Source organism: Linepithema humile, chromosome 1 (assembly GCF_040581485.1).
Source record: "Linepithema humile isolate Giens D197 chromosome 1, Lhum_UNIL_v1.0, whole genome shotgun sequence".
Lineage (NCBI taxonomy): Eukaryota > Metazoa > Arthropoda > Insecta > Hymenoptera > Formicidae > Linepithema > Linepithema humile.
In genome coordinates, this window is record NC_090128.1 from 13170293 (window position 1) to 13451747 (window position 281455).

Sequence of the window (281455 nt, forward strand, 5' to 3'; positions counted from 1 at the left end):
TTAATTTCTTATTCCTTTCTTTAAATTGCTGAAAATAATTAGAAAATTACTTTGACCAAATATGTGGATTAAAATGCATTTCAGCAATTAAGAAAATTTAATTAACACATTTGCATAAATTTGTTTGTAGGAGAAACTGAGATGTTGAAGTAAATTTTTACGTACAAAATTTCAGATATTTAAATTGAAAATTGAAAAAAGTGATTTTACATCTTATTTCACGGCTCGCAAATGCGACGACAATTTTGCAAGCGGAGTTCTTTGGATTCTACATAAAATTATCGCGCAGAGTTTTTTTCCGCTTCTTTCTCTTTTTCTCTTTTAAGGTATTGCACCGGCGGCGCGCTGTAGGATGCAAGGCATGCTGAATTGCGAAATTTCGATTGTCGAGGTACGACCTCGATCTTCGTGCGACGGCGGCAAGTGAATCGGGCCACTTGATTCCCTGCTCGTAAGGCAGACCCTTCGCATGTTCTGCGCCGCATTACATATCTACTTCAGTTTCGACTCACGGAAGCGATCCTATCGCAGAATCGACAGTGGTGCAATTCTACTTATAACGAAACCTTCTCTTTGATCAGAACGATTTCTATCTGCAGTGCGAAACCGTTTGTCCGCCCGCGTGGCTAATTGTCCGAGGTTACATAGCTAATATCAGAGAAACTTGAGAGAGAAAGTTCAGCTCTTTCGAGTTCCACGATATCAAAAGTCATTTCGAGACAAAAGTATCTAAAATGCCGCCCAAGAATTTTCTCCGTCCGCGCGTAATTCTCGCGTAATTATCCAACGACAAATTTCGTTCAGCTATGTCAAGTATCTAACGTCGTTAGAACGCGGTCCCAGATAATGGAACGACCCGCGAGGCCGCTCGTGCGAGCTAAACATTCTAACGACAAGGTACTCGCTGTACTCCTCACTGCTGGAATGCAGCCGAGCACTCCTTGCAGCGATGCACCCTCCGACGAGTGCAACAAGTCGCGATCTCACTGGCAAAGGCCACCAGACGACCGGTCACGCCGAACTTGCGCCAGCAGACAAGACGAGCGTTTCTATTTTCTATCGCGATAATTCAGAAATATAAAGAGAAGAAATAGGAGTGCAGAGAGACAAAATGTTAATATTTTTACGACTCGCGATAGGATAAAAAAACTTAAACGGATTTGGATTTAAAAAAGTCCTAGATCTTTTCTATCTCAAAATTAAATTAAACAATTGATTTTGCTACACACTTTTGCCTGCAAATAAAATACACATAAAATGTGCAATAAAATAAGATCATATTTCTAAAATAATATCAAATAAAAAAAATTGAAAGTTAAATACAACAGTAGTTTGAATTTTAAAGAATCTCTATTTGTGAATTTTAAGATATTATTTCTGTTCTTAAAAAGCAAACTGTTTATGAATGATTATGTCCCGTGTAGAAAATATATTCAAAGAGACAACTAATGTAGCACATGTCGATTGTTCTCCCACGCAAAATTTCTTTAAACTGTAATCGCTCATTACAATAATTGTCGCCGAGGGGCATCGGTTTCTTTCTTTTATCCCCATTCAAGGCGACGATGATGTTATCTATCGCCACTCCCTCAATGATTTAATGCAAAATCGCGGGATTTTCTTTTATAATAGGTATCAACATGATACAAATCATTTATAAATGCAGTTTTTATCTGATTCTTGGGAATCAAATAAAAAAGTTTAATATCATCGAATAAATAATTATTTTTATACACGTTGCCGCGCATCTATCTTTTCTAGCATTATAACTCATCATAAACAAGGATCAGCGTTAATGTCGCGCTAAATTTCCAAACCTAACGATTATCAAACGGAATGCGCAGTGCGCAATGCCTTGCAGCCCGCCTTCTACGGACGCCGCTATCCTTGACGATGCTCTAAACGGAATTAGAACCTTAAACTGCAGAAGCCGAGGATCTCTTCGCCATGGAAGCTCTTCCGCGCGTGAGCAGGCGACACAATGGTAATCGCCACCTACGTTATTATGCATTATGTTGCGGGAGAGGTGTTCGGGGACGATATAGCGTCTCCCGCTTTGCCGCGCCGCGTTTTCTCCGACGCCTACCCACCTACGTGGCGGAGTAAAAACGTGTAAGTTACACGGGAGTAATCCGCGTCGCGGTATGCGCGCATACCCACGTATATTACGTGCCACATCGTCGTCGTCGAATGCGGCTGCGAACCGTCATCGCCGCCGGCTGCTTGGCGAACGAACCCGGTTGCCAGAAGTGTGACGTAACGAAGAGAGACGTTACGTTCCGCAGCGGGCCCTGGTGCACGTTCTCTCCTCGACGGGGTAGGGGCCCCGTTCGCGACTCACCCGGCGTAGCTCCATCCTCCCGGAAAGCATCTTCTCCGCGCGCGGACCTCCTCTTCTCATGCCCGAACGTTCGCCGCGCTGCTGCAGTCGCGTTCGCGAGCCCCATCGCGCAGGTAACGCGAGAGTGTGAACCGAATTCCGAGCAGCCGAGTGAATCCGTAGAAGAGATCGCACCCCGTAAGACCCGACGTGGAACATGGAGTCTGTGAGACGATACCTCGTCCTAATCTCGGGTACGTGTACGCGGACTCGAGTTTCATTGCCGAAGTGGATCAAATATCAAAATCGCGAGAATACGGAATTTCTGATTTTTCGGTATTCTTGTGCCAGCAATATTTGTGGAGATAAAATTGAAGGCTGACTCGTAAAAATTTATTTTCCCTCGCCACAATGGCTAAAAATTTTATTTTTGCTTCCCGAAATAATTTTTTATTCCTAAAAGCTATTTAAAATTTGTCTTATAATATTTTGGAATGTTTTTTTTTCTAACGGAGAATGATAAAAATGCGGATTGCGCATGTAAAAACCAATCATCTTCGTCCAATACTTATTACTTTCAGAACTAAGATTTAATTTTTCTTTTTTCTACTTGCTAGTAAAATAAAACTGAGAATTTCAACTGCAAATAAATTTGCGATTCATCGTAGCGCCGAACATTTAAATATTTGGCATGCTTTGAAAAATTTCACACGTTCAATAATAGTTTAAGCGATTTCTCATTTAAAACACGTTCGTAGAAACTGATGGTGCACTTTCGATCGAAACAATCCCCGTGCGTGCGGTTACGCGTGCATGAATATCCACACTCTTTTATGCATACAGATACCCCCTGAAATAGAAAGGTGCATCGACATCCGCCAAGACTATCGCTACTGGATCTTCATTCATGATCCGTGAAAAAGCCTTACGTCTTTAAACAGCTCGTGTCTTTGCAACTGAACGCGAGGATCGATGAATCGACCGATGCAATCTAATGAGAAATGTTTTGCGGTCATGAAAATGCATCCACTGTTAGAACAAAATGAGGGAAATCGCGAATCGTATCAATGCGAGAGAATTACGTATTTCCTTTGGTGTACTTGTGATTTTTTTAATTCCCAATAAGCTATCAATTTTGTGAACAATATATTATTTTATATATTTTTAAATATTTCTATATTTGGGTATTGCGGTACAATTAAAAATTTACCCTTAAATTATAAGCATTTTAATTTTCAATTAACAAATATTTTAAACGAAGGATTTTTCTATACGAAAATATAGAAAAGCAGACAAAAAATATTATTATAGATGGTAACGTTACGTGTCTTGAATATTTAATGTTTAGAAAATTAGTATAAAATATAAAAAATATTTCAACATTGACGATAACAAAGATCTTTACGAGATTTTCGGTTTCGCTATTTTAGTGGGAATACTGTGGAGTTGCGTGCTATGTCTGCAACGACCACCACCGAGATATTCTCAGCAGTATATGCCGGAAACCTCGTTCAGTTGTCGCAACAAGATTGTCGGTAGCTATTACGCGGACCCTGAGACCGACTGCCAAGTCTTCCACGTTTGTGTTTCTGTAGCTGGCACTATTCAGGACTACAAGTGAGTGTCTACCGCATTAAAAAATCTGCATACTGGTATAAATAAATTTTTCTCAACTTTTTTTTCCAGAGACATTCGTATGGAAGAAAAAAATATTATTCGTTAATATAATCCAATTCTAACGATTGTGTGTTTATCTTTAACTTAGATTCCTGTGTCCCAACGATACTGCCTTCGATCAGGAGAGTCAAACGTGCGCGGACTGGTACGACGTGGATTGCGAGGCCGCGACCCTCTACTACGCCAGCGACAACTTCGACCTGTACAGAATCGGTTCCGGTCTGGAGTCCGTGGCCTACGACAGCCTGCGCAGCGATGCCGAGCCGCAGGATCACCTGCAGCGCAGTGAGACCAGCGACGCGGTCCGATCGTCCGCGAACACGGTGAACCGCGTGTCCTCGTCTAATTACAACAACAATAATCGCGATATACTGCGTGGTAGCAGCAGCGGCAACTTGTACAATCGGAACAACAAAGAAGACGATTACGAGACCGAGAAGTCGTACAAGGAGGACGTGAGTCAAGACGCGAAGAGGAAGGGCGGCGTGAGGAAGGTCAGCAGGAAGCAACCGTACACCGGCAACGGCAGTGCCAACTACTCGCCGTCGACCACCAGTACGTCGGCACCGGCCGTGGTCAGTCAGAACAACTACAACGGCAATTATTACAATACATACAACAACAACCAACGATCCACGGCGTACGTTTCGTCGACAACCGCACGGCCTCAGGAGAACTACAGCAAGAACGTAAACACGCAGAGATATAACACAGCACCGTCCACATACCGACCTAGCACAACGTACCAGAATACGTACAACAACTATCAATCGCCTAGCAGCACGACCGCGAAAACGACGCAGTACAACACGAACGTGTATAACAGTGCCTACAATACAAACAACTACAATCAACAGAACACCGGCAACTCGGCTCCGATCACGACGCTGCGACCGAGCAGCTACAGTCCGAAGACCAGCTATCAGGCTTATCAGGGTCAGTTCGCGCAGTCCACCACCGTGCAGCCGAGCACGAATTACCAGAGTAGCGATTACACCAATCATCAGCAGAGAAGCTACAACAACATCCAGCGAGGCTCCAGCAGCGTCGCCTATCAATCCACCACACCCGCGTCCACCGCCTACGATAATAATAATTATAATAACAACAATAATAATTACAATAGCAACTATAATAATTACAATAATAATTACAATAACAACAACGGCCAGTACAGACCAGCCACTTCCACTAGGCAGGACGTGTCTCAGACCACGGCCAAGTATTTCGCCAGCAATTTCGCGAGCAACAGTTACGCGCCGACCACCTACAGCCCGGCGACAAAGAAGTACGCAAACGGCGACAACACCGTCGCGCAGACCGCCCTGAGGAACAACGACAATGCCGGTCAATACTATGACAAAAGTTCGAGCCAGGCGATCAAGCCGTCCACTCAATACTACGATACCACGAGACCACCCAAAAAAGCTACACAGTATAATAATTACGACAACGCAAGCAGCGGCAAATCGTACTATATTGAAAGCAGCACAAACAGCTATGACCTCGGCAGATCCTCCGTCGGGATTGGCTTCAGTCCCGCCAGCATCAACCACCTCGCCGAGTCGCCGAGAACCACGCCGGTACCAAGGTAGATCTCCCGATAGACCGAATTTAGATTCAGCCAAACAGAACACGAGATATTATTTAAATTAAGAACCTACGATATTAAAACACGTGATAACAAAATTTGCAAAAAATTTAAATAAAAAATTAAGTAAAATATACAAAAATATTGTAGAAAACTAAAATAAAATATAAAATGTAGCCTAAAAATTACGTAGAAGAAAAAAAATTGTATTATACTACAGTTCTTCGACAGCTTATACGGTATTTTTTGTTACATTTCAAGCTAAATTTTCTACCTTGATAATTTTACACATTGCCCTAAACGAGAGAAGATCGCTCATAATTGTTTTCTCGTTGCAGACGATCTTCCAGCGCTACCACCTACAATCCGAACACCTTCAGTTCTAACGTTCAGAAAACAGTCCAGCCGACGACGACGCCACGTGGAGTCACCTATGTCAGCGGATCTGCGCGACCATTCACATCGACAACCAGATTACCCAGCAGTAGCAGCAGCACCAGCAACACAACAGCGCGACCAAAATCGGGCAAAAAGAACGACTATGATTACGCGTATTACGACAGCACAGGCGCCCTGGAATATGACGGGGTTGACCTCGAACATGTAACTAGCAACAAGGAGTCCACGAAAATAGCAAGGAATTAAAGTATTTTCGTAATTATATACTGCATTGAATATCTTAGAGCTCATCGACACTATAGTGATGTAAAATACTGTGAGTGCCTTTCTTTAGCCAGGTATACATTTCAATATCTATATATTTGTACCTAGATACTTTCTGCAGAATATTTATGTATAACACCTCGTAACATCAGATATAAGTTATTAAAATTTTTCAAAACGCTTGTTTCTATATATTTTAAATTGTCTCTTTATACTTATTAATACAACAATTATTAATTATGCAAAACATCTAATTAACTACGATTAGGATTTTTTTTAATTACCTATATCTAGGTACTATAAGAATAAAGTATCTTTTACATCATTGGTCGATAGGAGAATTACGATGACTTTGTAAATCATCATTAACTAATGGCCAGTCATTATCAAAATCGGTCTTCGATTACGGATATTCGCGCGTAGGGTATAAATATTGAATACCGATTTTGAGAAAAAACTCCATCAATTGATATTGATCCGCTTAAATGCGTATATGTTCATTCGAGATTTAACAGCTTTTCCGGCGTTATTAATTAGATGGTCAGTATTTTAGAGTAATTGTTACATACTTTACGATACTTAATCCGTGCAATAAATGTTAATATAACGATATTACGATGGAATGTTCTGAATAATATTAGCGTAAAAGACAAATTTCGTAATTCGGTTAATTTTTTTTCCTTTTAATTTATTACAAAAGGAAAAATGTCAAGATAGTCAAACTAACACTTATTGTATTGGTATAATAGTGCAAAGTTTGATAAATCGTTAAAATTGTCATTCATTTTGTACACATATGTATGTGCGTATTGTGACAAAAGCTCACATAAAACGTGTTCAGATTTAAGATTTTTTATTATTTGCGTCCTAAAATATGCGTACTGAATGTATATATTGTAACTATTTTACTTAAAAAAAGCATTAAAAAGCATGCTTCATTATTTTATCCTTTCTCAACGATAATATTTCTTGTAATATGGATAGTAAAATTCATATATTCAACATATTAGTCCCCAAACACAAAAATTCATTTATGAGATGAAAAATGTTGTTGACATCATTATTATTATATAATTTTCAATAATGCAGTGTACGGCATTTGCGCGCGCGGCGCACAAGTTTAAAAGATTCATATCTTCATATAAACATATTGATACAAAAATATGTCGATAATATGCTTAATGTAAAATATGCGCGCAATTATATGCAGAATTTTCGAAAAGCTCTTTCGTAAATAGGGCAATATTTTTTATAAAGACACAATGATTACATAAAACCATCTTAAAAGAAATCATCTTACAAGAAAATTATTGTTGTACTTACCATACCGCATATATTGAAATTATTATCACTGGCAAATCGATCATCAGGTTCATCATCAACAATCCATCGATGAAACCACCATTGTCGGTGAATAGTCCATCCGCCGATAAATCCGTCGTCAGCAACAATCCATCGGCGACTCCAACGTCGATGATAATCCATTGCTGAATGATTCGTCGATAATAATCGGTCAATGAATGAATTCCTCACTCCCGTTAATCCATCTGAAAATTTAACAATCTTTAGTTTAATCATGTATACAATGCTTTTCAAAAAAAAAGATAATAAACAAATAAGTTTGACAAGAAATTGCAGCTATTAACGAACATACATACTATGGCAAAAAATAATCTTACACATGCGAAGACGATTTCAATCGATCAAGATGTATAGAAATGAATTGCAATTATATATTTTTTTATTGTGCTTCCTGAATTAACAAAAATTCTACTATATTTAATTAAGAAAAAACAAAACAAAGAGAAAATAAATACAGAGAATACAATTAAAATACATAAGCAAAGTTATTGTTCAATAAAGCAAAGAAATCTTTCAAATATTTCAATAAATTTATAAATAATTTATATTATTCATATTATAGATCTAATTAATACAGTTAATCATAAAACAAGAGATATTCACACTTACCTGGCGATCATGCATCGCGTCTTTGATATACCTCTGCGAAAATATAACCTGCAAAACGCCGAAATGATTCGATCGACTGTCTGAAAACACAAAAACAGATTTTCAGTATCGGGAACAAAACAATACTTACTATTGACGATATTTAATACCTTCCTACAACTGTTCGACACTTTGCGAGAGACATTCACGATAACTTTTACATACGAAATTCTTTACAAAATAATCGCGAGAAATACTGAACAATTTGAATATAACTTCGCGCGCGTTCCGTACCGGATTTCGAGAATATCTGAAAGCAATATTGCCAATCTCAAAATAGCAAAATAATAAATTTACTGTATATTTTATCTTGTAATTTCATCTTTTTTTATTACGCTGTCTAAATTTAACATCAAATTTTTTCATATTTAATTAAGAAAAAAGAAAGCAAAGAGAAAATAAATACAGAGATGCAATTAAAACACACAAGTAAAGTTATTATTCAATAAAGCAAAGAAATATTTCAAATATTTCAATAAATATTAGAAATAATTAATTATTATTAGTTCTAATTAATACAGTTCATCATAAAACAAGAAATATTCACTTACATGGCGATAATTATGCATCAATCGCGTCTTTGATATACTTTTGCAAAAATATAACCTGCGAAACGTCGAAATAATTTCCACTGACTGTCTGAAAATACAAAAACAAATTGTCAGTATCAAAAAAAAAACAATACTTACTATTCACGATATTTAATATGTCACTACACCATTCTATACTTTGCGAGAGACATTCAGGATGAACGCACGAAGACAAAATAATCGCAAAAATTTTGAACAGTTGAATATAACTTTGTGTTTCTCACTCTACGATTGGAGATCTAACGAAAAGCAATATTGCCAATTTAAAAATACCAAAATGATGAATTGACTACATATATTTCACACTTTAATTAGATCTATTTGTTTTAGTTGCATTTCCTATATTTTACATAAAATTCCTACATATTTAATCTTTAAAAAAACCTAAAACAAATAAATATACAGAATGTAATTAAAATACAGAGCTATTATTCAATAATACAAGAAAGTTTTTTAAATATTCTAATAAAAGTTAGTAATAATATATTATTACAAACATAATTAACGCAATTAATGATAAAGCAATAGATATTTATGTAGCTAGCGATAATTATGCGTCAATTGTGCTTTCAAAGTATTTTTGCAAAAAAATAATCTATACACGCGATTCGATCAATTATCAGAATATATAAAAATATATCTCCAATAACACAATGACAGTTATTGCTTGTAATATTTAACGCATTACAATAAATAAATATGTTATGAAAGCCATTTGCAAAATTTATTTTATCCACAAAATTCTTTTAACAATTCTTGAAACAAATTCTAATTCTTTAAACAAATAATTACGAGACTTACGAAACGATTTGAACATTCTATGTCCGCCGCACTTCCAGAAAAGGATGCTTCAAGATCTACCAAAAAGTAATATATAGCTAATCCCAAAATATAGAAATGATAAAACATATAGAAATCGCAATACTATTAATTTAAAAACAAAGTAAGTTCTGAAATGTATCGACACTGACATGCCGATAGCCAATAGAAAATGTGTTTTCTAAGAATTTTGTCCAACGCCATTTCTTTCAGAAGTTAAATTCTATTGGATATCGGATTTTGTACGTACATAGCCGATGCATTGTAAATCACCCATAAAGTCAGCTAGCTATCGTCTGCTATTCCACAGAGACTCTGTGACAGAGTCAATTACTTCAAATCTTTCATGCTTACTTTAGAAGAATTCGGAATTCAGATGTTTCAATTCTTCGTTTACCACATATAAGTTAGATTTATTATTTTACGTGCCTACTTACGTTATGTAATAATTTACATTTTAATCGTGAGGTGCAAAATAAAGGAAAATCAAATTGTTGAAATTAAGATTTTGATTGTATTTATTACAAGTAAGTCAGAGTAAACTTAATAAAAATTTTCAACAATTCTGACAGAAACTATAAAAGATACTCTGTCACTCTATAGATATAATCTTTACACAAAATCATGATATTTTATGTAAAGTAGTATATATAGGTTATTGCATAATCTTCATTAAATTTAAAGGTTATTAGGCAAAAATTTAACCTTTCAATGTCATTTCCAGTGAGCTGATTTATTCTAAGTGTCACCATCATTTTAATTGCTCTTTTATACACTGCGTATTTTTATTAAAATTGTATATTTTTATTATAGAAACAAGGGCTGTCAAAATGGGTAATGCTCTTACCACAGCATCTCTGTCGGCTGCTGATGTGATAGTATCTATATCTCAACAAATTGCTAAGCCAGAATCGCATAGGATAAAGGAATATAAAGGTGAACCACCGCCTGAATGTCCAATGCATAAATCAGGCCAATTAAACACTATAAACTATGCCAGTGAATGTCCAATAGACAAAATGGATGAAAGTGATATAAATCCATTAAATATGGTATGAAACATTTACTTTTCGAATTGAGAATAGGATTGTAATTATCTTGTTTAAACATTATTTTTATTTAAATTAACAAATGTAATTTTATAGATGCCACCGGGTAATCAGCAACCTGCACCTGATCAGCCATTTCCTTTGCCTACCGACAGACAGGTTTCATCAATACCTAAAGTAACTGACCAGGAGGGAGAATTTTGGGTGTATCCCTCCCAGCAGATGTTTTGGAACGCTATGTTAAGAAAGGGATGGCGATGGAAAAACGAAGATATTTCCCAGAAAGATATGGATGATATAATAAAAATTCATAATGCCAACAATGAACAGGCATGGCAAGAAGTTCTTAAATGGGAAGCTCTTCATGCGCGAGAATGTGGCAGCCCCAAACTGCGTAGTTTCGGTGGAAAAGCATCCAAGTATTCCCCACGTGCGCGAATTCGCTATTGGATGGGGTACGTTGCTCTCTCATAATCCGGACTATAAATTCCAAATTGCTGTATAATCTTTACAGTGTTATATGTAATGTATTGTTCTTTCAGATATGAATTGCCGTTTGATCGGCACGATTGGATTATAGATCGCTGCGGTAAGAATGTAAGGTACATTATCGATTATTACGACGGCGGCAAAGTTGACGACAAGTATACATTTGCATTACTTGATGTGAGACCTGCGATGGATTCGTGGGAAAATATCTGGGATCGGATGAAAGTGGCCTGGTGGCGTTTCAAATATCAATCTAACGATGAATCGGTATCTACTGCCACGGCCCATTAATCTATAAATTAGTGCTAATATAAGATATATTAACATGAAAAACTTTTATTAAAATGATAATTAATGCCTTAATCATTGTGCATAATGTATTGCTTATTATGCATAAGAAATGGTTGTATAAAAACTTGTAAAATATCATAAATATAAATTAATTTATGATATTTAGTTTGCAAAAAATTTGCAAAATATCATCAAAAGTGGATAAGAAAATTCGTACATAAATAAATTTTATACATATTTCAGATATGTACAAATACCTCATTTGTTTATTCACAAATTAAAATTAATTAAGATTGATGTATAGCATCAAGCAATTACCAAAATAATTTCATAAAAAACTAAAAAACTTAATTGCAACTTTCTATTGGACTAAAAATTGTGTTTAAATTATACATTGTATCAATTGGATTTTTATAGAAAAAACTGCCAATACATCAAATGCTATTTAAAAATATAAAAACTGTGCATATATTTACATCAGTTTTAATCTCAGATCACAATATAACTTTTCATTCTTCTAATTTTATATTTATGATTGCATTATTTCAAACTTGATAATTGTTTTTTCCTCAATAAAATCAGTATATCATTAAGAATGTATACATTGTAACAAAATATATTATGAAAAATGTATTATACTGTTCTTGTTATGAACTAGCTTCAGCTATAAACTAATCTATTAAAATGTTCAAATAAACTTATTGAAAAGCATTAAACAATTATTTTTGCTATTCATTAAGAATTAATTACATGTAATTATGACACAGGACAATTAAACAAATAATGGCCTCTATCATACACTGTACATCATTTTATTGTCAATATATAATGCTATTTGCTTTTTTTGTTTCACAACATTACAGATTCCAACAGTTCAAAATATTTAGTGACTTTGTACATCTTACAGGATAAAATTTACATAATTTTCGATTAATTAAAAACCGATCAGTTAATTATAAAAAAAATAATACCTGCATCGTGAAAAGTTCAGCTAAAGCTAAACAAGCAATATATTTCAGAATAAAGATAAGATATGAATAAGAAAAAAATATATGTATATTATTTTTCATGATAAAACATAATTGACTTTCCAAAATCTTATGTTTCTAACGCATATATAAGACCTCTTGGATCTTATCGAGCCATATTTTGTCTACAAAGTGTTTCATACTATTTACACTTTGATACAAGTAAAATATCCTCTTAATATATACATATACATATTACAAGTGATGTCATTCTGTAAGTATAACATACAATCGGATTACAGCAGATATTACTGAATTTCCGAATAAACATTGAATGTTGATTATTATAATTATTATAACATTGAATGTTGGTTATTATAATTATTATAATTAATTTTCTTTTTACAAATCGTTCGTATTAAAGGCAGTTATTAGGAGTGATATTTCTCATTAATTTAAATTAATTAATAAGCACCAATCTCTTAATAAAACATTCAACAATTACAGAAAAATATAGATTATATACTTTTTATAAAAATCTAATCAGCAGATTATCTCTTAACTCACTCATTGCTGTTTCTTTGTATGTATATCATTGATTTTTCAACAATTTAAAAATTTTATAAATTATGATTTGATATTACATAATTCAAATGCATTTTATGCCTAAAAATATGTATACTTCAAGACTTTTATCAATATTATAAAGTATTATGAATGCGATCGATATGAATACTGCAACATCTCTTACTTTAAATATAATTTTAAATACAAATAAACGTACAATTCACTTTTTTGCTTACTGTTTTAATATGTTAATGAGAAGCAGATTACAAACTGTACTAATATTGACAATTTTAATAGTATCTACTTTCTTGAACTGAACACTGTTGGTTTTATAACTCATTACTTGTTTAGAATTTAATAAATATATCGAAGTTTAATATCGAATATATTATGTATATGCGTACCATTTTATAATAATTAAAAATTTCTAAATATCTTTCATTAAATTCTGACGGTTTAGAAAATAGAATGTTGCATTCTTCGTTGGCACATTAAATAACAAAGTGATGTAACATTGTGATGTAACAAATTATCATCATGTTTCTCTTTGTCCTTCATATACTTTAAATCAAGCAATATACATTGATAAATTGCATATAATAGAAGCAATAAAATTCTACTTACAATAAAATACAAAATAATAAATATATCTAAACACCACAAATTTAAGTTCATTGGAATATATGCCTGCAAGATGAAAATACATAGAACGTCTCACTTCCAAACAAAACATCTTATATAACAATAGATGATAACATTGATTCAATGCAGAAAAGCATTGATTAATGTGTAGGGGAAGCGACTGAGATATACTGACAGTTATATGTCAATTGAATTTTCCACATATTTATATATCTATATATATGCTTAGTGTATGTGTTTTATGTGCAATATATATACATATATGTGTGTATTTGATACATATGTGCAATATATATATCAAATATACATTTTTTAAATTTAATATTTATTATACATCTACAAAGTCATAAAACTATATTTATTTATAATGATTTTGATCTAATGTTATACTTGTTTTTTTGATTTTTATAATATTAAATTTTAAGACATAGCTATCTTTAGTTTAAAATCCATCTGGACTACATCTTTATGATATCAATTTCGAGCCTTTATGTCTCTGTCATTGTTACGATGTCATTCGCAAAAATTTCATGCTGTCCAATTTGATTATGTGGTAAAAATTGGAAACAATTGTTAGACCCACAAAAACAAGGAGTATCGCTGAGACAATGGACGGAATTAGCCATGGCACCACCAGCATAATCAAAAGTCACTTCCTCTCCATTCTCTATATCTCTAGACGCAAACAAGCATAATCGAGGCACAATTCCCTCTACTCTGACTGGAACGAGGCTAGAATTCGGATCGCAACTATGATTAGCATATCGTCCAATATTACCAAAATATTTCGGATCTATACAAGTTACAATAATACGATTATTACCAATATGTTCCGAGACTACGAGAACATAATTCATCGTATTGTACCGCTTATTCGCTTCGATCCTATGTCGCGCTTCTTGCAAACCTATCACTTCACCGGCGTACTCACAAATAAATTGACCCTTCTTTATTAATTTAGTCGTGAAAAGACCGAGACCTTTGCCAGCGATATCTCTAATAATTAAACAATTCAACGGACCATTCTGTATTAATCTATTTCCACAATTTGGTCCACATGTGCAATGAGCATTGCATTCGAATATCGGACCAGCTAATTTTTCATCGACAATTCGAGCATTAGAATAATTAGCAGAACCGCGTGTACACGAACAATTGTAACATTCGACCAGGCAGGGACAACCTACAGAGTATTCGGCCTCAAAGTCCGCTGTATCTATGCCAGGCCCCGGTATATTATTCATTACATACATAACATCCGCTGCGGTATGTTCGTACTCGTCGGTAGAAGCAGTTGCTTCCATGCTTACCGCGATCGTGTGTCAACGAAAAAGCCCAAAGAAGTCCCAGAAACTCTTTGGGACAAAGGCAGCACAAGGTAAAGAGAAAAAGTTGCTTTATAATATAAAGGGGTTCCTCTTAGAATGCTGTGTAAATGGAATTCGAATAACTCTATCGCGCAGCACCAACCTGTAGAAGCCCCTCGACCGATGACTTGATAGAATGAAACGCGATAGTAGCAGGTACCGCTACAACTTTGTAGCCTACGTAAATTACAGCACCGAGTATAGATGCCTTAACGGTAAATTTTAAGATTTTACCGGACAACGACGGTGGTGGCACTCTGTAAGAAAAATTTTTTTTAATAAATCGAGATACAATGATAAATTTAGTATATATATTTAACATACAGATTGTTTCTAAAAAAAGTTTCAGTCAAATTTTACTAATTTTAACAAATTTCGCCAATAAAAAAATTATCGTGCAATCTTTACAAATATAAATAGACCCATAAATGCTTTCATTTTAGAAACATTCTATATAATAACTGTGATATTAATTGGTTATCGATATTCATGCATACCTCATGATAGGAGGTATATCACCGGGCTTGACTTTACCCCAATTTTCAACGATACCAGATACATGTCCTAAACCGACAATTCCTACGACTCTCGGTTCGACGAGCAGACGATTCGCAGGACCACACGGTAAGCAGGCCAATTGTAAAGAATTGGTTAAATAAATATCTCTCTCTTTAACAAATACTTCTCCCAATACTGGAAACTCCTCTTTCATGCTAGCGATCATCTCGTCCAGCATCGATCGTTGTTTGCACAGTTCGACATCCTCTTGAGTAATAGGATCATTCATCATTGACAGATGCCATCCTAGTTTTATAGTTTGCCACCAAGATAACGATCGTATCGCGCGTTGTATTGTTATATTGATTGGTCGATCAGCCAAATGCACGATGCAATTTGGCACTTTTTTCACCTAAAACAATTACGTGTAAATGAAATAGGCCACAAATAATATTGTTTCTATTATGTGCACACAAACCTCTTCAAATGCTCTTCGAAATTCGCCACCGGGTGGCATTCCGAGTTGCGACGCAACGCGAGCTGCCATTCTCAACAACAAGATGTGTAACAAACCATTGTAAAGTCCTTCCTTCTTAATGGTATCCATAATAGTTTCTATGATAATAATAGATTGTATAGTATGTGGCCAATATACTATATGCAAAATGATATAATAATATATACAGAAACCCACTATAATCGATGTTCTTGGCATAACGATACATAACTTCTTCATCGAGTTGCATTATACCAATTCTAGCTCTGCATAATTCAACTACAACGACATGAGGCTGTACAGCTTGTATAATCTGCAATAAAAAAATATCTTGAATAAAGTAACTACGTTATTAAATTGTTTCAATAAATTATTCGTAAAATTACAATTTTATTTAAAAAAGAAAAATGCGTATATAAAATAATTACTTTTGATACATCATTTTGACTTTCAACGCTGAAATGCGCTGTTCCTACTAGGTATAATTTTCCTCCTTCTGGTGCGGTCAACAATGTCACAGTTTCTGGTAATCTTTGATCGATAGTGGGATCATATTCCCTTATTATTGGTTCATTTACTGCATTGTCGATATTATGGTCCTTATTTTGGATATTAGACTCTACATCAGATCCAATATTTTCTTTATAAAGTATGTGACTGACATATGCATATACAACTACCCAAGTTAAATTAGAGTTAAAAATAATAGCAATACCTTGAAATTTTAAAACTTTTCTCTTACTTCTGTATTGTAGTGGCATTTTTTTAAAGCACTAATGTACTACTCTGACAATAGTTTCTCATATAACAGTAGCATTGACTAACGTCATTATTAAATTAAAATAATCTATAATTGTGAAACCTTAAAACTTCCTGAGAACCTTAGCTACTTCAAAACACTATTCACAACTAATAACACTACTAACAATTGTACTTCTTACAAGAGCCATTAAATCAACAAATATGTTTACATAAATTTTTTCTTTGTATATGTGCAAATCTTTAACATAAGGTACGTAATGTATGTAACAACATTTCTCACCTTTATCCATAACTTCTTCCTCTGAAGACTCTCCACTTTCCATACTGACATCATGATTATTCTCTGTACTCATTATTGTTGACAATGTACCTGAAGATGATTCATAACCTGATGTTTCATTACACCTAGATTCGTTGGTAATTAATTCCTTTGTAGTATCCTGTATATTTGGTTTAGTGGATGAATCATAGTCGCCTTTTTCATCAATTAAATCATAATGTACATCTTTTATGGACGATAACAAGTTTCTCTCCTGTTGATCACACTGAATATATTGATCAACTTTACTAGAATTGGTAGCCATTTCTTCTCCTGAAAATCCATACAATTCAATACATTTTCAAAAAATATGCCTATAATTTTTAAATTAATTAATACAAAATTACATAACTAAATACTAAATACTAATAAAACAGCAATATTGCATAATCGATTAAAATATAAAAATAATGCATACTTAAATTACTTGTCTGTATTCCATATGTGATATTTGTATAATATGATATATGTAAAATTGCATGATTTTATATATGTAAAATAAAAGATTTTCAAATTTTTTAAAAACCAAATCCTATTATTATTATTATTATTATATGCTATTTTTATTTTAAGCAATTAATGCTTCACCCTTAACTACACTGGCGGAGTACGAACGTACACAATTATGCAAATATTTTTTGCGTGGCACAAGTGACATTGCCGCGCCTCTATGTATCCTCAAAAACATCAACTTTTAAAATTTCAATTAAAACTCATCAAAATTTGGAATACAAAACTACCCCGCGGGTGTAGTTGAGTAGGCCAGATTTGGTCAGTGTAGTTGAAGGTTATTACAATTCTCATGCGTTATTCTAATGCATTTCTAACCTTGTAAAAAATTTTGACACAATTACAAAAATGAGATCTGTATATTGTAACAAAAAATATACAATTTAGTTTCTATAAAGTTATTTATGTTTATTTGTCATTTGAAGGACTTACACAACGAATAAGAATTCAAAGAAAAATCTAACGTATGAAGAAATGCACACATCGAGACAAATATCAAATGGATCTACCCTCTGGGTCTACTTGTAAAATGCAACAGTCATGGAAATAATAAGCATTCTAGAAATGCACACTTAATATGCACATTAGGGCTGTCCGCAAAAAACAAATATAAGTCTGTTCTTTATAGCTCCATTTTCTGTACAAATTCCATATTTATTACTAAAAGTGTTTAATTTCATCGTAATATTTATTTAAAAGAATAAATTTTTTTTATTAGTTTGTAATTTTCTTACAACATTCTTGAAATTGCATTATGTTACATTTTCTATACTTAAAATGAAGTAAACGAATAATTCAGCGTTAGTGAGAAAAAGAGAAGAGAGAAGAGGTACAAAAAGTGCAGCTGTAAACCCTAAAGCTGGTATATATGTATCATTCTTGATATACGTAAACGTCTCGTCGTTAAATTATTAATTTTTGTTTAAATTATTGTAATATTACGTAACAATTTAGACTCACTGATTGTTATAATCAATAAAGCGATCCACGTGCGGTGCCTCATGTTATCGCAAAATGATTCAGTTGGGAGCAGTGCTTAACGTACTTCGCAGTTGTAGTAGTTCGCGGTTTTAAAATGCTCACACGAGTGGCAAAATGAATAAGAAACAATACTAATTTCATAATACGATTCCAAATTGCGCTGTCACTGTGTTCTTTCAATAAATCACTCTTTATCACGCGTGCAATTTAATCTCTCATGCACAATCTCTTGGACGATCATATAGAAAAACTGTGAGATTTGGCGCCAGTATAACCTCATCTTCAAGCCGCGAGAACGACTTTTAAATGCGACTTTCACTGATGATATTTCGGTAGCTCGCATGAGAAATGAAGGAGCTAGAAGAAGTCAACTGCGAGGTAATTGAAATTTAATTGGCATTATTGTCAACATAACTTCTTATTATAGTTCCTGACTTTCTTGGTTATCATTTTTTATCACAATTTATGAAAGTGGATTTTATTCGAATAAATTGCGAAAATAACTTTATTCAATGTATATAATTTCCGTTCTCAATCATTTTCTTGACAATTTGTTTCCTCATGTGCAGATTCGCAGGATCATTAACCTTCAATTTCCCATGTTAAACCGGTTGAGGAATTTAGAGACAGAGGAACATGGTCAGTCTGCAATCTCACAAGAACATGACAACGTTACTGATTGCCGCGGAGGATTCTTGCACAATGCAACATATGCATGGCTGAGTTACGGATGCCATTTAGTAGTCTTTAATGTGAAAATAGGAGAGAGCGTTAGCAGTTGGACATTTCGCGGTATTGTAACGTCTGTTTCTCAATTACCGGCGCAATCTGGAGAATTTCCTTTGCTCCTTGTTGGAATAGATAATTATGCAAGCAGATTGAAGGATTCCTCCGGGTTATTATGCATATTTGATTGTACTGCATCTCGTGTCTTAAGGGCAATTCGTGTAAGTATTATTTTAAGCATTATTTGAAAATTATCATTAACAAAATATCACTAGAGATTAATTTTTTTTATACTATGTTTTACAGATACCATGCGGCGTAGAACAAGTATGTGTTGTAACAGGCGGCGCGGAATGGGAAGAATTCAATGATAAACGACCGGACAACATATTGAATGAAATGGATGGTATAGCGTGTGTAGTTTTACGTAATCTTCAGCATATCATGATTGATCTTCGAAGATCTACATGGGACATACATAATTTATCCACTGTTATGGATGAATTGTCACCCGCAGAGATAGATCTGTCGACGAAACAAGTTGTTGGCAGACATCAATCCAATAAAGAAAGACATGCAGCTTACAACCTGCTAAACAGTCGTAAGTATTTATCATATTGATATTAACGAACTAAATATAATTACTGTACCTATATTAATGTATTATTCTATAATATTAATTATATTTCAAAATCTTAGGTATAGAAAAGCATATTGGCTTCAACCGAGAAAATTTCGAATCGTCTCCTTTACTCAGCGAAAATTTGACCACTGCAATCATTAGTTCCATGAAAATTGGCTGTTTAATTTCCGGCTGTTTGGGCAGAGTGATAATTTGGCAGAACGATGGTTCTATAGGATGGATCAGTGCGCCTATAGACGACATGGTAGTTACACATCTAGCCCTACTGGAACCCACGGATGATCCCAGACCATTTTATTACCTATGGGTCGTATTCCAAGATGAATCATCGAAAGCGCCACCGATATTACGAATGTACGCCATGCTATTTGAAAGAAAATACTGCGATAGAGGAATGAACTTGTACTTCAATCTGGAAGCCGATCCCAGTCTGAAGTTTGAGTCCGAATTGAACGAGGGGGACAAAGTCGTCAGTTTGTGCACTGTCGAAAGAGAATCCAATCCAGAGCAAACCGAGTCGGGCGCTAGGAGAGGCGAGGATAATCTACTGCTTATCGGCACCAACGAAAGGATATTGCTGTTCGATCTAAATCAGTGGTACAAGGAACAGATGCCGCACACCATCGGCGAGTGTCAAAATCCGAACAGCATATTGGCGACGTATCGTACGCGGTCGGACGCGGATGATCAGATCGTAAGCTTCGCGTACGTCCCGTTGAGCTTGCAAGAATTTCCTAGCAACGGTCCGAGCTCTCCCGAGGAACTCTTCTACCCAAACTCTTTGTCGCTCGAATGGATAGAGCTGAGCACGACGAAACTCACATTCTGGATGACTCGCGGTATTCAGGCGGATCTGCTGCGCGAAATAGCTTTGGCGGGACCGATTATACTGATACAGCCATCCGAAACGTTTCACAAGTGTCTCTCCGTGGGGCTGGTGCCGTTTAATTCGGAATTCTCGTTCACCAGCGACCAGAACGCGCAGCGAGAGATGCTGCTATCGCTCTGCTTGGAGCAACGGTGGTCAACTTTTTTGGTGAAATGCGCCGTGGAGTGGTCGGACGGTAGTGCCTCATACTTGTATCCCACTTTCCTCAAGTGGGGCGTCCAGAGGGCCTCCGTGATCAAAATGATCGCTGATCGGCTCTGCGTTCCTCTGTTCGATCAATCGGGCAGCAGCATCGGTGAGGCCGATGTGAAGACTCTGCGATTTTGCTCGCAACAGTTGGAGTGCCTCTCCGGTGTGGTAGGCAAGCTACCGTCCGCGACGGCAGACTTGACGAAACAACAAAGAACGCTGAAACGCGTGTCCACGTACTTTCAAGTGCTCCTTTGGTTCTACGACGTGGGACTGTTGCCCGAGACGCAGGACTTGGAGGAGGAGGGCACTCTGCGTATCTCCTTAACGCTGAGAGTGCCTTATCCCTATGAGAAGCTCTCGGCGCTTTACAGAGAGAAACGAGCGCAGCTTCCAGCAGACAGCGGCGGTAACGAAAACGAGGAGGATTTGTTCATCGATGAGCTGATAACGCGCGAGTGTTCCGTATTGAAGACACAGTGGGAGAGAGAAGGTGGCACCGTCATGGCCGGCTACTATCCACCGCCGTCGCTGCAATCGTTGCTGCGAAGTTATTTGGCTGATTGTCATCAGACGGAAGCAAATGAGATCAGCTGCAAGCATCAGATTACGATTTACCTTCTGATGGATTTGGCTATGCTGCTGCAACGGCTGTATCCCGCGGTGGATCAACTCATCAAGTATCCGTCTGCTTTCAAGATGAGTCCCAGCCTCATTAAGCTTACTCAGGCGTTCTGGCTACTTGACCACGAGGACTACCAGGGATTTCTCGACATGATGACTGGGCAACTGGTCTCCGACTCTGACGTCCGGGATTGGCATCACAGGCTCATTCTGCGCACCCTGGTGCGTAACAATCAGCACAAACTGGCGCTCGTGTATCTGCGCGTGAGGAAACCGCCTCTGTCCTCCATGGAGGAGCAAGGTGTTGCTATGAGCCTGTCTGTAGAACACGGTCTGGCGCAGTCGGCCTTCCATCGCCGGCCACCCTGCCACTACGAACAGCTGCTAACCTGCTTCTTTCGAGCGTGCAAAAAATACGGCAAGCTCACCGAGATTCTACATCTGGCGCTGGACTCCGAAGAGGAAGAGGTGTTCATCAAGTTCCTCGAAGAGAACAAGACGGAGGATTTGCGGCTACTGTACTATCTGCAACGATGTCGTTACACGGAGGCGATTAGCGGCCACACTTTTCGGCAGTACGAGTCAAATTTTACCAAAAATATACAGTCCACGTCACACAATATGCTCAGCGCGTACAATACGACCTTACCGGACATTATAAAGCAATTCTCCACGAGCACAGCTGCGAGCAACATGGACGTGGATCTAAAGGCGCGTTATCCAAGACCGATGTCGCATTGCAAGAGCCACGACAAGTTGCGAAATATATACGAAACGGTGATCGCGAAAGCTAAGGAGACCTATCTGCGAGGCGAAAAGTGTCAGATCCCGTTCGTCAGCGCGCCTTGCACGTCGCTAAAGCTCAACAGTTACAGCGCGAACACGAACTGCGTGCTGTTCCCGGCACTGGCGCCCAAGAGCCGCGGCAAGCGCACGGTGGATCAGATTTACGAAGCAGAAGATGCTAATGTGAACGACACGCCGGACAACGCGAAACGTCGAAAACTGTCGGACGAGAACATTTCACTGAACAGACAAGATCCGAAGGAGACGGGATTAACGGCGGTCTTCGAGACGCCTTTGGTAAAGCGCAAACTTAACGCGTCCGCGAAAGACAAGGAGACTGTGTCTGAGACGCCGCAGTCGATCCTGAAGATCAAGCAGCTCATAAGAAACTGTCCATCGCCCGATGTCACGCTGTCCGAAACGGTCGAGGTCACCGACGGGCCGTCCGACAACGAGAGGGAAAAGAAAATTAATAGACAAATACGATTTAATTTTAATCAATCCAAAAAAGCCTTAATGTATGAAGAGGAGGAGGAAGAGGAGGAGGAGAAAGAGAAGGAAGAAGAAAGCGGCAATAATCTGAGCGTCAGCGACGAGATGTTCTTCAGCCCGAACGCGAACGAGAAATCGGCGTACTACGAAAGCACGGTTCTGAGCGACAATAGTAGCATCTCCAGTAGCATGTACCGCTACGCTCGTCCGCGACCCAGTCTCAGAAGAAGTGCCTTATCGCTTGTAGAATCGCCGCAGGCGTCTTGCGCGACGAAAGCGAATGACACGTCCGTAAACTTGTCCGCGATCACGTCGTCGTGTCACGACGACGTTAAGAAACAGTCGTTCGTTTCGAATACATCGACGAGATGCGACTCACTCATGACCTCCATTTATTCCTCCTCTGTGCTAGACTCTGACACCAGCGTCGACATCACCTTTTTGAAAAAACCAAATCGCAGCAGCAACCAGTCGCGACGGAAATCTTCCACGGAAATGGATTATAACAATAAATCTATCATTTCGTCGACTCCTATGATGAAAAGTAAAGCTCCTGAGCCACGCGTTAAAGTGGACGACGAGGAAAAGAAATTTGTCTTGCAGCTCATGCAGGAACTTGATGCTACAGATTTGAGCAATTCCGAGAAGGTTTTGAATATCGAACACCCTGATTACGGCAGGAGCGATCTTCCAGAACGACGAGATAGTTCAGAGAAAGACTCGGCGCAAGGTAAGAGTCAGCAGAGCGAAACCAGATACAACAACGGAAGCATTGCGAGGAAAGAGAGTCCGAGCTTGCAGAATCTTTACGAGGAGCAGCCCGCGTCCACCGAAATCGAGATGGAAGCCGCGGAAATCGTCTCGGACGAATCCGACGAGGAGCTACTTCGATTGCAGGACACTGAGGAAGAAGACGATGAACACGAAGAGGAGTTTGAGAGTGTGTCTACGGTTCAGGAAGACGTGCAGGAGATGGATCCCGTTATCTCTTCGTCTGAGAACTGGAATTTGCAATGCGGAACAGAAGAGCACGGCGCCGCGAAGTCGAACGGCTTGCGAGAATTTATGCAAGTGATGGCTAACGTTGATTTCACCGACGACGAGTCCACGAAAAGCAGAGGCGTAACACCGGTGATATCGGACAAGACGGGTAATAACGAGAAAGAGAACTACTCGTTGCCAATTGTTCCTTCACATGATATATTGTGTGACATGTCGAATATCACAGACGACGAATCGGATTCCAATACCAGAGAAATTGAAAAGCCGAAGGCGAAGAATGGCAGAGTCTCGAATTTAACAGAACAACATGTGACGCAGAGTGTCGACGCAGAGAAGAACAGCGAATCCGATGAAAGGAGTCGGAGATCGAGTAGGAGAGAAAGTGTCTCGAAAAAGAACGCGAGTCAAATTTTGTCACAGCCTGATGTCGATAACGAATCTAGGAGCGTTCATTCGAGCCGTAAAGTAGACCGCAGTAGGCTTGAAATGTCGACCGATTCTCAAAAGCTCAAGGAATCGATTGAATCTCAGGAAAAGCTGTCGGAGACCAAAAGTTCCTCGACTAGTAAAAGAAGTCAAATTGAAACCACGAAAAGTCCGGTTGTAATGTTGACCAAATTGACAACGAAAGATGCTACGGTGAATACCTCGCTGCAACAAGAGGAACCGGAAAGAGTCACCCGTCTACGAACTCGAAGAGGGAGTTCGGTGACGAAAGATTCACCGTCGCGAAGTATCACGGAATCTTTGCGATCGCGAAGAGCGAGCTCGATGGCGAAAGACGCGCCGGTGGATTCTCCGTCGCAAGATGCAGACGCCGAGGAGCCTCCTCCGCAATTGCACAGGGCGACTTCGGACACATTCGGATCATCAGAGGCTTCGTCGCAAGAAACGAATTACGATAAACCGCCACGATTGAGGAGAGCAGGTTCGATAACAAAGGATGTGGATTCTCCGTCGGGAAAACCGCGTGGTCGAAGAGCGAGTTCTCTTGCAAAGGAAGTGCTTATAAGCGTGGAAGATCTCGCGACTCCGTCGGAAAAATCGGTTAGAAGAAACAGCAGATCTATATCCGTGACGAAAGAGATTGAGGTCAAGGACAACGACACCGAGAGCGTCAAGGATGATATACCGGTAAGGAGAAGCACGAGACTTGCTTCCGTAAAGAGGGAATATAATTCTTCTAAGGCAGACACACAGAAAAGCCTTGCGAAGTCAGAGAGTGAACTCGTAAAGCTGACGAGCGATGACGAAGAGGATAAAAATACGAGGAAGAGGTCCCTACGCGCGAGGACATCTTCAGTGTCATCTGATACGGAGAAACCGACCACGAGCAGATCTCTAAGATCGTCCACGAGGGATTCCAAAGAGGAATTGGAGGAGGTAGAAGTTAAGACAAGACGAAGACGTGGTAGTTCAGTGCCTAAGGAAGCTACAGCGCGAACCGCAAGGATACGTAGATCCAGCAGTATAATAAAGGAAATTATCCCGGAAGAAGCCGAACCTCCAGAAGAGAAGACTGAGTCGCGGAGACTCAGAAGTTCCACTGCGAGGACTGCGAACGAGGTTGTGAATAAACTGACGACGCGCAGCCGAAGTGCGTCGTTGCTATCGATACCGGAAGAATTGGAGGAGATTTTAAGTCCGTCGTTGAGGGAAACGAGATCCACCAGAAAGAAGGAGGCTTTGAAAACCAACACCAGAAGAAGAAGAGCGATTAGCGTTGACGTGCCGCAAAACGAATTGAAGAAAAGGGTCAGAAATATTCACTCGAGAAATCTCGCGTCGCCAATCATAGAAGAATCGGTGGATGAGAAGATTCAACTTCAAGAAGATGACAAGTCGGAGAACGAAGAAACTCCTGTACCTAGAAGAAGGGCGGCATCGATGGTCAAGGAGATGGAAAAAGTCACGGAGAAGCGGAAGCGAGGCAAGACCAGTGCTAATGAAGAATCCAGCAACCTGTTTTCCTTTTCGCAGCCGGAGAAGACGGATGACATGCCATTGGATGAGAAAGGTAAATTGGACCTATGTCTGCTCGCCAAGTGAATGGTTTTTATAGGTTTTTATACCGTAGTAAACCTTCGGTAAATAATAAAAATTATGAACCAATTTGCATTTGTAATTTTCGAGCGTTTTTGTGCGCTTTATATATTTCTGCTATAGATTTTCCTCACTAAAGATATGAATTTTTCTAAAATTGATTTTCATCAATTGACACACTGTGGCCTAATACCATTCACTTATCGAGCAATGGATATTTAAACATGGAACAATTTGTGGTGAAATCGTGGTTTTCAATTTTCAGATATAGGAGAAGTCCCGAATTACGTGTTCTCATTACCGAAATCTAAAATTCCTCCGGATCAGCCTCGTAGGTTGTTGTTTATTAATTGATTTGATACGATTTTTATTTTTCTCGCACTGCTATGTATTTTCTCGTTTTTTTATGCTGTAATCGCTTTTCTTTAATCTTATCTGAGAGATTTTAAGTTGGTTTACTCTATGTTTGTTTTCCACAGAAAAATAGGCTCGTTCATACCGAGTCCTTATCAACAAGGAGAACAACAGCCCATTATCTGGAAACCTGACATCAAGCCTTGTCCCCGTTTAACTATAAATAGTTTCAAAACGCGACTTCGGGAAAAATTCGTTATACGTAAAAGATCTAAAAGTACAGATTAAACAGTGAGCTTTCCCGAAAATTCTGATAAATTATCGCGCATCTTTTCGGTTTATAAATCTCTCAATGCTTCTAAATTTGATTCATATTTTTCTTTTGGCTTTAATATATTTTTTATCTATTTATGTCAATTAAAATTGCCTATATATATATATAGGATTATTCATCACCAATACTTTTTAATTTAATTCCATTATAATACTTAAAATTTTTCCTAACATAATGCGCGAAATAAATGGAAAATGATAACACATTGCATATATAAAATTGTTAATTAGTTCCAATGTTTATGTTCTGATAAGGATATTCATATAGTACAAAGCGATTTTGCTGGTAAGATGAACAATCGTTAATGTCGGCAAACAAGGATAGATAGAATTATTGAATTTGGGTATTTAAGCGCGTAATAAATCTTAAATGTTTCTTTTTCTTTTTGGAATCGATTATTTTACCATAAACAGTAAAACAACCACTTAATTTTCAAAACATTTAGGATTTATTGCTTCAATACTTGATCTAATAATTTTATGCACTTTTATTCGTTAAACAAGAGAAGGATTTTGTGCGCTATGCTGGGACCATGTAAAAGGTTTTTGTTATTATGTAGAAATATCGAATTTTTGTTACCGATGGCCGCATGCTTAGAACTTGTTGGAAACTTGGGTAGTTTTGTTGTGTTTTTTTTCTTTGCGAACAACTGGACTTCTTCTCATAGAATGTCCGATATTAGGTAAAGTAATTTTTCTTTCCTCTTTTTTTAACTAGGATATATTTTAAGTTATGGTAAGTGTTGATCAATTATAACTGCGGTACTTAGAATATATGCTAGTACGATATTGATTAAAGATATTTTTTTTAAAGTAATGTACATGTAGTCTCAAAGATTGCTTTCGCAATGAGTAAACCGATACAACTCAAATAATGCTATATGTGTCAATCGCTTATAATGAAAGAATTATGTTTCAATCTCAGATATATCAAGTTACTTCTACGTTTCGAATTAATAAGTGTACAGAGAGATGATAGCTACAGTTGAAAATCGATCTTTCATGTCCAAAAAGTATTTAATGATAAACTATCATTGAAAATTGTATTATATCACAATACTTTTTTTTACGATTACAATAGTATTCATTTCGTTTATATATAAACTTATAAAATATATTCACTGTTAATAATTTGTTTTCCCCTTTTTTTATCTTAATACTTCTAGAATTCGACTTTGTAGCGCAAGATCTCTGTTATACTTCTCTTGACTTCCATAGTATTTTCGACAAAAATGGCAATGTATTATAACTTTGTAAATAATTTATTAAACATACGCAAGTATAGTTGTATGAATACAATAAATGTAAAGGAAAAATAATACATATTATCAAAAAGAGAAAATCCTCCAATCACCACAAATAATACGTCGTTACAAATAAGCTTATATATTCTAATGGAATATTACCTGAAGCTATGGATACAGATTCTCTTATCGTTTCTTATATAAATTAGTAAATAATACATTGTATATATAATAAAACTACGTACGTTCATTGCAACGATCGAGATTTAATGATACATAAATTCTAATAGTGTTTCATAAGTGTCGCTTCGAAATTGTAATTAGTTAAAAATATTCTTTTCTTTTTTGGGGGCGGGGGAGGGGGGGGGGAGGAGATATGACAACTATTATTAGTATTTTTCATGGCTATTTTGCGTTCTAACTTTTCAAAATATTAGGATCAACAATATGGCTAAGCATTTTGAAAGCTTGCTCATGTTTCAAAGTTTGGAAAAAATTGCAATACTTAACACTCGCTTAATATAGATCTTTATGCACGCATAATACACACGCCTTCCTTATTAACACTTTCATCTATCTGTTTAAAGGCCAACATTAAAGTGTTATCTTTGGCAGTGTTGTCATCTGTTATGTACTATCTTACTACCTATAAAAGAGTTTCAAATAGTCACGACTTATGATCGAATTAATGTCGCAGATCATCTAGAGAGTCCTTGTATACAGTCTGCAAAACATTCATGCTATATAAGCAAATTTGAATGTATCAAAAGCACGAGATTCTCTTTTACATTTATTTTCTATTTAAACGTTGAGATAAAATCTGAGACAAAATTTATGGAAACTTCTACGATTTTCTATTCTTTTAATCATGATTTGTTCACGCGTTTCAATTACACTTTGTGCGTTTGACCCATCTACGAATTATGAGGCCATGTGATATAAACTTTTGCAGTCAATCAACGTATGTAACACTGCTTAATTGTCACATCTAAGTGCACGAAGCTGAATATATCTCTTACAAACTGTTCTTTGATTGTCTACGATACTTTTTTTGCTCTTACTTTTTGGTAAAAGTGTAAAAAATTCTAATACTGAAAAGAGCATTATTATCAATAAAGTGATTTTTTGATAGTCTAGTATCTTATATATATTTAATAGCAAGCAGACGTGATAAACGTAGCAGCAAGGACGGTACAATTTATCCACTTGGATATCAGCATCGTAGCGTCATTATTTTATCTTGATTTATTGCTGAGTAATTCATTAATTTGCATCAAGGCCCTCCGATTCGTATGCCCTTTAAAAGGCACATTGTATTTCGCGCAATACGAATTACATCATTGCGTAAGATATGACAGTACACGCTATAAAAAAAAAATAATTAAAAAATTCTGAGATATACAATTTTTTCCGAGAGAAAGTCAAGAATAAATCAAATAAATGCATTATCAACAAAATTGCACTCTTTCAAGCAAACCTTCGAAATAAACATAGCTTATACTAACTTACGTCACCGTTCAATGGCAATATAAAAAAAAGAAAATGAAATATACTTTATAAAAAAATACTGATCTTAACTCCCACGACATTATTGATTTTACTGATGCTTACAGCCGTCTTTGACGCGCCGTTTGTGCTTCTCCTCATGCGTATTAGATGGCGACTGAACCTGATTTCGTCGCTGCCCTTGAATCGGCATGTAACAAGGTACGTCATCAGTCATCAGCTCCTGCGGCGGCGTTGGCAGTGCATACGTAGGGCTTACTGTACTACTCGAGCTGCTCGAAGTACCCCGATGTGCGTTGTAAGTGGGATCGATGATGGCCGCGACGTTCGCCATTTCTCGCACATTATCGGTATCATCCAGCGTCTGGATCTCCTCAGGATCCGGATACTGTGGGTAATTGACGGGATTACGAGCTCGATTTTTGACCGGCGGAGTCCGTAAGTCCAGTCTGTCCGGTCTCTGAGGTCGTTCCACCAGATTTTGCTCGTCCAACTGTTGTTGCTGCTGCTGTTGCTGCAGACGTTCTCGCTCCAGCTTCTTCTGCTTCGCTCTCTCTCGCGCTCTGCGCGCTTTCGCGCGCTCCTTATCTTGAAGCATACGCGCCAATTCAGCATCCTGCGCCTCCATTGCTAATTTCTGATCCAACATAAATTGCTCGCTTTCCGGATCCTCGTGATTGTCTACCTCTTCTTTTTTCTGCAACTTCCTTGCCAGTTCCTGTTATGTGAGATGAGTTTTGACGCTTGTATGCATTTTTTATATTGACAAAGAATTGTATGTTTTCTAGATATCAATGAAGATATTAACTTCTAAGCAAATTTTCAGAATTACCTCATCTTTTTCTTCCTGTATACGCTTCTCAATCTCCTGCTGCATAGCCTCATCTCCCAACCTTAGCTGTAATCTCATCAACTCTTGCAATTCACGTTCTCTCTGCTTCTCTTCTCGCTCCAGAGAAAGTGCAATCTGCCTTGCAACGAGCGCATCTCTCTCTTCCCTTTAAAGAAATAAAAAAATATTTCAGAACATTTCACATTTTACGAAACAATCATGTATCTTTAAATATCATTGTTACTAACTGTTGTTGAACGTAGCTTTGATATCTCAATGCTTCTAATTCCTGTTCAACTTTGGCTCGCGGTAAATCTTCCCTCACCTGCGCATTACGTGTTTTGTTGCCGGTGTAATGCTCCTTGACTATGAATTGTAATAAAGAATCATATTAACTAAACATTAACCATACATTATTAAAGTCTTTTTATAAACATTAAATATTAGTAGATATATTATGTATATTAGTTGTGATATTGTATATTTTTTTCAATATTCTATTTAAATAGAGAAATTTCTATGAACAAAAAGAGCAGCACTATATAATTATTAATTAATTTTGCATTTTTTTTTCTAAAAATATCCAGTTTTTTTTTTAAATTATCTTGTAATTTCAATTCAAGGGCAAAGTTTTCATTGTTGCAACATTATTGCGCTTGCTTCCATTCTTCCTGAGTTGGCAAATTTAATTAGCTCAGGGCAGTAGATTATCTTGAGACGACCCTGTTTAAATCTGGCATTCTCTCTGGCGCCACAAAAGACAAACGTATGTATAAGATTTTCACATACTTTCTTCATCCTGAAGCCGATAAGCCAGCGCTCCGTCCTCATGCACCAGCCATTCACGACACACTGCAAAATTGCAAATTCGCATTAGAGATGCCAATGCAATGAGTAATCGTGACGCGCGCGTGATCAAGACAGATCGGTTCTCGTTTGGTTGTACTTTCTCTTGCACTTTCCATACCTAAAATGAAATAAACTCGTATTCTCGCGCTCTTTACGGAGAGAAGGGAGAAAAGAATCAAGTGCAGAAAGTGCAAGCGAATCTTGTGACAGAAGGCGTCTGCGAGAAGAGAAGAAAAAACTCAATGTCTTACCTTCGTTCACGCGACCCGCCTTCGGTAGCGTGTCCGAGCTCAGCACGGATTTCGCCATTGCACGTTCTCGTCGATTTCACGCGGGACAAGCAGCAGAATCATCGACGACACCGTCTGTGTTTACAACCACTTTGCACGAGAGCAGCCGTGATGTTGTTTTCTCTCCATCTTGGAACGGACAAGTGAATAGCCACGGCTACATATACACACATACAGAGCACATACACACTTTCACCGCATGTTTCAGGTCTGGCAACGGGAGGAAAGCGCCCCTCAGGAATGAAGCCTTTGTAGGTTTCTTTCAAACTGGAAAAAAAATTTATTAGTTAGATGCAGCCCATTTGAGTTCGATATTTAATTTAAAAAATAATAAGTATAAAGAGAAGAAATCAATTAAACAAATTTATTAGAATACATGAATATATTTGTAGTATAATAAATATATAAAAGTTAATTATTTAATCAATTATTTTAACAATTATTAAACAATTATTATGACAACAATTGTGTATAGTTTGGTGTGGAACATGCATGGAAAAATTTGTAGATTTCATAATTTTTCTTTAAACATTAAAGAAATCAGCAAAGCATAATCTGTGAAATAGCTAAACCTTTTGTCGTTTTACTAGAATAATTAATTAGATTTGTCTACATAAATTTATCATTTAAAAAACTGAAATTATTTACAATGCTGTGAAAACTTAACTTATGCGATATTAGAATTTGGAATAAATTGTGAATAAATATAATTACCTGAATACCTGAAAAAGTATTGATAAATTACCAAATTTTCGTCAAAACAATTCAAAGTTTTTATAATGCATCACTTATACGGCTCTGATTGCCACTGCACATACATGCTTGCAGATCGATGCAACGCGATACCTCATACTTCGTAGTAGCGTAGAATCCGTAGTAAATCGGCCGTTGTGAATAATACCGTGGAAATGCATCCACTTGGGTGGGACGAGTAGTAGGATGATGTAGTAGCCGTGGTAATACATTTCAGGTCTGAATGGATGTGGAGCACGCGCGCGCATCCGATGAAAGGCGACGAGACCGTGGTGAAAGGGGCGAATCGAGAGCAACTAGGAGAAAGGTGCCCACCGAGGTCAATGATACCACGACTATCGAATGAGCTCGAATTGATAGAAAGACAAGATAGCTTCCGCAAGAAAGAGGAAGCAAGCAATACAATACTTATACATACACCTAGAATACAAATTTTATCAGTATTTCAGTAGTTGATAATTATATATTTATTCTTGAATAAATGTTACAATTGCAGAGATCTGTGTTACATGATTCATGTATTAGTTATATATTTACATAATTATATTTAAAATATACATAAAAGGTTATATATTCCCTGTATAAAAAATTAATAAACAATAATAAGCAAAATATATAGATAGATACAACAAGATAACAATGTTTATATATTTATATATAAATTCAAATCAAATATGGTCTTTTTAAGTGCAGCAATAGTATTGTGCACAATGTGTTTTGTCTGCTTAGACACAGAGATTTTAAATAAAAAAGTTTTTATAGTAAACTTCTCAGAATTATCAAATACAATCATAGCTGATTAATTTTTTATTATTACAAACATATTAATACTATTCTTTTGTTACTGTATAGAGCAATATATTGGACATATTAAAAATATCAGCCTTGCTTGTATTTGATAATTCTGCCAATTTTACTATAAAAATTTTTTTATTCAAGATGTCTGTGTCCAAGCAGACAAAATACATTGTGCACAATACTATTGCTGCACTTAAAAAGAACATATTTGATTTCAATTTATATATAAATATATAAACATTATTATCTTGTTGTATCTATCTATTATGCTTATTATTAATTTTTTATTATTATAAACATATTTAGACTATTGTTGTATTGCTGTACACAACAATACATTAGACATATTAATGATATCAGATATGTTTGTACCTGATAATTCTGAAAGTTTTACTATAAAAACTTTTTTATTTAAAATGTCTGTATCCAAGCAGACAAAATACATAGTGCACAATACTATTGCTGCACTTAAAAAAACCATATTTGATTTCAAAGATATTAGTTTTTGTCTTGTCTTTAAATTATCTTCCTGTTTATCCTTATAGAATTTATAAAATTTTGAGAACAGTTTGTCATACTGAAAAAAAAATAGAATTTTAGTTTAATAAAATTAGTTAATAGAATTTTAAATAACGCAAGAAATAAATTAGAAATTTTACCTTTAAATATGTAAGATTCAGTAAGTTTGTTGCAATATAAATTGAGCCTTGTGTTTTTTGAAGACCTGTTGCTGCCAACAAAATTTCAATGCAGTGCAACGGTGTGTTAAGAGGCATTTTGTAATCCACCGTTTTGAAAACTTCAATTTCTGAATCGAAAATCATCTTTTGCGTATACTCTGACTTTTTTGAAAGTTTATGCAGAACATTTAAAATCTAGTAAAAAAGAACAATAATTTAAAATACTACTAAGGTTAATCATTTTAGGAATTACATACAATTTTTTAATTCTTTGTAAAGTTTTAACATACTTGCAATATTCCCAAGTTAGCGCAATGAGAATCCATTTTACACGCCAATTGAAAACAAGACATAAGATATAATTTTGAATGCTTGGAATATTTTTTGCACATTTTAAACCATGCTGTTTCACACAAAGGACTTGCAGCCTTATAAATCTCCAAAAAACGTTTGCACATGAACACGTCATACAAATGAATGGCCATATATTTTACATGGGTCTCTAGTTCTAAATAATCCGCTATCACAAAGGCAGTCTTCATTGTAGGTGCTGAAATTGCTGTATAATAATTTAAATTAATATAAAATAATTGTTGTTGCAGCAGTAATATTGTCATTTAACACTTTATAACCTAATTTTTTTTAATGAAATGGTAAACCGATAAGATGCAACGCTAAGTTGCGGCGGAAAATTGAAATAATCTCCTTATTAGATAATATTACTTTATGTTTTGACATTATCAGATGTCTATTTTCTTCTTATTACCTACCTATAAATGGTATAATAAAATCTTTTATTTTAATGCGTTCCTGCTTCTGTTGTTCCACAATTTCTTGAAGATGTTCCACCCAGTCATCAATTAATGGTTCTGGCATTCAAAAATTTATATGAAAATAAAATAAAATAAATTATTACAATCTTCAATCTTTAATCTTTTATACAATAAACTATAGCAAATTACACTACTTTATTGATATAAAAGGTATAATTATTATTAATATTTTCCTTTTTCTATAAGGAAAAAATGTGAAAATACAGAATAAGAATTAAGCAAAATATGTATATTAAGTATTAGAAATAAATTAACATAAATTATTAAAAATAAATTAGTAATTACCAATGTAAGATGTATCCAGATCCATTTCGAATATGAATGTCCAACTAGAATATAAATGTATGTAAATACAATAGGGGGGCTGTGTTCACCACGTGTTCGTTATAAACTTCGTGCAAAACTTTGTAACCACATATTATATTAGATATATAACTTGAAACCCGCCCTCCAGCGATAAATAGCTGTAACTTTGACAATCGTCAACTGTAATAAGGCATCATTTTTAATTTTGACATTTGTCAATAATATTCAATATATAAAAGTTTGTGTTCGTGACAACAACATAGTTTTTTACTGCGAAAAAAATGTCTAAATTTCAATTAAATAAGCATCATTTGCGCGAAGCTTTGCTTTTCTGTTTCAATTTGAAGAAAATTACTGCTGAATCTCATCGAATGCTTGTTGAAGCTTATAGGAAACTTGCTCTATCGGAAACAACTTGCAAGGAATGGTTTCGACAATTCAAACTTGGTGATTTTGACACAAATGATAAAGAACGTCCAGGCAAAAAAAATTAAAAGATATAGAACTGCAAGCATTGGTGGATGAAGATTCATGACAAGCACAAAATCAACTTGCAGAAACATTGAATGTTACTCAAGCAGCCATTTCCAAGTGTTTAAAAGCTATGGGAAAGGTATACAAGGAAAGAAGATGGGTGCCATATGAACTGAAAGAGACATCAAAAGGCGAAACCATCTTCAAAATGCTGCTTGCCAGGCAAAAACAAAGGGTTTTTGCATCGAATTGTGACTGGCGATGAAAAGTGGATCTATTTCGATAATCCTAAACGCCGAAAAACCATTTACGACCTAGGCCAACCATCGACATCGACGCCAAAACGCAATATTCATGGGAAGAAGGCCATGCTCTGTATTTGGTAGGACCAGAAGGGTATATTGTGGTATATTATGAGATACTGAAACCTGGTCAAACAGTCACAGGGGATCTCTATCAACAACAAATAATCCGTTTGAACCGAGCATTGCGCGAAAAACGACCAGAATATGAGACAAGACAGCATGAAGTAATCTTGCTTCATGACAACGCTCGACCTCATGTCACTAAGACTGTCAAGGAAACATTGGAAGCACTTTGCTGGGAAGTGCTATCCTATGCGGCTTATTCACCAGACTGTGTCCCTTTCGACTACCACTTGTTTCATCGATGGCACACGCACTTGCTGAGGAACACTTCAACTCATGAAAGCGTCGAAAAATAGGTCTCTGACTAAATAGCCTCTAAAGATGAGTCGTTCTTTTGCCGTGGGATCCGCTTATTGCCAGAAAGATGGGAAACAGTCATATCTAACGATGGCCAATTTTGATTGATGTATTTTTTTCATTTGTTTCTTAAATAAAGGCTTAATTTTTGCAAAAAAGGCGGGCTTCGAGTTATAGACTAATATGTACAATTTTCAAGATGACAGGTACATCTTAATTATAGAACAAGCGACTAAATTCCGATTAAATTTCAACAATCAGTAATTTTGTATAGACGTATAATAATAGACTACGCGTTCCCTATTAAGGAAATGCCTCACTTTAGAAAGAGACAGCTAGTGTTGAACAGTAATCTCATCTTTGTCTAGTGAAGCAGTAAGGGGAAAAAAAGTCTTCGTTGATTGATAAATATTGATTGACAGAGAGAGAGAGAGAGAAAGAGAGAGAGAGAGAGAGAGAAAAAAAAAGTTACTGTTCAAAACATGTCTCTTTCTAAAGTGAATACAATTTTTCAGCCGTGTGTCGCTTGTGTCGATTTGTGACAACTTGTGTCCTTTGCTGTAGCGGGATTCTGTAATGTTAACGATGTCGTTATAGTATCGTTGCGCAGCTATTACATGATACAAAAAACTTGCGCAACGATACCATAACGACATCGTTCAGGTCACAGAATCCCACTACTGGAAAACATACAGACTGTGTTCTGAAATTCACTGCCAGTTCTGAAAATCTACAGTTTACGGCTGCGTTCCGAAATTCACAGCCAGTACTAAAAATCTGCAGTTTACGTTACGTATATTGTAGATTTTCAGTACTGGCAGTGAATTTCGGAACACAGCCATATTCAAGATCGCTTAAGTGTGGACTTATATTCGCTCTCTTCGTCACACACAGATTGTGTCTGATAAAGAAAGCGAATGTAAGTCCTTACTTAAGATAATCTTGAATATAAAAACGGACTATGGCCGGTATTCATAGTCCGTTCTTATATTTAAGATTGTCTTAAGTTTTGTCTTAAAATGCTACGAACCAATCAAAAAGCCATATTAGTATCTTAAGACGACGATAACGACTTAAGACGATCTTAAATATAAGAAATGACTATGAATACCGGCCTATGACCGGTCATTATACGTTATTTAATTTGTTTTACCTGTGGCTACAGCAATTTGGTATATCTCAGAGCTGCTAGATTTGTACACTGCAGCTTTCCGCATACGAAACAGACAAACATATATCTTTTCACGTATCTACGAATACGCTTCTACGTATTTTAGTACGCATGCGTTCAAAGTTCAACCTCACATTTACATATACAGGATGTTTCGTAAATACCTAACACTGAGTATGCTACGAGATTTCTTGTATAAAAGTGAGTAATAAAAGTTGTTACAAAAAAGTCGAGACACCAATAGTTTTTAAATGGTGAGCTGTTGAAGTTGACCAATTACGGAACGGAACTATCGGGCGCTCAGGCACGGCGTGTTCGAACAGGCGAGAGACGCGTCCACGGTTCTCGTAAATTCTACGAGCTGCGAAACAAGCTGCAGCAGCCGTACCTGAGCGCCCGATAGTTCCGCTCCGTAATTGGTCAACTTCAACAGCTCACCATTCAAAAACTATTGGTGTCTTGACTTTTTTTATAAGAACTTTTATTACACTTTTATACAAGGAATCTTGTAGCGTACTCAGTGTTAAGTATTTACGAAACATCTTGTATATCGTACTTTCTAGGCCACTTTTTCTAATAGCGTTTTCGATTATACAGGATTTGAACGACCCAGGGTTGATCAATCACTATTTTACTATAAATGCAAGTCTTTCATTGGTGGAGAGGTTGCAATGACGTCATTAACCAACCCTGGGTCGTTCAAATCCTGTATAATCGAAAACGCTATAAGGCACTAGATATGTAGGTATTCTCATCCGCCATTTTGGTTCCTATTAGATGGAGAATTATAGCGTATACAGGGTGACACTTATAGCGTTTTCGATTATACAGGATTTGAACGACCCAGGGTTGGTTAATGACGTCATTGCAACCTCTCCACTAATGAAAGACTTGCATTTATAGTAAAATAGTGATTGATCAACCCTGGGTCGTTCAAATCCTGTATAATCGAAAACGCTATTAAAGACTACCCACTAAGTACATAGCGTTATTCCTTGCCAAAAAATGAGTCGAAAAAAGTCCTGAATCATTTTTAATAATTGACGTGTTACACATGTACGCTATACTATACTATATACGCTATAATTCTCCATCTAGTAGGAACCAAAATGGCGGATGAGAATACCTACATATCTAGTGCCTTACTTTTTCCAACGTCTGTTAAGGCTGATGACAAAGAAAGAGCGTAAGCGCTTCCATCTGCTGTAACATAAACATATTTACACAATAGCCTTTCACGACTCACGTTTTTCTCTGCCTTATTATACATCCACGACTACGGGTTACGGCTCGTTCTCTGCCATCAGCTAAGGGCCACCGCACAAGCTTCTCCGTAACGCGTTACGTTAAGTACTGATCATAAACCTAAACCCGTACATAAATTTGAACTTCAGTCAATGCACAAACAAAAACGTAACGTAGCAAAAGTGTCACGCGTTACGATTTTCTTTGTGCGTTGGCTAAAGTTCAAATTTATGTACGAATTTAGGTTAGTTTATGATTAGTACTTAACGTAACGTAAAGCGTTACGAAGAAGCTTGTGCGGTGGCCCTAAGATAATATAATCTTGAAATAATGGAGGATTCACATTTGGCCGGTATTCATAGTCCGTTCTTATATTCAAGATCGTCTTAAGCACGAACTTATATTCGCTCTCTTCGTCAGACACAATCTATTAGCGTTTTCGATTATACAGGATTTGAACGACCCAAGATTGGTTAATGACGTCATTGCAACCTCTCCACCAATGAAAGACTTGCATTTATAGTAAAATAGTGATTGATCAACCCTAGATCGTTCAAACCCCGTTTATTCGAAAACGCTATATGTGTGACGAAGAGAGCGAATATAAGTCCGTGCTTAAGACGATTTTGAATATAAGAACTACGGACTAAGGAATAGAGGGACGGAGCACAAGCTGTACGGGGGGAGCACGTTTACGGCGGGGGGGCCGCCATATTCGATTAGTAATCACCACACATAGAACTCACTATTTGCGTATGTGTGAAAAATGAAAGTCAGATCCTGCGCACAATAAACAAAATAGGAAATAGAAATAGGAATAATTATTAAATATTAGAAATAAGAAATTGAAATTATTTATTTTAAAAATAAAAAGAATAGAAAAAATTAATGCATGAATTAAGAAATAAGAATTGGAATTAATTAATATATTTTATTCTCTTGTTAGATGTAAAATAATTTCTTTTTAATATTAAATGATTATTGCTATTTTTAATATTTTGTCTACTGTATGCAGAGCCTCAGAGTAATAAAAGTTAAAGTATTTTATAAAATTTATAGTACAACAATAATAAAACCGCCTAATCTCTTTACGCTTGTCACTCGTTATGTCTAGTGGCACCACTATACGAATGTAACCATGTCACAGACACAGAATCTCTGTGTGAGAATCGCTACATCAATATGGCGGAAAGCAGTCCCCCCCGCACGCTTGAATTGCCTTCCCCTCTCGCCTAAACTAGGACTTTAGACTGCTTTATTATTGGATATCGGCGTCGTACGTCAAACATTGTGCACAGTGTGAATCCTTCATAAGAACAGACTTTGAATACCGCCCTTAGGAGCCCCCCTTTCCACAGCGTTGTACTACTCGTGCAATTGCCAAAGCCAGCGGGTGACCGGAGTCTCGAAGCATTAGGTTTGACATACTGACCGTTGCAGTTATTTATTCTCAAAATAACCGTCGAAAAGTTCAGTGTAACAAGTGTTAGGGTTTTTTTATTAATGAAATGGTCAGGACTCTTATACAGCGATGGAAGAAGAATTGGATATCAAAGAGCCGCTAATGTTAACTCCTTTGAAGAAAAACAAACGTGGCCAGGTAAACAATGATGAATAAAAATTAATAATTTGTTTATAGCATCGGAACACCGGAGATTATAATTTTAAAGCTAAAAATTTCCTTTTTAGTATGAGTTCACTGCGAGAAAAATATGTTGAAATTTAATAAATTGTTTGAAAATTACGAGTAAATATTTTTTGATATAAAAAAAATACTTAAAATTACATATTCAAAGAGAGAGAGAGAGAGTTTGTTATTACTTCTTTTTGAAACGTATCTTTTTTATTTGTATTTTCAGCTCATCCACAGTAGTCAGAAGCTCCAGATTATTAATTTACACAAGAAATTGAAGAAAGAAAATCCAAAAATTTTAAATAAAGATGCTGTTGCTCAATTAGCAAAAGAGACGGGTATTGGTGCTTGCAGCATAAAAAATATATTGTTGCAGTATAAGCGCACAGGTGCGATTTCAACCCCAAATAAACAGAAACGTCGCCTAACTTTCAAAGAAAAAATCGATGAATTTGACAAGAGTACTATTAGGAGAAAAGTTCACGAATTTTATTTCAATGATGAATTACCAACGTTGAACAAAGTTCTGCAAGCTGTAAATGCTGACGAAAATCTCCCAAATTTTAAACGATCGACCTTTCACTTATTGTTAAAGGAACTAAATTTTACATATACTTGCCGACACCACCATAGAATCCTGACAGAGAGAGAAGATCTAATTGTTTGGAGAAGAAACTATCTAAGAACTATCAAGAGATATCGAGAAGAAGGTCGGCAAATTTATTACCTGGATGAGACTTGGGTTAATGTCGATGACGACACGCATACAATTTGGATAGAAGAAACAGTTAAACCCAAGAAGGGCGCATTTCTCCGAGGGTTGTCTGAGGAGCCAACTAATCCAAGCGGAAAAGGCAAACGATTATTAATTGTTCTGCATATTGGCAGTGCTGCTGGTTTCGTTCCTGGTGGGCTTCTATGTTTCGAATCAAAACATACGGGGGTTTATCATGACGAAATGAACGATACATTTCTTGAATGGTTCAAAAGTATTTTACCATTGCTAGACAACAATGCTGTTATTGTCATGGACAACGCTCTATATCATTCTGTGAAAGTGGAAAAACTGCCGAATACTTCCTGGAAAAAAGCCGAAATAATGAAATGGTTAGAAGGTAAAGGAAAAGAAATATCGGAGACTATGGTAAAGGCCGAACTTTTGCAAGTTGTTGCACTACAAAAAAACAAGTTTGATAAATATGTCATAGATGAAATGGCAAAACAGGACAATAAAACGGTTCTTAGATTACCTCCGTATCATTGCGAACTTAATCCAATTGAAATGGTATGGTCAATGGTTAAAGAATACGTTAAGAGTAATACGGATTCTTTTGAAATACAAGATGTAAAACTATTAGTTGAACAAGGTGTTAATCGGGTAACGTCTGAACATTGGAGTAATTTTATTAGGCACGTTAGAAATGAAGAGAAAAAGATGTGGGAGATCGACGATATAGCTGATAAAATGATTGATAGTATATCTCCATTACTGATTATCACAAACGAAACAGATTCTGAAATCTCTGATAGCGATTATTAATCTTGCATGTCAATCTCGTATGTAATATTATTATCTACATGTTTTTTGACTTCTATGTGATATTATTATAATTTTTATGTTATCTTTGTATATAGGCTTAGTTTACACCGTTTGTGTAGTACGCGTACCAAGTACTAAATCAGTATTCTTTGATTGGTGTAGATTTTACACTAAACGATTTATACCTATCGGAGAAGCAGATTTAGTATTTGGTACGCGTACTAAACAATCGGTCTAAACTAAGCCATTATTTTCGTATATTATATTACTGTATTAGTTATGACAAGCCCTAATAAAAACATGTTACTATTATGGATTTAATTGTTTCGTAAATCATAAACATTTAGCTATGTAATTTAAATATATTACAACGATTTGATATCACATTGAGATTTCGAGATTATTCACCCGCTTAATTTTCTAAGCCCGGGTCCGAGCATTCCGTATTTATGAGTAGCTCACTGCTCCGTACATGAGTTGAATATTCTGTTATTCATCTTTATGTGAATAGACTTTTAGGTTGTGATCAGTCATCCTCACTTTCGAATGTAAACAATGGGAAACATAACCTATTTAGATTCGTGCAGTAGTAAAAAATGCAATGTTACAAATATTTAATTGTCGATAAAAATCACTGAGAATAATATTTTTTTTCGATATTTTACATTTTATGTGGCATATGCATCGACTATGATATCTTACAAGAAATTTCTGCAAATATAAAATATAATCAATGAAAAGAAGATAGGGAATGGATATTACATTAAATGTCAAAAAAGACTATTTATAAAAAAAGAAGGAGAGTTGTATAGACGTGAAGCAGTGTTATCCTAATTATTATTACATCGAATACCAACGAAAATGCCGGTTTATCAAGAAGCAGAAGTACTAATCTTTTTCTATCATAATAAATAAATGTAATAAACAGTATAAAAAACAGTGATACATTTGACAAGAAGATAATTAAAAAAATAAATAAATAATAAATACATATTGGTTCATTCATAATTTTTGAGAAAATAGTTTTGTATTTAAAATGTAAGAAAAAATTAAATTAAAAATTTTTGAATAATAGAACATGATAGAAAATTATTGAAAAAATTTTATATTATTTCTACATCATTTTTCAATTTCAAAACTATGTAACTACTATAAAAATTCTTTACATATTTTTTATTTGTTTCTCTCATGGAAAATTGCTTCTTTCAGATTGTATCACAAATTTATTGGAAACTATATATATAATTTTCTTTCTTGTTTATTTGACAAATATGCATAATTAATATTTTTCCAGCAAATTCAAGCACAGACAATTATTGTTATTCATCCTGGTTCTATGTATCTTCGTATGGGTCGTGCTTCTGATTTGAAGCCTATTACATTATTGCATGCAGTGGCAAGGAGACGTTTATCAAATGGGACAAAGTACAAAGATAGTTTCTTACCTCCAGCTGTGACACTAGTAAATATACAAATATAATACTATAAAAACGTTTTGTTATCTCGGTTTCATCTACAATTGTCTTTGGCAGACGAAGGAGCTAACACAGGGAATGGAAGAGTCTCGGCTGCAAGTGTCGCATACTCTACAATCTTGTTTACAATCGGATGGTAGCAGAAGATACGCAACTCCACCACAGCAGATAGCAGCTTTCAATCGCAGATCTAGTCCAGAAGTCTCTTCACCGGGTAACATGAAGTGGACAAAAACCGATCGCAATATAGTAGTCGGTGATGACATCTTATCGCTAGATCCAGAGGAAGAATCCAATTTTAATATCCATTTTCCATACAAAAGAGGCGAACTTAATATTCATTTGGGTCCAGGCGGCAGTTTGACAGCTATCATGGCAGATTTGAAAACAATCTGGGAATATGTGCTGACTGAGAAACTAGATATTCCCTTGAGAGACTTGAAGCATTATCGTGCAGTGCTCGTTATACCAGATATTTATCATCGACCTTACTTGAAAGAATTGACTACATTATTGCTAGACGAGATTGGTTTTGGCCGCTGTATTCTGTTACAAGTCAGTTTATGTTTATGTTATGTATTCCAAAAAGAGAGAGAATTTGCGTTTGCAACTATTAAAGGATTTTTACTAACAAACTAATAGTTATTAAATTAACAAGTAAATTAGAAATTAAATATAATTAATATTCTTACCTTATTGACAGGATCATGTAGGTGCAATGTTTGGAGCAGGTCTTGGTTATGCGTGTGTAGTCGATGTTGGAGCTCAGAAGATATCAGTATCCTGTGTGGAAGATGCAATCTCTCATAAGGACACGCGAGTGCGAATGGATTACGGCGGAGCAGATGTCACACAGACGTTTTTCTGGCTTCTGCAAAAATCCGCATTTCCATATAAATTATGCGATCCTGCAAACAAACTGGATGCATTACTCTTAGATCAACTAAAGATAGATTTTTGTCACGTGGATTTAAATGTGTGTGGCTCACAGGAGAAAACATTTGTCGTTAGAAAACCCAAGCAACAAACAGAAACATATACTTTGCAGGTATACTTATTGTATACTTATTTTTGTTAAAAAAACATTTTTTCTTGTGTAATATTGAAATGCATTGAAACTTGAACAGGTGGGCGATGAATGTTTAATAGCGCCTTTAAGCTTATTTCAACCAGAATTGTTTAGAATTACTGGAACACATAATGTTCACGTTCAGAAACGGTCATCGGGAGATCCAGAAGATCCTTATGACGAGAATTATTTAAGGGAAACGAGTGTAAGTATCTATTCAAATATTGATTGATGAAACAGCAAGACTTGCTAGCACAAAATATTATTTGTTTGGAATATAAGAAGTTATTGCGTAAGATATTAATAACGAAAACGTAAAAATGTTCACTTTATTTTTAATATTTATATGAAAACTCTGAAAATCTAATCAAGCAATATTTTTCGCTTTACCTTTTTCAAACTTTATTAAACATGTTTCTGTTTTATGCAAAATTAATTATACTAATTTTGATTTCAGAGGCGTGGGATGAAAGAAACTCTTGATCATTCGTCAGAAATGCAAGAGGAGACGGCGACTGCACCTGCAACTGCTGGCGAGGACGAAGTTGTAGTTGATGCAGTCGGCGATTCTGCACCCAGTTTATCCAATCGAGATTTAGATGCTCCCCGAGATTTCGTGGTCCCGCAACAATTGCTAGGTCTTGATCAAGCTATTCTGCAGAGCATTGAACGATGTTGTAGGTATATAAAGATTTATCTGAAATAAAAAGGCTGTAACTAAGAAAAAACATATAAAATTAATTCTATTTTCACAGCCAATGATGATTTCAAGCGAAAAATGTATAGTTGTGTACTGGTCGTTGGATCGGGTTTGAAATTTAAGGGCATTGGCATGTGGCTTCGCAACAGAATATCTCTTCAAACACCTTACATGTATAGGCCTGGTACGTATTTCCTTTAGTTCTTCCTCTGATCAACAACTGTGCATCGTATTCTATTAAAATTACAAACGAAAAATTCGTCATTGATATTTGTAATATATATTGGAATAAATCAGTTATTCCTTACATGTCATCACATGATATTTTATAGCGTGAAATATATAGAAAAAGTGGTAAAATATATTTAAAACTTTTCTAATTTGAGAATTGATAATTGTAAATTTTGAATTAGCGTTAAAAGAACAAAAAACAAAAATTGCGTTAGTTTTCTTGCTTTATCACAGAACAACTGGACATTATAACGCAACCGAAGGATATGGATCCTGGTATGACAACATGGAAAGGTGCAGGGATTTTGAGCTGTCTGGAATCAGCACAGGAATTATGGATTACTCGAACTGAATGGCATCGTTGGGGAGTTAGGATATTAAGAGAAAGATCTCCATTTTTATGGTAAAAAACAATCACTACATTATTTTATAATTGTAGCACTATCAAACACAACTAATTAAATGTTCAATAAGTTACGACTTTTTAATTGTAACTGATACAAATACACCTATACAGATCTATTTACATTTTTGTATTTAGAAAAATAAATAAATTAATTAATAAAAAAAATAAATTCCAAATAAAAACCATAAAAATTACAATAATTATAGTTAGATAGTTTAGAAACAATTTTTAATAATAATCTAATAAGTACATCAGTAATATAAAATTGTAAAATATTAATTACTTATCGAATATTACAATAGCTCAATCATTTTAATTTTAGTCTTGTCGTTACGATGATATTGTATTATATTAGCTTCCAAGAGATAATGTACAAATTCTAAAACATCTGGTGTAACATCTATATAAACATCGTCTCCGCCTTTTGAATAAGCAGCTGTTAATGTCTGAAATTGTAGTTTTATATATTAATTACAATAAATTAACTTGATAAAAAGTATAGATTGTGTATTATAAAAATATCACAAACCGCTAATAAGTCATTGAGGTCCACATTTTTAGGAAAAATTATGTCAACTGTGTTAGCCTGCAAAAAGAATTTGCCAAATAGAAGATATCAATCCTACTATTTATTTTCATCTTTTTAAAACTTGCATAAATTTATATAATAAATATTTCGCTTTCAAAAGTTGCAATTTTACATACCAAGTCTTTCTTTATTTCTTTAAATATACGCTTGGACACAATTAGTTCCTTTTTATACATTGTATTTGCAAAAGTATTTGTGGCATCTAAATAAGCTTCTTGCATTTTATCAAGTCCACTTTTTTTATTTTTTAAACTGCAATAAATATGGTGAAAAGAATATGAGAATTTTTGCATCGCTATGTATATACTTACTATGTGATATCTTCCTGAATATCAGAAAGCTTTTGTTGAAGATTATCAAAAAGCTCTTGCATATCATGAATGTCTTTTTCTATTTCGGTTATTAGTTCTAAGCGTGAATCAGACGTTCTCAAAATTGGATAATCTTTAGGTTCTATTTGTTGAATTTGTTTTAATAAATTTTGATGTAGTTCTTTTTGCTTCATCTTTATATCCTCCAATGAACTTGATGTTTTTAAAGAAAAAGTTTCATTGTTTGACAGTATTTTTATAAAGTTTTCTATACTTTTTTCCTGCTTTCTTTTCTTTTCTTGCAATAGTACAAGAGCATCTTCAAGTGTATATTCCATATCCATCTTTGTTTTAATATATGCTGAAAAGACTGATGAAGTAAAATTCACTACTTGTTTAATACTGCAAATAAAAGAAAATACATTTCTCTAAAAATGAAAATGTATTGGAGTATAACCTTCTCACAAGCAACAAAAAACAGCTAAATAGAATTACACACACGTTAATGCTATTGCTCCCGTCCAGTGATGCAAACTCGAGCCGGCCAGCCCTGGTGCTGGCCGGCTCGAGTTTGCATCACTGCTCCCGTCAAAATTCTGACACTCAGCATGGAATTATGGTAGATCCACACTGTGTCCGCCATTTAATGCATGATTTTCAACAATGGCTCCCAATGAAAAAATTTATTTTCTAGGGACAAATATAGAATTATATAACAAAGTTTCAAGAATTCACGATTTTCTATTGGATACAAACAAGTTGCATTGAATGCAGTGTAAATCCCATCATTATTCTTGCAGTTTTACTTTTGAACATCAACGAATGGTGTATGTATATATTTTTAATAAAGTGATTTCTAACCAAACCTTAATCAAACACAAATCAAATATTCTTAAACAGTATTATAATGATCTAATACCGAGCAACGGAAATTTAATTTAGTTATCAGTCATTTATTGGTTAGATAATTAAAAATGATTATACAATCAAATTAGCATACGATCACTTACACTCACGTGTTCTGCCAATACTTCACAGCCACGGGACGCCTGATCACGTCTTACCAATTTCCATTACCAGAGAACTCCTATATATTCGGAAAAAGATTTATGTTCGCCGATAATTATTATTCTAATTGATTATTAGCAAGATTGAGAGAACGTAAAACACGAGGCTTGGAGGATATAGATGACATTTATTTAATTATTTTATTATTTATGCTACTGAATGCTATATTCGTAATAGATATCTATAATTATGTCGATAATCATGCGTGAGTCCGTAGAATGCGTGAGGTCAGCCGCGCGATTTTACAGCCCGTGTGTGAACGGTGTTACAATGAGTATGCGTCATGTAAATTAATTACAAGGATAGGACAGGGCCAAACGTGAGGGGAAGAGAAAAGGGAATGCTGCTTTGAAAATGTGAATTCGCTCGATAAAATTTAATCGACCACGCATAATCAGTTTTTGCCCGCAACTTCATCCGACTGATCTGCGAAGAACTAATGCGCGATTCGATTTATATCTCTATCTTCTTTTTTTCCTCTTACCCTTCGATCGCGATCGAATATTGGACCGGGCCCTCTCGATCGCGAATGTGTAAATACGAGACTTATAACGGGACTTAATCACTATCTCGAATTATATTTTCAACCCTTTCACTACCGATTTCTCAATTTGTCCATTGCAAAGGAGCAGATCTCAACGTCGTATCTGCCAATCGTAACTTTAACTCGCTTGTATTTAAAGTAGTGAAAGGGTCAAACACGTACTCTTGCGACGAAGACTTTACTTTTTTACACTCGCTCTTCTATACGTTAATGCCGAAATATATATATTCTTAAATAAAGAATATGAAAAGCGAGATAATGATTAAGTCCGAATACATACATTTAAAAACTTAGCAATATACATATACAAGGACGTATGTAACATAAGGCGCAATCCCATCAAGGGATTGCGGAAATCCGTTCCCTTCGCCTTATATGACGGATTAAAGTACAATCGAACTCCTCTAATCTCAACTCATCAAGGCTGAGAAAAACCTTCTATTATCTTTTAATTCGCAATTTTATTGTACGTTTTTATTTCGCAATTTCATATGTTTTAATTTAAAATTTTATTAAATGTTTCTATTTTATGCTAATAAAATGACAAATATGAAATATTGTTGTAACAAAACCATTGCTCTTTTGCATATTTAATGTAAAAGCAATCATACTCCGCTACTATAGTCAATAAAATATGTTTTGTTATGTTATTTTTATGAAAAATTTAACTAAATTTTTTATAAAAATAATTTATTGCAGCAAAACAATTTGTTCTTATAGCGAAATAATTTTTAGAAAATTATTTCGGACACATTATTATATTTTAATATAATTAGTATTATATTAACATATTAATGTAATTAATATTATTCTTAACCATAGTCTTTTGTGGTCAAGATAAGAATTAACAGTGAAATATCGTTTGTTAACTTTACGAAACAATAGCATAAAAAATGTTTCAAATATTTTGAAACATTTTGAATAAAATTTTTTTTCTCATTGATAATACGAAAATCGAAAACAGACTGATGCGAGATTAGAAGAATTCGTTGTGACTCGATAATAAAATTATCAGTATTCTCCTCCGTCGCAATACACCTTGATCATTGTATCTGTTCTCATTAGCTGCACTTCCCTTTACGCTTTCTATACTTAAAACGAAACAACTATACGTTTACGCTTTGGAAAGAGAAAAAAGGAAGAGAAGAAGCGTAGAAAAAAAGTGTATCTAAAAAGAACAGACGTAATGAATGCCCAGAAAAAACTTCTTATGGAACTCTATTCTTTATACAAAATTACCATGTAAAATATCCTGAATGCAACGGTAGAGAGAGAGAGAAAGAGAGAGAGAGAGAGAAAGAGAGAGAGAGCAATCAAAATTATCGCCTTTTCATATCTCTTATCTCCTCTAAGAAGAAATCAATTATTTGCTAAATTAAATTGCGATAATCGAGGGATCTCATGCGTGTATCGCTCTCATGAAAGGGACGTCGCGCTTTCAGACGAATCTTGATAATTCACGATTAATGATACAGCAATGAGAAATTCGAGTATTTATGGTAGTACAGTAATTTCGGAGATATTGCACAATAGTGTATAAAAAATTTTGTCCCAAGAACATTGTCAAAAGGAAATAATTATATCGAATTTAAGAGAAAAACGCATCGTGTATAAAATCTGACGGCAATTACACGATCCAGTTAATTGTTTTTATAAAAATTGTTAAAACGGTGATCCTAGCAATTATTCACGACCGATTACAAAGCATCGAAAGGACCTCAGGAGCATAGTCATCATCCTAGCAAGTTACATACAATCACACAATAGTATTTAAGATGCTGAATTACAGTCGGTAACTTACCAATTATTTGACGTGTATGATATCTGACGAGATAAATATTTAATAAGGATATACTTTAGAAAACAATTTGTAATAAACCTGCAAGAAAGTATTTTTTAGGCACATAATACAATTTTTTTTGAAATATTGCTTCTCTCTTCTAAAGACTTTTAAAAAACAAAAATAATTTTTACAAAAGAAAACATCTTACAATTTTTCAGATCTTTCAAATGCATATTAAGACATTATATTTTATTAAACGAGATCAAATTGATATTTGATTAAATAAAACTCAAATAAAGCCAATTAATTAAAATTGTGTTGCACCAAATAAATATTTAAACCAAGAGATTGACTTCTTTCCCATTTCTTAATCAACAAACAGCAATCCATAATTAATAATTATCCAGTAATAATTTTACAACTCTATCATTTATAAAAATAAAGTCAAATGTGCTACAATTAAAGCACATTATACAAATGACGATTAAAATTGCAACGTGTCTTTTTTTTTTGAAATGTAAAGATTCATAAACATATCAAAGCAAACATCAAATTCTGTTTCACATAAGAGCTGATAAAAATTCGTACATGATGAATGCTACAAACAGTGTCGTGAGTCGTCCAGAACCGCGATTGATTATCGCGGAACGCGGTCACAAAAAAACACAAGTCCATAAGCAGGATGCTCTGTAACCGGTTACAAATATAAATGGAACGCCCCTTTCCTCTCGTAAACTTGCTTGCTTGGGTGAGATGGTAAGATAATCGCATACTTATCGTACGATAGAATTAATTTGGTCCTCGATCGTGACGGAATACCAAAGGTCTTCCACATTCGGACGACGCAGCTTCCATCTTCGCGACAACGACGAAGGATATACACTTGGATACTGCGATGGAGATTGTCGCAGAGAACGGACAACGACTGCGATCGAGAAAATCGTTTGGGAAATTTCGCGGGCTATTCCTGGAATGCATTCCTCGTAAAAATTTCAGAAGTTTAACGCGTTTACATTAATATAGTATCACTCTCTCTCACGTTCTAAGATACTGGAACAATGTTCGCGGTCGCAGCCCGAAGATGGGCGTGCGCTGAACGAGCGAGCGATGAACAAGCAAACAGCAAATGCAAATTTTTCTATTCAAGATACAGAAAATGTTCGTGTAATGATAAATGCAACGATCGTTATACAAATGTGCATTCATTTTCATTTGGTTTGATTTGCATAACACGACACACGTAAGAAAGTCTTAAATAGATTCTCAAGATTCTCATGATTCTGATGATTCTTAAAATTTTTAAGATTCTTAAATATAGATTATAGATTAGTAAGATTCTTAATAAATTAAGTCTTGGAATATAGAGATTTGTCTTTGTGCTCGCTCACATTTGCTCGTTCGCAGCGCGCATACCCATCTTAAGGATAACAACATTGTCAATGTCACTGTACAACATTACTATGTATGTGAAAACGTCGGTCGACGTGAGAGTCGCACGAAACTGATGCTCTCTTTCTGTCTCCGTCTCGAGGATCTCACTTGTCCTGGCACGGTGGCTTCTCGTCGACGTCGCAATAACGCGCGGCAAAAAGGATCACCGGTGCGCACAGAAAGAGATCTCTTGCGCCCTTCCTCGGTCAAATCGGTCTACGCCGTTCGGCTCGGATATAAGAGAGGAGAGGAAGATCTTGCAAGGAGAGGTGCAGTAGAAGTCCGAGAAATGGATGAAAGAGAGAGAGAAAGAGAGAACGTACGAGGAAGGGAAGGGTTGGTTCCACGGCACAGGGGGTTGATGGAGGGATATAGGAATAGTTTTACCGGACTAAAGGAAGAAAGGAAATCGATTGTGTTTTATCCCTTAAAATTGTTAATTTGGTCTCGGGGTCCAACGACTCGTGAAGAGTTATTGTATGAAATAATCGGGTTGATCTGAGTCCTTCTCAAACCTCTTCGCCTCTTCCTGCATGCTCTCCTTGATCTTCAAAATGGCCGCTGACTCGGTCTGATCCTGCGAATCAACCAACACCAGGCCGGTTACACGTAAACGATCAGGCAAGCCCACCAACCTTGCCCAAAGTTCCGCGCAGCGTCTTTCACCGGCGAGGATCGTGGGACTCTCTCGGTAAACGCGCGCCGGAATTTCGATAACGGCGTGAATGTGGAAGCCAGTAAGAGATTGCTACCGGAGGTAGGGTCTTTCGTTTTATCTCACCCGTCTCAATCTCTTAGTAGGCTTCCGAGACAAAAAGAGCATTCGCGATTCACGCGGAAAGCGGGGCGAACCGAGGAGTCCCGCGAGAGGAAAACAAAAATCCGTCTTCACCCACGTGCGAAAACGCTGGCCGGTGAATGTACGCGTTAAAAGCGCAGCGTGATGGCGGTGCGTGGTGAAGGGGCCCGGGCTTGTGAGAACGAAATAAAAACTCCGTGTGGACAGGACACTGGGAGGTGTCGGTCTCGTAGTCAGGAATCGAAAGAAAAGTTCAGGTACTGCTTGTTTTAAGGGTGCTCTGACCCACAACACATGGACGTTACGTAAGATAGTGAAGCCCGTGTCGAGCCAAAAATAATACATAGCAACAATATAATATAGCATGATAATGATAATCATAACGACAATAATAATAATGGCACAACGAAAAATTCGTTATCGCCTGCCTGCCCCCCCCCCCCCCACGCACGCACACCTCACATAAACGACAGGTAGTGTAGTGAAAAAAAGCTACTCTAGAGAAACTCGACGTGTCGTCCTTCACACACTTATATTTCCCCTCTTGGCGGAAGACTCTGTTTCCGCCTCCCTTCTAAATTTTTATCTCGTTTACTTTCCGAGTTCCGATCTCGCAATCCATCAATTCGCTTTGCGCTGACGCATATCCATGTGCTACAGGTCAGTACAGGCTAGTACTATATACAGCTATCGTTTTGTTTTTCTCTTTACGTATTTTCGCTATGAACCGAATAGAGTACTCAGGAAACGAAAGTGCAACATCGATCGTGACAATGTGTTCCACAGCCGTAGTGCCGCAACGTTTAACAAAGAAATAGCGTCTGAGGATCGATAAGGTCATCGACGGCTCAAGACCGCTTTCGACGATCTGTGCGATTCGCGAGAAAATTCGAGATATAAATCTATTTATAATTCTGCGTAACAGAAAATTATATTCCAACAGTCGACAATGCACACATACAAAATACATATACAGGGTGCTTCGAAAAATGTTAACTTATATGGAAGTAACTTTTTTTAGAGACACAGAACTGATAACGCAATAATTATATTAACAAATGTATTTTGTCTTCAAAGAGCCTCCACTTGTTCACCATCATTGTCAACATATTCGTGGAATCTTCTCCAGGTGGTCTCCAAGAGGCACACATTTCTCCATTTACAAATTCTCTATACAAGTATTAACATTTTTCGAAGCACCCTGTGTATCTCGTATGTGTGTATCTTCTGATTTTCCAAATGTTTCCTGCATTACATGACACATAAAATTGTTAGAAATATACAAGAGTTTCCATCATTCATGTACAGATTATTCGCTCTACAAAGACTTTTTTATTATGATATAATCTATCTTTTGCCTGAACAATGTCAAAAAATATTTTGACTAAATGTATCGTATTATTTATATGATATTGTTAAAGAAAATTGTCTTAAGAACGATGGAAACTTTTGCACACCCCTAATATAAGCGAAATTCTATCTCGAATTTCTGTCGCGAGTGACAGTCGATCGTCCAAAGTCGGCTTCGGAATTAGCGATTTGAAAGTAACGCGACGCACTATCGGCTGATGGAATGAATAAAGCGACATAAGTGAAACACAAGTGGTGTGTGTGTGTATGTGATTAGCACAAGTGCAAATACACGGAGACAGATAGTTATATATAAATACAATGATAGCCAGCACCCCTCGGATTGAATCGTAAATAAAAAAGAAAAACGCAATAGTCTCAGTGTAACAGGATTACATTTATTGTCTCGATCTTCCCTGGCTTAGGTATATATTAATTATGTTACCATTCCAGCGATAAGTTTCGGCGGCTTACAACGTGGAGTATATCAAAGTAAGTCGGCATTAAGGGTACCAAACTGCGCCCGTCCGCGAATTTCGTGCTATACTTCTACGTCCGGAAATCGAGGTACAAACGTCGCGTTCAGTTCGATCGTGAAATCGTAATTCGCACATCGTAATAGCCGATGATCCGATGATTCTCATCCTACGAGTCGCGTTCAAGCTTCGTACCCTCAATGCGCCGCTTCACCGAGGCTTTCCTTCACTTATTGACTTCGTGTATATTTTCGCATTAAAACGAAAGAATTTATACGACTTCCAAGCGCGTGTACTTTCTTTTCTCCGTATTTTATTTTATTTTTTTTTTATTATTATTATTTATGTACGGGCTTAAACGGCAAGACGTGGACTCCGGGATATCGGCAAGCGAGTGCGCAGACTGTCCCTGCAAGACTATCCTGCAGTGTCTCTTGCAACAGGCGGCAAACAATCTCAGGCAGATGAAGATCGCGCGAGACAAAAGCGATTACAAGATAAAAAAAAAAAAAAAACCCGTCACCACGTTTCACGCGCGATTATCCACGATTATCTCAACGTCGCTGCCAGGACATCGAAGTTTGAATGTGCTAAACAATTAATACGACAAAAAGATTTTGGCGATTACTCGCGACGTCATGAATGCCATCACAAACTATACTTTGTACTTATTTGCATCTCGTAACAATGTGACAAATACTTCGAAGCAAAACACCCTGTTTCGTCGTAGCAAACAATCTGTTAATCCACGATCCCAGGTCGGAAAAATAAAAAGCGTTAAGAGAGTAGCCTTCTCGTAACAACTTTACCTTCACGAGACGAGATAAAAAAAACTTGCAAGCGTCTTGCCGTCGATCCCAGAGCATGCACTTGCGCATACGCACATTCATTCCTCTTCCGATCTCGTTCTCTCCCTTTCTCTCCCTCTCCCTCTCACCCACATTCTCTCCGTGTATTTCTTTTTTTTTTCTTTTCCTTTTACATAAATATTCCATATCGATGTGTTTCTCGGCACTATATAAGTTAATTTAAACATAACTAATAGCAGCACAGTATAGTCCAGTACTGACCTATAATCAATGCGGACGGATGGATTCCGTGAATCTCTCACGCCTCTCAACCCTCATCGCATTATCCTGTTCCTGTCTATCTACATGTCGCTCTTTAAGGTTCAGTACTCGCACGTCTAACGTATCTTATGTTCATACAAAAATATTAACGTTTGCGTTGATGTATATAGATATTTGTATATATATAAAATTTCTCTTATACTTTGTCTCGAGTTCACTCCGTTTTAAATTATTGACAGTAAACCATTCGTCTCGCAATACGAGCTCGCGGCGCGAGCCGTCGAATTATCATTCACTGGGAAATCTATTACTGCACAATCTTAATAATTAGCCACCAGAGTGTCGCAGACTGCAAACTAGAACCAATTAACTTTCACGAATCGTCGTTGTTCGAATCGAACAAGTGTGTCAACAAGCGAAAAAATATACATTGAGAGTTCTGCTTCTGAAAAAAAAATTCCTCTCTCCGGTCTACGAGTAGGATAAAAATATTGAGCAAATGACGAGCTTTCTATATATGTTACACGAGAACAACGGCGAAACTAAGCGACGGGTCACGAAGTACGTTGACCGATTCTACACAGATTTTCAGCGAGAGATCAAATTTAAATAGGAACGATCTTTTTAATTATCGCATTTGTGTATTACCGCACAGACAATACTTACGCTATGCAGAAAGCGATTAGAAGCGCGACGCGATTTGTATACGAATGAATCATGCTATCGCGAAAATTCTGATACTCTAATCGAGAAAGATTATTGAAAGATTCTGCAGCAGCGCGCGAGCTTCTCCCGTAAAGTCAATTGTCTGTTAATTGTGTCTACAACGAGAATAATATCAAGTCAGTTTTTGTATGTTCATGTAAATTTTGTTCCGTAAGTAGAAATAACTCATGCGTAGATAAAACGTGCGTGAGATACTGCAATGCTAGTGACCGCAAAACGCTGCAAGAAGGACCAAACGTCTATTCCTAATGTTTTAAGAGCAAATTGTGAGCAAACAATGGAGGGATTCGGTTGCGTAAACTATTCACTTCATTACAGAGTCTTGTGATCGCTAAGTAATGGAAAGATTCGAGCCAATAAATTAAAATTTTGCCTCTTAAAAAAATTAACATTTCTCAAAACGTAAATCTTTTTAAAGCAATTCAAACAATCATTAAAAATTTAATGATGATTGTAAAGGAACCCGCGTTCCAAATATTCGCGTTTCTCTTATAGGAATCTTTACCTGCTGTAAAATCGTTCACACCGCTAAACTCTACAATACGATAAACAAACAAATCAAATACAAATCAGTAATGCGTTCAATGATTAAAAAAAAAAAAAAGAAAAAAAAAAAATTTAAAAAAAATAAAAAACAAGAGCATAAAAATTCGGATCAAAAATTATGCGATCAGTAATCACAGTAGCGGACAGTTATATACGTATATCCTATATTCGAATAGGCGGATCGTGTATATACGTATTTTAATATGCATACGTATCTTATGTAACAACCTTTCCGTGATTTCTTTCAGGCACCTTTCCTTACGACCTAATTGTCGAAATAAATATAAATAATAAAAAATAATCTGATAAAGCTTAAGTAGACGTTAACTACCTTCCGTAGTGAATTGTTTAGATATAATTATAATATATATATATATATATAAAAAAAAAAAAAAAAAAAAAAAAAACAGTTATGAGAGCGAATATATTCTAGTCTTGCAACCTTCTGAGTATTTAGAGAAAGCATATACATATATTCCTACGCGGTGAGGCGCATATATGGACGAATTAATCGTTGTTCAAGTATCTGCGCCGCCTAATAGTAGCAGTTCAATGAATGAGCGCTTAAATGCTAAAACCCTAATCGAGCAGGAGCAATCGTTAACTGCCGCGCGTTTACGCTACGTCTTGACACGAGTAATTTTTTCCTTCCGCTCTAACTTGCTACAAACTTGAGCCATTGACGAAATTACATGTGCCGGACTAACAACGAAACTAGCCAGAGCGCATCATGGAAACACGTGAACACGCAGCGAGTCCGTCTGCGACGTTTCTCCGCACTACGTGTATATAACCGGCACAGCATATGTAGAGTCTACGGCATGTACGAACTCGGGGCTGCTTCCAAGGCGACTTGATTTTTTAAAAAAACTGTCGAGAATACAGAGAAGGTGCACGTACGTGATTACTGATAACTCTCTTTGGGTCGCAAGGAATAACCGCGACGCCACCACTTCCGGATTATGACGAATCTTCGTGGATTTTGCAGAATAACTGAAGATAACGCGTGTTTCTTGTTTTTTTTAGAGATTTTCACTTATAATCACACGCAAAACTAATAAAAATAATATTGCACAAAAAGTTTTAAGCTAGAAAATTAAATTAAAACAAGATATTATACTTAATGCACGAGATGTATTATTGCAGATAGTTTCTAGAAAACAATGTTCGGATAAATTTATGCAAATTATTTTAGAGAGTAGTTATTGAGCTGCTGTAGCTCCAATTTCTTAGAATAATTTTCTTTTGATGAAATAAATCTCGTTCATTTTCAGCTATCGTGCAAATCAGCAAAGTTTCAACAAAATCGGAGGCGAAAGCATCGTGACAGTTCCTTGTCATATCCTATTGATAATCCTATACAGCAACGCATAAAATTAGCATGTAAAATTGTTTTACGCGATTCAATCAAAGGTTCAATTACTTTGTCGCACAAAAGTAATTTGGTACTTCATCTTATAAAGCACGCAGAAAAAACTCGACAGACATATAAAATTTATTAAATAAAATTTTTTAAAAATAAAATTAATACAATAATGCCAAATATTGTAACTCGATTAAATATAAACGGATATATGAAATAAAACGGGATATTTTTGTTTTATTTAATGATAAACATTAATTTCTTTTCTAAAGTAATCCAATACTAAAATTTTTATGATATTAAAGCGAGTTTATAGCAGATTGAAATAAAAATTAAAGCTCAATCAATCAAATGATTTAAGATTTTTAATTATTCATAGAATTGAGAAAGGAAAAAATTAATTACATCTCGTTATCTTTCTGCCCGCTTTATAACTGCATCGTTAGACATATTGTTAGTGCAATAGTAGTTAGACGCAATTTCAGCGAATACAGTTATGACAATATTAGATGCGATCAGATAACATTGATTAAATTGACCAAAATACCATGTAACGCGTGATTAAACAGAACACCTTTTGAGAAATTTATAGGGACAAATGATACTCTGTAAGAAAGCATTAACAAGCCTGTTGGAGCAAGGCTAAGGATAAATCCCTTGAACATGGCTGAACCCATATTATTTTAGCAAAATATGTGAATATCCGTCGCACTGATAGAAGCGCTTGTGGCTGTTAATTGAGATGATTAGAAGGGCAATAAGTTGTAATGTGGATTCGTATTCCGATGAAGCGGCATAAATGCAATAGTGTAAAAACATAATCCAAAGTGAATCTATTTATCTAAATAAATTAAGCAATTCTAAAAGTGAATCTAAAATAACTCTTATATGATTTTCAGTCATTGGAGTCGATGAATGAGAACAATACATTGACGAGTACACAACAATACAAATCCACAACAACACGTCGAGTGATCATTGGGAAAGATTATTAAAGAACAAGTGTATACTCACATTCTCTCCAGGAGCTCCGAATCCACCCAGATTATAATCACCCATTCCACTGCCGCTATCTTCCCGCGGTGTCCCAGGACCGCCGTTAGCCGGACTGTTCTTCATCCCATCGAGACCGTCGCCGTTTAGAACCGGTCCCATTGTATTAGGACCCATGGGTCCCATTGGACCGCCTTCTGGTCCGCCACTCATCGGAAAATCCTACAAAATATTTACATCTAATATCTTCTCACTTATATCAATGCTTTACACTAGTTGCTTTCTCCTTGTTATTACAAAACTTATTAAAAAAGAATAATTGACCTAAAAATTGCCCTAAAAATGTAACAAAAAACACATCGTAGCGGCATTTATTATTTACTTACACCCGGCATATTTCCTCCAGGTACAGGTTTCATCATGGTATACATATTTTCTCCTCCGCTATTGCTGCTATCCTGAGGGCTGGGCATAATAGGTGTGCCGGGTCCCGGCGGTCCTGTTGACCCGGGTGGCCCTCCGTAGTTACCCGGTGATGACGACGAATAGTTCATTGGCTGCGTGAAAAAGCCAATGAATTAAAGAAAGTCATAACATTATAAAAAAAAAACGTACTTTACAATTGCATTAAAGACAGATTGAAATACAACAATTGAGAGGCAAAAGTTTATGTTAATGCTTCTTTATACCGTGGATGTGTTCGGTTGCCACTGTTGTCTACCACCCGGAGCAGCCATACTCATCGGCGGCATTCCGGGGCCTCCTGGTCCTCCCGGGCCCAAAGTACTGTTGGGCGGTGGACCCCTCATACCTGGACCGTAAGTTCCAGGACCCATCGGACCCATGCCTGGTCCTCGTGGCGGATTCATTCTCGGGTTCATGGGGTTCATTCCGGGCGGACCTAAGAGAAGAAGCAGCGTTAGATACATTCGATCGTAAACACGGGAGTGTTAACGTTTGTTCTAATGCTATGTTAATGCTGAGTGCTAATTACGATCTTGTGGACTAAACGGTAAATCGTGGACTTGTAAATTCTACGATATAATAATAATAATAATAATAATAAAAAAAAAAAAAAAAAAAAAACAGTAATTTGTGTATATAAGATTGTGCTCTATAACGTGTGCGATTATGACATTAAGTGTGGGCTCAAAGTGCCGAAATTGAGAGTCATGCTTTGGCGAAGATGAGCTCAAGCCGATGGATGACATGCTACTGTCATCACGCAAATTAATTAACACAGTGAGAAACTCATGCTGAAGATAGAAATGGCATTTAGCACACAGTTTAGTACTGAATTATGAACAATTATTATTCTAATTACACATTCACACAAAAGTAAAGAAAATAAAAAAATAACTTTTATCAACTATGATGTTAAAATTCCTAAGTTATTTTAAAAGCGATTACTTTGTGCGATAACACATAGTAATTGTGTAATATCGTAGATCGTGATTGAATATTATTTTGTAAGGACGTATACAATGTGGCATTATAATAATGTTTTAAAAATACATGTATGTTAAACATAAATATGATCAGCCTATCTTTTCATCTGCATATAGCATGATCTCACAGTGCGCGGAAATTTTCGATTGATATTAGATGTTCCCATATGCGTCTTAATTGAAAAACGTCTAGATACATATATTAAAACTTCACTCCAATCTAATATTATGCATTACATGCATTACAGTTGTTCCTTAAATCAAGAAGCAAATGTGTCACAGAATTATTGCACTGCATCAAACAAATTCTTTGTAAGTCGTGTAGGCGTCATTTGTTACACACATAACTAAAATACTCGTATAATACTCTAATATGTTTAATTGCGATTGTCATGCTGGATGCTAGTTCGGATGAGCAAATCATTTTATAAGAGAGCAAAGCCGGTGCAATTATCTTTATGAAAATAGAAATTAAAAAAAATTAAAGGCAAGGAGGAGAAAAAAAAAATAAAAAGTTAGGCTTGATTAAGTGAGTGTGATTTGGTTGCTGGGTTGCTTCCTACCTTGCCACCCTACAAACTCTCCAGCTTCGCCTGAGGAACACAAGAGCACACATTAGTATGGCAGGTAGGTAAGGTCGGGTTCATGGTGGTAAAGCCTAGTTATTTTGCAGTGGTATAGCGGACAAAATTATTTCTGAATTCAATATTATAGCTATACAACTTGCTTACATATCGTATATTAGAAACTTTTATTGCATACGGGCAATTCTGTGAAACTGCGATCATATAACAGCTATTTGTTTAGGTAAAATAATATATAAGTGTTATGCAATATATTTATTTTTGTTATGCAAAAATTCATAAGATAAATTTAATAAAAATTGCAAATTTAATTGCAAATTGCCTTTTTGTGAATCAGCATACCGAGATGTCCTGATATTACGGAAAATATGTATCATATGTAACACGAATTTAAATAAAATTTTTTTAAAGAAAAAAAATATATAAAAGCATATCAAATAAAATATGTGATAAAGAGAACCATTGAATTACATATTTACATACTAATTACACAAAACTGAATATCTAGCAGTAACAATCGAACGCAAACTACACCACTGCTTGTAACTAGACAATTCAAAAACCAATCCACTCCACATCACAGCAATCCAATCCAATTTAAAATATTACTTATTTTATTGCTGTGTGGTTTTTGGTACGCATGCGTTTATGCCATTCTCCTTTCGCAACTCTCGTCAATGCCAGAAAAAAGTAATGTAACACTGGCATATAAAATGATCTCTTACCTTGCCTAGTGGGATCCATGCTATTTGGCATCATTGGTTGTCCTGGTGGCTGTGAGAAAAATAGAAACACAACATTTTAAATTTATAATATAACATTAAAACATATACAATATTTTAACATATAACATTTTTAAAACTTTCAATCATATTTATATATTAAAATAAAACATAAGAGAAATAAAATTAGAAAACACAAATACACTGTCATATCAATATTTTACTTAGAAAAGTATTTTCAAATGTATAATAAAAATATATAAATATTCTAAATTGATCATACGAATGAAGTCTTCATACTCACCCCATTAAAGTCATTTCCCATTTGTGGCATACGTACACCGGGTCGTGGTCCTGCTGGATACCCTCTGGGGCCCATAAACTGTAATAAAATACGTATTTTGATCACATTGATCACGAAAAACAATCTCACTCGTAATTTGAAGATGTAAATCAGGTCAATTCATAAAGTGTCAGTCATGATTACTATACACAGAGTTGACTAGATATAGTATAAATCAGGCAGCCACAATAAGCAATCTGTGAGATGATAGGCCACAAAATATGCATTTCAGTCAAGTTCATCGCAGCACATTAGTTGGTTATATCATTACACACGTCTTAAAGCGCTTTCTGACAAACTGAATGTATAAATAGTTTATTGTATATCATAAATGTAATATTCCACGTTAGAGTAGACATCATTCCATAGAACTTGCGCAATATATATATCTGCATGGTCGGATATCATGAAGGAAACAATCACAGCGATCATGATGGCAGTTACGATTTTCGGTTACCATGATATGGTGCGATGATACAGCGGAACAAGTGATTCTTCATGAGTGAGAGTGTATGTGTTGAATGAGGCTTACCTGGCCGGTCATCATCTGCGAGTGTGGGGGCGGGGGTGGCTGGGGGTGCTGGGGGGATGGCTGTGATGAGGGGTGTGTGGGCGGAGATGGTCGCATTGTCGAGTTGTTCTGCAACAAGCAACGCAAACGACAGACATGTAGCAACACTGCGATCCAGGCAACAGCTAGACTAGAAGGCTTTGGGGATGATTGTGTTAATACTATGGTCGGTCTCAGCATCTTAAGAGTTACCCGAAGAAAAGAGTTGTAATTATGAAAAATTGAGTGAGACATATCTCGTCTGTCGTTGTACATCTGCTTTTCATAATTACAACTGTTATTATGTGAAGTCGCTTCTAACACTAAACTGTGGAATGAGACATACAAGAGTACGAAAAAACGCCAATTATAAAATGTACAGCATTGTAGAGCGTAAAACGTTATAGGACGACTTCGTTGGAAAGATATGATGACTCCTAAGCATTACAGGATATCTATGTTGAAAAGATCTATGTTGAAAGAGAAATTGTATGTAGACAGTATAAAAACATCGTTTATATACTGTATAATATTTAATCTTTATCTAATCTAATAGGGGACGGCTATTTTAACAAGCAATAGATGCATGACTTTTCTCTATGTTCTTTTTTTTTCACCTATGTTTTATGTCTTACTATATATTCATATTATTATTTATATTATTTTTTATATTATTTATGTTTATAACTTTTATATAATAGATTGTGGACACAAATGTTATGACTGTCATTAAATATTCAACAAAATAAAAAAGAAAAAAAATACAATTTGTAAATAGTACTTTTATGTCTTATTATATAAAGAAAAGATATAAGTAATATAGACATAAATTTAAAAAAGTAAAATACAAACAAAAGTGATTGTAACTTTCAACTTTTAGCTTATCCATCATTCTAATTTTTTACAAGTGCATTATTATTAAATCATAAAGTTATGGAATTACATATTTGTACTATATGGAAATATATTTGCACATCTTACACATTTTAAGAGTATATAAATCTTTTTCATTATTTTTATAAAGCAAAAAAGTTTAGTGAATATAATCAATCCATATAGTATGTAAACAATTTTTATGAAATTACCGTTTTTCAAATAATGTGAAGAAATTCTAAACCACATTTGTAAAAGAAAGACTAAACTACATTCTAAGCAGGCTTTCATGTTAGTTGTCCCATACATTCTAAAAGGTATCACTTTGGCTGGCTATGTAATCCAGTAAAAAGATAAAATTTACGTTTCGCAGACATACTAAATATAAAAACAGCGATGCTTATCTTATCATATTTTTATATGTCATTACACAACCAGCACAAAGTAGTACATTCGTCATAATATGCTTACTGTACCACAATATTGTGCTAAATATATTCTAACATCTATATAATCCTGGTCTTCATAGAATTTCTAGATTTATGCGCCAAGGAGATGAAACAGTGAAAATGGTACAAGAACGCACATACAAGTATTAGATAGAGAGCAGAGAGAAAGTAAGTACATATATACAGTATAGACAAGCATGACATAAGAACGTCTTTTGAATGTACACTTGTTTCAAAACGAATTGATCTTGAACTGATCTAAAGTATGTGTACATTTTGATAATATTGAGATACATAAATATATTTAGATGTATATATATGTAAATATGCATAATGTATATAATTCATTTTCTGAAGTCTAAATAAATATTTATGAAAATCAAATCAAAGTTATGTCATCTATCCACATATAACTTATTTAAATAATTTTCACGTCAAATAACAATTGCATTTTCAAACAATTTTAAAGTAATTCAGGTACTTCCTATCTCCTCTTAATTTACTATATTAATTAAAATTATTTCCCCTTGACCTACTATTAAATTTATGTTATTTTAAATTAGTTTAATCATGTTATGCTTTGAATCAAGTGTAAATTTTAAACAAGAACTATATATGCATAACAATGATAACAGATACATGACTATGTTTATATACATATAAATCAGATTATTATTAATGTAAGAAATTAGTTCAATTTTTATTTAAAAATTTTATTTGTAACATAATTAATCATTTTTTTTTTTGGAAAAACTATTAATTATTGTGTAAAAACTGCCTTAAAGCATCTTGACACAGATGCGATTATCTATTGAACATAACGATGAAGATAAATCAAAATTTAATAAATTTCTTAGCTTATTAAAGACTAAATTGCACTTTAAGGTTGGATTTAACGAATACAATCAAAATGCATTTATGTAACTATCGATTTAAATTCGTTAATAGTGGTCTTTTTTTCATTTTATACTCTGCGAGTACAGATTGAGGAAAACGAATGATCTTAAAACATATCAATATTTAAATTAAAAATATACTCACTGCGAAGAAAGGAGGTATAGGACCACCTGGCATTCCATCATTTGGTGGCATTTGACCAATTGGAGATGGAGCTGGTCCAGCATTCTGTAAACATTGTATAATTTTAGTATTTGGTATAAGTTTTTTTTTTTTTAGAAAAAAAGATCAAATATTTTAATTAATAAAGAAAAAAATTTAAAGAAATTTATTTATAATAAATTTTAACATATATTCAAAAATATATTTTCTAAATTACTGCATTAATTACCGCACTTATTAAATAGAAAGTGGGTCAATATATAATCCAAAAAGTTTAAAAAGAAAAATGACACAAGTCAAAAACATCAAATCTGAACGACACAACTCAAGATGTGTCATGTTTCCTGAACAAAATTGCAACACTCATTGACGATTGAGACACAACTGAAATGTGACACTATTCTTGGTTCATTATAAAATATTATTTGAGTTGGCCATAGTGACACTAGCAGATTCACACAGGAAGTATTTGAATTTAACTTGTGTTATTTTTCCTGATTGAAAGCTGATGTATTTATAACACAATCCTCATATAAAACAAAATTCGAAAAATTTTGACTTGTGTCACTTTTCTTTTGTGTGATATACTTAAAAACAAGTATTGATATGAATTCTTTAACTTACATGTGCAATGCCGTTGACGTTGTAAGCACTGTTCACAAATCCCTAGTAACAAAATACACATTGTAAATAAAATGCAAAATTTTTCTATCTATTTTTCTATTATTATAATATTAAACTATTATTATAATATTAAACTATTATTATAATAACTAATATTAACTTTAAAGCAGAATATATTGTTGATAATTACATAATCATGAAATGCTTTGGCCTCACTGCTGTGTTCACAAGAATCTCTCCTCTCGGGTGCTGCACAGTACAAATCCCAAAACACACTGAAATAATTTCACACAATTACTTTATATCAGAATATCACTTACAATATGTAATATTTGCTTTTTTAAACAATAATATAGTACTCACCACCACCAAGAGTGCAAAAACCCAGGTGGTTCTCCAAGTGTAATATTTTTCTCCCATCGAATCTGCATACAACATTATAGCATATATAGTATTTTGAAATAAAATAAATATATACATAGAAACAAATAATATAAAAATTATTACCTCTGATAGAAATGTTTGTGCTGCTTTTTGTGCACCTACATGTAGCAAGTATTCATATACATAAAGCGCCAATCTAGAAAAAAATATTAGTTATGTTATTAGATATATTTAAAACTATAATAAAGAAAATTTAAAAAAGATTACAAACACAAACATTCAGACGACAAGGAGCACAAAATGGTAGAAAAATTACGCAAACGGACGATCGGAATTTTTTACACCAGGCATTGTTTTTCTTCTTTACGTTTTAGAAAGCCCATACTTAAGATCGCTTTACTTCAACCATCACACTTCCTTACGGGTCCACGTCCGTTAAGTTAATGCCGACTTTCCCCGCGTAAGCAATAACGCACGAATAACGCATCCAGCGAAATGCATCGCAAGCATCGCGGCGCCAAGACCGGCTCCGCGAACGATACAAACATGGCGCGGAATTATGCCGATTCGCGAATCGGAGCGCGTACTTCTCAGTGACTGACAGCGCGCGCGGATCAATCGCCTTTTGCGAGAAAGCGGGTTACGCGCCGCGAATCCCGGCTAAACAATTTCTTAATCGGTCGATTTCATTTCTATCGCGATTTTCCAGCTCTAAAGTCCTAAATCTTTCGTCCGCGCTCTAAATAACCTTTCGAATCTGTTCGTTGCAACATAATAAACTAAACTTGCAGCTATCAGCAATGTCAATTGATTAATGTAATAGATTCTGCAATTTATACTGCAACTAATAATGTTTTCAAATAATTTGATCGACCCAAAATTGATTAATGACGTCATTGCATCGTCTCCACCAATAAAATATTAAGCGATTAGACTTGAATTTATAGTAAAATAGTGATTAATTGATCCGGGATGGATCAAAATCTGTTCACTGGAAAACGTTATAAGATTATAATTTAAAAAGAGATTAAGAAAACAAATCTTAAAGAATGTGTCAACAAAACCGAAAATCAAATACTCAATTGACGGCAGATAAAAAAAAGAAAACAAACCTTAAAGCAATAATATATTAACTGTTTCGATGAGATAACTATTCAATGATATTCTAATCTCATTCAAAATTAAAATAAGATTTATCTATTTCAATTACTCTTTTAAGTACTCTTATGGCTGGTTTATGCTTCGGTCTTAATCTTAATCTTAGTCTTAGTCTTAACTTAATCTTAAGGACTCGTTTATGCTTCCCTGGAAATTCGGACTACGCATGTGCAAATGTAACAAAACCTAACCTAACCTAACCACAAATTGTAATAAATCCCGGTGCTGCAAATTATAGTGAATGTTAAAAATGAATCGTCAGCGGCAAAAAACTTTAATGTTTGGAATGGCACTTTTGTTATCAAGTGCCTATGCAGCATGTGTATTATTAAGAAATTAAAAAAAAAATAAAAGAAAACCACGGAGATACGCTGTTCGGCCACTGAATCGAAAAAGACACGAAACTGGTCATTTCTTTTCTTTAATGAAAGATATGCTGAATATTGAATACGATCAGGAACAATTTTTTAAATATACACGGATCGAAAACCATTATTTCGCGCGGTTTCGTGCTGCGTCGGACGTCAGATTTACCTCATTGGCCCGGCCTTAGGACATTAGGGACTAAAGTTAAAAGATGGGATCTTTCCAAGATTAAGATTAAGACTAAGATTAAGACTAGGGAAGTATAAACGCCCTTATGGCATTCTACGTTATCAACTCTTAAGATTAAGATTAAGACCGAAGCATAAACCGGCCATTACACATATAACGGAAAATAAATTTATTCTATCTGACAGATACGAGAGCAAAAATATACATGTATACCAACCTAAGAAAAAAAAGTGCAGGTGTAATCTTATGTCACAGACAAAAAATTGATAGATAAGCTCAAACTGTTTTAAATAAATAAGTAACTAAAATCAATAAATAAATAATAGGTGACTAAGTAACTATAACCTATAAACTTTCCCCTATCAATTTTAATCGTCTGCATTTTGCAAGCGTAATTCGTGCGGGACTTGTTTTGCGCTCTTAAGATCAGGAGTTGATTGTTGAAACTTCGAAATCAGAATGATATGTTCGGCGGTGGTGACCTCATAAGATTCATAAATTAACGAATTTTTGTCTCGCAATAATATGTGTACACTGATTTGCCAAGTGGACGATCGAGCCTTTCATTTGAACAAGAAATGAACAAAGAGAGAGAAAGAAACAGAGGGGAACGAACAAATCGGCAGCTCATCGGCCATCGGTAAACTGGATTAACCCGACGAACCGGGTTCTCCGGTCGCGATGTACGCGCGGTACACGAGTAAAAAGAACCGGCGACGATGAGGGAGGGGGCGAGATGGAGTGAACGGGGCGCCAGGGAAGGGAAGCACAGGAGAGGGAGTCAGGAGGATGCTCGGAGAAAAATGGAGTTACCGAGCGATCAATGGCCGGTGGAATTTTCACGACAATATGACGCCGATTTTTTTATCTTGTCTCTCCTCTTTCTCTTTCTCTTTCTTTCATATTTATATATAGGATACGTACTTTTCCCTCGCTTGTGAGTCCGAGGGCACCGACGACCCCTTGCCTTTCGCGTACATGGTCGCCGTGGTGGCCGGTCAATCCTTCTCAACGTAAACACAAGTTATGCACCGTCGTTATTCCGTGCGTCGCTGGATGGTCGAGTGAAAAGAGCGATTAGGTCGGAGACTCGTGAGCGTCTCTCTGTATAAGCAATCCGTAGCGTCGTTGCCGTATCGGTGTTTATTACGTATGTGTGCGGTCAGTGTCTGTCTCGCTCATTCGCGAGCGACGGATGGTAATCCGATGTACCGTCGCTCCGCTGACGATGACGTGCGACGCGTGTCAAAACGAAACGCGAGAACGTATACGAAGCACGAGAGGAGTAGAGGGGAGGGACACAACACTCCAGCGCGCTCGTCAGCAATCGCTCGCGCGCACACTCTTTCTGTCTCTTTTCCACTGTCTAGAGAAGTCACAGGAGATGAATTTCGTCTCTTTCTCCCACACTCGTTCTTTACTCGCTCGCACACGAATAAGAGAACGGTCCTCCGTCCCGCGTCACGTCACGATCACGTCGCGTCACGGTCGGAGCGAGATGCCTGCTGCTGCTGTGTGATACTGGAGCGACACGCTACGACGCATCACGACGTCGTCATCGCCGTTCGTCGTTCAGGTGCGTCGTTGGGGGCGCCTCGTCACCACCGTCACCGCCGCCGCCGCCGCCGCCGCCGACGTCCTCATCGTTTCACCGCACTTCTTCCTGTCCATGCGATTTGTCTTCCCGATTCACTATTTCACAGCTTGCGTTACTCGCGCGCGTCTATTGTCCTCTATTACACGCACGCCGCAGCGAAACTTGTCGCCGCCGCTGCTGCCGCCGTTGTTGGTCTTTCACTTTACGTTGGTACTCACTTCACGTAATTCACTTCACTCCACACGCTCGCCAACCACTAGTCGCCGCGTATCGCGCATCGCAGCGGAACCGTGTATCGAAAACAGACTCGATCGTCTTGATTGCCGCCACCGGACACTGCTTTCGTCCTCGATGAGTCTCGCTTTGTCGCGCGCGCAACCCGAAGGAGCGTCTCGCAACACGGAGAACGGTGTATCACTGTGACGGCGCGGTATACATAGCGCATATGTGAGCCCCGCGCGCGCGCGCGCACACACACACATACACTGAACAGAGAGCAGCGAGTGAGAGGTGGTGAACGATGGCCGTGAGAGGGGAAACCGGGAGCGGGCTGGACTTACTGTCGTGTAAACACGAGCGAGTTCGGAAGTGTGACTCGTAGATTTCGCACGCGCTGTACGACTACACGCAGATGAGTTCACGGTAGATACGTGCTTCCCCTCTTCCCTTACTCTTGCTTGTTACGCTCTGTCTCGCTTTCTCGGTGTATCGCATTCTCTCGTTCGATCTCTCGCGCCATCCTCGTTTCTCGCATCGGCTGGGAGTAGTGCGCGCGCATCGCTGTTTATTGTGCCAGGACTGTAACGCACGGCTGATGAAATGGAGACCGAACAAGGAGAGTCTTCCTTCCTTGAACACAATTTTTTTCACATCGATACGGATCAATCAACATCCTAGCATGCGTATAAGATATAATGAATAGTTTTCATTTGGAATTTCTGTGACAGGTATTACATTTCTTTTTTTCGTATAAAACTTATTTTGAATTTCTTGTTGATTGCAAGTTTGTGTGTGAATTCTTATTAATACCATCATTACACAAGACGTACAGTGAAAATAATTATATATACGAAGCATTAAAATTGATATTAAAAGAATATTGACATAAGAATACATCTTTGTTATATAGACTGCAATTACTTCTTATAATTTGGATTCGATGAAATACTAATGATCTTCTTATTTTAAGAATTTGATAAATTTTGAATTTGCTTTTCAAGTAAAAGAAAGAAATTGTATGTAGTATAAACATTTTTTTACAGCAACAAATCTCTTAAAAATTAAATTATAAAATAAGTAAATTACAACAGAAAATTGCCAAGAGATTATATTCTTATCTAAAAATTATGCTGTACACAAAAAAACGATCTAAACAAGTAATACTCTTTTCAGGATACACACATACAAAACAAGCTGAAAGGTCTTGGATACCTGAAATACAATTGTGAAAGTTAGTCAATGTCTCAAATTCTAGAAAGTATTGACAGTAGGAAACTTCTACACTGAAAACTGCTTGACATCAATTTAATCAAGACCATAAAAATATATAGAGAAAATAATTGTATTCTTTCAATTTTTTCTAGTCATTTTATATACTTATATATCAAATTTGACAGGAAAAAATGAGCAATTAACTGCACTGAATTTATGATATACTATACGACTACATAAGAAATAATTGCAGTCTATATACATTTTATTTTTTCTTATACATTATATAAAATATTTTATATAAGGTATAATTGTAATATACTTTATTCTCTTGCTAGACTTGCATTATTAAACTTAGGCTTGTTATTATTATCAATACGAGATTGCTGCACGGTAAGCATGTTATATTTGTGCTTGTTACTTATCAGAGTTGCAGCGAGGACAACTCGTGAAAAATTCTGTCGTCGACCGCGAACGACATATCGTCAACGAGGCGAGGTTGTATCATACAGGAATCGTTAAAAATGCGCTGATATTGGGATAGGTCGATATTTCGAATTGTAATAAAGGCGCAGGCGTAAAACAAGCGAGAAATTATACGCGACATGTCGACGGCACATTGTTGAATAAAGGACGAAATCGTCCTAAAAAGGATTTTTGGAGGGGAAAGGGGACGGAGGGAAGGTTAAACTAGGGGAACGCGCATATTCGCGCCCGATCTTGGTACGGCACTAGGTTGCAACTTCGCATCGGATTGGATGGCGACCGATGCACACACGGGGCATAATATAAACGGTGTGCACACACCGTCGAGTACTATCGGCGTGCGTACGTCGACAGCATGGAGCGGGGGAGGAGGTACGTGAAGGGCTGGGCAGGGGTCGCGAGACGAAAGGGGAACGAAGAGCGGGGCCCGATTATGCCCGAAGGCTGGCGGACATGTCCGATGCGAAATAGTCGACAATTGACGCGATAGAGAGTTTGGCGAGAAGGTAGCGGGCGAAGGGGGAAGCTACGCTGTTCTCCCGGGTGAACCGCTTCCCCTTTTTCAATTTTATCATGCGATCGACATAGGTATGTATATCGGATCGACGTCGCTATGCGAAATTAGACGAAACGAAATCTATAATGTAATTCTACCCTTCTTCCCCTCCTCGTAACTCAATCGAGATAAATGCGAGCTGTGGATAATTTATTCGAAATATTGTTTCTTAAAAATTATGTACGCAAATTCGAGGTACTGAATTCTTGAAGTATATTAGGTTGTGTTGGAACATGTACCTTGTATCTGTATACACATCTTGTACACATTGTTTGACGATTCTTCATAATTGTAAAGATAAATTTATCGGTGTTTAGTCGCTCCCGTGCCAGCTATGGACGGTCCAGGCACAGTTACATGGGAGGAATTCCTCGAGAATGCAGAAAGGTTTCTTGTTGTCTCAGACGAGATATCAGACGGATGGGAATTTCGCGGGAACAAGGTATATCCTACATCACGTGTATTATTTATTGTTGAATTACTTGTTCATACGAATTCTTACATGTAAACCGAGTAAAAATGCAAAATATGCAAATCGAGTCATTAATATTAACGACGTTCACAATCGTACACATTGTTATTCTTTGAAAATAGATAAAATTTAATAATACTTAAAATAATGCTTAAAGTGGCTTGACTCATGCGCACTTCTAACAAGCATCAAGATAAACTTATATACAGTTGAAAGTATGCCAACGATCAAGAAATAAATTTATTTTGTTTTATTACTGGTTGTTTAGCATGCGGCATTCACAAAATATCATCTTCATATTCTCATAACGATGTTATGCATGCTTAGAATATTCCTGGAAAAGCCTATCTATTCAGAAAAGCCAAATACTTCTTACCATGCGATTCCATCACGAGAAACGGCGGATCGAGCGGCGACAACATCGATGGCGACGATGCCGAGGAATTCCACATAAAATTTCAGGATGATCCGCATGAGACTCCTTCCGTATCCGAAGCACCTTTCATCACCGAGCATCACATCCTGTGGTCAGAGAGTTACGGCGTTCCAGTTCTCTACTTCAATGGATGGAAATCAGGTAACTCAGACGACTCGGAGAGTCGTTGATTGCATAGTAATTGTGAAAAAAAGAAACTATAATTCATCTGGCAAAAAATAAAAAAAATATGTGTCACTTATGAATTATGTGATTCAAAAAAATTTTTCTAAAACTATTAATCTGTTTCCTAGAATGATGTATTTTGTACAACATGATGCATTTCAAAATTTTGAAAATTATAGAAATAAATAGCCAGTTCGCGGTTGTCGACATATTCGTGCTTCCCCTGTCGCATGCATCGTTTATTGATTATAAACGCAAACGTGCTCGCCTATTTCAACATTCGCGCAGATATTCCAACGGTATAATTAATCTCGATAACGCAGTTTTAGCAGAGCGAAAATTGCGTCATGTCGTTCGTATTAATTAACACTGATCATCTTTTATGAATTCATAAATAAAAAAAAGCAATTGTCGTGAGACTTAATGTTTTTTTTAGATTTCCTTGGTATTAACCCAGTGAGCATAAATGAGGCTCAAACGGTCCACGGTTCTAAATTAAATCACATGGAATTATCGCAAACGATTCATCCTATCGTTAGCAGTCCATTCTTGCAATTACATCCATGTCTCACACAGGAATTGCTACGAACTATGCCAAAGAGGTGAGAAACGGCCCTAAATCAAGGGAATAAAAATAAAATAAAAATTCGATACATTAAAAAAATTTATCACTTCTCATTCTTTATTGAGAACTTTATGAATGTTGCAGCAAGAATAAACTCGTCAGTTGGCTGAGCTGCGTGGCATCTGCGGCTCTAAATCTCAAAATACATCCGGAATATTACAAGCTGACTTACTAAAGTCTCCAGCCGTCTTGAACTAAAAGAATGATAAATGTTTGAAACATAATCAGCGAATCCGATATGCAGGTATTGTTTATCAAATTAAATATTTGATAAAAAATTAAGATAAAAATCTTAATTTAAAAAAGGGGAGGATGTATTATATGATTTTCTAAGAAAGGTTAAATAGCCACTTATACCGATGACCGGTCATTCTTGTGTGGATGTGATGACTTATATATCTAATATCTATTCCATGTTTTGAGATTATCTGCGAATAGTGCAGTCTCGCGTCTCGTCTCGAAAATAATTTCAGTCTCGAATATTCGGTGGCAAGAATTTGAATAGAATTCGTTCGCGCACGGCAACGACATGACAGATCTAACATTGACCCATCGGGCGGTCCGGGTAAATTGCTCGCAATTGGGCGCGTTTGCGTTCGCGCGCGCAAGCAACCAAGCAAGAGACCGGAGCGTGGAAAAGAGAGCGCGTAATTAATGCGACCGCGCAGCAATTAATTCGCACAAGGACAATTTGCGTGCGGCCCCGGAATATTTATTCCCAACGAACGCGCAGTTTTCGTGCATGGCAACCGCATACAGCCGGGTGTATTAATGAGCTTGTATTTGCGAGGATTACATTTTCATTCTTTGTGAATAGATAAAGTAATTAGTCATACAATATTAATTGAAACTAAAAGGCATAATTTTTAAGTATTGCAGAGAACTGATCGCTTTGAATGTATAAGTGCACCGTATACCGTTAATGCAGCCGACTATATGCAATGCTCCCGTCTCGTCGCGGCCTACGTTCATATTCGCATCGCACGCGTACCAGCGACTCTCAACCGACCCGGCGTCTGGCATAGAGCGTCTATTGTGATAATCCCGTTAGCCTCGTCTTCTGTGCGTCGGTCTCGGTTTGTGGTGAGCATCCGCTTCGCGAAACACGTGCCGTTTTAAATTACAATAGCAAATATACGACGTTATTAATGTGCGACCTCCATTTTAGATCGCCCCCATGGTTGCCGCGCGTCTTTTTAGTCAAGCAAAAAAAAAAACGTTGAGAAAGTTATTTGTAGCGGTGGGAAGGAGAGGACAACATATTTCGGCTGAATGGAGTAATTTGATTTGTTTCGCATTCGTCGAGAAGTTGATCGGAATGAATTTTTTTGTATGTTAGTTGTAGACAAGAGTCAGAGAAAAGAGCGAATTTTCGTTTATCAAGTTTAGACGACACTTATTAATATTGACCATGTATTTCCGTTAGCACAGGCTGAAAGATCGAGCCGTTAGGAAAAAAAAAAACGGCACGTTCCCCTCTCGTGTGGCTACTAAACGCATACGTAATTGACATCTGCTCGCTGTGCTAATTCACATTAGTATTTGTAACTTTCTTTTGCGTATATATAAAATATATATAAAATATATACTAATGCACAACGAAATATATAAATATAAATATTACAATATATAAATATTAACGAAAGAGATTAGCTCATATACATTTTATTTATACATATATTTCATTGAGGCTTTTTTTATTAACTGCAGCATGTTGAATCTTTGTTTAAAAATTTTAAAATTAAATCAAAATTTGCAATTTGCATTTATGATATGCCGACTAGATAATTATTTTTATTTAAAGCAGCTTAAAGGTAGCATAGAATAAGTGGAAAGCTTTATTTCTTTGTTTATTATAAACCTGAATTTTGGCTGTGTGACCGTGTATATATGATATTTGAATTAAGAACAATTAAGTTAACAACTAAATTAAGAACAATGCTATATTTATAATGAAACTTGCGGATAATAATTTTATTTCTTAGTATCTAATTTACTATTATTTTTTTATGTATAATGTAAAAAAATACTTTGTTACTAAACGAATACAATAATATAAAAGATTTAGTAAATTTTTATACATTTTTTATTCAATTCTTTAATCTTGTATCTTTTTAATTAATTTTAGCCGTAGTACATTGTTCTGAGATACAAATATAGCTTGAAACAGAGCAAAGTAATCCGTCGAGGCGAACAATAGTTACTGGCTCCACCTACGAAGGCGATGTGCCAAGCAACCGTGAAGAAAGGTTCGTCCCCGTCGCGCCCGCGCGCTTTTCGAATGCGAGCTTAGCTCAAATTACCCCGCGCTTGACTATCGCGCGCGCTCTCAATCTCGCGCGGTGCTCTCGCGACCGTCTTCACGCAACAGGAACGGCGGTCGTCGCGTCCCGCGCGCGCGCGCGGATTGCAAGTAGTCTCGCATCTCACAGCTACCGGGTATGGTGTTTCTCCTGAGTGGCACACAAATTTCACGAGAGCGAAAGAACGAACTATTACTCGCCTCTGTAAAGTGAATGGTTGTCGAAAAGAGGTAGAATTTTCTTTGCGAAGCGTTGTGTCCTGAAAATCGATAAAAAAGGAGAAGAGGGAGAGAGGGTGTAATCAACAGGAGGGAGAACGAATCGGAGGTGGATCCTCCGATTGCGCGCCAAAACGGATGCTGTAAATTCCGAAATTCACTCAGTAACCGCGCTAGCTTTAAAAAAACACGGTACGCATTTTTCTTAGATTATCTGAGATTTATTGAGTTAGTTGAGAAGTTAGCTAAGATATCATATCCCACGGGTGCCAATATGGTAAAATTTAAACGGCAGTGCGAGATGAGTGCGCGAAGGCGAGCAAATGCGACACTTCACGTTATTATCCGAATTTTAGGAAGAGACGTTATATCGATCTTTCGCGTGATGTGCGTCGCGTGGGCAGTACCTCCTGACATCTGATTCGTTGCGTACGTCAGACGGAAATAGAAGCGCCCGGATAGAATCCGGGTGACAATGAATTTGCCATGGCGACCGCGCAAAGTCGGTGGCGGAGGAGGATAGAGCGCGAGCGCGGGATTACATATCCTCCCGTAGGACGCTATCCCTCCCATCGTGCGATATTGCAAAGCGTTCGTTGCGTAAAGCCATTCATTCCTTTTCGCCGCTTCGCAACCCTTCCTTCCACCGGTTTACACTGGGTGATATCGAAGATCGTGGTAAGAAATAAAAAAAAAAAAAAAAGATACAGCAACGCAATCTAATAACGTGCCGAAAAGTGGCCGAAATATAGAAGAGAAAGGTGTGACCTCGGGCGATCTCCTCCTCCGACGATCATTGAAAATCATCGACGGGAGACGCACACGTGCCGAAAGCGAGTCGGCGAGACAAGCGCGCGCTTGCTTGTAGATTTAGCGCGATTTTTTGCCTCACCCACCGTGTCCATTTATCTCTTTTTCTCTCGTTCGCCAACTCCATCCTCTTCTCGCGCGCTTTTCGAACGCGTGGCGTGGACGTCACACGCCGCACTATAAAGAAGCAACTTTACGCCTCGCCGCCACAGTCTCGCGATCGTCGCCGCGTTGCGCGTAACCGAGTTCCTTCTCGTTATCCGGAAGCGCAATTAATCGCGATATACTCGACGTACTCGTTTGGACGCAGTGTGAAACCATCGCGACCAGTTGTCAGTACGCTGTGTCATCTCGACGGTATGCTTTGCAACATCTGTTTATGAACACGACAACAATGTTCTCCACGAGATATTAACAAAACGTTGCAAGTAAAAGATAGTAGACCGGACAGCTTCGAAATTTGACAAAGTTGAAAAAAGAACGTTGAAGTTATAGTTGTTCAAAATTAAAATGTGTACTTTGCAAAATATTTTTATCGTTCAGCGATTTTTATGATTATCAACGTACGAAAAAATTCAACGTGCTTGGTTTTATCACAGAATCGAATCATCATTCGTGTAACTTTGATCATTTGAAATTTTACTACACAAGTGTTTTTATACAAGTGCAAATTTTTTTCTATCGCTTAAACACGCGTTATTAGAAACATTCTATATAAATTTTGTTTTATCTTAAAACAAGTCCAAATCTGTTCACGTAAAAAGATACTGACAATGATAATATCTCTTGCTTTCTTCAATTTGACCCTGTTTTTTTTATCAAAAATTTTTCTATATATTCATCTTATCTCTTTTTATAAGAAAAAGATGTAAATAAAAAAAGATTGCACTACAGTGAACATTTATGAAGGCCGTGAGAACGTTGTGTACAGTTCGATACCTTGATTAACGAATGCTCGTGCGGATGATTATGGGTTCGAAGGTTATCGGAATTAATCGAGAAGCGCGCATACACACACATATACACGAGGTATGAGAATCGGAGGCTTAAATTTGGAGCGAGGGCACACCGTAAGGGACAGTTTAGGACTGCTTCTATTGCCAATCGTCCCGCGCTTGATTGCACACTACACGTTTATAAGGCTTATATGCCGAATATCGCGACGGTCGGCGAGGCGTGAAATATATCGTCGGCTATTCCGCGCGATTAACTCACGAGTCGTCAAACCACTTGTGCATCTCTCGAATAATAATAATCGTCATGTTCAGTCTCCTTTCGTCTCCACGTCGGAATGATAATTGAATCGCGATATGCGTGATACGTAAACTAACTTAATAACGACGATCGAGAGCAAATTATATCGCAAGTGGAGTTATTACATTTAAAAATTGATAATTGCAACATTCTATCGATTATCGCTTAGTCTTAATTGTTGACATTATCGTTAATATCCAATTTAAGAGAAAGATAAGCATATATAGTTGGGTGAAATATAATTTTTGTCATAATTGATTTACAATCTCGATTTACGATTAGCAACTGTTTATCTTTCCACATAACGTATTACATGATAGATTATACGTAACACTGCGCGCACGTGTTGCGTTAGTTGTCTCGTGCTCCATCGATTGACTCGTTCTAAGTTTCTTTTTCAGCAGTATTAAGATATCAAATGTATGAAGGGAAAAAAAGAGAAAAGAATCGTGTATTGATACTAACACATTTTTCGTCGACAAGTTGACAAATCATTACAGCATAACGATCGTAACATCTGTCACTGTCATGTTACATCGAAAAGGTAAACAGCAACGAAATCGGATTATGTATTCAAGCGGATTTGTTTGCGCACTCGCGGGTTGAGCACTTGTTCCTGACGTGTCTCGCGCGTTATGTAAAAACGATGGTAGATTACTGCTCATTAATATCATCATGCGTTTGATAACAAGCATTAAAAATAAATGCCTTAATATACAGAGCTTATTATGACCGATTGAGAAGCCTAAATTATCAGTTTTCAACACGTTGTTAATGCTTTGTTACAGATAACGACAAGGTTGCTATATCATCTTCCCAAAATTGTCTGCTTCAGAAGTCGCCAAAGTGGCGTAAGCAGTACGCTCCTCATATCAAAACATAACAAGATTTATTTGGAAAAGGAGACACAAGAGGAAAAGATAGACCAAACTGCCGACGGTTCATTGATAGTGAAAAAGCTTGTTTCCGTAGCGAGGTGCGCATCGGACGTGGCCGAAACGAGAGAAGAATCTCCAGCGGCGGATCATCCGTAATCGAGTGGACAAACTGCCGACAAACAATAGGGACCTGGTCGGCGGCTTCCGATGGGGTCGTAGCCGCCCGTGCAAACGCGCGTATTCGTAACAGTATATCGCGATGATAGGCTAGTAGCCGGTAGCGGCAGGAAGAGATCGTCGTAGGGGGAGATCGCCATAGCTAATCGTACCACCCAAGGTGGCACAGATTGAGAGAGCCCCAACAGCATACATCCTCTCCTGGCTAACAAGATACCCAGCGTCCATCCAGTACGTGCGCGCCGTTATCGTCGCATCGTTACGGTGTGTATCGTGTGTACCAACTTCCGTTCATACGATTCAATGCAGTAAATCCTGCATCTGCAAGTCGCTAGATTATAGATTTCTTCGTATTACAGAGAGAAAAAGGATCAATCGGTGGTTACGCTAATCGACGCTGAAACGACGAATCCTTCGCCCCCATCAACCGCGCGATCTCTTTTTTTCATCCATTCTCTGTCGCTTCTCGTTCCTCTTGGGATTTCCGCCGCAACGTCACCAGCTCGACGTGTATTTACTCCCGAAGAAAAGACGACGTGAGAGGGATAGAGAGATAGAGAGGGACAGATTCGCGCTCTTAGTGCCCCTCGACGATTCAGCTCCGGCGATCCTCTTCCCCATCGGGACGCGCCGCTTCCGGTTAACTGGAAGTGACGCTCTATGTAAACGATTGCCGAGCGGTTTTCATTGGAACACGCAGGACGCAGGAAGCATATCATGGAAGTGGCAAGCGAGCTGTAAGTACGATCTTGTACTCTACGATAACATAAAATCGTTATTTTTATTCCTTTTCATCACTCAGTAGCGAATAATTCAACTCATTAATGAATAGCAAAATTTTAATAAGATAGAAATTTATGTGCTCGCATATTAGTCTCGAAGTGGTTTTTTTCTGCTCATAATGATGCAAGTTCCGGATAATTTGTTTAAATCATATGTATTACATTATTATGATGACCTATCATCACCGAACTGCTGATAACTATGTGCGACACGTGTACTGAATAAACTTTAATCTTTGCCACTTGGATCTTCTTGACCCAATTCTTCGCGAGATTTGTTTTCGGGATCATTAATTTTCTTTTATCTCGTGCTGCGCAGTTTTTTTAGAGCAATTCAAAGAGTCGACAAAAAAGTAAATAAATTCACATAATAATATTTCATTCATATGTATATTTTTATGTAGAATATAAGAATAGAACAGAATATAAGCATGAACACTTCAATATCCCAAGCTGCAATAGCACTTTTTTAGTTCTTTATTTTAAGCAATTTTTTTTTTTTAACACTTTTAGCACCTTCAAGTCTATTCAAGATCGTCATACACATTTATATAGCGCGTCTTATGCATATATTTGCAGTCGCGGTGAAACAAAACGTTTATATTGACACGTTGCATGTCATCTTTTATTCTTGAATCAAATGGGTTTCAGTCTTGTTAAAACAAACTGAGCACGATACAAGAAGTGCGACCTCAATTCTTCTTTGTAATATATTGTTTTGTCAAGTCATAAATAAAGAGTTACGATACATTTATAACGAAATGATAATTTTAAATCTAAAGCTTAACTCAATGACGTTAATCGTGAAAATGCCGTAATTAAGCGCATATTTTATCGCAAAATGTGACGCACTTGAACTTATTGCGCTTGTCGTAATTTATTGCGCGTTGTGTGGTATGTGTATCGAGAAAAAAAACATGGAGATTAGAGAATAAACATTAGTACTCGTTTATCTTGCATTATATCGCGTGTTGCTTATGATAAACATATAACGTAACATGTCAATAGTTTGCTTTACGAAATACGAGAGTGTGAAGAGCGAGGCGCGATATTTTTCATAATTAACTTTTTTGCATTTATCGCGACTCGTTATTAAAAACCGCTTGTTTCAATGACAAACATCACATCGTGAATGGTAGTCTGTATATGTATGCAGTTGATCCATTATACGCCGCCGTCATATATCGCATTCAGTGGCAACATGATTCATTGGTACAGAATTCTATAATGGCAACAGCGGTGCTTGGGTACTCATTAAATCATTGTTAGGCTTGCTCTTTGCGATAAGGAACGGAGGGTAAGAGAGAGAGAGAGAGAGAGAGATGTTTGCAACTGCACGGGCAGTATAAGAAATCATCACTGATTTGTAATTAGATTCTGCGTAGATGCAGTATCTGCGGCCAAGATGTGCGTATCTTGTAGACAGAACGTCTGGAAAAGAAATATTTATAGTCACTTTATGGGACGTAGATTATGATTGGCGACTAAAATTTACAATACTTTGAATTCTGTTTGTTTCAAACATTTGTTGTATTACATAGCAGAAAACATTTATGCTTAATAGATAATTCTGTCGCAAAATCATCCAAAATAGGCTTTATAGTTTGACAGAAATGTTTATATTATTACGATGTAAATTTGGAAAGAAAGTTACAATGCAAATTCTTTGATTTAAAAAATTATATTTGTTCTTACGTGCTGTATTTCTGATGTTACATAATACAGAATATTATGATTTGCAGAATTTAATTGCAAAATCGTCTAAGCGTCTAATGATAAAAACCAGTTAGAAAAGAAAAAAAACAGTTACGCTGCGAACTCTTTTATTGCAAAAATTGCGGTTAAATATAAAAATCGGATTTCAGACACATCCGGTAGAAATGTACGCCAATGAAATATGTTATCGTGGATGCGAAAGTGTGCGGCATAACGTCCACACACATTTGGATATGTACTGATAAGGAAATACGTGATTCGCTTCTATCGTTTGAAGCGCTGCAACTGCAAATTTGTCTTGTATCTTGCACGATCGCTGCGTGGTCGATAAAATTTGATTAGACAACAGGCGTGTGCCGTCTTCGTGTGTTTTCACATCGCGTGAGCGATCTCACGCAGAATCAGCCGCTCTTAATGAGCTTTGCGACATATTGACCCGGAATAAATATTATTGACAGATTCCGTATATTTCTTCTGTATAAATTTGTACACTCTTGACCGACAACAGTTTAATGACGCGATTAAGAAAGATTACTTTCCTGTTGAAACCTCGTATCTTCCGATTTATTATGTCTAAAGATGTTATAGCGTGCACGTGTACATGTGTAGAAACGAGCTGCGGTTGCCGCAACTCGCGTGCTAATTATTCAAATCTAGAAGGACAAAAACAGAATAGGGAAACCCATAGGCAGCGTGTAACATTTTTTATTTTTCGACACCGCCTTTTATGGCATCTGAAACCGGACGCTATACGCAAAGTTAATTTCTTTGCGCTACAGTTACGGTGTATACGAAGTAATTCTAATTGCGGTGCGAAAATTCGAAGCAAACATTTGCGAATCAATGAATTCTTTTTTTTTTTCCTTCTCGATGAATGAAATGTCGAGTGTCAAAGAGATTTTACGAGTAGCGTGTGTAATATTCTTTTTTTTGGCATCCATCCAATAACGTCTATCTTTTGAAATATACAAGAGGGAAGGAGAACCCTCCCGCATCGTAAATTTCACATTAGTGTCAAGTGCACCTTCTTACGTAAGTGACGTATTCAACAAGTCATTTGCCGCAGATAATTTTGGAGCTTTTATTTCTGCGCCAACTTCGTACCATGCAATATAACATTGAGCCTTCAGCTTGATGTCGCATGTCATTGTCCTAAGTACAATTCACGTCTGTCGCATTTATTAATTTATTGTCGATTTTGTAAGCTGAAATGGGAACTCGATGTAGGAAACGCTCCAAGAAAATCAATCCTGCTTTCTGTTTTGCACTGATCTCTTTTAACAAGTTACGACTAACTTCTTTAATCGCGCAGTTTTCATAAACATACTTGTTCTGTAAAACAATCATCGTTTTATTACTTTCTTTCCGCGAAACACACATGGTTTCATTTGGCGTTCGAGAAATAAAATTTTTACAACGTTATCTCGTTAAATAAAAAACTTGGCTGTTATTCGAGACGATGCGCGTTGAGGATCGCGGCAAGGTGATACCTTTTAACTCCAGTATTCAGCGCAATTCGCGATCGCGCTCTTGATTAAATAATGTAACGTAAAACCGCGTTGGGAGAAAAAAAGAGCCACGCCGGAAACGCGCAAGTTCTATGGTTAATAGAACTGATGTTAATTCTCAGGGCCGACGTTTTCTCATCCGGCGGATGGTTTGCGCGAACCGGGATTGTTTTTCAACAACGAGTCGCATAATCCGTTCTGTCACCCTACTAATAACAGCCCAGCTTTATCGCGCTATATCGGCAGATGAATTAACTAGCACAATTAAAAGCATTCCGCGCCGTCGTCGTCTTCGTCATCATTCGTTTAACCATTTGCCCAGCTTTCTGGGTCAATTGCCGAATTCCCAGCCGTCGCGGAATTGTTAAATGACATCGAGTTACGAAATTCAACTAGAAACTTATCATCCGTCTGACAGATATTTATATATGTTTAGAATTAACGATAAGAGAGATAAGAATATTTGGTCAGTGTGTTAGTAAAGCGCAAAAGTGGAACGCGATACGGCGTTAAATGGGCGCGAATTCATCCGGAACTTCGCTGTGAGGCGGAAATAATAGAGTCGTACGCGAAACGATCCTTGACAAATGCCCACACGTGTGCACGCTTATCGCGCTTTTTATCATGACAATCTGCGTTAAGTCAGAAAATTTATCACGGAGAGTGCTCTCACTTTCGTTTTCCTTTCGTTATTAAAACAAGTTACGTGACGATTATTTGATAAACGTCTGTGACACCCAACAACATGTGATGCAACGTGTCGCGTGCTGGTTTACAATCGCGAATTCTACACTCGCGAGTACGTATACCCAGAAGATCTCTGAAGTGCGTAAACTGTTAAAAATATTTGGCAAAGTTCATTAGAATCTAATTGCATTTTATGTTAATTCTGATATTTGTTTTTTAATTTGGTGGTAATTTGATTCTTTCTATTTTTATTGGGTTTGCCGCTTCTTCGTGAATTTTACATAAAGTTATCAATTTTTATTCTAAGAGCCCGGAGTTGTTTAAATTCAGCGTATAAAAATTTATTTCTAGAAAAAAATGAAAAAATGTATTGGAGTCAATGACAGGACTATTTTAGTTCATAAAAATTTATTTAAAACCCTGCAATTCTGTTTTTTTAATTTTACTTGACAAATTTTGCACTAACTTAATACTATAATAAAATTGAGGTTTATGTAAATAAAAAATTAGTTCAAAGAAATTCTAATTTATCTAAATTGATGTCTAGAATTTTATAAAAAACAGAACTGAAATCTGAGTCAATTGAGACATTTGAGATTTATACATTGCCAGAACATAACAGTGCGCCTTTGAAAAACCATTAGATACAGACGAAACCATATCGAATAGATCGGTGACGTAACCAGTGAAAAGTTACACAAGTTGTTATCCCTGACCGGCTTTTCGGCTGACACATGCGTTTAAGATATTTGTATCGATTGTATGTCGATGACATTTTAACAACCACATATCTTTTTTTTTTACCTAAATTTACAATAAATTAATTGTATATTCGACGTAAGAATTTTTTATTCCACCCACACGAATGTCACACTCGATGCGATTCGTGCTCTTTTGCCTTTTACGTACTTTATAGCGTCACGCACATAATTACGCGCGGATGAATTCCGCATGTATAGCGTATCGTAAAGTGCAAAAACGAAAAGGAATGCGACGTTATTATGCGATACGTATTTTTTTTATGTCGCATAATAGACTGTCCAATGAATGCAGAAATAACGTTGCGTAATCATCTATTAATAATCAAAAATTCTTCCGTATTCTAACCGAGATGTTTTTCGAAAAGCGAAAATAAAAATAAATATGACAAAAATACAATTTAAAACGCTGGCTCTTAATAAAAAACTCTAGAGGCCATTTTAGCATTTTAATAAAACATGCTGAAAAATTTGGGTAATAAAAAAGATTGTTGTCCATAATAAAAATTGTTAACGAGCAATTTGGTTCTTACTAAGAAATATTAATGAACACTTTGACTACCAATAAAAAATGCTAAAGAGCATTTTGGCTCCCAATAAAAATGTTAAACAACATTTTGGCTTCTAAGAAAAAAAAAACATTTTAGAACTTGATAAAAATTTCAGTGAAAGTCTCATTATATATATCTCTCAAGGTAGTATTAAACTTGTTTTCCAGTAACTTTCAAAGAAACATCTGCGCTATATTAGTGGATTAAATAATGTGCGTGACACTAAAATGTTTATCATTCGCTTGATCCTTTAATTTCATAATAACCGCAAACCGTGTCAGTAAACGCAATACCATAATAATAAAAATGCGGTCTCTTGTAATTGGCTCGTGCGCTAGTATACACCAATGAAAGATTGGCAGATCGTTATCTTGTGGTGTTAATAAAGCTTATCCAACGACAATTCGTCGCAGTGTAATTTCTCATCTTTCACTGACAACGTCCAAGTGTAGGAACACGTGTGGGTGCTATTGATATACTTCCGTGTATTATTATTGTAATAATGCATATAGTCGCGTCATCGCTGAATTAGAGTTACCTGGCAGTGGCAACTTTCCCGTTATTTAGTCCACTATAGAAAATTCCTATAAAATCTCAATATTTGATAAAATAAAAGGATAGAATAAAATACTGAATCTTCTTTTTTACGCGCGTACTTTGTACAACTGTTGTGTCCGTCTATGTCATGCTTTTAATTATTTCTTCGCGAATGCTTCTAAGATTACGTGTATCTTAAAGAATTATGCATGAAGTTTATTAGCTTTAGTTGGTTTAAAACGATGTTTTAAAACAGTCTGTGCTTAACCGCAGAGGAAATCGTTTCGAAAGGTGCTAGACTCGCGATGAATTGCTCGCGGTAGCAGCATTGCGAGAGTTGCCGCTGCCAACAATCGAAAAACGTGCAAATCATTAATATTCGAATCACACAAAGTGAGATAAAATTTGCAAATATATTGTTTTGTGCAATTTTGGTTGTACGAGTATTATGAATGCTGATGGAATAGGGTAAGCAAAATTTATTTGTGATCTATTTGTGATGCGTAAAAATGACATGCATTTATTTTATTAAATAATCAACGATAAGAATAACGATAGTAAATAGAATTTGTAAAAAATGAGTTTCCAAGTTTACAGAATTGTAAAACTACAAAATAGTTTACAACATCGCGCGAAATAATCCCAGCAATAAAAGACTCACTGATTTATCTATATCTATATCTTGTCGGTGACAGATTACAAATTGTCAGTAGGATTCAGAGAAAATCCGACGTTTCTAAGACTGCTACCAAGACTGATATTAATAGGGATTAATTGTTGATACGCTCTTAAGTGTTGATATTGCATATAAAGATATTTAAAGTTTCCCGAAAGATAAACTATAATTTTGATTTATACAACAGATAAATTTATATCACACAAATTTAAGTTTTGGCATTAGTAATATTACGTGTGTTTATTGATTGTCGCATGTTGCGAAAAGCTTTATGTCGCTGTCTATAACTTTCAAGGTTTTGTAGAAGATGCGGAAAAGTCACGTTCGCTGCCAAGAAGGACAATATATAATATATAATGAATATTGTACTTGCGAATAATAATAATAAATATTTTGCATTTGAAAATGATAAAATTATATAATATATAATGCACTTGCGTACATTTATTATGTAAGATTAGCTATTCAAAGTTGCATCTTTTGAAGTCAATTTATTATCAGCGATTTATTATTCATCATAATCTCTCTCTACTCAAACACATTTAGAAACGTTCTTAGTAACGAAAATAATCAAACTTTCTGTCACAGAAAAGTTTCACGCAAGAAGAAGAACAGTAGATATGAAAAGAAATCCATATATTGCTGATGCGCGTTTATTGTTGAGTTATTAATATCTTTTGAGGACAACTTGTTATCAGCGGGTTATTCATATAATAATAAATCTCTCTGTTCAAATATCTTTAGTAACATTCTTAGATATAAAAAGAAATACATATTCTGTTGATACATTTTAGATCGCCGCTATCGGGGGCGGAGAACCAGGGCAAAATCAAGGAAAGAAGCTCATATTACCCGCAAGAACCCAACAAGAGGCCGCAGACTAGGGGTGGCAGGGTGCGGTCATGCCTGAAACATAACGCGCTGACTATACTGACTGTGGGTGGTGTTATCGGTGGCGTGGTACTCGGCATAATCCTGCGAAACTCGCGAGAGAGATGGACACCCCGCGAGATCATGTACATCAATTACGTCGGCGACTTGTTCCTGCGTATGCTCAAGAGCTTGATCTTGCCATTGATAGTCTCGAGTTTGGTGTCGGCCATCGGCTCGCTCGATCTATCGCTCAGCGGCAAAATCGGTGCGCGTGCGATCGGTTATTACATGGTCACGACCGTCTGTGCCGTTGTATTAGGTCAGTAGAACCTCATTTGCCCCTTCAATTCAATTATTTATATCATCATATCTATAAAATAATTTTTATCACATTAATCAAAGCAAAATTATTTTATTTTGTGAAAGGATAATGATAGATGAAGAAATTTCCGTTCTAAATCGAGACGTAATTAATATGGAACAATAGACAGTATCGGCTGCATCTTTTCGCACAGCTGAACGTATTTAGTGTTTAAAACGAATGTGTCCCGAGGTTAAACGAAATGATTGCTCAACGGCGGCGACAATGCGCGCGAAAGAAGGAGTTGTTTGCTATCAAAGAATCGCGCCGGGCATCTTTAATTTCTCGGTGATAATAAGAATGCATTAACGATGTTACATTTCTGAGAAACGACGAAATGATGCAACAAACAGCAGATGGCATGGTCCCCGCGCATTTACATATCGCGGAAAGTCGTGTGATAGCCCTGAATTCTTGTGACTCATCTCAGTTAATTAATGAATGTGCACGACTGAGGAAGAATCGCGACAACACACGCGCGCACGCGAAAAGATTACTTGGGCACATTATCTCAGAGGGAGTCTGCACGAATTTGTCTTGCAACATCGTCGGACAGATATGACGTTTTATTACTTTAGTTTCAAGATTAGACCGGTTATAACTCGATTTATGCATATCGTACGCTCAACTTTTCCTCTGGCGTCAATCCTTCTTCTTCTTCTTGCGATATCATCGTGCCAGCTGGACGATTCTATTTCTCGCCATCATGTCATCGCACTTATTTAGCGAATTCTTCTCATTCGTGATTGCGATGTAGAGTAAATCAATAAAACACAACGAAATAAACGTTCGCGTATTGACTTATTAATCTTGTTGAGATTTTTATCATAAAACTGCGAACCAACATTCTTCTTATTTCCTTCACTCGAAATATTTGTTTCCATTATTTATAGTGTGTAACGGTGAGAATTGATTTCAGGTATAATTCTCGTCATTTCGATCCAACCTGGAATTGGCAGTTCCACAAAGGAGAGCAAAATAGTGACACGAAATGTTTCCACCACCGACACTTTGATGGACTTAGTTAGAAACATGTTTCCGCCGAATCTCGTACAAGCTTGCATCGCTCAACATCAAACCGATCTCAAGCCGCCGCCAAATACCACCAATGGTAATCATTTTTTTATATCTTAACTTGCAGCGAACATGGCATGAATTTCAGCGACGAAACGAGTCGTTCTTATTCATAATATAATTTAGCGTTTAATGTTATTAGCTCCCATAGAGGATTGGGAAATAGTGGAGAAGGAAGTGTCCGGCACCAATATTCTCGGCCTCGTTGTATTCGCGACGGTATTGGGCATCGCTCTCGGTAAAATGGGACCGAAGGCCAAGCCGTTATTAAACTTTTTCGAGTCGCTATCCGGCGCTATGATGTTAATAACCAACTGGGTCATCTGGTAAGACTTGCAAATTAGTATGCGCTTCTCAAAGCACATTAAATTTTTCAAGGAAAATTCACGTATTAATTGCATAACAACGTCGATGTTGCGTAATATTGTAGTTACGATCGCGTAACTGTCGTGATGATCGCACATTTCCGCTCGTATCGCACGTCGCTATTCTTTTCCTCAATAATTAAAGAATCTTAAAATAATTTCTGTTTTATTTCAGGTTGTCACCGGTCGGTGTACTCTTTCTGGTCGCCTCCAAGATTACGGACATGGAATCATTGGACGTGGTGGTCGCCCAACTCGGAATGTACTTCCTGACTGTGTTAATTGCTCTTCTCATACACGGCTTCCTGATACTGCCGGGGATGTACTTTCTTCTTACGAAGAAAAACCCGTATAGTTATATCTCGAATATGGCACAGGCGCTCGTCACTGCCTTCGGCACATCTTCGAGCTCAGCGACGCTGCCTATCGCTATCGGCTGTCTCGAGGATAGAAATGGCATCGATTCGCGCGTCACCAGATTCGTCATGCCGATTGGAGCCACCGTAAACATGGATGGAACCGCCTTGTACGAAGCTGTAGCTGCCATTTTTATCTCGCAAGTGCGCCAAGTCGGTCTTTCCTTTGGACAACTGGTAGCAGTAAGGTGAGTCTTCCTGTTCATTTCTTTTTCTTATCACAAAAAACTGAAAATATTGAAAGATATACAGAGTTCAAGAAAATTTTTCATCCTCTTTATTTTGTGATTGACTAATTCGTGCGAAAAACAATATTTGTTGAATAAAATATGCTAGGTTTCTTTGAAAATAAAATTGATGTGTTTCTTTTTTCGCATAAATCAGCGGATTGCAACATAAATGGGATGATAAATTTCTTTCGTTTTCCATCTCGTATATTTTTATTTTATTTCTATTAATATATTTATTTTAGTATCACGGCAACTGCTGCCAGTATTGGTGCGGCTGGAATCCCGCAGGCCGGTCTAGTGACCATGGTCATGGTATTGGATACGGTTCGACTTCCTGCCAACGACGTATCGTTAATTCTTGCAGTCGATTGGTTATTGTAAGTGCTCTTCTTATATATGCTTAATTGTCTTATTATTTTAAAGAGCGTTTTCATTTTTTTATCTCTTTCTGTTTGCAGAGATCGTTGTCGAACGACGGTAAACGTCATCGGTGACTCCCTCGGTGCAGGAATTGTTCAGCATCTGAGCAGGAACGAGCTCGCATCATTGCCGCACACTTCACAACAGACGCAGAACGGGGCCGATTGCCATGCGACCACGTCGATATGAGCTAATGTTCGCTAATCGCGGCCTGCGTCTCCTCGACTGACGATTGCGAAACCACTTCGCAATCGGGGGATCGACCATCTACCACGGCAAACATATTCGCACTTATCGCGCGGTTTATCGCCCATCAAAACGTTGCCATAGCTCGCTAATTGAACTTGCAAGAGCCCGATATTAAAAAAATACTAAAAATATACGAGCAAATAAATTAAAATTAAGATTAGGATTAAGAACACATAAATAAATTTGTGGTCAACAAAATGATACTGCTTGTTACAGATGTCATGTCTGATTTCTATTCTATTCGAGTCTTAATAAGTTATTCTAGAATTTCGAAAAGTATATATACAGCACAGACGATATGTGTATCTTTACAATCGTACAAGATGGTCGATGAACGCGAGTTACGGTTCTGAGAAAGTGTTCTTGCGTACTCAGTAAAGTGTTCTGTTTTTAACTTAGTCAAATAATTGGTTTAGTATTAATCGTACCATATAAACCAGACTATAAACGAAGGGAACAATAAACTATATCACTGTATCGCCCTATCGTAACGCCATTTTTGCGATAAATGCATGCGGAATGCGATGCGCAATCACTTTTCGATCATCTGTATACAAGTATTGTACAATTACTTTCGGTAGTCACTTAATTGAGTCACGACATCCATTCCGCGATACAAAGTACACGTACGTAATGGTAAGGAAATCAGATGTTAATTATCAATACGTTAACTCGCGGTGCGAGCAAAGAGCGTCCTTCAGATGATTTCGGAATATAAGATGTGCTTGAAACTAAATACTTCTTAACGTTAGTAATTGTAGACCTCATTAAGCAATCTTGCTTGTGAAATGTATGTATATATGTATGTATATGTATATATATATACATATACATACATATATATACATATATACATATACATATTTGTCTTCCATTGCGCTTAATAAAAATTACGCTTGATAATGTACTGCGCATCACATTTGAGTGACTACAAAATCTAGTTTTTCTCCGCGAATTATTTACGTTTCTTTTTCAAGTGCATTTAAAATTGCAGTAAAATTTTCACGAAAAGCGACAAAAAGCAACAAAATTTTGCTATTATTTTTTTATATGGAAATAGAAACGGAAATGTAATTCTCTACAACTATTTCGTAACGAGTAGGAAATAATGCAATTTGTGCCATAAAATATTGCCAGTGTGATTATCGACTATAGCTTTTACACTTACTTGATACCCAGTGAAGAAAGCAGACTTAATTTAATAACTTTGATACTATTGACAACAATCAGCTATGGGACCCTTAAGTATGAAGCAACTTTGATCATATTGCCTTTCTATAAATTTTGAAAGTACAACAAAATATAAAAGTTTTTGCATTTTATATGTTTCTACGTACCAAAAATTCATTAAATGGTAATATGTAGAAAAAGAATGTATAACTATAACTTCAAAAAGCATGCACACTTTATTAACATATTAATAATGAAAAGTAAAATCCGTACTTAAGGGTTGTAATCCCTTTTCTTTTTACTGGCACAACTAAAACAGTTTTGCGTGACGTGAAGTATAAATGTAAATAAAATAACAAAAAGATTAATGAATTAGTGAACAAATTCCTACTAGCCGATTTTTTCATGCAAATTTTTTGTTAAAAGATCTTTTTGTTATTTTTTTATAAAAAATTGTTTTCTAAATTTGTCTAAAAAATGGTGCTGACGAACATGTTACTATTTTTTGGTATTATTGTTATGAAGAATAATTAACATGTTTGTTGAAAACTTGTATGTTATCAGTATGCAAATAAAAGCTGCATGCAGATAAAAATGCGTATATAAAATGTATGGCAACTATTTGCAATGTAAATCTATCAAATGTTATTAGCATAATGAATAATATCAATATATGGATTAATATATGATGTAATCAAAGTATATAAGCAGAAGTTGATTGTTTGCATGTGATTAACCGAAACAGAAGCACGATGCTTATACACAGAGATCTCCAGGGCCATCATCAACATAAAGCACTGATGTATTGTACAAAAATTTATTTAGCTCTCTCAAAAAAAAAAAAAAAAGAAAGAAAAATTTTTGAAGGGTTGTAATAGTTCTCTGGAGACTTTATATGTAATGTATAATAAACATTTTGTTCAAACATTTAAAAATCTGTGAAGAAATGTTAAAAGGACATCCAAGTAAATTTTAATCCAATGTAAATTGAAATTTGTCTAGAAATTAATTTCAAAACAAGCATGCAACGTCACATTGTTCAATTTTCAAACGCTATCTAGTTTCGCGCCGCGATGACTCATGAAGGTATATATTCAGATAAATTTGTTTAGCCCATAAGCATGTGCATAAAGAAATAGACCAATCCTATTTCTTATGCATATGCTTGTGCGCTATAAATTTGCCTGAATATATCCTAAAACCAATGATGCCAAAAGCATGTAACGTGTGAGTCGCGTCTGAATTTTGGTATCACTGTTCGTAACCGAAGTCAAGAATTGCAAAATTGCTCCGCGTCATTCGTTATTTTTGACCGTCGTAGGCGAGTATCGCGTTCGAGCAAGTATCAGCGGCGTTAAATAAATGAACATGCAAATGTCGTATCAATAATTATCGAGGTATGTGAAACTAATTAATTATGTTTTCCGATGATCGCGTATATGAAAGCAATGCTTTTCGATGATATTTATTCGACGCAAAATGGACATGCGCCGACGCGATCATTTCATTTCATATAACTGAATGCAACGCTTCACCGTGTTATTTGCGCTTTTTAACCATAAAAATCGGTGTCAGAAGTCGAATGTTGTAAAAATTGAATTACAATAATTATAGCGCGTTATCGAAGCATGTTATTATTGCCTGACGATATTCAGTTTGCTTGGTTTTTTGCAATGTGCACTTTGAATAGGCACTTGTACGACAACATTATGCGACCGCCATCTTACAATTAGTTTCTCGTCATTTCCATCCGCGGTCGGACGGAGTACGATCGGCTCCGTATTATTCGCGTTTTTTAACCGTTAGAAGTGAACACCGTATCTAAATAAGTGTTGGGAATGTCGGGAATGTCGGAAAAAGATCGCGCAGATGTTATAGCGAAGAATGTGACAGTGTGTGTCGATAGTTTAACGATAGTTAATCGCGATCTGTTAGTGCTCGTGTTTGAACGCGAACTTGCGCGGCTACCATCTTTGTTTTGCGCAATGTCAGTCCAAATAAAGCAAAATTCGGTTCTCGTTGTCCGCTTTTTTCCCGTCAAAGATGGGTGTCGCGCACGAGTGAATACCGGGAGTGCCGAATAAAGTGACGCGCGTTTGTGATATTATGTGAACAAGTGCTCGAAGAACGGATCGGACCGGGCGAGTATTGCATCAAGGGAGGCAGCTACCCAATGAGTTGGGATACGACAGCCGGTGAGCGAATTTATTTCTCATATTTGCATAACATTATTTATTGCTAATAGTTCGATATCATGATGTCGTGACTATGTCTGAGGCGAATGATGGCACAGTCAATACAGTATAATAGAGATAAATAAATTGCTTGTAACGGTCACATTTTCGAACAATTTGAACGCGATATACGCGCGTGCAGTGTTGCAAACTTAACCAAGCTCTCATTGTACCAACTATAAAATAATAACTTCTTAACTACATAATTTCAGAGAAACGCCTAAGGATGGCGTTGGTTGTCTAGATTGATTGTAAACATAAGCGTATGTGATGTTTGCGCGTGGCTTCAATATACCGGCTTTTAAACAACAATTTTATGAACTGAAATTAAAATATATTTCGTTACAATCTTCTCGCTATTAAATATATATCATAATAGTGTTACATTTTTATGTAATTTCGCGAGGAGCTAAAGAGCACGGTATAATTTAGGTTAGAGTTAGATAAGTTAGATAACTTCTAAAAAGAAATGTACTGGCTGTGATGATGCATTTATTGTAATATTAATTTTATGTGCGTGCAATTATTTAATTAAATTGAAATTTCTATTTTTATTTAAATATTGCATTGGTAAAACAACCATGAGCCTCTTATCTCGTCTCAGCTATGTGAGACTGAACTACAAGATATTTATGTATTCCACGTTAATTTTATTTGTTACGAACACTATACTGCTTTTTCGGTATTTGAATCGTATTCAACCAAATTATTTCATCGACGAGGCTTTCCATATACCTCAAACATTGAGATACTGTGCATGGAATTTCACACAGGTAACATATGGCTAAAAAATAATTAATTTTATATCACATTTAATTTTTGACAATAAGAATAATTGTTAAATTGTTTTTAGTGGGATCCAAAAATTACTACATTGCCGGGGTTATATTTTATTACTACTGCAATATTATCACCCTTCAATCTTTGCGATATTACATATATAAGAGGTGTGAATTTACTTGGGACATGTATAAATCTTTATCTTCTTTATAATATTATAAAGAAGAATTGCAAATCAAATGAAAGAAATCGGTGGAATGATTGGTTGATACTTGCATTGACATATAACATTACTCTCTTTCCACCATTATATTTTTGGTGCTTTTTTTATTACACAGACGTTGTATCTGTAAATGTAGTGCTCTTAATGTTATTTCTACATCAACGTAAGCATAGAAAAATGACAGCGTTTGCAGGTAAGCATTCTGTGCTCTTAAATGAATTATAATTATGTAAAATATAACTTAAATAAGTGGACTAATGTCACACAGGTCTAATAGCTGTACTTGTTCGCCAAACAAACATCATTTGGCTCGGCTTTTTTGCGATAGAGCACGCATTAGATATATTTGAATGTAAGATGGAACAACCTGTTCCGCCACATGTGCTCAATACTTCATCGCACATTCGTGTAAGTAAAATCACAAATGTTTTATATAAGCAAGCTATAAAAATACTGGAAGAATTAATCTCGTGAATTAATTTTTTCTTAAACTATTTCTAGTTAATTTGGAAGCAGATAATGTACGAATTGCGCAAAGGTTGGCTGTTCTTTTTCAAGTTTATTGCAGAAGTATGCTGTAGTCTACTTCCTTATATAACGACGTGTCTGATGTTTATTGCCTTTGTCGTGTGGAACAAAGGCATAGTGATCGGCGATCGCACCGCCCATGTCGCAACAATTCATATTTGCCAAATATTTTACTTCTCCGCTTTTGTCTCGCTGTTCTCGTGGCCGTACGTAGTACCTCATTGGAGAACATGTCTGCGATTCCTGCGCCAGCATTGGATTCTCGCGAGTTGTGTAGTTGTGTTAATGGTCACGGTGATTCGTTTCAATACGCTTGTTCATCCATACGTTTTAGCCGACAATCGACATTACTGGTTCTACGTGTGGAATCGGTTTATAGGCCGATACGCCGCGTTCAGATATCTGTTAATACCAATTTACTGCGCGAGCCTGTTTGCCATGTCGCAGAATGTCAATCATTTGAGATTTCTCTCGCAGATCAATTATATTATTTGCGTGTGTATGGTTTTAGTACCTCAGTTACTAGTAGAACCGCGTTATTTCATCTTGCCGTACATTTTTTATCGTTTAAATATGAAGAGGGCAGAAAAATGGCAGATTTGTTTAGAGTCGCTCACGATTTTAACGATTAATTTTTTGCAGTTTTATATTTTCTCGAGGAAAGTGTTCTACTGGGAAGATCAGCCCTATGTCCAACGAATTTCCTGGTGATATTTAAGGTGAAGATAAATGAATAAAATAACATAACGAAAGAAAGACTTAATTCGATATAAAGTATTGCATAAAAATATGTCTTCCTATTCCTCTTCTGCCCGTCAACATAACTTTATCGTTAAGCAAATAATGCAGTTAAAGACAATTTTTATTATTAGATAGATAAATACTGTGAAACTATTTCGTGCATTTATTGCACACAGCTGAAATTTCTAGCAAAACTCCTAAAAATTTTTCCAAGATAACAGTTTGTCATAATTTTGCGTTGAAATTTGTCAACGTACTTATTAAATATATTCGACTCCGAGACAACTTAGAAGTTTTTATATTTCTTATCTTTATTATACTTTTTATTATACTCTTTTGTGTGTATCATTAAACAATTATTTTTTTATAAAACAGAAAACGCCAATTTAATGCAAAAAAAATGATGCTACTAGATTCCAAAATAATGTGAAATAATGAAAATGAGTAATCTGTTTAATTTATTATATAATTGAAATGTGAATTTGATATATCTATTTATTATTTTTTATTTTAGAATATGTTTTCCGTTTAAATATATGAAAGACAAGAATGTTGCTAAATAAAACGCATTGCTTATCGAAAAAGTGTTTTAATAAAATCAAATGCAAAACAGTGATAGTATAAAATAAATAATATATTAAGAAACCACATTGTATATACAACGATATAATATATATTATACAATATATATGTATTATACAATATATTAATACAATTATAATATGTACAATACAATATATTATACAATAAAAAACAGACTTTGACAAATTTGGAATGTATAAGGTAAATGTTCCAGTAGCCGGATATTTTAGAATTAATCATTATTAAAAATATAATTTTTTCTATCATAATAATATTTTTATTTTTGCATACATATAATAAAGAATAAAATTTACTTGATTAAAATAAAATTGAAATTAAAATTATTAAACGACGATAGTTAATTAAACATTTGCAATGAATATTGGACATGTATATTTACCAGTTTCCGGACTATATTTATAACTATTATATAATAATTGTTGAGTTAATATATGGAGATTGAAATATGTTCAGTGTCACTGGGACATTTATCTTTTTACATTTTCTTTCAACAAAAATTTACAAATAGTTACAAAATTTACAGACCACATTATTCTATTCACATACGCTATGAAAATTGAATGAATTATAAATACTTTGCCATCGCAAAGAATATTGTTTATGTATTTATTATGTATGAAAATTTGATGAAAATTTTATTAATGCAATAAATGCTTACAAATTGCAATTTAAAAAAAATTGCAATTAAAAAAATTGCAATTAAAAAGCTGGTATTTTAAAATATGAAGAAAAATAAAAATATTAAATTAAAATTTGAAGAATATAAATATTTGGAAATTGAATATATAGAGATAATTATATAAAGAATTAAAATTTTCAAAAAATGACATAAAACAGCATGACAAGAAACTTAATTAATATTGTTAGAAATAAAAGATTAAAATTAGATAAAAACAATGCATTAAATTATATTAGCACATTAAAATATATCAACAATAATTATATTAATAAATATTAAATATAAATTTTGTTTATTTTATATTTCAGGTTTAAACGAAATGGAGTCAGGACAATGGAACATCATTCTTGATTCGAGAAAAATGGTAAGTACATAGATATAAATGTGGAAAATAGAGGAGAGAATATAAAAGTAAATTGAACTCATTAATCTTTATCTGTTTCCTCTTCTTATATATTCATACCTGCAAAATGAAATTGATCCTTAAAAGCATTAGATGCAGATATATGAAATATATAAGTATGTAAGTATATAAAAATATGTGGAAGTGATATGTGGAAAGATACGAAGTAGGAATGTACTAGAGTAGGAATTTAGTAGAGGATAGGAGAGAGTATGAGAGAAACGCGTCGGTGCGATCCTGCCCACGAATCAGTGAGAAATTAATCTTCAAATATTTCATTTCACGAACGTTTTCTTTATTTTAATTTGCGATTTATTTATTCATATTTATACATTACAAGATAATAAAATGCTCTAAAAGTGGAAAAACGCGAACGTATATTATTTTTTACATACGGAAAGCGCCGAAACCTTATTCAAGTAGTTTAGGTGTAGCATAAACGCGACAGATGCGCGCACAGAATGAGTTTGCTGCGCTAATTTTTTTGATTTCCTCTGCTATTGTTGCCTGCTGCCGCGAAGTTGAACGGATAATTTTGTACGAATCGAATAAATATCGAGTTTTTTTTTTTTTTGAAGATCAAGAGAAGATCCAAGAGAAGGAGGTTGCGAAACGTCGAATGCCGGTACAGCACAAACCGGTAGGCAAGGCCGGATTTAGATCGTAGGGGGCCCCTAAGCACTGGCTGTAAAGAGGGCTTTCTTAATTTTTTCTGTCAATTTAATACTCGTATGAAATTAGTTGTATGGAACCTTTGAGGCCCTTGCTGGTGCGGGGCAATTGCTTATATTGCTTATGCCAAAATCCGGCCCTGATCGTAGGGTGAGTACTTACTCATTAATTTATTATTTGTAGGATATATTAATCATTTGTTCTCCAGCGACAATGCTATTTCACTGCATTCATTATTATATTTGTTTCACAATGTTCTTTTATACATTTACTTATTGTACAGTATTAAACCTTTTTAATGAAAACTTTGATATATTTTTAATGTAAAATTTAATAAGTAAAATATGAAACGTGTGTGAAGTTAGCATATCATATTTTGACATCGCATGAAAAAACGATAGTTCTGCTCGCATACACTATAGTTCTACAGTTCTAGATAGTTTTTAACAATAGTTCTATCGAATTACGCCAAAAAAACAAAAAAATAAAATTTTAAGAAATGAGATGCTAACTTCCCGTCTCACCTTCCAGCATCTCACCGGATTTCGAACGTATGAGCCATAAAGTACGAGTATTCAAAGAGTTCTACCGTTTCAACCCATCATATCAATAGTTCTGGTCATAAGAACAATAAAAAAAAATTCTAGTCATTATTAAAAGCATTTCACGCGCTGAAATGTAATATGCTGGCGTCACTAGCAATAGTTCTGGATTTGTACGAGCATAGAATCATAGTTCCCAGTCCCTAGTATCATTTACATTACAGTTCTATTTAGAAACAATCATTTAACTATTTGTCTATAATTATTATGCCCGCCAAAGTGCCTAAATATGATATGCTAGCGTCAGTAGCGATAGTTCTGGGTTTGTACGAGCATAGAATCATAGTTCCCAGTCCCTAGTATTATTTACATTACAGTTCTATTCAGAAACAATTATTTAAATATTTGTTTATAATTATTATGTCCGCTAAAAGTGCCTAAATATGATATGCTAGCGTCACTAGCGATAGTTCTGGGTTTGTACGAGCATAGAATCATAGTTCCCAGTCCCTAGTATTATTTACATTACAGTTCTATTCAGAAACAATTATTTAAATATTTGTTTATAATTATTATGCCCGCTAAAAGTGCCTAAATATGATATGCTGGCGTCACTAGCCATAGTTCTGGGTTTGTACGAGCATAGAATTATAGTTCCCAGTCCCTAGTATCATTTACATTATTGCTAGTGACGCTAGCATATTACATTTCAGTGCGTGAAGTGCTTTTAATAATGACTAGAATTTTTTTTTATTGTTCTTATGACCAGAACTATTGATATGATGGGTTGAGACGGTAGAACTCTTTGAATACTTGTACTTTATGGCTCATACGTTCAAAATCTGGTGAGATGCTGGAAGGTGAGACGGGAAGTTAGCATGTCATTTCTTAAAATTTTATTTTTTTGTTTTTTTGGCGTAATTCGATAGAACTATTGTTAAAAACTATCTAGAACTGTAGAACTATAGTGTATGCGAGCAGAACTGTCGTTTTTTCATACGATGTCAAAATATGATACGCTAACTTCACACACGTAAATATGAATTAGAATCTAAATCAGTAAATAAGCATGAGTACAAGTATTCTTTGCAAACTTCTATTAGAGATATATGAAAATTTAGTTGAGAAAGATCCAATGTTTATGAGATGAGAAAATATTAAGGCACACATTGTGAGATAAACGTTTTAAATAATATCATATTTATTTATTTTATGAGTTTTTAATAAGTTAGATGCTATTAGGTGTTTAGATGAGAAAGGAATACAATATGAAATAATCACAATTGATCAACAATTATTTTGACGAACAATAGTTTATTGTTCATAGCTGAAATTTCTGGCAAAACTGCTAAATGTTTTTGTACAATAACAGCTTGTCATAGTTTCGCGACACAATTTGCCAGCGCACATATTAAACGTATCCGACTCTGACGACTTAGAAGTTTTTATATTTCCTATCTTTATTATGCTTTTTCGTGTATCACTATATTCGGCTATATTATCCTGATTGAATATAAATGTTGCACGCAACGGCATAGTAAAAGATACCGAGATGCATACAGTTTTACATTTATAGTAAACATCTTTTTTATTAATAGTAAAGAATGATGCACTCTCTTGGAGAAATCAGGCCTGATACTAATGTCCTTAAAATAAATTTCGTAAAAGTAAAAGGCGAATGTGTTACACGCATCGAAATAATTTTGAGTCATCTAGTTCTCCGAATTTGCAAATATATTAAATTAAAAAATAAATGCGAAGTAAATAATTTTGATTGTAAATGGAGAAAGAAACTTTGTGTAATTTCTGTTTCTCAAAAGGATGGCTCGCAATTCTTTCAGATTTGCGTGGAACATGGATATATATATATATACATAACTAAAACTTAATTATCTTCTTTCGAAATAAAAACTTGTATGTACACTTCCCGGCTTACGCATATACGTTACCACTGTTAGCCTCTGAATTGCCGGAACTTTGAGCATTACTCGCGTACACGAGGCGTCTTTTTTCGCTTGTCCTCGTTGCGTCGCGTAGAACCGATGCGTTAAAACAATATACAATCGTATATCACAAACAGTCTCAAATCGACACGCTAAGTACTAGGATTTGTTTGTTGTTTTCTTTTTTTTTTCACGAAATTAAAGCTATAACTTTTTACTTGCTACATACATCTCTCGGGCTTTCCGATAAAATGAGAATAATTCACTTCGCTCTCGTTCTCTCTACAATCTAACCGCGTGCTAGAATCGTATTGCTTGTCGTAAGTTTATTGCAAACCGTTATTCTCGTATAAATCAATCGGGAACGTAAATCTTCGGAACGTATCTTCTGTACACAAACCTCCGCACATTCCAACTAGGATATGTGTGATTGCGAGAAATATAACGCTATTCCGCACTTTTTTTCGACACTTCACCGATTTCTAAATAGTGCAATATATTAACGCATAGATATATCATATATACGCTATATATGTATAGTTTTTCTCGAGTTTTTTTTTTTTTTTTTTTTTTTTTTGGTGTCATATCGACACGATATAGTTCACGCTCTAGCGATAAATTATTATCATCCACACGCTGAAGAGAGTCATTACGTCTATCGCTACAAAGCGTCACACGCTAGGTAAGATAAAGTGAATCACTTTCGCGAAAATCAAAGTGTCGTAAGAAATTTAAGTGTCGCACCTTTGGAAAAATTGTTTCTAAGCCACTCCGATCTAACTAATGATTTTCGCGATAATAGATTTTAAAGACAATAGATCAAGGCTACTGTTACATATTGTAACATTGCAAGGATATAAAGTTTAACGAAAGAGGAGCGTCCTTTTTTTAATTTTTCCACGCATCTCCCAGCGTTTGTACAGCAGAACTCCTAATGCTCGAACCAATTAAATCGACTAATAATTAATATTCTAATCAGTGATTAATCATTACTTTACACAATTAATCTTTAGAGATTCTTTTACGTGTAACAATCTAATTTAGAATAGCTACGTTGTCTTTTTGTTTAAATAAATTATTATAATATACACGTGAAAGACTTGTGTAAGTAAAGTCACAAGCAAGTAGATAAAATTGTATATTTGATTGAATATTGGTCGAACTTTTATAGAGATATGTATAGTAACTGAAATATACGGATTTATATCAAGGTTCCACTGTACATTATGATTCGATACCTCGACCGTTTCCATGAGACCATCCGAGTGATTCTTTGGATTTTGCTTAGCACTCGGTGCTTTCTTATTTTCTAGTTTTTCCTTTCAATCTACGTAAAACATTGGATCTTTTGAAACCCGACTCGCGCGAACTATGTTGTATAAGAAGAGTCAAAGGTAGCTTTAAATATTATGCCTTTCTAGGAAGTACATATTTTCTACACACACACACACACACACACACACATACACGCGCGCGCGCAAATACGCAACACTCGTCTGTTTGATTATAATTCGTCATTTTGTTTATAATATCAGCAATGGAAATAAAAGAGCAATGACAAGCAATTGGATCGATAATTAGAAGTATCTCTATTCAGTCGAATGCAGACGAGAATGCTTGTGTGGCGAATGTTGTTCGACACGCACAAGTATTTCTCGACGTTCAGTCGTAAAATTCACTTGTCAGATTCCTCTAATTTCATTCAGACTAAGTTATAAATTCGAGACAATCACTACGCTATAAATTTCCCTTTCAGATTCATAAACGCAGTGTATTAAAGAACACGACAAAATAGCCGTAAAGAAATATAAGTATAAATCAAAGATACTTGACGGAAAAATATCTCGTGCATTCTTCACAATTTTCAATTATCTATCGAAGAGAGTTTCGTATCTTAATCAGAAGTCCTCGTAAATGATGACTTCTAAATGACGATTGATAAATCTTAAAATACTATACTCCGTATTATGACGCTTTTAAACATCTATCTTTTTTTTTTTTTTTGTTTCTTTTGAAAGCTTTTAAAAGGGATACGAGGATTTCTTATCAAGGGACTTTGCTTTAACTTTTTATTTCGTAACACTTGGCTATTACTTGCTAATCGCATAAAGAAGCGGGGCAGGATTGGACGAACAATCTGACGATCGTTAAAATTGTAACTTGGTAACTTAGCTAAATGAGCGGTATGTCGAGTTCACCAACTGAGAGATTGATGAGCGTGAATTCGAGGGGCGTAAAAGTCACCTAAAAGTAGAACCACCTTTGCCGTGACATTTTTACTCTTTGGTCAAACCGTCTCTGACCTCGCGTCGTGCAACAGCAACTTTAGGAATAGACTTCGCTAAAATAGAATGGAATAGAATAGAGAATCTATTTTCGTGGAACACTCGGGACGCGAATCCCTCAGGTAGAATAAAGTAATAGGATAATTTAAGAGCTCAGCGTTACTGCGAGTGACTTGTTCGCTTTCTTTGGTCCTACACTTTGCACGCGTTAGAAATAATTCTAAACCGCTTCGATCTTCAGCTATCGTCGACCATTCCATCGTACGCATTATATTCTACTAAATTTGTTCAAAGTAAGAGAACGATATTGTTTCTAAATTTTTCTAAATTAATTCAGTTTTATAAAAGAGATTTATTCGCAATTGCAATATATATCGTATAATAATGTGAATTAATAATAATAAGAGCGGACATAAAACAGACGACTTGGAATCTTTAACATATAAATTCCGATCATAAATTTTAATCACTACCGAGGTCGAAGCGCCGCCCCGGAGATTCTATCTCGTTGTCTCCCTTATGATATTCTCGAAGTACCATACGGGCGGACCATTTTCGGGGTGAGTTACTTGCTGCGGATGTGTAAAAGCTAATAAAAAAACAATATTTTTTACCGGCTACGCTTAAAAGGTAATAACGGTCCCTCCCCCGTCGCGCGCGCGAAAGAGGAAGGTGTAAATACTATTTTTTAGGCACTGAATCGCACAGTTTTTTTTTTTTCCGCACCTGGGAATTCCCTTTGGAGTGACACCGACGAACTAGTGCGAAGGGCGTAGGGCGGGATCACACACACAGACGCACACACACGCGTACGCACGCATACACACATACATAAGATTCAGGTTTTCAGAGTCCGCGCGTCTTCCCGGCCGGCCGGCATCATACTATCTGCTGCTTGAGTTTCGGCAGATTCGTGGAACCGTACAGCTTCATGTCGAGCGACGCACTCGGTTCGTTCTTCTTCGTCTGCGTATGCCAGGCGAGCACCTTGGTGCAATTGTCCGCTAACAGTTGGGCGTCGCGCGGCTCGAACGGCGTCAGACTCTTCAGGAAGCCGTCCTCCTCGTATCCCGCGCGAAACGGCATACTCGCATTCGGTCGTTGATGTAGGAACTGAACGTTCACCGCGAACCCGGCCATGTCCACCGGGAACTTGCGGCCGGCGACCCAGCCGTCGTAGAATCCGGCGAACTTGCCGTTCTTCAGGATTGGCGAGCTCAGCCCGAACTTGGTGCACAGTCCCACCGGGAACATCGACACCGTCTTCGTCTTGCGAATCTGAAACGTGCGTGAATTTGAAAGTAACTAGAGAGGAATGTTCAGTATCGAATTGGCTTTTAAAAGAGGTAGAGTTTAAATATATACGCTTTCATAATTAATGAAACGGATTTGTCAGAACGGAGAGGTTGCAATTTATTTTCCTCACGCGATAATTAATGATGAAGTTATTTCTTACTTCATCGAAGAGCTCAATATCATAAGTATTGTCGTCGTCGGCGAAATAGAACACGCCTTGCGTGGCGTTCGCCCTTATCCACTGCAGACCGCGATTTCTGTTCGACACCCCTCGCGGCTTCGCGCCCTTCTTCAGCTTGTACTTCTCCGGCATCGGAGCTGCACAATGATGAGAGCAGCAGTTATTTATCACTGTTATAAAAATTGTATAGGACTTTGCGATTTAGATTTAGACAAATTTTACCGATCAAATGATCGAACTTCAAGCCCGTCCGTTCCAACAGCTTGGTGACTTGTTTGGTGGCGACGGCTGCGTCCTCGATGACGAGCCAGTGCACATTTTTGACTAGCATCAGGGTGTGAGCCATCCGCGTAAGCTCAGGGATCTGTTCGGGTCTTCGATATGTCGGCGTGATGATGTACAGAGGCTCTTCAACGGGCTTTTCGGGATTCGGCTGCGGTTGACGGGGCGCCGTCGAGACCGCCTTGTGCATCGTCGTTGCGAGGGGTTGTGATTGTGACGGAAGCTTGAAATTATTTCTGGAGGCCACCGAGATGTTTTTGCTCAACTGACTGACAAGCTCCTGCACGAGCATCGAGCTTATCTCCGGACTCAGGCCGTTCGCGGTTTGCACTCGGTACACGGCGTACCGAATCTGTAAGCAGAATTTCATTCGTTATCCGACATTTAAAAGTATTCAGTTATCTGACATTAAATTTAATTTATTATTCTATCCAATTTAATCTGCCAAAGGATCGGGCGCTATAATAATAATAATTTATTAATTTATTAATAGATGATTAATTTAACAAATAATTTATGTATTAATTTATTAATAATAAAAATAATTTGTGTGCCGGACAAAGCGAGGAATTCTAATAGGACGCGCCTATGAAAATGGAAAGCCCGCAATTAATCTCTCTATTGCGCGGTAATTAATAATCGTTATTTTTTTTTACCATGTTCTCGGTGAGCCTCGGGGTTTTTCCGTAGTTATCACCCTCCTCGCCGATCGGCAAACCCCCGGCGTCTTCCGCGACGGTGTCCGCATTGAAGGCCGTTACTTGATCGAAAGTAATGCCGGTAGACAGGTGATACTGATAAAACACTACGCAGATCCCTATCAAGGCGATTACTCCCATTTTCATGGACGGCTTCATTATACCGATGCCTGAGTACAGAAAACGACACGTTCAGAAGTGATGAATAGTCGGGATGAGGGTAATACATTATCGACTGTATTTTAAGCGGAGCGGACACGACATAATGGATAACATAGAAATTCTGTAATTAATTTTTAAAGACTTTTTTCGTTTGATTTATATTCATTAAATTTTTATCGTGCCGTGAATATTTTTTCAGCGCGCTCGTTTATTTCTCAATTAAATTATTTAATGTTTTCCAACGTTCTCAATGCACATTCATTCTTTTGACATAATAACGGAGAATGGGAACAGGAAGATGAATCGGATTTCAGATTAAAAATTTACTACCTCAACTTACTCCGCTAACTTTCCTGCTCGAAAGCAGAAAGCGGTTACTCTCACGTCCCATTCCCGTGCCTTCTCCGACGTGCGCGCGCGCGCGCGCAAGTTTCCAATTTTAATCTGATTCACGATCCAATTCCATTCCACACGCATCCCATTCACTGGGAATTAGAGTATATAAATGTGTATCATGCAAATTGCACGCATAAAATTCACATTTAATAGACGACGAAACGCGGCGCAAAGATTAACGACGGTGAGCTTGCTGAATTAAAATTCGACGTTGCGTTGAAATGCATTTTCATTCGCGTATTCGTACTTCAGAGCTTTAGACGATCGCGTTTACATGTGACGTCGTGCGGAAAACATCGGGCCGCCACAATAGCCCCCGAGTTCGCGGGCGCAGAAGATTGAAACAAGGATGCTCACTCACCCGAATGCTACATGTGTCGGCTGTTCCGTCGTTTCCTCTGCCTCTCGTGAATCGCGAGCTGCTTCTTGCCCTGTCATCAAAGTAATAAGCCACCGTAAAAGCAGGTAATATCTCGCCACAGAGGTATTATTTCTTTTTTACATTTGAATATAACTACCGTAATTTAGTGTAATTCTCTGAGAATTCTTTCGGGACTGAAATACCCGGCGAACTCTTGCTCGATACGCGTCGATAATTACGATAATTATGATCCCACGAGATACATACGTTTCGACTTGGCCAATTTGTGGACTAATTGATCAATTCTTTTGCGTGGAGCGTCCGTCTTGCAAATGCGCACAATGCGGCCAGCTCTCGCGCGATCGAGGGACTCTTCCTCTCTCTCGGAATTTAATTATTTTCGTCATTTGCCGAAAGCTCGCGCATTCGTTGCAGAGCGCGGGCGGTGCGAGGCGATAACGCGCGCCGGAAGAAGACATTCATCAGCATCCGTGGTTTTGACGATAAAGTCGCAACGGCAGCAGCGATGAACGTTCCGAGACCATGGTCGCTAACGAGCGAGAGATAACGCGCCAGATTTATCTGCCGAATGAAAACGACGCACGCGGGAGAGCCGACGACTCTCGCGGGACGCGACGAACGAACTTTCGCTCTGATGTGTGAGTGACGCTCCGTATAATTTCAGCCCGGTCTTCCGTCGCTCTCGCGACGTGGAGTGACTCATAGCTAGACCAGTTGCTTCGCGCTATTTCTTCGCTATTTCTTTCTGCATCGCGCGGGCGGCTCGCGCTACCCGTTCATCATTAATAACTGTCGTCTTTTCCATCCGAGCTGCGCGTATCGCTCTCTTTTCACAGTTTTATGGTCGTTTACTTCACTGACGTGGAGACAATGCATCTTAAACGATATTTACGATGTTTACGATGTATGATAACGCGCCGCCGCGGTAGGCTATACGCAACGTCATGTCTTTCACCTTTTTTTTTATTTATGTCACTTTTTATCAGGCGCTTTTTGCGCGCCGCAGTGTTAAATAAGTGTTTTATCTTTCCCCGTCGCTTCTTCTGTATTCATTACTCGCACGAAGGACGCGACTGCATAAGTTCGCTCTTTGAGAATGACTGTCGGTAATGAGACTCTTAAACGTCACACCTGGTTCAAAAGAGAAAGAGAGCGCTCTCTCTTCTAATTTACTTTCAACGTGATGCGACACGGCATTGTAACGATCTTATATAAGCCGCGTCATGTGCAGAACAGCCGCGCGAAATTACACGAGAGCAGTGAATTTAACACCGTCTCACGCGTAACATCACGCGTGGAACGCGCTCCTTTTCGTCTCGCGCGACGTCAGCAGTGGGAAAATAAAGCCTTGCGGCGATAAAATCTACCGTCTTTATCCTCGCGTGACGCAACAAAGCAACAAAATTTTATAAGTATGGAAATAAAAGTCGCGAAAAACACGTTCGCCGATTAAAAATCGATTCACGTCGTGACGCACTTTCTGTTGCAATCAATCTGCAGTTCAATTTCATGCACACACACACACACATACACACATACATATCCTAGTTATGATCCTATTCTAGAAATGTCGGAGTGCGTTAAAACGCGAAGGGTATTAACGGGCAAAGTGCATTGCGGATGACGCAAGGAAAACCGTAATAAAGACAATTCGAAATCATATCTCTCGTTTTCCCTCATTTTCTTAATGCGTTAGTGCGATAACGCGAAAAATATAAATATTTATTTAAACTTAGATGCTTGTTTTTTTAGTTCAAATAAATTTAAATAAATTTTTTATATTAAATTTTTATTTTCCAACATTTGAGAGCTCTATGAATTTTTTTCTGAAAATCCAAAATGACGGACGTTTTTTCATTTGCGATAAAATTTTTCTTTCAACGGAAATGTAGAATGTGCAGAAAAAATGACAGGTTTTTATCAACAGCAACATTAGAATAGAATAGTTATAACATTAAATGGATAAAAATCTGTTTTTGGCTTGCATTCTAGGTTTATTTTTTCTCCTTTGAATAGCGTTAATTTAATTTTCAGTATCAGATTTCTATTATCTGAGAATTCTATCAATTTTCTGGAAATCATAGATGACTGACGCAAAACGTTTTTTTTTTTTTTCCCATCATATTACTGCGATGATATCTTCTTTCGAAGAAAATAAAGGTATGCGGGAAAAACCGACTGCCTCTCGCAAGCAGCAAAATTCGAATGGGTAACTCGAACGAAGGTAATATTCGCAATCTGCGGTCAGATGGAGAGAGGCAAACCGATAAATTGAACGTTGACGAATTTCGGTCTGACTAAACGGCGGAAAAAGCTGTGCGATTCCACCGTCGATCGATCCCCGTAATTAAGCGTCCGCGACAAATGCGCCTAACTCTGCCGTGTGACGCGGCTTCCTCGATAAATCGCGATGCGCCAATAAGGTTTCGCAGAAGCACGCTTTTCGCAACAATATCCGATCGATGTGGATCGCAATTAGACGATGTTAGACGTGACAAAATGCAACAAGATCATTAAAATACGGTTACGGAATTCCTCAGTCGTGTTTGCAGTGTCAATTGCACCTTTCTCTCCGATGATGGGACTGTTACGTGATCGAGTGTGTGTGTCGGATGTTTTGGTGTAAAGTATCTCTTATCTCCGGCGTGTAAACAGAGTCTCGGGTTTAAGGTGACAAACGCGGTATTGTAAAAGATTGACTATATTGATTAAGCCACCCACGCGTTTGTGAAAGAAGGTATCGTCTCTTCGTCGTTCCATCTCCCTAATATTTTTCCGAGTGAAATCTCCGATATCGTAAACTCACTCATATTTTTCCGAGAAAAGGCGCCATTTAAAAAGTCGTTATAAAACGATGCAAACATTCTATCGTTTTCAATTTACCTGTTTCGAGTAAAAGCGCTGAAGCAATAATCAGGCTTATCGGCGCATTAGTTAAATATGCATCTAGATGGTTGGAAATAGAACAAACAGCATATTTCATTCACTTTCATCGATCTCCTTTCGAGCGCAACATACAACGTCATCACGCGAGAAATTTTGCGATCGATCGGTCTCCTCTCGGGACGGGATATTGTTTTCGACTGGTCGCTAGCCGTGCCGGTTAATTATTAGAGAACAGCTGTCTTGCCTGTCACAAATTTCGCAGTTACGCGAGCTGTGGAGATCGAGGGGGAGGACCGGTCGTGATGGACGATACCGCGCTGCGGGAAATCGTATAAATTACTAATTAAACCGCGGCTAAATGAGCGGCTCGACTCGAGGTTTCTTCTTGTCGTGCCTCGCTTGCATGAGAATTTCATGGTTGATCAGCTCGCATTAACTAACTGCCGTGCTGCCGGATAATCGAGATAAGGCCGTCGGTCTCTAATCTAAATCAGTTTGCAAATCGGTGCAGCATCGATCACCGCGAGGTGATTTACTGTCCGATTTAATCGCAAACGTGTTCATTATTAGACATATATATATATATATATAAATGAAAATAGATTATCAGATTTAGCATATTTTATACTTATTTATATTTCGAAGTATAACGTGTACAAGGTAAAGACTTTATAGCGCCTTTAATCTTTAATTAATGACGCAGAAAAAAGTTGATAGTAAAGGGCTTCTCAGATTTCTCACTTCTTTTTTATCGATTTTTAAGCGTAATGTTAATTGCTTTCATTTAAAATTTAATTTTTTTGTTTAAAAGTAAAAGATAAAAATTGTATGAAAATTAGTAACCTTATTATATTGTATTAATATATTAACACCTTTATTGTTGCAAAGAATATACCTGAAAACAAATATACCTGAATTATTCGTTTTTTGTATGCGAACAGGAATTAGAATTGGCAAAGTTTAAGCTCCGAGAGGTCTCATTAAGAGTTAAATTAATTCGGTAATCCGGCGCTATATTTTCCGCATACACAAGCCATTCCATTATTAAAATTGCAGAAACCGGCTGCGCTATTAATAAGAAACGAATCTAACGATCGGTAAAATCCCTCGTTTGAATCCAAGTCACGGTGTTACGTAATTATCGTGCACAGTTCGCCGTTAAAGGTGCAATGCAAACGACGGCACGCGGCGAGATTATTCACGTGTCCCAGTAGAAATGATAGCGATATCGCCAAACCGCCAGCTCGATACAACTGCTTTTATAGCGCGACTTCCTCTCCTAACAACGCGACTTCCTCTCCTAACAATTCCGGTTTATAATATTTTTTATTTTTATCAATATGGAAAACGAGAAACTCGATGAAATCGTATTGGTTTTTAGTCGGAAAGGAAACACTTGTTAAATGGTTCGTATTTTCGCTACAAGCTTTTCGCATTAAACTAGGAAGTGGGGTTTTATTTATCTCCATTTCCAAGTTACCTACGTAAATGCATACGCTTAAGCGTAATTTAAATGTTTATCACACATCCGCCGCTGTAATTGCGACTTGTTTTCGACGCGAACCTTTCCAAATTATACATATATGTCGAATCGGCGGTGCAATCTGATTCTCTACGCGCTGCGAGAATGTTTCGCGTATGCAAACCAGAAGATCGGTTTCCCACGAGCGATAAACGCGCCCGTTTGAAACCGAGATCGTGCGCATGTATGCGTCAAGTGCGACCTCATAGCTAATAACATGTATATACATATATCCGCCACTTGTAATGTCCTCAACATAATATGTTTTCAAAGCACTGTCATGCGTGGTTTTTAAATGCATATTAAACGCATTACAATCCTTAGCGTAATCTTGCCAGGGTGTGCATTTGTGAATTAAACACCTTATTTCTAAGTTGCCTTAAACAATGCATATTCATAAAACGTGACTCGCGTAAAACGACTTTCTGTAACTTTATAACGCTCATCTTTCACAAATATCGATTTAACAGCTCTTCACAGTTAATAAGTTCTTAATGAAGCTCTCTTCAGCAAACGCGACGATACATAAATCGCGTTATTCATTATTTATTCAATCATTTTATACTAACCGACTCGTCGGAAGACGAATGCGATAAACTCCCGCTGTCGGTTAATCGCTGCTTCCTTTAAACGGAGAATCACTTATCGCCCGCTGCATTTACGCGTGAATTAGACCAATTAACACGTTCATTGCCGAGAGGCGCTAATCAATTTTTCACGGCCGCCCGACACGTTCTAATCACTTGCGGCCGAAAGAGAGTGCACTTTCGAAGTTGGTCTTCGCGGGACGTTAATTAGGTCACTCCGCTTCTTCACTCGTCGGTTTCGTCGTCCCACGGGAGATCGCGGAAAATCAAACGGCACGACCGAAGCGCGCATCTCGGTCGGAACGTATTTGTGCAGGTTCATCGAAATATCGCGCGAACCAAATCGGGACGACGACGAGCGGCGGACAAAAGCAAAGTGAAACGCAATCGTGGCTCGCACGACACTGAAACGTTTCCAGCGGTTTCCTCCTACTCGCGTGACCACTTCTGTAACGCCGTTCGTAACATGCCCCACCACAGAATCGTACTAGAGATTGAGAGAGAGAAAGAGAGAGAGGGAGAGAGAGAGAGAGAGAGAGAGAGAAAGAAAGAGAGCGCGAGGGAGATCTGTCTCCTATGTTGCGTGCTGCGCACGGTCCTTGGATCACGTGGCAGAATCTATTAGCAGATTGCGGTAATTCGGCACTTGGAAGTGTAGCGGTGCGTTTTCAGGTCGGCGAACGACATTTGACCCGTCGGCGAGACGTTTGATTTTCACATCTTGCGAAACAAATTAATGCTTGAGAACAACAAGCACTTACGAGATTAAGAACCGTAAATAAATCGTCGAAATGAGAGAAACGTGGGAATGCGTACAACAATCTCTGTTGTCACGGTGTGTATTTTTTTACAGCGCTTCATGAAAGATAAATAATAAGCATGGCAATTAGGATAATTAAAAAGGATTCTGGGAAATATCATCCTAAAATATTTTCCAACTTTATTTCCGCAAATGTGTGTCAAGGAAGAAGAATTTAACAGTAGCTTTATCGTTCGAGTCGAGTTTTTTAAATAGAAACATTGATTTTCTCCGACTGATTGACAGTAGACATTTTCATTGATCGATTATCTTTGTATATATAATATTTATATTCGCTTGCTGCGAGACTTCGCAAAAATATAGCCGACCCCGTCCACCTCGGGATATTTTGGGGCGTAAGCGTATTACAATAGAATCGAGATCGAGGCTTGCCGGACGAGTCCGCAGAACTTTAGGAATAATTCATGCGACCCACTCGCGTGTCGGTGTTTCTTTCCGATATGTATGATTAGTCCTCTCGAAAATATCGCCGTCCACGTAGTTTACTGGAAGTATGTCAAAGGGTGGTAGAGCGTGACGAATCATCTATTCGAATGTTTTTTCGGGGAATTATTGTCAGTGTTTTTATATAAAACGAACTTGAATTGAAAGATAAAGCTAGTAATAAATCCTTCTTGGACGTATCTACAGAAATAGAGTTTAGAGATATTTCAGGATTCTAGGACGACGTTATACGTGCTTTTTTTTTTCGTGAAGCACTGCCAAACGTATATATCGCCTGCGTACTTCGTCCATGTCGCCGACGAATAAAGCAAATAAAAGCGCTCTTGTGTCTTCATTTTATAAAAGCAAGCTTTACTTCCTCGATGTAAAGCTCGTCCGAGCTTTCTCTTTCTCTTTCTCTTTTTTTTTTCATAAAGAACAGAAATATCGCAAGCGTAAAATGTTACAATATCGTAAATTTTCAACGCAGCAAACTCGCACGAAACGTATGTGTTGCATTTTTCACAGCTTGACGTGCAAAATCTTGTTGTCAGCGATCTCGTTAAATGTGCAATGTCTAGTTGCGAACAATTCCAATTTTCAGCGCTAAAAAAGCGCGTGATTACGTAACGTATCAAAATTATAAGACACGCGTAAAAGTTGATGAATTTCTCGTGATTAATCGATCTTACAATTATTTCTATGAATATACGATGCGCACCGGCGTGCGCGCCTCTATCTGCATTTCGTGTACCCGTTTCTTCGTTATCAGTTAACTCCGTAACTCGTGTTTATCGCGAGCTCACGGCGAAAACGATGCCGTGCATAGCGGCACGTGCTTGCACGATTGCCGACACACGAGAGCGGCGCGCAATACATATAGTTGTATAATGATCAATAACACACGAAGTAAAATGAGGCAGTGGTAGTCGTCGGCGAAGGACGGCGGAGAGGCCGGCTCCGAATAGATGAAGCCGCGGCGAGTTATCGTTCGGTCGGCGGCGGGCAATCGAGTTTCTCACCCCGGTATGACCCGAATAAGTAATTAGCCCGACGTAGAAATCAATTTCGTCGACGTCACCGATTGATTACGATCGATTGATTAAATATTAGCTAGCCCATCCTCCTACGTCGCCACGATGGGTAATCTATATGGCGGTTTAATTTCATTAAAATTTCCGGCATTATGGCTGCTCGGGCTCATTGAATGGCAAACACGTGATGTCGCATCAACCTCGACGACGTACAGGTAGCTTTACACAGCGATCGATGTTAATAAACAAAAATATAGCTGCATGTCGCGCACGGTCATTATACGTAATGTTCGAAATATTGAATTGTCTCTTTTGTACTTATCAATCGGCGAAAAAGTTCCGTCGCTAGTTATTTTTTTAATGCATTTTAAGTATCGTCGTATCGTATCATTTTCCACCGCAATCAGCTACATAAGAAAGACTATACAATCAGTACATCCACACTCACAATTATACTTTACGATGCGCGGTTGATGAATTCTTTTTCTTCTTTGAGTTTGACGTAAATTTGTTTAACTATGCAAGAATAAAACAAGCACTTTCTAATTAATTAAAATACAATTTTTAAATTAAAATAAAATAAATTAATTAAAATAAATTTTTAATTAAAAAAGTAATAAAATGCCAGTAAAAACGATTGTCAGTAAACAAAAAATTTATTAGAAAAAAATTTGTAATTAACAAATTAATAATTAACAAGCAAACACTAATAACCAATTTTCGACTCTTTTGTTACGAATTTGGTTTTATTTATTTGCAATAAAGGTATATTATTATCACATATCTTACACATATAAAAGTTTACGCGAAAAAGTTTCTGCCGGCGCCCATGGACGACAAGAGATATTGAGGGAATGTTGAAATCGAAAGAGGGGGAGAAATTTACATGGTGTCTGCCGAGCACGATTCTTAAATATTTGCAATATTTAAGAATCGTGTTTGAAATTATTGCAAATATTTAATTAATCAATTCGAGCGTGCCGAACGCAATTTTAATGCGTTTGATTTACGTGAGAAAAATTTCTGCGCATATAATAAGACGATAAGAACCTTTGAAACATTTCTCGAGTTTCCTTCGGATAATTTTCTACTCGGGATACTTTCTTCTTGGGATAATTTTCCACTCGGGATAATACTTCTTTTCGGGATAATTTCCAGCTACGTAAAGCAGGAACGCGCCGCAGGATAACGAACGAAGACGGCGCGGGGCAGGATGTAGCGCGAAGTTTGATCGATTCGGTATTCAAGCCGGGCGAATTTCGAACGACGGATATTTGTGTAAGCTCTCCCACCCACCCTTCGGTTCCGTGTTTGCTTTCCGAGCACGTTGCCCGCCCGGACAGGATTCTCGGGGGCGCAATTTCGCGAGGTCGCGTAATTTGTAACGTAACTTGTGCTATCGGGGTGCTGCAACTAATAAGAAGTTCGTCCTCGCCGCCGGCTGGCCGGCCGGTGTGCGCCCTATGGAGCCCTATGGCGCCCTATGGGTCGCCCTTTTCGGCTCGCAGGGCACATGGCGACCGCGCTACTGGTCGATAACGCCCGGCAGACACCATGTGATTTTCTCCCTCTCTTTCGGTTTCGATACCTTCCCTCAATACCTCTTACCTCTCGCCGTCCATGGGCGCCGGCAGAATTTTTCGCGTGAACTTTTATGCGTACGTGATAACAATGTACCTTTGCAAATAAATAAAACCACATTCATAATAAAAGAGTCGAAAATTGGTTGTCAGTGCACAATAAATTTGTTAATTATTCGTTTTTATTTTGTAATTAATTTTTTGTTGATTGACTTTTACTGGCTCTTTGTTACGAATTTCATTTTAATTGGAGAATCTAAGTTTTTAAATAAAATACAGCACAAAATTAGCCGTAGCTGATACGAAACGGTATACCTTTGTATAAATATGTAATCCGATCATTTGTGTATATATAAAGATAATAATTAAACCTACAATGATAAGACAGTAAACAGATATTATAGAAAAAATCAATATTTAGATAAGAAGTCTCTTAGATTAATTATTTTTTGTTTTTAGATTTTTTCGTACATTTTCTCGGACATAATGTTAATTACTTTTATCGATCATCTAAGATATCTCGGAATGCAAGAAAAGTTACTGCATTTTAATTAATACTTTAAATTATTTGTACGTGCAAACGGGAGCTAAGTAATAAAGTTTCAGCTGCAAAATCTCGAAAGACTTTGCGTTGTTAAGAGTTAAGTAAAATGGAAACATTGCGGAATTTGCGATACACAGAAAGGGGCGGATGTTAAGAAGTAAGGTATATTTAAACAAATACTTAACGGCGAAGCCGGAGAAAGCGGCGCGGAATTTCGTTTATATACATTCAGAGATCGATTAGAGCATCTGACTATCTGGGAAAACGGCGCTTTTTAATGGAACTTCTTCCCTTCCGCCCTCTTGACAAGTCGGAGAGGCGCGAATGCATCCCCTTGGATTCATCTCACGCCGCCCATGTGTCTCCCTCTTTCCCTTCCTCTTTCTCTCTCTTTCACTCCCGTTCTTCATCCATTTCCGTCCCACCTTCGTCGTCATATTGATCGTGACTTATAATACCAACGTGTAATGTTGTAAATCGAGGAGTCGAGGAGGAGGAGGATCTCGTTTGCCATCTCCCGACAAAGACCTTCCGTGACCGATCTCGCGGACGCGATGTGGAGATTACGTAGGATTATCAATAAGACACCGTTGGCGTGCTGCCCGGAAGAGTCCAGATAAGCCAACCTGCGATCGATCAAGGTCGCGATCGATCGTGTCGTTCCAATCCGACTATTGCGATCTAATAATATTAACAATATTATCTATTTAAATATTTTTCAAAAAAAACTTTACTAAACAAATACTTTCAAAAATAAATTAATCGCTGTTTGGTCGCAAATTAAAAATGATTTTTAGTTTTTAATCGCGATTGCAAAAAAAAATATTTTCCCTTTTTTAAAATTGTATATTTTTTTTATCAATTTCCTAAAAAATCTGATCCCTTTTTTTTAGGAGACAAAGGTCTCTACGGATCGATAAAATAACGAATGCAATATGCTATTTACTTTATATTTTGTACAACAGCATGCGAACAATATGCAGGATAAACTCAATAAAATAACGGATGCGATATTCTGTTTTACTCTACGTATTGTACATACGATATATTGCGCGTCACCGTTGCGATGTTATCGTATTTTTGTAATGCGATCTACTTTGTCCAATTATCTTTAATGCCTCTTGCAAAATGCCGCAGGCTACACGTGTTCCTTCCCGTAACGCTACATTTTCCTGCGGAATCGCTTCTCCAAATGAAACCACCCTTACCGCTTTTATCGCGAGCCAAGAGAGAGAAAATAATTATCTCTATTTTTCTTCGACCGTGATAATAAAAATTTATGACTATCTCTTCTCGGTGAAAAATTGTGTGAGCCATTCGTCTACTTCCGCGAGATCTTTGGCTCTGAAGCGAATCGCTATATTCTCGAGCGATTTGTCTCCCAACCGTTCGGGTAAAGGATCGCGCGAGAATATCCTGGCCAGTATCCCGCACCAAACTCTCCAGGACTTCCCGATAACTTAAGCCGGCTAAATACATTTCCACTTCCTTTATTGACCTTCCGGTATCAACCCACTCCCAGTGACAATCCCCTTCTCCCCCCCCTCTCTCTCTCTCTCTCTCTCTCTCTCTCTCTCTCTCTCTCTCTCTCTTTTATCGGCTCGGCGCGAAGGTAGCGCCACGGTCGCGCGGTCGAAGACCATTCACTACGGGATGCACGGGGGTGTGCAAATGCGAGATTTGGATAAATATTAAGGGCGCCGAACGCATTCATCCGAACGCGGTGTCCAAACGCGGTGGCCAAACGCGCCGGTTATTGTCCTACTGTTTCCGCGTCGCGTGTCTCCCTCGGCTCGGACGATGCAAATATTTAACCGAAGCGCAGTTCGATAACGGTGGTTGAGGTTAAGCCATCGGGTCATTAATCCAGATTAAACCCGGTAATCTGTCAGAGTAATCAGTCAGAGTAATCCCGGAGCGCAAGATGTCAGCATGGCTCTCCTGTCTCTTTTTTTCTCTCTTTTTCCCTTAATGCTTGCTCGTAATTCCTCTTATGCTTTTACGAGAAACGCGCAGAGCTTCCCAGAGATATAAAATTTTGAGAAAATATAAATTTCCATCCGAATCCGCAAGAATTAGATGTCTGACATTAAATGCAATCTTACGACTCTCGATATACGACGCAATGTTAAAACTTGATCTTTATGTTAAAAAAATACACGCTCGAAATAATACACGGCGCTAAATACGACCGCGCAATTGACAGTTCGCGAAATGACATCCAGCGCGATATTGTGCGTCCGCATTTTTGCGGTGTACGCGAAGCGCGATGAATAATACCACGCTTTGTCTTCTGCAAAATGCAACGCGCGAAGAGCCCACGGTGCAATGCACCACGTCGTTAAATCGCGAGCAGATGTTTTTCGGCTTAATCTCGCGCTCCACATCGGTCCGTTCGTAGGACAGCTGGTGCGCTCCATCGTTATGCATGAATAAAATCGCGGAACTCCGCATTTGAATACCGAGGCTCTTTCGCGTCGCGAGTGCTCGTTCCGAAGAAAGAAAAAAAAAATGGAGCCTCGTGGTGAAAGGGATGCACGGAGGGGATGTTCGTCGATTCCGGCGAGCGTAGTCTGACGTAAGTCGCGCGATCGCAATTCGCACTCGGCGAGCGTTTCGCGCATTCCCGGCGAGCTCGCTCGGCATCAACCAACATCCTCAATCGACGACGGCACTGCGGTACTCACCATAGTAACGAGGGTGTCCCGCCGTCCACCTTTTGCGTCGAGGCCAGCCGTCGATCGGCAGTCGCGGTAGCCAGCACACTGCGGAGGAAAGCGCTACGGGAACGCTACTGCTGCTGTGTCCGGAAAAAGCGGGGGCAAATCCGCCGCCGACGTCGCCGCCACCGTCACCGCTCGACCCATGCTGCGGCACGCGAAATTCGCGCATGTACCCTGGCAACGCAGGCGTCGCGACGCTCGGCGCCGCGCAGCCGGTGAGATATGCATTGCATACATGCATACAGATATCGTACAGATACATGTACACACAAACACACACACGGGCGCGCGCGTCCGACATTCGGCCACCCGTTCACGCAGCTGGCTGATCGAAAGAGCTGCTGCTCTGACCCTTTGCCGTTTTACGGTCGCTTTACTTCAACCCTTGCTACCCTATATATCGAGGTGAAGACGCTCGAGTGGAGATTTTTTTGTGGCAATCCTCCGCAAAACTCTCCGGCCACTTGAAATAGCACGGGTTGGAATTAGAAGTGTATTTTTAAAATCTTTATAGAATTCCTTGAATAAATATTGCATCAGGCTGAAATGATAATATCAGAATAAAAATTTTTAATAGTTGATCGTTGAATGAGTTCAGCGTCATGCGAACTTCTCGATTAATTTTGCGAAACCTATTAATTCTTGGGTGCAGATGAGATTTGCTGCTTAGATATTCGAGATTCTCTTAATATTACTTTTTATGATGCTTTAACTTTTTTTCCTTTTCATGTAATATTTAGAAAAATGTGAAGATTTTTTCGACGGTGTATAAATTGCATTAATCGAAATCATTTTGTCGTTGTTCGAATTTTTGCAAATTTTCATTAGAAAGCTATGTCCAAATTCATGGATTAAAGGTCTCACATTTAATGATGTAGATAAATACAACTTTCGATATTATATTCGTTATCTCGTTCGAATAGTTCTTTTATTGATGAGATATGTGAGTTTCTAAATTACTTCCATTTGTACATAAATCGATAGTATCATAGCTCTGGTCATCGGCGAACTCCGTTGTATCAATATTACGAAAGTGGAGTAGATCAATGTGCTGAATAACATTATTAACGATTCTCTGTGTCCACAACGTTTATTCTAAACCTCGTAGTTGATAAGGACTATCTGGATTCAAATGTCTCCGCTTTAATAAACCAGTTCGACTAAACAAGCCGCAACTTCACGCATGAACGACTTCAGAAAGTTTAATCAACAACAACACACAAGCATTGATGATTTTCGTGATTTATCAATGTGGCACATTGTGTTCTGTGGATGAATGCACTGATAATTGCAACTCATTTCATCACTATCGCGTTTTCTGCGAATTCTGTATATATAATTGCGGTTATCTATAATTTATATGCACAGATGCAGTGATGATATTACTAATGACGATGACATTGTTTGATAACGAACTCTTTCATATATTCATTTATATATGGTGTTGTTTATCTGAACTAATTTCGAGCAGATGCTATGATGCAAAAATTCCGCATTGAATTTTTCAGCGATAATTATCACACAACAAACTACAGAAACAGCATATTGCACTTTATATTTGATTCGAGAATATAATTCAAAATAATTGAGAGAGAAATCGTGTATAATTATTCTGTGACAAATATAAATAGTTCATCGATTTGTGGAATAGATTGTATGATTACGCCTTGAATTTTTCAGAGATAAATTTATTGCAAGGTAAATTGTAAAAATAACATATGAAGACATATTTTTAAAGTTTAATTCGGAATGCAATTTTTAGAATACAACAACGAAAGATATAATGAAAATTGTTCAATTATTCTTTTGAGATACAGATAAATTATTTTTATTAATATTTTACGAACCATTTAAATGGTTTACGATCCATGCCAACGGATTTTTAAATTCTAAAGCATTAAATGATAAATGTTTTGAAAAAAAAAAGATTGTCTTCGTGAATTTTGACGAAATTGTTATTTTAAGAGGCACGAGTACATAAAATGTACATATGTGTAATAAATAAATTCAAATGAGCGATATCATTATTACAATCAGATTTTAAGTGTTACAGTAATTATCAGAAAAATATATCGCATTCAATTTTGAATTTGGAATACAATTTGAATTAAGAATTAACTTTGAAAAATATTATAAAAATCGTATATAATTATTTTTGAGACAAATGTAGATTGTTCATATAAACACTTTGTGTCTCGAACAATTTATATATATATAAATGTCCAATCGCCAATTTTTAAGACAACAAAATGCAACTTTGAAAAAACATGAAACAATATATAGAATATTTTATTACGTTAAATGCCACGGTATTATTATTACAATCAGAAAGTGAAAGTGTGAAAGCAACTATTAAAAACGGGATTCAATTTCGCAGAAAACTAAAAGAATTTCGAAAATTTTCCCCTCAATACTTTCGTTCTTTCCTTGCACTCTAGCGTCCCTAGCATACTTTATCAGACTTTACTACAGTCCTGACTGGCGCGAATGTGCGCCAAATCGGCGAAGATCAGTTTAAACATCGTAAAGGTCGTAGATGACGGACACGGTGGCTGTGGCCAATCAGCAGCCATGGCAGAATTCGCACGTCCACGTATCCGGTGAGCCTAGGGTCTGTGCTAGGGTGCAGCGCGGAGGTGGCGACGGCGCCGCAAGCGAGTCGTCGCGACGTCCGGTGCGCGAACGGCGGGGATCGTGCGATTTCACAGCACACGGCCCTGGCCGGGGGTTGGTCTCTCCTATACGAGGTGTCCGTACGCAGAACGTGCGGCGGCAGCGACGGCGGCACGCTTTTGTTTCTCACGCGAGTGCTGCGGCGGGAGACACACGATACAGGAGCAACGTAACGCAGAGCATTACCGAGCCACCGGCAGACGGAGGTGCGGAGAGGAGGAGAGGAGAGGCGGTGGTGGTGGAAGAATAGAGAAGAGGAGAGAGAGACCGCGTCGGGAAGCGCTAGCACGCGGTGTGGCGAAAAATGGCGAAGACGTTTCGCGCGGTGGCGGTTTCAGCTCTGTCAAACAATGGACAGTCTACGCCGAAGTACAACAAACCAGTTACGCTCAATATCAATTACGACCCGCAGGGCCTCAGCGTCGAGCTCGTCTCAGGTACGGAGGACACGCAATCCAGCGGTGTTCGCACACATCGTTTTCGCGCTCGCCACCTCGGTTCGCGTGGCTGTCTGACGACGCGGTGCGACGACGACGCGGTGCGACGACGACGCGGCTGATCGATCACGCGACCGATTGTCTGACCTGGACAACATAACCACACTTCTCGTCGTGCCGCGCCGCATTGATATTCCTCTTTTCTTCTCCCGGTGAAATCGCCCCGGCATCCCCAGTTTTCGCGGTCGATCGCCGGTCCGATATCATCCAGCGTCGTTGTCATTCATAACAAACGACAAACGATTTTCCCAACTCATCTTTATTCTTTTATTGACAATTTTCGGCCACCGTTATATTTATTAGTATGGCGTGTTGTATTTATTTGTTGTTGTATTGACAGTAGAAATACTGAGAATGGGTCAAGTTCTATCATTTGTATATTACAAGATACTGATGCTATTATGCTTAATATACAAGAAGAGTCAATATTCTTGTTAATATTCTTTAAGAGAGTAGGATGATATTTAAAATATAGGAAATCATTGATCTCTGCGCAACTATAGATTTAATGACAGGCATATGTTCAGATGAGTTTTAAAACTATTTTTATGTTATGTAATTATATCTTTTGTACTTTACTTTATTTAATACTTTCAACATTCTTTTTAGGAGATCTTAACAGGGATAAAACAACTCTGTTGGAATTTCCAGTGACTCCTAGTACTGAATGTTCTCGTGTATCATCTCGGAGTTATGTTTTTACACTTGATACAGATAGTTTACTACTTACATTTGATAATGAAACAGGTAAGTTGATAATCTTTCTTGCAGCTGTCTTTATGAACAGTCTCTTGTTTCATGTTACATGATTTCTTAAGTGATGAAAATATTTTAATTATATGTTTCTCAATAAAAGCATAAGACAACATGTATAAGAAATATAGTTTTAACAGATATATTTAATCCATAGATTTTCGCAACTTTCACTCGCACATACTGAAACTCAAAATGGGAAAAGGCGTGTCAGCATTTAATGAAAGAACAGAAGAATCCTCAGCGATGCAATATTTCCAATTTTATGGATATCTCTCGCAACAACAAAACATGATGCAAGATTACATTAGAACTAGTACATACCAACGGGCAATTCTTGGAAATTTATCTGATTTCAAAGATAAAGTTGTTTTGGATGTAGGTGCTGGTTCTGGTATATTATCATTCTTCGCTATCCAAGCTGGTGCAAAGAAAGTATATGCAGTGGAAGCAAGCAATATGGCAAACCATGCCGAGCTATTAGTTGCAGCTAATAATTTATCGGATAAAATAATAGTCATAGCTGGAAAAATAGAGGAGATTGATTTACCAGAACGTGTGGACTGTATAGTAAGCGAGCCTATGGGATACATGTTATATAATGAAAGAATGCTCGAAACTTATTTGCATGCGAAAAAGTGGTTAGTTCCAGGTAAATATCTGAAAAACATTCATGATTTATGCTTCATTTCTATCCTTATTTGTTTTCTATTAAGTTATTTTATGCACAGGTGGAAGAATGTTTCCTTCTAGAGGTGATCTGCATATCGCACCATTTTCCGATGAAAATCTTTACATGGAACAGTTTAATAAGGCAAATTTTTGGTATCAAACATGTTTCCATGGAGTAGATCTTTCTGCTATGAGAAATAACGCCATTAAAGAATACTTTAGGCAGCCGATTGTCGATACTTTTGATATTAGAATATGTATGGCAAAATCGGTGAGGCACATAGTAGACTTCCAAACAGCTGATGAGACTGATTTACATAAAATAGGTATGAAATGAGAGATATTGCAATACGGCTGAAGAAATTGCTATAATTGCTAATATTCATATGTATCTTTCAGAAATAGATGTCGATTTTCATATACTGGAGAGTGGTACATGCCATGGTCTAGCTTTTTGGTTCGATGTAGCATTTATCGGATCGACGCAACAAGTATGGTTAAGCACAGCTCCTACAGAACCTCTCACACACTGGTATCAAGTGCGTTGCCTCCTGGAGAATCCGTTATTCTGTAAAAGTGGACAGCTGCTCTCTGGGAAAGTCATTCTTATAGCAAATAAAAGGTAAATATCTCCACCTCTAATCTCAGCTGCAGCTCTCCAAAGATAGAACTGCAATGTTAAGCTGAGTTATAAATTTGTCGTTATTATATATCGATATGTTTATTGCAGACAATCCTACGATGTAACAATAGAATTGAAGCTCGAAGGAACTAATATGGACAGCAGTAGCAATACCTTAGACTTGAAGAATCCTTACTTCCGATACACGGGTGCTGCGGCGCAACCACCTCCTGGTTTGAACAACACCTCGCCTAGTGAATCCTATTGGACAACTCTCGATGCACAAGGCGCCCGACAAGCTGTGAACATGGTGAATGGAATGTCGGTTAATGGCCTCGGCGAAGTTTCGATGGACACAAGTGCGGCTGTAAATCCAAATAATTTGCTGGCAATAGGTAAGGTTTGGTTTGACTCTTCAGTGTACCATTACATGTATTAAACGTGCCGTGTGCGATATATAATATTGTAATCGACGTTCTTGCCACATGCATTTTGGAAATTTTAATTCTTCAATGTTTCGATTAATTTCGTACAAAACGTATTTATGAAGTCTAGTGTCTCAAAATATATGAAGGGTGCCGACTATAGTCATTGAGTAATTCTCTCGGCCATTCTATGTACTCGCCATATATTTAAAACACAGAATACTCAAAATAGTAGTAATAAACGATCGTCTTTACAATTTAAGAAGTTTCTCGAATTTTAGTGTTGCTTAAAACAAAAATGTATTTTCTTCATTTACTATTTTCTGTAGTCTATTATAAGCCATAGCACATTTTACATAACATATTGTGGTACAATATGTATGTTCCTTTTACCAAAGACTTCTCTCTATTTCATTAGTCTTCTATTATCTTAATGACTCCTTCCATGTAAATGTACAGTTAAAAAAATTAGCATGAAATGTAGCATTTTATTAAACTTTTTATGTAGTATTATAAGAGTGCTTTGAAGGCTGTTATTAGATAGGATAGAAATATTTTCTTTCTTTACACATAAAGAATTACAAAAATTCCGATGGATAATAATTGAAATTGCAATTTTGGCATTGAATTGTTTGACAGAAGAATACTGAATAGTCACTTTTGATTTATATATGCTGATGTTGTTCTACTTGCAGTATTAATATAATTGTTAATTACATAATTGATCAATTGTTTGGATCTTTTTATTGTAACAGTACTTACAGAGTGTGGATTCATATTTTATTATTCTACATCATGGAAGACATTTGTACAAAGAAGAAACAGTTTCTTGTAATCGTCCTAATTTATACACATTTTTGTAGAATCTGACTCATGTAAATAAACTTGTTTTTAGTAGTATGGATTTATAAATGTTTAACTATACTAATCCCATTAAAAAATTAAAACTTATATCTTTTTTTCCTCCCAATATTTATATAAGTTATATAAGTTATAGTTATTGCATTTATTTAATCGCAATTAAATCGTATCTATCAAATTTTAATTAATATGAGAATGAGATCATTTCTTTTTATCGTTAAACACTAACAATAGATTAATATCAGTTTATATAAATCTTTAGTGTACTTAAATTTATTTTATATTTAGATACATGTTTCACATAATCTTTAATAATGCTTGTGATTGCTCTCTTACAATTTTTTTGGAACATTTATTTCTAAGTGATAATCTTGATTTAGCCAAGCGAAAATTCAACGAATTTATTATTCTAAGACTTGGAAACTGCATTTTATTAAGATTATTTTGATAAGTACTTTATTTCAAGATCCTTTTCGTGTATGTTAATTGTAATCTTTATCAATAATAGTTAAAGTACGTGTAAATTTAAATATATGAATTTAATTAATGAGAAATGTATTTTTATGTAACAGGAGGACAACCAAATATTCATCCTGGTTCTATCTCGAGTACGGGACGAGGCCGAGTGGGAGGTACAGCTACGAGCACTCAAGCGGCACAGTTGATAGGCGGTGGAATAACTCCGAATATGTTTACATCACCTGCTACTGTAAGTACAGTTCAAACATTCGCATTTTCGCAGTTGAGCTACCACGCAACAGAGAACTGATTCTGTCTAACGCGTTAAGGAAAACCATTAGCATAAAGTGATCGCTCTTGCGGAAAATTCTCGCAAGTTTGCTATGTACTTGATTAAGTTTTACGATGCGAGAGACGGAGACTAAAGCAACACGTTTGCTTGCGTGACTTTCGCGCTACAGCTTGGTGTTACTTTCCAGCAATCGCTGGTCCTCGGCAACACTTCTCATTATCCAGTGAATCCCAGCCTGATGATCGGTGACTACGTGACTCCGGGGAACGGCATATCGCCGCAGACGTATCGGCAATGATCTATGGCGAAATCGTTTCTCGCCGAGTATTCCCGCAAAGTAAAACAGTTACAGAACGATCGTAATAATTGTAGCAGTATTGGAGACACCGGCAGCAACAGTAAGCAAAGTCGCAAGCTGGTATTTAGTTCCCCAGCCAGTAAGCCTCGACTTTCGTCCGCCGTGCGAATTTTGAGCACCGTCGACCTGGCTAGCTTTAATCCGGATTTCCGCCACAGCAACGTTGCTTACTCGAACAAAAGTACAGTCGGTCCTGAGTTTGCGTTCGATTGGACGTCTCCCGCACGGGATAAGTATCAATGGGAGGCGCGTTGGAAAAGACTGCGAGCCGTCCTCTCGTAGTTGTCATTAGTTTTGGCTGATTTTCATTTCGACGTTCCTCAGAAAAGGAAAAAAAGAAAAAAAAGAAAAGATCTTCCAGATCGACGTTGCATGCTTGCCAAATATACCCACGTGAAAATATAATATTTTTTAATGACAATACAGTCGTCGCGCCGTAGTATAGGCATCACTATTTTACAAAGTCTTGACACAAATATGCGAAACGATAATTTATGAGAAAGAAAGTGAGAGAGAGAGAGAGAGAGAGAGAGAGAAAGAGAGAGAGAGAAAGAATTGGGAATGCGAGATCCCTTTTGTTTTAATTTCACTGAAATAATTTCGAATAGGACGTGTTTTTTGAAAACAGGCGTATTTTACTGAGCTGCGATGTTGGCTCGGTTGAATTTCGATATCAAGCGACTTTTACACGAGTTTTTAGACTAGGGAAACAGCGTTTCGGAAACATTTTGAGAAGTGCAAAGAGCAATAATACATTAGGCATACGTTGTAGAGCACTTTGTGGCATTACCTGTTATTCGGATGTCTCTTGCGCTTGTTTTAATCGACGCGTCTTAATTTTTTTAGCATGACAATATATGAGAGAAAGTACAACTTTTTATGAGTATTAGTACTACATTTTCAGTCCAATCTATTGAGATGGTTTTAATGGTTTGATGAGTATGTGATAATATATTCATCGGTCGATTACGTTTTTTTTTGTAGACAAATTGTATATATCTGAATGTATGACGCAAAAACATATAGGTCACGGGATACTTCATCCAGAAAAAAAGAAACGATGATTATCAGATCCGAAATTATCAAGCTAACGAGTTATGTTGCCATACCGTGTAAATGTAATTGCAAATTTGTTACAAATGTACTACGCTTTGTAGAAGGATTGCTTGAAAACGGAATCTTATAGTTTTATATAAGATGAGCTGTAATTCATAAGGTAAATCTTTGCATTACACTTAAATTTTTTTTACATATATTTTGCAGTGACAAGAAATGTCTGTTTTAAAAGATTATCACGCTGTTTTCGCTGCGCGAATAATACGATGTTAAATTTCAATTTATGGATAATAATTTTTAATTATCCATAAATTAAAATACAAATATATATCTGTATAATTTGTGTAATTAGGATATATAATTTGTGTGATTAGAAGTTGATATTATATAATTGCATATAATCCTTTTTTTTAGTATTTTGGTATTTTATCATATTGATAAAATAATTCATACTAAAATCTTTCAAGATAGACATTTTTTGCATCGATGATCTGTACACGTAATAAATGATGCTTGGAAACTTGTATATGTTCCCTGTACTCATAATGTGATGAAAGAAATATATGCCCATGATGTTTTTTATCATCTTTAACCCTTTTCACACTCAAATGTGCCGTGATACAACGATGTAAAATTTAATCATACTACACACAGTCATTAAGAAATGCATATTAATCATCAAAAAATATATTTATTAAAATGTAGAGTAAATTATTTCTCATGTATGAAAATTATTAGTAGAGACGATAATAAAAGAAATAGTAAATTAATAATTGCGTTAATATCACGTTACACTTATGTTGAACAAAATTTTTGTTATTTTTCACCATCTTTGAATCACTAAATTGTCAATGATAACAGATTTGAGTGTCAAGGGTTGAAGTACACTTAGTCATTTGACACACAGTCGTTGGTGAACAAGCCAAATATGTGTTTGATATTATATCCTACATAACGAAATGTTTCATCGCATTAAGAATTTTTTATTCCAGTAAATAAATGTGTAAGAGGTGCACAATCAATCGCCAATGTGTATGGAAAGCGCTGTATATACATATATTTCTTCGAATAACTTTTATATATTGTTTATAGATATACAGGATGATATCCGCCAGAAATAGAACACCCGAGAGTACCCTGTACGATACCTTAGATCTCTTTTAAGTCTCGATTAGTTCTTAAGCAAGTTACATTTTATTTGTTATCCGCACACACGCTTGCCATCTAATACACCTCCTAGTTACCTCGTCGCCGGTGAATATGTAACGATATTATTTTTTTGCAGCAGCTTATTTGCGTGTTACTATCACAGCATAATTCGCCACGTGGAGAAGCTCCTCGATGCAGAGGCATGTCCGTGTGACGCGCGCTAGTGTACTTCGAGAGAATCGTAGCTAGATAAATCCGTACTTATTCTTATCTGCAGGATCTTTCCTCGTACCTCGCGCGCATACTGCGCGAAAGGTGTAAATAAAGCGCGTGGCTATTTCTCGATGAAGTATTTCTGATAAAGATGGAGGGAGTGTCATATGCTTTTTCATACGCGCGCCACGGCACACACATACAAACCAATCTCGTGACAGGCATTCCACAAGTGCTAATAATACTGCATGGTTTGTTGTAATAATTAATAATAAGGACTTGCTTCTTCCATCGTTTCCTTTGGGATAGTAACATCGAAAGCAACATCTAGAATGTAACTCTAGTGCTTTTTTTTCGAAAATCGAGGAGAAACGAAGTTCTGACAATTTCGAATCAAGTAGGAAAAATAAAAGCTAATAATAAAACTTTAGTTATTAATGCATCAACAACCATGTTCGATTCTTATTAGCCCTTACTTTCCCTACTTGATTCTTCTGTTTTCCTTCCTCTCTTTCGTACATTGATAACACGTCGGGAATACTGCAAATATTCAAGGGACAATTTAACAATCCGTGGTTTAATTACATTCCTAGATATTGTTTTCGGTGCAAACTTACATTGATGTGAATGTGTGCATTTTTTTTTTGTACCGTTAGAGAATATCAAATATATAAGACTGCTACGCCGCTCGGAAAAACATATACGCGATACTACATATCTCATCCCAGTTACGTCTGTCGTGTATCTTTATCCCTTCTCGTTTTCGCCTCGTTTCACACGTTTTCACACTTCATGACAATTAATGTACATAATATATTCCGTTGAATCCGCATCAGTTTGTTTTAATCGGATGTTCCAACGTTTTATCGATCTCTGAACTGGGGTACACTTCGTTAGTTAGCTTTCAGTCGTGTGTGTTTTCGGGCGGTACGTTCGAGTATTAAGTAGTCCAGCAGTGTTATATAGAAATCCGTGCGTTTTCAACGACTGAAAAAAGAAACTACATAAGATATCTCAGGTAGTTACGCGAGTTCGAAGGATGCCTTTACTGCGCTAAGTGTCTGAAATTTTTGTTTACAAAGTTGGTTTGCAGATACAGGTTTTCGTTTACGATTCATGTACCGATGAAGCGTAAAGCATGATTTACGAAAACATTGTGTAATCGCATAAAATCAGAATCATACAAATATAATCCACAGTGTAATTGTGTAGTAAAATCGACCAGTCATGTTTAAGATAAGTTTTTTTTTCGAACTGATCGTTTTCTTCGCCATACCTGTGAAAACTTTTACGTCCACTTGACAGTTTTTCAACGTTGATAATGTTTTAACGAGTTTTTTTTTACAAAAAATTTTAAACATTTAGCATTCTGAATATTTTTTTAAATGACTAATCAAAATAAGAATTGCCTAATTTTATTTTACAGCTTAAAAATTGAAAATATTTAATTTATATGTATTTATGAGAACAGAGTTTTGCGATGCAAATGGAAGGAAAACAATCGACACATCAGAAACTGTAGTACTTAGACAAGATTACAGTACAGCAGAAACATCGTTCTATCTAGACATTACATTATTAGTATATGATGTTTATTGTAAATATAATAATATTTTAATTGTAGCAATTTTTTTTACCGCTTGTAAAAAATTCTTCGCCTTATGCTATGTATACGACTCTCAGATAGCATTTGGCTTGACGTAAACGAGTTCAGCGGACGCTCACGCTTATACTTATATTAATAGCAATCTTAATAAGTTTTAATAAATTTCGCTTTCACGATGCATCACAATAATTTATTGTCAATTATTAGAAAATTGGTTTTGCGAGGAATATTGATATAGTTCGGTCCAAATGTGATTGTATTATGATTTATGGATTATGATACATGTAATTACGAAGTAATAAGTATAAGTTTGTGATAAATTATTTGATTTTGAATACTTGCCGCCGAATGGCAATCTTAGGAATTGAATTTTTTTTTCTCTTTTTCCAGAGAGCCTCATTTTTAATAAAAATATTTCAACGAATTCTCTAGCATGTATATGTATTTCATGTGATCATTAAACCCTTTTGCAATTAAGATCTGCCAATTTATACAGACACCCTGTATAGTCATATTATCTCGTGTCGTAAAATATATATATATATATATACACTACCGCTCATTAATTTAATACACTATCCAAATCTCTTGAGGGTACACTGCACACCACCAAGAGAAACCTTCTCCAGGCGAGCAATTTCACGCACACTATGTCCTGCATTTCTCAAAGCGACTATGGCAGATCGCTTTTCGATTGATAACTCCTTCTTGGGAGCCATTTACGAGACCACTTTACACATTTTCACAAGTTTTCACAGTATCACAGTACAAGGCGAACACCGGAGCCCTTTCACTGTGTATGTGTTGATAAATGGGTTTCAAAACAGCATTGGGCGTGTATCTGATCACTACGAGAACCTCGTAACCTTGCGCACGTATTTTGTTTATTTCCAGGGATCTGACATTATCCGGCTGTTAATTTCGTTTCTTCGAAAACTACAGTTTTCAAAAATTTTTATATAAATAATGTTTAAATACGATGCATGTGAGTGCTGAAAGTGTTTTTAACAGCAGGTGGACTCATTTCTGTGCAAAATATACGTATCACGTTCATTCTTTACAGAGAAATCAACAAATCTGGGGTGTATTGAAATTAATGAGCGGTAGTGTATATAATTGTTTCACAGTTAAAGGCGAGTAATTAAAGTTTCGAGAAAATGATGTTTATTGTATGTGAGACTTAATAATATAATATATTTTGTATATTACAGGAGATCTCCTTTCTCAAGAGAGAAACTTTAGTTTTTTATGCTACAATAATTATGTGCCAAAGCATAAAAAGTATATATTAAAACAATAACTGTTTTCATAAAAATTACAATAAATATTCGCGATCTTACATCACGTTACACGAATCAAACTCTGTCTATATATAATTTCTGTAATATTCTTGAAAACTATATTCAATAATGTTATTACGTAATTTTGCCCTTAAAAGATTGTTCTTTTATGAGTATACACAAATGTATCGTCTCTCTTGTACATTATACCAATCCTCATCCAAACATCTTCGGTATTTACTTTCCGTTCCAGCCAAAGACGACGTGGGCGATCAGCAGATATATCATTATTGTCGTGGTACTTGTTATCATGACAGGAAATCCCACCCTGCAATGTACATTAAGATAACGATCCGTTTGTAGTCTTTAGTTTCGATTATAATTATTAATTATGATTACGATGACGAATAGTGACGAGAAACTGTATATGATACGTCGCAGTGTTGCTTACTTGAAGAATTGCATGAAACTGAATTTGTAGCCGTGTTGCTCCGCGACCCCCATGCAAACAACGTTGGCAGTAGCTCCAATCAAAGTTCCATTTCCTTTAAACATAACTTTTCGTCTAACTACTCAGCCGTGTAAATACTAAAAAAAGCTGGCGCTTTTTGCACAGTGCGACTTGAAAGCGTTAGCTTTTAACGGCTTTTGTTGTTTTAACGCGATGATAAGCGAATTGTCATAACAAAGCTCGAGTTTTGAATGTGATTTTGTACTTAAAGCGAACTTTACAGATTATTTCAGCTTTCGAATACATTGGAAGCTTCTTACCTCCCATGCAAGCACCGAATGTCAAAGCCCAAACCAGGGGTTGCATTGGCAGATCGAGCTCGTGATTCTGCGCGAGATTTGTCGCAATTCTCACCATCATGGTGGCAAGCGGTACGTTGTCGACGAAGGCGCTCGCTAAAGCCGACACCCAGAGCAACAGCAGTATGGCAACCGCTAACCGTGACTCTTCATTGACTGATAGAATGATGCTCTCGGTTTGTTTACCGATCCAAGCGATCAGTCCCAAACGAGAGAGAGCCTGCAAGATTTTTAATTCAGTTTTCCTATCAGATTTTTCCAACAGGACTCGGCGCGCGATTCGAAGGAACCGGTGTTAAAATTGACACAGCGATTATTCGTACGAAATTATTACCTCCATAAGAATAAACAGCGACGCGAAGAACAGCAAGGTGCTCCATTCGACGCGCGCCATGACGCCGTCGAAGTCCTCACTGTCGGCTAATATCAGCAGCAGCATGACGCCGATCAGAGCGGTCCAGCCTAGCGACAAATTTAATTGAGGCACGCTGTGCAGGAAGAAGAGCGAGATCACGAAGACCAACACGAATCCGGATTTCACCAACAGCACCTTGTCCCTGATAGGATACTACAGTTGGAAATAGAAACAGATTTGTAAGAAGATGCACAAGATAACCGCTGACAAGATAATTGGAACACGACGATGTAATATGTACGATTGTTCACAGCTTACCTTTTCCTGCAATTCTTCAAGCGTAGTCTTGTACTTCTCCAACGCCACGCTTCCCGTCATTAACTTCCTCTTCAGCTGCGACAATAAACGTTGCACTTTTTTCAACAGCGTCTCTCTCACGATATTCTCGTCCTTGCTGTAGTTGGATAAGCTCGCCGCCGCCCGTTGCCAAATAGCGATTGTGTGTCTCAATTCCTAGACAATTGTGCGTAAAATCGTGATTCGTTATAATTAAGTTTATTGAATTACAGATAGCTACATTAAATTTATTTTGTACTATTACGTCATTCTCTTAGACTTATGCTATTTCTTTCTTTTATCCCGTAGATTGCTATAATTTATAGTTTATTTAAGTTACAGATGTATCGCGAATTGAATTGTAGCAAACTTATAATCACAATATCAATGTCCATACTTGCACGTCCTGCGGCTCGTTGAATCTGAGAACCGTGCCATCTCGGAAGATGTAGCGGAATTGCGCGGAGACCACGATCAACACCAGGATTACTCCAATGCTCATGTGCAGCGAGAACGTGCCAAAGTCGACTTCCTGCCGCAACAATTACCATTTAATTATTCGTTATTCTTGAGCAGAGCGTGGCTTTGGCTAACTACACTCACGGCGTTTTTCACGTCTCGATTGGAAGCGATGATGACATTCGGCGGATCGCCGATCGGCGTCATAGCGCCTCCAATGTTGGAGTAAACCACCATCGCGGTTAAAATCGGAACTGGATTCAGCTGCATTACCTCACACAGTCTGATGGTCACCGGAGTCATTAGCAAGACAGTCGTCACGTTGTCCAGTATCGACGACAAAAACGCGGTAAAGAAGCACAGGGCCATTATCAGCGGCCACAGTTTGCCAGCGGTTATCTAAAAGTAACAATAGTGAATGTTTTGTAGATTCTTTAATAGACTTTTTAGTTTAAGTTAGTTTAGTTTAGTTTAGTTTAGAATGTTTGGTAAGAATGATGTTGAAATCATTTCGTGTCGCTTTAATCGAGAACGTTTTATTTTACATTGTTATACTCTTTATTTCACCTTGTAAGCGTATACGGCTAGCCAGTCAAATACACCGGTTTCGGCAATGATAGCGACTAGCACCATCATGGAAAACAATAGCAGCAATGTGTCCACGTCTATCCAGGAAATCAATTCTTCCATACTCGGCCGCTAAAACACAAATACTTTTTCTTTAAATATCTTGAAAATATCTCAAAAATTCGGTCACATGTAGCGAGAAGAATATATGTATGTATACCTCGTTCAAAGCTGCCAATATCGCGATAGACATCGTGGACGCAAGCATGGCAGCCAAAGCTCTATGCACCATCTAATCCGATTAAATTTAATGAAGCATTTATTTGAAGCAAATCTTTTATGGTGTTAGTTCGCGCATATAATTACCTCGAAAATAATCATTATGTACAAGCTAATCAGTATGATAGCTGCGTACATTATGCTAGAATCGGAATTTATCGGAGATAGATCATAAGTTATGGACAGCGGAAGATTGGACTCTGAATTCGTATGCAATTTGATGAATAGTATGCCGCGTGATAGCGTCCTGTGAAATAAAGTTTGAATCATTCATTGTTCTGTGTTCGTTTTGGATTAGATTCAGTTCTTTTATACAAATTTTAGCCTTTTTATAAAGTGTAGTTTTGTAAAGTGGCTTTAAATGTAGATAATAGAAAATTAAAAGCCGCGAGATAAATACTAATAATAAAGTACAATAAGCACGTACTCGCTGTCGACTTTTATCATGAAGGTTCTTTGATATTTCTGACTGGGGAAAATGTTCTCCAAACTTTCCGGCAATATAGGCAGGTTCCATATATCGCTTATTTTCTGAAACTAGCAAACAATTTAAATCATAGTATATAATAATTTGCTAAAAGAATTAACCATGTTTCTTCTCTTTCTGTTTCAGGATTGGCTTGATTGGTTCTCGCATCGTAAACGTGAGTGTATACAGAATTTTTAATAAGAAAAGTATTTGGATTTGATGCGGATACCTCTAAGTCGTCCGAATTGACACGAGTGAGCAATAAATCGGTGTTAAAATTCTCATTCATCAGGAGCTCCAGCCATATCGTTAAGTAGCGTGTCGATACATTCACGTACTCCTTATTTTTACTTTCGGCCGGCGGCAGCAATGATCCTTCCACTGTCACGCTGATCATTTTGCTCATAACATGCTCACTGACTTGGTAATCTGGACATTATTAAAGATATTTCAGACAAATGTATACTGGTAAGATTTACGCGAATTTTTTTTTCTTTTTTTTTCAGTTTTTTGACGATTAGAAAGATACTTTTTGTTTCGTTAGAAATGGAAAGCTGATGCATTGCCTCGATCTTTTCACCCTTAAACATCAGTATCACCTGTAAAAGAACGATGTGACAAAGAGAGATCGATACAAATGCGATGACAAATCTCACGGTGGTTTCTTACCGTAAGTAATAGCCAGCAACAGCAGAGTACAACTAATTTGGAATAGCGATAGAACAGCTTCTGCTTCTCCTGCACTTGGTCATCTTTTCCGTCTTCTTCGACGTTGTTTTCATTTTGAGCGCTGCGAGGATACCACACATAGTTACTTTAAAAATTAACATTTCGCGTTATCTTTTTTTAATAATCGAATTAGACAAAAATCTTTCGCGTTAAATGTTACTGTTAACATTTAAATCAAATAGCGTATAAAAAAAAATACAATTTACCTCGTTGATGCCGCGGATTCTATAGGCACACTTACGGCTAAACAATCTTTCTTTGCGAAATCCTGATATCTGAAAACACTATAATTAGGAACGTTTTTATCATTCGCCGTGCGAACTATCGCACTCTCGCTTATCTTACTCACCTTGCTGTCGCTATTCGATCATATTCTTTCTGAAAACTCGACATACTGGGATCTAGACGTATCGTCTCTGGCAATTGGTCCCAGACGCGGAGTAACTCCTCGGGAAAGTGTCCGTGTACGACGGAACTCGAGATGGAAGAACACGGACTAAACGTGGGACTGCGCATAACTTAAGGGGGATATTAGTTATGAGATTATATTCGAATTATGAGTAATATTAACACCTTTTACAATTCGAAGTATACCTGACGAGTTTCGGCAATAGTAAGAAGGCCTGAGAAATGTTTGAGGCGTACGCAGATCCGTTTCTTCGTCAGACGTATCATTTTGCAACATTATAATTGCTATTTGAAATCTTTTATTACTATCTCTTATTGCACGTAAATTTTCACTTTGTTCATTATTATGTTAAAATACGTTGATAACTTTTAAAATGTTTATTTTATGAAATTCGAGCATTTTATTTTCGCTTAAGCCGCGTACGTTATAATCACACTTCCGAAAACACGATACTGCTAGAAGGTCTTCACTCACATACTCGAAGTCTTCAAAGGACGCATATTGTTTACGCTTCACATGGAAATACAATCATGATAATTGAGTTTATACAAATGTTGGTACAGTAGAAAAATATAGAACAGTATTTATCAGGTATTATATTCTCGCGAAATAAAATCTACGAAAAATTTTTTTTTTTAAATTGCTTAAATTCGAATACAAATTTATTTTTAATAATGCAAATTGAAAAATTTTAGACAATTCTGCACTTTTAACTATTTTTGTCGGTAACGAAAATCAATAATTAGATTTACTTTGTTGAGTATATGTAGGGACAAATGAATGTTTATTTAGAAAACAATTTTATTGTAAAAAAATTTGTACACATAAGTTTGCATTGAGTGAAAATAACAAGCTTATTTCTTAGTTTTAATACAGTACAATGCAATTGTGTAACATAATCATAAAATAATCAATTTATATGACAACTATCTTGAAGCCTATAAGTATACATATGTATATTTACTATCTACAATCTTGAAGTCTATAAGTTTTTATTTCTTGATATAAAGTTAATGTACTTTTGCATGTATATACAATTGAATCAAGAATTCCAGCCAATTAAATTATACTATGTATATTTATATATACTAATTATATATAAATATGTAGTTTGTTCCAAACATTGTTAAAAGGCTTCAGAGATATAACATTATATTGTGTTATTCTACACAATCAAATATTATTCTTTCTGAATGATACCACTCACACAATACATCTCTTATTGCAAATAATTTGAAAAGCATCCAGAAGCTGAAGTAAGTTTCTTAAGTGTCGATTAATTTTGGTTCTTCTTTCGGGAAGACTTTGTTGATTTCCTCCCGCTCGCTGGGAGTTGACTTGTTCCGAAGGACATATTGTATGTCGTTCATCTCGTATTTTTGCATCACATAGTTATATCGGCAAAAACACCAATACACCATGGAGACACCCATGTAGGATCCTAAAGCCATGCTCGTTGATAGAGGTATGCGACTCGTGAACATGAAGGTAGCCAGGCCGGTCGCGAAACCGCTGTAAATACCGTATAACATGCTGTTCTTGAAGCAAGGAATCTTTCTAATGTCTCGACCGAACAACATCACCGCCTTATACTGATCGTTCTCGTCCACATTTTCGGTATTCATTGGAGTATCCATTCTACTATTCGAAATAATAAACGTTTTTATGTAACCTCCAAGAGTGAGCTACAAAGTGAGGTTAGAAATTGTAGAAAAATATAGGTTAAGTTCGCGCGAACTGTGAGCTCCATGAAGTTAGTCGTTCTCGCCAGTAATAGTACCTAGAAATTCCGCGTGAGAGCGTTGAATGAAACATTCGGAGCTCACTGGCGTGTGGTGGTGGGAGGGATAGCGCCGGGTGACATCAGTAGGACGCATGTTCCGTGCTATCGAATCCGAGTGACAGGTGGTGCGCGCGGTGCTAATCTGTACACATTTCGTAGGTGCTGCTCGCGCGAGGAACGCCGTCCACCGAAGACGTGAACGTCATTGAAAAAACCTGCAAAGAGTGATACCGTGTTCTAAGAAGGACGAGACGTGCACAGGCAAGAGAAAGAAGAAGCGGAACTTTGTGTTACGCCTTCACACCGCGCGTTATTGCCGCCGTAACTTTATCCGCTTGCGAAACACTCAAGACACACCGTCGTCCGTACACGCGCAAATCGCGGTGACATGCTCGCACCTTCGGTGCGTTGCTACTCGTAGGTGCTTTTCGTGCCAGGTCCTATGATGTATACCACGTATTCGTGTGACTTACCCGGGAGATTCAGCTGCAGAAGAGGTGAGTATTTCTTATTATTCCTCCTACCTATCCCTATCCTCGTACATCGATCGTTTACATCGCGATCCCTTAACCTCATCCAATGAAAACAGTGAAATAATTAGGCGTTAAACGGTCGTCCAAAACTCCCGCATGCGGTTTTCGTCGATTACGCGAATTGAAATTTATCTCAATGTGTAATTTCGAAAACGACCATTCGTGTTGCATCTCGTGAACAAACTTAACGTATGTGAGTGACATCAAACAGCGTTACGTCACGAGCGTGGAGCGTCATACGCACCTTAATCTAAAAGATATTAATTAATAGAAACGGTGAAAATGAGATGCGTACGTTCTCTAGCAATGATGTCATTTCGCACTTTGTATTCAGAGAAATATCATTCAAACTTCGCAGTAATGTGTAGACTTTGTTTCTTTTATTGGATTTGTTCGTGACATTTTTTTAATTAGTTGTTTGATAATAACGTTTCTTCGTCGAAGCGCATCCGAATGAAGAAAAACAGCTAGTTCTGAATCTCCCGCATGAAAGTGGACGACTTGATTTTTTTCCAGTGTATTCGAGATTACTCTCCGGCAGGCCAGGCATAAAACCGCAGGGATTTTCGTTTCTGTGAGTACGGAATCGCGAAAATGCGGTAATATCCATTCAGAATTTTGCAGCAGGCGCCGTATCTTAATGGGGAAAGGTGCATGCACGTTAATCCCTCGCAACTATCTCGCGCGCTATTAACCACATCTCGCTCTCTATCTCTTCTCGCATTCCTTCCTCTTCTGCTCCTTTTACTCTCAATCTTTGCGGAAAATTACATTCCGTCAATTTGCAATCAAATAATTAAGATTTAAAAGAATCCGAAGAAAGAGATTTAAAACTCCAGAAATTTGTGAAATCGAAGAATCATTAATTTAGGAACTCAAAGATATAAGGGTTGTCTAAAGGTTCCGAAGGGCTCCGAAAAAAATGTTACATATATTCGAAGATTTTAGAATCCGAAATTTAATTCGGATGATGATTTGTATGTTTGTTTCATCGAATGTATAAATCAAATCATTTAATCGTCCGGAAATTGAAAAAATCGACAAACAAACGAAAGAAACGGCTCGCGATAATTATCATTCCGTTTGTTCATCGCGGAAGTTTCTCCAACTTTTCTATCTCGGCGAACTCCGATTGTTTTGCTCGTGAGAACATAACGACATAATGAAATGACGCGATGCTGCATAGAGACCGGCCGATTAGAAAATTACACCTGTGAAAAGTACGGCTATATATATATCTGGTACTTTGCGATGCCGTGCTAACGGTAAGCGGAGATTTCGCACGAGTGCCGTGCGGCAAGAAAGGTCAGATTCCATGCATTTATGGCGCAGCGCGAGAAGCACCGGCCGACGCGGACACAATTACCAGTCGCTCATAAATCAGCTCGAATCTGTATTAAAACGACTGCATAAATCACACAGTTTCCGTAAGATAAAACAGGCGAGCGATGAAACACTACAGGGTGACCCATTGTGTTGTCAGATTATATTTCATACTCGGTTTTGAATTTTTTTTTTGAAGTCTTCGCGAGCGGTATTCATAATCGTTTTGTTGGTGAATAAAAATGAGTTTTATATATATATGTATGTAAATATATGCGCATAATATAAATGTAAGTAGTTCGTATTTTTTGAGAAACAACTGTGAATTCCGCTCTCTATCTTGGGTCCTAAAATTTTTAAAATTTTGAAATTATCGTTCTTTGTGTAATGCTTGTGAGTGTTTATTGCGTGAAACGTGAACAGACATTTCCACAATACTCTCTACACGATAAATTGGGCCAGTGCCACTTATCGTCCTACATTTGGAGATCGTAACAGGCCGGTCAACCTTTCACCATCTATGCGATGCATTTAGAATCCAAATTTTCGAGCGCTTTTACTATTAGCGTTTTTTTTTTCAAGTGGTCGGGTTAGGCATATATCTGTTATTCCGTGGAATTATTCACGCGCATAGAGTTCGATAGAAGTTGCACAGAGATAACGAATTGCGTGAATATTTTTCCATTGAATAAAGCTATTTGAGGTATTGAACATATATCACATATTGGTATTCATCTTGCGAAAGATTGAATACGCGAGTGAGTCACTGCTATCAGGTTTCGTAGATCAATATCCATCTCCGTTCGATCTGTGCCGAATTTTAAAGAACGGCGCTCAATTCGGACCTTTAAATCTGCGTCCCGTTTTCCAAATTTAACAACGTTCTTTGCATATATAGATTTTTCTTGCCGCTATATTTTTAATAATCTTTTGGGGTAATTAGAATTTTTTTCTTAGATTTGTTTTCGGATTTTCTATATCATTAAACATTTTTTTTCTATTTTTAATATACATACTTTTATTTTTAAAATAAAAACACAAGAGGATTTTGGAGGCAAAGATGTTTGTGTTGATTGTATTTAGAAATATTTACAAACATTTCAATCAATTATAAGATGTCTCTCTCTCTCTCTCTCTCTCTCTAATCTCAGAATTTAAAGATAACAATTGCAAAATTTACCTGATAGTCTAATAAAATCGGAGTTACAAATTAACGAATCAATATCAACAAAACAAGAACATAATTGTATATTTAAATAGGAGAAATCTTTCGTGCTCGAAAGAAATTCGAGTATTTTGCAAAACGTGCTTCAAGTTTTTTTTTTGAGACACTTTCCTCGAAGCTCCTACTTGTTAATGTCTTTTTTTTTTGGGACACTGTATATCGCGTCGTTGCTCCTGGCGTATCTAATGGGAACGCGGGTTCGGTTCGTGACCCACGGATTGAGAACCGGTGTGTGCCGTAATGCGAAAGGTAATCATAGATCAGTGCACCACGATGCACGACTGATGCTTCGTTAAATTGCGCATTTTCTCTTTTCGACTTGGAATAAACCTCACGTATTGATTAGCGCGAAACTTTTCCCCTTGTATTTACATACCGGTGATGGTGCTCTTTTTTTTTTCTCCCTGACGCCTTGATGCATATTTCTCAGCTATGAATTCCTACGGCTTTACGTTGCTCTTTTCACTCAATGATGAATTGAATAGAGATACATTATTCGCGCGGTCAGTCGACTGCGAAGAAGTGAAATATTAACGAAGGTGAATGGGGAAGGCAGGTGTGCAATCAGGATGATGACTATTACACGCATAGTTTAGCTCCTTCCGCCGTACGTGTCGACGGCAGGCGTATAATAACATAGAAATGAAATTTTTTTCACTAATTTGTCCGCTAAGGATGTATCTCGATCTGCAACTTCATTCTGTCTTTTCGAAATCGCTTTAATGGAAGTAGAGGTAGCACTCTAATATAAATTTATGGATTCGTATAATACAACGAATTTGTATCTTTACAGCATTCGCTGCTGGGATAAGGTTGGCGGATCTATATGGGGCAATGCGTGTCTCGTAAGGCGGGCGCCGTCGTCGCAGCATCCGGTCATCATAATTCGCCCTCGTACCGTATTATGGATAAGGCCCAAAAACAGGTAAGCCTTGTTGCAATGTATTAGATTCTGCAGAAAATTTTTGCGGTATCTTGAAATATCATATATCTTTCCCCTACAAATCTGGGAAGATAAAATCTTCAACTTGTGTGAAAGAAGTTGTAGAAAATCGTGAAACTAAGGCTACGCTTTTTGAAAATTAGAATGAATTTTTTCGGATAATACAATTTATTCTAGTCATGCTCTGTCACGACTTGCGGAACTACGTGTAAAAACGCTGTTCTACTCGGTTCTCGGCATCGATGGGCGTTGAACTTGAAGGTCCGCCATGGGTTTTATTTGTTAGCATCGCGAATCGCGTTCACTCAACTTTGTCCCTGACTTCTATTGTTATTGCATTTACGCAATATCCACCGGAGAGACCGTGTCTCTATACTATGCACGTTATGTCGCGACCGATGTATGTACAGTACGCAGCGGAAAATCCAGCTGATTGCACGGGCGGTTAGCCGAAGGCCACGTTGAAGTTCAATGCCCTTTCTCAACCATGATTCTATACCTGCAACGGTATCGCCACAACCCGCGGATATATCACTTGCGCGCATCTGTCGCGTCTGACAAGGCAACATTGTGTCGTTTCGTCCCGCAAAAATGCACGATCGACGATGCGTGAATTCGAATATTGCGCTTGGACGCCGTTTTTACCTCAATTATGTTAAATTATGTTATTTTCCGTCATCTTTTAAGGCCGACTCGAAGAAGTGACATTTTCATATATAGATATATCTTTATTTATATGTCAGGCTGTCTATATATTACGTAAATATCTGGAAGATCTTGAGAATAATTTTTCTGCCTGAAGAAATCAAAGAAGTGTTTTCGAGGAATTTCTCTCAAAAATGTCTTTTCGAAGATTTTGCTTTATTTAGTCTGAATTTGCAAACATCTTTAATTTAATCGAAAGTGTTTGGAACATTAGAGAATTTTTTCCAAGATTTGAGTAGACATTGTGTATTTTTCTTCTGCTATCTTTCACTATGTCCACATCTTACAACTTGCAACTTGCAACTTGAAATTCCATCTTTCCAGAACTTTTTACATTCGCAGACGAAAAATATTTCAAGCTGCAGCAGAAAGTTTTTCGACAGTTTAACAGACGTCGAAAATATCTAGATCAAAAATATCAGTATTAATTTTGTTTTACACGATTGATGGTTGAATTTATCCAACAAAAATAATTATGAGCCTTCGGCAAATATAAAATCTAATTCAAAAATAGCGTCTTTATTTCTATATATTGACAACTTATTAATTGCGGAGAATGTGTTTAATTATTAGATTAATTGGGAGAATAGGAACCTCGATAATATCATATATAAAGACGTGAATTGTATAAACACTGAAGAGTCAAATCTGTTGATCGCGAAACGTTTGTCAATATATAGAAATCAGGACTGTAGCTCGAGCATTTGACCTCATAGCTCACTTTTGCATTAAATTTTAAATTAATCTCTTTGTTTAACGATAGTGAACGTTCTAATTATCATTGTTGATTCTTTGTTTCAATCGGCGATTGTTTGCGAATTGAAATCTGCACTTTCGATGTACGACGTGTAAGAAAGCCGCGTAATCGCTTGCACGCTCGAATGCTTTCTCTAACGATTAGTGTAAGAAGGGTTTTTTATATTGCCCATTGAATATTGAGTATCGTGTAAAGTGTATCGATCTCCACTTTCAACGCGGCGCGCGTTAACTTTCTCATGCGCGCGGATCGCAATGAATTAATTATCATCGTCAGGACGCGATGCAATACACACAAAGTCGGATTTGCACTATTTGAAATGTCTCGTCAAATATTTTTATACGAATTTTAATTGGAGCAATGCGCGTTGTACAAAATAAAATGTTTTATTTGAGAAGCATATAAAAAATTTGACGTTTCGTATAGTGAAAATCCAGCTTTTATTGAGACCAAAAAGTTTTCTTATCTTTTTCAACTTGATAACTTGAGTAAAATAGATGGTTTAAATAAATTGCATAAATAATTTTTAATAGAAATCAAAAACTAAAAAAAGGCAATACATTGTTTAGTAAAATTTTCATTTTACAGATAAAACTTATCTTAAAATTTCTTTAAACAAACGGAAACACTTTTTGACCATTTCGATAATTTCATTTTTACGATGACTATTATTCTGTCACGCACTAAAGTAGAGAAATATTACAATTACAATTATAATTAATGGATAAGCTCATTAAGCTACTCATTTACAAAAATACACAGCTTTAAGAGAGTAATTAGTCCGCGAACGTAAAAGTTGACTTATAGCTCTTACATCTCTTAACGAGGCTACACTCATTTGGCGAAAATTTCAACGTTCAGCTTGTAATTCCAACACACGCTTCCTTCGAGATAAACATCAACGCATGTAGATCGGTTCGTTAATGTTTTATTCATTAATCCGCGTTTTTTGCGAGCCGCGGCGTCAAGTTTCTTTCCGGTGCGAGGTATCGCGCTTCGACGGGAACTTTTGCGTTTATTCGGCGACATGAATTCGCGTTGACGATTTTGTTTTGGTCGACGTGTTTGCTATTGTTCGTCGTCACGCGGTGTCAGTTCGCCAACGCCGGAAACCGCGAAGCTGAAAACCCGCGCACGGTTCAGGTGCGAAGAAGGAGAAATCGCCGTAACACGCTCTCGCGCGGCCCTCCGCCGTCTTTCTCTTTCTCTCTCTCTCTTTCTCTCTTTCTGCCCATTGTCTTCTCTTTTCACAACGGCTCAACCGTGCCGATTCGCACGGCGATCGCGCTTGCTGCCAATCGAGCACCGCTTCTTCCATTGTTCCCTTGATACCTTCTCGTTAGCGGCTGGAAATCAGATTTCTTCCGCATCGAGATATACGTCTCGAGCGGAAGCGGCTTTCTTTTGCAGACACGGTTGCGCATAGCACGATTCTGTGTGTGAAAACTTCGATGAATGGCGAGAGTAATCGCGCGGCTAAAGAAGTTGTTCGCTCCTTATTCAGTTCGATCGCTTTGGCTCTCGAGTTCTTTTTTTTTTTCTTTTTTGCGAAACGTCTTTTATTTGCAACGTTATCGCACGGTGCTTCGCAAAAGTCTATTCGCCTTATCTGCAAGGTCTGTCGATTACGCAGTCAGTCGAGGAAAACGAGAACGGTATTAAGATGTTGCATCGAGTCTTTACCAGTATCAGGAAATACTATTTTTTTTAATCTTATCTTTTATTATACTGATAAGAGCAGATTTTTGTTTTTCCACAGAATCTCTTGTAGAATAAAATCGGTAATTTACATACCAATATACTTAATAAGATTCTTACATTATCAAATTATCAAGCTTGTGTTAACGTCATTTTTAATTCAGTGATTCACGTCGTTAACTCGCCGTCGCTTGAATAATGTTTTCACGATGAAGCATTTTGATAAGACGCAGTTCGCGCGAAAGAAATCGCTCCGTTCCGCGTCAGTTTCATCTAATCATTATCTTATCGCAAACTCTGAAGTCGATTTCTGCTGACAATTAGTGTCATAAATCATGATGCATTTTATATAGAATTGCATTTATATAAAATTTATATAGAAATGCATTTTATATAGAAATATAGTTATGTAAAATCTTACATAGAAATTTTGTATGGAAATGTATTTATATAAAAGATCTTGTATAAAGATCTTGTATCTTGATTTTGTAAAACTACACGGAAAAAAAAGTAGTGTCAAATCAAAGCTTATATACTCAAATTAACGCGTTCATTGTTTCGTATATACGCAACAATTTATAATCTTCCGATAAGAATTTAATAATCTTAAATTTTAACAATACTATAGTCTTATATATATATTTCCATTTTATAATGATCACTTGAAGAATATAATATTTAATTTTACTCTAAGAAAATTATAATCTTTTATTTGAAAAATATATTATTTTCTATCCAACATTTTTTCTTTTCCATTCAAGAAAATTATTCTTAAATAATAAGAATATTTTTTTCTTGGTTGAACTATATAAAATGACTTCATTCAAGCCAGTTTTCTTCGTTTAAAGCAATATAATCTCATTTCAAGATTTTCATGTTAAAAATAAAGATATTTTTAAAATAAGAATATCTTTTTTTTCCGTGTAAAAAAAGAAAGAATAAGTATAAAAAATATGCTGGATGGATGGAAAATAAATAGACTTTTATCGAAACGTACTTTACAGGAAACTTGTATTATTAAATTATATTTTCTATTAATTTTTATTTTTATAATTAATTTAAATTGAAATATTGCATAATTATCTTTTCACTCATTAATTTGAAGCGATATCTTCACGATTCTTTCGGAGCGTTTCGATAGCACGCGGTCGTTTCTGCTCCGTCAGCTTCGCATTATTCTTCGAAGTCGCTTCTATTTGATAACTGTGCACTACACGTAGACATGTAAATGTACTCGTTCACGATGAATCAGAGTCGTATACAAGGTGTGCACTGAAAATAAAAGTAGGAGGGATGTTTTTCTCCGTGACGTGAAATCGATTCTTCAGTGAAACCCCGAAGGAAAGTCTCGCTGCGGAATGTCGTTTCTACAGCACTTGACTTGAAATTCAAGTTTTCTTCAAGATTTCGAGCGCATTGAACAAGAAAAAATAGATGATCTTCAATTTCTTTTCAAATTAAAATAATATAATCAAGTCTGAAGGCAAATTGAATTAAATGAACTGAATGTAACTCTCGCATCTCTGCGTTAAGACACCCTGTATATCGGGAGGAACCCCGGCGCATCCGCAGAATCAGCCCCTCGCCGTCGGCGTCGGCGGTGCGGCGGCGTCGTGACGCCGGCGCAGACGGCCGGATCAATCCCGCGTTCGCTTTCCTTCGCACTTCCCGAGCCTCGGACAAGCCTCGACGTGGTCGAAGTCGCGGGGGTGCGAGCGAGAACGAGCGCGAGGAACGGAAGACGCGGGGGTGTCGACGACGACGACGACGACGACGACGACGGCGACAAACGTCGGTGCGCCGCCGCGCGTTTCCTCGAGACCGTCGTATGCCATCCTTACGATGTGACGGGTCACGGAGAAGAGGCTCTTTCTCTACCGTCGAGAACAACGCTCTTTCCGCGCCGGTTAAAAAAAATATATATTCGGAACATGACGACGTGAACGCCGACGAGGTGGGCGGCCGTCAATCCCCGTGAGAGAGATCGATCGACGACCGGCTGGGTGACATTGGCCCGCTAGCAGCACCATGGAGTACCGGTGCGGCAGCACGAGATGCGAGGACGACTCGCTGGAGAACGAGAAGGGCACCGGCGTTGCGGTAAGGGTTGCCCGAGATCTGCGATAGAGCTCCGTCTTTCCCCGAATTCGCCTCTTTGAGGACCCTCGCGAGTCGACGAAGGTGTTTACTATGCGTGTGACAATCTTGTGAAATAGTTGTTAATAGTATTAAAATGTTACTTGTCAAGTGGCACGATAGATCTTAGAACAGTTTGAAATCGATATAGTCAATTCAAACTTTAACTTGGATGCAAAATGATCTCTGATCTCTCGATAAAAGCGTGATGATGGACGCGAGAAGTTTTTTTATTTTTAAAAATTAATTAAAATATATCAAATCTAAACAGTTAAAAATACGAAAGATAAGTATTTTAATCATAAAAAATATATAATGATCTTTAATGCCTCTTAAATTTCGTCATTTTTAGTAACATTTATTACACGACAGTTTTATGTATTTTTTACATGGCGAAACGTGCAAGAGACATGTTGGTGCTATACGCGCAATCATTTGAGCGACGTCTTCACGGTCGATTCGCTGCGGTCGCGAAATCGCGCGACACTCGCATCGCCTTCTCGGTTTTCACGTGTCGAGCGCGATGATTTGAGGCTTCGTGCGTCTTCACGGACGCGCCCGAGGCGCGAGCACAATCTCAGATTCGTCGGATCGCCGTCGCGGTTACTCTATTTCTGGAGTTCAAACCGGGTTACCCCGTATAGCTGCATGGATGGCCCGAGACGACACTCGGACTCGGCAAGTCGCACGGCCGTGCACGGCCCGATCGAAGCTGTTGCGTCGTTGGTCGGTTTCAGGCTCCGATCAGCATGAACGGTGCTCGCAATTGTGTACATTGTTTCGGACGGGGAGTTTTGTCCGCGGTAGGATGCGCTATCGGTCCCGCGTCGTTATATAATGTGCGTCTGTATAGGAATATCGATTAATATTGTTGCAGCCGGGAGAGCCACGTAGAAAGTTGGTCGGTCAAACCCTCGGACTGTGCGGTACGTGTGCGCATTTTGCCGGATGCGGATTTGGGGAAAGTAATGAATTAAATTAAATTGACGAGAGATAAAAATCTGCAATCGTGTGAAACGGCTTAAAATCGTGCGACGAAGTCGGTGGCAAGATTCAGGCCAGCTGTTAAAATTTGATTGCACGGGATATCGATCTCCCTCTGCGGGTATAATCGTCGCGACTGATGCGTGACTAGAAGTTCTATGATAGTCCCACCCCTTACATCTTGACGCAAAGCGCTCTTTGTTCGCGATAGCAATCGAGACGGGTGGAAAGATCATGCGAATAAGAACTTTGTCGTGATAGATGGAACGATTTCTCGCACTTCTACAAATGATCTTGCTTCTCGAAATAATTTCAACGTTGAATTTTACAATTCAAAGTCTTGAAATAATTGAATGAATTATTTTACACTAATAATTCAACGAGGTTAATGTGCGATTTACGCCGATTTTATTTTCAACAATGCGACATTAAATTTTTTTTGTGTCTTTATCACGCTCTACTTTCTTTTAACGAAGGAAATGTTGATTTCAGGGCGACTTACGGGGCTCTTCGAAGCGCAGCTCGTCGCACACGCGCGGCACCGCCATGTCTTTCGGCTTCCGGCGACGACCCACCAGCGGCATCCCGATGCCGATAACGAACTACGCCGCCGCCGGCACCGAGAAGAGCCTGCTGCATCCACGATCGAAATCAGCTGGCCCGGAGCAGGATCGGCGACGGGCGATGGACGACGACGGTAACCACGTGATTCATAACTCGTCGTCCGGCCGTTCGACGCCGCGACTGGCGCCGCCAAAGAAGGATTCGACTGGCATCGGCGTCAGGACAAATCGCTTCGGCTACCGGCAGCCGCAGCCGAGATTCACGAACAAGGTCGGCGATATCTGCAACAGCCACAACATCAGCCACTACAATCAAGAGAAACTGCAGCAGCACCAGCAACAGCAACCGCAACAGGACAACTACTTCGTCAAGCAACAACCGAACAGGGTCGTGCATGCTGCACCGCAGCAACATCTATGCAACACGACGACGCCGGCAAAGTCTCGCTTATTGCCGGCGAACAACGCGGCTTACAGCGGCGGAAATTCAATGCAGCAATACGCGGACGCGAACAGAAGAGTGTCGAGCATTCCGGAACCGATCAGCAGGTACACTCTGCACACCAGTCATCTGCCGTTGCCGCAATACGCCGTGCGGGTGAACGACTCGAACTCCAAGATCGCCAAGACGGTGGCGAACCAGAGCAGGAAGATATCCACGTCGACGTTGAAGGGCTCGGGCAGTTCGAAGGAGGGCTCCATGACTGAGGACTCGGGCGTCAGCAGTCAGCCGGCCGGTCCGGAGGATGAGAGGTTCAGATCGGTGGACTACGCGGACGAGAGCTCGTTAAGAAGACGCGGCGTTGGCCGACCTCGGAATCTGCGTATGGTCGTGAACGGCAAGAGTTTCGATGTCCGCGATGTTCGCGATGACGACAGCACGGTCACGGAGATCTCCGTGATCCCGCTGCCAAAATCATTCGCAAGCGCCGCGGCCAGTCTGAACACTGGCTTTGTACGAGAACGAGCCACGCAGTACCAGCGGATCATGAACAAGGATAATCGTTACACGGACTCAACCGCGTCTATGTCCACCACGTCCTCGGAGGGCTACGACGAGGGTTGTCTGAGCGAGGAGAAGGTTTACAAAGATCGATCGCGCACGGAGAAGATTCCGTCCATCAAGTCGGACTTTAGCCCACCTAGCTCAGACGATCCCGAGTACGGTCACGGCGAGGCCATGGCGGACGAGTACTCGTTGAGCTCCAGCGACGAATGCCAGCGTTCTCACTCGATCATTGCCCAGCACGCGCCGGCAATCGGCGCCGCCGCCGTCGCTGTCTCTGTGAAGAGCGGCGCGACGCCGAAGAACGCCCTGCGCTCGGTACTGCTCACTATCGAGGATCCGGCATTCGCCGCCGCAGCTGCTAACACGACAACTCTCATAGACGATGAGACTTCACCGGTCGACAGTCTGTTTGACAGCCCCACCGCCAGCATCACTCAGTCGGACGGCAAGCCCTCGAAGAAGGACGAGGAACATCCGCACGAGCGTTCGGACAACACCCTCGAGGACGACAGTCCCGGCACGCCGACGAACGCCTCTAACTCGCTCAGCCTGTCCGAGGGTAGAGAGTTCTTCGACGATGAGATTGCGGATCAGCCTGGATTAATCTTTGACGATAACAACTCAAGAGGGAGGGCCGAGGTGCAGTCCGCCTTGGGGGGTCAAGTAATAACCGAGAATAGCCACACTCTGATCGAGACGAGCTCTAAGATGAGTGAGTACACGTGCTATTCTTGAAATCCTCCTCAAGTGCATCCAAGTCGCTGAGCTCTCATTCATTTCATTCGATTTCTAGCTCTCTCTCTCTCTCTCTCTCTTGATAAGAGAGTGCTAGTTTAAAGAGAGCAGCAAGCTTGCGTCAATAATTATATGTTTAAAATATTTGAAGATTTTTTAATTGACATAAATTCTGTCACTGACACTATTTATTATTTACAGATGGTGCGCACATGAAAGGTATAGTGAACAGTCCCCGTCACGGACGACTGCATCGAACGGGAAGCGTAGATACTTTGTCGCCCTGCGAGTCCATTGCCTCGGATGATTTAATGTTGGATTACGACGGTAGCGACGCGAGCTCGTATGAGGAACAACAGCGGTTAGCACTAAACGATGTTGCTTTTAATAAGCGAATTATATGCTCAATTCAAAATATAAATAGAGATAAATCTTTTTTTTCCGTCGGAATCAAGTTTACACGTCATCGTCATTTTTCAGATTAAATTCCAATCCGGCGTTGCACGAGCTGGATGACGCCACTATAATTTCCGAGCTGGAGGCTCAGGGCGAAGAAGTGATGAGGCAGTGGAGTTCGCTGCTGAGCACCGCGCATATGCAAGAGGAGGCAAATTCCGCCAACAACAATTCCGTCAACAGCACACCGGGTAACAATAACAACCAGACCACCACCGAATCCGGGTGTGTATTCACATTTTTCACTACTCCTCTCTGCTTGCTCGTGACATCCCGTAATGCACGACGCTTCTTCGGTTAACGAAACGTTACCGCGTTATCGGACTTACAACGCGTGACGTTGTACTTGCAAATAATATGTAGATTATGCAAAAGTGTTCCTCTCCTCCGAACAGGATGTAGGAATATTTAATACTACTTCCTGTATACGTCGACCTTTTCTTTTACGTTTCCTCTTGTAGATAAAAGTCAGTTGTTTGACGATGATTTTATTTTTTCCCTTCTCGTCACACTTTTTCGTTGTGTCTCGCTGTTTCGTTGTGTTTCGCTTAGACATTCTAATCGCAACACTTGTGTTATTCAATTTCTGTATCTTGAATGAGTCTACATGTCAGTGTGCACTTGCATCAATCATCTTGCTTTCTTGATGACGCATTATCAAGCGAACAGAACCGAATGCACAATTTTAATTAACTTTGACGCATCTGTAGCAGAATTCTTATATAGAAAATGTAGTGCAGTGTGGGATGTAGAAACTGTAGGAAGCTTTAATTAGAGACAGTAAGCTGTGTAGGAAGAGTGAAAACCTGGTCGATGCTGTGAATATAGTTAGTCGATGAAATGTGACTATTATGTGAGGGAAGGAGACAAAGGATGTGTCATCCGACCATTAAATTGATGTGTATCCGCTGTTCTGTGTCCACGTAACCATAAGCCAAAAACTTTTACATAGACCTCGGTCAATAGTCCACATAGTCTTTTGAATTTTTTGTATTTTATTTCTTGTATACGAAAAATTCTGCAAGGGTGGAGACTAAACGTTAAAATACCACGTGTGAGAAATGAATCACGTGCAGGTCCATTTCTTAGATCACCGATATCTTTCGTTCGAAGAAAAATTGCATTTCTCAAACTTGCAAGAATGAAAATTTATTTTCATTATTCCAAGTTTGAAAAACGCAATTTTTTCAGACGAAAGATGTACGACGAGATATGTTATCTAATCTTATGTCGATATTAATATTATCTCTTAATCTTCTACGCCGATTAATTTTCTTGTACGCACCATTATTCCGGATTTCTATCTGTTATAACTATCTTTTTTTTTTTTTAGTTGATCAATAGTTTTAGCGAGAGTCTTTAGAGAGGAAGAGTGTTGTATAATATTTCTTAAGAATTTTTTTGCATCCTGCATCACATATTAATAATAGACATAGTGATGCAATTTTAGTCCACATTCTGAAACGATATTAAACTACAATGAAGGATCGGAAAAGTCGGTCACTGCACTTTCGCACGGAAAGATCGCACGCGTTCTCCACCTGAAAAAGTTCCACCTTCTCGCTACATACTAATTGTACATATTAAAATGTCTTCTATATCGGGAGCGTAAAGTTCTCTTAGAGACAACATTTTTTCGATCGTGCCGTGCAATAATACTTGCAACAATAGCCGTGTTATCGTGAGTCGTAAATTTCGAGAACGTCATGGCTACACGCGCATAACAGCCTACTCTCTTTTGCGTCGAGTTTTTTTTTTCTACTCGGTAGCTCTCTCGGCGAACGATAAAAAGTTACATCTTGAGATTCCTGCTGAACCTGTCCTTTCGAATGTTCCAACTCTCTGTAGTCTTCGATTTCGTTCGTCTTCAATCGACATCCTTGAAGCTTTCGTCACGACGCAATATTTCGTAATTGTCTGTTTTTGTCGGTCGTTTTCGTTCCGTTTCTTTTTTTTTTCATTCAAGATATATATATATATAGACAGGAAAATCGAAGATGCTACATACGCGGTAGTCTTTCCCTTCTTTTTTTTCTCTCTCTGCTTGTACAAAATTAACGAAATGAACATATCCGCATTCGCCACAGGAGACGCCACAATTCAGCGACAGTATTCTGTGTTCTAGCGCGCTAGTAAAACGGGTGAAGCAATTGCAAATCCCCGATGAGGACTCCGCGGGTGGAGACTACTACCAGCTGACATACCCTAACTAGCGAGCGGAGTCCGCCGGTCCTCCCTTGAATGTCGACTAAGCAAAACGAATAATCGCACGCAGCCGATTATTCGAGACACAGTGATAATTACACACGGACGCATGCTTAACTCGTGAGTGGTCGCGTCTTGTGTAAAACCAAACGAAATCAGTTAAAAAATCGCGCTGCCTCGACGCGATCGAATTCTATTGTGAAGCTTCTAAAGTGAATTAATTGAAATTATGGTGAAGTTGATCGCGAGCTATATGAGTTGCGCAAGACAGAAACAAAATATCACGTTGTAATGAAAAAAAAAAAATGATTCACTATTCGAGCGTGACCATTTGCGAGTTAAACAGACAGACGTTGGCGAGAGTGAGAGAGAAGCGGGTGATTGGAAAAATTCGAGCGATGATAATGCTGGTGTTGCAACTGGGAAATTTAGCGGCTGATTATGGTTATGCGCCTGTGACTCTTTGCTTAGGATATGGTTAAATGAAAAAGAAGGGAGTGACTCTTTTTCTCTTGTCGTCCAATATTATTTACAATTTCCAAATTCAGTTAGACTAGTTGGAGAGTTAGAGAATGAATTAGAGAATTATGTTTTTCTTAATTCTTTAAGGACGAACGTCGCGATATAATTATCATTTAATACAAAAACTTCCTCTTACCTAGTGATTCCCTAGTTTAATAATTTTATACATTAACGTAAAATTATAGGTATATACTTTTTCAAAGTCCTCTGACGGACTTCGTGTAATTGTGCGTTTGTTTGGAAGATTATGCTGCGTTAGAGTTGTCTACTTTCGAGGTGTTAATTTGCTCTGTGAGGAATATACTGACAACCAATAACGTAACCAAACATTCCATCCTGTCCCCGAGAATTTCTCAAGCCCGACTTGGATAGGAAAGGTGCTGCCTCAAAGGTACTAGTCCGCCAACCTCCTTAAAATACATCGTTTCGTTGATTTGCTCCTTCCTCCACGATCTTTTTTTTTTTTTTTTTTTTTTTTTTTGGTCCAACGGAAAATAAGGCTTTCAGTGCGATTTCACGATACACGGCAGCTTGTTTGACATTACAATACGTCCTCGTTATAATCGCAAAGATTCTCAAGTGTAGTCGAAGCGTAGTCGAAGCGTAGTAGCAACAGAACAAAGAGTAACCCACCGACACACATGTAAACCGTTCGCCGTTTACGGTCGACTCGCTACGTCCTGATTGCAACGCCACGAGGATACGCTTATTGCCGGCGCGAGCGAGCGGTCCTTCGCTCAGTGCGCGAGGTGCGCGTTCCCTCGGCGGTGCGCCGGCACGGAAGCGAGTGTGTTGATGAGACGCGGTGTCGTAGTGTCGAGGGTGATAGAGATTATTTTTCCAATTTCGTATTTTTCCAATGGTCGAGAGCCGAGTCCTTCCAAAATTATCGTCCCGTTGCGATTCCACACTGGTCGAAAAAAAAAAAAACTGATTTCGACGCAGCTCTTCCGGTAGATACGATCTAGTCCTCCTAGTCCTGCCGACGATTCTCGTCGCTTTCAAACGATAATCATTGGCACTATTTAATACGTAGACGCGTAGCGCGGAAGGCGATCTCACTTCGGTGACCACGCAACTTCCGATGTTATCGAAGTATTAATTAATCGTATACTCGTGGCATTATAGAGAGCTGCTGTTTAGGTGTAAGGCGCTTCGTAGAAGAGACGAGCGGTCTCTCGTGTGCGAGTTGGCGAACGCGTGATCGACTCGACGTTACTCTTCCTTCTAAGTCATTGTGGAAGATGAGAACAAGACGTGGCTATGAGCTTGATAAGGTCGCATTCCATTAATTTAATCGATAGAGGTTAGATAAGTTTAATTGATTAAGTAATTTGGAACGGTTATTCTTACGCTCGTTTGTAAACATTAAAATATTTCTAGATTCTAGACGTTCCATTCGTGCAATCACTCTTTCTTGCGAAAGATGAGATAGAAGTTTTTGTTTAATTATTTAAATAATTATTTTTATTATATATTTGCCATATTAAAACACTTCTATCTTTCGATTCTAGATATTTTATCGTTACGTTTACGATGAAAGGGCGTGTTTTCCTTGATCTCGCGTAAACTCGCGTTTGTCTTCCTTCGTTACGACTGCATTTACAAAACTTTTGCTTGCGTTATCGTCCGTTCTATATTAGACGTGAAACACTCATTACCTCGCACTCGTTTCCTAACGTGAATGACTGCGAAATGTGGTAATCGCGTGTCGCAAGCGCAGTTTGATTTCTACTTGTTTCCAAGTGAATATCTTCCGAAGTCAAACAGAATAATATGTAGACACTTTTATTTTGAGTTTCACGTTGAATTGCGGGACTGAAAATAGTACTTATTTTTTATTTCGACGAATAGATGAAAGGTCAGGAAATGTCAGGAAGCAATATACCTTGAAGACCGCGCGCGCGCGCGCGATCCCGCTCGATTATACACGCATCCTTAAACTTCAGCGTAGACGCGGAGAGTCGCAATTACCGGCACGCGCAATACGATGCATATTAACAGCATACATTTATCTAGCATAGTATACTTACGAGAAATATATTGCTACTATTCTGAACTTTGAATAACAGCTCGTTGAGCTTTCATTCTTCCCGTTTCTTCTCGCGCGTCGAGTCGGTTTCTTCTTTCGCTTTTGCGTTTGCTACCTTCTTCGATTCCATCTACGCGAGTCTTTATTTCCCGACACTCGCTATTACGATCGGAAGAGAGAGAGAGAGAGAGATTAATAGAACACGGTGACAGGCATGGCGCTGTAGACATCCCGGCATTAGTATATCTAAAGCTATTCTTCGCATGAACTATCGATCCACGTTAGAATTTATTTAGCAAAATTAGCAGCTGTTGTCGCATTCGCAAGTATTTATATCCGCAAGCGTGTACTCGCTGTATCCGTAAATTGTAAGAATGGGCGATGTAAGGGAGAGAGAGAGAGAGAGAGAGAGAAAGAGCGTGGTGAGACGACGGCAGTACGGCATTTATTAAGCACGATTGTATGTCATATTTTTGTCTTCCTCTCATGTGCGTACTATTGTAAACGTACGATCCTCCATTAAAACACACTTCCTCTCGTAGACTACTTGTTCTTTATTTCTGCTCCATCGCGCGATCCAGAAAAATGTTAAATACGGAACCGGCTCTATAAATAGACGCGGGGATTAAATTTGGGTCACTGAGGGTTGAGATTGCGAGGAAATCGACTCCGGCGCGCTGCAACCTTGGTCGTTACGTTAAAAAGCCAACCCGCCCCGTGCCGTGCAAACCGGTTTCTCCGGACCGCGTATGACGAGCGGCCTATCTCGTGATGTAACGAGGACTCTCCGACGCGAGTTTAATAGAATCGATGCTCGCTCGGGGTGGAAAATGCACGGCGCGGTGTAAATATAGCGTTTGTTCTCCGGCGCAACGACGGGAAATCGAAGGTAACCGGAAGCCGAACGGCAAAGACGTCGGATTGCTAGCCAAACGCAACGCGATTTTGCCGTTAATCAGAGCGTTACTAGTTAACCGTGCCGGTATTTTTCTACTCTTCCTTCGCGCGGATCCTTCCGTGCCGTGCACGAATTTTAGGTTCGCCGCGGCATTGATCGCGACTGCAAAAGGAGAAGCGAAGGTATTGATTAATCAGCGACGAAATTTTATACGATTGAGTAGCACTGAATATATATTATCAAGAATATTAGTGACAATGTAGTGGATTAGGCCAATGATCTCGTCGACGCTTCTATTTAATAGAAAAGAAAATATAGTAGGCAATTTTGCTGGCTTTTCTCAGGTGACGTTTGATTTATCTTCTTGATTCTTCTTTAGTTTGTTTTGTTAGTTTATTTTTCTTTCTTTGTACTTGAATACAACAATTGTCTTTGAAAAGCACAGTGTCGACACGAAGTGCATAGCAATTTTCATTTTCAAAGGTGCTGCTCTCTCGGATGAGTCGTGCTCGCCGTAGCGGAAATGGCTTGTACGCGTTACAACTATGTGTTTTCCTCGCGCAGTTTTACCGCGTAACGGTGAACTCTTTCGGTCTATTTACTAAACCTTTCTTTGCGACGACTAGCTGTGGTCGACTATGGTGGAAAATAGTGCCGTCAATAATCCTTGAGAAAAATTTTTGCATCCTGCAAAAGTAAGTGACAAATTAAATTCGCGCGAAGAAATTCTATCTTTATTAACATTATTATTTTTCACGATAATTTAACAATCGCAAAAAAAAAAAAAAAACGAATTGCGTGTTGAAACGCACAATAGCGGTGCAAATCTCGGGAAACTTGCCGTCAATTAATCTTTCCGCCCGAATGCGATCGTCTATTATGAAACACGAGCGAGGGTGCTCAGCGAAAGAGAGAAAAAGAAAGGGAGAGCTACGAAAAATCCCCGCAGGGTATAAAGCTTCTGGCAGACCACTTGCGAAAGAACCGCAAAGAGCAGGCAGACCGCTGTTAGAAATGAAAACTCAAGCAGCCTCATAAATCCCGGATTTCATTCCGAAGCCAAAACGGCGGAAAGCCGTGCCAAGGCTGAGAGCGAAAATTCTGAGGGTAGAAATGTGCTTAAGGGCCAAAGGACAGCCAGCTGGAGTATTGATCGTTTACTTTGGCGGAAACCGTTGCGAGAGGATTCTCATTTCTACGTCGCTTGCGAGATCATTTTGAGGAGTTAAAATAATATTCTGCGAGAAATTTTGTACAAAATATAATTTGACTTTTTGCCGAAATGCCAAACTGCGGATGTATTTTAATTATTATGTTGATGTAATTATTTAAGAATTTCAACTTTAATTTAATCATTGTTTAACTTATTTTGATTTAATTATTATTAATTTCAACTACTTGTAATTTATCTGCTTTTTAGGTAAATATTTTTTGACATTTGGATTTCTGTTAACAGTTTAATGTTGTTGTGATTTCGACGTTGTGCTTCGCGCGATGATTAAACACTTGAGTCATCGAGAATGCGATTGATAACTCCGATACGATTGATAAAACAGTTTATTCTTATGAGCAGAGCTTTGTCATCATCTCTCATGAGTCTTCATGCTCGAAGAAGTAGAATTTACTAAGGAGGGATAAAATGAGATATCGATTACAGTATCGGCTTGATATGTGAATCAATTTTTGTTTTTTGCGTCGATCGAAAAGCTATTTTACTGTCAAACAGACGGTCGTTGAACTAGCATTAATTTTAGCAGATCACACCTGTCCAATTAAGCTTGACAGCTGAAATGTTCATGAAATATTCATTGCATTCACACCTAATTGAGTTAGATGGGAATAGCGCGAACGTAATAATTCGCTACTTTGTTGCTCTATGCCGCCTCTTTTTACGAGGTTTTTGTTTAGTGAATTTATCAGCCATCTGAGATATTTATCAGCTTTGATCAAACTGCTGCCTGAGAACGTGAAAGAAGAATATTTATCGATACAAATTTAAAATTATATGTCGAATAACGTTATTTGACGTGCTATAATTTTAAATTTGTTTTAATAAATATTGAATAAATATATTTTTTCGGGGGAAAAAAACGGCTCTCAATCGCAGATTTAGAAGGTGAGAGATCTCGCGGGGGAGATCGCTATCTTAAATTTCGCTATCACAATAGTGGTTCCGCACATCTTTTTGCACTATCACCCCCCACCGACCTCGCCTCCTCCCTGCTGTCTGCAGCTGTTCCCCCTACCGTTCTACCTCTCCGTTCTCTCTCTCTCTCTCCCCGCTCGTCTCGCCATCCGCCTCGACGATATCGAACCAGGTTCTCGTCGCCGTAGTGCGAGGCGCGCACGCGCTTCTCCCGCGTTATCCCTCGGAGGATCCTTTGCGATCCTGTCTGCCTGCCGGTCGCCGCGGCACAAGTCATTCCGGCGAACCGGCTAATGTACGTCGAGCTTCGTCCAGGAAGCTGTCGGTTTTCGCGTGGATACTCGCGTCCTCGAGGAATTCTCGCCGTCAATTCCAACGCGTCGCGACGCCCCGCGTCGCCTAGACGTCACGATGCGACTCCTCGCGAGCGGACGTTTTGTGTTTCGCGCGAGTTGATGAGTTTCTCCTCTTGAAAGTGACTGATTGTTTTGAAAAAAAAAAAAGAGTTTACATCGACGAATGAAGAGTTTGTGATTGTAGTGAGAGTTTTCGCTCGCGGTAGGTGCTGATGATTTGATTAGAAAGTGCGCTTTTTAATTACGCGAAGGGACGTAGCGTGACGTTCAGGTAAAAGTGAGGAAATTCACGTAATAATTTCTATTTTCGATTGTCCGTAAGTTCGTAAGAATGCATCGGACTATTTCTTGACCCCAGCGTCATCGTCGTCACGCGAACCTTTTCAACCAGATAGGCATGATGCATTACTGTATGAGAATGCGAGGTCGCAGTCGTAAATTTAAACGTGACATTAAAACTTGCAGACTAATAGCCGTCCTAGAATTAAACCGATACTTCAGGCCCTTCTGCAGTTCCGAATCGATGAAATTTGCATAAAATACGTTCACGCGATGCACTACTTTAGGAATGCCAAAATTATGTCGCACGCGCGACAGTAAGGACAGAAGTTGTGTTCCGATTAACCTGATTTATAGAACACAAGATTAACTGATTTGTAGAATAAATAAATTCGATTGGGAAGTAAGTTTATTGGAAAGTAAAAGATATAAAAAGTATAAAGTAGGAGATATGTAAAAGTGCCGAAACACTGATATTTATTTTGTCGATACAGCACAAAAATATAATAAGTATTCCAAAAGAGATTTCGGCAGGATAACTTTCACTCCGCCGAATGACTCAACTTCTTCCGAGTTTGAGATTGTTATGAAAATGAAGAGGAAAGAGTTGAAAAGGGAAGAAGCGCTAATGAGCGAATTAGAATGACAAAAGAATTTTGAGAATACTATTCGGGAATGTTGCAAACAGTAAATTACGAGAGAAGATAATAAATGACAAATGAATTGATAATCAATGAAATATTAGTATTAAATAAATTATTCTTGTTTCGAAAAACTAATTGAACAAGGTCGTAATTTTCTACGCGCCTAATGGCTGTTCGCAAAGTAAATAATTCGCGTCGGAGAAATCTCATTATCTCGCGGAATAGTGCGAGCAAATTGCAATGATAAAAGAATTATGGGAAAATTAGTCGGGAGTGTTGACGAGAGCAAAAGTTGCGAGGGAGGATAATAAATATATGAATTAAAAATAATTAAGACGAATACTAGTATTAAATCAATTATTTTTGTCACCAGAAACTAATCAAACAAATTAATAACTGTTCATAATTTATAAAATAAATAGTTTGCGTCGCAAAAGTCTCATTAATCCTTTAAATATTGTGAGCGAATTAAAAATATAAAATAATTATGGAAAAATTATTTGAGAATGTCGAAGACGGTAAAAGTTGCGCGGGAAGATCGATAAATATCTGAATAAACAATAATTTAGACAAATATTAGTGTTCAATTACATTTTATTTTTGAAAACTAGTTAAATAAAGGTGTAATATCCTGACGCTAATAACTGTTCCACATTCACGCAGCGAATAATTCGCATCGAAAAAGTCTCATTAGTCAACTCATAAAGTATTGCGTTACCGCTATCCGAGCAAGGATCTAGATCGATGTGTATCGTGTTCACTGAGTTTCTGTTTCCTTTTTTTTTCTTTCTTTCCGGTCGCACTCCGTTTACCTGCCTATCGACCGGTCCACGAGTTTCCATTTGCGTCATTATCTCATATAGCTTCATCTGCAATGTCATCAGCAGGCGTGGAAATGTCTAGTATTCCCGCGGCGCCCCTTCGAGCGGGGCGGTCGAATTTTGAGCGCTAATTTAGCGCGAGGATCGCGGCGCGGAACGGCGTAATTAGTTGCGCGAGCCCAACGAGCGTTTCAGGAAAGTGAGACTGCAAGTGCATATTTGCCGAATTACTCATCGCCACTCGCAAGTCTCGCTAAGGCACTCACATTAATCCTATTGCTATCTTCGCTCACCCTGCCGCGCGCGCGTGTTTCCTCCCTTTTCACCCTCCGCGCGACGCGCTCCGTTCCGTCCGGCTAAATATGTGCCCGTCCGAGTTTCATCTTCTATTTACATTATCTCGTTCTGTGTATGAAGCTCATCAGCGGACTGTCACGTTCGCCGATAAATCCAGCATTCGATTTTCGTCGACTATACAGTCCATTACTGGAAAAATATCCATGTTCACATCAACGTGACGTCATCCTTCAAAGACGGATGAAGAAAAACTGACATTTTCCAACGCGAGATTGAGAGAGCTCCGAGTTCGACAGTGCTTTCTCGCAAGTGTGTTGAGTGAAATTTTCAACGGTTCTCGAAGCGCGAAGTCGATGATCCGCGCGCGGTTTCAAGACTGACGGTCCGGCGTTGACGGCGATCAGGAACGTCGAGAATGGCCACCGCGTTGCCCGAGAGCTCGAAGGGCGCCAAGAGGCGCACCAGCGGTCTGCCGACGCGCACCCGCGTCCACGCGAGTCTGGAGAACGGCGGGACTGGCGGTGAGGATGGACTCGACTCCGGCCTCTCGTCCGAGAGTTCGACGCCCACGAACGGATCCCCGCCGCCGCGGCAGCCCAGGGCGCCGAGCAGCGGCCAGGTCACCTCTGGCGGCCCCGTCGTCGCCGGCGCGGTTTCCTCCGCGCGCGCCAAGAATAGTCCCGGAAGGTAGTGCCTCTTCTTCAAGGAAGCCGAGCCTTATCTCTCAGAGATACTAGTTGCGTAGGAGGAGATTATAAGATAGCGAGGAGATTATGGGTGCCGCGCACACGCTCTTCTTTTTCAGCGCGATTGCGTGACCGCGATGAGAGTTATGATAGTGTGCGAATGTACGCTACTTCCTGAAGGACCGCTCAGCGGTTTACGTTTCTTTGCAGGAGCTTCCACTGTCTATTTATAATGTACATAAAATTTATAATATATAAAAAAAAAAAAAAACGTGGCATGCTGAATTGTCATTCCGTTCCGTTAGGGAACGAGGAGGACACTTGGGGCGATGAAACGAAGTTATCACTCCGGTTTTAGAATTATATCGGGTTGAGTCATAAATAGCTTCCGCCGCAGTGGACTTCTTCGTTGTATTCAAAATCGGCCAAGTTCCACGCAGAGGGAATAATTTGGTTTCATTGTAAAATATTTTATGTGGTATTTAAAGAAAACAAGTTATTTGTGACTCAATCTAATGACATAATTAGATAAGGAATTGTGTTATAGGTCCTGATAGATTACAAAATCAAAATAAAAATGTGAACTTTTAGTTCAACGCTGGATAGTTCTTGTTGAACTTGCTTTATCTATCAAAATTTGCATGTAAGGAATAAAAGAGTGCTAGTTGTTCGTGCATGTATCAAAAAGGAATAAACAAACGTTTTCGCCCTGTAATCAGGCTTTCTTCTGTGTCAATAAAATATTAAAAACCGTACACAATTACAAGCCGCACGCATTTTATAACGTATAATATTAATAATTTGTCAGATAGGAAAAGATAAGATGCGGTATTTTGTTTATTATTTTTTTAATGTTTGCACGAACAACTAGTATTAACTCTTTTGCTCCTCACGTATAAATTTTGATATTTATCATTGCAGTCTTGATAATTTTAATTTTACATTATTTACTTGCTTTACACATTAATTTGTAAGAAAGTTTAGCAAAAACACCCAGCCAGCCAGTTGGCCTTCGAAGCTCACATTTTCACTTTGATTTTATGATATAATTAGAATTCCGGCTCTTTCCCACGGAGTTTCGAAATTTTCGAACATAATGAGATCCTGAAAAAAATGACACTAATTTCACTCGCTTTATTTCAGAATCGGAAGTGACAGGATGTCAAGGCTGTTACGCAGCAGATCCGGAACGGAGTCGCCGCGTTCGTTAGACAACATGCGCAGCCGTCAAGTTTCTAGTCCTATGAGAACGTCGGGAAGTGTAAGTGTACAGTTTTATTGCGCGTTTCCCATCTTCGAATCCGACTTGATTTGCCGGAAACGAGCATCTACAACTCACATGTCCCACTGATTGCAGGCATCCTCGTGCGTCGATTCCGGAGACGAGGCGAGCCTCAGGATAGATCGAGGAACGTACCAGTACATGTTCCAGGACATCGTCTCCATAAAGACGATGCTCCTGAAACTCAAGCGAGTCCTTCAGGAGGTACATAACACACCAACGCGTCAATGCTCCGCTTGCAATTTTACTTTGCATGTCGCATTTTTTTACGTAAAGTGTGTTTTTGTGCCGAAGCGACTCGAATTACGATCGCCTTCAGTTCGCGTTACACATTAACCGACCGCAAGCGTTATTTTGTTACTTATACACGGCGCGTTGTGTTTTTGCCTATTTTATTAACACGACTTTTTTATTTTTTTGCATTTTTGTCGTCGTCCTTCCTGATTTTGCGTCTCAAGTCAGGAGAGAACGATTTCACGAGGGTACGTTGCATTGATTTTTCTTTACATTTTTATCACTGATTTATATTACTCGCATGCATATGTGTGTTTATCTAATTATACAATATTACATGATATTTATTTAAATATATTGACGGGGCTGAGTAAAAATGATTACACACAATATATAATTACAAAAGAAAAACTGGAAGAACGTAATTTTCGCTATAATGCTATTTTACTCAGTCCCGACATTATCTATGAATTACAAAAATTAAATAACGCTAAACATAAACGTGCAAACCGCTAATATTTGATATCAATTTTTAGGCGGAGACTCTCAACCCATTCGAGAATACAAAGGTCAGTAAGTCTCTTCTGGAAAATATTGCTTAAAGCATTTTTGAATCTCGCTCCATCGAAACGAAGTTACAAATGACAAATGACATTATCATTATTTCTGCAGAATGGCCTCTTCTGTAACCTGAACGAGGGCGGTGGCGGCACTATCGACGTAAGCACCTCACCGGGAAGCGGTGGTAGCAGCATCGCCGACGAGCTGGCGGACTTGAAGAGGCAGGTGGTGTTTCTTCAGGGACAAGTGGAAGATCGAGATCGCACTATACAAACGCGGGATCGCACCATCGAGCTACTTGAGGTAAATAATGAGGTAAATCGCACCGCGATTAATCGTGCTCTCTGTGCAAAAAGCTCGCCCCGATGGAGATCCGTCGGTAATCTGTCAAAGATATATATACTTTACCGTAAGAAATAAATTTCCCAGGGTCTGACAATCGAATTGATTTTCGCAGCTCCAGGTATCGAAGCTGCAAGGACCTAAGAACGGCGATGCTCAAAGCTGCACCTTACCGATGCGCAATAACAACCTCTCCACTCTGGACATGTGTAACGCCACTACGCAAACGGAGAAGGTACTTATCGCTCCCTCTTGTAACTTAACTGTCCGTTCCATTCATCGTATTTTATATCGCTTACATTTGTGTTTTCTTTATTATTATGATTCTTGTTATCGCACCTTCTGCGAATTTTGTTCATTATTACCATTGTTGTTAATATTGTTTTACCGCACCCGATTAAACGAAACACTTTTCAATTGCGGCTGTAGACACGTCCAGTATCGGCGGGGCCCTCGCTCCTACAGTCACTCCCACAGGATGGTGTCATGGGGCCTCTCGTTAGGTGAGAGTTCATTCTTTTTATCTGTCCGACATCGATACTCGTGCTACTTAAACTCTCGTAATACTGTGAACATATCACTTGACTTAACGTGAAATATTTCTGTTAATTGTCATTGATAGAGGTTGCAATTACGGAAATTATGCTCACGCTTATATTGACAATTGCATTTTACATCTGTCATGTACATTATGAATAATCTATACTTTTCGCTGCTCTGGTCCCGCCCTTTACTCGGCTGATTCTACGCGAAGCAGCTTCAGGATCGGGAAGGTAGAGTGCGTCAGTCTGTGTGACTTACTATTGGGATATGTACTCCTCTCTGCATTTAACGCCCTTATATTCATGCACCTCTTCTCTTTTCGTGCTACTTCTTTGACAGTTCTTTGTTAACGATTTACCTTTATTTTGCATGGGACCACATAATCCGATTTCTCATTTGTTCCATAATTCCCAGCTATTCGATCATGGCAAATCTCATGAAAATTTTAAATTACTCGATTAATTGTGCCAGTAATTATGAAAGTTGCCTAAGTGAAAAATCAGAAAAATTAAATTAAATTTATCAATTTTATATTTTTAATTATATTATAAGAGTAAATGTATTGAATTTTTTTAAAGCAAGAAAAAAAATATTTTTTAATCTATCCAAAAGTTGAAATATCTCTCAAAATAAAAAATGTGACTTGAGCTACTTTTATGATCACTAACACAATTAGAATAATGAAATAAATTCTGTTGTAATTGCAAGATCGAATAGTCGAGAAATTGTAAATTACATTTCTTGTGCTTGTACAATCATGTTTTTGTTCTGCTCATCTTCATGTCGTGTCCAAGTCCCTTTTTCCGAAAGAAAATAATCGAGCGATTGCTTTTCGCGCGATCAAATAGAGCCTAGTTCTTCGCAACAGGAGTCGATATAAATTGTGAGAATATTTCCTATCATAGCGTAGATCGTAGATCAGCCGTGCTTGCTATCCATTTGTAAATTTCTCGCATGTAGCGTAATAATTAAGGCTTTGACCGCGCCTTAATGAGATAACCATACCTTGATATTTTCCAATCTTCGCGATAATATATTCGATTTACAATTCGTAATGTTTCACGCTGCCTTGATTAGCCATGTGCGGTGAGTTGAATATTTTTTACTTAACTGATTTGAAGTTCACTTGAATTTGAACATCTCATAATATTTCTTGTCTCCAAGCAAACGCTCCTTGTAATAACAACTTCTCTAACGACTATCTTGCAGTTGGAGTGACTCGTTGGATCGACAGCGACCCTCGCTGCTCTCCGAGTTTAATTCCGTCGGGAGCCATCGCAAGCCAACCGAACGTTTACCTCATACGTTAAGACTCCGTCAGGAACGTACCCCGACACGTCGCGCCAACGCGCACGCGAGGAGACACTCGTCGGAGAGCGTGTCCGGCGTATCCATCAAGCCGAAGGACTGCACGAAAATGCCGTGCGATTCGAACGAAGCAGACAAATGCGAAAGCAAGATCGAAGGAAGCGCAGTCAAGTCTCTCATTCCGATGCCTAGAAAACTTCGGCTTTAACGTCACGACGGCGGTGCTCTCGCGACTACACTATCTTCTCTATGTATAGCTTCATTCGTTCCAGACGTCCGAATCTTCGAAAGATGGAGAATTCCAAAAGATGGAGAATAAGACAGATTAATCACCGATAAATTCATATCGCGAATATTTATAATTATTATTTATTTTGATATAGTATTTTATATTATTTTTATTATTTATATTATTTTTCTTCTGATAGATTTTTTTCTAAATTTACAATTGTTTTTATTCTTTTGTAAATTGCAATAACAACTTGATGGATTATACGATTTATAAAGCGATTTAATTTATTACAATTATTAGCTCGCATCAGCGTTTTTGCTTCGCATGCTTTGACCGATTCGGACGTCCAAAATACCACAAAATGCTCTTTCGTACCTACTGTTTTTAATTATAATTAGTTTTTTGCGCGCCACGAAGTTTACGTTCCTCACAATGCGTAACGACGTTGTTACACTTGTTTAACATAAATTGCCGCTGTACTTATGTGATGTTGTGCGGAGAGTGTCGCGCGAAGTCATCTATTTCTGAGCGGATATTTCAGGCAGCATATAATTCGTTGCGCGCGCGCGCGCGAGTACGGGTACACTTATTTGTTAATATTAAAATCTGATTTCCTCGTTTAAACGTGATCTCAAGTGCAAAATTAGAGATTAGCGAATGATCTGTATCGCAAAGTCGCTGGGAGCTTTATTTATCCGGCAACCGGTTGAGTGGGACCTGCAATATCAAGATATTTATTTCCTATTACGTGCGCAATTCTTCCTCACATAACTTTATCAATATCTGGAAATCAAAATTTTAATTGCAAAAATCTTTAATTGTAAAAACTGTTTTGTATGATATAATTTATTAAAAGAAATACACCGACGAAAGGTTTATAAAATTTCTCCGAAAAATTGAATTATTCTTCTTGATTGTAATTGCACATTAAAATTTTGCATTTATATTTAAAATGTATAAAAATATATTTAAAATATAAACGCAAAATTAATGTGCGTTTTACAGCCAAGAGGGATAAATCAATTTTTCGAAGAAATAAATCTTTAAATCTCTTATCAGTATATTTTCTTTAAACGCATATTTGAACGTTTAAAAATTTATGTCACTGTAATTTTAATTGTACATATTAAAATTTCTCTCTCAGAGATTTTCTGAATACATTACTTATTATTGTGCATTTGTCAGGTAAATTATTGTTTAAGAGCTACGTTGCTCACTGTGATCCAAGAAAAATTATATACGGTTAATTATTATTTATAACGTCACACGCAAAATGTCCGTGTTGCAATTTGTTGATCGACGTACAATCAAATATCGCGAGTATATTTGAATAAACTCGAGAGTATCGCACGAGTGTGACTCTAATTCGTAGATGCATCTCGCGATAAGCAAACGAGGATTACGTACGATTGTAATTAGCAAAGCCAGGGTACTATGTAAATTCCACGTGTCGTTTTAATTTATTGCGTGCTTGGTATGTGCTTGGTGCTAGTAAGTTTGTATTCGATTTGTATGATATTTAGACTCTCCTGTCTTCCGTGTACTCATCGACTATTGGTGCTGAATAAGGTATATCGCAAATAAATTACAATTTAACGTCTTCGAATATGTAGTTGTAAATATATTTCAGCGTACATGAAACATTTTCTACTACATTTTTCGCGACAATATGTATTTATATCTATAGGGCATTTAAAACATTATTCAACATGTGGAATGTAGTTTTATTACGTCAATACAAATACATATACGATTTGTTATTTGTGAATACATTTTGTCCAATATTGACGACAGTTTTGATTAGAACATTTTAAAATTATTTATAAAGTGAGTTTAAAAAAGTACAAACTATCTATGAGATAATTTTGAGACGAATACAATATGAACTGTACTTATTATGCTTGTATGAATTTTATATCTTTTTATATATTCTATAGAATGTGATAACTGGTTTTATAAAATACAAGCAATTTTATAAATTGTTTCTCGTCCGCATAACATTTTTCAATAATGTGAATTGTTTCGTACATATATTCATACAAAGAAATCGATGGATGTCAGGGGAAACTAAATATTGTACGATCAATGTATATTCATTTGTCTATATTTTAATTTATACGTGATGAGTGCGAAAACAGGAAGAGAGAGAATGAAAGAGTGAAAGTGAGAAAGAAGAAAGGAGGGAAGAGTGAAAGAGATGAATCTCATTAATTTTTTAAGAAATCTACAGTAGAAACGTGGACTAGGGAAAAATCGTAGTCTTTTTTTTTCGCAGAGCTAGCTTCGCAAGACACAGAGAAGTATTTGTGGAGGTGCATTGGGTAGTTGAAAATTTGCTTACTATTAATAAGGATCACAAATCAATAGAACTGGCGTAGAATAAGTTAAGCGACGATTTCATTGGTATTATCGATGAATCAATTCACATTGATATTAATCATTCATTATGACTGTTCTGAAGAATGAAAATTGAACGAATCTATTAGTACGAAAACTTTGAAAATCACAAATTTATTTCTGTCGCGGCATATAAAAGTTATGGTAAATAAAGAACATACGTAATATAAAGATTATCTATCTCTGATGTCCGATAATTGTTCGATTGTTATTACTAATTGATACTTTTAAGAATTCTCATATAATGACAATTAGCAATTATCTCGAAACAACGATAATAATCCAATATAATGAAACATGACACGTGAAAAACACAATATCTCTGATTAAGTTACTAAAAAATGTAGTAACAACTTTAATTGAATAATATATAATACAATACTTAAACAATAATTAAATTAATTAAAACAAATTTTAAATTAAAATAAAAGAAATAAAAACTTAATGAGATAAATGGATGAGTAATTAATGAAGAAACCATCTACTTGTAATTATGATAAGGACTCATGTTTGTCACGACAATTCATTTTAGTTTGCAGCCGTACATTTCATAAATATGTTCGCCTACCTAGTCCCAAATATTACAATAAAGACAATTTTATTCGAATATGGGGTTCTCACTTTTACCTAATTATATTATATAAGTCAGCCTAATTTATATATCGATAAAATAATGTTGACAAAAGATAAAAAATAAAATTTTTTTCATCTCTATAATACATAATATTTCAAAGGTATGTGCTCAGCTAGACTTTGCTTTTGAAATGTCTAAAAGTCTTATTTATTTATTTATTATTAATAAAATTAATAAAAAGAGCGCTTATATCAGAAGCTAACAAGTTTTCAAATTGTAAGAAAAGGTAAGAAATTTTAAAATTAATGATTGTAATGATTGTAGAAAGAATCAACGAGTTCAATCTAATAGAGTTATAGAATAGAAACAATAAATTGCAATTTTATTTAAATTAATGTAATTATTATTTAATAAAATAATCAAAAATTAAATTTTAGAGCACTCATACATCCGTAAATAGTAGATGCATAATAAATGATCGGTGTCTAATTGACACATTCAGCATAAAAATCGTAAAAAAGTAAATTAGATATGATAGCGAGAAAAGTAACGGGTATACGAGGCAGTCGAAAAATTTTTGATGTTAATAGGGTTACATATTAGGATAGGAGCTTACACATTCGACCAAATTGAAGCTAGTTACGAATTCGGATGTCGAGGGTCTACAAAATATCAGGAACACAGGATCTGAAGAAGTAACATTAAGTGGCGCGAAATTTGAAATACTTTTCTTTTCGTATTTAAAATTCACCAATATGAAGTGTTAAGCACAGAAAGAGGTTACGCAAATCAAAGTGACCAGCATCAATAATGAATTTATATTTTCAGGAAGTCTTTGTAATAAATAGACATCAACGTAAGAGGCGCTTCGATATTCTTTATAAAACAGACATCATACATGTTAAAACTTGCTGTGGAACATAATGTTAACCTAAAAACATGACAAAATTTAAATGATTGTAATGTAAGTAATGAATATTTAGCAATTAATAAATAAGTAGTATAATTAATGTACATAAATGTATCATGTGAACTATAACGCGAAATTTACTTTTAATTTTTTAATCAAATTGATTAATTTTATTCATGAACAAATGACAGATTCAACCGGAGACCAGCTTCATTTTTCTCGTACTGCCTAAAAATGAATTCTAGGATTATTGTCGGATGCAGACTATTAAGTTTATATAAAGCAGCGTATAATATTGTAAATAGAATTGATCCACACCAGAGATCAGCGAAACACGAAATTTTACACCTCAAAGGAGGTGCAAAGGTTTACCAGTATGTGCATGAAGATCATGAACGTAGAACGTAAATATTGATCAATATTTTTTCTATTGTTTTATTCCTACATCGATTTAACAATATACAGGAATATTGCGAGATTACTATTTGAATTTTCCTTTGAAAATATTTTAGAAACATGTAAAAGCATTATTATCAAAAGATATTAGTTTATTTCAAATACATTTTATTTTAAATTTAATTTAAAAAATTTTGTTATAAAGAAATAGGGACAAATTATTCATTTTTGTTGAATTTTCTTAGGAAAAAAAAAACAAAATATATAATTTTAACAAAAGATGAGTGAAGTTTTCGTTGAATTCTGTTATTATCTTAAAGTATATGTCACACATTGCTCGATTAAACGTGAATCGTATATTCTCTAATTTCATAGAATTGATAAGCAGAACCTTGAAACACTGTCAAACTGACTCTTGTCAATAAGTCTCGCATATTTCTCTTTCTATATATTTGTATATAAGCGAGAAGGACAATGCGTACGTTCGCAGAGGTACATGTCAATATTCAACATATTTTTGTTGTAACTGCTTATAACGCTGTTTATATTACAGAAACGTATTTGGTCTTACACTTGGGATGTGATGGAGGATTTGAGCGCTGTGCCGCAGGAGAATAGTGAGCACAATTTCCTATTCATTCCTGTCTATTTCTAATTTTTAAAACGTCTCGTGAAATTATTCTCAATTATCGATTCAAATAATTCTGTCAGTTATAGATTTTCTTCTTGATCGTTTGCAAAGAGGTCAAATTTACACATGGGTCGGCACCTTCCTCCTGGCGATCAATCCCAGCGGCGAGATCACCGCCGAGGATATTTACGATTTGTCGCGGACCGACGAGTATGACAATATCTGCAGTTTAACTCACAAGGAAGTAGCGCCGCATATATTTGCCGTAGCAGCCAGAGCGCATTATAGAATAATTCAAGGCCTCGGCAAACCTAGCCAGGTAAATACGCGTCGGTTTATTCGTCCAGAAAGTCTATTACATAATGTTTTTGTCTCACGAATTGTTTTTCTACAGAAGACCGAGTAATGTATATCTTTATGCATTTACATTTTTGCATTTAGGTGATCGTCTTGAACGGTGAAACCGGCGCGGGAAAAACCTTCAACGCGTGGAAGGCGCTGGAATTCTTGACCGCCAGTACCAGGCATATATTTGCCGACACTCAGAAGCAAGATTTAGTTTGCGGTATCGTGCAGAGAATTGCGGATGCCTGTCGTTTGATATCGGCCTTCTCGACAGCGCCCACCGAGCGAAATGAAGTCAGCTCGAGAAATGTGCAGCTGGTGTGGCTCGAGTACAAAATGGGCAACATATGCGGCGCGAAGATATCCTCCTACCTTCTGGAGAGGGACAGAGTCACGAAAGGCTGCTGCAATTTTCAGATTTTTAGTCAGGTGGAATTATAGTTGGTTGTTGCTAAGACGCTACAGCTACAGCTGTGCGCTGTAAAGATATATTTATCATTTATTCTCGCTAACCGATCGTATATATGTTTCAGATGATGACTGCATTGGGGAATGAAGGGTTTGCGGATACTGGATTGTCAAAAGACATACGATATTTTATGTTAAGTGACTTGGATCCTTTGGAAGGGCAACACTTTCGCGATGGTTTTCAAGACACTTTAAAAGCGATGGATATGTTAGGTTTTACGGAAGTTCAGAGGAAAAATATCTTCTTAATTCTTTCTTTGCTCATTCACATGAGTAATATACGTTTTATACAAGAGAATGATCATTGTAGGATTGACACTGATAACCAGGGTACGTAATCAATAATCTTGCACGAAAAGTTGCGCGTTAGCATTTTTAACATAATAATAATAATGTAATCAAATCAAAACGAAAAAGAAGAGAAGGCAAATAAGAACCAAGTGCGAAACATGTACAAAATTATTTAAATCAATCTTTGCTTTTCTTTAGAGCAATCGGTTTTCTCTGAATAAATTTATATATTTCGCGCACACTTGGTTCTCAGTTTTACCAAAAATTGTTACAATTATTATTTAATTTATTTACATTTTTTAATATTTAATATTTTTTATTTATATTTATTTTATTTTTAATTTTTTTAATAAGGATATAGTTAGTAAAAAATAATATTACAGAAGCTAAATAGATATTGCGTTTTGCAGAATCCAAAGAAGCCTTTGAGAATACGTGCAGATTGGCTTGTGTGAAGAAAGAGGAATTCGCCGAATTACTTACATCCATTTTGATAAATCCGCGAGGTTTCAGACGTCGTCACAGTGTGTGCCGACGTAATCTCGACACGAACGATGCCTGTCGCTATAGATTGCACAGTATTATCCGCCACTTGTACGATCTTCTTTTCCACTGGCTGATCAATCATGTGAACGGAATCCTGTCCGCCTCTGTGTTCAGCGAACGATTGGGTATCACAAATTTCTCCAATGTCCGCAAAATCAATATAATTATTGAATCGATGCAAAATTAATTTCTCTCTTCAGGGATATTGGACATCTTCGGATTCGAGTGCTTCAACGCGAATGGTATCGAGCAACTTTGCGTCAATTACGTCAACGAGAGACTGCAACAGTATTTCGTGGAAAAATATCTGGAATCGTGTCGGAAAGATTTGCAGACGGAGGGTCTCATCGACAACGAAGAGTCATCAGAGATCGTGCAATTGTACGAAGATCGTTTAAGCACGATCGACAAGTATTTATTCGCTACTCTAAACGATGTAAATATTTCCGTAAAGACTTCGATATTTCATAAATATTTCTTGATGTAAAATTAATTGTACTTTTCGTATTGCAGGTATGTTTATCGACAGTTCCGTGCGACTCATCCATGTTAATACGGCAAGTGAATGCTACGAGTTGTCCCGCAGCGAGGCGATTTTTGAGCGTAAAGAATGACAATTTTGTTATACAACATTACGCTGGTGCCGTAGAATATTCCGCAAACGATCTACTTTCCAAGAACAATGACAAGGTACGATAACATGTTCGTGTGCTTAAAAGAACTGAAGAATCTTAACTTTTAACGTGCGCAGATCCCGGACGAAATAACTATGACGTTCAGCGTGAGTAAGAACACATTTCTGTACTCTTTAATCGACAAGAATAAGCCGCATCACAATGGCAAAGTGAAGAAACCCACGATGCTTTCCAAGTTGCGATATAACGTGGGTCTATTGATAGAAGAACTGAATAAATGCGACATGCATTATGTTCGCTGCATTAAACCACGGTACAGTATTTAAGTGTCAAGAAGCGCGATCCTGTCGAAAAATGCCTTTAATAGACCCACCGATTCTCAAGAAATTAAATTATTCTTTTAATTACATGACAAATATAGTAAATTGTCTCAAACCAGCTATTCTCGAATATCAAGTTGAATGATAAGACAAAAGAAGGAAGCGCTTGTTAGCACTGTTAATTATTGTTTTTCGACGCAAACAAAAAAAAGCACGATCGCACTTTGCTTGGCACTTTTCGCATTTTTGTGACTGTCACTCAAGCGGCTAGTAGTAATATATCTATTGAATTGATTTTTCACGAAACACCGTTTGCAGACGACTTGATAATCACAACTGGGATCGAGACGAACTTTGGAGGCAACTGACTAATACAGGTATTCTTGACGCTTTGCCTCTAGCTAGATGTAAATATCCTATTCAGTTCATCTACAAGGAATTTTACAAACGCTATTGCACTAAATGTATAGGTAAGATTTTAACGTTTTAAGCTTGCGTTAAAGGGATAAAAATACGAAAATTTTAACATTAATGCATTATAACTGTTGATTTATTTTTCCAGAAACTTCTGATTTAAGAACGGCTTGCGAGAAGATATTGGAGTTGTATCGTCCAACAATGGATGATGACTTAGCGGCATATTGTGGCAAAAAAATCATTTTTTTGTCCGAATTTTTATTTATGCAATTAGAACGTGCTAGATTGCAACGTCGAGTTGAAAGTGTCAAAAAGATAGAATCTTTTTGGATAAAATATAGTAAGTATCTCTTTACATTTTCTTTGTGTCAGATGAAAATTTTAACTTGCAAAGAAACTGACTGAAAAAATATGAAGTATGTGCAAATTAAAAAAAAAAACTCATCAATGAACTTGCACTTAGCAATTAATATAATAGAGATGTCAATTTTCTCGGAAAAACGATGACAAAGATCGAATCTTTGTCGCAAATTGCAGTCAAAATTAATCTGATTTATTTTACGCAGGAAATCGTCAACGACGAAACACGGAAGGAAATAAGGCTGATGAATCCCAAGTAATTGTTAACACTAACATTCAAAATGGATCGATCGAGGAATCTCAATCAGAATATGAGTACGTTATGCATTCAAGAGATAGTTCTGAGGCTACACAAACTGTATCATTGCAGTGTAAAACTGCACGCATAATAAATTGGTTGGAAGATGTGAATAACACGCCGGGTGTTGTAAAAAGTGATGAACTTTCAGTGATAAGCGTCAGCAATGAGCTAGAAGAATTGCTAGTAAATCACGATCACAGTCAATTCGCCGATATTAAATATAATAATAACGTTTATTCGCAATATTCAAATAATAGCACGCTTCACGTACAAAACGAGCGTGAGAAGAATTCTGTAGATTATAACAAAGTACGTATCTCGTCAGTAATGTGTGCTATATCTATTTCTATTCTGGAAAAATGTTCTGCTTCTCACTTGAAAATTTCACGTAGGAAGAAGATATGTACGTTATACAGCGTGGCGCATCTACTATGTTCTATAAAAATGGGATTTTGAGTCGACAGCCTCCAACGAAGGTATTATATATAAGTGTAGGGATTGAAATTACTAAAGAAATATTACGAAATTAAAAAACATTATTATTTTACAGCTACCAGTTAAGGTACATACACGTCTGATATGCTTAGCTAATTCGCGCTATCTGGTACAAACAAAACTGCTGGGGCTACCACAAGGTCTGCAGGATTGCCTTTAAAACATTTGTACGATAGAAAATATGTAAATTCATGTAAGTAACATCTAAAAGCTCGCTCTACACGAACTAGTTTACACAATATTTTATAAGATAAATTTTCGGATTTCAGGTAAAAATGTAAAGAATACAATTCCAGGAACTTTATTTGTCTCGCGAGTGGCATGGAAAGTAAGATAGAAAGACTAATGGGATCACATCGAGAAAGACTGGAAGTGGAAAAATCTAGAGGTTCCACGAGAGAAAGGCAATGGCGATAGTTTCTTGGAATTGTAGCTGAAAAATAAGCTACAGTTGTAATTAGTAAAATAAAAAAAAACAACCGTGACACTGCCAGTGTGCGTAATGCTAGAATACTCGAATAATCTTATGTCAATCTATAAAGTAACATGCGCCAAATTGTAGAAGTTGTAGGGTCCTTTCTTTTTGTCTTTAATCACGAGCAATCTGTGCGATGCGACCAGAGCGAGAGTGGCTTGAAGATCACTCCTTAAAATTTGATAATTAGCTCTTAGACTGACACGCCGTAAGTTGCTGGGTGGCACTGGACGGCCGCCAGCAAACGCAAATCTATATGAAATAAAAATGTGATAAAAAAACTTGAGTGCTTAGCTCTGAATTTCACGATACGCACCTTATCTCTCGCCTCGGCCCTCTCAGAGTGGAATCGGGAAATACCGTTTGTCGATCCCACAAGGTTCTGTTAAGTAATGATCTGACTTTAACGTATTTCATCTTGTTTTTGATGATGATGGGCAGTTTGCCGGTTTTATCTTTCGTCTCTTTCGCTTTGCCTTCGTAATTAACAGGTAAATAAGGCAACAAGGAGTCTCCGTAATGATCGATCAAAGGGGTGAGGTCGAATTTGTGACCCTGCGATTTCACGAAGGCGCAAACAGCCAGCTACAACGATCACAAACACAGCAGATGAACAGGAGCGACATATAAAAGAATTCTAGTAGTATAATTCTAGTAATTTTGATACTAACAGCTATTCGCTGCCAAATAACCGAGCCAGGTGAAGCATAATAGTATAAAATATTCTGTATAGAAAGCATGTGTTCAGCTTCGTGCTGGAAGAATATGAGCGGTTGAATGCTTATTAACAATTCTACTGCCATTATTCTTTTCTTGTAGAGATCAATGCTTTCAGCCTCTCTCTTAAAAAGGGCGTTCTCCAATATATTTGGTATATATCTGTCGACAAGTATTTAAGAATAAATGATTACTTGCATAATAACATATACAAGGGCTCTTGAAAGTTCTCGTCTTACTTGTCAGCGATTGACGGCCACCGAAGCATCAGTTTGAGCACGCATTCCTGAAAAAGCACTTCCAGATTTGGATGTATGAAACTCTGACTCAGCAGCAAATCCAGTAATAGTTCGGTCAATTTATCTACCTGTGATCGAAATTAAGACACTTGTAAAGGTTTTTGAGAGATTTGCATGTACATGATTTTTATACAAATAATTACCGAAGTTAGATGATACGGATAGACAGCTTCGCTGTTGCTAGTGATGGCAAGTATAAGCTGACACGTTCGTGTAGAAACACGTGTGTATTGTGCATTATTTGAAATCACCATAGATCTAGCAATGGACATTAATTTATCTACGACTCCTTCATCACCTAAATGTGGATTGGTGATGCAATCGTTGAGTAAAACCTAAAAATACAATTTTGTAAGTATAAAAATATAATAAAAAAGGAAAACATAAACATAATAAATAATATATAAAGTAAAATATTTATAATAAAGTATAAATATAAAAATACAAATACAATATCGAGTATTCATATAGTTATAATATTAAAAAATGTTTTATTTTTGCATACCTGAAAAGTTTTCTGTGATCCGTTAAATAAGGTTTTCAATGCACGTTTGGCATAATTGTGACGTGCTTCCATGAGCTTCAAATCACATATCTCAGATTCTACAGAAAAAGAATATTTCATATATATATACATATGCATAAAAGTGTGTAAAAAGACATTTAAATAATTTACCTTGCAGAAATGGCACATTAGTTTGAGACAGACTCGTTGGATCATTTACTTGGTGAACAAGATTAACAATAGATTCATTTGGCACATACACCTTTGCTTCTGTATGATATTCTGGCAAGGATTCTGGTGCGCCAAGAATTGGATCTGCGTCACATAAACTGGTGATTACTGTATTTACATCAGCTGACGTTAGACGCTTCCTTTTACTATGTTTCAGTCTTGTGACACATTTCTGCAATTAGAATGAATAAGATTATGCTTGTACGACAGGTATTAAACTATTATTGAATAAGCATGTAGTACGCTTACATGCAGAATTTCTCTCAGACGATAGGAGGCATCCTCAGCTAATCTGTTTAAAAGTGGATCCGGCAATGAATGCATGCCCAGTTCCTCGCCGATGGCGGAGACCCATTCAGTACTGACCATAGCATACTTCCTCGTGTTGTTGTCACTTGCAATATTACTGGTGCCTGCATTATTGTTGACAAAGGAATTGCTGTATCCCGCAGTGGTTTGATTTGCCAACATCTCTTTCATGATTTATGTCCTTTTCCTAATGATACAGCGACCAGATTCAGTCAGGTTTACCACGTGCGAACACCTCGACGAAGTTTTGACATCAGCTGCGAGTCAAGATAGAACATTGTTTACAAACTGCACGAGCTGTACATCGCAACTGTAGCCAGTACTGCATTGACAAACTGCAGTGTCACATCTTTATGCATGAATGAAATTATCTCGTCTTTGATTTGTTGCAACTGATTGGTGTCAATAACAATGATACAAGAAATATTAAGTTGTAATTAATTTATTTCATAAAAATTTCGTGCCTCTGTCAACATTTTAATTGAAACATCACAGGTAAAAAGTACGATACACTGGCTAATCAACCAATTATATCGCAGAAGGACTACATTATCGTCAATGTCGCCAGCCTCCTAATACATTCGAGTAACTACATTACCGATAATATTTTGAGTTCTTCAAAGTACATATATTGCACGTTCGCGTCGCTGGTGTTTATTATAAAGGCGGGAACCAGAAAGTTCTATGGAGTCGCAGGAAATCACAAGAAACAGAAACGAATACGAGAAATTGCAGAATATAAGTTGAAATTTACAAGGAATAAACTGACAATTTATTATCGCTATGTATGTATATTTTACATGTTTAGTTAATAAATGTAGTCTTAATTTGTTGAAGATCATTCTTGATTTAGAAAAACTGTCTATTTGTATAAACCATATATGGTTTACAAAAATAAGTTTTATGTTTCAGATGAAGCAGTAAGTTTCTGCATAACACAAGGAGGAATAAATGTTTTTGCAATTGTAATTTGTAAATATATGAATTTGTAAATAGAATTTTGCGAGGTAAATGCAAGAATGGAGTCTCCAGAAGAATTTCCATTTCCCTTCCCAGCTTATGAAATTCAGAAGCAATTTATGAAAGAACTCTATAGTTGCTTGGAAGGTGGAAAATTAGGTCTTTTTGAAAGCCCTACTGGTACTGGCAAATCTTTGTCCATCATTTGCGGTGCACTTAAATGGCTAGTGGATCATGAGAAATGGAGAAAGCAGGAGCTCACTTCTGCAATTGCACAAATAGATGACAAGCTGAAGAACTGTGTCGAGTCATCTGTTCATTGGTTTACAGTGCAGACGGAGAAGATGGAACTCAACACTGAGAAGCAGCCATTGGAAGCTAAACTGAATGCACTCATTGAATATGAAAGTGAAAGGGAGAAGCTTAAAAAAATAGTTGAATCAAAGAAGGCTACTAAAACCAAAACAATTGGGAAAATAAAACAGCAGCCTGCAAAGAAGTTTGCAGAGTCAAGTAAAACAGAAGAAGTAGACTCAGATGTTTGTGATGCTGCAAAGGATCTTCTTCTGGAAGAGGCACCAAATTCAGAAAGTTCTGATGAGGAGGATGAGGAAGAGCCATTATTTAAAAACACCAAGATCTTCTTCTGCTCGAGAACACACTCACAGCTGGCACAGTTTGTGCATGAATTAAAAAGGTCTCCTTATTCTCAAGACATTTCTGTAGTGCCAATCTCATCAAGGTATCTTTGTAATTGTTTAACACATTTTTATATATTTAGTTTATTAAATATATATTTAGTTTATTAAATTAACAATTGACTTGCTGTTTTTTTTTAGGCAAAATTATTGCATCAACAAAAGTGTCAAGAAATTAAAGCACATCAATTTGATTAATGAAACCTGTCTTCAATTGCAAAGGAAAAAGACGACTGTCAAGAAGGAAAAGGACCTGAAAAGATTAAAAGCTACAAGCGGTTGTCCCTTTTTACCAGGTGATCAGAGATTGCTGATGGCTGAAGTTCTAACAAACATTCAAGATGTCGAAGAGATTGTGCAGAAGGGTCAGGAAAATAATACCTGTCCGTATTATGGCTCGAGGAAATCTCTGCAGAATGGACAGTTGATATTGGTTCCATACAACTCCATTCTACATAAGAATACTAGAGACAGCTTGGGAATAGACTTGAAAGGAAATATACTAATAATAGATGAAGCTCACAATTTACTGGATGCCATAGAAGGAATGCACAGTTCTATAATTACAGGAAGAAATTTGCTCCATTGTTACAGTCAGCTGTCGCAATATCAGAAAAGGTATTACTGCAGTAATGTGTTATTTTGATCGTTGTTATCAGGTAAATTCAGAGTAATATAATTGCAGGTTTGAATCTTTATTCTCGGCTAACAGCGTGCTATACTTGAACCAGCTAAGTTTTTGCTTGAAGAAACTTCTGTCTGTCTTTGGAGCAACGACGAAGTCTCATCCTGATGATGAGATCGACAAAACGAGGACACCAAAATTCTACAAAATAGAGGAATTTGAACTACATTCAGAAATAGATACAATAAACATATTCAAGCTAGTGGAGTTTGTTAAAAGTTCGAAACTCATTCATAAATTACAGGGATTTGTCGAGCAATATGGCAATAGTGTGAAAATTAATGAGCATAAGGCAAAGAAATCTGGCATAACAGAATTTTTAGATTCAATTAAAAACAAGGATACGCCATCTGAAAAAATTGCCAGCATCGCAAGCGCATCAAATAATAATGAAGAGCAAACGAGCAACCCATTAATGGGGATTTTGAGTTTTTTAGAATGCTTGAAGAATAGCTGCACGGATGGCAGAATATGTGTTTTACCTGGCACCACTATTGGACAAGGAATTATAAAATTTCTGCTGTTGAACCCAGCAGCACATTTTCATGACATTGGTACATACATTCATTTTAATATTTATTTCATTTATTGAATACTTATTTAATACTATTTATATGCTTTTTTACTGAATGTATTGAATTTTGATTGCAAAAATGATAGTGAAGGAAGCCAGATCCGTGGTATTAGCTGGTGGCACGATGGAGCCGATGTCTGAATTCATAGACCAATTGTTCTTAACGGCCGGTGCTACATCGGACAGGATTATGACGTTTTCGTGTGACCACGTGATTCCTAAAGAAAATATTATATCCAACATAGTAATGCGTGGTCCAACTGGAGTTCAATTTGAATTTAATTTTGAGAATCGTCAAAATACAAAATTGGTAAACATATTCTTATTTCAAAATGTTATATTATTGATGTTAAAAACGTTTATATATAAATTTTGGTATTTAAAAATCAATTCTAGAATTGATTCTAGATTGACTTATATTAACGTTTTGTTTTGCATGTTTGCAGCTAGACGAATTAGGTAGAACTCTAGTAAATTTATGTAATATTGTACCAGCTGGAATTGTAATATTCTTCCCATCTTACAATTATGAAGATATAGTGTTCAAGCATCTAGAGAAATCCGGTGTCATATCAAAAATTTCTGTAAAGAAACATATTTATCGTGAACCTAAATTAGCATCTCAGGTATATATTTTATTATATATTTTACAGATTGTTAATATTATTAATGTTTACATCAAATTTGTTTCGTGTAATGCAGGTTAATGTAACATTAGATCAATATGCATGTTCCATCAAGAATCCAAAATCACCGTGCAATGGATCATTACTTTTTAGCGTAGTCGGTGAGTAAATTAGAATTATGTTAATATAAAAATTGCACTTTCCTTTTTTTGCGTATATTATTTCTTATAAATACAAATACATTAATTTTCTAATTTATTTGATATTTTGTAGGTGGCAAATTAAGCGAGGGTTTAAACTTTTCTGACGATCTGGGCCGATGTGTCATAGTCGTTGGCTTGCCGTACCCTAACATTAAGTCGCCAGAATTACAGGAGAAAATGAAATATCTAAATAAACATATTGTACGTATCACTTCTAGTATACTATTTTTATTATCAAATTTAATATAGTATTTTAATGTCACTTTTTATTTATTTTTTTTTAGAATCCGAATGCCGGAAGTAGCTTTTACGAAAATTCTTGCATGAAAGCGGTAAATCAGTGCATTGGTCGATCCGTTCGTCACATTAATGATTATTCGACAGTTATACTATTAGACAAACGTTACTGTCATAAAGTCAAAGTGCTACCTCAATGGATTCAGCGCTCTGTAACTATAAATGATTCATTCGGGTCTGTAGTTAATAATATCGCGAAGTTTTTCTCAGCAAAGAAAACTAAAAAGGTTTAATCTGTGATAATAATGTGATATAGGTAAATTAATTAAAAAAGATTTTGTATTTTTGTTAGCTACTTTGATATTTTTATTATTACATATTCGGTTAGATGGTAAGTTTGTGAATTAGATGGCGGTAGGTTTCTCCAGACCGTAAAATAAAACAGGAACAGTGAGACTGAAAAAAATATTTAATTTATGTTGATATAAATATGTAATCTCGCAGCGTCGTAATCTTAAATTGCTTACATAATTAATAGCATTTGGATGGTTTTGTGATTAAATCCTGAAAACATAGTGTTTTACATAGCTAGCATCTTGTTTTCCCGAAATAAACTCCGGCGATTCACCTTCAAGTATTAACAAGACATATCTTGTGTCGTCTCATCAATTATCAATATTTTTTTTTCATATTTTTTAGTATCATATCAGCATATTGCTACTAGTTTACGAGACAAAATTATCTCTTGTAAGAATTTAAATGATTTTTTTATTTTTAAAGTTATTTGTAAAGTATTATTTTGATAATTACAGATTTAATTTTACGAATGAATAATACCTCAGAAGTAGTACACGGTTCGTAGACAGCCGTTCATGTAAAACTGTACACCAGACTTTGAATAAATCTTCAAAATACTATACATATTTATTTATAATTTTAGGATATCACTCCAGTATCTCTGTCAAATCACGCAATTATAAATTTCACTGACTTTATAGATGGACGGTACGAGCTACGTAAGCGCTGCCAATTCGACGTGATGTGATCCTTTTTCCGGAAGAATCTGCAGCTTACTGAAATTCATTGTACCCTCCACTGGAATTATTGGATTGCATTAATCACAAGGATACGATGCTTTCTGAAGACAGCTCGCCAGTCCTTTGGTACGCGCAGTTTCATGATCGTTCCTCTGACTTCTCCGGCTACTACCGGTTAGTATAAAATTTATGATAATCCGCGGTGGTCTATCGATCGCAATTCGATAGCGTTTTGTCATCACAACATCGCTGATAAAAACTAGATTTTCTCATTCAAATAATAAAGTATTGGCATCAATTTCTCTTAATATTTTTTCCGTGATTGCGATATTCTTGCAACCACAACCATAATACACTCCTCAAAAAATGAAAGGACCACTTGATTTTGAAAGTAGAGATTTGTCTTAATTTTTTGGGAGTGTATTTTCTTGCTGACATTAGCTTTCTTTTAATGCCAAGCCATAGAATGCGATAGAAATAAAAAATTTTGTGTTTATTACTTTCTTTTTATCAAAAGATTTGTTTTGACTATATATTCTTGTGATGAAAATGATGATAAATATAGTGTGTTATAAAATATCTCGATTAAATGTCTTGATGTTTTAGTATCAGAATATTGCATTTTTAATTGTTCATAATTTAATTGACCTAATTTAATTGACCTAATTTTAAAAATAGAACAGAATTATCATATTTTAGGAATATGGAAGACATGAAATGGTCGCTAAAAAGTTGAAACTTACATTGATGCTGTTATTCGAAATTATTTATTAATAATAATAATGATAATAATAATAATAATAAAATAATGATAAAAACGTAAGATTAAAAATAAAAATAAGACTAAGTACTATCATCTATGATTCATAACGCTAAGATGTTACGATAATAATAATAATGATAAGTGTATTAATAGTAAGAATAATAATATAATAATAATAAAGTAATAAACATAGTTTATTATTATCCTTATTATTATCATTTATATATATATATATATATATATATATGTATGTATATATATATATATACTCCAGTTACTATTTATAATTTATATAATTAATATTTATAGAGTAATGTACAATGCTTGGAAAAATACATGAACTTTTAGTGTAGATGAGACATCGTACAGACGATTCATCTTCAAAATTTCGATTACGTCATTCGGGAGTCAAGACAGCACGTAAAAAAAAGTCGAAGACAGAATATGTTATTGCGATATATTTCGTTTTTAAACAATTGAGTTGTCGGGTCTGCAATCAATATTTCATTCTGTATATAATAATCAGTTTTCTCGCTGCTCGTAGATAAAAACGATCCTGTGGGACTCCGCACGTCGCGTTTGGCAATCTACACTTGTCCAGGATCGCCGGCGGGATCCAGGACGCACCGCAGGGCCGGAAGTGGATCTTCCCAAACTCGCGCGCGAAATCGCCGGTAAAAGTTTTATATATATATTACATTGAACAATTTTTCCCGTCGAAAGCTTTGGGTTTTTCGCGATTTAACTTCTTCTTCGTTACTTTAAGGCGCGCGCACCGAAGCGATTCATTATTCTCACTTAAATACACGTGGAACACATTGCACTTAGCTTACCGTTAACATTACTTATGAGCTACAGAGTTACTCCCAATGCTTAAAATCAATTTGCCTGCGACTTTAAGAGTTGCCGTACGACCTATGCTTCTCTACAGCTCACGTATTACAACGAAATACTGACAGGAAAAAAAAAAAAAAAAAAAAAAAAAAAAAAAAAAAAAACTCGCGTACGTATATTATCGTACCCGTGATAGCCCCATGCGCGGATGTGAATTGTCTTTATATATCTATGAAATACACCGCCTTAAACTTTCTGTATCGCCGCAAGCGTACAAATGCCAGAAGGGGGCTATCACAGAGGCGCAGAGCATGTGTACATCGATCAGACAATTCGTTTGTATATAATTAAATCTTGGTCGTGTGGTCTCGTTATTGTACAATTTGCTAATTCGCGCAAGCGGCATGCAATCTCGTTTACAACTTTACGTCGTAAGGTATATATATTTACACGTATTATATAAATGCGACATTTTATAAGAAACAGGTTCAGAGCAACGGAATCTTCGCTATCCATACGCTTCCACGAGGCTGACGAGTATTTTCATTTGTGTCTCGGTGCCCGGACCAGTCCGCTAGTTTCGATCTAACTAAACCTAGTGAAGATTACATTACGGTAAACATGAGTTGTGTATTTACTGTAAAAATGGTGTTAGTCCCGCGTTACATTCGTGACTCGGACATGACGTACGTTCGCGCCACAAGTCTGATAAATTTATCGTGTATCGAAGTGCATGCGACAATATTTGGCAGAGAAGAAGTGTACGAGACGACGGAAAGAAATTCAATATCATTACAGGGAAGAGATTTATCATTCGCGTTATAATTTCAAGTCTAAGGAATTTAATAATTTCATTCGCGAATAATCGCATAAGAAAGTAAAGTTCCTCCTTCGAGCAGTGCTCAACTTTTGTCGCTTGAACATCATTTATTCTTCTCAACTGTGGAGATTAATCGAGAGTTAACTTTATCCGAAATCGAATTACAATAATCGAGAAAATATATTCCGAGAGAAGACCGCCATCATCGGTGTGTATTGTGTAATATATCATTCAAACGATACATGATAAATTTATTGAGTTCCTTTTGTTTTACAGAGAGAGATATATACTATAGACTGATGTAAAGAGACCTCAGTTGATATGATACAACGTGGTTTATCTCATTATATAGAATTCTGAACACACGTTTCTTATACACGTTCTGTTCAACGAGTCAAACATATTCCGTAAATGCTCTCTAATAAAGTATAAAATCGGATTCTTATATCTCCTTAATCTCTAAGCTAAGGTGTGTCTGTTATATATATAAAAAATAAATATAGCTTAGACTAGCACTGTCGGCGCACGGATGCGCCATTACACAATCGATATAGCTGCCGCATACGGTTTTTTTTTTTTTTTAATATTCTTGTATATAATTAAATTATGTAATTACTATGTGAACAATTATTCTCGATATCAGCATTCTAACGCTTTGTCAAACATTTCTCTTTCACTCTCACACTCTCTCTTTCTCTCTCTCTTTCTCTCGGTTACCTTGGAAGCATTTCGAATTTCTATGTGTCACTTATCAACATATTTAAGTACGTGATATTAGCACCGCAGAATATCTTCGCACAGCATAAAAAGGTATATCCATTCAATATGAGAAGGACAATACAAAAACCGGACCGTCGTCTATAAATATGCACATTCGAATAAAGAGAAAAATCGGTTATTGCCGATTCAATGGGTCTCTGTCTTAAGAAAGGACTTGAATGCATCTTCCCCCCCGCCGACTTGCTTTTCAGAGAAATTTCATTGCTAGCTGATTTGCCTTCTCGTTGCAGCCGCGTGAATCACTCGGCGAAAAATCACTCAAAGAAAGATTCTCCTTTTTTTTTTCCCTAACACACGTGTCGCGTGTTTTAGGTACCTCGCGCAGCATATACACCTACAATACTGATAATCGTCAAAACGGGAAAACGGCGTGAACGAGAAGTGAAGCGTTCACGATAAAAAGGGAAAGATCCATTCAATGACTCCGCACGTCACACACTACACGAGACTGACGAAGTACAAACGGGATGTTTTGATTTCCTCCAAGAGACAATGTAAGTAACTTTGATTAGTTCACAAGTTTAAAACGAAACTCGAGCATTCCGTGTCCTCGTCATATCAATAAATTAAAGATTACGCGCGGCGTCATTAGTGCCTCGAGGCACTTCGAGCTGCGCATTTCCGCATGAAACTCCGTTCGCGCAATAAACAACAGGTGTTGAAAAAATCGAGAGCTGTTGGAATAAATTAGCTGAATTAATAAAGCGCTGCGTTAAAACTGGAAGTGCGAGGCATTATCGGCGCCTAGCGTATACTCGCTCTAAGAATTCATTATTCAGCGATCCGTATGTACATTCAGGGCACATAGAGCACGCAGTGCGGAGTACGTGAGCGTTTCCAGCACGTTTCAAAAGAAAAAGGAAGGTAGCGAAGACCCTTCCCGCCCGTTGCGCCTCGCTCCGTACCCCGTCTGCTGAATTTGAGATGCTTACATTAGCGCAACGCGGAAACAGCCGCGAGACAAAGCGCTCGGCTTGAATATCTTCCGGGAGAATCCCACAGATATAGCGTACAACACGCGTGAGCTGCACGAGGAATGTATGAGTGGTCGCTATGCTATTAAAACTGTAATAATAATTCAGCGCATTATCATCTTTATGTACAAAAGCTCTGCAAGGAATCCTCGCGTTCTGCGCAGCTGCATTTATTTACTTACACGCGGCACACGCTTTGGATACTTTCTACAGACACGCGGATCGTTTGTAAAGAGGCGTACTGTTTTTATAAGGTACAAAAGGAGCGTGACAGCTGCGCAAGGCGCGACTAACAAATCATATCTGTCGGTCCGCGGTCATCCTTACCCCTTTGCAGTCCGAATTAGTTGCGACGAATCAGTTAATATCAAGTACTTCGTCCTCATCTCAATGCTATCGGACAAGACAAATGTGATAATTAACTATTGTTATCTAAGAAACTTTACGAAGATTAAACACAACATAGTTTGCGAATTGTAACCAATCGCCTCTCGATTATTTACAGAATTGTCGTGAAACACTAAGTCGAGTCTACCTCGACGAAGGACCGCAAAAGAGTTACGGATGTCAAAACTGCTACTGTACACCTGTCTCGCAAATTTCCCTCGTAAACGTACTAATCGCTCGTATTACGCTTCGCCGATCGAGCGGAAGTACCTGCGGATGTATAATCGTGTACATCTTCAATTGTGCACTACAAAAGAACGACGATGACAACGATGAACGTATTATTGAGCAGAAACGCAGATATTTTCATAGTGGCCCGATTTCCTTCATTTCGATATACCAAATTTTCAAAGATGGAGAAATTTCAAGAAAAATAAACAAAGTAGCCAAAACGCGTTGACACGATATGTACATAATATATTTTGTACCATATCAAAATATATTATGTATTATTATTATATATATTATTTCGAAATATGTCAAATTTATTACTTTTTAGTATAATCTATTTTATTACGGTTCAAAACATGAAAAAAAAATTTTAATATTGCTGACAGTCAACGTTGAAAAAATGAAAAAAATGCTCGCGCCGTGAAACTTGATCTAATTTGATTCTGGAACGAAGGAAAACGGACTTGCGCCGCTACGAAAATAACAATGGTACAACTTCAAATACGATTATAAATGACTAGTTACACTGATTGCGATTAAAAAGAGAGATTATGTCGAAAATACTTCAGATTAATACACAATCGCGGAAAGTTCAGCGCGACGAGTACATAAGACTACAACTAATACTTTGCAGCTGTCCGTAATTGCGTAAAGTACGTAAAATTAGATTACAAATAGGGATTGATCATTACAGCTCGAACTATCGATTATCCATCTAACAATCGTACGTTTCTATCAATGTACAATAACCGAGCTGTTGATGCGCGACATTATAATTAACACGAGTTGCACAAAAAACGCGCGAAAAATCTGCACGGTTTTCCATGAGACAAGCCGCGATACTCTTTAGTAGGAAAATTAAGGTAAAACCTTCGGTACACGCTGTTAAAACTCACGATACATTATCTGGCGAAAATACGCAAAGAAATATTCCCATTCTGATCGACTAAACAATGCAGAATTGTTATTTGCCATTGTAAAAAAGTTTTCTCAGGTTTTATTTGCAAACACTGAGAAAAGCATATTTTGTTCATATTAATTTAAGATCGAGAAAAATTTTAAATTAATAAAACATGACAAATCTCTCTGGAATGTTTCACATCTTATCGAGTCGAATATCACCGAAGCTTTGTAAAACCGACTTCGTACATGTACAAAGTACGAAAATTCACAACTTCCGTTTCGCTGAAACGATACTGAATATCAAAAGCGAATTAGCGAATATCATCGCGATAGTCGAAAAAAAAGATTGGCAGCTTCGTTTCCCTTTAATCTAACTTAATGGAATTGCATACACATTGATGATTCTCTTCCACGAAATCAAATATCACACTTTCATCTTTAAACATACCGTCAAAATGCTGATTGTAAATATCGAGCAATAACGTTTCTGGAATGTTTCAATAAATCACAAAAAAGAACGCCAGTCTGCCAAAGCGTCGAACAATAATTTCGAATGATAATCAGCTTACCATTCAACAATACATATTATACCAATTGTTGACAAAAGAATATTGGCATGCGCGGTATCCAATATTCTTCCATCTAATTATCATTGCGTCAACTATTAATTGCAGAATCCTTTGTGAAAATTTGATACTTCACATCGATACCACATTTGGTCGAAGAATCTGTCATTAATAATTAGAGCTGCAACGCTACACTCGCGCTATACTTATTCCTCGAATAATATTATGCAATTTGAATGTACACCACGCAGAATCGCATCATTGCACGAAATATTTCACGTGGAAACACCTCCACATGTATATCAAATGCCGTTATCAAATTAAAAATCACCTATGACCGACGCATTACGCTACGCGAATCTCGCTGGATTGTGTGTTACAATGGAATGTTAGTTCCCTCGTTAGAGTACTGCTTCTACTGATTAGAGAGAGTCGTCCGCGGTAGGCAGTGCTTCGACAATGTGCAAATTCGTTTTCGCGAACGTGAAACCCTCCCTCTGCCGATTGTGAGATCGGATCTCGCGGCGAACGCGATTCGCTTGAAAATATGCATTGAAATAGACAAAGTGTCGACGAACCTTTTCGGTCCGGTCGGTGTGAGAGCCGCGCGATCTTAAATAAGCCAGTGCTATGACAAGAATTCCCGCTCGAGCTCCGAGATGCTCGCCTTCCTGTTTCGGTTGAGGCGCCGATTCGCCTGCAGCGGCACCGTGATATCCTGGCTCTGGCCGTGCACCGGGATGTCCAGCAGCGTCTCGCGATGCACGTCGCGCGTCGGCACACCGTCGCGATCGAACGTCACCGGCGAGAAACGCACGCGGCCGATAGAGATCTGGCTGTCCTTGGCGGAGACGTAGCTCGAATCTTCGGACGTGAGCGAGTCCGGTGGTGTCGGATTCGTCGGCGTGCCCGAGCCGGAGTTGTTCTTGCTCACGCTCTTGCTCGGCGAGTTGTACGGATTGTAGCTGGACCGCTTGAGGCTCGAGCGCAGCCGCGTCACCATCTCGAGGTTGCTCGTCGACCGCTCGCCGGAGTTGGAGTCGTGGGAGTTCTGGCGGGTCAGCAGCGGCGAGCCGTACTCGTGATTGAGTATCCCGGTGCCGTACGCCGACGCCAAGTTTGAGATGACGTTGGACGGTCGCTGGTAATACGACACCGGCGAGTACACGTAGTCGTCCTCGTCCTCCAGCCGGAACGTGGGATTCACGTTGCTCTGGCTGGACGTGCTGGCGTTCGAGACGTTCGACGAAGTGCGGTGATGCGTGTAAGGCAGGAGCCTGGACACCGGCCTGGCCGGGCTGTTCATGCTGCTCGGATTGTCGTACGCGTGCGGGAACTCGGGGCACTCGAGCATCCGGTCGCTGCGACAAATATGCGACATTTTTAACAAAACTCCGTGCGATTCCGCACGATTGTACATGGCTTTTTCATTTTCACAACATTTTCTACAACAAACTGATTATTCTCGATCGTCAACTTACTGATACTCCGTAGGTACGAAGTACGTCGGTTCCGGGGGCCGAAAGTATTCCGGCGGAACGACGGTGTACACCGGCGGCCCGTAATCCGGAAACGGGGCGACGTTGCCCATGTATATCGTCGGCACCCTCTCCATCCGATCGATGCGGGCTGCGTCGTGCGAATACGCGTCTTCGTTGCTGGTGCTGCTGCTCTTCCTCCTCGGGCTCGGCGTCGGTGCGTTCGAGCCGATCGTATTACTCGTGTAATGCTGCGGGGAATCGGTGAAGCGCAGCGGCTTGTCCGGCATCGCCGCGGATGGAAGGCCAGGCGCTATGCCACCCATGTTGCTCAGGAACGGCCTGTAAGGTGCAACGGATCATTATTACGTAATCCAAAATCATGCGGAATGCGCGGTTTATAATCAAAGTGTGGAAAATAATTCAGATTTTTATTTCGACTGTTGCTTGTGCTTAGAACTTAAAGGACTTTGATGGAGCACGAACTCTCTAAAAAAAAAAAGAAGAATGTAATTCAAATTTATTCTCGTCGAGTTGAAGAAACCGACTACTTCTAACTATAATTTTCTTCCTTTTCAGACGAATTACCTGTAATGGTGTGCCCGTCCGTGATAAGTGTTGTGCGCATAGCCGCTGCTCGAGCTGAACTCGTAATCGGCGCCGAGGTAGGAGTTCCGGTTCGACCCGGTGTCCCCCTGCAACCACCACCATTTCGGCTGCTCGTCGTCGCACTCGCCCATCCTGGGATACAGCCGCGGATGGATCGGGGATATGTTGGACATTCTCACGTCGTAGCCGGTCGCCACGCCGGCCAGCATCGCCGCGATGTTGTACAGGACCAGCTCGATTATGCTTAGCTTTGGTTTCTTCGTCTCGCCGTTGTACAGGGTGGGCATGGGAACCGGCATCGGCATGATGATCGGCCCGTTCAGCCCGGGCTTCAGAGGGTAATCCGATGTGATCCAGTCGGTCGACAGATCAGGCGGTAATGCTGTATAATCTATAAAAGATATTCACGTTGTTTCTCTTTTGGGGACGACGATAAGCACTTCGCGCGGCCTGCTCGCGAGAATAACGGGGCTGTTAAGTCGCGAATTCAATGAAGGTGGCCAACAAGTTAATTCTTTCATTCGCAAAGTACGACTCTCTGCAGCTGAGATTCGTAAGTTCGGGAAACATGCTGCTTACCTTGCCGCGATTAATTAGTTCTCTTAAAGTGTATTTTGCGCTCGGAGCCAAAGCTCAAAAGTGGAAATGTTAAACAGTGCAATAGGGTGGCTTGCGGATTCGCGCATCTAGTGATTTTATTGATTATTCGTTATTGTTCATGCACACAAGCAGCTGGTCTTATTCCAAGGTATTATTTTCAGTTTTATTTCTACAGTCCGGAGCTAGGAACAAACACCGTTAAAGAGTTGCACCCAAATGTAACATATAAGGCATGTCTTAAAAATCGGCTAAGCCAACAAAGTGTGTGTGTGTGATGCTCTAAAATGTGTAAAGTATATGACGAAAGATGTATTTCTCTTTACAGGCAGAAATTTTAAGCTCAAGTGATGTGAGATCTTGACTTTTCTAATTTGACGATATTAACTTAGCCAATTTTTATGGATAGAAGCAAAGTTCAACGCACTGAAGGAACGAAAGAAACGTTTCTACAGATCTACTAATTCTTGGCACGATGCATAGACTTTGTGTGATACGTACTACGTCAGAAACTGTTTAGAGATAAATCCGAAAGGCATTGCTCACATCTAAAATACGTACGGAATTTCACAGGCTGGGCTCTTAAATTAAAACAACAAATCATTGCAGGTAGTTTTTTTTTTTTTTTTTTTTTTTTTACGAATTCATCTTTCGATCCCCGTCGATTTCAAACAAAATCACATGAAAGCCAAATTCATTGTAGCAGAAGCAGCCGATCAGGCAGATAACGTTTTTTCCTATTCTTAGCAACTGTCGAGACCAAGAACGTAACAGAGAGATTGCACGCACGGTAATAGTTGCTCCTTGACGAGCCTGGGATCTCAGGTAGAAAAAAAGGGGGGACCAAACCCAATCGGAGTTAACAGTTAGGATCCTACTGGAAGCATGCAAGGATCGTTTTTTTTTACGCTCGGCCATCGGGCACACCATACAATGCTCTTCATATCAGATGTGGCAGTGGTAATGGCGGCAATTGCGAATGTGATCTGTCATATTTTTTATTATCGAACGAAGGCATCGAACGCTCAAACCTCCTACGCAGGTGGGCACCGTATGTTCTGACCGCTGACAATCCGGCAAGTGAATAAAAAAAAAAAAGAAAAGATTGCATTACCACAGAGACCGAGCGTAAAAATTTAGCAAAACGAAAAAACAAAATCCAATGTGTCCAACTGAAAAGGTTTTATTGAAAAAATTTCTATTTCTAAAATACAAGTGTGTGCGTGTGACTCCGTGTGTTGAATGTGATGTGTGCAAAAAATCTTTGCTCTCGAGAAAACGTTGGAGGGTCTTTTTCTCTTTTTTTGGCGTAACAGAATAATACAGAAACGAATAGTTCGCCGAGGGTCTTGTCTTCGATAAATTTGCAATCGATCTAAATGCACGTAAGACAACAAAGTAAGAGGGCTACGTTAACAAATATATACTTTCTCTCTCCCTAGCTCTCTCTCTCTCCTCTCTTTCTCTCTCTTTCTCTCTCTATATATATATATATCTATACAATATATATGACATATATATGATGTAATTTTGATTTCGTTTCATCGTTCAAAGTATGACTATGCAGACGTACAACCTGACAACGCTCCAATGTGAAAACAGCACCGTTGAGGTTGAACTTTGCGACAGTGGCCGAAGCGTGTGACTCTAATTTTTTTCGCGGTAGTAGTGTTAGATCTGCTTGTTAGAAATGTTATGTCTTCCAGATAATATCAGAAAAGAACCAACACCAGAAAGACTGCGTATATGTATATATATATGTGTATATATAATATAAATTTTTTTTTTTTACGATTTCATTAGATTTTAGAGCTTACTCGGAGACTACGAGTATCACATCAACTTAAATTAGGATAAATAATTCGTAAATTACGAAGCGCGTCGGTATAAAAAAAAAAGAAGGAGACAAGTCCATGCCCTCTGCATAAACTGCATTTAAGAGTCGATGCGTCGCGCGCTTAAATATACTTTAGATTCCATCCTTTCGAGGCAACTGGAGGCATGCCCGCATGTGCAGCGGCCTGCACGCGCGCGTTTCTTTTTTCATCGTCGTTCTACGATTAAACTTAAATTTCTAATCTGGTCCCTCACCGAATTTCTCATCCGAATCACTTTGCGGGTCAGAATAAGTTTCATCAAATCCATCCCGGTAAAATGGTGCAGCACTTCGGTACACTACGATGAACGACAGTAAAGCAGAAGCGAGAGTGTTCGCCGGACGTCCACAAAGTCCGTGTACAGATCGTTCGAAATCAATCTAATCGTGTCATCGTCAAACGACTGGCGAAACGACTGGCGAAACGACTGGAGAACCGATCGATGTGCACATGCATTATCACTACGTGATCGACAACTAAGCGGTAGACTACGTGATAAGGCAAAAAAAAAAAAAACGTTTAGTTACGAAAGTAAAAAGACATTGCCTATATTTGAGATCTTCGCCTTAGCTTCTACAGCACGCAATGTGAACCGTCTTACGGCGAAATTAAAACAGACAGGGAAGAACGTGGCGGATAAAAGGGAGAAGAAAAAAAAAAATAGAAGAGGATCATCAGCGAAATACGTAACAACCGTTGCGTGAGAAAACTTACGGGTGTGGTAGATGCTTTCCTCTGAGAGGCCTGCGATAGAATAGAAACACACGATCAGTACGAGGTCATTCAGAAAAGTACCATGTAGGGCGAACATGTAGTGCAGTGAAAAAGGAGGCATGCCGTCGAAATGCGATTTCGAGCTGCGCGCTCTACTCGCGTCCTTGGAATACAGGGTATTCGGCTGCACTTTCTTACGACAATAAAACACTCTATGCGTGCGTATTCTACGGAGAGCTTCAACTCGAAAAATTTACATGCGTACTCTAAAGAGAGAAATTGAACTCGAAATTTACATGCGTATGCTAAAAAAAAAAAAAAAAAAAAAAAAAAAAGGACAGAGAGATTTAATTCGAGCTTGAACGCGCGCTCACAACTCGACGTTCAGCGCAGTCAAGTACATCCGTCAGTTAAAAACGCTCATTTCCGGCGAGAAGAGACAGGCGGCAGGAACACCCTGTATACAGTGTCGCGGGGAGTACATCCGTCTCGTCGAAGCGCGGTCAACTACTTATCGCCCGTTCTCGGGAATTGTTCAGCAGCGTAACTCTTAGACGCGACGTCGATGTCTTCGGGAGTCGAGCGACAGAGACTGGCGTGATCCGGCGGGAAGGACGCCGGTAGACTTCTCTTTGGACTGTAATTGGCGCGCGGGCTCTGATGTTCGCCTGCGTCTTGGAGACAACCGGGCGACGTTTGTGCAACGCCGCCGCCGCCGCCGCCGCCGCCGCCGCCGTCGCCGCCGTCGCAGCTGCGCAAGTACTCGTTACTCCTGGACTTGTAGTGCAAAAGGGAATTCATCTCGATGCCGTGATCTAAGCGATACGCGGCGATCGGTTTCGCGATTTCCGGCTCGAGAGCGATCGGCGATCTTTTGTGCCTGGAGCCTGGCGTCTCGTGATACGGCCCTAACGAGCTCTTGGATCTGGAGCTGTCGTTCGAGTGCTCCGAGTCGAAGTTGCAGAGCTCTGACTCGAGGCTCTCGAAGTCGATGCCCTCGCGCGAGTTCGCCGCGAGGAATCTGGGCACCGTGGCGCCGGCATTGCCGACCTGATCGCTCGAGTCGCGACGGCTCAGTTGCGGTATGGATATCACGTTCTCCAGAACACTGTACTCCACTTTGACCGTGGCGCTCTTGTCGTCGAGGGCGTCCCGGCTGCCCCACGTTCTCATCTTGTTCAGCACCCTGAGCGGGCTCTTGGACATGCGCGACTTGTGCTGGGACTGCTGGCTCTTGCCGCCGATGGAATTCTCGGGGCTCGACTCGAGACCGTCGTGATCGTTAATTTTGATGGTGACCGAGTTCTTTCTCTCGCCGATGCGCGGCGAGTTCAACGAGCTCTTACGCGAGCCGGTCGGCGACCGAAAGAAATCGGCGAGGGACGCCAGCCGCGACTCCGAGCTGTCCCGGCGCTTCGACTCCTTCGACTTGCTCCTATCGCGCTTCTTACTCTTCACCCGCTTCGCGGTGCCCACCAACGTGGACGCTACGTTCTGCACGAAATTCGTCGAGTACGAGTGCTCCCATTCGGGCGGCTTTTGGCACTTGGGCGACGTGGCTTTCGGCACGGCGGCGGCCGCACGGTGACCCACGCTTTTCACGGGATAATCGTCGTTGATTATCGACGGCTCCTCCGAGAAATGGGCCTTAAGATTGTTCGGGGGATTGTGTTTGTTATGCAGAACCACGGACTCGTATATGTCGTTGTCCATGACAAAGTCCTCGCCCATGTCGAGCGAGTTTTGCGGCATATCGTTATAGCTACTACATCCCGGCTGATTGTCTATCAGGTTATTCGCCGAGGAGTACAATTTTCTGTTCGTAGGGTTACCTATTTCCTGCAGAAGCGGGGAGCGGTGTGCGCTCGCCAACAGGGCTGTACGCAGAGGTGTCTTTTCGAGATCTGGCGCGGAACGGGACCAGCGTTTGCCGCCAGGCGAGGCGGGATTCGGCGGTTGCGTGATAATAGCCCCGCGCTCACGTTGATGTAGCGTCGACGGTCCCCAAGTCTTACCCTTAACTCCGTCCGCTGGTACTAAACGGGGAAAGAAAAACAAACAAAGTGCTACTCACTACGATACTAACTACTCGTCTCCTCTCTCCGCTTCGCTTACTCCGCTTCGCTTACTAAGCTTCTTTACGGATATACTCTTTCAAAAGCGACTGTATATGTCAAACGTTTTAACTGTGCACGCTAATTTCAGCAATTGACATACTATAATAATAATAATAATAGTAATAATAATAATAATAATAATAATACATTGTAGCTCAAACTATATAATCGTGATTTTTGCGAGAGAAGAAAGTAAAAATGAAAAAAAAAAAAAAGTATTTATATGTAGAAACAATAATTGTGCACACCATGCCGAAAAAAGTATTGACACGAATAAAAATACAAAGTGTCTACCACGAACAAACAGTGTAACACTCAAATTGTCCGATTACATTTCTAATACGTCTTGATTTGCTCGTAAAATCACTCATATCGCACAATACATCGTCATGATCACGGTACTACTGGAAGCGTATTTCAAAGTAAAAAAGAGAAAAGGAGAGACTGAAAGCTACTTACATGCAATCGCTCTGAGTCTCGGAATGCTAGGCGAACCTGGTGGACTGTTGGGTCTCGACGGGTTCCTCGCCTTGCCTCGATCTAACGCCGCGTGCTGAACGGTAATTGTGTGGCGAAAATCTAAACATTCCCGTTACGTGTATTAATATTAATATAATTATTCCTCTAATTTTTTTTTTTTTTTTAATTCAAAATAATCTATTTACGAGTGAATAAAGTTGACAAGAGACTTTTGATTTGCAGTTAAAGTTGCGAAATGATAAAAGTATGGGGAAGATAAATGATGCTCTCACCCGAAGGTGCGCTAATATTGCTCCCGGGTTCCTTCTTGTTGAACTTTAACCGCGATTTCTTAAATTTGCCACGCCTCTTGTTCGGCGTGGGCGTGTTTTGCTGTTGAATTATCATTACGGTGAGTTCTCTCTCCAAGAGATCTATTTCACGCGCGGCCAACTCCTGTTCCCGTTGCCTTAAATTTTCTTCGTGCTGTCTCTGTTGCACCTGGGCCTTCGTTAGTTCCTCTTCTCTACAGCGCAACTCCTTGCAAGAAGAATTAAGAATGTCAGAAAAAAAACTGATGCGCTTAGAGTACCGTAATTATACGCAATTTTTAGACTTTTATCACATTTAGAATAAAAAAATGAAAGAAATAAGTACATAATTATTTCTCTAACAACAATTAATCAATCTTTTTGCTTTGTCTTACCTCTTCTAAAGAACGGCATGCCTTTGTAAAGCATTCAAAATAACGATTGCAAATATTATTCATTTTATCACGCATATGTATACATGTTACAAAATTCATAATTAACACTTGAAAATTGCACGACGTTAATCGAACGATTTGAATGTAGAAATATTATACGTGTATACCTTTTCCTTCATGCGCAATCCGTGCAGAACTTGTTCGATCTCCAGCCTCCAATCTTCCTGCATCGTGTGAAAAGACTCGTGTGGTGTTGCCGCGAATGCGTTACGCACCTCGTCCAAAGCTATTAAAATGTCCGTGAATCCAGGTCGAGCATGGCTGTCCGATGCCCAGCACTCTGTATAATACAAGCGCTTTTAATCATCCTTATGCTTAAGCAAGTAAGCTTTCTCTCGTATTACTAATCTCTTACCTTCCATGAGGACCCGCCAAGGTTGTGGACAAGTAGATGGTATAGGTAGGGTCAACTTGTTGACCGCAACACCGTACGCTACAGCTAGAGCATCGATACCCTTGTATGGTGTCTCGCCCGTCAGAAGTTCCCACAGCAATACGCCGTAGCTGATAAACATTTAAGATACTTTGGCGACAAGCAAAGCGTAGTTAAATAAACGACTGAATTGAAATCAATTGATTTTAACGATTGGACGAAAAGCAAAACATAGTTGAGTCAAAAATCAAGTAGAGGAGAGAGATATCGTTTTTGTTCTGTATTTATGCAAAATAATGCAAGTGTAGACTGACCTCCATACATCACTGGCTTTGCTGAAGGTGCTCTTCTTAATGACTTCTGGCGCCATCCAGGCGTATGTACCCGCTGCTGACATACGAGTTGTTTTGTAGACTTCCCTGGCCAATCCGAAGTCCGTGATCTTCAGAGTTTTGTATTCGAAGTCGTCGTTCTCAATCGGCTCGCTTAGTAGCACTGTCGACGTGAAAATTGATTTAGAACAAAGGTGGCCACTTGTTGTCGCTTTTCCTATTTCACTCAAGATACTGGATACGATTTTAAATTCAATTGCAATAATTGCAAATTAAGGCAAAGATTTTTTTATTACAAATTTGTGTTTTGTAATCGATTTGTGTTTCTTTGCTGGAAAGCATTAATATCTTACCGTTGGAACTTTTTAGATCCCTATGGATGAGACTTATGGGAGCTTTGTTGTGGAGATAATCCATTCCCCTCGCGATCTGTATCGCCCAATCGACTAACACGTCGGGCCTTATTTTTCTGCCGCTAAGGACTCTATTAAGACTACCGCCGCGAGCGTATTCCATCACGAGACACATATTGGGCATTTTTAAACACACTCCCTCTAACTGCACAATATTATCGTGTTTCAACAACCAGAACAGTTTCGCCTCCTGCCGCACATTTTCTAACGTTACACTGGGTTCCTCGCCTGCATCTTGGCGCGCGGCTTTCACGGCTACCTCGTGTTTGTTCCAAAAGCCCCTGAAAGACAAGTCAAATTGTGAAAAAAAACGATGTGTATTGTCAAAATTTTTTTAGTATATATTTCATATTTGATTAAATTTTTTTTTTATTTTGGGCAAACTAGTTTGCACACCTGTACACTTTCCCGAATCCTCCAACTCCTATAACTTCTTCCAATTGCAACTCCTCAAAGTCGATTTCAACAGGGTGGACTTTATCGATCACCGACGACACCTCATCGATACTTTCTGTCTCTGCGACAAAATTCGCCGGAAAGATTCCCACTTTCCCGTGAATTTTGCCAGTCCACCATCCCTCGTCGCCCGAGATCTTCGCGTCCTTAGATAAAACCTATTGTAAAAGAGAAGCAATAACTGTGTCAGAGTCTCGAAGCTTTATAAAACAATAATTACATGATATTATATGTATTTGAAAATAAACCTCACCTCCACAGTCTCTCCTCTTTGCAATGATAACTCATCTTCGCCCTGAGCAACATAATCAAAGAGTGCTGTGAAGATAGTGGTGCTATTGTCCTGTCGCGACTGGGAAGAGGAATGTGTGCCGTGGGATGGACTAGTCTGTTGAGAGACTGTTCTCGCAGTTCCGCCACTATGCGTATCGGAAACGCTGCTATCAGACATATTGTTGCTAGATGTACGTCCATATAGTCCGTACCCGTAACTGCAAGCAAAGGGGTTTCACACATGAAGCATTAAGATACAACGTTTATCAAGCTCCAGCATTCTTTCGATGCAATCTTTTACCTAGTATGATTATTGGTTCTGCTATTGTGCTGATACCGTGGCGATGAATTGGCCGTGTTGGGATGTGAGGAGCCATTCTCTGGATAGAGTAGGAAACGCTCGCTCCGATGACGAGCGTCCGGTTGTCCGTGGTCCATCAAGGTAGACAAGCCTCTCGCCGATAGCCCGGCTGGCGGCATATGGCTCAGCACTCTCCTTACTCCGCTCTTCTAGTAGCCGTAAATCACACCCTTTCCTTCCCGCCCCACGCGTGACGACACCTTGTCACTATGTTCACACCAGCTTGTTCATGAAGGATACAAAAGCACAATTTCTCTTTCTCTCTCACACGCTCTGTTTACTGTCTTTTTGCAGACGAGTGTAAGAACACATCAGAACTGTCGCGGTGTTATCGTTTCGCCACGAGACGCATCCTCGACAACGCGCGGCTCAGCGATCCGGAACATGATCGCACGGCGCTCACACCGGACTCACGACGCCACGGATATTCCCCACAGTCAGCTGTAAGTACCTTGTACGGATACTTGAGATCGGATAACGCCGCGTCGTTACTGTCACCGCGCCGCTGTCCATCGGAGATCGGAAAAGTGTTTTCGCGACGGCGGGCGCGGGGCAAAAGAAGGCGAGAAGAAAAAGGAAGAGAATCCCGCTTGCTACCACCCCGTGCACAGAAACGATCTCATCACGGGGGGACCGGCATTCTGAGGCGCGTGTCCGCGTGCGGCGGCGCACGGGGGCCCCGTGCGCCCTCCTCTCTCTCTCCTGGGGGGGTCGGTTGCTGGCCTGGCGATCGGGTCGCGAAACGGAATCCGGCCAGGTGCGCAGAAGGTGACCGGAGTCGCGACGGAGACGCTCGCTCGGTGTGAAATGCGAATTCGTCTCAAGGCAGGTATCAGGCGTCAGGGTGTGTATACCTACAAGCCCACTCTTATGTGTTGACGGGGGGGCCGTGTCTCTCGGTCCTCGCTCGGCCGCGGGGTCGTTCCCACTGGGCAGCCGACCTCGAGGTCGCGCAGGGATTCAAGCGGGCGCGCTCGTCGGTCCCGTGGACACGACGCTACGCGTCAGTCCGCAGTACGCGCGACAATGCCACACAATAGAAAACGGAGCAGCACTCATAGTAATAACCTCGCGGACGCCATGTTTCGCACGACCCGCCATCGACGTGCGATTTTCTAGATAGTCGTCGTATCACTGGATCTGTCCCTCGTCCAAAAGTACCATCTGTCACCAATACCGTTAACTACTTCGTAAAAATCATGTGATTATTTTGGCGGGCGATTTAAGGAGCTCCGTGAAGTCATCGAGCTTGTAATGTTATGTGCGGATTTTGATATAAATATGCAGGTAAATTAATTGTACACAACATTTGAATGTATCTTCATATGCCACTTTGTGCTAGTTTTAAATTAAAAAATTATAGCTTTCTATTCCTATTGTAATTATATTAAATCACATATTTACAGAGATATTTTTATATTGTGTACAGAATTAAATTTTAACTATCTTCAGGATCAGGTTCAATTCTACATATTACAGAGATGCGTCTGCTTTTTGGTACATGTTGCCCCTCGAAGTATGATTCCTCAGACTTGAGGATTTCGTGATTGTACTTGTACCTTGCAACACCACTAAAAATACATATGCATTTATGAGTTTTTGATAGTAAAATCGGATCAATTGTACTAAAAATAGATCAATTAAAAACCTCATAATGTATAACGATCTTCTAGGTAGCAGGAAGCAGTCATTACATTCTTTCTCACATCCTTCCATCGCTAATCTCATTACACTGTCAGTTAGCAAACTTAATCCTGCAATAATGCCTCCGCAGAACTGCAAAACATTTCAAAAGTATATGAAATTGTTTTAAATAGAATGCGCTTTCAAATGCCTATAAAAGTAATATTCTATTACCCTAACACTGTCGATATGTGGCTTTATCCATCCTTCAGGAGCTAAATCTAATATATGCACAAGTGAGAGCTGTGTCATTTCTGATGAGAATGCTTTTCTGCGAACTCTGTCAAGAATCTGCGAGCTATCTTGGCTCCATTTTTTCCACTCTGTTTCTCTGTAACCATGTATCGCCTAGAAGAAGATCAAGATACTGACATTCAGAAAATAGCTACAATGTAGTGTCAATATAATATTTTACTAACATTGTCCCAATGTGAATACTCATAACGTAATCTTTTCATATAGGGATCAATTTCTTGCACCAAGCTATCTTCCTCCGTTTCGCTGATAAAATTTGGATAAACTTTCATAGTGTTGTGTAATTCTAATTTCCAATCGTTCGCACTTTTATTTACTTCTTTCATATCCGAATTAGAATTAACATGTCTGTAGCTGGAGTGACAAAAAGCTCTGTTTATGTTGTGAAATAATAAACGCAAAGTTATTGCCATTTCCCAAATCAATAAATTTTTACTAATAATAATCGAGAAATTATATAAAATTGAGATTATAAGAATTAAACATTTATTTCGAAAGCTTTTATATTTTGTGCTTTAAACAAATCAAGTAGTATTTATAAAGCTGTCACTTTAATACACATATATTAGACATAGATTCAAAAAGAATTATTTTTTTAAAAATTGCAGATTTAATTATCAATTCTTATTATAAAACTGATACAAGCAGAGAAATTTAAGATAAACACAAGCTATCTCTGACTAATGTACATAGGTTATGTTATAAATTTTAGCCATAAGGAAACACTGGCTTGAAGACTTGACTTTTGTTCCTCCAAAACTGAAGGAATGTAATCTCTAATAAAAAATTGAAACGTAAACTAAAATTTGAGAAAAATATTAGATATATAAATATCTTATTTATAACAAAAATTTGTTTATTCTTTTAAAAAAGTTGCAAGCATTATATAATGTATTGTTAGTAAAGTATATATTTTTCTTTAAATATATTTTTTTACAAGTGAAAATATAATTGAAACAAAAAGATATTTTTTTCTCTAACAAATGATATAAGTTGGGATATCAGTTATGGGGAGAAATCACAATGAAAGAATAATTTATAATCAACCTTTATTTAGGAATATACTCTTTTCAAAACCAACTTGTAATCGATCTTCAATAAAGGTATGTGTGTATGCATATGTATATATAAGCTGTGTTATATAAAACTTCCATAATGTAATTACAGGATTCAATTACAGGATCTGCATAATTAATGCAGCTATATATAAAGACTGGAAAGTTTTTTCTTTTAACAGTTGAGGATACGATTACAACCCAAAAAATGTATTAATGTAGTTTCACCCTCCTCTATCCTCCTCGATAGATGCACAATTGATGAACTAGGATCGTACGAATATCATACGATAGTTTTTCGCGACGTTTTTAAGTTGGAATCTGTACTGATGTTAATTATTAACTGAAAAATTGAATAACGGTAGACGCGCGGATAAAAATCCGATAAAACTCAACAATGTAAGTCATGTACACTCAGAACAAGCGTTCTGGATAATTGTGTGAGTACTATATTGCCACAATAGTTATTGAAAAGTGCTTGTTTGTAAGCATTCTCGCCCTGATAATATTATGATGCTAGCTTTCACTTTTCTATTTCTTCATTCTGTTTTTACGTGTATGAACAATACCATGGATTATAGATTAAATCATTGTACATTTTGGTTACGATTCAATATGCAGAAAATACAAATATAAAATCTCTGTATAAATCTGCAAATTAACGTTCTGCGTGTATTTAGGCGACTAGAATGTATGAATGTGTGAAAAGTCGCTACATAAAATCATCATATTCGTCATATACATAATCACCGTATTCACTCAATAAGGTGTTATCACCCTCGATTTTGAGCTTGGCCTTTCCTTTACCCTTGCTCTTTTTCGCTTTCTCGCCTTTTTCTATCTTTTGCTTCTCAATAAGCAAGTTGTCGACTATAGTTTTCACTTTTTTCAAGTGATTTGATGATACTGGAACAAAGAAACAGTACTAAATTTATGAAAAATGCTCGCATTATAGCTCACTGATAGAAATAATATTGCTATTCAAATTAAAATATCGATTAAAATATCAATTGTTAATATACTAACGATTAAGAGCGATGGATTTTATAAGCTCTTCCGCAAGTGTTGGGTACTCCGCATGTTTATTAAATTGATTAATTTTTTGTAAAAGTGCTGTACCAAATTGCTCAAACTCCTCCTTTGTATCGGGCACCATGGCATCGAGCGATTCACTCTGTACTTCTGTTACACCTGTTACACCTGTATCACCTGTAATATAAAATTATTAAGTATGTTAAAATCTTTCTAAAAGATATAACGTATAGGAATATTTTTTAATAATGTTTTTAGTTTCATGACGTTAACAGATTTTAAATCTATTATATCAATATTAATTTATGAGCAATCATCAAGAAGCTGCATATTGAATGTGTAATAGAGTTAATAAAATTTTCTGCAAAGAGAAATATTTTTTATTGAAATTATAATTTCGAATCTTTATAAAATTATATTCAATAAATTTCATACATTCGATATTTTGCATTACACATATACATAAAAGAGTTGATCAGGAACGGTGCAGGAGACAGATAACAGATAAAAGATAAGGTTACAAAAACTAATGCAAACACAACAATTTGCATAGAATAGCAACTTTTATTAAAAATACAACAACATCGATAATAAAGTTAAATGTAGAGCTTGTAATAGTTTTAAATGCTTGTATATGTTCTCTTTCTCTCTGTCTGTCCCTGTCTGATAAAGTTCCTGTCATAAATCAATTATAAATCTACTGTGGCTATAGTAATTATAATTATGTAAAGCTATTGCGCCACGATCTTAAATTAAATTTTAATAAAAATATCAAGAAAGACATATATGTATATGTTTCATGCTTTTTCTTCCCCATCTTGCATTTACGATTTTTACAATATTTCTCTTTATAATACTGTACAATTCATATATGCACATAATTTATGTATATTATTGCCAAAACACAAATAAGTATTATTAATAATTAGTTTTATTAATATTTGTTAATTTTTCAGTTATCACACTTGTATAAAAATAATAGCTATCATCATAGCTGTAAAGCAAAGATTTTTATATACTGTCTCATGCATGTTTAAAAAAAAAGTATTTTTTAATTAAATAATATGGTTTTTTAATTAAATAATATGACGTTCGTACATGATATATGCTTATGCCCAAAATAAATCTAGGTTATGCTTTATCAATATTGAAAAATACTTTTCAAAATGTACCTGTTAAATTAAGTTCTAAATCTAATCACTAATGTAATATTTGGGGAAAAAAAAAAAAAAAAAAAAAAATTACTTTTAAATATTAGATAAAAATTATTTATATTAAAAATAGAGAATTATCAAAATAGAACAATCAAATTGCTCATGAAAAAAAAAATCATTTCTTGTCTCTTTTATGTGGTTTACGATCACTAAAATCTACTAGATTCGACAAACCAAAAGTCTCCATTGCCAGCCGTAAATCCGCCTCCTCTTGCAACCTCTGGCGCCTTAATAATTCAGCTCGCCTTTCTTCTGGTGCTAGTGCTTCCTCCTTTTCTTTTGCTTTTCTTTCAGCCTCCTCCCTTGCCTTTTTCTGAAACGCATTTATTTTAATAAATAAATTGCAAAATATACATTTTTATAACTTAAAATAATTCAAACTAACTTCACGTTCCTCGATTCTTTCAGCCAGTGCTTTTTTAGGTTTTGGCTTTGCTTTTGGTGCTTCTGCTGGTTTCTCTACATCCTTTTTTTCCTCTTCTACATCTTCCCAACTGTCCTGTTAAATTTTTTTATTTAAGATAAATAAAAAAATCAATTACACTCTTCTGTTTCTATCAATGAGCATAAAAAAAGCCTTCATGATACAAAAATCAGATCAAATAAAATCTATGTTTATACATACATATACATATTTTTGGTGTGATAAATTTATTCTTAAAATTATGCCTGCTAATGATAAAACAGTCTACATATTTTATTTATTCATTAAACAAAAAAATACATACTTTTTATAAAAATAATATAGTTGGTACAATCAATTATATATACAAGAAAAATAATTAACAATTCATGAACAAATCTTTTATCTTTCTATCAGTGTCTTTAAATATATTTTAACATTAAACATAAGTACTATATATATGTATATATTATTTCTCATTTGTTCTTCTTTTTGCAACTGCATATCAGCTTATAAAGTATGTTTATTGCACTAATAGTGCAATTGCAAACAAAAGTAGAAAACATTTTTAAGAGACAGGTGGGTGATTAATGTGACAAAAGGTACGATATGGGACATGTGTTTCTTGTAGGTTAGGTGCGGAATCGCACGCGGAATTTGCGAGAAAGTCGAGCAATGCGCAGGGCACGCGCAAAGAAAAATCATTTTACCTTAACTTCCTCTTCTTCGTCCTCGCCCTCCCATTTGTTCGACCGCATCGCGAGATCGAATTTCGCATCGGCATTTTCTACATCTGCAAGAGCGCAAGTGGTGAAGGTTAAAATTAGGCTCACCTTGAGAAAATCACTCATTTCCAGAAACTACGCGTGGTTTATTAAATCGTTGATGCTCGCTACGTACCCCATTCTTCATCCATGGCTCTCGGTGATTATTTATCAAACGCGGGACCTATGGATAAACGAAAAATCTGCCGCACAAACGTGGAAACGCGAAATACAACCGGAATCATGCGAGCCATACTGTACCAAAGGAAGCGTGCCAGAGTTGTCCCACCGCTCGTCGTGGAAAAGTCGGCTGCGCAAGCGCGACGAACGATCGAGAAACAAGAGAACGATTTCTCCTGCATTTTTTTCGCCTTTTTTTAGTTTATTTTGCAAGGAGTGGCGAGCAACAGTGAATATAAACAAAATCAGGGACTTTCAATTTCAATATCGCCATTGCATTTTATCCAATATTCTGCAATTTTGTGTTGCTTTAAAATACGGATAATAAAACGAGCTATACAATAAAACTTTTGAACAAGGTTAGATATGAGGAAATCATATCTATCTATTATAGAAATTGTGGACAATATTTTATAAACAAGTACTGCATTTTAATTAATCAATTAATTAATTTCTTCTTTAACTTGCATAGCGTGTTTAAAAATTTGCGCTTCGATATTTTCGATTAATTGAATCGGATACATGTTTTTTTGTATCGATCACTCGATTGGTTCGATTAATGAATCGATTGCTATCTCGTTATGCACTTTATTTTTTTTTTACGATTCACTTCGCGTCGGACTGTCGAACATTTGTGGTGTTGATGTTTTGATCCGAACGAATAGTTTGTAAATTTAATATATCGTTAATTATAACTTATTCGCACGCAAACTCAGAATCATTATTAAAAGCAATTGGCGTATATTATGATTTGATAGTTTTTGCGTTCGCTTTATGTAACAATGGATATACCAACTTCAACTAGCCTGAATCATAGTGGACTCACGCACAATACAGATGGATTCTTAGGCATTCCTATTGAATCGTCAACTCTGGATGCTCTGGCAACCAAACGAAGAAGGTTAATATCAAAAAGCTTGTATATTATATAAAAATTTTCTTGAGACATAATACTACATTAACCAAATTATTATGATTTTATTATTAATATTTTTATTTCATTTCCAGCTCCTCACGCACAATAAAACGCAAGAAGTTTGATGATGAAGTGGTGGAAACAACGTTTAACCTACAGCCACCAGCCACAAGTGCAAAGTCGACATCAAAATCGCGAACAGTTTCTGTATCTGCCGGTCCTATGGATGTTTTGCCAACACAAACTTTACCTACGCCAATACCAATTCCAACCACCTTAGCACAATCTGATAGATGCAATCGGAGACCCACTAGACCGAGTGGTTCAAATCCTGGACGAAAAAACAAAAAGAGTAAAAATCACTCGCATTCCATAAATGCCACTAAAGATCTTGGGCGATGGAAACCCGCAGATGACTTGGCATTGATTACTGGTGTACAGCAAACAAATGATCTGAGAATGGTATGTATTCAATTAATTTTTCCATTAATTCTATTGTTTTTTATGATGAAGGAGAAAATATAATTAATTATATTTTATGATTTTGTTCATTTGTGATATTTTGGCATTTTGTTATAAGGTTCATCGAGGTACAAAATTTTCCTGTCGCTTTACATTGCAAGAAATACAACAAAGATGGTATGCACTGTTATATGACAGTGCAGTTTCTCGTGTGGCTGTGCAAGCTATGCGCAACTTACATCCTGAATTAATTGCCAGTATACAGGCAAGAACGTTGTATAGCAAAGCTGAGGAGGATCTGTTAGGCACTGTTAAATCAGTGAGTATTCACAGCTTATTAAATAAAAAATGTTTTTGACAAATAAATTAATTTTGTTAAATATACTACCGATTTTTAGTCTTTAAATGCTATTCGAACACAATATCGTAGATAGATAATTGTTTGCTTTGTCTCATCAGACTTCTCAACAAACATTGGAAGTATTTCAAGAATTGCTTGAAGCAAATGCACATACGTTTTATCCAGCTAGGACTGCGAAAGCATTGCACAGTCATTGGCAGCTTATGAAACAATATCACCTATTGCCAGATCAGACAGTGCAGTGCTTGCCTCGTGGTGAACATGTATTGAACTTCTCTGATGCTGAAGATATGATCAACGATAATGAATTAATGGAACCAAAGGACGAATTGGTAGATTCTGAACTGGCAATGGCTGACAGAAAGAATAAAAAAGAAATTAAAATATTGGAAAACGAGCTTGGCAGATGGCAAGTACTTGTTGACAATGTAATTGGCAGCAATCCGCCAGATTTTGATAATCAGACCTTAGCTATTCTCAGAGGCAGACTTGTCAGGTATCTCATGAGATCTAGAGAGGTAAGAAATATGAAATAACGATTTCCATATTCGCGTTTTATTTATATACAATATATATTGTTGTTTTATTTAAAAAAATTTAAATTTTGTAATGCTGTTCCGTATTTCTGTTCAGATTAGTGTAGGACGTTCCACAAAAGATCACACTGTCGATGTGGATCTTAGCTTAGAAGGTCCAGCTTGGAAAGTTTCGCGTCGACAAGGTACCATTCGTTTAAGAAATAATGGAGATTTCTTTCTGTCATCCGAAGGAAAGCGGCCAATTTTTGTGGATAGCAGACCAATTCTGGCTGGCAATAAAATGAAACTGAATAACAATAGTGTGATTGAGGTAACTGTTAATCATGTGAAAATGTAAAATGAAGTTAATTCGTAATTTTTTTTCCAACATGACTTTTACTTTTGAAATTATTCGCTTTGTAAGTGAAATTGCTATATAATTGAATATTTTTTGCACAGGTTGCAGGATTAAGATTCATATTTTTAATAAATCAAGAACTCATCTCTGTGATACGGCAAGAAGCTGTTAAATTGAATTTAAATCCTTGAAGCATTTTGAAAAACAATGGACAATATCAAGTATTGTGGTTCACAGTAATTGATAAAATACCTTTCCTAAATATAATCTAACTTTTTACATCTAAAAATAGCAAATACATTGTATAGATACTCATTGCATATTATCTCTTAATTTGCTCGTGTCTGTAAGACTAGTATATCATAGAATATTTTATTAAAAAAATTTTTTTGTAAAAACAAAAGGAGAAAAAGAGAACAAATCAAAATATTATCAATTAATGAACAACAGTTAATAGAGTTTAATGCTAAACTGTATTTATGCATAAAATATTTTAAGAATCTAACGTAGGCTTGCATATATATTGTCTGGAAAAAATTTTTCTATTTTTGCTTATATATGCAACATTGCTATATGTGCAACATTTTTAAATCCACTCGTACTCTTAGTGTTTGCACATTAATGAGTGCTTTTACATACTTATGAAACTAAAGTTATTTAGGCAGTATATAATATACATTGAAGTATACATTAACTTTATTATACATAAACTTTTAATATAAATTTAAATAACATTTAGCAATATGTATCTGCATAATAAATTAACTTTAGTCGCGCAATATTATACAAGTTTCTTTACGTTTTTATAGATTCTAAAAGCAATTGCATAAAATCTCGGACAAATCTGAATAGCAAATTAATACTGTTTGTTTATTTATTTATAGAAGTAATTTTATTATAATAAACTATCATATTGTCAATTTATTGTCATATTATTAAGGATTATATATCCTTGCTCTTTGAATTGATATTAAATAAAGTTTCAGTCGAAATTTTATTTCACTGGCGTGCGTTGTAACGGGATTTTCACAACAGAGCTTCGTTATAACAAGCCAACGTGAATGTTCTGCAGTGACTATATTAAGCCACGCGTAAGGCGATTAGCATTGCATTTTTACGAGCATTCGTCGTACATACGTTTCGCACATATATCGTATGTATCGGCATGTTCAGTCAGGTGCTGCGACGCACACATGCAGACACGATGCATATCAGGTCATGAACGCATGCGCAGGTGCTTCCTCGTCGCAGAGGGCGCATATCATATTTTTTTACGCCAGCAGTCGTGTCCAATATGGCGTGAGTGTTGTGAGCGATGTTATTCTGCAGGTAAGTTTCCTGCGTGTATTTCGTGTACATTCGTTCGCGAACGGCCCCGATGACGGGACGAACGTTGTCGTTGCCGCATCGCTCGCGGCCAGTACGAAATCGCGGTGGCGCGATCGACGACGCGACAATATCGCGCGGCGAGATACCGCGGACGGTCCGTGTGTCAGCGTCGTAGAAGTTTTCAAGGTCCGAGCGGAAAGGTGCGTTTCCACTGGCGGGCATGTCACCGCGCGTACAATTGTCATACCGTCGTCGCACACGATTCGCACGGTGAATGACAGCGGTGAAGTTGATCGAGTAACGCGAACGCGGGTAAACACTCTAGGATCCATCGCGATCTAGGCTAACTACACAACAATGGCTGCAGCCTCGGTAAATATGGTGTCATCTGGCTAATTCGCGAGCATCGCTGAGAAGACTCGCGGGAGACTCGGCTGGCATTTCAAGCCTGTGAATCGGCGGGACGAACGTTTCCCGGAACGTAACTTACCGTCTCGCTATGCACGAAACGGGATCGTGCGTGGAATGTTGTCGGGTTATTTGCATTATAATGAAGATGCATTCAGCCATACTGATAAGCGTAGTCTTATGTGCCGAAGATGTCAAAGTATCTAGGTCATATTTGCTTTGTGTGTTACAACGTAATTGTTTATTCGATCGTTCGTATGTTACAATTGAATTCCTCGCAAAATGGGGATAATAACAAGGATTACATCGTTATTACTGCAATTTTAAGTCACATACATAGCAGAAATTTACAACTCATGTACATGACAAAAAATTCACTGATAAATATTATACGTTGAAAATGTTATTTGGTAACATAATTAATGCATTTCCACATCTATAATATGAATAGAATTCATTACGATAATAATACTTATATTTTCTATGAAGACATTGTACACCGAACAACACTGTTTTATCATATTTGTGTCCTGTGCTATAATGTAAACATATGTTTGATTATTCGTGTGTTGCAATTAAATTTTTTATAAAACAAGAATAATTATATTCTTGTTGTTGCATTTTTGTCACATTTACATTGCAAAAAAGTTTAATAACGAAAGATATGTTTCAAAAATGTTACATTTGATGACATAATCAGTGCGTTTTTATTTGAATAAAAACGATAGCAATAATAATATCTCTTATATTTTCTGTACAAACATTGTATGCTGAACAATACTTTGTTTTTTCAGGTAGCCTCCTGCTTTTAACACTTGGACACATTTCTGCGACTAAGGAGAACGATGTAATCAGGAAATAATAGCAAAACAATGTACAATGAACTACAATGGAAATATGCCAGATTGGCATCAGTATAATCCCCCGCAATCAGGAATAAACGACGTCTCATCGACGAGTCAAAACATTAGTTCAGGACACTTTATCTCCAGTATTAGTCCAAACTGTCCGCCACAGCTGAGCAGCTTGAACCTCAGTTCGGAAGGACTCGAGAAACATCAGAACGATTCCAACTTCAACCCGAGGCATTTCCAGCCGCATCTGCCGAGCAATATCTCGCACGGGCACAATGCCGTTGCCGACAATACCCCCCTGGCATCGATGGCGCAAATGCAGAACTGCATCGGCCACTACGGGCCGTCGAATACGAGAAACTCCATGGTGGACAATCTAAACGGCCCGATGGATCCGAGGAGTACCGCGATAGGCGGTCTGAACGAGGAGCTGGGCTACAGAAACAATCAGGTGCCTTTGAACGGGCCTATCTCGCATCACGGACCAAACGTAATGAATATGAATGCGCCGCACGGACCTATAGCATCGCGAAGCACCAACGTCAACTCCCATGCCACCGGCAGAACGGGCCCGCCACCGTCATTCGCTCCCTGCAAAGCGCTGTGCTGCAATCCGGATCCCAACATAAGTTACCAGCAGTATTGTTCTTATCAGAACAACGCGGCCTATCGAGAGAACATCCGCTCGTCCGCCGGATACCAAGCGGACGCGCGACGATTCGGCAACGACTTCAGCTTTAGGAAGGATAATTTCGACGGCAAGGACGTGCCGCCGCCGCCGCCGCCGCCGCCGTCGTCTATGGTGCCGCCACATAATGTGCCTAATGTCGATCATCGAAGAAATTTCTCCGATCCGATAAAGTATCGCAAGGACCGTCTGGTTTCACGCGGCTATCCATCTGCCTCGAGCATGCTGCAGAACTACTCGATGCAGAATTACAATTACGCGGAGTACCAGAAGTATCCCTACGGCGTGAAGGATTACTCGAAAGTCGGCGGCATGAACGTGCCGAGTCAGGGAATGGTGAAGCAGCATGGTCAGGAGCAAGGCTTCGCGATGCCGCAGCAGAAGTACAACAGCGGCAAGCAGCAGGTGCCTTATCAGAGTAACGGCGGCATGATGCCGAGTAGCATGCCGTCCGCGAACGTGCCGCCGAATCCGAGCATGATGTCGGCCGCGCAGAACACTTACTACAACTCGCAGTATCCGCGGAATCTATCGACGGAAACGTCGCACAGTTGCCAGGAAGCTGCCGATAATGTGCCCATGGCGAACAGGATGCCGACGTCGACGATGCCGCACAACACACCGCACTCGCGGTACCCGGAGTTCCAGCAGAGGTTGGCGATGCAGCGATTCTCGATCGAGAATCACCTGAGGAAGCTGTCGAGGATACCCGACTACCAGTCGCTTCCAGAATACAAGGAGTGCGTCCATAAGTATAACGAAATAGTGAATATTGAACGGCAACAGTCGTTCACGTATCAAGGACAAATGCAGCAGGCTGCCCCGTGCGTCGCCGTGTCGGCGGCCGTCAACGCGCCCACCGTCCCGCCTATAAATCTGCAGTTTGACCGCAACGGTGTTTTGATCAATTCCAGCTATCTGCCCGAGGCCTTCAGAGTGCAGCAAGTGGTGAATCCGCCGCCGGTCGACAGCGCGACGGCGGACAAACAAAGCAAACAGAGCAGCAAAAATATCACCGAAATGGCGAATCACAACGTGCAGAAACCGGAACAGATGCTTCCGACGCAGCAACACGCCGCTCACGCGGTTGTTTTGTGTCCGGAAGGCATTCAGCAAGGCAAGCAGGATCGATATCCCGCGCCGAAGAGCCTCGATCAGAGGCAGTTTCAAGTGCCGAAAGCGCCGGGCGACGGCTACAGCAATCTGGGCGCGAACGCGAGCGACACGGCGATGCAGCAGAAGATGCCCAAGGTGCTGGACGTGCGGCAATTCCTGGCGAACTGGGACGAATCGGAGGACGAGGATGGCGCGAGTGCCAATCTACCGGAAGCCGTTCTCAGCGACTCCACGCCGGTCGTGGTCGTCGGCTACGAAAACGTGGACCTGTCGGCGAAAACGCTGGAGGATTTGAACAGCTCGAAGCCGCCGGAGATCGCGTCGGGCGTGATAGCGTTCGAGAACCAGACGGACAAGAGCGCCGGCAGCGGCGGCGTGGTGGCCGCGCAGGACTGCCTCACGATATCGTACGCGGAGAACGCCGCGGAGATCGCGAAGGATTCGGCGTGCAAGGAGCTGGCGAAGGTACGGCCGGGAAGCCACATCATACAGTGCATAAGCAACGAACCCGGCGAGGCGCCGACGATACACATAGTCGACAATCTGGAGATCGGCAGCATTCTGCAGGTCGCCAATGGCCAGGTCGCCGAGACGCAGGACGCGGTGTCGTTCTTTCAAGAGGGAACAGAAGTCGAGGCGAGCACGATCGCACTCGAGGCCGACAAGTTCAAAAAGGTGGTGGACGGCAGTGGCGGCGAATCATCCGCGACCGCTCTCGTCGATCTCGCGAGCAAGGAGAAGTACATCGTCGAGGATTCCTCTTCTTCCAAAGCGGCGGAGAATGCACCGCAGCCGGCGCGGGTGGCCGATCAGATCGTCACCCTGCCGGCGTCCATGAAGGACAACTTGGACGCTGCTCAGGACATGAATTTGAAGAAGCAGAGCAGCTTCGCGAGCGAGGAATCTCACAATCCGGACGACATAAGTCTGCCGGATCTGCCCACGTCGGAGTGCACACCGATCTCCACTACGCTGAACACGCCTATCCACTCCGACAACGAGGAATCGTCGGAGCACGTCGAGGATCTCACGATACCGACGAATCCGATCGAGATCATCCAGAACAGTCCCATGATTAGTTTCACGCAATCGCCGACGAAGGGCGAGCCCTACGATCATCTGAGCGACGAGGGAACCGACAGGAGATCGACTGATTCGTTGAGAGGCGAATATCGAACGGAAACTCGTTACAAAGGCGATGGAAGTCATGATATGCTCGATCACGATACCGTTCTTGGCACATTTGAATTCTCCGCGAATATTGATGAGAGCGAAGCCGGTGCAACGACTAAGAAAAACAATAAGGAACGCGCGAGTCCACGTGGAAGTTGCGTAATAGCGAATAATAACGAGAAAACATTCGCACTGAACGGTGAAACGGAAAGTGTGGAGGTTACCGGCATGCGTATGACTTTGACCTCCGGCGAATATGAATTAAAGATCGTGTCAACAGGCGCGCAGAGCAAGCCGCGGGATTATAAAAATTCAACGAACGAGCGTCACGTGAATGAATCTGAAATCGCCGCCGCTGTAAGTTCAGACGTGTCGATGACGCGTAAGAAATTACCATTACTTCCGGAAACGTGCGCGAAAGTCACACCAGGTCGCCGTTATGACGACTCGATGGAATTGAATAATGCATTACAGAACATTACGAAAGATCCGATTGATTGCGATCAAGTTGACGCGAATTATGTCGAAAGAAGATGCGTCTCGACCGACTTGACCGATCAAACCAATTCAGCGAGCGATGCTGCTTCAAGGAATTCCAGGTCGGAGGATGTCTGCTCAACGAAGATCGCAAAAAGTAATAATCCGTCTACATCGCACAGTACAAAACGTTCGAATTTAAGCGACGACAAGTTGAGAAAATGCGAGAGCGATAAATTCGCGAAGGAGGATTCATCTTTGGAGAGGAATATTGACGGTGATAAATCCGCGAGAACCGACGCGAAGAACTTGAAAAGTTTTCGGCACGTGAAGCACGTGGATTATAAGAAGCCAGCGTCGGGCGATCCGGCGATTTCTCACAAGAAGAGATATTTGTCCGAAAACACGGTGGAGAAATGTAGCGGAGAGGCAACTACACATCACGATAAGCATACTCAAGAGGCGGATGCGCATAAAGTCAAATTATGCGCCGGCGATGGTCCCAAGGAATCAGACGTATCGCGTAATAAACCAAAAATAATCGATAACATACGCGTCGACGACAGCAGCGAGAGAATACGGCTTCTGAAGGAGTACAGAAGAATAAAGTACAAATCGTGCAGCGTGGGAGAAAAGAAAGGTAAAGATGCACAGGAAGCGTCCGACTGTGCAGCGAGCAAGAAGAGCCACCTTTCGTCGAATCCTGACGAGCGATCGCAGTCATCGAAGGATAAACAGCTGTGTCAACGGGATGCAGCGAGGCTCAAGTTGTCCGACGAACAGGAGGAGAAGCACGCGAATATTCTGCGGACGTTTGTGACGAAAAATATCAACCCCGACTTCGACATTCAAGTCACGAATGTCAACTTGAAGCTCAACGACAACGATCACCCGAGAGATTTGCAGTGTTTGCGAGAAGATGCGAAGAACAGCGGTGCCCTCGACGCGATCAAAATCGAAATCAACGTGTCGTGCTCGGAACGGAATACAACGAAGACGTTGCTGCATGAAAATATCAAGAACGCTGTCGCTGAAACGATCGGTCACTTGACCAGCACGATCTCGAACGGAGCGAGATCGAATTCGACAAGCATCACGGAAATTCAGTGTGATAAGAAGGTAGCCTGCGACAAGGTGGAGTGCTGCGATTACGAGAGATCTCCTGCCACTTCGAGGGAAGCGTCTACGTACAATAATGAGGCATACAAGGATCAGGATAACGCAGAAGTGAAACACAAATCGGCGATCACCGCATGCGCGGCGAGCGAGGAACCTTCTAATTCACTTGTCTCGAAGAAAAAACGAAAGTCATCCTCGGAACGAGATCAAATCAATAACATATACGACGATAATGGTATGTTTTTGAAGATTATTTATATGTTTATATAATATTTTAATTATTTTATATACTTATTTATATGTTTTATACTTATTTATATGTTTATATAATATTTTAATTATTTTATATACTTATAATTTATTAATTATAAATAAATTTATATATTAATTAATCTTTATTGCTTCAGCTTTAGTCAAGAAGTGGACTTGGTTTAGAAAATATTTATTACACTCATTACTCTTTCCATATTAATACAAATACAAATTAATCGTTCTTTCTTTAGTGATTTTTAACGTAAACATAGATATCTTTATCGTTTGTTCTAATAATAAACCACCAATTCCTTCTTTCTCTATAATCTTGTTTGTGTCTGCAATATACAAATCAACCGGCAGTGGATTCATAATTATTTTATATATTTATATTATAACTTTATAATTTAAATATTATAATATATAATATTTAAAACTTTTATATTTATATAAATGTAAAGTTATATAAAAATATTTGCACAAAGTCGCTCAATTTTTATATAATTGTATAAAATATTTTGAATTTATTGTTAATTACAATTTTTATGAAATGCTATTTTATATTTATATAAATTTAGAGTATTTATATAACTTAATAATTGATGTAAATTAATTTATGTACAAATATTTGCAGAAAATTATTTCATTTTTTATTATTTTTTGTAATAATCTTAAGATGATTTAAAATGAAAAATTCTCACGAATTAAATGTTTTCAGGTAACGTCAATATCGAAACTGAGCCTGCATCGAGCATCTTGGAAACTTCGGAAACGGAGCACGCAGCAATTAGAAGACGAAGCGTGCAGCAAGATGCAGAAAGGAAAGTTGCTGCCACCAATTTCTGCGTAAACGAAGAATCGAAAATCTCTGTGGATAATTCATACATGGGATCGAAGAACGTACAGAAGATGGATCACCAGGAAATGACCGCTTCTCTCAGTAGAAACGCAAGGAATTCCCAAGACGATATCGCGTCTAGATCAAACGCGATTCCGTCGACCTCTTCGAGCGCAGCGAATGCCAGCTTGGAAGACGCCAGGTACGACAATCCCGTACACTTCGATTACAATCACTTCGACGTTGCGCCGAACGAGCATACAGATGCTAATGACAACGACAAGCGTAATGACAGATGGAAGAGGCCGAAGAGGGACGACGGTAGATTCAGAAGCTTCGACCTGTACGAGAGCTCCAGCGGCTTCATAAATCCGACCTTCTTCAGTGCGGACGAGCGGGAGAACTTGAACGCGGTTCCCGTGTACACTACCAAGGACGGGAAGATAACTTACAGCCCCAATCCCCGATTCACGTATCGCGAATTGATCATGGAGGCTCGCGCGAAGGAGAGCTACGGCCCAAGCGCGCGCGACTCGTACTTCGCGCGATCGCCGTCGTACGATTATTACAACTGTTCCAAGCTGCGGAAGGTATTCAAGAGACATCGTGACGTCGCCGCCGGTCGAAAGAGAGATATCGATTCTGCCGACGCGAAACCCGCGGCGAAGCACATCGATTATTCGCCGAGCAACAACGCCGCGAAGACCCGAGATACGTCGCATTTGGAATTCTTCAACGACGCGAACAAATTATTCGCGAGCAGCAGAAACGGTCAGCAGGAGAGCAAAGAGAGCAATCGGAAAAACATCGTGGATCTGAGCTTCCTGGAGAAAAAATACAACAACGAATCCGCGTCCAGCGTTAAGCATTGCAAGACGTTCGCGGACAATCTCGGCTATGAGAAGGGCTACAACGAGAGCTCCGTGTTCGATACGAATCTGTTTCTGGGACCAAAGTCTACATGCGAGGAGACGATGGAGTCGATCAAGTCGTATTCTTCTCATATCGACAGGAGAAATACCGACGGCCTCAAAGAGTATAATTTCAGCGAGATATTCGCCGTGCAGAAACGACTGGATCCCTTCCCGTTCCTGCCTGCGCAGCAAAATTCCTCCGACAATGAGCACAAAGCGAATTGCGACACGGCGAACGAGCCAATGTTGTATCATCGTGCAATATGCAGCTTTGCCGACGATCTACATGTCAGCGACGATGATGCACGATGCGAAAAATCGAGTGCCGTCTTACATAATGAGCAAGAGAGTGAAATTAATAATCAAAACGATGCAGTAGTGATAAGCATTAATAATGATAAATCAGCAGACACGCCTAGTGCATCGTTGAATATACATAGAAACGATGAATATTTAACGAGGCAAGAATCTCAGTCCGAAGAAATCAAGTCCAGCGCTGTGCTTGCTGAAACTCCACGTCCTTGTTCTCCGAAAGTAGTAGATGAGAAAATTCAGGATTCGGAAAGAGATCAGTGTTCTGCGGATTATGTTAAAGACAACGAAGTATTAGCGGAACATCCAGATCCGGAAGATGACGCGTGTGTTTGCAGCACTGTCTCTTCACAGGAAGATGAACCCAACGCTGAAGAAGCTAAGACTGCTAAGAATGTTGAAAATACTGAGAATGCTGAATATGTTGAAAATACTGAAAATGCTGAAAATGTTGAAACTACTAGAAGTTGTGAAAATTCTGAGAATGCTAAGGAATCTGAGAAAGCTGAGGAAACTGAGAAAGCTGAAAATACTGAAAAAGCTGAGGATTCGAAACAACATTTAGATGAACATATCGAAGTCGCAAGTCTATCTGAACTGAATGTAGATGGTGATCTTATCAAAGATTCACCGGATGAATTAAAATCTGCAAAAACAATAGAAGAATCTGCGCCTCCTTCGAACGAACAAAGCGATGGAATTAATGACAGCGCGAAAAATAATTCAGATCCTGCCGTGGACCAAGAAATTTTACATTCAGAAATTTTACCTGTGTCGAACAATCGCAAAGAAGAGGAAGAAGCTGCGCCTGCAATAGAATTGAACATTTCGAGCGAAATTGATCAGACAACGAATGAGCAAGACAATGCGTGCGACGAAAATTCTACAGTTTGTCAAGAAAAAGAACCGATTACTTCGCAAAATCCATCCGACGTCGCACTCATGGAACAATCGCTTGAGGAAGAAGGCAACGAGCAGGAATTGCAAAAGCCGGTGGACGAAGAACGGACTGCGGAAATTTCATTGAAGGATCCAGGAACTGACGAGGTAGACAATTGCAATCCCATCATAATATCTACGCCGCCTCCCATTTTGGATTTGCAGATGGCACGAGCGGAAGACAGCGTGTGCGACTTATTCGCGAACGAGAAGCGCGAGCAAAATATATCGGAGTTCACCGTCATCAAAAGCATCATCAAACCCGATAAGAAGCAACTTGAGGAACTGGAAGCGAAAGAGCATCTCAAGGATTGCGACAGCATAATCGATTCTAAGCTGCTGTGCATGGACTCCTCTGATTGCGGGATCTACTCGGAGGACAGGTGCACTTTGGTACAAATATCCGAGCACGATTTCACCGAGGACGACAGCATGGTGCCGATGGAGTGGGAGACGAGTCAGATTCAGGAGGACGCTGTGAATCGCTTGTGCAGCATCGACGAGTCATCGATCGACTTCGCGGGTGCTGCCAGTTCGCTGCAGGACAACTCGCTTCTAGATAACTTGTCCCTCTCACGGGCGTCATCTACCATCAAAGAATCCGCAGTTGCGGAAAAAATCATGGAAATGGAAAGTAAGACGAACGACGAGTCCGCGGCAGCGATCGAGTCGAGGCCGACGGTGGAGGAATCTAAACCGAGCAACGATGACGACGATGGCGACCGAGAGCCGGATCAAGTTTCTTCCAGTAATTACGAGAAAGTCGCATACCTGCGCGCGACGGATTGCAACGCCAACACGAAGATGGTGCCGAAGCTCGTCATCAAGAAGAGCGAGGCGAGCTCGAAATTCGTCACGAAGTTGAGTGCCTCCTCCTCCCCCGTCTCACCGGTGAACAGCAAATCGAGCTATCAGCCGAAGATACCCAAGATGATCATTAGAAACGCGAGATCTCGTCCCGGCACGCCGTCCATCCCGTCCATCGAGGCCGTTCACGAGGAAGTTTCCGCTCAAGCGAGTATTTCAGAGCGGTCTTCGCTCGCGGCCGACGAACTGTACGACAACGATTCCAACCAGAGCTCCCTGCAGGAGTCGAGCGGTCACAGGAACAAGATTCCCAAGATGAAGATCAAACTGGACGAGAGACACTCTAGCAAGATAATAGCCGAGGACAGCACAGAGGTTTGCGCGAAGCGCAAGAATATGAAGAAAACGATATCAAAGGTAAGGTTAAAGAATTCTTCGAGGCTCAAATTCTCGGATAACTGTGATAACGTGGTTTTTCAGGAGTCACGAGATCCGGACAGGCACGAGGAGAAGATACCCGTGTTGAAGCTGCGAAAGCACGAGAGAAACAGGTCGTCATCTCCAGAAGGCGTGACGCGGAAGCGGCAGAGTTCGAGTCATTCGGATGTGCCGGTGAAAAAGTGCAAGAGATCGGGACGCGACGAAACGGGACACTCGACGAGGCGCAGCAGCTCGTCCGATTCGACGCGGACGACCGCGTCGGAAAGCGAGGCGCGGAAAAATCCTCTGGTGTGCATCTCCGAGAAGATTCCGAAGGTCATCATCAAAAGAACGTCGGCCAGCGCGGAGTTCAAGTGCGAGTTCAGCAAGGGATACAAAAGCGTGATCGCGAAGAGCGCGAAGTGGCAGCCGGAAGTCAAGCTAGAGCGTTATCGCATTCTCGACGGCATGGTGAAGGATCTAAAATTAACTCCGATATCGTTGCGCACCATAGAGAAGATATTCTCGAGTAGCAAGGATCGTCGGCAGCAGGAGGGCGATCACAAATTGTCCAGGTCAAATTCGACGTCCGACTTGCTGCCCGTCAAATGCAAGCAGCGGAGAATGTCGGATTACGACTGCAGGAAAGCCAGCGACGCGTTGAAGAGCGATTTGAGTTTCGCGCGGGACGCGGACGTTAAGAATACGAAAACGTGCATCACGCCGAAGAAGAATGTATCGTCGAAAAATCACAGCAGACCGATGGACGACGGATGCCCAAAGGACGACAGACGCAGATCCAGATCCCGCGATAACAATCCACAAGCGGAAACGGACGTTACTGATAAGGAGATGAGTCAGCCGTTTGGAAAAACCGGTTCGGCTTTTGCTCAGCATGATGAATGTAAAATTAGTGGTTTTGATGTCCATCACGAGCGAGCGGCGAGAGTCGACAAAGATAGGCAGGAGAATATTTTCGTGAAGCATTCGAGCAACTCTACGGACTTCAAGATCGCGTTGAAAGAACTGAAGGCGACGTCCAATATGGAGAATTGTTTTGTAAAACTGCCTGACCTGAGCGGACCACTTTCCCTAGAAATCAATTTACATACCGAGAAAGAAGGGCAAAAAGAACGAGACGAGGACCTCTTCTTCGGTAAGAGCGACAGTAAAAACATGATAAAGAAGGAACGACTGAGCAGTTCCAGCGACATCGATTGCACTCTGCAGGACGATATCGGTTTGCTCAAGGACGATTCTGCAGGTATGTTGGATAGTTTCGGGATAAACAGGAACTCCATCATCAAAATCGAGTCCTCGGACGAGAGCCAGTCGACTATCGAGATCCTGCCGGCGTCGCCGGACGATAACAATGAGCTGGAAAGCAACATTATCGAAGACGGCGACAGCGAACAGTTGTACTCGGCGGACGCGATTCCAACTCAGTTCGAATTGGAGCTGGAGATCGCGGACAACAGCAACACGGATCTGCTGGACGTGCCTATGCCGAAGCTCGATCCTATTTCTTGCTACAGTTCACGTCGCGTTTCCACCGAGGAGCCTTGCGGCGATCAAGCCTCGAAGGCAGGACGCTGCAATACATTCGAGTCCTCGTCTCGCGGCAAGAATCTGCTTGAAAAAGACAAGCATGTGACGGCTAACGGTAGATCCGCGCTGGAGAGCGACTCGACTGGTTCTGTTAGACAGATTTCCGTGATATCTCCGTGCAGCAGGACGGCGGGTTCCGTCGCGACGAAGGAAAACTTCTGCTGCAACGATTCGTTGATTAAGGAAGTCTTGGCGGCCAAGGAGACCTTGAAGAAGTGCCTTTCGAAAAGCAGATGCGAGGAGAGCGGCGCGAGGCTGAAGACAGTCGCGGAGAAGAAACAAGGCTCGAGTTTTGATCTCAACAGTCTCTCGGAGACGCATTCTAAGTCAAGCAACGCTCCCCAAGGCTGTCGTAGCGACATCGCGCCTCAGACGGCTTCCACGCCCGCGGCTGGCAAACACAAGACTGAAAGCATGCCTGTCGAAAAGTCTGATAAGAAACATTCCAAACAAAGTAAAAGTTCCTGCGTGAAGAAGAAACCGAAGTCGCCCGAGAAGAATGACAGAGCGAATTGCAGAGAGGTGACGAAGAGCGCGCTCGAGAGCGCGATATCCTTGAAGACGTTCAGACGCGTCGGCCAAGCTGTCTCGAACGAGAGTCGTACTGTGTACTTGAGCGAGAAACGAAAGAATTCATCGGACACTCCGCAGTTACGAGATACGCAGCGGAAGGAGGGGAGCAAGTGGTCGTCTTACAAAATTCCCAAGATATCGAAATCTATGGATCGCGGCAGAGCCGACGGCAACGCGAAGGAGAACAAGTCGAGGGAAGACAACATGCCGATATTGGAGCCCGCGATCGCCATGGATCTCGATTCGGACAGAGACAGTTCCAGATCGCCGCCGGTCATCACGATTCAGGACAGTGAGGATCTCGAGATAACGGAAGCCAAGCTGGCGGACGACAAGATCATCACGTCGGACGATAAAGTTGCGAGCGACATGAAGGATGTTCACAAAAAGAGCGAGATGTCCACTGTCGATTTGATATCTCAGTTAGCTTATCATGAAAAGGTGAGAGAAATCTCTCCCTATTTCTCATTCATCTATTTATTCTCTCTTACTCAATTCTTTTGTATTCCTTGCAGGCAACGATAAAGGACAAACCTTACTGTAATCTGTGCGAAAGAGAGTTCGACACAATAGCACGGTATCGACGGCATCTGCGTGGATATCAACACAGTCACATGGAATTGACACAACGTAGGAGCATCCACGCGCTGTTCATGCTGTTCACGGGCAAGCCCTGTCCGAGGCTGCTACCGGCACACATCGTGCGAAGTGATTGCTCCATAGGTGAATTAACGCCGTTACAAATTGCGGTTCAGGTACGTTACATTTTTTTCATTGAGACGCTTGTAACAGCTTTTACATTTGTATTACATTACGTATTTTGTTACGATTGATTAATCAGTGCATAAGAATTTGTATACATAGCAGTGTACAAGCCAATACTGTTGTAATTCGAAACTTATTTTAAAATCAATTTTAGCTGGGATTCTTGATTAAATTTTAATTAATTTTATTATTTTTACACTATTTTTAATTAATTTAATATTATAAATGCAAGACTATTACAAATTCAAATGAAAGAACATTATATATAAATAACATTTTTACCGATAAAAGATAATAGTTAAAATTGTATTTCGGCTATTATCTCTGTTTGAAAAACAGCTGTAACTCAATAAGTTTTCCAAGTTACAATGCGATAAATCTGATAAATGTATATGGATATAAATATACTATGTTCGTTTTTAGGATGTCACAAAGTGCTTTGACCGTACAGAGCAAAGTCCTAAGAAGCAGAATAACGTTGAGAAATAATCACGAGTAAGTGATTTGGATTAAGCATACACAGTTACTGTGATCATAATTAAACGGCTTACAGTGCAATCTTTTTCTGAAAACATTGTTTGCGGCGATAATAAGAGGAGATAATACGAATATTTTAGATCGCAGCTAGTCCGACATGCGGTTAAATAGCTGCCACTGTTAATGGCGCCGGCATCGAAATTTTAACTACTAGATAACGAACGCTTCAAAAGAAGTTTGTTAATTTTAGCTAAGTCAACCGATGCGGGTAATCATTAACGGAGAGTTACCGAGGAGACAATTTTAGCTCGCAATTAGATGTTTAGCCAAAGACTTTAGTAAAGCTAAATGATACACGTTCGATTATTTACACTTTTCAGAAGACTCTGGTCTTTATTTGTACAAAGTTTTAACGAGTGATTCAACCGCTGATTGTGCTCACTGCGAATTTTTATTTATATTACGAAGAGACTTATATATAATGGATAGGTATATATATACATAACACACGTACATATACACGACATATATATATGATTATATCTGTCATTCCAGTTTGCAAAATATATACACTGACAACATTCTGTTACCAAAAATCACGCGTATACGATTAAATTTGTGTAAAAATTGCGGTATGATCAAGTTTCTAAACATAGACGTACAAGAAATGATGAAACATTCCTATATTATAATTATACGGAAAAAAATTATGGGATATTGAAGTGATTTATGTTGCACAGTAGAAAGTTTACTTTAACGAAGCTGTTTGCGATTCATATATAGATATATAAAACTGTCGATTTCCACGTTGTGTCGGTGTTAAAATGCACTTGGAATGACTAAACGTTTTAACTTCGTTGTCTTTTTAGAAGTTACAGTTACGAAATTTTATTCGTAATATTTTATCGGTGTTATTTTATTTGTAATATTTTATCGATGTTATTTTAAATGGAATGATATTAAATCGTGTGTCGTGAAACGTGAAGAATATATATGTATGTAAAAACAAAAATTAAAAAAAAATATATATATTCTTCATCAAAATGTCTATCATGACATTCTCATCATTGCTATGTCTATAGAAACTACACGTTTTGGGTTACACAGAAATATCGCATAGCTCATGCTAGAGTTGATAATGCAAAAAGTGGTAAGCGTTAGGGAAGATTGGGGGGGGGGGGGGGGAAGAGGATCTGCACCCAGCGTTACTAGGCTTCGACGAATGTACATATTGCCATAACACAGAAGATCTATTGAAGCAAAATCCGTGATATTAATGTTTAGAGGAATTTAAAGTGAGCAGGTCGAGGCCAATCTCAGTCTACAACATGATTTCTTTGTACAAACAGGCAAAATTTAAACATACACAATTCACGATATGCACAGTGTTCAAGCACTGGATAGTGATGCTCCACATGCATACACCTATATATATATATCAAGTCCAAAATCTCTGTTAACACAGATTTTATACATTAAGTGATAGTTTTATGCTCCCTTTTCACATATTTCGCACTTGATTGATAATCGTTCACAGTACATTTAAGAGTACATTCTTGATTATACTCGATTGATGACAAAAGTTGAGCTTCTTTTTGCGACATACATTTTAATCAAAGTGTGAAGATGTGCGCTGGGAGTGAGATAATTCCTTAAAGCACTAGTTCCTGGCTTTAGAGGGGGTTAGAGTAGGTAATGTTGTTAAGAGGCTACGACCAGATGTTACATTAATACAGGGTTAACCGATTGTATTCGGCAATCGTTTCACGCTATTTCCTAATTTATCTTACGGAGTTTAATCGTCGGAGTGAAAGCGTTTCTCGTTCATAATCAATTCTAGTTCTGGACCAATTTAACCAAATGTAATAGATATGTAAGTTTATGAATTGTTATTACAGTTAGAGCTTTTGTTTTTCTTTATTTGTTCCAAATGTTTTAGATTTTATTCGCACGAGTGCCTTAAGATACACCTAACAGTATTCGTTGTATCGTGTTACATATATTATATAAAAAGATACATATATATAGATCTATATATAAAAATATATATATCTATATACATATATATATACATATAAATACATTTAAAAGAAGGAATCTATATATTTGTACACTTGAGCATGTTTATACACATGTACATGATTATGCCTTAGTTATTGGAGCGCATTATAAATTATATAATTATTTTTAAATATATTGAGAAATATTGAGAAAACATTTTACCAGTCCAATCTGAGAAATCAGAATCTTTTACACGAAACGTACAAAATAAAGTTTAACTGTTGCAATTGAAACAAAGTACATATTACACGTGTTAAAAACAGAGTCTTTAGCGTAACAATACTGCCTCTTTATAGCTACAACAGATATTTTCGACATGAACAATAATTTGATGCTACATCGTTTGTTTAACTGCACTGATGAAAATGTACGATCACTATAATCAGTACAATGACTGCATTATTGTAGCGACATAACAAAATATACAGAAAATGGTACAATAGGAATTGTTAACAGCGACAGCAGATTGTTAATACTTTATGAATCTGCACGTACTGAATCTAAATAATTACGAAGACTCGTATCTGAAAGCTTTATATATAAATGATATATGAAACAAATGTATGAGTATGTTCATGTTTTTCAAATAATATCAAGTAAATTTTTAAAAAACCGTGATAAAATTGATAAAATTATATCATAAAGGTATATCACAAAGTGTAAAACAATAATTATTGAAACATAAAATTTTATGTAATGAGATATTACGAACATTTTCACATATAGATAGTTACACGAATGTTTTTAATAATTTTTAATTAATGTTGTTATCTCATTTGTTATACAAACTTCGTTATCAATTTTCAAAATTATCTGTTTTTTATCAACTATGTAGTAAAAGTATCAGTTAATATGACAAAAATGTATGTTAATGTTACATTGTGGTAATCAAATCTCTATGGATATATTCTTAGACTTAAAGAAATAGAATAAATATTTTATAAAGTGTTGAATATTCAATGGTATATATAGATATTAAAAATATATATATACAAGTTTTTGCTGTGCTACGATTTAACTAAACGATAAAACTGCTGCCGTGTTTAGTTTGTACTATTAATTATATTGGAAAAGAGTATATATATATATATATATATATATATATATATATATATATATATGTACAAAAGTTACTGTTCTCTCATAACTAAGGCTTATTGTGTACATATATCATTGTTGTGTGCTCGATGTGCCTAAAATTTTAAAAAAACGTTATACGCATCACACGTCCAAACATAAATATATATATATATATATATATTATGTACATACATACATATATATGTATATATATTGGAATTTATGTACATGGAATATTTTATGAATCTATACATCACTTGTACATTGTGTAAGAAAAGTTCCTTAAACTATGTACAGATATTAATATTGTACATTTGAATCCGTACATTGATACGATGAAGTATGTATTCCGCTATGTGGGAAATGGACACCTGAAGAATTTTCAAATGCCTCATCTATTAAGTCACTTATAATATTTTATGCTAGCGTTTACAAAAAAAACAAGAAAAAAAAACTATGTTACAATAATGCATCGTACATGGGCATTACGGTCGTTCACTGAAGTTCTGATTTATGCATAATTATCAAATATAGAGGATGTGTTTTAAAGCGAATGAATTCCTGTATGAACTTAACAAATAAGGAATGTGCGTTGTACATCCGAGGATTAATCAAATTCGCGCGTTAAGAAATACTTAAGTTTAATAATTAGACAGTTTAACGATGAGAGCAGCAGACCGGACTATTCCTGACTTCCACTACTGTAAATCTGTATAAGCTCATGCAGGACTGTGTTTCCGAATGAAAATCTTTGTTAGATGATTTGTGTGATATAACTTAATCTATATTGAGATGATACAGATCGTGAATTATTTGTACTCGATTATTTACTGACGTGTATGTATCTGTTTATTATATATTTATTGCCCTGCGATCATTTTATAAATGTACGCATAGTGCTCGAAGGATTACTTTTTTGTGAAACACATGTTTGGTCTTGTCGAAGCAATTTTCCAAATTTATGTATGTATATATATATATATATTAGTAGAAGAAATTATACAAAAGAGACCTACAATTGAATTACATATATCAGATCGTTTATTTTGTTGAATATGAAATTCGTTGAATTTTACATGTTAAAGTTTGAATTTAATTTAAAAATGTTTTTTAAAAGCTGTCTCTACAATAGACATATGTTCTTTACAAACATGTGTGCATTATAAACACCAACTACATTCTTATTTCACGAAATAAAATCGTACATGTCCAAAAAATTTTTATTAGGTAAAATTGTAATTATGTATTATGTTTCTCAATTACATATTTTTAATATTTTCTGACGTTAGAAGCTATTTCTGCATTTTGGAAAAAAATTTATATTATTTATATCATGCGACAAAGCAGCATATCTCCCATTGTAATTCGAGTGCTAGTTTGATAATTAAGTAGCACTGTCTGATGAAAGTAATGCACCGTTATTCAATATTAATTTTTAATGTAAAAATTTATCTTTACAACTAATTTAAAAATTTGTGTGTGCAATGTATCGCTTTGTTGCGCCTTGTGTGAAAAGATCATACTTTTTACAGTTTAATTAGGAAAAATACATGACCTAGTAAGACTTTTGCGAAAATGATTATTGCTGCTTAAGGATGTCAACGGAATTGCAATGAGATATAAATATGTAATCATTCCATGAATTAGGATAGCAAAGTCTTTAAATATAGGAATACAATGAGTTTTACGATATGTTAATTTCTGTTATTGTATTTACACGTACTTAGGCTATGAGAGTGTATAAAGAATTCAAATTATTATAGTCAAAGGAAAATAAAGAGTGGATTGTATGATGAAATAAGTATAGTGTACTGTTCTTTCTTGTATTGCATTAATTTTTATTTCTTTCAATTTTTGCTTCTTTTTGAATATAATTATTATGTATCATAAATTTAATTTTATTCTGATAGGTTTATATCTTCAGGTCTCAATTTAGCTTTTCTAGGATCTTTGCTTAAATAAAATTAGTTTACATATTCAAGAATTATTTGTTTATTATTAATAAAATTAATATTAAAGATTTTTATGGCACATACTATATTTTAGAAATACATAATATCAACACCAATTCAATTAATACAATTGTCATTTATAATAAACATAAATTTGAAATTATTTATTATCTATTTACCTCACTTTTTTTAAAATAAGCAATAAAATAGTATTAATTGATAAATATTTATGTATAAGAGATTTTTATCGTATGAGATACATTGTAAGAATTTAAGAAAATATATACGCTGTTGATAGTATTAGATTGGCATAGTATTAGGAATACATGCTTAAAAGTTGGTTGTAAATTCAAATTTAATTTTATATGTAAATTCAAGGACTAAGTTTGCGGTATTAGGAGAACAAGATTGGCAAGAGGAATAACAAACTGAAGAAGTGCAAATTCAAATATTTAAATTCAGGAGCTAAGTTCTTAATATTAGGAAAACACGATTGAAAGAAGTTATGTGGATTCAATTTCGAAGTGGCGCTATTTTAAAAATACATTCTATATTAATTCTTATAATAGATTTTCAAAAAATCTGAAATTACTAATTAATATTTCTACAGCCTTTACTCATATCAAATTTATTTTATTAAGGGACTATGCGTTCTTTTTCGATATTTACTGTCAATGATGTGACCTATAAATTTTAGAACTGGCAGTGAATATCAGGGCATTAATCATGTAATTTTTCCTTAGGAACGGAAACGTGAAAAGTGAAAATTTCATATAAACTCGACGAATAGAATTGTCGAATTCACATAAAAATGGGTTTGTTTGTTTAGCTGCACTGGAACTGCACTAATGCCCGTATCAGACTATACATTGAAAATTGAGATTAAAGATTAGAGATCGAAATTTGACTAATCAGAACAAAAAACTTTTAGCTCCTTTTGTTTCGATTGGTCAAATTTCAATCTTTAATTTTTCAATATTTAATCTTCAATGCGTAGTTTGATACGGGCTTAAAACAGGATAATACAGAACAAATAAATAATCTGGTTTGTATTGGCCCAATAATTGGCGGGAAAAGCAATGAAACGCCAGTCAAAAGTAAGCTTGAGGCTGCGTTCCGAAATTCACTGCCAGTACTGAAAATCTGTAGTTTACGTTACGTATATTGTAGATTTTCAGTACTGGCATTGAATTTCGGAACGCAGCCTACATCAACTCTTCGAGGGCAAATTGGGATCATGGTGGAAAGATTCTTTCCACCATGATTGGGATATTCATAATAATACATGTATATCAGTATTGATCAGTATATCGAAGGTTTGAGTTAGATACGACGAGAGAGATTTGACTTCTACGAAATCATCAAAAGAGGTATACAATTACAACTGCAGTAAAGCATTTTCGGGAATTTGCTGAATTTGTAGTTATTTTAAACGTATCTAAATTTTTAACGATAATCTTTTGATCAAGTTACACAATTTTTTGAAACTGCAGGTTTTAATATCCATCAAAGTTAAGAGTTGGGGATCTATTATTCGAATGAATCTTTGTTTAATTCCTTGTTTAAATAAGGTTTTATTCGACACATAAACCGTACAATTTTTTACTTCAATGTTTTTTTTATTTATTTCATAATGTGAAATTTGTATTAGGAAGCTAACCTTACTTTATCTGTTTCTTTGTCTTTGTCTTGTAATTTTTGAGCTATTAGCAATGCAGCATTAGGATTTAATCTCTTTGTTTTATATAATTCTTTGAATCTCACATTTAGTAACTTAGTGTTGATAATATGATAAAAAATAAAGAATAGTTTTGTAATAATTAAGATGCTATAATTGATAACATAATTTATGGAACTCGATTTCTAAATTAAGAAGAAGAAGAAGAAAAAGATTCCAAAAATGGAAGCAGATCTTATGGTCTCCTGTCCTTATAATCCTGCACATCGCATTCGTAAAGCGAAACTTATGGCTCATGTGGCAAAATGCAAAAAAAGCAGTAAGATAGAGAACAAAGCAACATGTCCACTGGATTCAAGTCATATAGTTGATCGTGACCAGCTTGATGTAAGTATGAATCTGTGTGTATAATATAAATTTTTTTTGTTTACTAATAAAAATTATAATGTTTTTATGTTCACAAATGTTACTTTATTATACTTTATTATACTTTATTTCAAATATGTGAGACATTTATTTTGAAATATTTTCAATTTTTGTCTATTAATACTAATTTTACAATATTTCTCATTATTGCAGGAGCATATCATATCATGCCCAGGTCTTGCAAATTTAATAACAGATGTGGATTATTTAAATACTGATCAAAATGCAGAACAAGCTGCTCTTATAGACTCAAGTAGATCAGTTGAAAACTGGGATGAGGTATAAAATATAATTAAATTATATAAGTAGGTCAACAAAAATTCAACAAAGAATAAAGTTTATTACATTATAATATATATAATTATGAAAGTAGTAATGTCTTTAAATTGTGATTCTTTTTAGATTGAATATTAATCTATTTTATATAGGTTATCTAAATTATTATCTGTATTATTATATATATTTTTATCAATATTGATTTAACAGTATTGTTACATTTGTATAATTTGTTTCACAGGAACCAGAAGTTCCGCCTTATAATCCGATGGAAGTTTCAGAAAATAAAAAGGTACTACGATCTGTTGCTGGATTGTCAAAAGCAGAGAGGAGGAAGTTTAGAAACAAGGAACGAATGCGTATGGCACAGCTTAATGCGGAAGATTTGGATGCTTCAGTAGGAACTTCATGTTCAGTGAAAGATGCGGTAAAATATATTTTAAACTATTTTGCTGTATGTCTATTTAATGAGTAATATTATAATGAAAACCTTGCTAATATATAACTTTTTTATTGTAATTCTAGGATACATCATTGTATTCTTTATATTCTCTTCGCCGTTCTGACAATGTCTCGAATGATGCACACACTTCATCTGCAAATAACTTGGATAAGTCATCTAAGCAAAATGCAAGCATACAAACTAATATCAGTCATGAATTTGATGATCCATTCCACAGAACATTATATAATGAATTTGCTCCTGAAAATGATAATCTTAATGAGCTGTTGGAACAATCCCTACATCATGCTGAGGTAATATATTTACAAAACATTTACAAAATGTTTGGTTATCTGTAAAGTAAGAGCAATATATAAGTGTATTTGTATTCTTTTTTAATTTTAGTTATTTAACAAATCATTAATTCCTGAGACAAAATCTGCGAAAGATAATTCTTACATCGATAAAGAAAAACAAGATTTCCCCAATTTTGGTCAAAATGAGAATACAAAAATTGAGTTAGATGCAGTTGGCGGATTATTCAATACCAATAATCTGAAACAAGAGAAGAGCGAGTGTGCTGCAAGTGCTGCTGTTTCATGCGAACGAGATGATCTTTCAACTTTATTAAAAAATCTGAATGCCATGAAGGCTGCAAAAGAGGAACTCAATCGAAATGATAAAGACTTAAGTCAGAAGGAATGGGATGAGATGTTTGATAGATTCAATATTTTAACAAATGTTCAGAATGCTGCTGCGGAAGAGAGTGCACAGTTATTGCAACAATTGAGTAAGCTTAAACTGCGTCAAGAAGTTCCACCTAAAAAATAATTTTTTCTTCTCATAAATCATCGAAGATAATTTGACAAATGTGCTATAATCCGAATTATGCTGGTAAACTTTACTGAGTACATACTATAACAGTATCAAAGTATAATTGAAAAATGATGTGTTTTAAAATAAAATTATATGTATGTAAAAGGAATATGATATATATATATATATATATATATATATATATATATATATATATATATATATAAATTTCTAAGGAATTTATTATATATACATATTAATATTATGTGTGATGTGTGTTGGTGTGCATGTGCGCGCGCACACGCACACCACACACATATACATACTATAATAAATATACATATGTCTTATAAAAAACACTGATACACATAAATAGCAAGTATATATATCTGATCTAATTTTGGGATCTCTAAGAAAATTTTCCTGCGTCAGATTTTTCTCAAGAAACTTTATTGTATAACAATAATATTATATAAATAATGGTGTTGATGTTGATGCATTCATGCATTAAATATACATTGATGTGAATTTATGTCAATGCAAACGGATGCTGAATTAATCAAATATTTTGGCTGTTATCATTGAACTATATGACATACTGGAGAAAGCCTTGAAGACATGGGGATGGTTCCACTGTGGAAAGAGAATGGTTTAATATTGCCAGGAGGGTATCTGTGTGTTTCATCGTCACTAATACACGGTGTAAATGTGGAAGGAATACAGATGCTCCCTGGCCACTGTTGCTCTCCTTATACCAAAAACTACATTGGCTCTTATGGGAAGGCTCTCTATGGACGGTATTCATAGTCATTTCTTATATTTAAGATCGTCTTAAGTCGTCATCGTCGTTTTAAGATACTAATATGGCTTTTTGATTGGTTCGTAGCATTTTAAGACAATATTTAAGACAATCTTAAATATAAGAACGGACTATGAATACCGGCCTATGTTGTATAGCTCAATGATTAGCATATATACATGTATACTATTAATATCACATGAAGTGATATTTGCTTTCTCTTTTTCTTCCTATGAGATGTGTAAACATTATTTAGAATATTATTTAGTCAGTGTTATAAAAGAGATCAATCATCTATATATTCGCAGAGACAAAATAATATAGAAATATAAAAATATTTTGTTACGAGATATAAGTATATTTTTGTTGAAAATCTATAGAATTAAAAATCTAAGTAATAAAACTTTTTAGTTTATGTACATTATTATGAACTTTTTTATTACATAAGTTATCTTTTTATACATAAATAAGATTGTGATTAATTAGTTATTCCAAATAAATATATGTTTTATATGTAATATTTGAAGTTCATGTTATTTTGTGTATCATTGAAATGGTATGCTTGTGTATGCTTGAGGTAAAGAAATAGTTTTTTATTTGTATAATTGTATAAAAAACAATAAGACTAAATTGAGAAGAAAAGAACAAAATTTTTTCATAATTATGTGTGTGTCTAGGTCTTCATAATTAATATAAAATTTTGTTATACATTTATTGTGATATATGATAAATATAACTATTTTATTGAATAATATTTATACTGAATAAGATTTTATTATAAAAAACAAGTGCAGTTCACAGAATACAACCGTTATCGATATATCGATTTTGAGCGACTTTCGATTAATCGAGTAATCGAGAAAGAATACCATTATTACCAATCATCTTTCGCCCAAGTTACAGTAGAGGTGTCAGATTTATAAGCGGCATTTACTCAATATAAGTGATAACTATTTTAACAATATAAAACTTTCCACAAAATGGTAAGTGGATAAATTTCTTTTTACTTGATATTGCATTAATTCAGTTTTGAAACCGTACGCATGTTTTGAATACTCATTGTTCATAGGTTATGTAGGAAATGCATTGTCATCAAGACTATTTATTATAATTTAAAAATATTAATAAAATACTAATAAGTTATGTTTGCCATCACTACACATGTTTAATTCACAATATATTTAAATAAAGTAAATATATGTAATTCAAAAATTTTAAGAGTTTTGATAAATATGAGCAAATACACTTACTTTTTCTCTCTCTCTCTCCAGTTCAATTTAAAATCTTTGAAAGAATTGTAATATTGTATACTTCATAATATTATTGAATTCATATTCACGTTTATATTTTTATTTATAATAGAATGAAAATAAAATCTATAGAAATTTTGACTATCTATCACAGTAAAGATCTATCACAGTTAATTTAATATCTGTCAGTAGAAATATGATGTATTAATTATTTGTTTTATGTCTACAGGCACGTAGATATGATACACGTACTACGATTTTCTCACCGGAGGGTAGACTTTATCAAGTCGAATATGCTATGGAAGCTATCAGTCATGCTGGTACCTGTCTAGGTATATTAGCAAACGATGGTATTCTATTGGCAGCTGAGAAAAGAAACACCAATAAGTTGTTGGACGAAGTATTCTTCTCAGAAAAGATCTACAAGTTGAATGATGATATAGTTTGCTCAGTGGCTGGCATCACTTCAGATGCTAATGTCTTAACAAACGAATTACGTCTCATTGCGCAAAGATATCTTCTTCAGTATGGCGAGGATATACCCTGTGAACAGCTTGTTTCATGGTTATGCGATGTTAAACAGGCATATACCCAGTACGGTGGAAAAAGACCTTTTGGTGTGTCCATTTTATACATGGGATGGGACAAGCATTACGGCTACCAGTTGTATCAGTCAGATCCAAGTGGAAATTATGGTGGTTGGAAGGCAACGTGTATTGGGAATAATTCAGCAGCAGCTGTGTCGTCTCTGAAGCAGGAATATAAAGAGGGTGAGACCACTTTGAAAGACGCGATGGCGCTCGCCATCAAAGTGCTCTCTAAAACGTTGGATATGAACAAGCTCTCTGCTGAGAAGGGTAAGTTTTTGTTTAAGTGTAATACAATCAATTTTAAGTCGTTAGAATTATAAACTTAATTTTTAATAATATTCTAGTTTACAACAATATTATTAATGAATGTTTTGTTTGTTTACAGTGGAAATGGCAATGTTAACACGTGAGAATGGCAAAACAAAAACAAGAATACTAACAGCGACTGAAGTCAATGCCTTAATCGCGGAACATGATCGGCTAGAAGCACTGGCAGAGCAAGCAAAGAAAGAAAAGCAGAAGGCGTAGAATGTTATATTAGATAAGGATAAATCAAGAAATATGCCGTGACAAAGTTTACTATATCAAGAAGAAAATGATTTCACAATTAAAATCTTTATATTGTGTACTATAAATTATTTCCTTGCCGCAATGTTAATTCTTACTAATATTAGCATTATCATAATTACTATTATTATAAGACAACAATTCCAAGGAATTAAAAAATTTTCCACAAATATGTACTGCATATTGTGCATTTTTCTCTTTGCAGTTTTCCTTAGTTTCATTTTGCATCAATACAAAATAACTTTACACAATAATTGCCTAACTTTTTGTACCTTACTTTCTACCTTCTTTTTACTATTGATTTTTTATAATAAAATTTATTGAAATAATGTATTAATACAGTATTTGAAAAACAGTATTAAGCAATATTCATTATAACTCATTGTCAAAAAATAAAACTTCAAGTTTATCCCCACTCAAGTCGATGTTGATTTAAAAAAAAGTGTCAAAAGTATCACGGAAAAAATCCAAATCCTTTTGAAAATGCATGAGAAGCATATAAAGATTAGTGGAAAATTAAAAAAAAAAGTGCAAAAGTTATGTGTCGGATCATATTAACCAGGCTGCCAATACGGTCCCACTCCCGGGCGCGATCCCACTACTGCCCGCCACGGAGACTTTTGGCTGCTGGGTTTCCCCTCTGGCCCGGTTCGCCTCTCCTTAGCTAACCTGGTCACCCGGGACTCCTCCCGGGTACCCATATTGATGGCGGGCTTAGTGCGGACGCCCAGTCAACGTGAGACCTGCACCAGCAGGAGCCCCCGACCTCAGACCCTCCAACATAACCAGCCTCCGAGTAGCCGGATTACAGGAGCCGCCACACTCCCAGCTGACAGAATATGTGCTATCCGAGTAGATAAGCTTCTTGAGAAGTCAATTCAATTTGAAATTTACCTTGCATAGAACTGCTCTCACAATGGCAATTCTTAATTGAGGCTAAATTAAGGCCAATTTTGCGCTGGAGTCGATTTTATTAACAAAATATACGAAAACATATAATATTACGCGTATGTGCCGATAATGGCGCCATCTAATGCATCTCGTTGAAAGTAATTTATGTAGTCAAGATGCGAACCAAAGGAATTTCCGGTAAAGTCAGTAAATGATTGTATGATATGATTATCATATGGGATGCTTCAAGAGCATTGACACTACCGAGCATCCCGTTTTATCTTTGTACGTAGTTCTGATGATTGTCTACAGGGAATGTGAGGAAATACCGAAAGAGGTTAGGTTAGGGAGGAGGTGTATACTGGTGTGAACCATGTCGAATTATTTGTGACAAGTGAAGGAATTTGATGAGAACGTAACATGACAAAAGCATATAATTCGTATTGTTGATAATAATAAGATACTCTCTCGCAGTCAACAATCTTTCACAATGGCTGATAATAACTTAGCGAAGGTTTTCGCAAACGAGGACTTTAACCCGGAAAAATGTAAGTTATTGCAAATACTTATTTGTTTATTGTTAAAGATTACAAATACTCGCAATTTTTTAATAAGTTATTAAAAGTTATTAAAATATTCGACAGCATTATTTAATTGTACTATATTTTCAGTCATGAGATACTTGTCACAAGATATTCAGGATCTATATTGTATAGGATCTATATTGATTTCCAATGCAATATGTTGTATAAATATTTTATTCGCTAATAAAATTATTTTAAGATACTAGATATCAAAGAAACATATAAAAAACAGGAGATTAGTTAATCTAATTTGATTTTTTTACTTACAGTTGTCAAGGAACTCAGTGCACAGTGTGTGGGTGCCGATGAATTACGGCAACAGCGTGCAAGAATACAAGAATTAGCAAACAATACGTCTGCTCAATTGAAACGAAATGTTTACCAAAACTATATGCAGTTTATCGAGACTGCTAAGGAGATCTCGCATCTGGAAAGTGAGATGTATCAATTGTCTCAACTTTTAAGCGAACAGCGGGCCTTGTTGAGCACACTAGGATCCACCAGAACAGCGGGTGTTGTTTTCGAAGAGTTGTCTGAGTCTCAGCAAGAAAACTCCACTAATTCTGTATCCAAGGAAGAGGAACAGAAGCAGAAACTCATTCAGCTAATTGAAAATGTAGAAGGCGCTCTGGTTGGTAATTTTATTTGAAAAATGAGATATTTATGGCCAATATAAAAAAATCATACGTTTCTATTCTTGCAGAGTTTAGCGGAGACTCCAGGACGCGTGTGTTTGCACGAAGGCTCTTTGCTTGAGTTAGATCCACTCGAAGGAACACCGTTAAAGAGGATTCACTCATATTTATTCAATGACGTTTTGATGGTCGCTTCCTGGCTGGCAAACGGTGGCAGGCGTGGTCCGCCTAGGTACAAAATGCAAGCAGTTTATAATTTAGAAAGTGTGGCGATCGTCAATGTGAGGGATCACGGCACTGTGAAATTGGCGTTTAAACTGCTAGCATTTTCCGACACGAGGGTATTCCAGTGCGCCACAGCGACAAGTAAAGTTAGTGTGTTCAAAAGCAATGGCCGTAAAACACGAAGAGAAATTATTTATCTTTATTTGTTTTGCAGAAAGAGTGGCTGGACAAATGTGAGCAAGCGAAAAGAGCGAAGCTGGCGGGAGAGAATTCGACTGACTCGCCGGATAACGATAAGCAGCTGAAGGAGGACAAAGTAGCACCGTCTCGTTCGATGTCTTTGGATTCGAACACGTTAGGTGAGTCCTTCAGCATTTTATGATACTCGTGCATAACGCACTTTCACCTGTTTTTGACTTGCATCCTTTTTCCTTTATTTTTTACTGAGCTTTTTCAATTATGTAAATCGATTACCATTAGGAATGGAGGACGATGATGATTCGGAGTATCACGAACCGCCGCCGGAATGGGTGCTAGAAGTAGCCGAGGATCTGGATTCCTGCATAGCGCAACGCCACTTTGAGGAGGCTTACAGCTTACTGGAGAAAGCGAAGGCTTATCTAAAGGACGCTCAACCGACACCGCTACTGACGGAGATCCAATCGAAGGTGAACGAGAGAGGTCGGTCGCTGGTCAACGTGCTGACCAAGGAACTGGAGTTGAGCGCGGAAGCGAAGTCGCTGCAAGGCGGCGGTTTGAGGAGTGCGCGACGCGCGGTCAAGCTTCTGATACAGCTGAATAGGAGCGCGCAAGCGTGCCATTTGTATCTACGATTGTGCAGCGCGGTGCTGAAAGCGCGATTGAAGAGGATCAAGAAAGAGGGCACAACCGTTGCTTACGTGAAGCAGCTCAGCGCGATCGCCTTTAGCAATATAGTGGAAATAGCGAGGGAATTCCTGAAAACCTTCCCCCAATCTACAAATTGCACTTCCGGTAAGCTGTCGAATGAAGGGTACAAAGTATTCCACGTTTTTAAGCAGAAGTTTAATTTATAATTTGCTTGTTATTCAAGGCTTAGTTGTATGGTGCAGCCAGGAAGTGAAACACTTGACGTCACACTTGGCTCAGCAGCTCTTTGTACCGCAAGTTACGCTAAGTACACTGGTAGAATGCATCGTTGCTGTTCGTAGTCACTGTGATCAGGTTGTGCAGACACTCCTAACAATATTCCCGTATCTTGGAAAGCTATAGATATATCAAGCACATTTTTATCACACGCGTTTATCCCTCGTATATTCATAATCATTTTGTTTTCAGTTAACTCAACTTGGCATGGACTTTCGTTATCAATTAGACGGACAACTCAGATCCCCGTTAGCTAAAGCGATTCAAGACGCGGGAGAGAACTGCGCCGGCACGGTGAAACGCCATGTGGCGGAAGACACATGGCGACCGACTAATCTGGAAACTAGTCAGAATCTACAGAAGTTATTATCCGAGCTCGATGATTTCGGCATCGGCTTACCACCGTCATACGCGACGAACGACTGTTGGGTGCCGCTGACATTTAATACATTAACTTTCTCCAAGATCTATGTCAGTCTGTTAGAAGATTGCCTTAGCGTAGCCACGCCCGAGCTTATGTCTACAATTGATAGCGTACTTGTGTCCGTGATGCGGGTCGAAGTTCAACATTTGATTGTCTCGCTTACAGATCCGAAGTTGAAGCAAGAGGTAACAAGCTCATTACTGATTTAAAATATGATCGAACCGCTCGTTTTAGAAAAGGCTTTAAAAATATTAAGAATTTCAAAAGATTTCTTTCTGAAAATGATTGTATTTTGTAATGAGATTCGTTTTATTCTTTCAGCGAAAATTAGTACAAAATAACGCAGCCTACGTGCGAGACGTTATTATCGCCCGGGGGCTGGAACTGTACAAATCCACAACAAATCAGAAGTTCACGAAGCTGCTTGTTCTAAAAGAGCAGATCGTATTCGAATCTCTATCGCCTACAAAGCCGAGACCAGCGCCGAGAACTTCAGTTCCTAAATACTCCACCACGGAGTATCTTTAACTGAGATGAAGACGTCGTGTCGCTTGATTTGTAGGCGAGGAAAACTGTTACATGACAAATGCTTACGCGTGTGCATATGTTGTGCGAGATGATGTATTATATTTGTACATACAAGACCGAGAGTCTTCGGTGTAGTAAATACAACGTATTATAACGAAATGGAATAGAAGTGAACGGCAACACTTCTAACGCAGGTACACATTAATCGTAATGCCATCGTAGAACTTATCTGTACCTCGTAGGATACTTGAACAAACAAGTAAATCAAGAAATTTGATAAATCAGACTACCATGCGACTTCCGTAACGGTGCGTATAATAATGCAGTAATTTGTAGTAATGTTGTAACATACCTAATACGATGTATTATTTACAGTTAATTGGATATAGATAATTTATGTACGCCTATGATTATTTATATAATAGCACTATTTTGTACTGTTGTCGCTGCAAGCGCTAGTTTCGTTATTCATTTCCAATCTCCTCTTCTTAGCGCGTATGTCAGCCAAAGTTTGTTCTATACTTCTTTGGTCTTTCTTGTTTTCGCTAGGCACTATAAAGATTAAAAAAAAAAGAGATATTTTGATAGCATATATATGCGAGATTAATCATCTGACTTCGTGATTTTAAATAATTTTTACTGCAAATGCAAACTTATTTATTGCATATCTTTAGGTAAATATAATTGATGTAATGTATTGACTTTAAATAATTAATTTATAACAATAATTTTAATATCTAATATATATTATTTATCAAAATTATATTTATGAATTTAAAAATTTTTTTTTAAATCTATGATATAATTATTAAACAATTTCTGTTGTAATATAATTGTAAAAATTAGGTAATTTATTTTATATCTATGCTTGCACCTACCACATCCATAACTGCTGTTGGCTTCCGTTTTCCTAGCAGCTTCCAGTGCCGCTTCTTTGCCAATCAAATGTTGATATTTATCTTTATAGAAACTGTTTGGTACAAAATTTTCTTTTCGTTTCCTAGATTTTGCATCCTCTACTTCTTCTTTGGCTTTTCTTTCTCTCTCCTGCTTTAGTCTTTTTGCAACTTCTTCATTCCATTCTTCACCCTTCCGCAGTGTGTTCAATTGATCCTCTGAAGGCGCATGTTCTCTCTTAAAGATCATGATGTATCGATCGACACCTTCTTCACCAAATGAGTAAGCCCAAACGTTTGCTACTTCTGCTACATCATGTCTGAAATCCAAGATTTGTTACTATAAACAATGTTTTACAAATGCGTGTATATATATATTTTTAATGCAATCATAAAATATAGTTGCACCTACATAATGCTCCTGTGTATTTGATCCATAGCAGGAAATTTGTATTCTTTGGCATTGTCATCTTGTAGGAACTTATTAATCTTCTCCTCAACCTATGTACGAAGATGATATGTCGTCAGTTTTAATTAATCGATAAAAAAATATAAAGCGATAATAAAAGCTCTAACCTTCTGCCGGAAGACTTTTAACTTATCCGCTTCGATCTTCTGACGCTTCTGATATTCTTCCTGTTGTTCTGCATAATCGAAATGAATTCACATAAGCCAAAACACTCTTTCGACAAAACTGCTCGGTTTCATTCTTAAATAAAATTTTTTTTAATCTAAACATTTTTAGGTTATGACTCAACTGACTTTTCAGGAGCGCCTTCTGCTTCTCGTTCATTGTGGGCGGTTTGTCCATGGATTTCAGAATGGATCCTAATAAATCCATGTTGATCTCGATGGGTCGTTCAGTCTTGTCAATTCCAATAAAAAGAGATCGTCGCAATTATACGCGACACTCAAAAATTCATATAAATTGTCAGATACTGCAGAACACGGAAGCCATGTTATAAATATGTAGGTGCATTCATAGTTAAAGGCCGATTAATTAGTCTTTATGTTTTATGAAACTAGCATAAATATACAACAAAATGATTGGCTACAGCATCATTAGGGTATATTCAAACAAATTTACACAATGCATATCGTAAAAAAAATCCACCAATGATATATCTAATACAAATTTGTACGATTGGTCAATTTTTGGACCTGTTAGTGCCGCGCATTATTGCATCTCATGTGCATTGGCAATAAGAGAGTTCATTCATTACCAACTTTGCGCGGCACATTCGACATATACGCAGCGCTAGAGACATTTCTTCGATTATATGTAATAGACTTAAAATTTAGAACATCATTTGTTGCGGTGAGGCAGATCGCAAAAGAATATTTTCTTTGCTTTGTATTCGCATTATATTCGAACATCGAGTTTCCGTTCCGCCGTGTCGCGGCACGCGGGCGGATCTCGCCGAGTGTGAACAGTCGATGTTTCGATTACGGTAGTTCCGGCCGAGAGTGCGGCAGCAGCGAGGCAGACCACGGGGGACGCACGCACGCACGCGGAGTGGCGGATCATACGCGCGTGTACGCGGTGTGTGTGTACGCGAGGAGTGTAGCGCTCAACAGAAATAACTATTTTTTTAAACCCGTCCCGAGCCCGGTACCCGGTGTCGGATCAGCGCGCGGCATAAGTGTTGCGGCGTGCCTACCGTGTGTGTGTGTTGTAACCGAAAAAAAAAGAAACCCACAGGAACATTACCCCGTTTATAGCTGCGGGCCGGCTGTGTGTGTGCCGAAACAACTGATTAACATGGCGAACAGCATAGCACCAGACTCGTGGGAGCAGCAGGCGGACAGCAACGGCGACATCGTCGGCCCGCCGCCCGCGCAGGACAAGTCCATCGAGAGCAAGTTCTCCACCCTAAATGTCAACGCTGCGGAATTCGTGCCTTCCTTCTGCATCAACTCGTCGCCGCAGAGCAACACCGCGACGGCGGCCGACAGCAGCCCCTGCAATGTCGCCGCCGCGGTGATGAACACCGTAACCACCACCTCCATGCCCGTCGAGATACATCATGGTTAGTTCTTTTTTTCCCTTCCCAGCTGATCCTGCGCCACGGAAATGGGAGAATGTCCAGGACGCACTTGCGTGTCGCCCACGAGATCACCATTGTTGTGGTTCTCGTGTGCGCAGCTAACCCCTCATCGCTATATCGAGTCATCTCTGCTTCTTTGTGATATTAAAACATGGAAAAAATGCCCTTGTTTTGATGATACTGGTTATATTCTTATAAAGGTTAATTCCGCCAAGTGTCTTCGCCAAATTTATAAAATATCCAGACGTTGCATATTTAGATACCATATGGTTTGATTTACATAGTGAAAGATTTCTTATTTTGAGCTTGCAATACGTTACAATTGTTCTTTTGCGTTAATGCTATTTACTGCATATATAATTTGAGTGCCACGTGGTATTAAAATTAGATATGTATTTTTTACTGATTCAAAGTGTAGTAGAAATGAGAACCGATGAGGGAGATTATTGCTGCACCTTTTATCCTTATCGAGTATTTAACTTTAAATAATATATCTAAGTAATAAATAATATGTTGCATAATTTTTAATATGTGTACGATATGATCGATGGTTTATTTGGAAGGTGGAATCTTTTTGCTAACCTATAACTTTCAACGTTACAATATGGAAAAAGTGCCTAAGATTTTATGACAAGTATGATACTTTTTTTAAATGCAATTAGTAAAATAACTTGATAAAATTGATCAAATATTATATGAATATCCTTTGTTTATAATATTGGATGCAGGCAGAACTGATATATTCCATGTGTACAAATTCACTACTTACTTTGTGCTTCGTGACAACAACACGTTAACATGTTTCCTTTTGCTTTTGGTATCTTTCACTATGACTTTATGATAAAGAAATATCGCAATTTAATATTGATTTTTGTATTGCACTTATATAAATATTTTATAAAAGTTTAGAATTCATTATTTTCACCTGAATTTTATGTAGAGGTTAGAACATTTAATATCAAGAAAAAGGTTTTTACAAAATATATGTTAGATAACAGAATTTATAAATATGTACAACTTACTGAGACGGGATGTTTTATATAAAGTGATAAAATGTATATAGTATAATGTACATTTTATCATTTTATATCTTTGTGAATACTTTGTTTTTAATGATTGAAACCATATGAATAACTTTGTTATTTTAATGTATTATCTTATCTATAAATATGTATTTTAATTTTATTTTATGTGTTATATTTAGTGTGAAGTATAAGATTCTGAATGTATTCTCCTTTGTAGGAAATTCTACTCCCGTTGTTCTATCAGATCCAATCGGCAGTCGAGTTGAGGAACCTCCTGCTGGGGGAGGGGCTCCACCGCCGAACGTCAACGACCAACTAAATACCAGCCCAGAGCACCAACCTGCAGATTCTTGGGAAGAAGCTGCAGTCGATGGTGACCCTTTACTTACTCCTGAAAATGAAGAAGTAAGTATAAATTTGTCAGACGTTTCAATATATATTGCTTTAGCGGAAGTATGTATTTGTGTATAGAGTGTTCTAGATTAATTAAATTTTTTTATTTGTCAATTTTTTGGATTTGAAACATCAATTTTGATTTAATTTTTCTTTAAATTTGATGAAATATTGTCTTTTTTTGCAATTTTTACAAATTTTCTTTAGTATAGCAATAGTTAGCTCAGTAATTTAATTAAAAAATTAATGTTTTATTAATATCTATCTAAAATTACATAAAAAATAAATTTCTATTACTTATTAGCAGCTCTAAAGTTTACTTTTCAGATTTCTTTATTTTCAATTGCTTTTAACCCAACACATCTATGGATATGTCAACATTAAAAAATATATTTAAAGGCAAATCAAAGAGAGAGCAATGTATCTTGAATACTCTATATATAAGATTTTTTGCTGGAAATATTTTGTTCTAATTACATGTTTTTCTTTAAGATTGCAAGAATAATTTTACGTAAGATTTTTATTTTATATTAGTTGATATTTCCTGCTTGACATTTACTGATCTTGATCAATAAATTAATAAATATTATGTTCTCAAATATATTTATATCAGTTATTACATCATTATACTTGGTAATTCTAGGCTGACAATGATGAGGATGAGGAACTGGTTGTTAAAGTACCTAAAAAGAAACCTGTCAAAGTAGCAGAAGATACCAAAAGCAAAAAGGAACATGTTAACGTTGTTTTCATAGGGCACGTGGGTAAGTAATAAATGTGCACACGTAGAATGTAAATACGAAGGTGATAGAATAATTATCTAATGCTTACAGAATTATTTAATACAATTATCAATTGTTAAATTATGTTATATCTTTTGTACTGCAGACGCCGGAAAGTCAACCATTGGAGGTCAAATTATGGCGCTCACGGGGATGGTCGACAAACGTACTCTAGAAAAATACGAACGAGAGGCGAAAGAAAGAAGTCGAGAAACATGGTACTTAAGTTGGGCGTTGGATACAAATCAGGAAGAAAGAGAGAAAGGGAAAACAGTGGAAGTAGGTAGAGCATATTTCGAGACGGAGCGGAAGCATTTCACAATATTAGATGCACCCGGCCATAAAAGCTTCGTACCGAATATGATTGGCGGCGCGGCGCAAGCCGATCTAGCAGTTCTTGTTATTTCTGCGAGAAAAGGCGAGTTCGAAACGGGCTTCGACAGAGGGGGTCAAACGAGAGAGCACGCTATGCTTGCTAAAACCGCGGGTGTCAAGCATCTGGTTGTGTTAGTGAATAAGATGGACGATCCTACTGTCGAATGGGACGAAGGACGGTACAATGAATGCAGGTACGCGCGAGATCGAGAATATGATTAAAAAGAATTTGTTTGAAAGAAAAAAAAATTAAGATAGAAATAAAATTGTATACAGGGAAAGTTGTATATTAAGTATCAAGGTCACTTTTCTTTTATTTTTAAGTAAAGCTTACATCTTTTTTATATTCACATTCTGATAATATTATGCGAACGTTTTATGTATATACGGAAATTAAGGATATGCTCATGTATCTTGCAGGGATAAGATACTGCCATATCTTCGTAAATTAGGATTCAATCCTGCGAAAGATCTTACGTTCATGCCGGTTTCTGGTCAGCTCGGTATTGGCCTAAAGGATCCAATACCCGAACATCTCTGTAATTGGTATAGTGGCCCACCCTTCATACCTTTTATCGATTCACTACCGTCGCTCAATCGTAAGAGTAATGGGCCCTTTATTATGCCGATTGTCGACAAATACAAGGACATGGGGACAGTAGTTATGGGCAAAGTTGAAGCGGGAGAAGCCAAAAAAGGACAGTCGTTGCTCGTTATGCCAAATAGGGTATGTATATCGCTTTTATTTGTACAAGTATATGATTTACACGTCAATTCAAATTATGTTAGATTAGTGTGAAATATTTATTGTTTTCCATTAAGTTCTATTTTAAACAAAGATAAGAATTCGACATTCTTTAAAAAAGATTTAAAATTAAAAATAAGGATTAAAAAGTTTTTTGAATGAAGAGCCGCTACTGAAGAGCCAACAGCGATACATATATATTATTTCAATAAATAATAATTGCTTTTAAACTGTAATTTTGTATTTAACTTTATTTGATAAATCAACAAACTAATTTAATGCAGAAAAATCTATACATATATTTTTAATAATTTTGGAAAATTTTTGGATGTTTTATATTTTATAATGCATAATTTCACGCATTATAATTGTTTAATATATTTAAAATATATTTAAAATACGTAGACGGCGGTGACGGTGGATCAGCTGTGGTCGGATGATGAGGAAGTGACGTCTGTGGGACCTGGAGAAAATGTGAAAATCAAGCTGAAGGGTATTGAGGAGGAGGACGTTAGCCCCGGATTTGTTTTATGCGATAGCAACAATCCTATCAAGACTGGGAAGGTCTTCGACGCGCAGGTCGTGATCTTAGAACACAAAAGTATCATTTGTGCGGGATACAGTGCTGTTATGCATATCCATTGCGCCGCGGAGGAAGTCACAGTTAAGGCGCTGATTTGTTTGGTGGACAAGAAGACGGGCGATAAAAGTAAAACGAGGCCAAGGTTCGTTAAGCAGGATCAGGTGGCTATAATGAGAATCGAGTGCGCGGGAGTTATATGTCTTGAAAGATTCAAATTATTCCAACAAATGGGTCGCTTCACTCTTAGGGATGAAAGTAAGTACGGCGACGGTAATTTTCTTAGTGCTTTTTCTCTCGATACTTCCGACACTTTGTACTTCTTGCTTACGCATTGCGATAACATTTATATTTAATTTCAGATAAAACTATCGCAATTGGCAAGGTGCTGAAGGTCGTCGAATAAGAAACTTGCTTAAGTGTTATGACAGATTACTAATTAAAAAAAAATGATCATTATTTCAATGTGACAAATATATGACGATGCAAGGCGAGCACACGATATTAAGCAAACCAAACGGGCATGATGAAATTCCAGCGGATTAGTAATAATGTAATATATAACACAACTCACCTACGCAGAGCTATACATACAATACGTGTTGCGACACAACGGGGCAGGGGTGGGGTGGGGGGAGAAGGGAAAAAAATATTTATAGCCTGATATAAAAGCAAATAGATTCGATTATATAGCTAAGGAGACATACACAATCGAAAATTCAAGAGCGTGTGTTCCTCTTATTAGATAAGCTGAATGATGGCACTTGCATTGGAATAATTATAAAAAAACGGATAATGATCAAATATTAACCGTGTCTCCTTGATAATAAAAAAAAAAAACACGATATTTTTATTCTTCTGAGGTGCGACACATAAATGGAAGTAAAGTAGGCGATTGATATCGATTGCGGAATAACATTAAGGAAATATATGATTAATATTATAATAATTATTATTAATTATTATTAAAGTGGTGGTAAGAGTTGGAAAAGAAATTTATTGAATAAATCAACAAGATAGTGTTACACAACAATTTATAATTATAAAATTAATATTATTACAATTATTATTATACTGTTTCTTATTATATTGTCATTAAAAACAAATTTGCAAAAAAATGTGCCCTGATAATTTTAATAGGGACATGGATGTGTAGCGCGTACATCCTTGGCAAGTATGACAGATTTCCTACATTCGAGCCATCAGAATAAACAAATTATAGTGCACAGGCTTTGCAAATATTCAAAGCACGCGAATGCTTTTTCGCGTTTATCTTCAATATTTTTTCTTGTTCCAAGGAAAGTACATTGTTTTTAATTTATTAAAACTTCTAATTCTCCACTGCAGATATTGGATTCGGATGTGAACAGATATCAAGAACTACAAAAATTAATAGATACAAAAGAAAAAACAATGTAATATTCACATGCATTTAGCAATAATTTTTTAAGGAAATGTTTCTGAAGATTTGTTGGCATCTTCTTTACTAGAAATCCTAAATCAGTATCCTTTCATCTGGTTATGTCTTTTCTTTTGCATATAAAAATACATGCATGCAAAACAATTTTTTTTATTTAAATAATTTTCAAAACTTTAGAAACTCTTTAAAAATCAGATTTTACATTATTTTCTACATTATTAGATAATTTTTTTAGATTTATTAAGATTATGTCCACATATAAGATGATTGTGTTAGAAATTCTATTATTTGAATATGTAATAACAGATCTACTATTATCACTTTTGATTTTAAGACCTTCCCAAATATTTACGAATATATATACAAAATAACCATACATAACAAAAAAATTTAAATGCTTATAAATTTACAAAATAGAAAGTTGTTTAAGTTTTTAAATTGCTATACAATTTCAATTTCGCGCTTAAAACTCTTTCTTACTACTGAAGTCATTAGAGTATATTCAGACAAACTTACATATGCTTATGCAGATATAAGCCGAGAGCACAAGCTTTTACATAAAGCATAACGCATAAGCATAAGGAAATTGATTGGTCTATATATAAGCATAAGCAAATGCATAAGGAAATGGACCAATCAATTTCCTTATGCTTATGCGTTATGCTTTATGCAAAAGTCTGTGCTCCGGCCAATACTCTTAATTAATAATAATAATATGCTTTTTCTTGGTTGTATTTCTAGCTAATTTTTGTCTTCTTTTTTATAATACTTACATATATATCTATTTTATTCTAGGAATAAAAAGTGTAGCATAACACAATTAGAAAGAACTTATAATGATGTTATTTCGCAAAACGCGACACTCCATTTCCGGTAAGATGGCTATCGTGAATGTTTTCTTAAGAGTGTCTTCTCGTACAAGTTTTGTGCAAAGCATGGTCATTGCGGATCCGGGGCCAATTTTGCGTATCCCAGTTTCTGGAGTGCCTCCTTGATTTCCCGGTAAACCGTCGGATCTTCAATCGTGCTGGGAATCTGAAAAATCATGAAGTTGGCGCCGTTCATTGTTGGTGGGAGAAAGACGCGGAGAAAAGTAAGTTTAAAGATAAGATTTTTGTTCTAAATCTCCAATGAAATCTATAATTTAATATTCTATCGTACGCAAATATGGCTAAGAAAATTGTACATTGAACTGCAAATGATAAAAGATAAGATATTTATCTTGATTGCTTTAACCAACATTTTGGTTATTTGGCGGCATTCGCAAGTTTGATAGACATGCGAAAATATCGAAAACATGTGAAAAATCGAAGGATATTTTTATTTGTTGTTACCTTGAGTTGTTTCGACTGCGCCAATGTAGCGATAGATTTGCGAATTATTTTTCCGGAACGGGTTTTGGGTAACGCGGTAACAGCGGCGGCAGCGCGAAAAGATGCAATCGGTCCAATCATGCTTCTTACCCGCTCAACTAGTTCTTCATTTATTTCCTTCTCGTCTTTCATTGCATCTGAAAAAGAAAGCATTTTAACGAAAGTCTCACAAATCGACACTGTTAACTTTTTTCTTTTTAAATAATTGTGACTTGAGAAATTTTAGATAAATCATAATTTTTTGTTGCGAAAGTATTTGCTGAGAATTGTGTGTTAACGTTAAAAATAAAATCAATGTCTACTTTTTCGAGAAACAAATAAATATTCGGTAATATTGCGAACCTCGTTTAACATAAAGGCACAGCGGTACCTCCCCCTTTGTAAGATCCGGCACACCGACAATCGCAGCATCCGCCACATCGGTATGAGCTAAGATAATATCTTCCAATGCAGCCGTAGATATTCTGTGCCCGGCTACATTTATAATGTCATCGTCTCTCGCTGTCACGTAAACGTAACCGAACTCGTCGATATATCCTGCGTCCATGGTGTCGTAGTAACCCTGCGAGTTAGAAATATCAAAATTAGAAATATCAATTTAATATTATATTAAAAATATCAAAATAACTCGTAATCCGACGATTTTATTTTTTGCACAGATCCTCCGATTTTTTTAGTCGAGATTATCTTTTCAGCAAAAATATACATACTTGAATTAATAAATTTATTAATTTTTAGAAGCGCGCAAAATTTTTGCTGAGAAAAATTAATTATCAGAAAATTCGCAGTTAAAATTAAACTTGCAGAATACTTTGTAATTGATACGATTTGTGCATGCAGCGCGATCGCGTATATTCTGTCTTTTATTTTCTATTAATCTACTTACCGGAAACGTCGAGAAATATACTTCCTTGAATCTTTCGGGTGCTTGATAAAGTGTCGACATACACCCGGGTGGTAACGGTAACTTGATCGCGATTCGTCCGAGTTCTTGTTGCGGCGCCTTACTTCCGTCTTCCCGCAGAATGTGGACTGTCGATGACGGAATTTACATGAAGTAATTTATATAAATAATAGCTGTTGCGAAAATGCACAATTAATTTGATGATAAATTGATAATATATAGCGTGATAACAAAAGAAAAAAATGACAAATATGCTTGAAAATAATGGAAAAAAAACAAAATAATTGTGGACTCACTCTCGTATCCGGGTATAGGAAGCCCTGTACTGAATTTGGGCAAGTTGGGATAATGATCGTATCCTAGACACAGTGCGGTAATAGGATGTCCAGTCTCCGATTGCCACCAGTTGTTCAAAACGGGCACTTTAAACGCTTTCTCGGCCCAGATTTTGGTTTCGTAGTCGCAAAACTCGCCAGCTACAAATATTGTTTTCAAGCTACAAGCAAAAAGAAAGCTATTTGTAAAAAAATCATGATCATTTTTTTTGTAGAAATTAATTACACATAAAATTATATTTTGCTTATTCTTTTGTAGGGATTAAAAGCAGAACAGATAACCGAAATAAATAAGTAATAAAAATATTGGATGTCGGGATTACTTAATTAAGTATTAATATCTATATATGGGAATAAAGGACAGCAAGTGATTATCACGTTATGATCGATCGGCTTGACTCTCTGATAATTCTGAACATGGCTTTGAACCCGTAGGTCGGTTGGTGGGTTATATTATTCTTTCGTTCAGTCGAAACCGATCGATAATGCCCAAAGAATCGAAAGTATTTATTAATCATTAAAAAAATGTATTATTTATTATTTTTCTTCTCGCTTAAATATATTATCGAATGTCCGTGTCCGATCGAATCTTTTTGAATGATACGACACACAAGACCATATAATATATATTCTATCATATTCAATATATTAATATAAATGATAATAATATATATTCTTCATAGAAACATACATTTATTACATGATTGTTTTTGCATAAAATTATCTAGAAAAAATAGATCGTGCAATTGCTTTTCTTAGTCGCCGTGTATAAAAATTATGTAGCATCGTAATTCAGAATATTTCAATATTCCGAATAATAATAATCCGAAATAATGAAGACGATGGATTACGCTTTAATTTTTTACTTACGATTTTAAAGAGTATTTCTTTCCTAATAACGTTTCCGGATCCGCTCGTCTTATAACACGCAGAGCTGTAGGCACGCAGAATAATGCGTTTACGCTATGTTGCTCGATGATTCTAGAAAGAAGAAGGAAAGTTTTCTTGAATTAATTAATTATTGCAGTATTCTTGAATTAATTAATCAAAGCAGTATTACGAAAAATATTATGCAATAGTATAATGATTTACAAAATTCCAAACAAAGTAAATTACACACGTGCTAATATTTCACGCGTATAAAGCTATAAAAGTGCTGCTACCATGAGAAAATATAGAGGCGGAGACAATTTTTTATTGTGACACATATAAGCTGCAAGTTGCAGTCTGTACATAGCATACTATAGTCCGCAGAAGACCGTGTGGTTTTATAAACAATATAAATTCAGAATCCTTTTAAAGTCACACTGACGTTTACTGTTGCACAGTAGCGTAAGAAATTATTAAACATTTTTCAAATTGCGTTATTATTTTCGAGTAATTAAAACGATCTAGTAGCTAATTTTTATGCTGACTAATAATTTAAAAAAATACTTTGACCGAATTTCTCTACGATTACTCTATATATTTTTTTCTCCATTTTTTGTTTTTTTTTTTGTTTTATAAACATATTTTTATTCCTTCTGTGCTCTTTTGAATTCTTGTTGCATATGTTTCTTTATTGCATTCTCTTCGTGTTTTTGAGAAATATTTCCAGAACATAATACTATCACTATACTTCACATTTTCAGAAATAGCGATTTCATTAATATCTGATGTAGAATATGATTTTAAACCTGAAATATTGACCAGCATCCGGTGTCCTGTCGGGCTTGCCCTCGTACATCACACTCGTCGCGCCGTATATGAGTGGGCCGTAGCAAATATACGAATGTCCGACAACCCACCCCAAATCAGAAGCTACCCACCAAACCGAATTCTTATTCATTCCATAAACCGTTTTCATAGTCCAACAGAGGGTCGCCAAGTGGCCGCCGATTGGCCTTATAATCCCCTTTGGTTGTCCTAATATAAAATACATTTATTATTCTCATATCATCGTGTCGAAGCATAATAAATATAGCGATTTGCTCAGAAATAAAATTTAAAGATAACTATTATTAATATCGGCATATTGCATTGAGGAGAGCTAATTTATTAAACGCGTTGTCTGAGAGAAGTAATTTTGAAAATACAAGAAAATAAAGGAGAAATACATACGCTTTAATTCAACGATTTTTAAAAACACACTGTGAAAAAATTCGGTAAATTTACACAACTAAGATGTAAAAAGGACATAATAAATAACGGAAATATATTAAGTAAATAGTATAAAATTTTTGAAATTATGTAAATTTACATTATATATTTAGTGAATTTCTGTTATTTATCGTGTAATTTTTACATCTTATTATTTACAACTGTGTAAATTTATCGATTTTTTTACAGTGTACGTTTATATTCTTTATGTAAGAGATTCACCTGTAGTGCCCGATGTGTATAATATATACAATGGATCATTAGCTTCGACTATTATACACGGATGAGGTTTTGATTTTTTAATGAGATCATCCCAATCGAATTGCTCCTTGAGCAATGGAGCCTCCCATATGTTTCTTCTCTGGAACACGATACACTTTGGCTTCGGCACGGCGATCATTTTCATGGCACCATTTAGCATAGTAGTATATCTACATTCCGAGATACGCAAATTAAAAAAAATAATAATATAAAAAATCGAATAAAAAAGGTAAAAATACGTAAAATGTTAATTCTTTGCATCCGGCATATTTGCCAATGTGTCTAAAATATTTCTTACTAAGAATTTATATTATAAATATATTTTATTTATTATAAATTATAGATTTGCGTTAAAAATGTGATTTTGATAAAGTTATCTAGAAACAATTAGATACGTACTTAATCACTTTGGACGGTTCCAAGCCGCAACTCGCAGCAATAATAACCTTCGGCTCGGCGTGATTTATTCGAGACGCTAATTCATTTGCTGCAAAGCCTAAAACGATTTAAAAGTATAATGTTTTATTTAAATATTGCGATGCTGTATGAATGAAAATCTTTTAAAATTGAAAGATGTATAAACGAATCTGTTTAATTGCATTATTCTTCGTATTACTACATATTTATATGGATCACGCTCTTATAATTTTTTTTTAGAGAAGCATTATGCGCTATTAAATTTGAAAGATTTAGTCAAAAATGGCATAATTTAATTATCATGGTTATCGTGTGAATATCATGATCTCGTTCTTACCTCCAAAAACCACCGAGTGAATCGCTCCGAGTCTGGCGGTGGCTAAAATCGCGATTATAGTCTCGGGGATCAGCGGCATGTAGATGATCACCCTATCGCCTTTACACACACCTAAATCCGCTAACGCGCCCGCTAACTTAGACGTCTTCTCTAAGAGTTCGTTGTACGTTACTTTGCGTATTAATGATGTTTGCGGGCTGTCGTGTATTAAAGCTGTTTTTTCTCCGTATCCGGCGCGCACGTGGCGGTCCACTGCGTTGTAACAAGCATTTAATTCTCCGCCGACAAACCTGTGTAGAAGTGCGAGCTTTTTGTATACATAAATATTTTGAAGTTGCTTTGTATCCGTACTTTTTTTAGTTCATTTTTTTAGTTGAAAAATTTTAGCTAATTTATTATTTTCAAATAAAATTTGCTGTAGTTTCACAATATATTCATGTTTATTTTTCAGAATATTAATTTAAAAATTAGTTGTTTAATGTAGAATCGATTTTTTAAATAAGAATCTTAGGACATTGATGATTTCTGAATATTTAATAATTAAAAACATAAAGTTTTCGTGAAAGAAACTTATTGGAACAAATAGACATAAAAATTGATAAAGTTAGTTTTATAAGAATATAAATTTTCTTCTTAAAAATATTTTTTTTGTTTGCCAATTATAAGAAAAATAAAATATTAAATAAATGCAAAGTTACATGGATTACAATTGCAATATATATATTTGTAAATTTAACTTTAAAGGGACTAGATTATTCTAAAAAAGACATTATATAAAAAATTTAAGTAAAAATTAAAGTATTATGAGTTATATAAAAAATTTACATCGAAAATATAGTATTTGTAATAATTAGTGTACCATTTTGTGAATGGCTGGTTGGAATTATCCAACACCTTGTGCCAAGGTTTGCTCCAGTCGAGACAACCAGCAATCTCGCCCCAAAACTCTTCGGGGCACTCCAATGATTTTTTGTATGCTTCCTCGTAACTGGCGCACTCGTTTCGATGAGGTTCCATAATGTAATCTACAAGAAATTAGATAATAATTAAGACAATGTTCTTCTCGCTGTGTATAAAGCACAGCAGGCCGCTTTGAGCTTTGACGAAAGTTGCAATCTTGGAAATTATCTTTAATTGTGTTTGTCGTGTAGAGAAACTACACTCACCCGAAAAAAAAGCGGTACACTGAAAATGTGGGAAAAATTCATCAAATTTCAACTGACGATAACTTCGTAAATAATAAAGATAGAAAGTTCTATAAAATATGGAAATGAAGCTAAAAATCTCTACTTTAAGAATCAATTTATTTCAATGTTGCAAAATAAATTTATTGAAAATGGCGGATGACAAAGCGCGAGCATGCAAAATTGAAAAATAATGGTTCGAGTTTGCGACGGTGCACGGTATAAACAAAAAATTGTAGCTTATTGGGATCAAAAGCGTACGAAAGTACAGAGTCTCCTCTTTAAAATGCTTTTTTATGCATCTCGATACGATGATTTTTCGCCGAGAGATTCGCATTTGAAGAAAAAGGCAGATTCTTACTTCAAATGCGAATCTCTCAGCGAAAAATCATCGTATCAAGATGCATAAAAAAGCATTTTAAAGAGGAGACTCTGTACTTTCGTACGCTTTTGATCCCAATAAGCTACAATTTTTTGTTTATACCGTGCACCGTCGCAAACTCGAACCATTATTTTTCAATTTTGCATGCTTTTGCTTTGTCATCCGCCATTTTGGAGAAAATTGTTGCACATTATTGCGTTATGAATTTTCGAACACTAGACATCCAAACTTTTAAAATGGTTTTTAAAAAATCCTGCTAGCTGTATTACGTGCCGAGATATTCAATTTTGAACCAGACCGAATTGCAAGAATAAGAATTCCGTGGTCATCAGCTCCGCGGTATTTTAAAACTCCAAACTCTTCTTACGGTTGTAAGTGTCAATTCTGCTTTTAGCGTTACCCAGGATCAACGGCGTGGACGTGGCAGAAATCTGATCCCGTGTGTGTGTGTGTGTGCGTGCACCACTGGGATAAGGACCTCATGGCTCGTCAGGTCCACGATATTTAACGACTCCAAACCCTCCCGGTGGTGCGTGTACAATTGCGTGTGCGCGCGCGTATATTAATAATGGGTATGACCTCCTCGTGCGCGTATTACCTCATTCATGCGACGAGGTATACTCCTTATTAATGTTCTAATTTCAGACTGCGTAATGTCATTCCACTCTATTTCAAGAACTCTTCGAAGTTCTGGCAATGACTGAGGAGCAGGTATATGATTTCGTACTTTTCTGTTAATATTGTCCCATAGGTGTTCAATGGGATTTAAATCTGGACTCATTGCTGGCCATTCGAGTCGATTTATGCCAACTTCATCGCAGAAATCAAGCACTTTTCTCGCAATGTGCGGTCGAGCATAAACAAAAAGTCAGGGCGGAGAAATCACAAAAGATCTGCAGACATCTCCTTCGGATGCAAAACAATTGATTGAAAAATAATGGTTCGAGTTTGCGACGGTGCACGGTATAAACAAAAAATTGTAGCTTATTGGGATCAAAAGCGTACGAAAGTACAGAGTTTCCTCTTTAAAATGCTTTTTTATGCATCTCGATACGATGATTTTTCGCTGAGAGATTCGCATTTGAAGTAAGAATCTGCCTTTTTCTTCAAATGCGAATCTCTCGGCGAAAAATCATCGTATCGAGATGCATAAAAAAGCATTTTAAAGAGGAGACTCTGTACTTTCGTACGCTTTTGATCCCAATAAGCTACAATTTTTTGTTTATACCGTGCACCGTCGCAAACTCGAACCATTATTTTCCAATTTTGCATGCTCGCGCTTTGTCATCCGCCATTTTCAATAAATTTATTTTGCAACATTGAAATAAATTGATTCTTAAAGTAGAGATTTTTAGCTTCATTTCCATATTTTATAGAACTTTCTATCTTTATTATTTACGAAGTTATCGTCAGTTGAAATTTGATGAATTTTTCCCACATTTTCAGTGTACCGCTTTTTTTTCGGGTGAGTGTATGTCAAGAGTTTATCTTGACGAGAAACTTGTCGCGTCTAAGAATACATATTTCTTGAAGTAAATTGCTTAGTATTTTATTCAATTTTTGGTGCTTTCGCGATTGTTATGTTCTCGATTATTATAATCATTTTTGCATAATATATAATCTTTATTACTTTAACTATTGCCAAGAAAGGATCATTTTTGCATATTTATAGCGTTAATTTCTGTACGCTGTCATTTGCTTAACTCTTTTCTGATTCTCACAATTTTATATTAAAGAATTCTTTTTAGTTTCTTTCTATATTTGTATTTAACTTACGCAAAAGATGATTTTCTTGATTTTTTAAATTTGCTTCACAATATTTCATTAATTAATAGCGACGAATTTCCTGCTCGACTTATCGCTTTATCTCAATTTCTTCTCCCAGAAGGGCTCTGAGCAACATCGTTTATTTGTTTAATCGTTGTATGAAAAAGCGGGGTGATATATTTCATGTAGCTACAGCGTGATACCGACTTGTCGACACTTTTTACGCTCTATGAATAATTTATTCGACGCAGCGCGTGTTATGTACTGAGTTCATAGCAATTTTCTATCTGGGCCGCTTTTCCTTTAACGCGTCGTCGTCGCCGTCGTCGTCGTCGTCGTCGTCGTCGTCGTCGTCGTCGTCGTCGTCGTTGCCCACGTGTTTGTTTCCGTGTATCGTGAATTACTGACGTTGCGCCTTAATACTTCGTTGCTCGGTGACACCACAGCAGTGTGCACGCGGAACTGAGAAAATCGCAGGGAAAACCACCACGGACCGTACCATCGTACCGCATCTTGTTTCGTTTCGTCTCACCCCGATTCACTCCGCGATCATGTATTGGCCGTGCCCCGTGAGATCTCGGTGATATTTATCCGTTACGGAGAAAATGCGTTATGCGATAAGAAATGCTGCCTGGAAATAAGATGTAGGCGGTGTTTGTGGGTCTTCAGACCGAACCTTTTTAGATGCATGAAGTGTCTCTTTTTTTTTATTTACTGCTACGGACAAGAAATGGCCATCGTATAATCGGAATATGAATAAATTATGTCAGATTTACATTAATGAAGGCAATATTATTCATAAATGTATGGAAATTGTGTGTATATGTCATATGTGAGCTTTAAGAACGAAAATGAAACAAGGAAAGAAATTTTGATGGCTTCAATACATAATGTATTTTTTTCTTCAGAAATAGCGAATATCAAATGACAATATATTGCATTTGAAAATAATTCGGTCAACTTTTATATTGTTTCTTGGTTGATTCTTTTTTTGCTTTAGAAATCAACTATTCTTCCGATTACATTTTTCATGCGATACGACTTTTGCACGCGTCGTAATTTTCTGAATATAAAAATTGTTACGTCAAATATTTGACGTCATGCTGTTACGTAACGAAATGTTTGTGATGCTTTGACGTAGATGATGCTTAAGGGATGAAAAGATGAGAAGAATTTAAATGATTTGAATATAAATTATATAGATAGTGTTAGAAAATAAATTTAATCGCAATGTTTTAATATGAATGAATAAGTAGTTTTATTTTATAAAGTAGGCAGAAATCGCAAGATTGTGGTATCGACTACAGACACGAGATGATGTCTCTCTCTTGAGAAAGTAGGTCTATCTATATATATATATATATATATATAAAAAAACAGTTTTTTGCAAAAGAAACAATAATTATTATTACAAAAAAAAAAGAGAAATCAAAGTGTTAACGCTCAGATCAGACTCGCTGCATTAATCAAAAACTAATTAATCCTATCTTATCTATATATAAATCCGCACGATCTTTATCCTTATACCAGTGAGCTCACAAAGTCGCCTACAGTCGCCTACGAGAGAAAGAGAGAGAGAGAGAGAGAGAGAGAGAGAAAGAGAGAGAGAGAGAGAGAGAGAGAGAGAGAGAGAAAGAAAGAGAGAGAGAGAGAGAGAGAGAGAAAGAAAGAAAGAGAGAGAGAGTTATCCGTCGCTAACGCGCACCTCTATGAGATACATGATTGTCGCATTCTACATGTATTAATCGGCGCTCTCATTTTCACGATAATTATATTTTTTGCAAAATATTATACATGCGAAGATGAAAGTGGAAAAAGATTGCCGCAACTTGAATTTTCTAGTGATGAATATTTCAGCCTCATGTTTCACTTCTTTGCAAACATTCTACCGCAACGGTCCCTCGGGACTTACGACCGAGGAGTTCTTAGTATCAGGTGGTGTGGCACCTTATTTCTCGGGAAATAGAGAGTTACGCAATCCGGAAGAGACTTTATTAGAGCGAGCTCGCAGAGGTCACTTGTAAGAATTGCGTAATGTCATTTGCTCGAATCCGTGTCGCACACGATTTAGATTTTATTAGGAGGTTTATTGTTTTGCCGTTCTTAGGACGTGTATCAGACTTATTGTTTTGGCTTTCTACTTCTACCTAAGACTTGAATATGTCCGTTTTATTTTTTTACTTCATGTAAAAGTCACGCGCCGATATACGCGTGCGGCTTCTACGCAGAAATTGATTAATGAAGACAACTCGGAGTCGTACATTCTTTGCCCCAATGTTTGGCTGTTTCTTGCCAGTCTAGATGATTTATTTAATAAGTTGATATATAGGATCTACTCCCACGTACAAGATAGAATAATAATATGATAACTGACACATCAAACATACTACATGAATTATACTTATTATGGGATGTTTGTATTATTTTTGCTACTTTCCTGGGATTGCTCCACATATACTGTTTGCAAAAATAAGAAAATAATATTTTTCATAACTATACTATAATTTTGATTTATATACATTGAGCAAAAAATATTTTTGGACACAACGATGCGTTTTAAAAAATAATATTAAATTTTAATCTGACTTATCAATTGCATCATCTATTTGATTCAGCATTGTCAGATTCACTGCACGTTTGTCAAAACTACAAAATTCACTGAGTGAATATTTCAACAAACAATATTGTTATTTCAAATTGCATTAATTTAATAATATGATTGACTAATTTAAATGCATAAAATTATAAACAAAGAAGATTATTGTCAACTAGTCATGTTTTTGATAATTATAATAATTTTTTTCTTAGTGTAGTGTTAAATGAAAGTTGCCTGCACTGATAGCACGGGTTCGTAATTTGTGCTTTGTTTATGTGCCTAAATTAATTTAAAGAAGAACTGATAGATAAAGGTATAACGAGAGTGAGAAATGAGATAAAAGACGATATGACGGAGCAACGGAAAAGCAGCAGGTGCGCGCGATAATTTAATCCGAGCAATATTTATCGCTAACAGATGTAACCTTCGTTCCTTCGATAGAATTCGCTTCGATCGGCGTTAATTGAACGAATATCTAATAAAGCTCGGATGCGTAGTAAATCATCTGCAAAGTATTACATTTTGTAAGATTGTTGCGTAAATGGCAATGATTGCGTTTAATGCAGCACGCATATCGTCGCAAAAATACAAGTGTTCATTACAATATCCGTTAATTGTATTTTAATGGAAGAAACAGTTCGTTGAGAATCACCTCTCTACTTTTGCAATATATGCGCGAATACTACAAATATCAGTGAATGATGGAATTAAATATTTTTACCGGACAATTCAACCTTTTGCATTGGCATTTCAATCAGAGATCGCGTAGAAATATGCGCCGAGTTAACGTTAACGGAAAGAACGAAAGAACACATTGTAATTCGAGACGAGTTTTAAGAATTTTCTCGAGTACTACACGGAATCGAATGATGAAATAAAAGAGATATTTTTGATAACGATATTTTACAAGTTAAATCGGAATTGTGATAGAAAAGAATCAAATGTAATAAAAAAAAAATAGAGATAATATAACTAGAAATAAATGAAGATGATATAACTGGAAACATAAAATATAAAAAATAAAAACGCACCATGTATCAATGCTGTTTCAACGAATTATGACTTTCATTATCAATATTGTTACAATTATTAATAATTATACTTGTTAATTGTTTGCGATGTAACGGAAGTACATCACTTCTTTCACTGTCACTATGAGCCATTATACTTGCATTCAAACGGATTTAGAAATGATTAAACGTAAGTCATAAAACAGATCCACACGCTGCACGCGCTCACGTCGATTGTCTAAGCTACCTATAGTAACTATTGAGTACCTATATACCTGAGAAGTGTTTAATGACTTGTAAAAACAATGAAACGTCTAAGAGATGTAACATTAATGAAAGAGTTATTTGTCTTTACAAAAACACATTTTTTTGTCGGAAGATATGTCAAGGTTGGCTAATCGTAAAATTGATAATAGCTGCAACTCTCGTAGATTATTGTCTTATCTTTTTGAAGATAAAAAGATTTTATAAGATTTTTTTAATTTGAACATTAGTTACACGAAAATGAAATAAAAATGTATCGCGGAGATCTGACATTGTTTGTGATTTTAGGCTTGCGATAAACTATGATAAATGTGGTATATAATTAAAATGTCAACCATTGATTGTCAAATTAGTAGATACAGTTATCATTCGTTTTATATCCGTTTATATTCATTTTACATCCGTTTTACTTGTTGCAATGTGTAAGTAATCAAAAACTAGTATCTCGAATCTGAGATCAATGTACACTTTAATGTCTCAATGTAGACGAATCAAGTTTTTATATGAAACATTAAAAATTTCGCACTAACAACCAGCGATGGCTCGAGAAGCCTTTATCATATATATTATTACAATTAAATAATATTAAAATATTAAAATCAATTAATAGAGAAGAAAGACATTTTACTAATCTGATACTTTTAGAATAGCAATTAGAAATGTACAAGTATTGTTTGTCTATAAATCACAATATTTCGCAAAACTTGGAGAATTTGCTAAATCAAAACCTATGGTTTTATTTAATGGATAAATAATTTTCTTGCGATATCCACTTTTGTTATATTATAAAGTTTATCATTCATTGTTATATAAATTGCTATTAATTCTCATGTACGGAGTATACATACAGAGTGTCTCAAAATTCAAATATAAAATTACTGTAGCGAAATAAAATTCGCGAGAAATTAAATAATAAATAAAAAAATACGCGGTTTTTTATATTGCGAGTGTGTGTAGTTTTTCAAATATAAAAGTTTAACTCTGGTTATTTTCTGTGTCTCGTGGATAGACGATAGCCGTCTGTTTATATTATGTTTATGTCGCTCTGATTTTATATTTATATCGTAAAATTTGTTATATAATTTGTTGTATGTTCATGCGGTTTATTATATGAGATTATAAAAATATAATTATAAAAATTATTAGAAAGGTATAAAATAAAATATTTAATTTCAAAAGGTTTGAATAGAAAGTTAATATCTATAGATTATCAGTGAATTACGAGATACAAAATATGTTAATCACAGTTTGTTATTGAAACTAAATCTGAATTACTTGAACTTTACAGCAAATTCCAACGAAATACACGTGCCGTTTATCTGCGATTTAAATTAATAAAATTATTCAGCAGACGAAAAATTACAAAACACAATTGAAAAAGCATTAGGTATCATTATATATCTATGTATAAAGAATATTGTTTGCTGTAAAATAAATTAAATATGAATGTATTCGTTTATATTTTGCAAACACCATTGATTGCTATGCATTTAGTTACAAAGAAAATTTTTATTTTAAAAGATTAATTCTATGCCATTTACTGGATAATGAAAAACATCGTACTTTGAATTGCTAAATAAAGATTTTGAAGTCTTTTAGATATCAAAGAACGCAAACAATGAAAGTAGATAGGAGTAGGAATTAGTTTAAGTTACGGTTGTTCAATTAATCAAACATCTGATTATTTTAAGCGCTAAAAGTTTGAAGCAGATAATATTTTATTTATATGAATTTAAAAGTAATAAAGTATAATAAACTACATACACACACACACACGCGCGCGCGCGCACACAATAATATATACAATATATAATAATATATAATAATATATATAGTTGTATACATATAGGGAAAGAAATAAGCATGCAATACCTATAACGCTTTAGATTTTGGAAATTAAATTCTAAAAGTCTATATTACTTTAAAAAGAACAAAGAAACTTTAAAAAGAATATACAGGGTGTCCGATAATTGCTGAATCACCTCTCGGGTGTAGGTAGAGCGGTTTAAATCGAATAGAAAAGTCCTCTATCATTTTGCGATTTTCGCAATAATTAATGAGGAATTAATTAAAAAATATCGGCCAATTCGCGCGAGTTTAAGAGCGCGGCGAGAAGAGACCCATGGTGATACAGCCCACTGTTATTTGGTTACTAGGCGCACGATAAATCGTTGGGAGGAGCGCTCTATAAATGATAACGGCACATACGAGCGGTGTGTAACGCTAGATCCTTGCGTCCTAGCGACCACGTAACAACTGTCTCTTCTCGCCGCGCGTTTAGACTCGCGCAAATTGGCCGATCTTCTTTAATTAATTTCTCATTAATTATTGCGAAAATCGCAAAACTATTCTACTCGGTTTAACCCGCTCTACCTGCACCCGAGAGGTGATTCAGCAATTATCGGACACCCTGTATATATAAGAATATAATAGAAATCATTATTACTAGGTGCGCAACTAAGTTTCCGGGTTTCACACATGAATGGCGCTAACGATACATGTAGTCGATATACATGTCTAAAGTTGTGTTTTTTTATTAACTTGGACATCTGTCAACAATAACCAGTCATAATACCAACACATATTGCAACGCAAAAATATTTTTTCTAACAATAAAGATGTCGAGTTTTGTGCCAAATAAACAGCATTTGCGGGAAGCTTTGCTTTTCTGCTTCAACTTGAAAGAAAATGCAGCTGAAGCACGCCGTTTGCTTGAGAAAGCCTACGGCGAACATGCACAATCGAAAACTACTTGTGAAGATTGGTTTAAACGCTTTAGAAATGGCGATTTCGACACTGAGGACAAGGAGCGCTCCGGAAGACCAAAAACATTTGAGGACGCCGATCTGCAAGCGTTATTGGATGAAAATGATACGCAAACACAAGACAACAACAACTGATAAATTTGAACCATGCATTGCTCGAAAAACGGCCAGAATGGGACACGAGACACGAACGAGTGATATTGCAGCACGACAACGTTCCGTGCCATCGCACTTCCATCGTCCAGGACACCATGAAAACGCTGAAATGGGATCTGCTACCGCACCCGCTGTATTCACCAGACCTGGCCCCTTCCAATTATCACTTGTTCCGGTCGATGGCACATGGCTTAGCTGGGCTACACTTGGCCAATTTCGAAGAAGTGCAAAACTGATTGGATAAATGGTTTCGATGCAAAGACGCGTCGTTTTATCGTCGCGGTATTCATGTATTGCCAGAGAGATGGCAAAAATGTGTAGCTAGCGAGGGACGATACTTTGAATAAACCGTTTTTTGTATTTCTCTTGAAATTTTCCATTTTGCATTGATAAAAAAAAACCCGGAAACTTAATTGCGCACCTAGTAATGTGCGATAACGATCCAGAAAATAGAAAGTGGAAAAAAAAATCTTTTTAAATCTTAAATCACTAAACAAGCATCGGCTCTATTTTTAGACATGCAAATCTTTCTTTTGTGCTATCTTTTTAATAATGAATAAAGGGCAATTAATGGAGTTGTGTTATACAATATATAATAAATGTTATATAATAAATGTTGCTGCGTTATAGTTACTTCTTTAACAAATTACTAACATTAATGTTTTAATTTATTATGATTTTTTCATTGCTTTTTTTGTTACAATGTTTTACAGATTTACATGTTTTTTACAGATGTCTATTCTTTAATATCGAAGATTTAGTTTTATTATTTAATAACATATTTTCAGGATGAAATAAATGGAATAGTGTTTTTTTTTTAAGTTAATTTGGAAGAAACTAAACTTTCTCTTTCCTACTCGAATAAAAATAGCTTCTTTTCATATGATACACTTTCAAAAAGATACATTTTTGATTATACATGCAAAGGTATTTTTTTTGCAATTTATTGAGAATTAATAAATAAATTATTAATTAAATATATTAGTTAAATTAATCGTAGCAACGTTATATTATTGTTAGTCCGTTTTCTATATATGAAATATAAGAATACATACCATTATTGTCCATTTTTCGCGATATTCTTGAGCGCGCGATGCATGATTCCAATCTCAGTTTCTCGGAGTTTTCGGACTTAGCGTCCAGAAAACTGGGGTTCATTTCATGCAGCATTCTATTACTGGAAAGGCTGTCTATCTACGCAATATCCAAATACGGTACTTATAGTTGGTGATAGCGATAACGTTTTATGTCTATGGTGGGGGAGGAGAGGGGATAATGTTTGATTAATTGAACATTCACAATTATGTAACAAACTAATATATTCTTAATATGTAGTACGTTTGTATTCGTGATAAGTTCGTGATAAATAATATGCCAATTATTGATTATTTTTCTTTCCTTCGCAATTATTTTGCGAAGGAAATCATTTACGGAAACAAAGAGGGTTCTTCGTGCTTTCGAAACGTTAAAGCGAGAAATTTGATTGTTACATAAACGGACACCATTAATGCATCTGAGTATATTTATGCTAATATGCGAATATTTTAAATTAGTAATACAAATTTTCCAGTTAATATATGAAATTTATTTTTGATTTATATTATATTTAAACATTACGTTCATTTAATTATTTAATTTACCGTTATCCACATTGTAAGATATGACATTTGAGAAATTTGTGATTTATATGTATCACAGAATATGCATATATTATTGTGCAAAATGTAATGTTTATAAAAATTAATTAAATTAACGAATTTGCAGTGATAAGATATTAAAAATTAAAGGGGCAACATATAAGTGGTTATAATATTTCAATTACTGAAGGCGTGTACAAAAGTAAATGCATCACGTAATAATCTATCGTGATATTAGTCGTGATATTTTTTCACTATGCAACGCTTTTTCTTCTTTTACACAACTTTGCTATAAACTTTATTTCCCGCTATTATTACAATCTATGTCACTATTGTATATTATAACGCAACAAAATACGTACTCTATGAACACACTTGCGAAAAGAAGACACGTGAAGACATGTGCGTCGCAGAACACTAAAATCGTTTTTGCATCAGAGCTTCCAGTTTAATGATATGTAAAAATACTTGTGACGTATTGTAAACGTTTCCGGAATGAACGCTGATCCGGAGGTCATTGTATCAATTTTAAGGTTCAATTAAATAGTATTCCTTATAAGTCGACAAACGTTTTGTTTTTAACTTATAATATATATATATATATATATAAAAGAGAAAATGACGTAATATGAGGTCTAATTGAGCTGCTTAGAAAATTTTGAAATTCGAAAAAAAAAACATTTATATTATTACATTAATAAATTTATATACAGGGTGTTTCATAATGCCGTGCCAACGCTCGTGTGCGGATAGAGTGCGGTAAACTGAATAAAACAGTCCTTTACACGGAAAAAAAAATTTAACTGTCACAGCTAAAAACTAGGTCCTGTAACTAAACTTCGCTTGTATTATAGGGACACCTAAAGTTGTTGTTGCGAGATCTATTTTTATTAGCTGAAAGGCTTGTAACTGTGGCAGCTAAAGATTTAGCTGCAGTACACACTGCAGAAAATAGCTATGGCAGTATGCATAACAACAATTAGTTGTGACGCGCACATTGTTTAGCTGTTAGAGCTGTAAGTTTTGGTATCATTGCTAATATTTTAGCTATGTCAGCAAATCTACCCAAAATGACGTTTATATTCGAGGTTTGTCCCACAGCTAAAATAATATCAATGGCAGTGAAAATGGTATAAACGGTAGCTATAATTGATAATTAAATAATTTTATTGACTTATGGAGGCTAAAAAATATAAGGAAAAAGTAAAATCACACATGCAAAATTATATTTTTATATTTACCTTCCTTATACATATATGAGTACTAATTCTTATTATACATAACTAATACACTAAAATACAAAATTACGCCGATATACATTGCAAAAACAATTTTGTTGAAAAAAGTATTATAAGTGTATTGTAAAAGAGATTACTTAGTATTACGAAATTATATTTAATATTATAAGTACTTAACAATAACGCATATAACGTGTGTGCTCTTTTCATATAAAATTAATAAATAAAAAAATATACTCATTTTAACATAAAATATCTTCATATAAGATATATGGTATTGTATTACACACATAAACATGTAAACAGACTCAGGAAAGTATGACATTAGGTGAAAAGTAATATCACACAGGATGATGTAAAATAATATATCGCTCACCAGTTGCCATAGTATAAATGAACAAAGGAAAAGGATCCAATAAGTCTTCATATTTAATAAAAATCCACTTAGTACTTCGTTCTACTTCAAAACCACCAATATCACAATTAAGGCCCATATTTAGAACAGAGAAACAAATAAAAAAAAAGATTATTTTGATGAAGAATAATGTGTTGAATTTCTGCAAAAATAGGACAGGAATTTTCGTCCGTTCTACAAACCAATACCATTTTGGATTGATACCGAGTGCCTTTATAATTAACACAGTTTGTAATAAAAGAATGTGGATCACGAAGTATATTAGTTGGCAAGAATGGTGCAAAATAGTTAAAGCGATCGTGTTTAGTAATATTAATATTTCCTGATCCTACTTCAAAAGTTGGAATAATACTTTCCTGAGCCATTAGTTTATAACAAAACGAAAGTTGATAACGAGTAGCAATGGAAAAAGCAATATTTTTTCTTGACGTTATAACTTTAGCAATTTTCTTAAGAGCTTTATGAAATCCTTCAAGCCTCATCGCAGATAATAAAATAAGTGGACCAGATTGCATCATGACGCGTGAATAGTGAACAAGATGATGATGTTTTGGTTTTAAACGTTCGTTCGTGCATTTCATATATTGGTTATGGTGTTCCAAAACTAATACTTTAAATGCAGAAGCAAAATCGTCTGACACTGATCTACTTTGCAAAAGTTCAAGAATTTCTTTTAATAACAAATACAATTTCCAAAATGGATCATTATATGATTTCACACAATGTCCAATAATAACACCGAAAAGTCTACAAAAGATAAACATTTCTGAGGCTGTCATTTTTAGTTTGCTTTTTGTTGCAAAATCATTATCAATATAAGGTGGTTTATTTTGTACACCAGGACCATAATGAAACATTTGCACACTGTGATTGAGATTTGACAAGTTAAAATCACCGATGTCAATAAAATGACTTATTATTGGAATCATATCATAGTGAGCAATACCTTCTAAAACATCATGCATGATGTCAACATAAGCATTATCAGTCACATGAAATGAATTGACTTCATTAAAGACGCATTCTTCTGTAATTCCAGTAAGTGAACTATTTTCTAAGGCTAAATCAGTTACATAAGATGTATGTGTTCTGAGAACAGTTTCGTCTTCAAGACAGGTAGTTCCACAAAGAATGCGATGTAATTTGCAAAATCTACATGCATAGTTAGCACGAAAACTTTGAAGAAAACCACACATAGCATGGAGTCCTAAATTGTCGCCAAATAGTAAACCTAGTACAAAGTAGATTTTATGGATATTACCGTTTATAGTAACTGTTATCCCGTTTTGTTCTAAAAAATTAAGCTCCTCAATCAAAGGTGCAAATATTTGTTTGTTCCCAAATTCTTTTCGGTCTTGAGATTGAAACAAGAGAACTAAGAAAATATTCTCCAAACGAGATATGCATTCAGGTGGCAGACAGGGTACGTAACAATATACTCCTCCAAGAGCAGCACTATGAGATCCCAATGGATTATTCACTTCCCAATCATCATAATAAATAAAAAGTGGTAAAACAGTAGCATTACTGTCAAAGTTCTTTCTCTTCTGACACCAAAGTTTAGATTGAATAAAGTTCTTTACACTATCTGAATCTTTAAGTGAATTAATGTAATGCATTGTAGCAGTAAATGCATCAGGCAGTTCAAAAATTATTGTAATACCTGTCTCAAAGGTATGAAATAACTATAAACGTCTTTAACTTTTTCAACAAGAAATGATCCAGTATCTTTACATACCCTTCTGTTACCTATGCAATACTTAATAGGAGCTATATAATTAGTAGAAGACTTAAAATATTTAACACGTTGGTACTCATTCTGAAGATGGTTGAATGAATGTTCTAGACAATCCAATATTGATGTTATATCTTTCATTGTTTCATTATCAGAACCAAGTGTATTTAAGTGTGAAACAATTTTTTCTTTTAAAATGGAACTATGGCGACTTATTAGAAATATAATATCATCAATAATGGATTGAATATGGTTTCGTGGGATTGAAGGTTTATTATATAATTTTGCAACAAAAGCATTACTGCGATCTTTTATAATAGACTCATTGTCAATAAGAGTTATTTCACGCAAATAATTTTTGGCACCAATTTCTGTTGATAATATATCAGAATTACTTGTATTAACCTGGTTAATACATTTATTAAAAATTTCAGCGTTATTACAATCAATACGATGTTCATGAGTAGACTTAATAGTAGACCAAGCAGGAAAATTATGATTAGGTCCAACTAAATGTTTTCGCAATGAATTTCGCAACGACCATTGTCGATAACATCCATTTTCACCACATTTAAAAACTGTGAATGAATGAGCACGATGTTTAAAATCAAAATGCATAAATAAACCATTGACAGATGTTTCTGTTTTTTTACATAAAAAACACTTAGGCATGACGCTAATGAAATACTTTTGGAAAAAAGATTTATAATCTTTTGTATTCTTTAATCAAAGCAAGAACACTACAAGTGAGTTGAGAGTTTTTATGCTTATCCCACAAAGTTTCAAAATTGTATACAGCTCTTTGCAAAAACATGAAGAGTTGCCTTATTTCGAGAGGATATTCAATATTTAGAGCAGTACATATTTTAAAAACGAGGTCTATACCTTTCAGTGGTGTTTCTACTTCATATCGCAAGTTGTTGATTACAACAAAGCACTGATGAATTTCATCAAAGCTGGGACCAACTATCACTGTAATGGGCTGCGAGGTCACACCAAATGATCGCAATTTTTTCGTACGCTCTTCTAATCTTGCATCCAAATCAGTAATCGTCTGCAAAATATTAACGTATTTTTAGAATAATATTAAAATAATTAACTTATAATATGGTATATAGGCTTTAATTCAACAAAAAATGCAACATAAAAAAAGAAAGATTGAAAAGTAAAATCAATTTAATTGTATATTTACCTTCACATGTAAAAGAAATGCTTCTTCACATTCTTCCCTAGAAGGTCTCCAATCTCTTGGTTTACCTTTTTTAATCGTGATTACAGGGAACAAATGAGGCATTAACGATATAATTGCAATTTTGGTGCCCTCTATAGAAATATGAATAATTATATTACAAATATAATCATAATATATACATATCATAATAGCAACATAATATATATATAAATATATTACAAAATAAGTTGAATATAAAATCGCTACACAATATCACTGTAAAATGAGACATTATTAAAATCTTACCAGGTGTCAAAACATTATCCAAACGCTTTTTAGCTTTAAAATTCACTCTGTCAGTTATAAATTCTGATAATTTTGGCCAAGCAATATAAAGTTTTAAACCGTGTTCTGGATGTAATATATTTCAAAATCTTGTTCCAGCTTAAAATAAAACATATATTTCTGTATAATATATAACATTTTATTTGATTTTATATAACATAATATATATATATATATATATATATATATATATATATATATATATATATATATATATACTATATTATACTCACTAATAGATAACCTAATGGATCAGAGAGAGCTGGAAACTGATCTATATACTCATAACAAGGCTGACTATTAGTTATAAGATCTTGAACTCGTTTTTTTGAAGTTTGAGACCAATATGTAGTGACTTTTTGCCATGGTCTAGAATTATTCTTCAGCCATAACAAATATTCTTCATAATTAGCAATGTCAGCGTCACTCAACTCATCTACAAAAAACGCAATAATAAATATTAATGATACTCTTCATTTTACAATAATTTGTTATCACATAGGTACACGTACAGAACATAAACACAGACATGTACAATATATACTGCTGATATAAATATCACTAAATTCATTTTTCTCGCAATATATTTAAACTTTTCTCAGTAGAACTTACTTTCAGTCACAGCTGTTACAACAGGTATAGTAGACTTTAAAGATAACAAACCAGCTTTGATAAGTTGTCTTCGTGTGGAATAGTATTTTGTGATTATTTTACCTCTTCCTTGTGACTCTCCTTTCTTATGCTTTATATACCAGACACTCTGCAAGAACAAATAATGTTAACAAAATAATTCCAGACCAAAATAGCAATATGTAAATTGTACATTTATATGTTTATTTTTGTTATTTATATATACGTATTTTATTGTTTTATTATTATTATTAATGTTATTATTACTGTATTATACACGAACTAAACTTAACTTACCTTTTCTTCAGTAGGAAATAATTTTTGTACTTCTTCGCTTAAAAATAATGCTCTGCTGCTTGTAATACTGAAGTTTATGTTAGGTGACAGCTCATTACTAACAATTAGTTTTGCAAGCTTATTTCGCATATCATTATTCAACCTTTTTTCTTTTTGGTATGAACTTAGCACCAATAAGCCTTCTTCAGATTTTTTTAACACAGCTTCAAGATTCTGCAATAATAAACACAATAATAAGAAACATAACAAATTTAAATATTTTTATTTTAATATATTCTTCTTACATATTCATCATCAGTCAGATGTCGTTTCACCCCTAATTGATTTTCTTTATTTTCAAGTAATACATCTAGTCAGAAAAGTTATTATTTATAATAATAGTTAATATTAAACATATATATAATTAGATTAAGATTAACATAAGAATGTTTTGTTCTCACCATTAAGTTCACTAGTAGCGACAGAGACATTGTCCGAAATACTCTGCTGAGTTTCAGGCAATGATTGTAGGTAGTATATAATATCTTGATTGTGTATATTGCTCTCTATATTTTTCTGCTTTATAGGATTTTCTACTTGTTCTTGTTGTGCAGCTAGTGACTGTTGTTCATGATTAATTGTATTAGAATTTTCTTCCGGATGTAACTGTTGAATCTTGGCAAACATTTATATCAATATATTAATGTTATTTATATGGTAAGGTAGATTGCCTTACTCGACAAAGTAATGTGAAGAAAAGTAGAATGTTAAATGAATACCTCTCTTTCATTTAGATATTGTTTCACAATACTTTGAAATTTTCTTCGCAGTCCTATGTTTGGGATTAAACTCTTAAGATCTTCTTCCGTTAAAATATTCAATTGATCTGCTTCAATTTCTTGAGCTAAAATTAAAGCAAGTAGAAGATAAAAAAAACATGATATATTAGAGTTAAATATTAGACAGCGCAATATGTATCAATAAAACTATAAATTTTCTTAATCACTCGCTAAACGATAAGACAACCATCCCAAGTAGCAAGGGTACATCATTTGACATCATAATAACGTCATAAGGACTTTACTACCTGGGAAAGAAAATGGACGTAGGAATATCTGAACCGAGCATATTTCCGCAGGGTTGAAGCTTGAGGGAAAAGAAGGGATATGATTAATCAAGATGACGATGACGATTAATTATACGAAATAACGATATGGTTACGTATTCCGTATTCATGTACGAAATACATTACCTTAAATCCCAACAATGGCTCGGTTAAAATCATGTCAATGGGACGTGAAAATAGATATATCGTGTGTTATATGTACGCAAAATCTCATCAATCAAGATGGTTGCAATGGATTTTTCCTTCATTCCTCAGATTTCACTCCCCTCGTCCAAACGAGTCCAAGTTATACGTTACTCTTACCATTTTTATCAAAAATAAATTGACTTACTTACCTGTAAAGTTCGCTATTATTTCAGGAGAAAATCCCCATTTAGTTAATAAATAATATGTACTACACGCACTTGTGCTCGACATGATCTCAAAAACAAGCTTCGAAAAACAAGGAGAAAACGTTATACCTTCGATGTAGCACGTAGCACGTAGCACTGCGTATCACCGCTGCGCCACTATCGCGCCGTCGATGTTCTTTTTAAAAAGCGCGTATTTTCAATCGATTGATATATCGGCTTATCTTGTGCGCCTAAGACATTCCGATATTCATTGCCAGTTCAAAAGTCGATGGCACACGTAACGTGAAATGTATCATTGTTGAGCAATACTTATATGCCTTTGCTAAGTAAGATATATCAGATAGCTAGGACAGCAAACCTTTTTTGTATAGTAGCAAATTTGATAGCAAACATAGTTTCAGCAAATATGGTTTGCTATGGCAAAGACAATTTTCTTTTCCATACATGTATCAGGTAGCTGAGACAGTTAACTTTATGTTGCTAAATAAAATGACTGTAACAGACATGCGATCATCTACAAATTTTGCTACTATGCCGACGTATTAGCAACAGCAGCAAATATTTGTTATATAGTAGCGATTTTGGTTGTTACAGCAGCAAATACAGTTTCTGCAAACCATGATTAGTTGTGGCAGCAGCAATTTTTTTTTCCGTGTACCGTTTTGCAATTTTCGCAATAATAATTGAGATATTAATTTTAAAAGATTGACGAATAATCGCGCGTTGCGCGTTGCTAGACCGTGGACAGTACATTCTAGGCGTGACAACAATGAGGATCGCACGGCAACGAAAAATAACGCGTAGCGAGAGCAGGAGTAATATGCGTTGTTTTTTTTTGTTGCCATGCGATCCTCATTGCTGTCACGCCTAGAGCGTACAGCCTACGATCTAGCCGCGATCGACGCGCAATTATTCGTCAATCCTTTTTAATTATTATCTCAATTACTATTGCAAAAATTGCAAAACGGTAAAGGATTTTTCTATTCAGTTTACCGCACTCTATCCGCACACGAGCGTTGGCACGGACATTATAAAACACCCTGTATAATTAAATTTTATAATACTATTTTTGGTTGAAAGTCAAGAAAAAATCGAATTGTGTTAAATTTTAAATTTATTTACATTATATTTAAATTAAATTAACTTACGATTAATTCTGGTTTATTTAAATATTTAATCAATTGGAATATGAATATCGCTATATGAATAACGTTACGCGTTTTTTTTGGAAAAACTGTTCATATATGTCTATAACACATAGATGTAAAAAATTTTCCGACATTAAACAAAGATAATTAAATTAAAATATCTTAGAGAGGAGAAAAGAGGAAGGGGCAGAACCTTGTTATTTTTTTTCTTTGATAATGGAAAAGCTTACGTCTACAAGACATATATTTCTAACATGTATAGTTTTTTACGCAGCTGCTAATTTTTGGTTGACAGCGAGAAGCGCGAAGTTGTGAACACAATTACTTGTTTAACATAAATGCAATCTATGCAATCTAATGCAGAAGTAGAGGATATTTAAATGTCATATCATAATTAACATATAATCAATTTATATGTTTAATTATGATTACAATAATCAAACTGATGGAAAAGGGAAATAAAAAAACCACAGATAAATGTGCATACTGAACTTATGTATTATGTATTACAACTGTGTTACTGAACTTATGTATTACAACAAACTTGGCACACGTTTTGGCCTGTATGAGGACATCTGCAATAATAATCTTTTTACCAGTAAATACATGAATATTATACATAATTATTATAGAAATTAAAAATTGCTTGGCAATACGCTGCGATGTGTAAAAAATGAAGCCAAAAGAGGTGCACGTGCCGACAAAGACAGTTGAATAAATTTCAAGAATTATCAAACCGTCCTATTTAGTGTTGTTATCTTTACGACTATAACGAAAAGATAACTTTTAGCGCAAACTTATAGCGTATTATCAGGCGATTTTTACTTTGATAATTATTGTTCACGTGTTTATAGGTAGAAAAGAGAGTTATCGCGTTGAAAAATGGCCCGATAAAGGCTAGAACGTACAGAGGGTTCACGAGTACTTTGCCAGGAAAATTTTCTCCGAACTGATATAAAATTGGAAAAAAAGAATGCTATCCATCCCCGCTAAATCGATCCCAAGAATTAAAAAAAATATTTTTGAGCTCCCCTGACTCCTTTCAGGGATTTTGGGAGAAAAAGCCTATTTTTAATATTTTCTTATGGAAAGATATATTTTAACTTTAGATTCGAAAAAAAAATCGAAAAATAAGACTTTTTTACTTTTGGGGTTTTTTTTTTAATTTTTAAGTTATTGGGGATTAAACCTCTTTAAAACTTGCGGGAAGACTTGTAAAACTTTGCGCACACAATTAATAATAAAATTACTAACTAATGTAGTATTATACTTGATTTATAATTGTCTTCTTAGAATTAGCGCTTTTATTACGCGGCGGCAGCGGCTTTGATCATGCGGTGAAATATCATACGCTGGTCTAGTGCCTACTGACCTAGTGAAACCTTAGACCTGCGATTACTATTCCTCGAAAGGAAATGCAACTGTCGAGCGAGTCATCTCGTCATCAGCATATTATAAAGAATTATATTATTGTAAACTATCGGTGGATATTGATACGATTGTTAGCTAGCGGCGAATAATTATTATAATAAGATTTAACGGCATCTTTGATGTAAAGGTATATAAACCGGGATCCCGACGAAGTCGAGCAGTCGAGAAAAATCCTGACACTACGAAAGATTAAAGTTGTATATTCTCTAAAGTTTGAATCTTATTCATTCTCGTACTCATCACAGTAGAGTAGCGCTACCGTATTTAGGCTACTGCTACAGTTTTATTAGAAGTAGGATTAATTTAGTTCAGTACCTATGTACAAGAGAGAAGCGTTACCGCACTTAGGCTTCTACAAATTATCAGAAGTGGGATAAACGATTCGAACAATTTGAATAAAACGATAAACGATTTAAACGATTCGGCTACAGTAAGAATCGATTGCAGTGAGCATATTGAACAGTATGGTGGATGAGCCGATCGCCGTAAGAATATTTAGCAGTCGCGTGGGCTAGACGCCATTCCAAGAAATATTCGTTGTTTGGAAAGACTTCCGAGTGTACTAGAAACATGTCGGATCCAAACAAGTTTAAGGTCGTGCAATTGAAGGAAATATTGCAAAGGTGGCAATTATTCTCAATTGGAAACAAAGTGGAATTAATCGCGAGGCTACGAGAGGCAGATCTAGAAGGCAACTGGATGCGTGAACTAGAAAGAGCTGAAACGAATGCAGCGTCATCAGTAGGAGACGAAGCATTAGAAAACGATCTCTCGACATTGCCACAAGACAGTACATGTACACTTAGAAATGGAATGTCAGAGGAAGTGCTGAAAGAATTCGAATTACTAAGACGAGAACAACGGCTGATGGAAAGAGAGCTGCAGATTGCAGAGAGAGAGAACCAATTGCGAAGCAGAGCAGACAACAGAGAGAGCAGATCGGAAATGCACTCAAGAATCAACATTAAGGCAGTAAGTGAGCTGTTAAGTGAATTCGACGGATCAGAAGGCCTATTCCCAAATTGGGAAAAACAGTTGAGGCTACTTATATCAACATATCAAATAGATATGAACAATGCAAAGTTGCTGTTGGGAACGCGACTTAAAGGAAGAGCGATGGAGTGGTTCGATTCCCGTCCCGAGCACATCGAATTAAGTGTGGAGGGAATATTGACGGAAATGAAGAAAATGTTTGACCATCGGCAAAATAGGCTGAAGCGACGAAGACAGTTCGAGGAGCAAACTTGGAAGACTGACGAAAGTTTCAGTACCTACTATCACGAAAAAATCATTTTGGCAAATTGGGTTTCAATGGACGATGAAGAGATAATAGAGTATCTCATCGACGGTATATCCAACATACAATTGAGAAATCAGGCCCGGTTGCAGCAATTCGATTCAGGAGCGGAACTATTAGCCGCCTTCGAGAACATCAGTTTGACAGAGTCCAAGGGTCGTTCAGAACGCGATTATAAGACATGGAGCAGGGACTAGAAAGGGGTACGAGTTTATGTGAAAAAGGAGACATCGCCGAACAAAAAGGCTGGAGAGGATTCCAGTGTGGCGCAAACAAAGATAAGATGCTACAATTGCGGTAAAATCGGCCACGTGTCAAAAAACTGTAAGAAATACCTAAGCGCGAAAAAGGCAATTGTTATAGATGCGGAGAAAAAGGACATATAAGTAACGAGTGTACAAATAGAATAGAAGCAAGACAGGTTAATTGTATACAAGCTGCAGAGCAGATTAATAACTTCAAAGAGCAGATTACATTAAAATTTAACAGTCCGCAGTTCAGTTGTGAAATAATAGTTGACGCGTTAATAGATACGGGAAGTTTGATCAGCTTCATTAAAGAGAAAGTAATTCCTAGTTGCTGTGTTAACTACGCTAACATCTTGAACCGATTTTCTGGAATAAATAAAAGTAAACTGAACGTTATTGGTACTACTGCAGTTAATATCGTTTGCGATAAGAAAAAGGAAATAGGAACCTTTATATTGTTACTAATAATATTATGTCATTTTCCATGATAATAGGCCGAGATCTCTTAAAACAGTTTGATTTTGGCAAAGTGAATAAGCTCATAAATAATAAGGATGAAAATGGCGACGAGATCCTAAACATAAATGTAACGGAAACTACAGATAATGTAACTGATTCGATAATAATTAATTCCGAAATTGCGCAGGATAAACGGCAGAATTTAAAGATATGTTCGACAAAGAATACGTAAAGCCGGAGCGTCCAAAGGAGCCAAAAGTAAATGCAGAGTTGAAATTGCAACTAAAGGACGTACAGCCTTTCCATTTTTCTCCAAGACGACTCGCTTATGCGGAAAAGGAAGAATTGCAAAAAATATTGGATGAGTTATTAGCTAAGGAGGTAATTAGGTTCAGCAATTCAGAATACGCTTCTCCAATAGTACTCGTAAAAAAGAAAAACGGTGAGTATCGTTTATGCATTGATTATAGAACGTTAAATAAGTATATCGCGCGGACGAATTACCCGATTCCGGTAATTGAAAATCAGATTAACGTTTTGAAAGATAAAAACTAGTATATTGGATCTGAAAGACGGATTCTTTCATATCCGCATAGCTAAAGAATCGATAAAGTACACAGCTTTCGTCACTTCATTAGGTCAATTTGAATACACCAAAATGTTATTTGGTTTAAAGTCAGCTCCAGGAAGATTCCAAAAATTTGTCAACGAAATATTGAATGAATTAATTAGATCAGGGGATGTGATAGTGTACATAGACGATTTTCTGATTGTAACAAAATCTTTGGAACATTATTTAACTATATTGAAAAGGGTGTTTAAATTGCTAGTAGAGAATAAACTAAGCTTGAGGATTGATAAGTGCAAGTTTATGTTTACTAAAATTGAGTATTTGGGTTATGTAATTACATCAGAAAGCATTAGTCCAACAGTTGGTGGTGTTGAGGCTGTATCGAATTTTCCCATTTCTCAGAGCATGCGAGATGTTCAAAGTTTTTTAGGATTATGTTTTTACTTCCGGAAGTTTGTCGAGGGATTTTCGTTAATTGCCAAGCCCCTCTATGATTTACTTAAAGGAAATGCTACATTTAAATTCACAGATATTGAGTTGAGAGCATTTGAAGAATTGAAAGTAAAATTGATAAAGGCACCTATCTTAGCAATGTACGAGTTACATGATCATACAGAATTACATTGTGATGCAAGTAGTTACGGTTTTGGAGCTGTGTTATTGCAACAAAAATCGGATCTTAAATTACATCCAGTGTTCTATTTTTCCAAGCGTACGTTAGACGTGGAGAGTCGGTACCACAGCTTTAAATTAGAAACGTTGGCGATAATATACGCGCTAAAGCGATTCAGAATTTATCTCTTAGGAATACCTTTTAAAATAATAACTGACTGCAATGCGCTTAAGATGACTCTACAAAAAAAGGACATTAACTCAAGGATCGTACGTTGGGCTTTAGAGCTGCAAAGCTACGAGTATACAGTAGAGTATAGACCGGGTAACCGGATGAAGCTTGTCGATGCACTCAGTAGATCGTTTAACATTTGTATCGTAGAAGATAACCCCTTCGAGTATAATCTATCCGTTTGTCAATCTCAGGACAAAAAGATCGGAGAGTTAGTTAAAGAGCTGGAGCAAACTGAGAGTCCATTATTTGAATTGTGAAACGAATTAGTATTTAGGAAAAAGGGCCACGATTTACTTTTCTATGTATCCGAAATGATGGAAAAGAATGTATTAGTTATCACGACCAGATGCGTCATCTAGAAGTGGAAAAAACTGTAAATACGATATTACAGAATTATTGGTTTCCGAATTTAACGGCTAAAGTCAAGCAGCATATCACGCATTGTTTAAAATGTATCGCATATTCTTCGACCTCCGGAAAACCGGAAGGTGTTTTGCATTCGATTCCAAAAGGAAACATACCGTTAGATACGTTGCATATTGATCACTTAGGTTCGTTAGATAAACAATGTTTGATAAAGAAATATATCCTAGTGATAGCAGACGCATTTTCGAAATATGTAAAATTGTATGCGACAAAAACCACTGCTAGCAATGAGGCTATACGAGCTCTTTGTGATTATTTTAGTAACTATAGTAGACCTCGGGTGATTGTATCTGATCGTGGATCATGTTTCACGTCACAGGAATTCGCAGATTTTATTAAACAACAAGGAGTTAAACATATATTAATCGCAACTGGTTTGCCACAGAGCAACGGTCAAGTCGAACGTGTAAACAGAGTATTAGCTCCGATTCTGAGTAAAATAGTAAATAAGGAAGAAGGAAAGCAATGGTATAAATTATTACACGAGGCCGAGTATGCTATAAATAATTCTAAGAATCGAAGTACAGGTGAAACTCCCAGTAAATTACTTTTTGGCATAGATCAACGCGGTTCGATTAGCGATGAGATAAAAGAATATATAAATGCGAATGTTAATGTTAAATCGAGGGATTTAGAACAGTTAAGAGATAAAGCAGCAGAGAAGATAACCGTTGCGCAAGAGTACAATGAGAAATATTTTAATAAGAAGCACAAGGAACCTGTTAGTTATGAAGAAGGAGATTTTGTTATGTTACGTAATTTCGATAGCACAGCCGGAATGTCGAAAAAATTGATTTCACAATTTAAAGGACCTTACGTTGTTAAAAAAGTATTGCGCAATAGTCGCTATATGATATTCGACATAGAAGGATTTCAAAATACTCAGAAAAATTATCAAGGAGTATGGGAATAAAAAAACATGCGATTATTGTTAAAACCGAATCCTGAAAGCGATAGTCAGTAAGCACTATATTACATTATTTATTTCGAGCGACTCTTAGATTAAGTGAGAAATTAGAGTTAATGAGTTTTATTTGTAGTATTTTGTATAAAAAGATCGAGGTTGATCTAGAGTCAGAATGGCCGAAACTGTAGTATTATAAATCAATCTAACACATATAAAAAAAGGCTTAAATGATAACTATCAAATAATATAATAGAAAGGCATTGAGAGCCGTCGCGGGATGTTAGTGCGAAATTTTTCATTTTTCTTAAAGAAATTAATTTATTAGTCTACGTGAGACAGTTAACTTTGTACACCGATCTCTGGTTCGAGATACTTAAAGTGTACGTAGTATTATACTTGATTTATAATTGTCTTTTTAGAATTAGCGCTTTTATTACGTGGCGGCAGCGGCTTTGATCATGCGGTGAAATATCATACGCTGGTCTAGTGCCCTGATAGCCAAGCATGTTTTGCAAAATCATGCGACTTAATGCTGAGCATGAATTTTCGACTAGTTGCTGTATATTTGCTAAAAACGTAATGCATAGTCATACGTATTCAACAACACGAGGACAGATTTGAAACATTTCGTGTCAACAGATTGAGAGCAAACGGAGAGCAACTGTTGCTCATTTTGTTGCCAACAAAATAACTTCTATTCATGGAAAACATTTTGTTTTGTCATTCATTTTCGACAACATAAGAGCAACATGTCGGTGATAGAAAAAGATAATGATGTCTGTGCTTTTGTCGTATATTTGTTAAAAACTATTTAAATATATTAATTTGTTAAAAACTGTTTAAATATGTTAATTGTGGGTGCGGTCGAGTTGCCGCTTCTGAATGCTTCGAACGCTTTCGTTTTCAACGCTTTCATAGAATGGTCAAGTAGCGCTACAGATGTTCTCAACGT

The 281455-nt window shown here is 37.0% G+C and overlaps 34 protein-coding genes and 3 long non-coding RNA genes across 88 annotated transcripts in view; 20 read left to right on the top strand and 17 right to left on the bottom strand.

The window, feature by feature from the left end:
• Positions 1-223: 223 nt before the first annotated feature.
• LOC105668958 (probable serine/threonine-protein kinase clkA) lies at positions 224-10197 on the top strand. The gene is made up of 4 exons (XM_012361681.2): positions 224-2574; positions 3751-3937; positions 4086-5588; positions 5927-10197. Exons 1-4 carry the CDS (start codon positions 2538-2540, stop codon positions 6231-6233), a joined length of 2034 nt encoding a protein of 677 aa, XP_012217104.1. The 5' UTR covers positions 224-2537; the 3' UTR covers positions 6234-10197.
• Cchl (Cytochrome c heme lyase) lies at positions 10001-12218 on the top strand. The gene is made up of 4 exons (XM_012361723.2): positions 10001-10197; positions 10484-10722; positions 10816-11174; positions 11262-12218. Exons 2-4 carry the CDS (start codon positions 10501-10503, stop codon positions 11497-11499), a joined length of 819 nt encoding a protein of 272 aa, XP_012217146.1. The 5' UTR covers positions 10001-10197; positions 10484-10500; the 3' UTR covers positions 11500-12218.
• Positions 12219-12295: 77 nt separating this feature from the next.
• Positions 12296-14980, bottom strand: LOC105668985 (histone-lysine N-methyltransferase SETMAR). Its single transcript, XM_012361722.2, has one exon. It carries the CDS (start codon positions 14978-14980, stop codon positions 14165-14167), a length of 816 nt encoding a protein of 271 aa, XP_012217145.1. The 3' UTR covers positions 12296-14164.
• Positions 14894-18726, bottom strand: LOC105668984 (traB domain-containing protein). Of its 4 annotated transcripts, XM_067347396.1 has the most exons (9): positions 18061-18160; positions 17947-17983; positions 17080-17391; positions 16466-16656; positions 16236-16350; positions 16020-16156; positions 15541-15953; positions 15147-15300; positions 14894-15031 (listed from the first exon to the last, which is right to left on the bottom strand). In XM_067347396.1, the coding sequence occupies exons 3-9, from the start codon at positions 17381-17383 to the stop codon at positions 14999-15001; spliced, it is 1347 nt and encodes a 448-aa protein (XP_067203497.1). In that variant the 5' UTR covers positions 17384-17391; positions 17947-17983; positions 18061-18160; the 3' UTR covers positions 14894-14998. The 4 variants fall into 4 exon arrangements, with proteins under 4 accessions (XP_067203497.1, XP_067203495.1, XP_067203496.1 ...); XM_067347394.1 differs by lacking the exons at positions 17947-17983; positions 18061-18160 and adding an exon at positions 18589-18726; XM_067347395.1 differs by lacking the exon at positions 17947-17983 and having other exon boundaries at positions 18061-18196.
• Positions 18727-18844: 118 nt separating this feature from the next.
• On the top strand, positions 18845-28009 carry Elys (AT hook containing transcription factor 1 homolog). 3 transcript variants are annotated; one of them, XM_012361687.2, is made up of 6 exons: positions 18845-18987; positions 19179-19556; positions 19642-19936; positions 20035-25977; positions 26269-26338; positions 26483-28009. In XM_012361687.2, exons 1-6 carry the CDS (start codon positions 18958-18960, stop codon positions 26643-26645), a joined length of 6879 nt encoding a protein of 2292 aa, XP_012217110.1. In that variant the 5' UTR covers positions 18845-18957; the 3' UTR covers positions 26646-28009. The 3 variants fall into 3 exon arrangements, with proteins under 3 accessions (XP_012217110.1, XP_067203493.1, XP_012217111.1); XM_067347392.1 differs by having other exon boundaries at positions 26269-26334; positions 26483-26593; XM_012361688.2 differs by lacking the exon at positions 26269-26338 and having other exon boundaries at positions 26483-26593.
• LOC105668971 (coiled-coil domain-containing protein 50-like) lies at positions 27934-31569 on the bottom strand. Of its 2 annotated transcripts, XM_012361695.2 has the most exons (6): positions 31373-31569; positions 31062-31124; positions 30521-30638; positions 30273-30438; positions 29546-30158; positions 27934-29298 (listed from the first exon to the last, which is right to left on the bottom strand). In XM_012361695.2, exons 1-6 carry the CDS (start codon positions 31428-31430, stop codon positions 29267-29269), a joined length of 1050 nt encoding a protein of 349 aa, XP_012217118.1. In that variant the 5' UTR covers positions 31431-31569; the 3' UTR covers positions 27934-29266. The 2 variants fall into 2 exon arrangements, with proteins under 2 accessions (XP_012217118.1, XP_067203499.1); XM_067347398.1 differs by having other exon boundaries at positions 27934-30158; positions 31373-31563.
• Positions 31527-32659, top strand: LOC105668973 (uncharacterized). The gene is made up of 2 exons (XR_001100193.2): positions 31527-31662; positions 32382-32659. It is a non-coding gene; the product is annotated as an uncharacterized lncRNA (long non-coding RNA).
• On the bottom strand, positions 32569-37290 carry LOC105668972 (cyclin N-terminal domain-containing protein 1-like). Of its 2 annotated transcripts, none has more exons than XM_067347399.1 (6): positions 37134-37290; positions 34761-34804; positions 34413-34511; positions 33933-34201; positions 33622-33837; positions 32569-33539 (listed from the first exon to the last, which is right to left on the bottom strand). In XM_067347399.1, exons 2-6 carry the CDS (start codon positions 34783-34785, stop codon positions 33270-33272), a joined length of 879 nt encoding a protein of 292 aa, XP_067203500.1. In that variant the 5' UTR covers positions 34786-34804; positions 37134-37290; the 3' UTR covers positions 32569-33269. The 2 variants fall into 2 exon arrangements, with proteins under 2 accessions (XP_067203500.1, XP_012217120.1); XM_012361697.2 differs by lacking the exon at positions 37134-37290 and adding an exon at positions 36170-36282.
• Positions 37291-39745: 2455 nt separating this feature from the next.
• LOC105668906 (uncharacterized) lies at positions 39746-41885 on the top strand. The gene is made up of 2 exons (XM_012361571.2): positions 39746-39996; positions 40256-41885. The coding sequence occupies exons 1-2, from the start codon at positions 39928-39930 to the stop codon at positions 41567-41569; spliced, it is 1383 nt and encodes a 460-aa protein (XP_012216994.1). The 5' UTR covers positions 39746-39927; the 3' UTR covers positions 41570-41885.
• Positions 41886-42311: 426 nt separating this feature from the next.
• Arp8 (Actin-related protein 8) lies at positions 42312-45949 on the top strand. 2 transcript variants are annotated; one of them, XR_010888471.1, is made up of 8 exons: positions 42312-42454; positions 42864-43031; positions 43102-43599; positions 43748-44092; positions 44172-44318; positions 44571-44794; positions 44869-44997; positions 45279-45365. XR_010888471.1 is itself a non-coding variant. In XM_012361714.2 (8 exons), exons 1-8 carry the CDS (start codon positions 42431-42433, stop codon positions 45449-45451), a joined length of 1704 nt encoding a protein of 567 aa, XP_012217137.1. In that variant the 5' UTR covers positions 42312-42430; the 3' UTR covers positions 45452-45949. The 2 variants fall into 2 exon arrangements, 1 of the variants encoding a protein (XP_012217137.1); XM_012361714.2 differs by having other exon boundaries at positions 44571-44790; positions 45279-45949.
• On the bottom strand, positions 45662-46873 carry LOC105668983 (uncharacterized). Its single transcript, XM_012361717.2, has 4 exons — positions 46351-46873; positions 46156-46291; positions 45980-46036; positions 45662-45896 (listed from the first exon to the last, which is right to left on the bottom strand). Exons 1-4 carry the CDS (start codon positions 46692-46694, stop codon positions 45744-45746), a joined length of 690 nt encoding a protein of 229 aa, XP_012217140.1. The 5' UTR covers positions 46695-46873; the 3' UTR covers positions 45662-45743.
• A 409-nt stretch (positions 46874-47282) lies between these two features.
• Ssdp (Sequence-specific single-stranded DNA-binding protein) lies at positions 47283-69307 on the bottom strand. Of its 6 annotated transcripts, none has more exons than XM_067349375.1 (14): positions 68173-69307; positions 65659-65731; positions 65515-65576; positions 65342-65426; positions 65152-65193; positions 64510-64593; positions 62129-62236; positions 61558-61635; positions 61257-61305; positions 60511-60540; positions 59189-59400; positions 58886-59056; positions 58521-58721; positions 47283-47437 (listed from the first exon to the last, which is right to left on the bottom strand). In XM_067349375.1, exons 1-14 carry the CDS (start codon positions 68226-68228, stop codon positions 47411-47413), a joined length of 1278 nt encoding a protein of 425 aa, XP_067205476.1. In that variant the 5' UTR covers positions 68229-69307; the 3' UTR covers positions 47283-47410. The 6 variants fall into 6 exon arrangements, with proteins under 6 accessions (XP_067205476.1, XP_067205468.1, XP_067205474.1 ...); XM_067349367.1 differs by lacking the exon at positions 47283-47437 and adding an exon at positions 47526-51753 and having other exon boundaries at positions 68173-69280; XM_067349382.1 differs by lacking the exon at positions 47283-47437 and adding an exon at positions 53702-57013 and having other exon boundaries at positions 68173-69291.
• A 38-nt stretch (positions 69308-69345) lies between these two features.
• Atg10 (Autophagy-related 10) lies at positions 69346-75089 on the top strand. 4 transcript variants are annotated; one of them, XM_067349450.1, is made up of 6 exons: positions 69346-69487; positions 71636-71760; positions 72118-72367; positions 72828-72993; positions 73101-73260; positions 73888-75089. In XM_067349450.1, exons 2-5 carry the CDS (start codon positions 71653-71655, stop codon positions 73189-73191), a joined length of 615 nt encoding a protein of 204 aa, XP_067205551.1. In that variant the 5' UTR covers positions 69346-69487; positions 71636-71652; the 3' UTR covers positions 73192-73260; positions 73888-75089. The 4 variants fall into 4 exon arrangements, with proteins under 4 accessions (XP_067205551.1, XP_067205571.1, XP_012217092.1 ...); XM_067349470.1 differs by having other exon boundaries at positions 74185-75089; XM_012361669.2 differs by lacking the exon at positions 69346-69487 and adding an exon at positions 69500-69792.
• A 203-nt stretch (positions 75090-75292) lies between these two features.
• Positions 75293-91964, top strand: LOC105668970 (excitatory amino acid transporter 1-like). 4 transcript variants are annotated; one of them, XM_067349328.1, is made up of 9 exons: positions 75293-75729; positions 78390-78920; positions 78999-79393; positions 86666-87063; positions 88025-88216; positions 88322-88505; positions 88720-89148; positions 89433-89567; positions 89649-91964. In XM_067349328.1, the coding sequence occupies exons 3-9, from the start codon at positions 79374-79376 to the stop codon at positions 89797-89799; spliced, it is 1509 nt and encodes a 502-aa protein (XP_067205429.1). In that variant the 5' UTR covers positions 75293-75729; positions 78390-78920; positions 78999-79373; the 3' UTR covers positions 89800-91964. The 4 variants fall into 4 exon arrangements, with proteins under 4 accessions (XP_067205429.1, XP_067205423.1, XP_067205426.1 ...); XM_067349322.1 differs by having other exon boundaries at positions 79016-79393; XM_067349325.1 differs by lacking the exon at positions 75293-75729 and adding an exon at positions 76537-76704 and having other exon boundaries at positions 79016-79393.
• Positions 91965-93464: 1500 nt separating this feature from the next.
• Positions 93465-100967, top strand: Alg10 (alpha-1,2-glucosyltransferase Alg10). Of its 3 annotated transcripts, XM_067349357.1 has the most exons (6): positions 93465-94036; positions 94117-94459; positions 94535-94674; positions 94768-95000; positions 95437-95513; positions 97126-100967. In XM_067349357.1, the coding sequence occupies exons 1-5, from the start codon at positions 93845-93847 to the stop codon at positions 95510-95512; spliced, it is 984 nt and encodes a 327-aa protein (XP_067205458.1). In that variant the 5' UTR covers positions 93465-93844; the 3' UTR covers position 95513; positions 97126-100967. The 3 variants fall into 3 exon arrangements, with proteins under 3 accessions (XP_067205458.1, XP_067205447.1, XP_012217026.1); XM_067349346.1 differs by having other exon boundaries at positions 93469-94036; positions 94768-95513; XM_012361603.2 differs by lacking the exon at positions 97126-100967 and having other exon boundaries at positions 93470-94036; positions 94768-96303.
• On the top strand, positions 97903-134652 carry Art4 (arginine methyltransferase 4). 4 transcript variants are annotated; one of them, XM_012361595.2, is made up of 8 exons: positions 97903-98042; positions 121958-122095; positions 122259-122753; positions 122833-123099; positions 123173-123395; positions 123504-123790; positions 125254-125390; positions 125602-130238. In XM_012361595.2, the coding sequence occupies exons 3-8, from the start codon at positions 122297-122299 to the stop codon at positions 125728-125730; spliced, it is 1500 nt and encodes a 499-aa protein (XP_012217018.1). In that variant the 5' UTR covers positions 97903-98042; positions 121958-122095; positions 122259-122296; the 3' UTR covers positions 125731-130238. The 4 variants fall into 4 exon arrangements, with proteins under 4 accessions (XP_012217018.1, XP_012217013.1, XP_012217015.1 ...); XM_012361590.2 differs by lacking the exon at positions 97903-98042 and adding an exon at positions 120791-121288; XM_012361592.2 differs by lacking the exons at positions 97903-98042; positions 125602-130238 and adding exons at positions 120793-121288; positions 134514-134652.
• Positions 99729-118362, bottom strand: GlcAT-P (Glucuronyltransferase P). Of its 7 annotated transcripts, none has more exons than XM_067349291.1 (6): positions 118143-118362; positions 115918-116136; positions 105078-105289; positions 104362-104773; positions 104119-104276; positions 99729-103940 (listed from the first exon to the last, which is right to left on the bottom strand). In XM_067349291.1, exons 1-6 carry the CDS (start codon positions 118345-118347, stop codon positions 103542-103544), a joined length of 1605 nt encoding a protein of 534 aa, XP_067205392.1. In that variant the 5' UTR covers positions 118348-118362; the 3' UTR covers positions 99729-103541. The 7 variants fall into 7 exon arrangements, with proteins under 7 accessions (XP_067205392.1, XP_012217023.1, XP_067205403.1 ...); XM_012361600.2 differs by lacking the exon at positions 115918-116136 and adding an exon at positions 106039-106108 and having other exon boundaries at positions 118143-118301; XM_067349302.1 differs by lacking the exon at positions 118143-118362 and adding an exon at positions 106039-106108 and having other exon boundaries at positions 115918-116022.
• On the bottom strand, positions 130956-136167 carry LOC105668912 (P protein-like). Its single transcript, XM_012361589.2, has 17 exons — positions 135693-136167; positions 135448-135616; positions 135305-135373; positions 135039-135159; positions 134899-134968; positions 134599-134798; positions 134328-134437; positions 133988-134147; positions 133842-133913; positions 133622-133753; positions 133199-133453; positions 132993-133127; positions 132578-132772; positions 132239-132472; positions 131866-132124; positions 131546-131639; positions 130956-131422 (listed from the first exon to the last, which is right to left on the bottom strand). The coding sequence occupies exons 1-17, from the start codon at positions 135781-135783 to the stop codon at positions 131332-131334; spliced, it is 2457 nt and encodes an 818-aa protein (XP_012217012.1). The 5' UTR covers positions 135784-136167; the 3' UTR covers positions 130956-131331.
• Positions 136168-136758: 591 nt separating this feature from the next.
• Positions 136759-168749, top strand: LOC105668908 (serine-rich adhesin for platelets). Of its 10 annotated transcripts, XM_012361574.2 has the most exons (14): positions 136759-137787; positions 138340-138397; positions 141165-141296; positions 148087-149878; positions 150103-150262; positions 150382-150582; positions 162387-162504; positions 162601-162729; positions 162984-163007; positions 163296-163328; positions 163432-163635; positions 163778-163897; positions 164092-164165; positions 165415-168749. In XM_012361574.2, the coding sequence occupies exons 3-14, from the start codon at positions 141198-141200 to the stop codon at positions 165719-165721; spliced, it is 3261 nt and encodes a 1086-aa protein (XP_012216997.2). In that variant the 5' UTR covers positions 136759-137787; positions 138340-138397; positions 141165-141197; the 3' UTR covers positions 165722-168749. The 10 variants fall into 10 exon arrangements, with proteins under 10 accessions (XP_012216997.2, XP_012216996.2, XP_012216999.2 ...); XM_012361573.2 differs by lacking the exon at positions 138340-138397; XM_012361576.2 differs by lacking the exon at positions 138340-138397 and having other exon boundaries at positions 163432-163623.
• Positions 136773-137144, bottom strand: l(3)87Df (lethal (3) 87Df). The gene has a single exon (XM_067347975.1). It carries the CDS (start codon positions 137142-137144, stop codon positions 136773-136775), a length of 372 nt encoding a protein of 123 aa, XP_067204076.1.
• Positions 168750-169470: 721 nt separating the features above from the next.
• Positions 169471-175019, top strand: LOC105668910 (myosin ID heavy chain-like). Of its 4 annotated transcripts, XM_012361588.2 has the most exons (15): positions 169471-169680; positions 169818-170030; positions 170576-170639; positions 170734-170972; positions 171095-171427; positions 171532-171796; positions 172168-172428; positions 172504-172739; positions 172817-172993; positions 173055-173251; positions 173577-173728; positions 173821-174015; positions 174242-174645; positions 174729-174812; positions 174887-175019. In XM_012361588.2, exons 3-15 carry the CDS (start codon positions 170606-170608, stop codon positions 174989-174991), a joined length of 2682 nt encoding a protein of 893 aa, XP_012217011.1. In that variant the 5' UTR covers positions 169471-169680; positions 169818-170030; positions 170576-170605; the 3' UTR covers positions 174992-175019. The 4 variants fall into 4 exon arrangements, with proteins under 4 accessions (XP_012217011.1, XP_067205317.1, XP_067205322.1 ...); XM_067349216.1 differs by lacking the exon at positions 169471-169680 and having other exon boundaries at positions 169740-170030; XM_067349221.1 differs by lacking the exons at positions 169471-169680; positions 169818-170030 and adding an exon at positions 170188-170514 and having other exon boundaries at positions 173577-173635.
• Positions 170974-172380, bottom strand: LOC136997951 (uncharacterized). Its single transcript, XR_010888496.1, has 2 exons — positions 172241-172380; positions 170974-171402 (listed from the first exon to the last, which is right to left on the bottom strand). It is a non-coding gene; the product is annotated as an uncharacterized lncRNA (long non-coding RNA).
• Positions 174855-177924, bottom strand: LOC105668914 (uncharacterized). The gene is made up of 8 exons (XM_012361596.2): positions 177308-177924; positions 176999-177230; positions 176828-176925; positions 176466-176657; positions 176263-176390; positions 175978-176185; positions 175623-175891; positions 174855-175558 (listed from the first exon to the last, which is right to left on the bottom strand). The coding sequence occupies exons 1-8, from the start codon at positions 177536-177538 to the stop codon at positions 175366-175368; spliced, it is 1551 nt and encodes a 516-aa protein (XP_012217019.1). The 5' UTR covers positions 177539-177924; the 3' UTR covers positions 174855-175365.
• Positions 177925-177991: 67 nt separating this feature from the next.
• LOC105668965 (ATP-dependent DNA helicase DDX11) lies at positions 177992-183343 on the top strand. 2 transcript variants are annotated; one of them, XM_067349229.1, is made up of 10 exons: positions 177992-178152; positions 178280-179069; positions 179167-179643; positions 179711-180264; positions 180371-180594; positions 180731-180910; positions 180987-181071; positions 181184-181314; positions 181398-181666; positions 182349-183343. In XM_067349229.1, the coding sequence occupies exons 2-9, from the start codon at positions 178387-178389 to the stop codon at positions 181641-181643; spliced, it is 2580 nt and encodes an 859-aa protein (XP_067205330.1). In that variant the 5' UTR covers positions 177992-178152; positions 178280-178386; the 3' UTR covers positions 181644-181666; positions 182349-183343. The 2 variants fall into 2 exon arrangements, with proteins under 2 accessions (XP_067205330.1, XP_012217109.2); XM_012361686.2 differs by lacking the exon at positions 182349-183343 and having other exon boundaries at positions 181398-182269.
• A 247-nt stretch (positions 183344-183590) lies between these two features.
• LOC105668964 (mitogen-activated protein kinase kinase kinase 11-like) lies at positions 183591-200646 on the bottom strand. 2 transcript variants are annotated; one of them, XM_067349145.1, is made up of 14 exons: positions 199411-200646; positions 199090-199327; positions 198777-198994; positions 198321-198661; positions 197950-198130; positions 197618-197766; positions 197370-197542; positions 197203-197223; positions 196790-197036; positions 196497-196616; positions 195753-195956; positions 190712-191123; positions 190127-190465; positions 183591-190006 (listed from the first exon to the last, which is right to left on the bottom strand). In XM_067349145.1, exons 1-14 carry the CDS (start codon positions 199587-199589, stop codon positions 189274-189276), a joined length of 3555 nt encoding a protein of 1184 aa, XP_067205246.1. In that variant the 5' UTR covers positions 199590-200646; the 3' UTR covers positions 183591-189273. The 2 variants fall into 2 exon arrangements, with proteins under 2 accessions (XP_067205246.1, XP_012217108.1); XM_012361685.2 differs by lacking the exon at positions 197203-197223 and having other exon boundaries at positions 199411-200644.
• Positions 190351-192007, top strand: LOC136997952 (uncharacterized). The gene is made up of 2 exons (XR_010888497.1): positions 190351-190472; positions 190703-192007. It is a non-coding gene; the product is annotated as an uncharacterized lncRNA (long non-coding RNA).
• Positions 200647-200834: 188 nt separating the features above from the next.
• LOC105668907 (alpha-ketoglutarate-dependent dioxygenase alkB homolog 7, mitochondrial) lies at positions 200835-202307 on the bottom strand. The gene is made up of 4 exons (XM_012361572.2): positions 201573-202307; positions 201328-201501; positions 201119-201246; positions 200835-201041 (listed from the first exon to the last, which is right to left on the bottom strand). The coding sequence occupies exons 1-4, from the start codon at positions 201819-201821 to the stop codon at positions 200909-200911; spliced, it is 684 nt and encodes a 227-aa protein (XP_012216995.1). The 5' UTR covers positions 201822-202307; the 3' UTR covers positions 200835-200908.
• A 133-nt stretch (positions 202308-202440) lies between these two features.
• On the bottom strand, positions 202441-206187 carry eIF3j (eukaryotic translation initiation factor 3 subunit j). Its single transcript, XM_012361725.2, has 6 exons — positions 206013-206187; positions 205823-205905; positions 205095-205208; positions 204884-205022; positions 203490-203672; positions 202441-203369 (listed from the first exon to the last, which is right to left on the bottom strand). Exons 1-6 carry the CDS (start codon positions 206026-206028, stop codon positions 203176-203178), a joined length of 729 nt encoding a protein of 242 aa, XP_012217148.1. The 5' UTR covers positions 206029-206187; the 3' UTR covers positions 202441-203175.
• Positions 206188-206630: 443 nt separating this feature from the next.
• Positions 206631-209591, top strand: Rcd5 (microspherule protein Rcd5). Its single transcript, XM_012361569.2, has 6 exons — positions 206631-206957; positions 207065-207434; positions 207553-207753; positions 207894-208313; positions 208429-208644; positions 208773-209591. Exons 1-6 carry the CDS (start codon positions 206839-206841, stop codon positions 208860-208862), a joined length of 1416 nt encoding a protein of 471 aa, XP_012216992.1. The 5' UTR covers positions 206631-206838; the 3' UTR covers positions 208863-209591.
• A 174-nt stretch (positions 209592-209765) lies between these two features.
• LOC105668952 (titin homolog) lies at positions 209766-228682 on the top strand. Of its 2 annotated transcripts, none has more exons than XM_012361666.2 (6): positions 209766-210000; positions 211203-216070; positions 216806-220314; positions 220378-222939; positions 223014-223253; positions 223687-228682. In XM_012361666.2, exons 2-6 carry the CDS (start codon positions 211288-211290, stop codon positions 223750-223752), a joined length of 11160 nt encoding a protein of 3719 aa, XP_012217089.2. In that variant the 5' UTR covers positions 209766-210000; positions 211203-211287; the 3' UTR covers positions 223753-228682. The 2 variants fall into 2 exon arrangements, with proteins under 2 accessions (XP_012217089.2, XP_012217090.2); XM_012361667.2 differs by lacking the exon at positions 209766-210000 and adding an exon at positions 210022-210372.
• A 1254-nt stretch (positions 228683-229936) lies between these two features.
• LOC105668976 (uncharacterized) lies at positions 229937-233788 on the top strand. Of its 2 annotated transcripts, none has more exons than XM_012361706.2 (6): positions 229937-230203; positions 230710-230898; positions 231091-231216; positions 231455-231640; positions 231739-231969; positions 232061-233788. In XM_012361706.2, the coding sequence occupies exons 2-6, from the start codon at positions 230734-230736 to the stop codon at positions 232484-232486; spliced, it is 1134 nt and encodes a 377-aa protein (XP_012217129.2). In that variant the 5' UTR covers positions 229937-230203; positions 230710-230733; the 3' UTR covers positions 232487-233788. The 2 variants fall into 2 exon arrangements, with proteins under 2 accessions (XP_012217129.2, XP_012217128.2); XM_012361705.2 differs by having other exon boundaries at positions 229938-230203; positions 230707-230898.
• Positions 233789-234101: 313 nt separating this feature from the next.
• Prosalpha3 (proteasome alpha3 subunit) lies at positions 234102-235858 on the top strand. Its single transcript, XM_012361708.2, has 3 exons — positions 234102-234253; positions 234750-235377; positions 235496-235858. The coding sequence occupies exons 1-3, from the start codon at positions 234251-234253 to the stop codon at positions 235636-235638; spliced, it is 774 nt and encodes a 257-aa protein (XP_012217131.1). The 5' UTR covers positions 234102-234250; the 3' UTR covers positions 235639-235858.
• A 1006-nt stretch (positions 235859-236864) lies between these two features.
• Positions 236865-240541, top strand: Exo84 (exocyst 84). Its single transcript, XM_012361711.2, has 8 exons — positions 236865-237116; positions 237422-237783; positions 237856-238158; positions 238227-238371; positions 238493-239005; positions 239085-239215; positions 239330-239746; positions 239883-240541. Exons 1-8 carry the CDS (start codon positions 237059-237061, stop codon positions 240087-240089), a joined length of 2136 nt encoding a protein of 711 aa, XP_012217134.1. The 5' UTR covers positions 236865-237058; the 3' UTR covers positions 240090-240541.
• Positions 240165-241976, bottom strand: LOC105668980 (sperm-associated antigen 7 homolog). Its single transcript, XM_012361712.2, has 5 exons — positions 241748-241976; positions 241562-241629; positions 241398-241486; positions 240968-241305; positions 240165-240641 (listed from the first exon to the last, which is right to left on the bottom strand). Exons 1-5 carry the CDS (start codon positions 241824-241826, stop codon positions 240517-240519), a joined length of 699 nt encoding a protein of 232 aa, XP_012217135.1. The 5' UTR covers positions 241827-241976; the 3' UTR covers positions 240165-240516.
• Positions 241977-242386: 410 nt separating this feature from the next.
• On the top strand, positions 242387-247810 carry eRF3 (eukaryotic translation release factor 3). Its single transcript, XM_012361713.2, has 7 exons — positions 242387-243015; positions 244276-244463; positions 245095-245215; positions 245340-245802; positions 246029-246335; positions 246759-247191; positions 247296-247810. Exons 1-7 carry the CDS (start codon positions 242748-242750, stop codon positions 247337-247339), a joined length of 1824 nt encoding a protein of 607 aa, XP_012217136.1. The 5' UTR covers positions 242387-242747; the 3' UTR covers positions 247340-247810.
• Positions 247811-247950: 140 nt separating this feature from the next.
• The window catches only part of LOC105668978 (acyl-CoA synthetase short-chain family member 3, mitochondrial), a 35576-nt gene continuing 2071 nt past the window's right edge, over positions 247951-281455 (bottom strand). The window contains exons 1-13 of one of the 5 annotated variants that reach the window (XM_012361710.2): positions 266243-266758; positions 265299-265433; positions 254979-255144; positions 254120-254409; positions 253765-253861; positions 253327-253535; positions 252642-252870; positions 251836-251946; positions 250927-251126; positions 250613-250758; positions 250069-250288; positions 249688-249863; positions 247951-249388 (exon numbers count right to left, since the gene is read on the bottom strand). In XM_012361710.2, coding sequence (XP_012217133.1) covers positions 249293-249388; positions 249688-249863; positions 250069-250288; positions 250613-250758; positions 250927-251126; positions 251836-251946; positions 252642-252870; positions 253327-253535; positions 253765-253861; positions 254120-254409; positions 254979-255144; positions 265299-265413 — 2055 coding nt within the window. In that variant the 5' untranslated portion in view covers positions 265414-265433; positions 266243-266758 and the 3' untranslated portion in view covers positions 247951-249292. Of the gene's footprint in view, positions 249389-249687; positions 249864-250068; positions 250289-250612; positions 250759-250926; positions 251127-251835; positions 251947-252641; positions 252871-253326; positions 253536-253764; positions 253862-254119; positions 254410-254978; positions 255145-265298; positions 265438-266242; positions 266759-281455 lie in introns of those variants that run through there. The other 4 variants (XM_012361709.2, XM_067349254.1, XM_067349268.1 and 1 more) reach the window with 4 other exon arrangements.
• On the bottom strand, positions 267036-273410 carry LOC136997936 (uncharacterized). 2 transcript variants are annotated; one of them, XM_067349412.1, is made up of 10 exons: positions 273152-273410; positions 272470-272594; positions 272152-272365; positions 271996-272060; positions 271712-271924; positions 271397-271544; positions 271018-271220; positions 270746-270883; positions 270461-270591; positions 267036-270322 (listed from the first exon to the last, which is right to left on the bottom strand). In XM_067349412.1, the coding sequence occupies exons 1-8, from the start codon at positions 273231-273233 to the stop codon at positions 270839-270841; spliced, it is 1095 nt and encodes a 364-aa protein (XP_067205513.1). In that variant the 5' UTR covers positions 273234-273410; the 3' UTR covers positions 267036-270322; positions 270461-270591; positions 270746-270838. The 2 variants fall into 2 exon arrangements, with proteins under 2 accessions (XP_067205513.1, XP_067205510.1); XM_067349409.1 differs by having other exon boundaries at positions 270746-270904.

Bases quoted from the DNA above. Each gene is read 5' to 3' on its own strand.
- LOC105668958 (XM_012361681.2), top strand. From the start codon at position 2,538: ATGGAGTCTGTGAGACGATACCTCGTCCTAATCTCGG. The intron at 3,938-4,085 runs GTGAGTGTCTAC...TCTTTAACTTAG, and splicing joins GGCACTATTCAGGACTACAA to ATTCCTGTGTCCCAACGATA. The intron at 5,589-5,926 runs GTAGATCTCCCG...TTCTCGTTGCAG, and splicing joins AGAACCACGCCGGTACCAAG to ACGATCTTCCAGCGCTACCA.
- Cchl (XM_012361723.2), top strand. From the start codon at position 10,501: ATGGGTAATGCTCTTACCACAGCATCTCTGTCGGCTGCTGATGTGATA. The intron at 10,723-10,815 runs GTATGAAACATT...GTAATTTTATAG, and splicing joins ATATAAATCCATTAAATATG to ATGCCACCGGGTAATCAGCA. The intron at 11,175-11,261 runs GTACGTTGCTCT...TTGTTCTTTCAG, and splicing joins CGAATTCGCTATTGGATGGG to ATATGAATTGCCGTTTGATC.
- LOC105668985 (XM_012361722.2), bottom strand. From the start codon at position 14,980: ATGGAAGCAACTGCTTCTACCGACGAGTACGAACATACCGCAGCGGAT.
- LOC105668984 (XM_067347394.1), bottom strand. From the start codon at position 18,631: ATGAGGCACCGCACGTGGATCGCTTTATTGATTATAACAATCA. The intron at 16,157-16,235 runs GTGGGTTTCTGT...TTATTATCATAG, and splicing joins TGCCAAGAACATCGATTATA to AAACTATTATGGATACCATT. The intron at 15,954-16,019 runs GTTTGTGTGCAC...TAATTGTTTTAG, and splicing joins TTCGAAGAGCATTTGAAGAG to GTGAAAAAAGTGCCAAATTG.
- Elys (XM_012361687.2), top strand. From the start codon at position 18,958: ATGAAGGAGCTAGAAGAAGTCAACTGCGAG. The intron at 18,988-19,178 runs GTAATTGAAATT...CCTCATGTGCAG, and splicing joins TAGAAGAAGTCAACTGCGAG to ATTCGCAGGATCATTAACCT. The intron at 19,937-20,034 runs GTAAGTATTTAT...TCAAAATCTTAG, and splicing joins TTACAACCTGCTAAACAGTC to GTATAGAAAAGCATATTGGC.
- LOC105668971 (XM_012361695.2), bottom strand. From the start codon at position 31,430: ATGGCGAAATCCGTGCTGAGCTCGGACACGCTACCGAAGGCGGGTCGC. The intron at 30,639-31,061 runs GTATGTGAAAAT...TACAATTCATAG, and splicing joins TCGGCTTCAGGATGAAGAAA to TCAAGGAGCATTACACCGGC. The intron at 30,159-30,272 runs GTAATTCTGAAA...CTCACATAACAG, and splicing joins TACAGGAAGAAAAAGATGAG to GAACTGGCAAGGAAGTTGCA.
- LOC105668972 (XM_067347399.1), bottom strand. From the start codon at position 34,785: ATGGATCTGGATACATCTTACATTG. The intron at 34,202-34,412 runs GTAGGTAATAAG...ATTATTATACAG, and splicing joins TTTTATTATACCATTTATAG to CAATTTCAGCACCTACAATG. The intron at 33,838-33,932 runs GTATGTTAAAAC...CTTTTTTACTAG, and splicing joins CTAACTTGGGAATATTGCAA to ATTTTAAATGTTCTGCATAA.
- LOC105668906 (XM_012361571.2), top strand. From the start codon at position 39,928: ATGGAAGAAGAATTGGATATCAAAGAGCCGCTAATGTTAACTCCTTTG. The intron at 39,997-40,255 runs GTAAACAATGAT...TTGTATTTTCAG, and splicing joins AGAAAAACAAACGTGGCCAG to CTCATCCACAGTAGTCAGAA.
- Arp8 (XM_012361714.2), top strand. From the start codon at position 42,431: ATGCCGGTTTATCAAGAAGCAGAA. The intron at 42,455-42,863 runs GTACTAATCTTT...ATATTTTTCCAG, and splicing joins CGGTTTATCAAGAAGCAGAA to CAAATTCAAGCACAGACAAT. The intron at 43,600-43,747 runs GTCAGTTTATGT...CCTTATTGACAG, and splicing joins GCCGCTGTATTCTGTTACAA to GATCATGTAGGTGCAATGTT.
- LOC105668983 (XM_012361717.2), bottom strand. From the start codon at position 46,694: ATGGATATGGAATATACACTTGAAGATGCTCTTGTACTATTGCAAGAA. The intron at 46,037-46,155 runs GTATGTAAAATT...TTCTTTTTGCAG, and splicing joins AAGAAATAAAGAAAGACTTG to GCTAACACAGTTGACATAAT. The intron at 45,897-45,979 runs GTTTGTGATATT...CTACAATTTCAG, and splicing joins ACCTCAATGACTTATTAGCG to ACATTAACAGCTGCTTATTC.
- Ssdp (XM_067349367.1), bottom strand. From the start codon at position 68,228: ATGTACGCGAAAGGCAAGGGGTCGTCGGTGCCCTCGGACTCACAAGCG. The intron at 61,306-61,557 runs GTGAGTATGAAG...TTTTTCTCACAG, and splicing joins TGGGAAATGACTTTAATGGG to CCACCAGGACAACCAATGAT. The intron at 58,722-58,885 runs GTAAGTAAATAA...AATATTTTGTAG, and splicing joins CTGGAGGAAATATGCCGGGT to GATTTTCCGATGAGTGGCGG.
- Atg10 (XM_067349450.1), top strand. From the start codon at position 71,653: ATGGACGGTCCAGGCACAGTTACATGGGAGGAATTCCTCGAGAATGCA. The intron at 71,761-72,117 runs GTATATCCTACA...ATGCATGCTTAG, and splicing joins GGGAATTTCGCGGGAACAAG to AATATTCCTGGAAAAGCCTA. The intron at 72,994-73,100 runs GTGAGAAACGGC...TGAATGTTGCAG, and splicing joins CTACGAACTATGCCAAAGAG to CAAGAATAAACTCGTCAGTT.
- LOC105668970 (XM_067349328.1), top strand. From the start codon at position 79,374: ATGGAAGTGGCAAGCGAGCT. The intron at 88,217-88,321 runs GTAATCATTTTT...TAATGTTATTAG, and splicing joins GCCGCCAAATACCACCAATG to CTCCCATAGAGGATTGGGAA. The intron at 89,149-89,432 runs GTGAGTCTTCCT...TATTTATTTTAG, and splicing joins GGACAACTGGTAGCAGTAAG to TATCACGGCAACTGCTGCCA.
- Alg10 (XM_067349346.1), top strand. From the start codon at position 93,845: ATGAGCCTCTTATCTCGTCTCAGCTATGTGAGACTGAACTACAAGATA. The intron at 94,037-94,116 runs GTAACATATGGC...AATTGTTTTTAG, and splicing joins GTGCATGGAATTTCACACAG to TGGGATCCAAAAATTACTAC. The intron at 94,460-94,534 runs GTAAGCATTCTG...AATGTCACACAG, and splicing joins AAAAATGACAGCGTTTGCAG to GTCTAATAGCTGTACTTGTT.
- GlcAT-P (XM_067349291.1), bottom strand. From the start codon at position 118,347: ATGCGCGAATTTCGCGTGCCGCAGCATGGGTCGAGCGGTGACGGTGGC. The intron at 104,774-105,077 runs GTAAAAAAAAAT...TTCTGCTTACAG, and splicing joins CGAGGCTCACCGAGAACATG to ATTCGGTACGCCGTGTACCG. The intron at 104,277-104,361 runs GTAAAATTTGTC...ATCATTGTGCAG, and splicing joins GAAGTTCGATCATTTGATCG to CTCCGATGCCGGAGAAGTAC.
- Art4 (XM_012361590.2), top strand. From the start codon at position 121,156: ATGGCGAAGACGTTTCGCGCGGTGGCGGTTTCAGCTCTGTCAAACAAT. The intron at 122,754-122,832 runs GTAAATATCTGA...TTTTATGCACAG, and splicing joins GAAAAAGTGGTTAGTTCCAG to GTGGAAGAATGTTTCCTTCT. The intron at 123,791-125,253 runs GTAAGGTTTGGT...TTTATGTAACAG, and splicing joins AAATAATTTGCTGGCAATAG to GAGGACAACCAAATATTCAT.
- LOC105668912 (XM_012361589.2), bottom strand. From the start codon at position 135,783: ATGTTGCAAAATGATACGTCTGACGAAGAAACGGATCTGCGTACGCCT. The intron at 132,473-132,577 runs GTAAGCTGTGAA...TTCCAACTGTAG, and splicing joins TTGAAGAATTGCAGGAAAAG to TATCCTATCAGGGACAAGGT. The intron at 131,423-131,545 runs GTAAGCAACACT...TGTACATTGCAG, and splicing joins AGTTTCATGCAATTCTTCAA to GGTGGGATTTCCTGTCATGA.
- LOC105668908 (XM_012361574.2), top strand. From the start codon at position 141,198: ATGGGGCAATGCGTGTCTCGTAAGGCGGGCGCCGTCGTCGCAGCATCC. The intron at 163,636-163,777 runs GTAAATCGCACC...TGATTTTCGCAG, and splicing joins TACTTGAGGTAAATAATGAG to CTCCAGGTATCGAAGCTGCA. The intron at 164,166-165,414 runs GTGAGAGTTCAT...ACTATCTTGCAG, and splicing joins GTCATGGGGCCTCTCGTTAG to TTGGAGTGACTCGTTGGATC.
- LOC105668910 (XM_012361587.2), top strand. The intron at 170,973-171,094 runs GTAAATACGCGT...TTTTGCATTTAG, and splicing joins GCCTCGGCAAACCTAGCCAG to GTGATCGTCTTGAACGGTGA. The intron at 171,428-171,531 runs GTGGAATTATAG...TATATGTTTCAG, and splicing joins ATTTTCAGATTTTTAGTCAG to ATGATGACTGCATTGGGGAA.
- LOC105668914 (XM_012361596.2), bottom strand. From the start codon at position 177,538: ATGAAAGAGATGTTGGCAAATCAAACCACTGCGGGATACAGCAATTCC. The intron at 177,231-177,307 runs GTAAGCGTACTA...TTCTAATTGCAG, and splicing joins GTCTGAGAGAAATTCTGCAT to AAATGTGTCACAAGACTGAA. The intron at 176,658-176,827 runs GTATGCAAAAAT...TTGTATTTTTAG, and splicing joins GATCACAGAAAACTTTTCAG to GTTTTACTCAACGATTGCAT.
- LOC105668965 (XM_067349229.1), top strand. From the start codon at position 178,387: ATGGAGTCTCCAGAAGAATTTCCATTTCCCTTCCCAGCTTATGAAATT. The intron at 180,265-180,370 runs GTACATACATTC...CAAAAATGATAG, and splicing joins AGCACATTTTCATGACATTG to TGAAGGAAGCCAGATCCGTG. The intron at 180,595-180,730 runs GTAAACATATTC...GCATGTTTGCAG, and splicing joins ATCGTCAAAATACAAAATTG to CTAGACGAATTAGGTAGAAC.
- LOC105668964 (XM_067349145.1), bottom strand. From the start codon at position 199,589: ATGCCGCCAGCCGGGCTATCGGCGAGAGGCTTGTCTACCTTGATGGAC. The intron at 197,767-197,949 runs GTCAGTCTACAC...AATGTTTATCAG, and splicing joins AAAGCCAGTGATGTATGGAG to CTACGGCGTATTGCTGTGGG. The intron at 197,037-197,202 runs GTAAGACAAAGC...TCTTCTTGCAAG, and splicing joins CATGCCGTTCTTTAGAAGAG to GAGTTGCGCTGTAGAGAAGA.
- LOC105668907 (XM_012361572.2), bottom strand. From the start codon at position 201,821: ATGGCAATAACTTTGCGTTTATTATTTCACAACATAAACAGAGCTTTT. The intron at 201,502-201,572 runs GTTAGTAAAATA...ATCTTCTTCTAG, and splicing joins AGTATTCACATTGGGACAAT to GCGATACATGGTTACAGAGA. The intron at 201,042-201,118 runs GTTTTTAATTGA...ATGTATTTTTAG, and splicing joins AGATCGTTATACATTATGAG to TGGTGTTGCAAGGTACAAGT.
- eIF3j (XM_012361725.2), bottom strand. The intron at 205,023-205,094 runs GTTAGTTTGAAT...AATGCGTTTCAG, and splicing joins AAAGAATCGAGGAACGTGAA to AAAAAGGCAAGGGAGGAGGC. The intron at 203,370-203,489 runs GTTAGTATATTA...TCTTTGTTCCAG, and splicing joins AAAATCCATCGCTCTTAATC to TATCATCAAATCACTTGAAA.
- Rcd5 (XM_012361569.2), top strand. From the start codon at position 206,839: ATGGATATACCAACTTCAACTAGCCTGAATCATAGTGGACTCACGCAC. The intron at 206,958-207,064 runs GTTAATATCAAA...TTTCATTTCCAG, and splicing joins CTGGCAACCAAACGAAGAAG to CTCCTCACGCACAATAAAAC. The intron at 208,645-208,772 runs GTAACTGTTAAT...TTTTTTGCACAG, and splicing joins ATAACAATAGTGTGATTGAG to GTTGCAGGATTAAGATTCAT.
- LOC105668952 (XM_012361666.2), top strand. From the start codon at position 211,288: ATGAACTACAATGGAAATATGCCAGATTGGCATCAGTATAATCCCCCG. The intron at 220,315-220,377 runs GTAAGGTTAAAG...GTGGTTTTTCAG, and splicing joins TGAAGAAAACGATATCAAAG to GAGTCACGAGATCCGGACAG. The intron at 222,940-223,013 runs GTGAGAGAAATC...TATTCCTTGCAG, and splicing joins AGTTAGCTTATCATGAAAAG to GCAACGATAAAGGACAAACC.
- LOC105668976 (XM_012361706.2), top strand. From the start codon at position 230,734: ATGGAAGCAGATCTTATGGTCTCCTGTCCTTATAATCCTGCACATCGC. The intron at 230,899-231,090 runs GTAAGTATGAAT...TCATTATTGCAG, and splicing joins TTGATCGTGACCAGCTTGAT to GAGCATATCATATCATGCCC. The intron at 231,970-232,060 runs GTAATATATTTA...TTTTAATTTTAG, and splicing joins AATCCCTACATCATGCTGAG to TTATTTAACAAATCATTAAT.
- Prosalpha3 (XM_012361708.2), top strand. The intron at 235,378-235,495 runs GTAAGTTTTTGT...GTTTGTTTACAG, and splicing joins CAAGCTCTCTGCTGAGAAGG to TGGAAATGGCAATGTTAACA.
- Exo84 (XM_012361711.2), top strand. From the start codon at position 237,059: ATGGCTGATAATAACTTAGCGAAGGTTTTCGCAAACGAGGACTTTAAC. The intron at 237,117-237,421 runs GTAAGTTATTGC...TTTTACTTACAG, and splicing joins GGACTTTAACCCGGAAAAAT to TTGTCAAGGAACTCAGTGCA. The intron at 239,006-239,084 runs GTAAGCTGTCGA...TTGTTATTCAAG, and splicing joins ATCTACAAATTGCACTTCCG to GCTTAGTTGTATGGTGCAGC.
- LOC105668980 (XM_012361712.2), bottom strand. From the start codon at position 241,826: ATGGATTTATTAGGATCCATTCTGAAATCCATGGACAAACCGCCCACA. The intron at 241,630-241,747 runs GTCAGTTGAGTC...TCGATTATGCAG, and splicing joins GCAGAAGGCGCTCCTGAAAA to AACAACAGGAAGAATATCAG. The intron at 241,487-241,561 runs GTTAGAGCTTTT...CTTCGTACATAG, and splicing joins TAAAAGTCTTCCGGCAGAAG to GTTGAGGAGAAGATTAATAA.
- eRF3 (XM_012361713.2), top strand. From the start codon at position 242,748: ATGGCGAACAGCATAGCACCAGACTCGTGGGAGCAGCAGGCGGACAGC. The intron at 244,464-245,094 runs GTAAGTATAAAT...TGGTAATTCTAG, and splicing joins TTACTCCTGAAAATGAAGAA to GCTGACAATGATGAGGATGA. The intron at 246,336-246,758 runs GTATGTATATCG...TAAAATACGTAG, and splicing joins TGCTCGTTATGCCAAATAGG to ACGGCGGTGACGGTGGATCA.
- LOC136997936 (XM_067349409.1), bottom strand. From the start codon at position 273,233: ATGTCGAGCACAAGTGCGTGTAGTACATATTATTTATTAACTAAATGG. The intron at 272,061-272,151 runs GTGAGAACAAAA...TTTTCTGACTAG, and splicing joins CGCTACTAGTGAACTTAATG to ATGTATTACTTGAAAATAAA. The intron at 270,905-271,017 runs GTGAGTATAATA...TATATTATACAG, and splicing joins ATCCATTAGGTTATCTATTA to AAATATATGTTTTATTTTAA.